Genomic DNA, 288,358 nt, shown 5'->3' with positions numbered 1-288,358 from the left:
GTGTATATATTAATTAAAAATTAAACACTAATACTAAAACATCATGAGCATGTCTCCACTAGACCCTTAGATGGTGAGGTTAATGGCGGGAATTTCAGACACTGATATGTTGTCATACTTTAGGCCCTTTGGTGCCCCTTAAATTATACCATTTGCCATCCTTGCTGGCTGGGTGTGCCAAAGCGCAGACCACAAACAATACTCTCAGCTGAAAGCAAAAAAGTCATAAACCATTGTTCCTTCCTCTTTGACTCCTATTACCAAATCTTAAACGTTTCCATCCTCTAGGAAATTATACTTCAAGGTATAATTGCAAAAAGTCCCCTGCTCTAATTTCAGTGACAGACGCTTATGTCACAACTCTACTCCTTCATTTTAGTTTGGGATCAGAGTTGTGGGGGTGGGGGGGTTGGGAGTGAAAGGGGTGGTATGGGAGGTGGGTGGACAGAAAGAACTGTATTATGAAAGAGGAGGCATTAGCCTTCTTGGTCTCCTTGAACCTTTAGCACCTGTAGATGTCGATCTTTTGCTTACCCATTTTTTAAAGTTCCATAATATGACATATCATCATAAGACCTCGGTGCCTACATTTTGCAAGAGACAAGTATCATGAGTCACGGTAGGCTTACAATTATCTATAGATTTAAAATTTTTAATTTAGATTTAAAAATGTAAAGTCTGAGGTTTAAATGTTCTTGAGTTTAGAAAACCTAATTGATTACAAATAGCTTACTCATTTCTTCTGTGTAAACATCCTTCTGCTCTTCAGTGCATATCTATCATCTTCTGTGAAAATTCATCATTGTGACATGTATATTCTTTTTTTTCTTTTTACTCAGTTTAACAGTATGTGAATTGGCTGTCACTTATCCGCTTCTTTCTTACTAAATAAGAATTCTTTAGTTTCCTTCAAACATAATTCAATGTCATGTTTCAATTCAATGGTAAACTTTCAACGATAATACATGTCTGTCTTCCTCCCCCACATGTGTGCACACACACACAGTCTATAGCAGGTTAGATCAAGATACCAACTTAAGAAGACTACGAAGGAGAGTCTGGAAGGAAAGAGGAAAGCCCAGAAAGGCAGAAGGCAGCCTTTGGGTTGAGAAAAAGTCACCACAGCTTTAATCTTGACAGTGAATTGGTTTTGGGGGCTATTGGCATGAAAAAAAAATCTCAGAGAATTTTCAAATCAGCTAATACATCCATATCCTTCATCTCCTTTTTGACTTTCTTGAGTCCTTGTGGAGAGCCCTTCCCTTGACCCTCTTACAAATAAGAATGCTTTGCTCACAGCTTGGCAACACCATTTAAAAATAAATATGTGACCCATGACCCAGCAGTAACATCTCTAGGAATCTACCCCAGTGATCCCTTGATTGTGCTCAGGGGACCACAGACAAGGATACTCAGCACTGAATAGCCTAGAACAGTCCCACTGTGGAAATAACCTCTTGGTCCAACAGAATGGAAACAGATAAACTATGGTGAAATCGTAAGAGGAGATGCCACAGAACACTTGAAAGGAATGATTGGATATGTATCATTACAATAGATCTCCCAAACACATTTTGCACTAAAAAAAAGCGAGGTGTAAACATATGATACTATTACTATAAAAATCCAACTCTATATATTTTATAAAAATTATAAATAAGTGTGTTCATACAAGTGTATGGGTGTGCTGTATATGTACAAATAGGGGACAAAACACTCTTTTTTCGTCTGAGACAAGGGAAATGGGACTGGGAGTAAGGAGACTGGCCAAAGGGGATCTTAGTTTTATTGGCAACACTTTTATTTTTTAAAAAGAGAATTAAGTCATGTGTATTACTTGGAGAATAAAAATAATTTTAAATACTTAAAGAATCCTTAACATTCCACCTTTACACATGTCCTGGATAAGGTAAGATAACATTCCCCAAACTGGGTTCTATGACACATTTGTGCTCTGTCAGGGGTCAGTGGGTATTTGTTGAGTTTTAAAGTTATTAATCTAACAGAAATAAGAAGTTGAAATAGAATTAGCAATTAACTCAGAGGAAGCAGAAAATTCTTAAACTTTCCTCCCATCGTTAACCCCTGACAGCATGATTCTGATGGCTCCAGCAGCTTCCCTTTCTTTTAACTGCCTTAGAATATTTCTGTTAAACAAACTCCTCTTTAGAGGTTGGGACGTTAGGCCTCTGTAAATATGGGTGAGGAAGGTAAAGAATGCATGTCATATCTACCTATATACTCACTATTCTGAAATCTAGTAAAGGTTCCGAGGAGCCTTGCCATGGCCTGCATGCAATATTAAAAGAAGAGATGAGACCTAACAGGAGAGGGGTTCAGTCTCTCTTGGTAAGCTTTGCCTCCTCCTCCCCAACTTCATGTCATCATGACAGTGTCAGTTAGTAGTAGGTTGGAACTAACTGCTGGAGGAGACTGTGGGCATTTGTTTTCATCCTGGATCATTGTGAAAACCTTTCTGGGTCAGTATGTTTCAGGACTCTCAAGAAGGAGGTGGGGTGCCATGAAGTCAATGGAATTCCTTACAATTCCCCAATTCCGCTGGCCTCTGTGTGAGTGCTGTCTTCTTCATTTTCATGATCCCAGAATCCAGGGGCCATGGACACTTGGGAGAACGTGGCTTTAGAGCCACATGAACTTCCATTCTGCAAAAGATTTGGGTACTCAAATAAGGCTGGGCAACACCAGAGAAAACAAAGTTAATGGGTGTCCATGCTGCAGGTCTCCTCAGAGGTTTTGATATGTCAACTCCCACCAAGAATCTCGAAGAGGGGAGGAGCAAGTGTAGTGAGTTTCCACCTGTTTTTGACCTTTTCTCTTCTGGCTCCTTGCCTCATCCTATAGCAGAGAGCACCTCTGGAACACAGGTTGGTAAAAGGCAGAATCAGGAAGGATGATCTCATCTCAGTGAAAGTAAAGTTCCCAAATTGCCTACTAAAAGTTAAACATCCTGGTCTTGGTAACTGGCTCCCACTTTGATTCTAGTGAGAAGAGATGAGACTGTGTTAAACTTTGCTAATAAGAACTTTATGGCAGAAAGTGAAGAGAAACTAAAAAGCCTCTTGATGAAAGTGAAAGAGGAGAGTGAAAAAGTTGGCTTAAGGCTCAACATTCAGAAAATGAAGATCATGGCATCTGGTCCCATCACTTCATGGGAAATAGATGGGGAAACAGTGGAAACAGTGTCAGACTTTATATTTGGGGGCTCCAAAATCACTGCAGATGGTGAATGCAGCCATGAAATTAAAAGATGCTTACTCCTTGGAAGGAAAGTTATGACCAACCTAGATAGCATATTCAAAAGCAGAGACATTACTTTGCCAACAAAGGTCCGTCTAGTCAAGGCTATGGTTTTTCCAGTAGTCATGTATGGGTGTGAGAGTTGGATTGTGAAGAAAGCTGAGCACCGAATAATTGATGCTTTTAAACTGTGGTGTTGGAGAAGACTCTTGAGAGTCCCTTGGACTTCAAGGAGATCCAACCAGTCCATTCTGAAGGAGATCAGCCCTGGGATTTCTTTGGAAGGAATGATGCTAAAGCTGAAACTCCAGTACTTGAGCCACCTCATGAGAAGAGTTGACTCATTGGAAAAGACTCTGATGCTGGGAGGGATTGGGGGCAGGAGGAGAAGGGGACGACAGAGGATGAGATGGCTGGATGGCATCACCGACTCAATGGACATGAGTTTGGGTGAACTCTGGGAGTTGGTGATGGACAGGGAGGCCTGGCGTGCTGCAATTCATGGGGTCGCAAAGAATCGGACACGACTGAGTGACTGAACTGAACTGAACTGAATAAGAACTTACAATTCTTCTTGTCTAAAAGCCTGCTGTCAAGGATAGCTGAAATACAATGCTCTTGGTATGTGCGGCTGCTGCCAACATGGTTGGCACATGGCAGGCACACATCAACTGTACTCCTGGCCTCTGATCATGAGGTGAGGAATTGGGTAGCCAAGTGGGCAGCTCTGCTCCACGCAGGGAAGCAAGTCATGGGCAGAGCTAGAGCTCAGGTTTGGGAGTTTGGGAATTTGCGGGCCATGAGGAGAATTCAGTTCTGCTCTTTCTTCATTTCCTGTAGGACACTGTCATTTTCGCCATGACTGACGGCTGAGCTGTATGCGAGCCCATGATGACAGATAACCAAAAAGACTGAGGCAAATACACATTTAATTTAGGCTAAGCACCTACAGAAGGCGATAGCACCCCACTCCAGTACTCTTGCCTGGAAAATCCCATGGATGGTAGGGCCTGGTGGGCTGCAGTCCATAGGGTCGCTACGAGTCGGACACGACTGAGCAACTTCACTTTATTTTTTCACTTTCATGCATTGGAGAAGGAAATGGCAACCCACTCTAGTGTTCTTGCCTGGAGGATCCCAGGGATGGGGGAGCCTGGTGGGCTGCCGTCTGTGGAGTCGAACAGAGTCGGACACGACTGAAGCGACTTAGTAGCAGCAGCAGCAGCAAGCACCTATACTATCTTCGATTCTGTAAAAACGGCTTTTTGCTCGCTATAGAGCTCATCTAGTACTGTGACGGCTGTGTAATAAAAAAAACGATGATATAAAGCAGAGGATGCCTGGGTCTTGAAGTCTACATCTGCTGGCTGACAATGAACAGCTCAGATAGTGTGTGACAGGTTGTAATTAACACAAAGTGTCTAAATACATCTGAACCTTGCAGAATACAATATGTAAATCTCAGAATGGCCATCAGGGCAGTGGGAGCTTGTGGTGGATTTCCAACGTCTGTTTTTTACCAGTGCTCTGTGTTAGATGATGTGCGGAGATGTGGTTCCAAGCAGGCTCTGGAGTCAGGGACCTGAGGCCACTTCTCAGGCCTGCCATGTTCTGGCTGTGCATGCTTGGATACTTGGGCCGGATTTGCGTGTGTACGTGTGTTTGCCTTACAACACAAAACCCGTGGCTTGTTGAAAGAAGGACAAGGGTCCGTGTGAGCACCCTAGTGACTGGTACAGGAAACAGAAGGAGTCATTGCTGCCGCCACCACCACCACCACCATTATCATTATCATCGTGTAACCATATTCACAAGGAGCTGTCTGGATAGGAGTACAAACTAGTTTGATAGCACTGTTGAATAGATGTATCAAACTGATCTAATCCTAGTCAACTATCTATGGGAAAGTGGCTTTTTCCTGATTATGTTCCAGAAATGTTTTTTTTTTTTTTTTTTTTTTTTAAAGTTATGGTTTGGTGGTTTAGGTCGGTGTGTGGAGGGGAAAACACAACTTTTTATTCTCATGAACTTGGGCTTGAATTCTACCTCTGCTGCTACTGCTGCTATGTCACTTCAGTCGTGTCCGACTCTGTGCGACCCCATAGACGGCAGCCCACCAGGCTCCCCCGTCCCTGGGATTCTCCAGGCAAGAACACTGGAGGGGGTTGCCATTTCCTTCTCCAGTGCATGAAAGTGAAAAGTGAAAGTGGAGTGGCTCAGTCGTGTCTGACTCTTAGCGACCCCATGGACTGCAGCCTAGTAGGCTCCTCCATCCATGGGATTTTCCAGGCAAGAGTACTGGAGTGGGGTGCCACTGCCTTCTCCAATTCTAGCTCTACTCCTGAGCAAGTAAGTGACCGTGGGCAGTTTGCTTCACTGCCCTGAGCCTCAGTGGCCTTATCTGCAAAATGGGGATAATGGTTTCTTGGTTTCAGGCAGAATTATGTGTCAGATAACATCTAAATGGTAAATTCAAGCACACCCATGTTCCATCACTCTTAGTTCCCATTTCCAGGGGGACCTGGATGAGATCATGGGAGTTTTAAGGGAGCATTTTGAACTGCCTTACAACATGAACACCTGGCTCACAGGTAGCTGGATTTAGTATTTCAGCAAACCTTAACACCACTGCTAAATCACAGTTCAGCTGATCCAAGCCATGGGAGTCCCTTAACCCAGAAGAAATACCTATAATGACACAACAGGGCAAGATATTCTTCCGACAGTGCATGAGTCCTCTGCCCATAAAAAGCATTCTTATTTCTGAAACAGGTTAAATCTGTGGCTGGGGTCCCTGCCAGAGTTGTTCTCCAGGTCATGGATTAAAACATCTGGGCTACATCTACAAACTGATTGCTACATCTACAAACTGATTGCTACATCTACAAACTGATTGCCTGGGTATTTTTTTGTTTCCTCATCATAGTCAAAATGCCTTCCTGGCACATTTCTGCTGGTTCCACCTTCATTCCCACCCCTGGCATCATAACAGTAGTGTAACTTCAGGATGACGGTGTCGCAGGGGCTCTGCCCTCAGCAACTCAGCAGCCAGCTGGTTCTCCTCAGGACTCAGAGGGCTTTTGCTCTGGTTTGGCCAGCCTGACAGGGGAGGGATTGAGGAAGGGGGCAGCAAGGTGGAGGTGACCTGTGGAGGAAACCCTTGACTGAGGAGGGGTCTGGGGCAAGGAGCAATTAACGTGCAAAAGGGGAAGGGCAGAACAGGCTGCCTTGAAGGGCTGAGGGGGACAAGGATGCTGCTGAAGCATTTGTAGGGGTAAAAATCTGGACCCAAGCAGAATGCTCATCAACTGGGGAATGGCTCACTAAGAAGGGATGCATCCGTGCTATTGGAGAATATTACCCAGTTCTCAGAGTTAGTGATAGCTCTATCCTTCTACCCAGAGGAAGGTCACTGCTGCAAGGAAAACAATGCTCAGAGAAATGCATGTAAGAATAACCTCTATATGTGCAAAATAATAATGGTTTACATTTAGTATCTATTGTATGCCAGGGAGCATGCAAAGTGCTTCTCATGTATTAACTAATTTGAATCTCACAGCCATCTGACTGCAGGTGTTATTGTTATTCTGATACAGACAGGAGAAAGATTCTAAGGCCTAGGGATGCCTGTGGACACAGAGTTGCTAAGAGATGAACCAGAATTTGAATCTGGATGGCAGCCAGAGCTCTTGACCTCTTCCTGTACTGTTTCTCACATATGTTTATATGTGCACAGAGGAAGCTGTGGAAGGATTTATATCAGAAACCAGGCCACCCGTGGTTAGCTGGAGGAGATAAGGAGAATGTATTCTCCAACAATATGCTAAAATTTTATGATTTTTTTCTACTGTTATCTATAATTACTGCAAATATGAAGAAAAAACAAAAAACTAATGTCCACAAGGACAAAGTTCAGAAGGGAATGGAAACAAATGAAAACTTGGATTTGACAGGAAATTAGGCTATGGCAACTTAAACTTTGGATTTAACTGATTATTTTAGTTTTGTTTTGGCCATGTAGTAATTTTTAAAGGGGATAATCCATATGGTTATATTTGTGATATGCAAGCTGCTCATTTCTGTTCTCAAAGCCTGGTCTCTGGACCAGCAGCATCAGCATCAGTTGGAAGCTTGTGAGAAACTCAAATTCTCCAGGCCTAAGCAATCAGAAACTTTAGGGGATGGGCCCAGTAATCTGTGGTTTCACAAGTATCCTAGGTGATTCTGACGTACAGAAGTTTGCAAATCATTGGGTTAAACAAACAAATGAACCAACATACCATTCCAAGGGAGAAGAGGTATTAATAAAAGGTGGCACTTACAGAAAAGACAGAGGGCACCTCTTTGCTAGTTTTTTCCCTTGGCAGAATGCATTTCATTCTTTGGTCATCTCTGAAAGTACTCAAGTCATTTTGGCCAAGTCCAGCCTTTGGCTATGCATATTTTCATGTGGTCCTGTCATTATTTTAGATGAGTTATAGTACAAAATGCATTGGTAGATTCCACCACATCCTCTTCATCTGGGGCAGAGCAAGACTAACAGTCACTAACTAATGGGCTTCCCTGGTGGCTGAGATGGTAAAGAATCTGCCTGCAGTGCAGGAGACATGGGTTCGATCCCTGGGTTGGGAAGATCCCCTGGAGAAGGAAATGGCTACCCACTCTGGTATTCTTGCCTGGAAAATCTACGGACAGTGTAGCCTGGCAGGCTACAGTCCATGTGGTTGCAAAGATAAAGACATGACTGAGTGACTAACAGTTTCAGTTTAATGGTCACAAAAATGGTGACTTGTTAGCTGCTGCTGTTTCAGGTCATAGAATTGACTCTGAGGTTCACATTTTTTAATTTGGTTGACCTCAGTGATCAAATTAATCAGACACTTGATTAATCTCCCTTTCTCACACTTTGGAAATGATCTTTTGACTGTCTTCTATTATGAAAATAATAGATGCTTATTTTTAAAATTTTAGAAAATACAAGTAACAATAAAGAAGAACATGAAAGTCACCTGTAGTTTTATAAAAACCCACCAGAGGTAAACACATTAACATCAGCTCAACATTTAAGATACAGATTTCTAGGTTATTTTTTTAAATCAATGTGCACATTATCTTGTAAAATAAAAACGTGATATCATCAATTGTCTTACAGTATGATTGTTTTCATATAACAACACAAGTATCTTTCCATGTCAACAAAAACTTATTTAATGACTACAAAATTATTCCAATGTATGGATAAGGTATTTTAACTAGTTCCCATACTTATACAGATTCTAATGCTACTTATATACAACATATGATTATAATTTATACATACATATTACAAAACATTAGCCTGATTATTTCTTTAGGCTACATTATTAAAATCGATGTTTTCAGGCCAAGGGATTTTTAAGGATATTGATACATATTGCTAAACTGGCCTTCAGAAACATCCTAAAATATACTCCTACCAGGTATATATTGAGTTGGCCAAAAGTTCATTTGGGTAAGGTGTTATAGAAAAACCTGAAAGAACCTGTGGCCAGTCTAGTGCCTGTCGCTCCAGCTCCTTGGTAACACTGCGTTATCACTGCTTGCATCTTTGCCATTCTAACAGGTCAAATGTGTTTTTTCATTATTTTAACTACCATTCTTTAATAACGTTTTAGGTAGACAAATTGATATATTTTCTGGCCATTTATAATTGTATCTTCCATTCTCTTACTGATTTTTCTATCAGCTCAGTCCTTCCTTCACATAGTACCATACTGATAAGGTAATTTCTTTGAATGCGTTCCTTTAAAATTATAGTCCATAATAGTATTTACTGACCAGTTATGTAAGTAACAGATGTGGTAGTAGTAATAATGACAATATCAGCTAGAATTACTCTAAGTATGTTTAAAATATTAACTAATTTAATCTTCACAACAACCATATAAAGTAGATACTATTATTATACCCATCTTACAATGAGGAAAGTGGTTACAGTTCAGAGCTAGTGTTCTACGAGTCAACACGTGCAGCAGGCTCCTAAAGCCTTTACTTTGAACCACTGCACTTCACGATCAGCCTTCTACCATCATCACCACCATACACATCACCATCATTGGCAACTTGACCACCACCATTTCTACTGCCTGTTACCATTGTCATTCTGTACTATTTATTAGGTACTTACCAGGTACATTTCAGTTAGTAAATGCTCTTTCTTTTTATTCAGCATTCATTCAACACATGATACTTTTGTTGAAATCCTACTATATCCTTGGCACTATTTTAGTCGCTGGAGATGTAACAGTAAACAAAACTAACGAAGTTCCTTGCCCTGATGAAGCTCACAGTTTAGTGGGGGAAACAAACAAAAGTTATATACATAACTATGCACTATAACCATATAAAATATGGTGCCTTAATAGGTTTTCTCTAGTCAGCCATAAAAAGGAACAAATGTGAATCAGTTGAATTGAAATGAATGAACCTAGAGTCTGTTATACAGAGTGAAGTAAGTCAGAAACAGAAAAACAAATATCATATATTAACGCATCTATATAAAATCTAGAAAAATGGGGCTGACTTATTTGCAGGAAAGGAATGGGCACGCAGACATAGAGAACGGGACTTGTGGACATAGCAGGGGAAGGAGAGGGTAGGACTAATTGAGAAAGTAGCATTGACATATATATATACACATTACCATGTGTAAAACAGCTAGAAGGGAGGCTCAAGAGGGAGGGGATATACATATATACACACATATACATATATAGTTATGACTGATTCACATTGTTGTATTGTAGAAACCAACACAACATTGTAAAGCAATTACCCTCCAATTAAGAAAATTAAAGAAAACAGGTTATCTCAGTCAATCCCTATGGCAACCACATGAGTTAGGTGCTGTTATTATCTCATTTTGTAGATTAGAAGACCTAAGCTAGAAAGACTGAGTATTTCGCTCAAGGTCACTGAGCTAAAAGTTGACTGAGCCTGTGCCTTCAGACTCTTCCTCCTTTAACATTTTATATGTCTATCTAATGGTGAGTTGGACACATATGTCCTGTGCCACATTCCCAAACCATGTTCTCTTTTTGAAGATGAGGACAGAGAGTTCTGTGATGTGTGGTTTCTGCTGCTGCTGCGGCTGCTAAGTCGCTTCGGTCGTGTCTGACTCTGTGCGACCCCATAGACGGCAGCCCACCAGGCTCCCCCGTCCCTGGTTTCTAGCCCCATCCAAATTAACTCACTTCAGGAGCATTTGGCTTCCTTTGTCACTGTCAAGAAAAAGTACTGGAACACTCAGATTTATTTCAGTATGATTGAAAGACAAAGATGGAGGTAAAGGAGATATCACACACACACACACACACAAATATATGTGTGTGTGTATATATACATATATATATATGTATATATACACATGCTGCTGCTGCTGCTAAGTCGCTTCAGTCGTGTCCGACTCTGTGTGACCCCATAGACCGAAGCCCACCAGGCTCTGCCGTCCCTGGGATTCTCCAGGCAAGAACACCGGGGTGGGTTGCCATTTCCTTCTCCAATGCATGAAAGTGAAAAGTGAAAGGGAAGTCGCTCAGTCGTGTCGGACTCTTAGTGACCCCATGGACTGCAGCCCACCAGGCTTCTCCATCCATGGGATTTTCCAGGCAAGAGTACTGGAGAGGGGTGCCATTGCCTTCTCCAATATATACACATACATATATGTAAAATATGTATACTACATATGTACATAGGTATACCTACATACACATATATACATATATATAGTATGTATGTCTAGAGAATTAAAGACATTTAATTGAAAAAGGAGGATGGTAAAAATGCCCCCCTTATACATACTCTCTCTACCTCTCTTTTTCATTTTAAAATGTATGCTAACTAGCTGAATTTGTTTGTCTATGTCTATTCAATAATTAGATTTAAGACGTGCTGTCCAACAGCTTTTTCCACCAAATAAAAAAAGAAGTAGATTCATTGAATCCTCAGGACCTACACACAACACACACTAAAAACCAAGTATAAGTAAGGTACCATTCACTCCAAAATACCATCAGAGGTTTTTCCTCAAAAAGTAATTTTTGAAGCCTTAAGTGAAATATACACTGCTTAATAAAACCCATACTTGAGTGGAAAATGTGTGCATGCTCAGTCACATCTGACTCTTTGCGAACCCATGGACTGTAGCCCGCCAGGCTCCTCTGTCCATGGGATTCTCTAGGCAAGAATGCTGGAGTGGGTGCCATTTCCTTCTCCAAGGGATCTTCCCAATGAAGGGACTGAATCCCATGTCTCTGGCATTTCCTGCATTGCAGGCAGATTCTTTGCCACTGAGCCACCTGGGAAACTCCCTGTGTAGAGAGTAAAGGCAGTAAAAAGACAAACAGGACCAACAGTTGTTGTTCCAAGAGTTCAAATGCAAATTAAAAAAATATATATACCCATGATTAACTATGTTAATACATCTTTTTATATCAAATAAACTGGTTTAAACTCAAGAAGGCCAAATAGCACTTGTTAATTATTATTATTTATAACATATTGGAAGTGCACAGGGAGATTAAGGGCCATATAGAGGTTATGGTCTCCCCTTGGTAGTGTTCTGTTTGTTTACAGGTAAATTTAGTACCTGAGGTTTCACCAAGATCCACCTCCCAATGGGGCATGACTGTTTGAAAATATCTTCTGAAACTAGGTAGTTTTGTGAATTAATTTCAATGCAAAATGAAAATGCCTAGGTTATTTCTGATTACATAAAAGCAATACCCTATGCATGTAAAGTATAATGAAAAGAACATGGAACAAACATAGAAACTATCTTTAATTCTACCCTCAGAGATCATTTCTAACATTTTGCTATATTTCTATCTATCATCATAGTAAGTTTTATGATCAGTTATAATCCAATAATTTTGATGACCTAGTTAAATGGATGAAGTCCTGGATAAATTCCTACATAAACTATGAACTACCAAAATCAGTATAGACAAGAACTATAGAATTTGATACATCAATGTGTACTGAATAATTTGAAATGATGAACAAAGACTTGTCTTCCTCAAAAAACTCTAGGCTCAGATGGTTTGAATGGAAAGTTCTACCTAATTTTTAAGCAATATTAACTTCTACTTCATACAAAGCTTTAAAAATAGAAAAAGGGAAATATCTATGCACATCACCTTACAAGGCTAGCATAGTCTTATTCCAAAATTAGATAAGGACAACATATAAAAGAAAATAATAGGCCAACTTTACTTATTTTAACATAGATTAAAAAACCCTAAATAAAATATTAGTTAATCTACTGTAAATCTGATAATAATATATTAAGATCAAGTAGTTTATCTCCGGAGAAGGCAATGGCACCCACTCCAGTACTCTTGCCTGGAAAATCCCATGGACGGAGGAGCCTGGTAGGCTGCAGTCCATGGGGTCGCAAAGAGTCGGACACGACTGAGCGACTTCACTTTCACTTTTCACTTTCATGCATTGGACAAGAAAATGGCAACCCACTCCAGTGTTCTTGCTTGGAGAATCCTAGGGACGGGGGAGTCTGGTGGGCTGCTGTTTCTGGGGTTGCACAGAGTCGGACATGACTGAAGTGACTTAGCAGCAGCAGCAGAGTTTATCTCAGACATACAGGTTAGTTCAACAGAGAAAATGTATTTATATATGTTAGTATATTAACATATCAATGAAGAAAAAATTGTATTATATCAATCAAGATAAAAATACATTTGATAAGATTCTATTCAAATTTATGTCTAAAATTCTTAGCACTAGAAATAGCAGAGAATTTCCTTAACTTGATAAAGATTTTTATACTAAGAACCTATAGTAAGTATTATACTACCCGTAGAAGCTCAGGATTCATTCTAAGATGAAAGTAAGGCAAGGATGCTTACTATTATCATTAGAAGTCTTGGCTAAAGAAAAAAAAAAAAAACTAAAGACAAATAATAAGAATGAAGGTTAGAAAGGGTGGTAGATTATAGTCTTGTAGACAATTATTTACTATCCTTTTCTCTGTCATGTAATTTGTAGAGCCTTTCTCTGGGTGGAGGAAACTTTAAACCCTGTTGTCATCAGCCTTGACCATGAGATTTGCTTTTGCCAATAAATATGAATGGATTTGATGCTGTGCCAGCTCTGTGCAGAAGCTTTAACAGCCATTGTGTGGATTAGTTGGCTGCCTTGTGCATTTCCTGATTAGGCAGAGCTGTAGCCAACATGTATTTCAACACATTATATGAGTGAGAAATAAATTTTTGCTGTTATAAGTCATTGGGATTTGGGGAACATTTGTTATCATAGTATAACTTACTGAGAGCTGACTAATAAGAGAATCAAAGTCTAGGTTTAGTTGCTAAGTTGTGTCCAACTCTTGTGACACCATGGACTGTAGCCCGCCAGGCTCCTCTCTTCATAGGATTTTCCAGGCAAGAATACTGGAGTAGGTTGCCATCTCCTTTTCCAGGGGATCTTCCTGACCCAGGGATTGAACCTGGGTCTCCTGCACTGCAGGCAGTTTCTTTGCCGACTGAACTACCAGGGAAGCCCCAATAGAGAATGTAAGGGATAAAATTGTCTTCATTTGCATATGATACGATCATTTATCTAGAAAAACCAACAGATTCAAAAGACAGACTATTAGAACAAGTCTAGAACTAAGTAAGATCACTGATTACAACATCAACATTTTCAACACTTGAAACAGTAATCAGAAAATGTAAGAAATAATAATATATCATTCTCTATCAAGAAATCTGTTAAACATCTAGGATTTAATTATATTAATGAACAATGTAGATACAGAGAAAGCAGAAAACTTTACAATATTAATGAAGGACATAAAAGATGATCTGAATAAATGAAGAGAATCCTTTGCTTTTGGATGAGATAACTTAATATTATACTATAATGGTATTACTTCTCCCATTTAATTGATAAATTTAATACAACTCCAACAAAAATTCTACTTTGACTTTTTTGAGGAACATGATAACAACTTTAAAATTTATCTGGAGGAATAAGAGTTTATGAATGGCTAATTAAAAAAAAAAGAACATGAATAGAAAGGAAGCTTGCCCTACTGGATGTAGAAACACAAAGTGTTAGCCACTCAGTCATGTCTGATGCTTTGTGACCCCATGGACTGCAGCCCACCAGGCTCCTCTGTCCATGGAATTCTCCAGGCAAGAATACTGGAGTGGGTTGCCATTTCCTTCTCCAAGAAACACAAAACAAAGCCATAACAACAGAAACAGTGGTGCATTGGTAAAACAACAACAGATAAGTAGGCCTATAAAATATGACAGAGTTCAGATACTGATCTGTATATGTGGAAACCTAAATATGATGAAAAGGATATCATAATTTAGTACCTAGCAGTTCAGGCTGGGAAAACTGGCTCACTGTAAAGACAAAATAAAATTGAATCTTCGTCTCATGTCATACAAATGTGAACTCTACATGGATTCAAAACCTAAGAGAAAAGGGTAAAACTATAAAGTTAATGGAGCATAATGTAAGAGAATATCTTGCTGATCTAAGAGCAAGGAAAAGCTTTGCAAACAAAATTTCAAAAGCACAAATCATAAGGCAAAGTACTGATAACTTTAGTCTATTTACATCAAGGCTTCCTGTTCAAAGCCATCACGGACACATTTATCACACAGAGGCAGTATGAGAATACTCAAAATGTCTAAACCCTACTACATGAGTAATACAAGTAACTCCTGAAAATTAACAAAAGAAATGCAGTAACCCCAATAGAAAAGTAGGCAAAGGATACAAAAAGGCAATTTACAGAACAGTAAATGTTAATTACTACTACACATGTGGAAAGAAGTAGTACCTCAAATTGTTAGTAGTCTGAGAAATTTTAAAGAGATTGCATTGAATCTATAGATGGCTTTGAGTAGTATGGATATTTTAACAATATCAATTTTTTTTGGAATATCTTTTAATTTGTTTGCATCTTCTTCAATCTCTTTCATCAAAGTCCAGTATTAATAGTTTTCATTGTACAGATTTTTCACTTTTTTGGTTAAATTTATTTCTAAGTATTTTATTGATTTTGATGCTATTGTGAATGGGGTCATTTTATTTGCTTTACTTTATATTTCACTGTAAAATGCATGTAAAATGCATTTTTTATGAAAAAATGCAACTTTATTAGTGTATGTTGATTTTATATCCCATAACTTTACTAAATTCATTGCTTAGTTTTGATGGTTCTTTGGTTTAGTCTTTAGAATTTCCTATATTTAAGATTGTATCATCTGCAACTGAAGACAATTTTACTTCTTCCTTTCCAAATTGAATGCCTTATATTTCTTTCTCTTGACTGCTGTAACAGGACTTCCAGTACTATGTTGATTAAAAATGGTGACAGTGGGCACATCTGTCTGTTTCCGATCTTAAAAAGCTTTCAACCTTCCACCAGTGAGTATGATATTAGTTATGGGTCTCTCATTCATGGTCTTTATTATATTGAGGTGTGTACTTTCTATACCCAATTTGTGGAGAAAAATAAAGTTTGAGGCATTACTTCCTGATTTCAAACTATAATACAAAGCCTTAGAAATCGAAACACTATGGTACTGGCATAAAATTAGGTGCATAGAACAGTAGAATAGAATAGAATAGAATAATGCCTCCCTATGGCAACCCACTCCAGTACTCTTGCCTGGAAAATCCCATGGACAGAGGAGCCTGGTAGGCTGCAGTCCATGGGGTCGCTAAGAGTCAGACACGACTGAGCGACTTCCCTTTCACTTTTCACTTTCATGCATTGGAGAAGGAAATGGCAACCCACTCCAGTGTTCTTGCCTGGAGAATCCCAGGGATGGGGGAGCCTGGTGGGCTTCTGTCTATGGGGTCGCATAGAGTTGGACACGACTGAAGCGACTTAGCAGCAGTATATGGATAACCAATATTTGACTAGATAGCCAAGAATACTCAGTGGGAAAGGGTAGTCTCTTCAATAAATGATGTTGTGAAGACTGGATAACAACATGCAGAAAAATCAAATTAAACACCTTCTTACACACTCACAGAAATCAAGTGAAAACTTAAACATAGAACTTAAAGATGTAAGAAGTCTATGGAAGCTTCCTGATGGGAGAGACTGACCGGGGGAGGGGGGGGGGGGGACTAGGTCTTGTTCTGATGGGTGGGGCTGTGCTCAGTAAATCTTTAATCCAATTTTCTGTTGATGCGGGGGGCTTTGTTCCCTCCCTGTTGTTTGACCTGAGACCAAACTATGGTGGAGGTAATGAAGACAATGGCGGACACGACTGAAGCGACTTAGCAGCAGCAGCAGCAATGAAGACAATGGCGACCTCCTTTGAGAGGTCCCCTGCACGCACTGCCACACTCAGTGCCCCTGACCTTGCAGCTGGCCACCGCTGACCCAAGCCTCCCATGGAGACTACTGGACACTCATAGGCAAGTCTGGATTAGTCTCTTGTCGGGTCACTGCCCCTTTCTCCTGGATCCTAGTGCACACAAGATTTTGTTTGTGCCCTCCAAGAGTCTATTTCCCCAGTCCTGTGTAAGTTCTGGCGCCTCTAAGGTGGGGTTAAAACCCTTCAAGAGGGCTTATGCCACCCAGGTCTGTTGTACCCAGAGCCCCTGCCCCTGCAGCAGGCCACTGCTAACCTGTACCTTCATAGGAGCTACTCAAACACATAAAGGCAGGTCTGGCTCAGTCTCTGTAGGGTCTCCTGGTGTGCACAAGGCTTTGTTTGAGCCCTCCAAGTGTTTCTGGCAGGTATAGGGTTTGATTCTAATTGTGATTTCGCCCCTTCTACCATTATTACTTTGCCAACAAAGGTCCGTCTAGTCAAAGATATGGTTTTTCCAGTAGCCATGTATGGATGTGAGAGTTGGACCATAAAGAAAGCTGAGTGCCGAAGAATTGATGCTTTTAAACTGTGGTATTGGAGAAGACTCTTGAGAGTCCCTCGGACAGCAAGATCAAACCAGTGAATCATAAAGGAAATCAGTCCTGAACATTCATTGGAAGGACTGATGCTGAAACTGAAACTCCAATACTTTGGCCACCTGATGCGAAGAACTGACTCATTGGAAAAGAGTCTGATGCTGGGAAAGATTGAGGGCAGGAGGAGAAGGGGACAACAGAGGATGAGATGTTTGATGGCATCACCAACTTGATGGACATGAGTTTGAGCAAGCTCCAGGAGTTGGTGAAGGACAGGGAGCCCTGGCGTGCTGCAGTCCATGGGGTCATAAAGAGTTGGACATGTGTGAGTGACTGAACTGAACTGAACTGAAATGAAAGATGTAAACCTCCTTGAAGAAAATATAGAGTAAAAGCTCCTTGATATTGATCTGGCAATGATTTCTTGAATATGACATTAACAGCTCAGACAACAAAAGCAAGAGTCAGCAAGTGGGACTATATCAAACTAAAAACCTTCTCTACAGCAAATAAAACAATCAACAAAATGAACAGGCAACCTACAGAATGGAAGAAAAAACCTGCAAGACATATATCTGAAAAGGAATTAACATCCAAAACACAGAAAATATTCATACAACTCATTAACAGAAAAAGAAACAGATTAAAAAAAGAGCAGAGGAACTGAATGGACATTTTTCCAAAGGAGACATAAAAATGGGCAACAGACACATGGAAAGATACTTAATATTACTAATCATCAGGGAAACGCAGTAAAAACCACAATGAGATATCACCTACACTTATTAGAATGGCTATTATCAAAAAGACAAAATATAAAGTTTGGTGATGATGTGGAGAAAAGGGAACCCTAGGTGGGAATGTATATAAATTGGTGCAGCCACTATGGAAAATAGCATGGAGGTTCCTCAAAAAATTAAAAATACAAGTAAGTACCTATGATCTAGTGATTCTACTTTTGTGTATATAAGCAAAGGAAATGAAAATAGGGTATTTGCACTCCATGTTTATTGCAGCATTAGTCACAGTAGTTAAGATATGGAAACAACCTAAGTGTTCATCAGTGAATGAAGGGATAAAGAAGGTATAAATGCACACACACAAACAATGGAATATTATTCAGTCATGAGAAAGAAGAAAATTCTGTCATTTGTGACATCCTGGATGGAATTTGAGGGTATTATGCTAAATGAGAGAAATCAGACAAAAGAAAGACAAATACTGTATGATATCACTTACATGTGGAATCTGAAAAAGCCAAATTTGGAGAAACAGAGAGCAGAATGGTGGTTACCAGGGGTTGGGGTGAGGGAATTGGGAAGATGTTGGTCAAAGGGTACAGAGATGAATAAACAGTACAAAGCTGCACTGTGATTACAGTTATTGATAACAATACTGTATTATATATTTCAAAGTTGCTATGAGATTAGATCTAAGATGCTCTCACCTCAAGAAAGAAATGATAATTATGTGACAGGATGGAGGTGTAAGTTAACACTGTGGTGCTGATCATACTGTAATATACAAGCATCAAATCAACATGTTGCATACCTTAAACTTACACACTGTTCTATGTCAGTTACATGTCAATTAAAAAAAAAAAGACTTCTGGGTGATGCTGAAAGAAGATGATAAATTTCAGTCATGTGGGTTAATTTTAGCAGTCTAAAAACAATAATGCCCTCAATGAATTTTCTGGGCATGGCTCACAAGAGCTTATTCTTCTCAAGTAGATAATAATAGCTTCAAAGGATATAAGCTCACCAGAAGAGAAGTATTTTAACAGATTGTGCTGGTTATTCTTTGTAATAATGACAGCACATTATTACATTTGAACAGATCTTTACACTTCTCAAACTAGCAGAGCCACTGGTCCATCTGATCCTCACAACAACCAAATGAGAACAGGCCAGGGATGTGACATTATCACCTTCTTGAAGATGAGGAAATTGAGGCTCTAAAGATTTAAGAGATGTCCCCAAGTTCACAGCAGTATTTTCCTAGGAACTTCAAGTCTAGTATTCTTCCTTCGACCCCAATACTTGCATACTTCCCCTGAACCTGAAAGGGAACAGCATTACTTATGCTGAATTATACAAACTTAATAACTTAAAAAATGATGTAGAGGATGTACAGTGGCAGGAAATATCAGAACTGATTTCTGTGCTTGTTTACATGAACCTGTTGGGTAGTGCATAGGTATAACAAGCTGATGTGCAAACAAGCATTTTAGCCAGCAGAATGCAGTTCAATAGTTAATAACTTGTCCGCATTCCTTCAGGGGATTTTGGTTGCAGAGTGAGGTGAGAGATGGTGGGAATTTTATATTGTTTTGAAGTACACAGGGTGGAGTTTATCTGAGAGGCCAAGTGTTACAGCTTTTGTCTTTTGGTTCCCTTGTGGGTTGGACAAAGGTCATTCACTGTGATGTCTTGTCAAACAAACCCAACAACAATGCAGATTTCCTTCAGATCTACTACAAAGAGCAGCTTTATAGAAGACTTTATGCTGAGAAGTAACAGTCCACTTAAGACACCAATGTTGAGTACGGGCTCAATTATCAGTGTGGTATTTTGCAAAGGTAGCAGAAATACTTCAATTGATATTTGGTAAACAGAAGAATACAGCTGGTATTCCATTAAAATTAGAGGTACCAGGTACTATCGGAGAAGGCGATGGCACCCCACTCCAGTACTCTTGCCTAGAAAATCCCATGGACGGAGGAGCCTGGTAGGCTGCAGTCCATGGGGTAACTAAGAGTTGGACACGACTGAGCGACTTCACTTTCACTTTTCACTTTCATGCATTGGAGAAGGAAATGGCAACCCACTCCAGTGTTCTTGCCTGGAGAATCCCAGGGGCGGGGGAGCCTGGTGGGCTGCCGTCTATGGGGTCGCACAGAGTCGGACATGACTGAAGCGACTTAGCAGCAGCAGCAGCAGCAGCAGCAACAGGTACTATCAAAACAGAGAAGAGAGATGGATCACAGTGTGTGGAGGCGGGAGAGTAGGGAAAGTAATCTGAATTGGACTCTCAGGTCTAGGAAATAGTTTAAAAGGAACAGATGGAGGGAATAGGCAGGATGGGATTGTATGACCACCTAAGAGGTCAGAGATGGGGTACTTGAAGGTATTATCAGCAAATCCCTGTCGAGCTGGTACAGCTGTGGCCTGCTAAATGTCCCATAGTTTGTCCTATACCCATTCTGTTCCTTCTTCCTCCTTGCTCTCCTAGAAAATCCCTATTTATCCTCAAGCACAGTCATCTCCAATTTTTGAATGACCCTTTTCTGACCATCCGAAACATTGCTCATGCCTCTCATTGTACTTAAAAATACCTTCTGTAGTACTGGGATTCTGATAGTTCAGTTGGTAAAGAATCTGCCTACAATGCAGGAGACCCTGGTTCGATTCCTGGGTTGGGAAGATCTGCTGGACAAGGGACAGGCTACCCACTCCAGTATTCTTGGGCTTCCCTTGTGGCTCAGCTGGTAAAGAATCTGCCTGCAAAGTGGGAGACTTGGGTTCAATTCCTGGGTTGGGAAGATGCCCTGGAGAAGGGAAAGGCTATGCACTCCAGTATTCTGGCCTGGAGAATTCCATGGACTATATAGTCCATGGGGTTGCAAAGAGTCGGACATGACTGAGCAACTTTCATGTTCCTGTAGTATCTCATCCATTTACTTGGGCACTAGTTTCTTCCACCAGCCAGTTGGCAGAGGACAGTGGGAACACCACATCTTATTAGCTTCTTTATTTCTACTATGCAGCAGCATCCTAGCACGCTGTAGGCACTTAGTAAAATATCCTTAAATAGGTTTCTAATTTTCCTTTTTTTATTTGTAATTAACTTTTATTGCAGTATAGTTGCTTTACAATCTTGTACTAGCTTCTGCTGTACAGTAAAATAAATCAATTATATGCATATGTGTAATTTTTCTACATAAAGCTTTACACATCCATTGTAGGACTTGCTCCTCAATACTCTATTTCAGGAGTAATTATAGTGGTGTTGCTTTAAAAAATATAAATTTTCTACCTGCTTATAGCTTGTCATTAGATTTGCAATTGACTTTGGAATACTGATCTTATATCCTGTAACATTGCTAAACTCTCTCATTAATGTCAAGAATCTGCCTGTAGAGGTTTTGGTGCAGTCTATGTAGATAGTTCTATCTGCTCTAAAAATGAAAAAAATTAAGGTTTTTAATACTTCTGTCAGTCAGTTCAATCGCTCAGTCATGTCCGACTCTTTGCAACCCCATGAATCGCAGCATGTCAGGCCTCCCTGTCCATCACCAACTCCTGGAGTTTACTCAAACTCATGTCCATCGAGTCAGTGATGCCATCTAGCCCTCTCATCCTCTGTCGTCCCCTTCTCCTCCTGCCCCCAATCCCTCCCAGCATCAGGGTCTTTTCCAATGAGTCAACTCTTTGCATGAGGTGGCCAAAGTATTGGAGTTTCAGCTTCAGCATCAGTCCTTCCAAAGAACACCCAGGACTGATCTCCTTTAGGATGGACTGGTTGGATCTCCTTGCAGTCCAAGGGACTCTCAAGAGTCTTCTCCAACACCACAGTTCAAAAGCATCAATTCTTAGGCACTCAGCTTTCTTCACAGTCCAACTCTCATATCCATACTGACCACTGGAAAAACCATAGCCTTGACTAGACAGACCTTTTTTGGCAAAGTAATGTCTCTGCTTTTCAATATGCTTATCTAAGTTGGACATAACTTTCCTTCCAAGAAGTATCTTTTAATTTCATGGCTGCAATCACCATCTGCAGTGATTTTGAAGCCCGAAAAAATAGTCTGACACTGTTTCCACTGTTTCCCCATCTATTTCCCATGAAGTGATGGGACCAGATGCCATGATCTTTGTTTTCTGAATGTTGAGCTTTAAACCAACTTTTTCACTCTCCTCTTTCACTTTCATCAAGAGGCTTTTTAGTTCCTCTTCACTTTCTGCCATAAGGGTGGTGTCATCTGCATATATATGGGGTGTTTAATCCAAAGTTCCACCTGATCGTGCCTTATTCAAAGGCCTCTAGTGACTTTCTGTCATACTTAGAACAATATCCAAAGTCCTCACTGTGGCTGGGAAGCTTGCAAAATCCGACTTCCTACTGCTCCTCCAACCTCATCTTCTCTCACTTCCTCGTCATTCATGAAAGCATACTGGCTTCCTTCCTGGTCCTTGAGTATGGCCAAGGATGTTCCTGCCATAGGGCCTTTGCCCCTGTTCTCACATCCACTTGGAACTCTCTCTAGATATTCATATGCCTTGCACTCTCATTTCATTTTGGTCTCTTACCTAATTGCACCTTTCCTGAGATGCATTCTACTTTTATATCTCTATCATCTCTCATCTTTCTTTATCCCCTTTCTCTACTCTGTTTTTCTTCACAGTAGATGGCCTTTTATATCTACTTATTTGTGCATTTGCATTTTCGGATGTAATCACTATGAACGTGTGTCTGTGTTGTTCGCCACTGCCTTCCCAGTGCCTAGAACAGTACTGCACACAAATAGGTACTCAGATATTTGCTCAATCAACAGATGAATATCACTATAACAAAAAATTGAGTCATTTTCCTTTAGAAGGGAGCTATAGTCTAGGGCATGTGGCTTAGAAACTAACACTAAAAGAATATCATGTAACACATGGAATAATTTTTTTTAATGGGTCAATTTGGTCCTTGCAAAATGCACCATTTCCAAGCAGTTGCTTAAAAATGAGGCAATTCATTTCCAAGTGGTTTCCTGCAAGTAATTTGATAGGGTTAAATATTTATTAAGTGCCAGGGTGCTAAATTAGGTAATGTTGGAGAGTGATCACATTTCAATGCAGCTAGTGTGGGTCTGGAGAACACGGAAGAGAGCTGTGGAGTTGGCCTGGCTCCCTTCCTCAGAGCCTTCAGGATTCACTCCCCAGGTGGGGAGGGATGGTTTTAGAGAATGCAATTATTATAGGTTGAATGCTACAGTAGCCCCAAGTGTTTTGCCCCAGTTCAGTTTTCCTTGTTGCAAAAGTAATTTAGAGAAGAAAGTAGGTTGGGACATTCTTCTAGGCCACCTTTTGTTCCTGGAATGACTAGGTGCTTCTAAGTAGCAGGAAACTTAATGACTTCATGGTATAAGCTTGCCACACATTCCTGAAAATGGGCATTACACCTGATTCTGCTCAGAAAGGAGCTGTTAAAGTATGGTCCTGGGACTGTGCTTTCACACGTGTTTTCCTAGTTCCTTTAAATCTTCCAAGTCCTGACTTACTGTGGATTCCAGTTGCTTCCAGCTACAGGTCATCCTCCCAGGTGACAGTGACATTTTCTATGTTCTAGATATCGGTGCACAATTTCCATAAATCCCCAATTACCTGCTGAACTTAGCCCTATGTTTTGTCAACCATTTCCTCAAAAACACATTGAACCTTCATAAAACTTGCATTTTAGCATCGTGTTCTACCTTCCTTAATTTCTTTCCTGTGAGTCCAGCTCCATTATCTGCCAAACTTGTGAGCCATTGTGAGTCAGAATTGTCCACCAGGGCTTAACTGAACTGCAGGAAGAGACCATTCATGTGTGGTAACAACCCACTTTGTTGGACCACACTCAGCTCAAGATGGTGCAGTGGGCCTCCATTCAGCTGAGAGGGTAGGCTGTGTGGTGCAGTGAAATTTAACAGCTAAAGTGGGGGAGCGCTATCTCCAGTTCTGACTCGAGTTTAAAAGTGTACATTCAGTATACACTGTAAGGGATCATTTTACCTCTTCATTTAGGAAAAGTTTCCAGAGGAGTATAAAGAATTGGTACTATACACAGTGGCTTTAACCAGAAAATGCATATCGTAGCTGGAATTCTATTACACAACTGACTTTAGCTGTGGTCACACACAAATGAGTACTATGGGCTTTTTATAGTTTGTATGTGGGAAGATACAGGGCATGGCCTATCCTTTTAGAATATCCACCCATATAGGAGATTTATATAATATGTACATGTATATAAGCATATATTAAAATACATATACCTTTTTGCAGGAATCCAATTTAGTCCAGTAAAAATGCACTGTGTGCAAGACAATTTTCTAGGATACAAAGATGGATCAGGAATAGATTCTGCCCTCAAGGAATTCACTGACAGACACTCCTTCACTTCTTCTTGGCAAGGGTAGGTATAAGTTTCCAAGACTCAAGAGGGGCTGAACCATTGATTTATTGTTACAATAACCACTTTGCTTCCAAAGTTGTTATTTGGCTTGGGTTGGTGGTAAGTTACAGTTTGGGTTTTTCTTATATTTTTTCATAAGCTTTCAGCTAAAAAGTATCCAAACCCTGCAACTGATTTAAATAATTAAATTATTGCTTAAATTTTTTTTTTTTTCTATTTTGGCATATAGCATGGAAAATCTTTGATTATATAAAGTTAAAAACCACTTAGGTTGCGTGTTTAAACTAGACTCACACCAGCTTGGTTCCACTTATCCAATATCACAGATAGTTAAGAAAAGAAGGAAGGGTGGGAGGAGAGGAGGGAAAACAAAAAATGGAGGAGGAACAAAGAGAAATGTATCAGTACTGATGATACTTTCCACGTCCTTAGAAATAATCTTTGAAGGCAGAATATGAACTGAAGAACACACTGGGTAGAAGATAAGCTCTCTCATCTCTCCCTTTTGCAATAAACTTTCTTTTTAAAATTAATTTTTATTGTAGTATAATTGTTTTACAATGTTGTGTTAGTTTCTGCTGTACAGCAAAGTGAATCAGACATACATAAACATGTATTTCCTCTTTTTTTCACTCAATAGACAATGAGCACTCACTATGCCAGGCACCTTGGTGGGCACCCAAGAAATGGAAATAAACCAATTACAGTTCCTATCTTCAAGGAATATATGCTTTAATAGGGGGTACTAATCACATAAAAATATATACTAAGTGAAAAAAAGAGGACGAGACAGAGAAAGAGAGATTTTTTTTTAATTAAAAAAAAATACCCATTTACAAGGATAATCCTGATGATGGTCAGAACTTTTCATCTCTGTAGGGACATGATAATTTTTTTTTTTAAATAAAAAACCTTGCTCATGGCATTTCATGTGAGTAATCTACTCCATTTGACTAAAGAGAGTACATGTCATAGAAATGGACTATGACCAGAGTTCTAGCTTATGGCTGAGTAGCCGTGGAGCAGTCACCTCACCTCTCTGAGCACATTGCCTCACTCGACACAGATGGAGTCAGCTTTCTATGGGAGGATGCTGATAGGAGTGAAGTTTCTTTGCGAATGAGAAGTACTCTAAAGTATGACTACATTCTTCACTAGATGACCCTTCAGCAGGATGACTTCTAATATTTCCAGTTGCCCATCTTTCATGTCCAGTAGATCAAAGGGTCTTAACCAAGGTCCACTGATTGATTAATTACTGTCTCCCAAATTTGGGATACTAGCTAAGATCATTGTAAAGTTTTGTGTATATATTCACATGAACATTTTATTAGTTCTACAGTTTTCATCAGATTCTCAAAGGGGTCCATGGCTGCAAAAGGGGTTAAGAACTGCTGGTCTAGACAGAGTCATTTGGGGGTGGGGGTGGGGGGCGGGTGGGGTGGCATCCCTGGTGGCTCAGTGGTAAAGAATCTACCTGCCAATATAGGAGACATAGGTTCGATTCCTGGGTAGGGAAGATCCTCTGGAGAAGGAAATGGCAACCCACCCCAGTATTCTTGCCTAGGAAATCTCAAGGACAGAGGAGCCTGGAGGGCTACCATCCATGAGGCTGCAAAAGAGTCATACATGACTTAGCAACTAAGACAACAAATGGTATCTTATTTAACTCTGTATTCCAATATCTGTGTCACAGTGCCCTGTACATGGTAGGGGCTCCTAAATTTGTTATAACAATAAATATAAAAACAGATAATTGTTATGATGGCAAATATTAACACTCATAAATGAGTCTGGCTTTATCCTAGGGATGACATATTGACTTCTGATGAAGTCTGCATTGGTCAGTAGGAACAGGTGCCAAATTTAGATTGCCTGACAATGGCCCAATTTTAAGCAACTGTTTTCAGAAGTCTTATTTCTTTCCTTGTGTTCTCAACCAATTTGGAAGCTCCATATTTCCTCTTTGTTGAACTTTCAGATGCTTTAATTTGTTTGATTGTGTCAAAGCTGAAGGATGCTCAGTCACGCAGGCCCTCTAAGACTCTCCTCCCAAAACAGGGGAAGGATCTGATAAGCACGTGCTCCCTCGAGGAGAAACCACAGCTTACAAGCAGCATTAGTTTCAGGGGAGGAGATGCAAGCCTTTCAGTAAGTTGCTTAAGTTTGCTCTGACTATACATTTCTTGTGGTGGTGATTTATTCACTAAGTCATGTCTGACTCCTGTGACCCCATGGACTGTAGCCTGCCAGGTTCCTCAGTCCATGGGATTCTCCAGGCAAGAATACTGGAGTGGGTTGCCATTTCCTTCTCCAGGGGATCTTCCTGACCCAGGAATTGAACCTGGGTCTCCTGCATTGGAGGCAGATTCTTTACCAACTGAGCTACGAGGGAAGCAAAAATGCAAATCTGCTAATAGAAAAACTTTCCTGGACATAGTTACCAGTGATTGTAAAGTTTAAAAATATGACTCATATAGAAAAACAACTGAATCACAGGTAGAGGTAAATGGACAAGGCCTTCCATGGCATCATTATCATAATATTGAAAAACTGGAAAATAACCTAAATGGCTATCAATAGGAGACTAGCTAGAACAAGTACTGTATACTCTAACAACAAAACACTAGTAACGCATTCAACAGAATGAGGTCGCTGTAACATACTGAAGTGACCCTCTAACTAGGATAGACACATTTTTAATTTTTTTTTATTTATTTATTTTTTTAATTTTACTTTTTTAAATTTATTTATTTTTTAATTTTATTTTATTTTTAAACTTTACATAATTGTATTAGTTTTGCCAAATATCAAAAGTGAAAAGTTAACTGGTTTTTAAAAAATCTTATTCTGAAATATTTATGGACTCAAGAGAAGTCAAAAATAGTGCAATAAGCCGTATGTACCTTTCCTCCAGTTTCCCCCAATGGTACATTTAAATAGGTTTTAAAGACAAACAAAATAAGTTAAAGAATGGCATATATGGTAGGATTCTATTTATGTAAAAGAAAAACAAAGAAATCAAATTGTTAGCACTGGATTGTTAGCACTCTCTGGGTATGAGATGTGATAGGCAGCAGTAGCAGGAGAAAATGAATTTCAGTTTTTAATTGATAAATATGTGTACTATTTAGTGTAGATACATTATATATCTATATAGATGCCCATATATCTATATATAGATATATGTTTCAATGAGCATATATTGCTTTTATGTTTGAAAATACACCCAAAATAGTATATTTAGGAGAATCATTTCTCTGATGCAAATCCATGCAAATTAAATCAAGCTTTAAAAAAATCAGTGACTCTAAGTTTGTCAAATTAAAAAAAAAAAAGAAAGCTACAATTCAGAACTGTATTATGGGCATTTGATGCCTCTTGTCCCAGAACTCACCACAACACTGCTCATAGAATATGTCCTGGAAAAGACATATTTCGTGAAACACAAAACCCATTTTCCATGATTCCATGGATGTTGGACCCTTCAGGCATGACTGTCTACAAACTTGGAAGCCAAAGTATAAGGGAATTCTAAAATGTCTTCATTTCTATATTTAAATATAATTTTACCAGCAGAATTATAATACTATGATGATTTCTCCCTAAGCCAGATTTTGAATGGGCACAAACCATTCGTAGCTAGAATTCAAACCTGGCCTTGGTATGCAATCTTGACTATTTTAAGCTCTCTGGTTCCCCACATGCTTTTTCTCAACCTTTCTCAATTCTACATCTATTTGAGTTATCTGGTATACAATCAAAAATGCATTCCCAGCTGTATTGTACCAGTCAGCAGAGAATGACAGGGCTTTCCCATATCATTTCTCATTAAGCTTCAGCATCATATTTGGGCTCTTCATTCTATCTACGTGGAGCTGTCCCAGATTCCACAGGCTGCTCCACTGTGGGGAGGTGGAGAGGAAAAGGGGAATGAAGAGAAGTGACTGCTGCTGTATGTGCAATGTAACACTCCATCGGACACTATTAATGTATTTAAATGTTTGTTTATTGAGTAATTTATTTGTGGCACTTTAGAAGGTTGTTAATGGTGTTAGAAAGGAGTAATTGCTGTTTCTGTGATTAAGTGGAAATGAACACAGACACATAGTTAAAACAAGATGTGATATTTATATGATATTTGTGAATTGTATAAATAGATTTTTCTTCCTTGAATGTTAACTAGAGGCACATGAATCATTCATGATGTTTATGTGACTGAATGAATGCTGATTCCATAAGTAGAATTAGCAAAGAAGTTGATTCATATGAAGAATACTAGCATTTCTACTTTTCATTGATCAGAATAGCCTTAAAGAAAACCAAAAATATATATTCAGCAAGTTACATTAACAATATTTCCATTTACTCACACACACACACACACACACTCTTTCTCACACACACATACACTCACACACAGTCATGTGTATTTATCCATCCAACGTTAATTGCAAGCCAACAATGTATCAGGCTCTCTGTACAAGGTTGACGACCTGATGCTGAGCAAATATAGATCCAGTCTCTGTTTCCACTGCTGCTGCTGCTGCTAAGTCGCTTCAGTCGTGTCCGACTCTGTGTGACCCCACAGATGGCAGCCCACCAGGCTCCCCCATCCCTGGGATTCTCCAGGCAAGAACACTGGAGTGGATTGTCATTTCCCTCTCCAGTGCATGAAAGTGAAAAGTGAAAATGAAGTAGCTCAGTCGACTCCGACTCTTAGTGACTCCATGGACTGCAGCCTACCAGGCTCCTCAGTCCATGGGATTTTCCAGGCAAGAGTACTGGAGTGGGGTGCCATTGCCTTCTCTGTCTGTTTCCACAGGGCTTACAAATTCTGAGGTGGAGACTGCCAATGATAAAGAATTACCCAAATTGTTATATAATATCCAACTGAGTCAAGTACTTCGAAGGAAAAACTAGGTTTTGTAAAAGTGTATTAAGAAGCTAATCTAACATGATAGGCTTTCCTGCAGAAGTGGTGCTGGTATGAAGGGTGACAGTCAAACGGGTAGAAGAGGATTAGTGACTAATGAATGTGTGTGGTTGGCGAGTGTGTGTGTGTTCACGCATATGTGTGAGCTGCCCAGCACTGGGAAGTCTATGTACAAAGGATCTGGGATAGGAGGGAAGATGATGGTGTCAAGGAACTGAAAAAAATGACAGGTGACTGGACTACAAAGAAATTGGGTCAGGTGACTGAGCATGAAACGAGAAAAAAGCAGGGAGATGATGCATGGCATTTTAAGTTGTAGCAAGAAACAGATGAAATAGGAAAAATCTTAAGAGGTCTAAGGGTAATAAAAAGTGCTTCCCTTCCCCCTTCCTAATATACATTACACACAAGATAAACAGAAAATCTATATTCAAAAGTCATTGGGCACTATGCTATATTCTAGACACCTGCCCATTAAAATTGGCTTATATTCTAATTCAGGGTTCTGTGTACAACCATAGCAGAACAATTCCCAAGGAATATTTTTTATAAATGAAACTTTCATTTATTTTTGTGGTCTGTCCATCACAGAGCTCCTTTATAAAACTGAGACACATAAATATATATGACTACCCTGTAGATATCAAGAAGGTACAAAATTCCCAGCTGGACCCATAAGGCTAGTTAAATGCCTACTTTGAGCTTTTGTTGTGCTTTTAGAACTGGTAGAATCTCACCTTCATGGAGACAAATGGGAAAATCAATAGAAATTGAATGTGCTACAAACGGAGTTAGAACAACAGCTACGAGTGTGGGCATTAAGAGACCCCAGAACAATATCTTTGGTGTCAGACAGCCCACTGTATACTCATTCTATTCTTTTACTTCCAAAGAGTATTGATGATTAAGATGTGTTTTATTGGCTGACACCTTGCCAAAGCATTTCTCCAGAGAAGATAACCACAGCCTCTCAATTGCTTTCATAAGAATAGCCCACTAAAACAATTTTTTAAAAAAATGAAAAAGAATTGCCCACCATCTATAGGTTCACGCATCCAAGAAAAGTGGTTGCTACAGTCAAAGGAGGAAGCCTGATGTGGTGGAGTCCACATTCTGTTTATTTAGTCATCCTAACTTTATGACTTGGGAATATCTACTGAGATATGCATCCATCAGTCACCATAGCAGGGCTCCAACAGCCCCCCTGTGTCACAGAAGGACACATCTTGAATCTAGAGAATGAAAACCTCCTGAAACTTGTGAATAAACCCTCTGTGAGCTCATCCACAGCATTCATGTCAAAGAAATAGAAATAGCAACTAAAATCCATCACTGGGCAAGCTCAGAAGGGCTGTCTAGCCAACAAGATCTGAACAAGGAAGTTAGGGGAAGAGGAAAATCTATGCTTCATACATATATATGAAAATCATCTCCTCTGCTACTAGCTTTGAAATCAAAATAATAAAATAACAGCAAGTCTTGGAGGACAGAAAGATGAGAGGAATTTTATTTGTAATTTATAAACAATAGTGTCTGCCTTCAGCAACTAATTTCAAGAGAATCACTTTCAGAGTCCATAGTGAAATAACACTTAACTTGGATATTGCTCACTATAAATATTAATCTGATGGTCCACAAAAGTCCATAAGGTATGAAAGCTGTTTTAACTCAACTAAACAACTCAATCGATAGTTGTTGTAAATATCTGTGTACCTAGTTCTCTGCTAACACCACTGTGTGTGTGTCTCTTAGGGATAGAGAGTAGGCACATTCATTCAGGTACAGGAAAGGTTTTTTTTTTTTTTTTTTTCTTCTGACAGAATGGATGAAACAGACTGTTATGGTGTCATGGAAACCTAGCCATGGAAACCTTATAGAAATATCAGGAGATTAAGGGAGAGAGTGTTGAAAAAAGCATCAGAGACTGCTGCCAATTTATTCCTGTAGATATTACAAAAATAAACACTCTTATCTCCCTATTGTCACTGAGAGAAATCTCACTATTTAGAAAATCATGCTTGCTGTTCTGCAGCTTTTCTCCACAAATAGCTAATAAACAACTTGGAAAACACTCTCTCATCTTGAATTGAACTGAACTGAATAGGATGTCTAGCTTGGAGGGCTGAGGAAATGAAGCTCACCTTCCTATCTGTGCCCTCTCCCAGCCTCCATACCAAGTACATCAGCAAGTCCCATTCATCTTATGTCATCAACATGCCTTGAACCCACTTCTCTTCTGCCTCCTAGCTACAACCATTATCATCCTCCCTACCCTTAATCATTTTCTCTTCAATGCTTTCATGGCCCTCCATGCTTTTCTTTCATAGCACCCACTGCCCTTGATGTTTATTTGTGTGATACTTCACTCATTCACTTGTCGCTGCATTCATTCATTAACTCATTCTTTCATGTATCACTAGTGATACAGGAGAAAAGAGGCAAGGTCTTGGGAATTCCCTGGTGGTCCAGTGGTTAAGGCTCAGCATTTTCTCTGCTTTGGTTCTGGGTTTGATTCCTGATCCGGGAACTAAGATACCACAAACGAAGTAGTGTGGTTAAAAAAAAAAAAAGAGAGAGAGAGAGAGAGAGACAAGGTCCTTCCTCCCAGGGAGTTGACACTTGATGGGCATCAGTTCAGTTCAGTTCAGTCGCTCAGTCATGTCCGACTCTCTACGATCCCATGAATCGCAGCACGCCAGGCCTCCCTGACCATCACTAACTCCCAGAGTTCACTCAGACTCACGTCCATCGAGTCAGTGATGCCATCCAGCCATCTCATCCAATGTCATCCCCTTCTCCTCCTGCCCCCAATCCCTCCTAGCATCAGAGTCTTTTCCAATGAGTCAGCTCTTCGCATGAGGTGCCCAAAGTACTGGAGTTTCAGCTTTAGCATCATTCCTTCCAAAGAAATCCCAGGGCTGATCTCCTTCAGAATGGACTGGTTGGATCTCCATGCAGACCAAGGGACTCTCAAGAGTCTTCTCCAATACCACAGTTCAAAAGCATCAATTCTTCGGCGCTCAGCCTTCTTCACAGTCCAACTCTCACATCCATACATGACCACAGGAAAAACCATAGCCTTGACTAGACGGACCTTTGTTGGCAAAGTAATGTCTCTGCTTTTGAATATGCTATCTAGGTTGGTCATAACTTTCCTTCCAAGGAGTAAGCGTCTTTAATTTCATGGCTGCAATCACCATCTGCAGTGATTTTGGAGCCCAAAAAAATAAAGTCTGACACTGTTTCCACTGTTTCCCCATCTATTTCCCATGAAGTGATGGGACCAGATGCCATGATCTAAGTTTTCTGAATGTTGAGCTTTAAGCCAACTTTTTCACTCTCCTCTTTCACTTTTATCAAGAGGCTTTTGAGTTCCTCTTCACTTTCTGCCATAAGGGTGGTGTCATCTGCATATCTGAGATTATTGATCTTTCTCCCGGCAATCTTGACTCCAGCTTGTGTTTCTTCCAGTCCAGCGTTTCTCATGATGTACTCTGCATAGAAGTTAAATAAGCAGGGTGACAATATACAGCCTTGATGTGCTCTTTTTCCCATTTGGAACCAGTCTGTTGTTCCATGTCCAGTTCTAACTGTTGCTTCCTGACCTGCATACAGATTTCTCAAGAGGCAGGTCAGGTGGTCTGGTATTCCCATCTCTTTCAGAATTTTCCACAGTTTTATTGTGATCCACACAGTCAAAGGCTTTGGCATAGTCAATAAAGCAGAAATAGATGTTTTCTGGAACTCTCTTGCTTTTTTCGATGATCCAGCAGATGTTGGTAATTTGATCTCTGGTTCTTCTGCCTTTTCTAAAACCAGCTTGAACATCATAGATAGGTATAAGTGAATAAACAGCAAAAAACAATGGTGCCAGAATCCAATGGGGAAGACAGACATTCAATCCATGATTCCCTCAGTACTCAGCATGAGCTGTAACACAAACCAGCTCAGGTCAAACCTCTCCCCAAACCTTTAATGGTTTCTTGTTGCATTCAGAATAAAACACCTCAACATAACCTGTGTAAAGCCATGGAAGAGAGTACTTTGGTCTGAATATATCATTCAGTTCAGTTCAGTCACTCAGTCATGTCCAACTCTTTGCGACCCCATGAATCGCAGCACACCAGGCCTACCTGTCCATCACCAACTCCCGAAGTTCACTGAAACTCACGTCCATCGAGTCGGTGATGCCATCCCGCCATCTCATCCTCCGTTTTCCCCTTCTCCTCCTGCCCCCAATCCCTCCTAGCATCAGTCTTTTCCAATGAGTCAACTCTTTGCACGAGGTGGCCAAACTTTGGATTTCAGCTTCAACATCAGTCCTTCCAATGAACACCCAGGACTGATCTCCTTTAGAATGGACAGGTTGGATCTCCTTGCAGTCCAAGGGACTCTCAAGAGTCTTCTCCAATACCACAGTTCAAAAGCATCAATTCTTTGGTGCTCAGCTTTCTTCACAGTCCAACTCTCACATCCATATATGACCACTGGAAAAACCATAGCCTTGACTAGACGGACCTTTGTTGGCAAAGTAATGTCTCTGCTTTTGAATATGCTATCTAGGTTGGTCATAACTTTCTTTCCAAGGAGTAAGCGTCTTTTAATTTCGTGGCTGCAATCACCATCTGCAGTGATTTGGAGCCCCCAAAAATAAAGTCTGACACTACTTCCACTCTTTCCCCATCTATTTCCCATGAAGTGAGGGGACCAGATGCCATGATCTACGTTTTCTGAATGTTGAGCTTTAAGCCAACTTTTTCACTCTCCTCTTTCACTTTCATCAAGAGGCTTTTTAGTTCCTCTTCACTTTCTGCCATAAAGGTGGTGTCATCTGCATATCTAAGGTTATTGATATGTCTCCTGGCAATCTTGATTCCAGCTTGTGCTTTTTCCAGCCCAGTGTTTCTCATGATGTACTCTGTATAGAAGTTAAATAAGCAGGGTGACAATATACAGCCTTGATGTGCTCCTTTTCCCATTTGGAACCAGTCTGTTGTTCCATGTCCAGTTCTAACTGTTGCTTCCTGACCTGCATATAGGTTTCTCAAGAGGCAGGTCAGGTGTTCTGGTATTTCCATCTCTTTCAGAACTTTCCACAGTTTATTGTGATTCACACAGTCAAAGGCTTTGGCATAGTCAATAAAGCAGAAGTAGACGTTTCTCTGGAACTCTCTTCCTTTTTCCATGATCCAGCAGATGTTGGCAATTTGATCTCTGGTTCCTTTGCCTTTTCTAAAACCAGGTGACCATATAGGGTTTCAGGTCTACTTCATGAAAACAAAGTGAATTCTCAAAAGAAAGGGTGTCCTCTCCCAAGCTTCATTTTCAATATCCACAGTATTTTGTACCAACACTTTTCTTAAGTTCATCTATTTTTCAAAAGATTTTTTTTTTAATCAGATCATCTCCTGGAAAACTGCTATATAATGACTTATTTATGAAGCTTTATGAAGTTCAGTTTCTTCATCTGTAAGATGGGATGGTCATATTTTACTTCATGCATCGCTTTGAAAATTAAATGATCTAAAGGGCAAAATACTTGCAACAGTAGGAATGCTGAATTATGGGTCCTTTCCTCTGCGCAAATGAAACAGCACACTTCCTTTACTGCTGTAAGTAAGCTACTGACACTGGAAGAAGAGAACGTCACTGAAATAAGAATAGCTGTTTAGTAACTGTTGACTGCACAACATGGTGATAGCTGGGGCAAGGAGGCATCTGTAGCCCAGGTCACTGGTAAGTTGTCACAGTGACTGAGTTGACACCAAGCCTTACTCTGAAGCAGGTATTTTTGTGCAGTTAACCTTCTCTGGGCTGGTGATTATGCAACATGTTTGTTCCCAGAGCACATACTGTTCTCACACAGCTAGCACGGTCACTAAAAATTCTACCTACTTCGAATCTTCCTATTTGCAAATACCAGGCAGTGTCACCAAAAAGGTTTCTGGCTGACAGAGAAGCTGAAAGAATCCTAAAGTCAAGATGCATCTACTTCTTGTGTAGTACTTAGGGAAAGATGTCTTCATCTGTCAGACCTCAACACAAATAACAAGCTCCTGCCCCACCAAGTCACCACCTCCACTGCTTCACTCCTTCAAATCTACTCCTTCAATGCTTTATAACCTTATCACTTTTTTCTCATTATACAAGTAAAACAGAATTAGACAGAGATAGGTGGGGAGAGGGAGGGAGTGGCGGGGGTTGGGGGAGAGAGAGACAATGAATCAGAATATAAAATATATGGCAAGAATAAAATACAGGTCACTAGTCATTCTACTTTCTCTCTACTTTCAAACAACAATATAACTTAAAAAATTTATTTCATTGAAGTATAGTTGATTTACAATGTTAATTTATACTGTATAGCAAAGTGATTGAGTTATCCATATTCTTTTTCACATTCTCTTCCATATGGTTTATCACAGGATATTGAATACAGCCCCATGTGTTACACAGTAAGACCTTATTGTTTATCCATCTTATATAGGATGGTTTGCATCTGCTAATCCCAAGTTTCCAATTCTTCCCTCCCCCTCCCCCTTGACAACCACAAGTTTGTTTTCTACGTTTGTGAGTCTGTATCTGTTTCATAGGTAAGTTCATTTGTGTCATATTTTAGATTCCACATGTAAATGGTATCATATGGTATTTTTCTTTTTTTGTCTGACTTACTTCACTTAGTATAATAATTCTAGGTCTGTCCATGTTGCTGCAAATAGCATTATTTCATTCTTTTTATAGCTGAGTAGTATTCAATTGTTTATATGTACTACACCTTTTTTATTCATTGATCTACTGATGGACATTTAGGTTGCCAAACAACAATATAACTTTGATTGACATTTGGTTAGACTTTCAGATTTTTCTCTAGTCATCTACATTTGGCTTGGTCAAAAGTTTCATTCGGGTTTTCTGTAACATCTTACAGAAAGATGTTTTTCTGTAACGTTTTATGCCAGCAAATTTGGAAAACTCAGCAGTGGCCACAGGACTGGACAAGGTCAATTCTCATTCCAATAATTCCAAAGAACAGCAATGCCAAAGAATGTTCAAACTACCGCACAATTGCGCTCATCTCACATACTAGCAAAGTAATGCTCAAAATCCTTCAACCTAGGCTCCAACAGTAGATAAACCAAGAACTTCCAGGTGTTCAAGCTGGATTTAGAAAAGGCAGAGAAACCAGAAATCAAATTCTCAACATCCATTGGATCTCAGAAAAAGCAAAGGAATTCAAGAAAAACATCTACTTCTGCTTCATTGACTATGCTAAAGCCTTTGATTGTATGGATCACAATAAAGTGTGGAAAATTCCTAAAGAGATGGGAACACAAGACCACTTCACTTGTCTCCTGAGAAACCTATATGCAGGTCAAGAAGCAACAGTTAGAACCAGACATGGAACAACAGACTGGTTCAAAATTGGGAAAGGAGTATGACAAGGCTGTATATAGTCACCCTGCTTATTTAACTTATACGTAGAGTACATCATGCAAAATGCCAGGCTGCATGACTCACAAGCTGGAATCAAGACTGCCTGAAGAAATATCAACAACCTCAATATGCAGATGATACCATTCTAATGGCAGAAAGTGAAGAACTAAAGAGCCTTTTGATGAAGGTGAAAGAGAAAAGTGAAAAAGCTGACTTAAAACTCAACAGTCAAAAAAACTAAGATCATGTTATCCATCATTTCATAGCAAATACATGGAGAAAATTTGGCAACAAAGATAGATTTTATTTTCTTGGGCTCCAAAATCACCACAGACTGTGGCTGTATCACAAAATTAAAAGACACCTGCTCCTTGGAAGAAAGTGAAAATGAAAATGAAGTCGCTCAGTCGTGTCCAACTCTTTGCGACCCCGTGGACTGTAGCCCACCAGGCTCCTCCATCCATGGGATTCTCCAGGCAAGAATACTAGAGTGGGTTGCCATTTTCTTCTCCAGGGGATCTTCCCAACCCAGGTATCGAACCCAGGTCTCCACATTGCAGGCAGATGCTTTAACATCTGAGCCACCAGGGAAGCCAAAGAAAACCTTGGAAGAAAAGCTGTGACAAACCTAGACAGAGTATTAAAAAGCAGAGACATTACTTTGCTGACAAAGGTCCATATAGTCAAAGCTGTGGTTTTTCCAGTAGTCATGTACAGATGTGAGAAAAGTGAAAGTCACTCAGTCATGTGCAACTCTTTGCAACCCCATGGACTATACAGTCCATGGAATTCTCCAGGCCAGAGTACTGGAGTGAGTAGCCTTTCCCTTCTCCAGGGGATCTTCCCAACCCAGGGGTTGAACCCAGGTCTCCTGCATTGCAGATGGATTCTTTATCAGCTGAGCCACAAAGGAAGCCCATAGATGTGAGAGTTGGACCATAAAAGAAGCTGAAAGCCAAAGAATTGATGCATTCAAATTGTGGTGGTATAGAAGACTCTTGAGAGTCCCTTGGACAGCAAGGAAATTAAACCAGTCAATCCAAAAGGAAATCAATCCTGAATATTCACTGAAATGACTGATGCTAAAGTTCCAATACTTTGGCCACCTGATGCAAAGAGCTGACTCACTGGAAAAGACCCTGATGCTGGGAGAGACTGAGGGCAGGAGAGAGGGCAACAGAGGATGAGATAGTTGGATGGCATCATTGACTCAATGGACATGAGTTTGAGCAAACTTTGGGAGATAGTGAAGGATAGGGAAGCCTGGCATGCTGCAGTCCATGGGGTTGCAGAGAGTTGGACATGACTGAGCTGAATTGAATGGAAAAAAAAGTTGGTAGAATAAGACCTCTTGGCTTAGATCCCAGGTGTGTAATTTATTAGGGAGAAGGCTTAAAGAACTACTTTTCATTCATCTGTCTCAGTTTCCTCATCTATAAAATGGCAATTCTGGAGTATTGCAAGGATTAATTAGATAATATATATAAAATGGCTAGGACAGTACCTAGCATACAGTAAGTACTCAATAAGTGTTATCTAGGTATAAGATAACATATAAAACTGAGTTGGGAACATTTAATTGTGTGTCTCAGGAAAGTGAAGAATGTCTCTTTTTCACAGCTGAGTTCCTAGGGTGCATAGTAGGTATATTTATAAGGTGAATGAGAGAGAAAGCCAATGAATGGATTAATAAAAAGTATGAGTGCATCAATTATAAGAATGAGTCAATGGAGTATAAATGCAGGGAACCCAGAGGAAAAATACTGGCTGAGGGGAATTTTTGTGTGCTGGTGATTTTTCTAAAAATATCGGTAAATGTACATCAAGCACTTGAGGCGTTTTTGAGAAGAGCAGGATGGCATGGAATCTCTCTGGAGGGCAGTGAAAGGAAGATAGGTGACTGAAGGCTGGTAGGGGGTCTCCTCATTTGTTACCATGATTCCTCCTGCTGCCTTGAAGTCATGTCCATGTTCCTGAGGGGAGCTGAAGGTTTCTGTTCCTGAGTGTAGCTCCTGCCTCTTCACATGCTCAGATAGCATGATCTGCAAAAGCTAGAACATTCTAGCAAATGCTAGAATGCCCCTGGGGTGTATTTAAAGTAATGCATCTAGTCACTCACCAGGAGGCCTCCAGAAGATCTCTGCAGAATCTCCTCAAGCAGAACTCCCCATCTGTCCCTCCAAATCAGACCAGGAAGTGCACTGCAGTGGAGGAGCTGCTCTGAGTTCTCGGGGAACTGAGAATGGATCCAGCCTTCATCCTTTCAGTCATGGGGCTTGCAGAAGGGCACAGCCTAGGGGGGCTTGGAGAGTGAGTGTGACAAGGTGTGTGTGGCTGAGACTCACGGTAGAGCCACGAGGGCCTGTCTGGGGCCTGGCAGGATAGAGGGGGAGTTTCACACATTTCTCACAGCAAGGCCTGTTTTCCACCCTGGTCCAACACCATGACATCACTCTTTTCCAGTTACAGGAAATCCAGTGAGTGCCAGCCACAGAAATTCCCTGTGATCCAAGGTAAACAAGCCGCTCCTCCTCAGTCCTGGAGGCTGACAACGTGCAGAGAAAAAGCCAATTTACAGTATCCTTCTGTTGGGCCTGAGAGACTGAGAGTGAATCTGCTGGGTGGGCAGGTGGACAGTGGGCAGCTTTCAGAGTGCAAAAATGACCAGGTAATTGGGGACACACACTCCTGTCTTTTTCCTTCTTTTTAAAGAAACATTATTTGAATCCCATTTTTCCATCTGACAGTCTGCCAGGGCTGACAGCCTAGGTCTGCTATTTCTAATCTGGGCAAGTCCCTTATCGTGCTAAGCCTCAGTTTCTGCATCTGTAAACTGGGGCTAATACTAGGACCAATCCTCATAACACATGTGAGAATTAAATGAGAACATCCACATAAAGTATGTGGCATAGTGCCTATCACATGTTACACACACTATAAATGTTTTCTTTTACTGTTATCACCAATGAAGATGGTCAGATCATATTATTCAGGGATTTAACTACCTTCTCTGTCTCAAATACAGCATTTTTTTTAGAGTAAAGTTTTACTGAGGTAAAAAATCCACACTCGGAGGGTCAGAAACCCTAAGTGAGCAGTTTGATGAATGTTTAAAAAGCAAATGGCCCCCATGGAGTCACAATCTAGATCAAGATATGTAACATCACCAGCCCCAAGAAGCTTCCTGGAACCCTTCAACTTCATTATTTTCACTGTTCGGACTTCTATTGCTATAGATTGACTTTTTAAAAGTGAAATCATTGTCCTAACCAGCACGCAAATAAAAATATAGAACATTTTCAGCCATCCAGCTGGATCCCCATTCCACTCAAAAAGAGCTGCTCTTTTGACTTCTATTACAATAAATGTTTCTGAATTTATATAAATAGAATTATACAGATTGTGCAGTATGTGCTCCTTGGTGTCTGGCTTCTTTTACTCAACCATATGTTTACTACAGAGATTTATCCATGTTCTTGCGTGGAGCAGACATACATTTCTTCTCATTGCTCTATAGTGTTGCACTGCATAAATATTCCACAATATTAGTCCATATTATGGTTGATGAATATTTGTGCTATTTCCAGTTTTTTCTTTTGCTATTATGAATAATGCAACCGAGTAGTATTCCATTTATATACATGTACCACATCTTCTTTATCCATTAATCAATGGACACTTAGGTTATTTCCATACCTTGGCTATTAAAAATAATGCCTCTGTGAACATAGGGGTGCAGATATCTTTTCTAACTCATTTTTACTTTCTTTAGAGAAATACTAGAACTGGAATTTCTAGGTTGCATAACAGTTTTCTTTTCAAGTTTTTCAGGAATCTCCATATTGTCTTCCATATTGGCTACACTAATTTATACTCCCAATAATATATTGCAATAATAATGCAAGAGTTCCTTTTGTCCACATCCTGGCCCCAACACTTAGTTGTCAGGTTTTTGATAACAGCCATTTTGACAAGTGTGAGGTATTACTTCATTGTATTTTTATTTGCATTTCCCTGATGGTTAGTTATCATGGAAAAAGGAAGAGAGTTCCTGAAAAACATCTATTTCTGCTTTATTGACTATGCCAAAGCCTTTGACTGTGTGGATCACAATAAACTGTGGAAAACTCTGAAAGATATGGGAATACCAGACCACCTGACCTGCCTCTTGAGAAACCTATATGCAGGTCAGGAAGCAACAGTTAGAACTGGGCGTGGAACAACAGAATGGTTCCAAATAGGAAAAGGAGTACGTCAAGGCTGTATATTGTCACCCTGCTTATTTAACTTCTATGCAGAGTACATCATAAGAAACACTGGGCTGGAAGAAGCACAAGCTGGAATCAAGATTGCTGGGAGACATATCAATAACCTCAGATATGCAGATGACACCACCCTTGTGGCAGAAAGTGAAGAGGAACTAAAGAGCCTCTTGATGAAAGTGAAAGAGGAGAGTGAAAAAGTTGGCTTAAAGCTCAACATTCAGAAAATGAAGATCATGGCATCTGGTCCCATCACTTCATGGGAAATAGATGGGGAAACAGTGGAAACAGTGTCAGACTTTATTTTTTGGGGGCTCCAAAATCACTGCAGATGGTGATTGCAGCCATGAAATGAAAAGATGCTTACTCCTTGGAAAGAAAGTTATGACCAACCTAGATAGCATATTCAAAAGCAGAGACATTACTTTGCCAGCAAAGTCCGTCTAGTCAAGGCTATGGTTTTTCCAGTGGTCATATATGGATGTGAGAGTTGGACTGTGAAGAAAGCTGAGCGCCGAAGAATTGATGCTTTTGAACTGTGGTATTGGAGAAGACTCTTGAGAGTCCCTTGGACTACAAGGAGATCCAACCAGTCCATTCTGAAGGAGATCAGCCCTGGGTGTTCATTGGAAGGACTGATGCTAAAGCTGAAACTCCAATACTTTGGTCACCTCATGCGAAGAGTTGTCTCATTGGAAAAGACTCTGATGCTGGGAGGGATTGGGGGCAGGAGGAGAAGGGGATGACAGAGGATGAGATGTCTGGATGGCATTACTGACTCGATGGACATGAGTTTGAGTGAACTCCGGGAGTTGGTGATGGACAGGGAGGCCTGGCATGCTGCGATTCATGGGGTTGCAAAGTGTGGGACATGACTGAGTGATTGAACTGAACTGAACTGATGATTAGTTATGTTGAGCATCTTCCATTTGTCTGTTGGACATCTGTGTGTCTTCCTTGGGAAAAGTCTGCTTTTGTCTGCTGCCCATTTAAAAATCAGATTATTAAAAATATTGAGATGTGTGAGTTCTTTATATATTTTGGATATTAACCTCTATCAGATAACACTTGCAAATATCTTTTCTCATTCAGCTGTTTTGCTTTCTTATTTTGTTGATAGTTTTCTTCACTGTGAGAAAGTTTTTTGTTTGATATAGTTCCATTTGTTTAGTTTTGCTTTTATTATCCTTGCCTATGGAGAAAGATCCAGAAAGATATTAAGACCAATGCCAAAGAACTTACAGCCTATGATTTCTTCTAGGAATTTGATGGTTTGGAGGCTTATATTTAAGCTATTAATAAATTTTCGGGGCTTTCCTGGTGGCTCAGCATTAAAGAATCCACTTATAATGCAGGAGACACAGGATTGATCCTTGAGTTGGGAAGATCTCCTGGAGAAGGAAATGACAACCCACTTTTGTATTCCCGCCTGGGAAATCCCATAGACAGAGGAGCTTGGCAGGCTACAGTCCATGGGGTTGCAAAAGAGTAGGACATGAGTTAGTGATTCAACTACCACCACCACCAATCTACTGAGTTTGTTTTGGTATATAGTTTAAGAAAGTGGTCCAGTTTTAGTCTTGAAATGAAACCCATTTGCCACCTTTAACAAAGAATTTCTGATAGCCCTTAACTTCACTAATCCTTAAAACTCCTAGGAACTTATTCCTTTCAACATAATCACTCTAAATTTTTTTCTGAGTTCAGCTGTGATTGAATTGTACTGCATTTAAGGTGGTATAAAAGAAGGTAAAAATTCTGTAAAACTCAGTGGTGGCCACAGGACTGGAAAAGGTCAGTTTTCATTCCAATCCCAAAGAAAGGCAATGCCAAAGAATGTTCAAACTACCGCACAACTACACTCATCTCACATGCTAGAAAAGTAATGCTTAAAATTCTCCAGGCCAGGCTTCAACAGTACATGAACCTAGAACTTCCAGATGGTTCAAGCTGGATTTAGAAAAGGCAGAGGAACCAGAGATCAAATTGCCAACATCTGTTGGATCATCAAAAAAGCAAGAGAATACCAGAAAAACATCTACTTCTGCTTTATTGACTACACCAAAGCATTTGACTGTGTGGATCAAAATAAACTGTGGAAAATTCTTAGAGAAATGGGAATAACAGACCACATTACCTACCTCCTGAGAAATCTGTATGCAGGTCAAGAAGCAACAGTTAGAACTGGAGATGGAACAACAGACTGATTCCAAATCGGGAAAGGAGTACATCAAAGGTATATATTGCCACCCTGCTTATTTAACTTTTATGCAGAGTACATCATGCAAAATGCTACGATGGTTGAAGCACAAGCTGGAATCAAGATTGCCAGGAGAAATATCAATAACCTCAGATATGCAGATGACACCACCCTTGTGGCAGAAAGTGAAGAAGAACTAAAGAACCTCTTGATGAAAGTGAAAGAGAAGAGTGAAAAAGCTGGCTTAAAGCTCAACATTCAGAAAACTAAGATTATGGCATCTGGTCCCATCACTTCATGGGAAATAGATGGGGAAACAATGGAAACAGTGAGAGACTTTATTTTTTGGGGCTCCAAAATCACTGCAGATGGTGACTGCAACCATGAAATTAGAAGATGCTTGCTCCTTGGAAGAAAAGCTATGACCAACCTAGAGAGCATCTTAAAAAGCAGAGACATTACTTTGCTACAGAGGTCCATCTAGTCAAAGTTATGGTTTTTCCAGTAGTCATGTATGGATGTGAGATTTAGACTATAAAGAAACCTGAGTGCCAAAGAATTGATGCTTTTGAACTGTGGTGTTGGAGAAGACTCTTGAGAGTCCTTTGGACTGCAAGGAGATCAAACCAGCCAATCCTAAAGGAAATCAATCCTGAATATTCATTGGAAGGACTGATGCTGAAGCTGAAGCTCCAATACTTTGGCCATTTGATGCGAAGAATGGACTCATTGGAAAAGACCCTGATGCTGGGAAAGATTGAAGGTGGGAGGAGAAGGGAACAACAGAGGATGAGATGGTTGAATGGCATCACCGACTTGATGGACATGAGTTTGAGCAAGCTCCAGAGTTGGTGATGGACAGGGAAGCCTGGCGTGCTGTAGTCCATGGGGTTGCAAAGAATTGGACATGACTGAGTGACTGAACTGAAAAGAAGGGAACTGGCTGGTTGGCTAGATGCCTCCAGCAGGCCTGCTCAGGTAGGAAATTCCTTGGTAATGTAATCTCAGGACAAGACCTAACCCTCAACTTTGTAGTTTTAGACACATTATTCTATCAGCTGTCCCTGAGCTTATCAAGTTCCCAGGCACTGACTCATAAGAAAACTTAACTAGAGACAGATTTATAAATCAGTGTGCAACTGAGTGATAGTAGAAACATAAAACTTTTCCATGGGTAGAAGATACAGGTTTCACTCCTTCACATTGAGCTACCTGGGAAACTGAATTAGGAATTTGAGGGTTAGTGATTAAGGACTAAGGCTCTGGAGTGGAATTCTACATTTGAATCTAGGTCTTGGTGATCTCAGGCAAGTTGTCTTTAGCTTCTAAATCTCAGTTGTCTCATCTGTATATTGAGGGTGGAGGTGAGGGTGGTAATAGCAATTACTTCTGAGGATTCAATGCATATACATCATTTAATAGTTTAGGATCAGGAACATAGTAAAAGTCAATAAATGATAAATTATTAGTACAGACTCAGCACAAAAGGAATAGAACACTTTTAAGAGATGCTTTGCCCAGAGTATGGGAAAGCTTTGAACTGTTTCCTCTCCAAAATCATTAGCTTTATCTGATGAAGTATCTGTCACTTTCTTTTTGTTGGATAGTTCTATATGAATATTAACAACTCTTAAACACTGAACCTTCATTCTCTAGATTTCCTGCCTACTTCTATCCTCTTCTGATGGCAGTCACTATAACACTAGATCAAATAAAAGGACTACATCATAACATTTATATTGGGCACATTCTACCCCTGAGGATAGAAGCTGGGCATCTTGATTAGACTGACATCTTGACAGACTGAGAGATACTTTGATTGGCCCAAGAAGATACCTTGACTTCTGTGGTAAAGCCTTGGGAGAGGCCAGGAGGAGCACATAGGTGCAGACATGCTTATTTTGACTCTGATTTTACTGGAGATGGGGTGAAGAGGAAGAAGGAAATGTTTCCAGAGTGATTGATGTGTGTTATCACTTCACATATGCTACCTCAGTTAGTCTTTATAATAGCCCTGTAACTTTGGTCTTTTACCCACATTTTATGGACAGTGCTACAGAGATGTAAATAACTAGCCTGAGACCTCACCAGCTAACAGGTGGTGGATTTGAATGTTTGGTGGACTTGAATCTGGAGCCATTTAATATGAGAATCCATGCTCTCTCCATCACACCCAACTGCCTAATTTTAGCTGATGTTTCAGAGGTTGACATTTCTTCTGACCTCATCTTAAAAATGATAGTTTGGCTCTGTGGCAGTTAGCATGATCACAAAATCCTTCTCCGTGTATATCAAGATTATAAGACAGAGAGCTGTGAGCGGATTCAGGAGAATGAGCCTCAGTAGGAGGAAGGAAGTTATTTAAACTAGTGGTTCTCATATTTGAGTGTGCATCAGGTTCACCTGGAGGTCTGGCTAAACCAAACATTGCTGGGCCCTACCCAGAGAGAGACAGTGAGTCTTAAGTGGGACCTGAGGACCTGCATTTCTGACAAATTCACAGGTAGTACTGATAATGCTGGTACAGTCACTACACTTTAATAAGAATTGGCTGATTTAAACAACGAGAGGGAAAGGAACAAGAATGGAAAAGACACTGGACCAAAGGACTAATTATTACCCAAGGGAATCTACAGATTTAACACAGTCCTTATCAAATTATCAATGGCATTTTTCACAGAACTAGAACAAAATTTTTTTAAACTGTATGGAAATACAAAAGAGCTCAAAGAACAAAAGTAATACTGAGAAAGAAAAACAGAGATGGAGGAATCAGGCTTCCTGACTTCAGACTATATTACAAAGTTACACTAATCAAAATAGTATGGCACTCATCACATCAAAAAGAATAAAATATCGAGGAATAAAGTTACCTAAGGAGACGAAAGACCTGTATGTGAAAAATTAAAAGATGCTGATGAAAGAAATCAAAGAAGACATAAATAGATGGAGAGATATACCATGTTTGTGGATTGGAAGAATCAATACTGCCAAAATGACTGTACTACCCAAGGCAATCTCCAAATTCATCCCAATCCCTACCAAATTACCAGCGGAATTTTTCACAGAACTAGAAGAACAACAAAAAAATCTCAAATAGCCAAGGCAATCTTGAGAAAGAAAAACAGAGCTGGAGGAAATCAGGCTCCCTGACTTCAGACTTTTACAAAGTTATAGTCATCAGAACAGTACAGTACTGGCACAAAGATAGAAATATAGGTCAAAGAAACAGAATAGAAAACCTAGAAATAAACCCATGCACCTGGGGCCAATTAATCTACAACAAAGGAGGCAAGACTATACAATGGAGAAAAGACAGTCTCTTCAATAAGTGGTGCTGGGAAAACTGGATAGCTACATGTTAAAAAAATGAAATTAGGTAATTCTTTAATACCATACACAAAAATAAATTCAAAATGGATTAAAGACCTAAATGTGAGACTGGACACTATAAAACTCCTAGAGGAAAACATAGGCAGAACACATTCTGACATAAATTGCAGTGATATATTTTTTGATCTGCGTCCCAGAATAATGGAAATAAAATGAAAAATAAATACATGGGACCTACTTAAATGCAAACACTTTTGCATAGCAAAGGAAACAATAAATGAAATGAAAAGAAAGCCCACAGATTGGGAGAAAATATTTGCAAATGATGTGATCGACAAGGGATTAGTCTCTAAAATTTAGAAACAGCTCATGATGGTTAACAGCATCAAAACAAACAACCCAATCAAAAAGTGGGCAGAAGACCTAAATAGACATTTCCTCAAAGAAGACATACAGATGGCCAAGAGACACATGAAAAGATGTTCAACATTGCTAACTATTAGAGAAATGCAAATCAAAACTATAATGAGATATCACTTCACATCAACCAGAATGACTATCATCAAAAAACCCACAAACAATAAATGGTGGAGAGGGTGTGGAGAGAAGGGAACCCTCCCACACTGTTGGTGGGAAGGTAAACTGGTATAGCCACTATACAGAAAGCATGGCTGCTGCTGCTGCTAAGTCGCTTCAGTCGTGTCTGACTCTGTGTGACCCCATAGACGGAAGCCCACTAGGCTCCCCTGTCCCTGGGATTCTCCAGGCAAGAACACTGGAGTGGGTTGCCATTTCCTTCTCCAATGCATGAAAGTGAAAAGTGAAAGGGAAGTCACTCAGTCGTGCCCGACTCTTAGCGACCCCATGGACTGCAGCCTACCAGGCTCCTCCGTCTATGGGATTTTCTAGGCAAGAGTACTGGAGTGGGGTGCCATTGCCTTCTCTGGAGAAAGCATGGAGGTTCCTTAAAAAACTACAAATGGAGCTACCATATGATCCTGCAATTCCACTTCTGGGGCATATATCTGGAGAAAAACATGATCCAAAAGAATACATACATTCCAGTGTTCACCGCAGCACTGTTTACAATAGCCAAGACATGGAAGCAACCTAAATGTCCATTGACAGAGGATGGATAAAGAAGATGTGGTATATATAATATATGTACATATTATATATATATAATGGAATACTACTTATCCATTAAAAGGAATAATAATGTCATTTGCAGCAACATGGATGGACCTAGAGATTGTCATACTGAGTGAAGTAAGTCAGAAAGAGAAGAAGAAATATCATATAACATCCCTTATAGGTGGAATCTAAAAAGAAAAAAAATGATACAAATGAACTTACTTGCAAAACAAAGAGAGACTCACAGACTTAGAGAATACTTATGGTTGCTGGGGAAAGGAATAGTTAGGGAGTTTGGGATGGACATGTACACACTGCTCTATTTAAAATGGATAACCAACAAGGACCTACCGTATAGTGTATTGAACTCTGCTCAGTGTTATGTGGCAGCCTGGAAGGGAGGGAAGTTTGGGGAGAAATTGCTAATCCCTTCAAGTCAACTGAAATCATCACAACATTGTTTATCAGCTATACCCCATTACAAAATAAAAAGTTAAAAAAATAGTATGGTACTAGTACAAAAACATAAATACTGGTCAATGGGACAGGATAGAAAACCCCCAAATAACCCATATATCCATGGTCAATTAATCTACAACAAAGGAAGCAAGACTATCCAATGGAGAAAAGACAGTCTCTTCAATAAGTGGTGCTGGGAAAACTGGACAGTTACATGTAAAAGAAGGAAATTAGAACATTCGCTAACACCATACACAAAAATAAACTCAACATGGATAAAAGACCTAGATTTAAGACTGGATGCTATATAATTCTTTGAGGAAAACATAGGAAGAACACTCTTTGACATAAATCATAGCAATATCTTTTTTGGATTCACCTCCTAGAATAATGAAAGTAGAAACAAAAATAAATAAATGGAACCTAATTAAACTTAGAAGCTTTTTGCACAGCAAAGGAAACAATAAACACAACAAAAACAACCTAGTACTAAGAGAAAATATTTTCAAAGAAAGCAACTGACGAGGGGTTAATCTCCAAAATATACAAACACCTCATGCAGCTCAATTAAAAAAAATAAAAAAAAAAATAAGCAGAAGATCTAAATAGACATTTCTCCAAAAAAAGAAAAAAAGACATAACACATGAAAAGATGCTCAACAATGCTAATTATTAGAGAAATTCAAATCAAAACTACAACGTGGTATATTACCTCAGACCAGTTGGAATGGCCTTCATCAAAAAACATAAACTGAAACAACCATTTATGGAGAACAGTACAGAGGTTTCTTAAAAAACTTAAACTAGAACTACCGTATGATCCAGCAACCCCACTCCTGGGCATATATCTGCAGAAAAAAAGCGTAATTCAAAAAGATATCTATACTCCAATGTTCAGTGCAGACTGTCTATAATAGCCGAGATGTGGAAGTAATCCACAGAGGAATGGGTAAAGAAGATGTGGTACATAGGTACAAAGGAACCCTACTCAGCTGTAAAAAGAATGAAATAATGCCATTTGCAGCAACATAGATGGACCTGGAGATATTCATACTAAGTGAAGTAAGTCAGAGAAAAGGCAAATATCATATGATATTACTTATATGTGGAATCTAAAAAAATGATACAAACGAACTTACTTACAAAACAAAAACAGACTCGCTTCAAAAACAAACTTTTAGCTACCAAAGGGGAAAGGGGGAAGGATAAATGCGGAGTTTGGGATTAACATTTACACACTATTATATATAAAATATATATATATATATTTTAATATGAATTGACTTAGTATGCTTATATAAAATAGATCATAAGGACTTACTATATAGCATAGGGAAATCTAATCTGTAATAACCTATATGGGAAAAGAATCTGAAAAAATGGATTCATGTATGTGTGCAACTGAATCACTTTGCTCTTTACCTGAAACTAACACAACATTGTAAAATCAACTATATTCCAATATAAAATAAACATTAAATATAAAAAGTTTTATTCCTTTGCAGTACCCTCTCCTTCGTTTTATTGGATTTCACTCTCTTGTTGTCTATTCAGTTCTATCACCCCTCCACATGCCTATCAATTCAGAGAGTGGTGGTGAGATGACTGAACAGGAGGCAAGGAGAGGGCCCACTAGCAGAGAAGGCAGAGGCAGTTGTGAACTTCGTGAGTTAGTAGCAGGAGCTCCTGGTTAGTACCAGGAGCAAGTACCCCACTCTTGCCAGGGTCTAAGTGGCCCTTTCCAGAGGGAGAAGTGACTTGGGCCTGGCCCTCTGCAAGGACGGCTGGATCAGATCAGAAAACACTATCAGGTAGCAGATCCTCCTGAGCAGCCAGGCCTCCAACAGGGAAGGCTCAAGCCACAGAACTGGCTCTTGAATCACTCATCCTTGTTTCTGTACTGATGCGTGAGCCAAACTAAGCCAAAGTTTTCCTATCAAACTGCTCTCTATGTGTTTGCCAGAGTTGCAAAGAAGAACAATAACAAAGGAGGAGGCTCGCCCTACCCACTGGAAGACCTGGAAACTCACCTGGGGGCAGGGAAGAATAGGAGAAGATTAAGCAATTCACTCTTCTACTTACTACTCAGTATTGAACTTTGAGTCTGGAATGTGGTTTGAAGAAAAATATTTTCTTCTTAACAGATTGTCCTTGGGCAAAGAAGAATGTCAACAAACCTAAGAAAAAGCTTTATCTGCTATTATCTGCCCCCGCAGAGGTGTTTTTTCCTTTTCTTTTCATTTCTCTAGCTTCATATATCGCTTTAGGTGAAAATAATAGTGATTAATTTCAGGCACTCTTGACTGTGAGCCATAGGTTTGCAAGATTCCTGAGGTGCCTTGTTTTCTTGGCCATAAAACAGAAATGTTGATGTTAGGTAGTTTGAGTCATTTCAAGAGGGGATGTGGTGTTAATTCAGGTTGGGTGAGCATTTCTTGAGCACGTACTATGTGCTAACGTACCATTAGGTGCTAGAAGTATCAGTAGTGAAAAGAACATTGATCCCAAAGTGTTAAGACCTGGGTTTGAGTCCCAGCTCTACAGATTACTAGTTGTTCTGTCACTGAGCTTTTCATAGCCTCAATTTCATCTGTAAAATGGGAATACCTTCAGCATATGAGATTGCTTCAAAATGACTTTAGACATCATAAAAAAGGACTTCCCTGCTAGCTTATTGGTAAAGAATCTGCCTGCCAATGCAGGGGACCTGGGTTTGATCCCTGGTCCAAGAAAATTCCACATGCCGAGGAGCAACTAAGCGTGTGCACCACAACTACTGAGCCTGCACTCCCGAGGCCAAGAGCTGCCCCTAACGAGCCCCGAACTGCCGCCACTGCAGCCTGTGCCCCCAGCGTCTGTGCTCTGCAGTAAGAGAAGCCACCGCGATGAGAAGCCTGTACACTGTAATGAAGTCGCTCCTGCTTGCAGCACCTAGAGGAAGCCCACACGCAGCAACAAAGACCAGCACAGCCAAAAATAGAAAATAACAATTTTTAAAAAGTGTTTAAAAATCATAAAAAGCCATACAGGTACAAGGGGGTATTGTTGGAGCATTTGAGCTATCCTCTCTTCCTCTCTCCGAAGAAGGCAATGGCACCCCACTCCAGTACTCTTGCCTGGAAAATCCCATGGATGGAGGAGTCTGGTAGGCTGCAGTCCATGGGGTCGCTAGAGTCAGACACGACTGAGTGACTTCACTTTCACTTTCATGCATTGGAGAAGGAAATGGCAACCCACTCCAGTGTTCTTGCCTGGAGAATCCCAGGGACAGGGAAGCCTGGTGGGCTGCCGTCTATGGGGTCGCACAGAATCGGACACGACTGAAGTGACTTAGCAGCAGCAGCAGCAGAGGGACTTTACTGTGTAGCCTGGGATCAACACAGGGCCTGGCACATTCATGGGAAGAAGGGCATTATATCATGCAGATTCTTGGTCTTAGCATTTTGGTTTCAGTTCTCCCAGAACAAAGGTCCATAAGGGTACACTAACTGGTGAGGCAGGAGCTGAGCCATGTCTGTGCTGACTCACTCCAGGCCAGACCTAGGCACAAACCCACATTCTCTATCCTACTGATCACTGAACCTCTGAGATGACTTCACTTCTGAGCTGTAGTCTTCAAGAAGTGCACATGTATCTCCCACTCTGCCCACCTCCCTGGGCTGCTTTGAAGATCAGACAAGATAGTAGACGTGTGTGCAATACAAATGAGATGTTTGCTTATCTCTTTTTATTTATCCGTGCCTCTTTTCAACTAAGACTTACAAGGAAGTCTTACATTATTTTGCTAGCTTGCTAGGGTCCTGTTCTCTTGGGGAACTACTTATGTAAAGATGAAAACAAGAGAAAAATAACCTTCTGAAACCCTTTCCAGGGAAAGACCACAGTAAAAATAATGGGTCACAAGAGAGGTAAGAATATTGTTGTGAAAGGGAGAAAAAGGAACTAATGACCAGCAGCCAGAAAGGAGGGTAGGAAGGACAGATAATGGGTGACCAGGAGCCCTTGGTTGATGGTGGAGCTGATCAGAGTGAATTCCAGTTGCTACAAAAACAGACCATCTTCCCTGGGAGGAGATAGCTGGTCCATCGGAAGGCAGGTCCTCCTTTCTTTCTTTGGCTTTGGAATTTACTGGGGAAGGACCTCTGATTTGCTAACTGTGACTCAACTGTATCCTGGTCCTGCATGTGAGCCTCAACAGAAGGGCCCTCTTTACAGATCAATAGGACCAGGCCAGGTGTGCAAACAAGGGAAGTTTGCAAGCAAAAGAAATAGGGAGTTTGGGGCACTGGACAAGCTCAGCAACGAATAGCTGAGCTAAAAGTAGCAGCCATTCCAGTTAAATGAAGCCACTGTGGAATATAATCCAGTTTTCTAGACCATCCAACTTGTTTAAAAAAAAAAAAAAAGGCAAGAAACCTGGATTTCGAAGTTGAGATCTCCTGGTTTTAAATGTTAGAATTATTGTGTGGGGCCAAGAAGATGTATCCGTGATTTGCTTGTTTGGAGTCTCAACTGTATCACAAACACACTTTTATTTATTTGTGTGAATTTCTCATAAGAACCATCAGAATTAAGCTCTATGTACCTGCTACTATTTCAGAGCACGCTGACCTCTTCCCTCTTAGAAAAGCTACTGTATGTCTAGCTGGGACACAGGCATTATGGTTATGAGCTTGGACTCTGGAGCCCTGGGCTTGAATTCCTGCTTTATCACTTTCCTCACTGTGTGACTGCAGATAAGACACTTAATCTTTCTGAGCCTTGGATTTCTAATCTGACATGGAGCCAATCACACTTTATTCTTCAAAGGGGTATCGTTAGGATTCAATGAAATATATAAACGACTTGGTGCCATGCCTGACACATCAATGAACACTGAAGAAATGTTAAATAGTCTCACTGTTAATAATCATTAACAAGCTGTTGAGTAGTTCAGTTTTTCCAAGCATTTTAGTTTAATCTACCAAATATTCTTCTTTGAAGCAGCAATTCTTTCTCATTTTCTAGTGTATACCCTTCAGAGTCACGGGCCCAGCCCAGGTCCCCAAATGTAGCATGATGATACTTACTGCCATCACCATATTCACTACCAGCACCATCATCACCATATTCACTACCAGCACCATCATCACCATATTCACTACCAGCACCATCATCACCATATTCACTACCAGCACCATCATCACCATATTCACTACCAGCACCATCATCACCATATTCACTATCAGCACCACCATCACCATATTCACTATCAGCACCATCATCACCATATTCACTACCAGCACCATCATCACCATATTCACTATCAGCACCACCATCAGCATATTCACTATCAGCACCATCATCACCATATTCACTACCAGCACCATCATCACCATATTCACTACCAGCACCATCATCACCATATTCACTACCAGCACCATCATCAGCATATTCACTACCAGCACCATCATCAGCATATTCACTATCAGCACCATCATCAGCATATTCACTATCAGCACCATCATCAGCATATTCACTACCAGCACCACCATCACCATATTCACTATCAGCACCACCATCACCATATTCACTACCAGCACCATCATCAGCATATTCACTATCAGCACCACCATCACCATATTCACTACCAGCACCATCATCACCATATTCACTACCAGCACCATCATCACCATATTCACTATCAGCACCATCATCACCATATTCACTATCAGCACCATCATCAGCATATTCACTATCAGCACCATCATCACCATATTCACTACCAGCACCATCATCACCATATTCACTATCAGCACCATCATCACCATATTCACTACCAGCACCATCGCTTCCACCGTCATAACTATCACCACCACTGTCATCATCACCACTATTCTCATGAACAACATCATCACCTCCACCATCATAACTGCCATCCTTACCATCACCATCACAACTGCTACCATTATCACCATCACCTCTAGGGCTATTATTCACCACATGTATTATGTCCCGGCTCCTATACTGATTACTGGTACTTTTCACATCTATTGGATTTATAGCCTCACAGCAACCCCACTAAGTAGGAACTGTCTTATTCCTATTTTAGGAAGGAGGATGACTGGGTGCTAAGGCATTAAACACCTAGCTCAAGGTCACCACTACAGAACATCTGGACTAGATTCAGGCCCAGGCCCATCTGACTCCTAAGCCTGAGCTGTCTTCTTTACGTTAGGCTCCTGAACAATTTGGGAAATGGAAGTGATGGAAGCTGCAGATCATGCTTGTGTGGCCTGTCTTAGTGTTCTGAGGTGTGCGTCCCTTGGCATTTTGGTATTAATACATTGCTATCATTTTGTCTTTTTCAGATGGCTGATGGCAGTTTATTTAAAACCAAGGATTGACAGTATGTTTATCAAATAGTTCTCTGAAAGGTTCCAGTTACGGTTCTGCCACATCTCTGAAGTCTGGTGGTGGAGATCCAGCACAATGTCATCTGTGCCTTCCTAGGATGGCACACAGCAAAACACCATTCTTTGAGAGGAGCCCCTATTGGGGGCAGGATAGCCACACTCCAGGGAAGGTTACTACCAAACATAGCCTTTTGAATGGATGCTGACCACCTTCCAGTTCATGTCCTCCACTGTGACTGATCCCCCTAGACAAGGCATGGTATCATAGATCTAACAGGAAGTCCTCTGTCTTCCACGATTTCCAAAAGGTGGGTTTCTTGTCAGCCTGAATTGACAAACTCTGCAATGAGCATATGACCTCACTCTCACTCTTATCATCAAGATAAGCTAGTGAGGCCACAGTGGACTTGCAGTTGATTGGTCCACAGCAGCAGGGCAGCATCTGTGGCCCAGGTCCTACACTGAGCACCAGAGACACTAAAGATACAGAATTCAGAACCTTTGTCACTGTTGAGAGAAGAGATGAGGTTGGATGTGTAAGCTGGGGCTGGCCTGAGGGTATGCATCTTATCAGGATGCTCTATGTGAAAGTCTGATTTTGCACTTCGAGGAGCTGCATGGAAGCAAAAAAACTTAATCAGCAGACACAGCATAGCCAAGAGAGCAGCTTATCAGACATCTTCTGCCACAAACTTGCTACGTCAGCTTGGACTGGCTGCTTCAACTGGAGTCAGACTGTCTGGGCTTGATTCCCAGCTTTGCCGCAGACTAGCTGTGTGACTTTGGCAGTCTAGTTAATTCCTCTGAGCCTTAGTTTTGTTTTCTGTACAAGAAGGATACTAGTCAATTTTGCACACAGTTGTTAGGAGAATTAAACAGGATAATGCATGTGAAGTCCTTAATATTGTACCTTGCATCCAGTTAGAGCTGAAGGAGGGTTTAGTAAGAATAATAAAAATTAAAACATGTAAATATTCTCATTAGTATGTTCCAGGGCTCTGTGCTAAGTTTTGTTCTCCTTTACAGATCCACTCCCTGGAGAAGGAAATGACAACCCACTCTAGTATACTTGCCTGGGAAATCCCACGGACAGGAGCCTGGTGGGCTACAGTCCATGGGGTCACGGAGAGTCGGACACGACTTAGCGACTAAACCACCACCACCACAGCTCCATTCACTCTCAGGATGACCGCATCCTCTCCTGACTTGAAATGCTATCTCCAAATTTATGCCTCAGGTCTCATGCCTCTCCTGAGCTTCATACTCATCCCCTCCCCCCCACACACACCAGTGAATGCATATGTGTATATGTATATATATCTGTGTTTATGTATGTGTATACATGTGTGTATATATATACTTTTTTTCTTTCATAGACCTTAATAGGCCTTTAACACTCTCTAAGTCCCTCACCAAATTCTTGTTTATACCCCTACTCCACCAAACCTCTCCCAGCTCAGTAATATCAGCCCCACCTTCCTTGATACTCAAGCCAAAAAGCTGGGAGTCACCCTTGATTTCTCTGGCTCACTTGTCTCCTATGTCAGTAAATCCCATCAACTCGATGTTCAGACCCAGAATCTGAGTACATCGTCACTGCCACCACATCCACTCTGGTCCCAGCCATCATCCTACCTCCCCTGGATTATTGTAACAGTGTCCTCCCTGCTGTCCTTGCTTTGGCCCTTGGCCTCCTGCAATCTACTCTCACACAGCTACTGAAGGGATATTATTAAGACCTAAGTCAGGTCACGTCACTGAGTAGGAAATGGCAATCCACTCCAGCACTCTTGCCTGGAGAATCCCATGGAGGGAGGAGCCTGATTGGTTACAGTCCATGGGGTCACAAAGAGTCGGACACGACTGAGCGACTTCACTTCACTTCACTTCAAGTCAGGTCACGTCACTGCCCTGCTCAGTACTTTCTAATGGCTTCCCATTACCCTGAGAATGAATCAAAGTTCCATGCAGCCCACAAAGTTCCTTGGCCCTTGCTCACAGCTTAATCTCCCATCACCCTAACCCTTCTCAATGAACTCTACTTGAAGCTCCCACTCAGGGCTCCAAACTGCCTGCTCATCCTGCCTGGAATGCTCTTGCCCCAGATATCCATATGGCTCATCCCTTACCCTCTTGTGCTCCCTGCTCAAATAGTGCTAATCAAAGAGGTCTTCCACATCTACCCCATAAAGGAGAAACCACATCTCTTGTCCTTCTTTACTTTCACTGAAAGTGAAAGTGAAGTTGCTCAGTCATATCTGACTCTTTGTGACCCCATGGACTTTAGCCCACCAGGCTCCTCCATCCATGGGATTCTCCAGGCAAGGGTACTGGAGCAGGTTGCCATTTCCTTCACTAGGGGATCTTTCTGACCCAGGGATCAAACCCAGGTCTCCCACATTGTAGGCAGATGCTTTACCATCTGAGCCACCAGGGAAGTCCTTCTTCATAGCACATGTCCCCTTCAGACCTATCATATACTCTGCTGTTGTTATTTATTGCTTCTCTTTCCTAGGAGAATATAAGCTCCATGAACATAGGATTTTGTTTAGTTCACTGTTGAAGAGTATGTACACAATAGGTATACTCTATGTCTTATTATGAAGGAAGGAAGGACCGTTAGAAGCTTCATTTTTCCTGTCTCCAAAGAGCAGTGATTGGGTTAGATACTCTCTAAACGACCCCTCCAGCTCAAACATTTCATCACTCTCTCAGGCCAGCAGAAGTCCAATCAATGGCTCTCAGCTCATATATTTTAGCAAAGTCATGTCACCCAGAAGACTAGAGTCCTTCTTCATAACAAATTAAGCCATTTACCAATATCCCCACACCTCCCACCCAAGTTTCATGAACTGAATCAGATTACCCTTAAGAAGATAGTCTTGAGCAAATTTCAAACCTGCTCACTCTTAACCCCTGTGCAACCATCTCTTCCCTGACATCTGCTCCTCCTCCCTACTTTGTACCTAAAGAGGCTGGCCTGTGGACCACTCCATCAGGGCTCCCTTGCCTTCTGGCTTGGCTGGTTGGGTTTGGCCCATGGAAGCTGGAGATGAGGGGCAGGAATCAAGAAGATCTGGCATATTTTGTCCCTGCTCCTTATTTTCTCTTCAATCTCTTTTGGCCATACTCCTCTGTGGCCCCAGCAACTGCCAGGCAGCCCTCCCCAGCTCTAGCTCCACTGGGCTCCCAGGACATCCTTTCTTTTAAGCTTTAGGGGTGAAAATGCCTTCTTCCTCTTGCTGGTCCCTGAAGTTTCAACATCCTTTTTGGCTCCATTTACCCTATAAATGATTCCTTTATTAAAGTCTCTTCAATGAAAGCCTATGAGTGGAATTCTGCATTCCATCTGCCAGTACTTTGACAACAACGAGTGGATCTTGTTCCTTTGTGCTTTGAAAGGCATGTAAGTCGAGATACGTGATGCTTTCTGAGTAAACACTTGAGACCGTGTGTGTGTGTGTGTGTGTGTGTGTGTGTAGCCCATGTAGTGGTTTAGAACTGGACCTAGAGATCTTTCACAATCTGAGGAGCAATCCATGCATTCTTTTTACTTGATTCAACCCCCAGACCTGTGAAATGGAGACTACTTGAAGAAATGTCTATGGATTGACACACTGTGGAAGTTCCACTAACACATGCTCCAGGGTGGGGGTAGAAAAATCCAGCTGAGTATTAATTTGATATTCTTACTATTCAGAGGAAAAGCTTAAGTCATCCTCTTTACTGTATAAGTATGAAAAAATCACTCTGCATGCCTTTCTTGGGACAAGAGTTTTGAATTCCTTTCTTTATCTTTATTCAGAACAGTTCTGCACATTCCTGAAGAAACAAGCATAAATCCAGAGAGCTGGGTGACAGGACAGTGGCAGAATGCCAGGAAACATATTATCATGTGTGCTAACCCTGTTTAAGAAAACAGATCATTTTAAACTTAAGCAGATTACTTTAAAAAACAAAGTGAGGCATAACCAAGGAGCCCTAACTGAGAGAATTTAAAACGAGACTATAATACAAACTAAAATAAGAAAAAGGCGGGGGGAATATATTTGTGGGGAGGAGTGAAAGATTTAAAAATTCAAGTTGATAATCGTGTAAATAGAGATGTAGACGTAGAGGACAGACGGGTGAACACAGTGTAGAAGGCGAAGGTGGGGCAAATTGGGAGAGTGGCACCGACATATATACACCAACATGCGTAAAATAGACAGCTAGTGGGACGCTGCTGTATAGCACAGGGAGCTCAGTTCGGTGCTGTGTGATGACCTAGAGGGGTGGGGGCAGGGAGTTAGAGGGAGACTCAAGAGGGAAGGGATATATGTAAACCTATAGCTGATTCATGTTGCACAGCAGAAGCTATCATAACATTGTAAAGCAATTATATTCCAAGAAAAAAGTAATCAAGTAAAATGATCTTTTCTTTTGCCTTCATACTTTTGCTAGAGACAGGAGTACCTCTGAAAACCCGCACATTTCAAAACAAGATATTCCAGCTACTCTGAGCTATCCAGCCAACACGGCAATAAAGAATGAGCTAGATTTCCCCATCTGGTGAAAAGCATTAAATTCACAAATACAGAGCTGTGGGTAAGAAGGTTTTATAAACTAGAAGGTAGCAATGGTCTGTGCATGTTTATTTCACCTTTGCAGGCTGCTGAATATGAAGAGCCTTCAAAACAGAAAGGATCTGAGTTCACTAAATAACAAGCCCTTTAATGCCTTCTAGAGAAAGGACAAACAGGAGAGGCTGAAAACTAGAATGAACACCTGATGAGGGGGAATAGCTCCCTCCTCCAGACCCTGTGATTCACCAGATACTACAGCACCAAGCAGAGCCTTGGGTGGAGCTCAAAGCTGATCTGTGACTCGGGACACAGCCAGAACACACAGAGTTTCCCATTTCAATAGAGTCCTGAGAGTACCCTGTATTCCAAGATGAATCTCTTGTCTCCATCTAGTTCTATAAGCAAGGCCATATGAGAATCTTTCTGAACATTCTGAACCTACTATTTATACTATTGTACACTGGGTCCTTCCTTGACATGAGGGTTCATGTGATATATCGCAGCTAGGACTCAGTGCTAAGGGTTTCCCTTTCCAGGCAAATTGGTAGTCCTCCTTTCCGAGCAAACAAAAACTGACACATTATATTTATTCTTTATTTTCTCTTCTGAGTAATGTCACTCATCTTTTTTTTTGTCTCAATAGGCATGAATCTCAGAGCAAATATAATAATATTCAATATATATATATATTTTAAATATTTTATTTTTTTTTAACTTTACAATATTGTATTGGTTTTGCCATATATCAACTAGCAAGACAACTCTTTCAATGCAAAGCTATGTAGGAGTCCAAACATAAAATAGACATATGAGGCACTATTCTGAGGATAGCAAAGACAGAAAAGCCCACAGATATGACCCCTTCTCATCTCCCTCATCCCTTGGTGGCCTCTCAGTCTCCTCTCGGGGTAAAGAGGGTTTCTCAAACACAACCCAGAAAATACATAATATAAAAGAAAAAAATCCATACATTTGACTGTGTTAAATAAGTTTCTGCATTTTTTTTTTTTGGGAAAAGCCACCCCAAATAAAATTATAGTAGCAAGCAATCAACAGGGAGAAGATATTTGCAATTCTTATAACAAGCAAATGTGTTTCTGGATTATATAATGAATTATGAATGAGCCAGAAGAAGATGAACCTACCAATTTAAAAAAACAGACAAAGTTATAAATAAGTAATTTCTAGAAGAAAGAAATTGATTGGCCAGTTAAGATATGGGAAGACGGTCAACCTTACAATTAATTAGGACATTATAATGAAAAGGCCGCTATGGAGAAGAGTATGGAGGAAACTTAAAAATAGGACTACCATATGAGCCAGCAATCTCACTCCTGGGCATATACCAGAGAAAACTGTAGTTTGAAAAGATACACGCACCCCAGTGCTTCTTGCAGCACTGTTTACAACAGCCAGGACATGAAAGCAACCCAAATGTCCATCAGAAAATCATCATAAAAAAGATGTGGTACATATACACAATGGAACACTACTCAACCATAAAAAGAACAAAATAATGCTATCTGTAGCAAGATGGATGGACCTCGAGATTGTCATAGTGAGTGAAATAAGTCAGACAAAGAAAGCCAAATATGGTATCGCTTATATGTGGAATCTAAAAAGTAAAAGGGAGTACAGATGACCTTATATACAAAACAGAAGTAGAGGCATGGATGTAGAAAACAAATGCTTACTAGTGGGTAAAGAGGGTAGGAATAAATTGGAAGATTGGGATTGACATATACACACTACTATATATAATATAAATAACTAATAAGAACCTCCCGTATAGCACAGGGAACTCTACTCAATACTCTGTAGTGGCCTGTATGGGAAAAGAATCTTTAAAAAGAGTGGGTATATATATACGTATAACTGATTCACTTTCCCGTACACCTGAAACTAAAACTGCATTGTAAATCAACTATACCCCAATAGAAACTTTTTAAGTGAAAAAAAAAAAAGACATAATGATTCCAACAATTGGAAATAATAGAAAACCTAGGGGGAAAAAAAAGACAGTTCCACATGCATCAGATAGGGAAATGTTTTAAAAGTTTGACAATCATTATTGTTGGGGACATTCTGATGTGCTGCTGGTGGGTGTATAAGTCAGGTGAGCCCCTTGGCAATGTCAAGAGAAGGTGCAACTGCAGGGATGCGCACAGCCTACATGCCGTGAGTCCTCTCCCAGACAAAGGTATTTACATCTTACACAAAGCTTTCTCCTAGATGTACGTTATTTACATATTACACAAAGTCTCCACACGCATGCAACAATAATGCACAGGAGAGCTCATTAGAGTGGTTTTTGTAGTAGCGAAAATTTGGAAACTCACTCAGTGTCTATCAATGTGCAAATAAACTAGTTGGTCCTTTCTTTAGAATGTTATTCAGCAGTTAAAACAAACAACTTAGATCTATATATATATCAACATAAACAGCGAAAACACAATATAGAATGGAAAGGCACACTGCAGGATCAAAGCTACAGCACATTTCCATCTGTGTAAGGCTAACACACTAACAATACGCTACATAATACACTACATACATTACAATACACTATGTCACACGGGTAGATGCATATGTAGCACCAGTGTAGAAACCTGGACAGAAAGGATGTGCATTCTGCTCTCTGTTCCTAAAGAGAAGTGGTTTAGGTACAGTGGTTACCTCTTAGGCCCAAGAGGGGATGAGAGCTGGCCAGGCACAGGACTACAGCAAACCTGGGACATCTTTGTTTTTTTATCATAAAAAGAATAGATTTGAGTCAAATATGGCAAAGGCATTTACATTAGTGAAATCTAGATGACAGGTAGATTGATAATTGTCATATTATTCTCTGTTCTAATTTTTTTATAACAAAAATAATATACTTCAATGAAAACTACTACAATTAGGAAATCAAGTAATCCCAGCCATGATTTCTGGAAGAGACAGAAAAGACACAAAGTGCAAAGGGACTTCTTTCCCTTTCATGATCCAACACTTGACCTTCTACCCTCATTGTAGAAGTCTTGCAATGTATATGCTCGAGTCTCTGTGTTTGAAATAAGGTGACATACATAAAGGTCTTAGCATGGCGTGTGACACGCCATGTCACAAGGCAAGTATGTTAATTTCCATCCCACTTGAAAGCTTTTCCGCAGCATTATATGGGGGAATTTGAATAATAAATAGTGACTTGGTTGTCCTTCATGTTCCTAGTCATTTGGCACTTCAATTTACTATCTCACAGTTCTATAGGTCAGAAGTCCAGTGGGCTTGGCCATGGGTCACACGAGGAATTAAGGTGTTTGTCTCCCTGGGATCTAGGGGAGAAGGCACATCCAGGCTCATGCAGGCTGAGCTCAGCTGCTAGGGTTCAGCTCCACGTGGTTCTAGGATCAAGTCCTGTTTCCTTGCTGGTTTTCTGGCCAGGTTTGTTCTCAGCTCCTAGAGGCTGCCCACATCCCTTGGCTCACTGCCCCTTCATTTTCAAAGCCAGCAACAGTGGGGTGAGTCCCTCTCATGGTTTGCATCTCTTCTGCCTCTTCTTACTGACTCTTCCTCCTCTACTTTTAATGGTCCACGTGATTACATTGGGCCCACAGATAATCAAGGATAATTTTTCCACCTCAAGGTCTGTAACCTTAATTACATCTGCCAAGCCCCTTTTTGCCATGGAAAGTAACACATGCACAGGTTTGGGGGATAGGATGTGGACATCTCTGGAGAGCCATTATGCTTCCCACCATACCACCTATTCAACTATTATGGGACCATCAACAACAATGATTAAAATAGTAAGGCAGTGTTACAGATGACAAAATATAGGCCCAGTAAATCTTGGCTCCATGATAAGAAGTCAAGGAGTCTGACTCCAGAGACCATGCTCTTAACCACTATGCCACTGCAAAAGTGCTTGATCTACTCATTCTGGAATTTGTAGAGACAACAGATTGCTGTCTTAGCTCTGATTTTCATTGTGCCTTGCTAATGTCCTTACAGTACTCTGATACAGAAATGAGGCCTCAGGATGGGACCTGGAGAGATGGGGTTTGAAAGTCCTTTCTATTTAAAGAGAAAATCTGAATTCTTTTATTCACAAGTTAATGATAAAGTCATGGTATTAGGGTCTTCAGTATGTCACTATACACATAGGATTGGACATAGAATCAAATATAAGAGTATTAATCATAGAAAATGCTCACAATGTAAAAAGTGAAAACAGCTGATAATAGACTAGGAATAAATTACTATTTATTGAGCCCCTGAAAATACCAAGCACTGCACTAGACACCTGGATACAAAGTGACTAAAACTCCCACCCCATCTTATAGAAGCTTACATTCTATGGGTTTCTGGGAGACTGACAACAATAGGTACTGAAAATAATATATATATATATATATTAATTATATTATATATATGTGAGTGTGTGTGTGTGTGTGTGTATGTATGTATATATATATATATAGAGAGAGAGAGAGCTAGAGAGAGCGAGCGAGTGAGCGAGCGAGCATGTCAGAAGGTGATAAGTGCTTTGGAAAAAAACAGAACAAGATAAGGAAGCCCAGGAGTGGTACATGGGCAAGTTTCAGTTTTAAGTGGGAAGGTCAGGTAGGATTCATCTAGAGAGTGTTATTTCAGCAAGGACTTACAGGAGGCGAAAGATCTGTCACACAGATATTAGGGGAAAGAATATTTCAGGCAAAAGGGATCTCCAGTGGAAAGTCCCTAAGGTAGGAGCATGCCTTGGGTGCTTGAGGAAGACCAAGAAGTCTGAGGTGTCTCCAGTAGAATTAAGAAGGAGAACACAGTAGGGGGAGCAAGTCAGCAAGGGTCAGCAAGTAAAGAGGCCAAATGATGTGGGACCGTGGCTTTGACCCTGAGCAAGCCACTGGAGGACTGCCATCTAATTTGTTCCAAGTGGAATGGAGTGGCTGCTGTGTTGAGAGTAGACTATAGGGAGAAACCTAACCTGCCTCCTGAGAAATCTGTATGCAGGTCAAGAAGCAACAGTTAGAAATGGACGTGGAACAACAGACTGGTTCCAAATCGGGCAAGGAGTATGTCAAGGCTATATATGGTCACCCTGCTTATTTAACTTATATGCAGGGTACATCATGCAAAATGCTGGGTTGGATGAAGCACAAGATGGAATCAAGATGGCTTGGAAGAATATCAATAATATAACCTCAGATATGCAGATGACACCACCCTTACGGCAGAAAGTGAAGAGGAACTAAAAAGCCTCTTGATGAAAGTGAAAGTGGAGAGTGAAAAAGTTGGTTTAAAACTCAGCATTCAAAAAACTAAGATCATGGCATCTGGTCCCATCACTTCATGGCAAATAGATGGAGAAACATGGAAACAGTGAGAGACTTTATTTTTGGGGGCTCTGAAATTACTGCAGATGGTGACTGCAGCCATGAAATTAAAAGACGCTTGCTCCTTGGAAGAAAAGTTATGACAAGTCTAGACAGCATATTAAAAAGCAGAGACATTACTTTGCCAACAAAAGTCCATCTAGTCAAAGCTATGGTTTTTCCAGTGGTCATGTACAGATGTGAGAGTTGGACTCTAAAGAAAGCTGAGCACTGAAGAATTGATCTTTTGAACTGAGGCATTGGAGAAGACTCTTGAGAGTCTCTTGGACTGCAAGAAGATCCAACCAGTCAATCCTAAAGGAAATCAGTCCTGAATATTCATTGGAAGGACTGATGCTGAAGCTGAAGCTCCAATACTTTGGCCTCCTGATGCGAAGAACTGATTCACTGGAAAAGACACTGATGCTGGAAAAGATTGAAGGCAGGAGAAGAAGGGGACAACAGAGGATGAGATGGTTGGATGGCATCACCGACATGATGGACATGAGTTTGAGAAAGCTCCAGGAGTTGGTGATGGTCAGGGAAGCCTGGCGTGCTGTGGTCCATGGGGTCGCAAAGAGTCCGACACGACTGATTGACTGAACTGAACTGAACTGATAGGGTGAAAAGTAGAAGCAGGGTGGCTAGTAATCCTAGCAGGCCCAGACCATGTAGTAATAACTGGAGAGTCTGAAGTCTGGTTCTCTTTTCAAGATAATATGCTGATGGACTGGTTAGGGTCTTTAGCAATGAAGGTGGAAAAGACTAAGTGTAGAACAGGTTTGGTAGGGATGGAAGTGAGTGGAAGGGAAAAATAGGAGTTCATCTTGGACATGCTGAGTTTCAAAATGCTTATTAGACATTCAAATTGAGTTGGTTGTTGGTTATGAGTCTGAGGCCCAAGAGAGAGGTCTGGACTGGAGATAGAATTCCCAGAGTTATCAACATAAGATTAAAATAAAATGAGAGTTGTGGGGGTCCCTGGGGCACCTCAACTTTGTAGAGAAGAGGAGAAACAAGCAAAGGAGACAGAACATGAGAAGGTAGGAGGAAAACCAAGACAGAATGGTGTCCTGTAAACCCATATCAAAGCCGAATACTACCACTGGATTTAATAACCTGGAGATCACTGGTGACCTGAAGAGAGCTCTTTTCAAGGGTTGGGGAAGCTGGAGGAACTAGGCTGGATTGGCCTTAACATTTCATGGGAGGGGATGAATTAGTCTCCAAACAACTGTTTGGAGGAATTTTATCACCAAAGAGAATATAGAGAAATCGGGTATAGCCTTGGGGGAATTGAAGGCTATTAATATTATTATTAAAGATAAGAGAAACAATGGCACATTTGTTGGCTGATGGGAATGATCCAATAAAGAAAGGGAGGGAAGAACTGCTGAAGTATTGTCTTTGATGGGCCAGAGGGGATTAGGTCAAGGAGAGAGAGAGAGATTGCCTTTAGATAGGACAGGAGAAGAGTGCTGTCCAGCAGTGGGGCTAAGGAAAATGAACTCATGAGTGACTTATATTTTCTGGTCAAAGAGGATTCTTCTCTCTCCATGACATCACTATGCTTGCAGCTGCAACGTTCAGTGTCTGGAGTCTAGAGTCTTTTAGTGACCTCAATATTCCTTTTGTTAGAACCAAGCTGCCTTAAGTCTTTCTACCTGTTCAGTTTTTTGTCTTTATTTTTCCAGGGAAAGTTCACGTAGCAGGAGAGAATGTCAATACTTACTGGGCAAAAGTAGCTATCTGATTCCTTTCTAGACCCAGAACTAAATTATTTAAAAGACAGAATATACATGTACTTAACGCCCTACCAGCAAAGGAGGGGCACTAAAAGAGAGAGATGCAAAAGGGCAGAGAAGAATTCAGGTTAATCACATTTATTCAGAATTTTGCCATCTCTAAAGCCAAACGATGTTATTTTGATTTCTGACTGCATATAAATTTTCTGTTTTACAATTAAGCACTGCTTTATAGTTATGGTGTCTAAGTATCACAAGCCAGCCCTGTTCAATCCATGTCCCTTTGAGTAGAAGAAATCCTGACCCGTGGTCAGAGATCATACTCAAGACTACATAGACAGATCTTTTACACGTGCCTGATCCAAACAGGACTGAGAAGAAGCATCTGCAGCTCGGCTTTAACTCATCACCTCTAAGTGAATAATCATAAGAAATGTGTATCCTAAAACAGTGGGCCAGAGTATCATGTCTACATGTGACAAATGACACACGGTCCATCTAAATAAAGATTTTCTTTTATGAAACCCAATTACATCAAAGCCATAGGCAGCTCCTGGTCTGTTCCATATTGCTCCACAGCCAAAAGGTATTGAAGACATGGACGGGTGCCTTTGCTTATAGTGCGCAGAGAAAACACATCATTCTCTAGTTGACCCCCTCAATGAGGTTCCTTCACTTGATGAAATAGTCAAGCATTTATGTTCTTTCTTTCCAAATTACATTCTCCAGAAAAGAAGTGGCAAGGGTGGACAGTGGACTTGCCTTCCCCTAATTGTAGACAGGGGCAAGTTTATGGAAGAGGAGGGTAAACATCAGGGTATTAACAGAAAAGAAAACAGAGAGAGGCAGTTGGCAGTAAGAGAGAACAGGAGTAAATTCAGTTCCCACTTGCATGTGCTACAAAGAGAAATAACCCACAGTTCCTGCCCTGACTATCTGATGGGTTAGAACAGGTTCTCAGCATCTTCAGTCAGTCAGTTCAGTTGCTCAGTTGCATCCGACTCTTTGAGACCCCATGGACTGCAGCACGCCAGGCTTCCCTGTCCATCAACCAACTCTCAGAGCTTGCTCAACATCTTGAGTAATATCTATTAGATAGTGTAGGGTTGGCAGAAAAGTCCAACTGAGTTATGGAGAAACCTGAAGGTCTTTTCGGCCAAGCCTATATTTCACATGCCCCACCCACTCAAATTATCAGTAAGGGTACTTCTGGACTATGATAAGATACTTTGCAAAAGATGTATAGTTCTGAGCTCAGAATTTACACATTTCCCTTTTTCTTCACTGCCCTCTGTAAGGACATTGCTGGCAGCCCTCCCATCCTCACCTCTCACTTCCCCCAGAGCATAATACACTCATGGAGTTAGGTTGATATTGACCCATCCCCAGCTCTAGGACTTAAGCAAATCTGTTATCATTCTGTTTGGTATAGGAAAAGGAGTGCGGCCTCTCTTTTCCTGGAGAGAAAACCAGGACTGTGGCATAATGGTTGGGGTGGAAGTGTTGGGGGAGGAAGACAAGTTCTTCCTTGACATGTGGTGCAGTGTGGATGTGGGACCTAGAACTGCTAATGTCATTTTGCTCGTGAGTGACATAAGCTTGAGATGAAGCCAGTAGAGCAAGAGCACTGCAGCCGAAAGGAGCTAGGGTCAGACACAAATATGCCCAAAGTTCATATAACATATATATATGTGTGTGTGTACACATACATATTTATATATATTAGTTACAGAAGCTAATACATTCCTTTTAACATTGTTTAACCCAGTGGCAACTGGGTGTTGGGAACTTGGCACCAAAAGCACTAATAGCCATAACAAGTTTCTCAACACTGTGGCCAAGAACCTCCAGTGTAGAGTAAGTTCAAATACAGTACTAGTTTGACAAAGAAAACAATGATGTGCTCATAATAGCAACTATTATTATAATATTAGATAGGTTATATCATGTCATATATAAGCATACACTAAATGCCGAAGAATTGATGTTTTTGAACTGTGGTGTTGGAGAAGACTCTTGAGAGTCCCTTGGACTGCAAGGAGATCCAACCAGTGAATCCTAAAGGAAATCAGTCCTGAGTATGCATTAGAAAGACTGATGCTGAAGCTGAAACTCCAATACTTTGGCCACCTGATGCAAACAGATGACTCATTGGAAAAGACCCTGATGCTGGGAAAGATTGAAGGCAGGAGGAGAAAGGGACGACAGAGAATGAGATGGCTGGATGTCATCACTGACTCAATGGACATGAATTTGAGCAAGCTCCAGGAGCTGCTAATCGACAGGGAAGCCCGGCGTGCTGTAGTCCACGGGGTTGCAAAGAGTCAGACGTGACTGAGCAGCTGAACTGAACTGAAGCTCCCTACATACTTACCTTCTAGTTGCAAACTTTCAAAGATGCAAATGTGGGACTTCCTGGTGGCACAGTGGATAAGAATCTGCCTGTCAATGCAGGGGACACAGTTTCAGTCCCTGGTCTGGGAGGATTTCACGTTCCATGAGTCAGCTGAGCCTATGCACTACAACTACTGAGCCCAAGCTCTAGAGCCCGGGAGCCACAACTACTGAGCCTGCGTGCTGCAAATACTGAAGCTCGAATGCCCTAGAGTTGCACACCACAACTACGAAGCCCACAGCTCATGTGGTGCAACTACTGAAGCCTGCACACTAGAGTCTGGGCTCTGCAACAAGAGAAGCCGCTGCAATGATAAGCCCATGCATCACAATGAAGAATTGCCCCTCCCCACTGCAATGAGAGAAGACTACGTATAGCAACAAAGACCCAGGGCAACCAAAAATAAGAATAACAAATAAATACACAATATTTAAAAAACAATATTATAAAAAAATGCAAACATGTTTGCATGTCCAATCATGTAAGCTCAGGTGTTTGTAAGATAATTGTACTGTAAGGCTAAGGATGCTTTCTTTATTTTTTGTGTTTGTTTTTTTATGTATTTTTGTGTGAAAAGTATTATAAACTGACTACAGTACAAGGGGCTTCCCTCGTGGCTCAGACAGTAAAGAATTTGCCCGTGGTGCAGAAGACTCAGGTTTGATCCCTGGGTTGGGAAGAACCCTTGGAGAAGGGAATGGCTACCCACTGTAGTATTCTCGCGTGGAGAATCCCATGGACAGAGGAGCCTGTTAGGCTATGGTCCATGGGGTCACCAAGAGTCAGACACGACTGAGACTAACACTGTCACTGTCACGGTACAGTATTATATAGTTGATGGTGTTAGTTGGGTACCTAGGCTAACTTTGTTGGACTTACAAACAAATTGGATTTACAAACGCACTGTTGGAATGGAACTTGTTCGTATGTAGGGACTTAATGCATTATATACAGATATGTAAGATCCAAAAGCAAATGACAGCGTTTAGAAAGATGTCTTGGGATCAAGGTAGTGATGGCAGAGGTGACACAAGACAGAGAATGAACATGAAAACTCCAGACGAGGGAACACTTAATAATTGTTCACCGGCACTAAAATATATAGAGCTACCAGAGAGGTCTTCCCATCATAAAGCTATCAACAGTATGGGAGAGGTGTTGCTAGAAGACAGAAAGTCCCCACAGATAAGAGATTGTAGATCCAGACAGGAAATACTAAAACATCTCTGGTGCTAAGTCACTTCAGTCATGTCCAACTCTTTGTGACCCTAAGGACTGTAGGCCACCAGGCTCCTCTGTCCATGGAATTCTCCAGGCAAGAATACTGGAGTGGGTTGCCATTTCCTCTTCCAGGGGATCTTCCCAACCCAGGGATCAAACCCAAGTCTCTTATATCTCATGCATTGGCAAGTGGGTTCTTTACCACTAGGGCCACCCAAACACCTCTGGACCAACCAGCAAAACTGATGCTCAGTGTGGCTGACATACTACAACCATCTTGGAGGCCCTGAGGTATTAATGCCACTAGTGTGTAAAGTAAACATTTGGTCATTAACAGAAAAACAAGTGTCTCAAACACACAGGCAGCTAGTTTGCATGACTATGGTGTGTTTAAACTAGTATGTTAGAGGGTCCTCCAGAGAACACAGTACCTGAGGATCCATCAACTTAGTTGATTCAATAAAACATGACACCTTTATTTAGTTGCATCCTTTAACTACAATGTTCACATCCTTTAAGAAAAATCTTTTTCCCTCCCTCCATCTCAGTTCTTTTATTTTTCCATTCTTATTCTTTGTGTGTGGATGCTTGCCTTTGTAAGTACAGCTTCTCATTGATACTTGAGGTCATTTTGCTCTGGGGCCTCAGGATTGTGCAAGCTCAGCCTGCGTGGCTCTAGGCAGGTTCTTAAACTTGACTGCATTCAGGAAATTTTTAATATTTCCTGGAAATTGCTTGAGTCAGCTCAGAAATCAATGATAAGACATATCCTGTAAGCCTGTGTACAACATGTGGGCAGAGTAAAGATAAAGTAATTTTCCAGCTGTTAAAATCATGAGCAGAGGAGTCCCTTCAGCGAGTTCCCTTGTGTAGGATAGAAAGTTAAGGCAGGATGGACTGGGCAGGACGCTTTGCATGATGCCTGGAAAATGAAGTGGGAGAGAAGACCATGTGGTTGTGGGAAGGCCCCTGAGCGCTGAGAGGACAGATCCCAGGAAAGAGGTAAGTCTACAGTCAGACCAGAAAGTCCCCCAATTTTCATTTTTCCAAACACATCTTTGTTAGCATATAAGCTATGAGAAAAGAAAAGTGCACAGTGTGCTTGGAAAACTCAAAAGAACAAAATGTTTGAGCTTTTCTGTCTCACAAATCCCATATTCTACCTTGCAGTTCTAAGACTGGAGATGAACAGTGTTACTCAGTTCAGATAAGTGGCTGAGAAATAAAAGACATTTTCTGGTTCCAAGTGCTCAGATATCTTGGGTACAGGAGAAATCTAGAAATCTTGTCCCTCCACTTCACACAGAGCTTTACTAAGTCTTCCTGGGTTTGAGGACCCTCAGGGGATCAATTATGTTTTTTTCCCCCTCCCTTTCTCCTTCCTCCCGCTCTCTTTTCTGTCATTCATTCAAACAGCTCAGGGACCACGGATCACTATCAGATACTATGATAGGTGCTGGGAATAAAAGGATGACTAGGCATGGTTTCTGTCCCAGAGGACAGCATTCCCTAGTTGAAGAGCCAAAATATGACTAGATAAGTTATAATATAGAAAGATGATTGTTATGAAGAACATGGAACAGTGGGAGTCCGAGCCTGCTGTGGGGTGCATTTCTACTAAGGTAGGGCAGGGAGCAGCTTATCAAATATCTCCACAGAACCAGGCATCCAAGAGATCATCAGCTACCAGGAAGTTCTGATACCAAGAATAATATTTTAGCTGGCAGAGAAATACCCTCAGGCAGAGGTTTGAGGAGTTGGTGTTACAAAATTGCCAAATTTCCTCTTATAGATTGTTGATCGGAAAGGAAACTGGCACTGTTTTTTATTTGCCTTTTTTTTTTTTTTTTTTGAGGAGAGAAGTAATCTGGCAGTTTTTCTATCAAAATAAGAATGGGCATAAAAATATGTATCTTTGACCCTGCAATTCTATTTCTAAGAAATATGCTCTCAGATACATTCTGAAGAATGTATGAGGATAAATGTATAAGTAAGCTCACTAAAACATTGTTTGTAATAGTAAAGCTTATAAAAGACCTAACTAATTATAGAGGAATGGTTAAATAAATTATTAAATACTATGCAGCACTTTAAAAGAATAATACAGAGATCTAAGTGGAAAGAACTTGTTCAGTACAAAAAGCATGATGCAGAATACTTTATAGAGTCTAATACCAATAATGATTTTTAAAAACTCTCCACACATACACACACATTCTATTTTTCTATATATCTGTCTAGAAAGAAGCATAGAAAGATGTTCACAAGTTAATAGCAGCCATTTCTAGGGAAGGGAATAAGGCTGAAAGTGGGGAAGAGGATGGATGGAATGGATACTCATTTTTCCATTACCTATTGCTATGTCATTTGAATTATTTTTATACTGAGCATACATCTGTAATCTGTGTATTACTATAACATAAAAATGACATTTCAAATTCCAATGGCTTCAAAAATACCACTTTGGGCATGAGGCAGGAACAGAACCTCTAGTGAAGTGGTGAATGGTTGGCAAATTTCAGCTGCACAGAAGTAGCCTCTGACATTCTGCACATTCCCCAAAGGGAGAAGGCCTCAGACTTGCTCTTTCACAGTCAAACCTAGGACTTTAGGGAGTCAGCAAAGATTATATGAATGTGTGAATCCTCTGAGCTGAGCTTCTGGTTCTGTCCATGTGGTGCCATAGGGACAATCAGAAAAGTGGAAAGTTCAGTCAATTGAACTAGCTGCTTCAACTATAAAACTGGACCCATCCCTTCCCCATATGGATCAGTGACAGCATCAGTCAAACCAGTTATACTTGTTGGCATGCAGACAATAAGCCCAGTTATTAGACAGAAATGTTCCCTTTCCAACCAATAGCTGCCCCTTCTTGCACAGGCAGAACCAAAAGCATGCATGGCACTCTCTGGCTATTAACTTAAGTTGTTGGCTTACCCTTTGTTCAAAAAATTTTTGAAGCTGCTTCTTGGCAGGAGTGTGGAGGGGGCCCAAGGACTTCTCAGCATGAGATGAAAGCAATCCAGCTTGCAGGCACGCAGGGCGGCAGGGAGGCACGGAGGAAGAGAGTCAGCCAGATCTAGATCTGCACCCTGTCTGTTCTTGCAGGCTCTGTGACTGTGGGCAAGTTCCTCCACCTCTCTGGGCCTTTCTGTCCTCATCTACAGAAGAGGAGCATATTTTGCCATTCAGTCACTTGCTCTAAGAACTAAATACACCTTAGCAATATGCCAGCCACGTCATCCCTGTGTTATTATAAGTATACTGAAGAAAAACATTTGTGTTTGTTATTAAAGCATAATATCCTTGAAATTATCATCTGGTCTACAGCTTTCATTCTCATTTGACTTTTTCAGTTCAGCAAAGGCCTCTTTTCCGGCTAGAGAAATGTCTTGGATTTCAGGTTCAGGGCAGTTTGGTTTTTGGGTGGGGTGGGCTCAGTATAGTCTGGGGCATCCTAGTTGGAGTCTGTTTCCTGCAGCTTGCCCATGTCTTCAAAATATCTGGTAAATACCAAAAGCAAATTTCATCGAGCTGGTAATTCCAGGGGAAACAGAATTTCAGACTGTTTACCAAGAAGACTCCCAGGTAGGCACTAAACTATTTGGTCTGATTTTTACCACTGGGGACAAGTTTCCTTTTGAGTTCTCCCAATTCTCCTGCTGCAGAAGCAAGAATCCTTTTGGGGTTAGAGCTCTGGCAGTTCTGTGGGCTTTGCAAGCCCCACACATTTCTTGGTCCTCTCCAGAAGGCTGGAGTAACAGGAGCAGTATAAAAAGTATATTCAGTCTTCTGTGTCTGGAAGCAGACCAACCTGAAGTATGGGGAACAGCAGACTGTATTAAAAGACCAGCTGAGAACACCACCTTTATACAGACAGAGGGAGAAAGGAACAATTTATGAATGTGGCTGTATCCTTGCTGAGCTGAGCTCCCCATCAGTTAGTACCTGGTCACATGGCTGGGGCAACCATCCAGATGGGCAGGGAAGTCATCTTACCCACCTGAGGAATGGATGAGGAGACAGAGAAAGGTCACTCCTCTGGTCCACAGCAGAGCTTGGATTTTCATCTGTGCTGTTCAGCCCTCAAGTCTGAGCTCTGAACCTTTGGGATCATGGAAAGTCCGAGGGACCCTGTCCCAGTGGTCTGATCAGCTGGTGACTTTGAGCAAGCAGTTAAACCTCTCTGCAGCCTCAGTTTCCCCATCAGTAAGAATGGGAATCAGAAGAAGCTCTCCCCTAGAAACCAGGTGTATGGATTCAGTCATTTAATAAAGCAAGAGATTATCAACAATGTCTGTATACAGTAAGTGTTCGTATGTTGTTATTTATGGGTGTGATGATTATTCCCCTTCATGGATCACAGCCTTGCCATGGTGAAGGGACTTGCCTAACTCAAAGAAGCTACGAGCCATGCTGTGCAGGGCCACCCAAGATGGATGGGTCATAGTGAAGAGTTCTGACAAAATGGGGTCCACTGGAGGAGGAAATGGCAACCCACTCCAGTATTCTTGCCATTAGAGCCCCACCTGGAGAACCCCCTAAACAGTATGAAAAGGCAAAAAGATGTGACACCGAAAGATGAGCCCTTACAGGTTGGAATGTGTTCAGTATGCTACTGGGGAGAAGTAGGGGGCAGTTACTAAGAGCTCCAGTAACAGTGAAGTGGCTGGGCCAAAGTGGGAACAGTGCTCAGCTGTGGATATGTCTGGTGGTGAAAATAGAATCTGATGCTATAAAGAATAATATTACATAGGAACCAGGAATGTTAGGTCCATGAATCCAGGTAAATTGGACAGAGACAAGCAGGAGATGGCAAGATTGAACACTGACATTTTAGGAATCAGTGAACTAAAATGGACAGAAATGGGTGAATTTAATTCATATGACCAGTATATCTATTACTGTGGGCAAGAATCCCTTAGAAGAAATGAAGCAGTCCTCAGAGTCAACAAAGAGTCCAAAATGCAATAATTGGGTGCAACCTCTAAAATGACAGAATGATCTTAATTCATTTCCAAGGGAAACCATTTAACATCACAGTAATCCAAGTCTATGCCCAACCACTGATTCCAAAGAAGCTGAATTCAATGAGTTCTATGAAGATCTGCAACACCTTCTAGAACTAACACCAGAAAAAGACACTCTAGGGAAAAAGACATCATAGGGAATTGGAATGCAAGATTAGAAAGTTAAGAGATACCTGGAATAACAGGCAAGTTTGGTCCTGGAATACAAATGAAGCAGGGCAAAGGCTAACAGAGTTTACTCAAGAGAACACACTGGTAACAGCAAACATCCTCTTCCAACAACATAAGAGATGACTCTACACGTAGACATCACCAGATGGTCAATATCAAAATCAGACTGATTATGTTCTTTGCAGTTGAAGATGGAGAAGCTCTATACAGTTAGCAAAAACAAGACCTGGATCTGACTGTGACTCAGATCATGAGCTCCTTACTTCAAAATTTAGGCTTAAATTGAAGAAAGTAGGGAAAAACACTAGGCCATTCAGGTATGACCTAAATCAAATCCCTTATGATTAACCAGTGGAGGTAATAAATAAATTCAAAGGATTAGGTCTGGTAGAGAGGATGCCTAAAGAACTATGGACAGAGGTTCGTAACAGGAGACAGTGACCAAAACAATTCCAAAGAAAAAGAAATGAAAGAAGGCAAAGTAGTTGTCTGAGGAGACTTTACAGATAACTGAGGAAAGAAGAGAAATGAAAGTTAAGGGAGAAAGGGAAAGATATACCAACTGAACATAGTTTCAGAGAATAGCAAGGAGAGATAAGGGCTTCTTAAATGAACAATGCAAAGAAACAGAGGAAAACAATAGAAGGGGAAGGACTAGAGATCTCTTTAAGAAAACATTTCATGCAGTGATGGGCCATGATAAAAGACAGAAGCAGTAAGGACCTAACAGAAGCAGAAGATATTAAGAAGAGATGGCAAGAATACACAATATATAGAATATAGAAAAACTATACAAAAAAGGTCTTAATGATCAGGATAACCAAGATGGTTTGGTGACTTACCTAGAGCCAGATATTCTGAAGTGTGAAGTCAAGTGGGCCTTAGGAAATGTTACTTGAACAAAACTAGTGGACATGATGGAATTCCAGCTGAGGTATTTAAAATCCTAAAAAATTATGTTGTTAAAATGCTGCACTCGAAATGTCAGGATATTTGGAAAACTCATTAGTGGCCACAGGACTGAGAAAGGTCAACTATTATCCCAATCCCAAAGAAAGGCAATCCAAAGAATGTTCAAACTACCACCCAATTGCACTCATCTCACACGCTAGCAAAGTAGTGTTCAAAATCCTGCAAGTTAGCCTTCAGCACTATGTGAATAGAGAACTTCCAGATGTACAAGCTGGGCTTCAAAGAGGTAGAGGAACCAGAGACCAAATTGCCAACATCTGTTGGATCACAGAAAAAGCAAGGGAATCACAGAAAAACATCTACTTCTTCACTGATTACGCTAAAGCCTTTAACTGTGTGGGTCACAAAAAAACTGTGGAAAATTCCACAAAAGAGATGGAAGTACCAGACCTCATTACCTCTCTCCTGAGAAACTTGTATTTTAGTCAAGAAGCAACAGTTAAAATTGGACATAGGAACAACTGACTGGTTCAAAACTGGGAAAGGAGTACGGCAAGGCTGTATATGGTCTCTCTGCTTATTTAACTTATATGCAGAGTACATCATGTGAAATATTGAGCTAGATGAATCACAAGCTAGAATCAAGATTTCAAGGAGAAATGTCAACAACTTCAGATATGCAGATGATACCACTCTAAAATGGCAGAAAGTGAAGAGGAACTAAGAGCCTCTTGATGAGGGTCAAAGAGGAGAGTGAAAGAGTTGGCTTGAAACTCAACATTGTAAAACTAAGATCATGGCATCTGGTCCCATAACTTCATGGCAAATAGAAAGGGTTGGTGGGGGGCGGGAGTGGAAGGAATGACATTTTATTTTCCTGGGCTCCAAATTAACTGCGGATGGTGACTGCAGCCATGAAATTAAAAGACACTTGCCCCTTGGAAGGAAAGCTATGACAAACCTAGACAGTGTATTATAAAGCAGAGACATAATTTTACTGACAAAGGTCCATCTAGTCAAAGCTATGGTTTTTCCAGTAGTCATGTATGGATGTGAGAGTTAGACCATAAAGTAAGCTGAACACTGAAGAATTGATGCTTTAGAAGTGTGGTCCTGGAGAAGACTCTTGAGAGTCCCAAGGACAGTGAGGAGATCAAACCAGTCAATCCTAAATCAACCCTGGATATTCATGGAAGGACTGATGCTGAAACTGAAGTTCCAGTACATTGGCTACCTGATGGGAAGAGACCTTAGACTCACTGGAAAAGACCCTGATGCTGGGAAAGATTGAAGGCAAAAGGAGAAGAGGGCAGCAGCGGATGAGATGGTTAGATAACATTACTGACTCAATGAACATGAATTTGAGCAAACTCTGGGAGACAGTGGAGGATAGAGGAGCCTGGCATGCTGCAGTCCCAGTAGATTTTAGGACTTTCTGGTGTTTTTAGCACAGTGATGACCTATGCTGCTCTCTGGACTGGACTGAGACTAACAGAACTTTCTAGGTAAAATATTTTTTGTATAGCAACCTTTATTAGTTATTCAGCAATATTTACTATGTGCCTAATGATATGGAGTGCTTGCTGGTTGTCAGGTAGAGCAGAGAACATGATAGACGCCATGTTTGTTGTCAGGAAGCTTATGTTCTAGAAGGGAGATGGGCATTAAATATGTGCTTAAAAGCATCATTATATGCACTATAGTAGGGATTAGCATGGGGGCTTCCCTGGTAGCTCTGAGGGTAAAGAATCCACCTGCAATACAGAAGACCCCAATTTGATTCCTGGGTCAGGAAGATCCCCTGGAAATGGGGTAGGCTACCCACTCCAGTATTCCTGGGCTTCCCTGGTGACTCAGATGGTAAAGAATCTGCCTGTAATGTGGGATATCTGGATTTGATCCCTGGGTTGGTAAGATCCCCTGGAGGAGGGCATGACAACCCACTCCAGTATCTTTTCCTGGAGAATCCCCATGAACAGAGGAACCTAGTGGGCTACAGTACATGGGGACGCAAAGAGTCAGACGTGACTGAGCACTAAACACAGCACAACACAGGCATTAGCATAATGAAGGAAAAGGCAAAGAATGAAAGAATCTGACATAATGTGGGGGGATGGTGGACAGTCAGAGAAAATTATATTTAAGCTGAGGCTCGAAGTTTGCAGAGAAGTTGGCCAGATAAATCAGGGTAGAACAGATTAATTGTTCATTCACTTATTCAATAATTATTTATTGAATACCTCCTCTTGCCAGTCACTGTTCTAGAATATTAGGAAATGCTATTGAGCAAATCAGACCTAAATAGCTATGCTTATAGAGTTAAATTCTCAATTGTTCTGATTATAACCAACCACCTAAAAACTTAGTGGGTTAAGATAACCATTTTATCTGACTCACAATTGTTTGTGCCAGGAAACAAACAAACAGGGAAAGGCTTTGAAGGCTGGTTCATCTCCACATGGCATCACTGGGGCTTCATCACTCACATGATTAGATTTTTTAATTAAATTTATTTATTTTAATTAGAGGCTAATTAACACATGATTAGATTTTGTCTTGGGTGGAGGATAAGTGATAGTGGCTGATGGCTGGGAACTCTACTGGAGCTGCCTACTAGCCTGCCATATGGCATGGGCTTTACAGAGTGAGTATTCCAAGAGATATGGGAAGAAGCTTCAGGGCTTCTTTTCCTTTGTTCTCTTTTTTTTTAAAAAAAAAATGATACTGATTTATGCTTCAAGTCTTCTTATGATCTAGCCTCAGATGTCTTAAAATACCACTTCTGTCCCTGTCTATTGGTCAAGCAAATCACTAAGGCCAACCTAGATTCAAGATAAGGAGAAGTAGACTACATCTCTCCATAGGAGGAGGAATAAAGGATTTAGGTCATTGTTAGCCTACTATATGGAGAGGAATCAATATATTCTATTTTGAAGGTCTCTAAGGTCACAAGTGTGGATAGAGCCTCCGACTCTGAGTTCAAAGCCAGGTGCAGATTACTGGAATTTGGGACTTTTAATGTTTATATTTTTTAAATTCACTATGGCAACAGCAAAGCAATGAACATAAATTGGACACCTCTGACATACGCTTATATAGCAGGAGTCAGCAAACCAAATACAACCTTCTGCTTGTTTTTATAAATAAAGTTTTATTTGAACACAGCTATGCTTATTTGTTTGTTTTTTGACTGTGGCTGCTTTTACACTGCAATGAGTAGTTGAAGACTTGAATGTTTGTGACAGAGACTGTCTGGCCCACAAAGCCTAAAACATTCACTATGTGGCTTTTTATAGAAAAAGTTTGCTGACCCTTGCTATATGGCTTTCATTAATTAGATATTTATGAAGCACCAGTTACTGGACTAGGACTTCATATGCATTATGTTGTTTGATCCTCATGCCAGTCCTTTGAGAAAGGTATTACCCCTGTTTTATAGATAGAACATAAAAATTCAAGGAGGTTAAATAACGTTTCCAAGATCACTGCCATTGCCTTCTCCCTCTTTTAGACTTTGACAATAGATTTGCAGGATACCAGTCACTTAAACTCACAAATGCAGTAAGTGACAACTGCCGGACACAAGGTATCCCCGAGGGCCAATCACTGGGGTAGCCTCCTTCAGGTCATGACGGGGTGCTTATACTGTAGTCAGGGAGCAGTGGGAGACAAGGAGTAGTTTAGAGTAGTGAAGGACAACGGAGGATGGGAGCAGGGCAGATTGGGCCTTATATCCTAGGATGTCCTGGGGCTCAAGCCCCTCGGCTTATGGTCTGGGATCCCGATTTGTCCCCTGCATGGCACCTATGGGGCCCTCCATCTGGTGCTGCTTTCACAGGTTGCTGACTAGGGGCAAAGTTAGGGACATAACAGCAGGAATGCAAAGATGGAGATGGATGAGAAAAACTTACGGAGAGGGGTGGTGGCCGAGATAGTGACTTCTCAAAGCTGCCCATGACCTCATTTCTGGTGTTGGTGAATGTGTTAGGTTACACGGCAAGGAGAATTAAGCTTACAGATGAAATGAAAGTTGCTAATCAGCTAGCATTACAATAGAGAGATAAAAATCTTGAATTATCTATGTGGGCCAAATGTAACCACAAGGGTCCTTTAGAATGAAGGAAGGAAGCAGAAGAGGAGTCAGAGAGAGTTAAAGATGCCACACAGCTGAAGGAGCCTTTAGAGGCTGGAAAGGTCAAGGTAACAGATTCTTCCCTGGAACCTCTAGAAGGAAAGCAGCTCTGCTGATACCTGGACTGTAGCCCAGTGAGACCCATTTCAAATTTCTGACCTTCAGGACTGTAAGACAACAAACTTATGTTGTTTTAAGCCACTTATTTTGCAATAATTTGTTATAACAGCAATAGAGAAGTAAGACTGGGTGCAGCCCATCGGGTCATCATATTGCAAACCCAAGCACGTCAATGGTAGTAGCACTGCAGTGAGGGAGGTAGGCAAGAAGTCCTAACTAAACTAAGGAGATGAAAACATCTCCTCTATTAGCTACATCCTCACCAGTCTTTGAGACAAAAATCCCATCAGTGAAGCAAAAAGCAAGGAGAGTGGCCTAATGCCAACATGTGTGGTGCATGCATAGCCTCTTGCTGTTCACAACAATAGCAACATTCTTGACTATGACTGAGCACTTACTGTGCACTAGGCATCTGCACACATCCCTGTTCTGTATGACAGTTCATGAGACAGGATTTGTGCTCTACTTTTCTATATGAAGGAAGACTCAGCCCAAGTGACCTACACAAGGTTACACATGTAGTAAGGTATTCTGAACTCAAATTTCACTCCATTATGCCACATTGTTAGAGCAACTCTACCACAAATTTGATTTACACTTTCAAATTGTTTGGGGGAGGGGAAAGACAGAAGGTTATGTATCCTACAGGGGAGAGATGCTATCCGTCCTAGTTATTACTTAACCCCTCTGCCTAAACACTATCTAGAGCACAGGAGGCACTGCAAGTACAGATTCCCCCCCTCCCCACACAATGAATGAATGAATAAATAAAGGGCTGGATGGAAGGAAATTCCTAGTGTAGGAAAACGGGATCCTAAGTTACAATCAAAGAGCCTTAGAACTGGAAGTGACTTTAGAAATGATTTAGCACACTTTACTTTTGCAGATGGGAAAACTGGGTCCTAGTGAGCAGAAGAGTGATCTCATGAGTGAGTCAAAAAGTGCTCTGCCTAGAAGAGATGGTTTTGAATGAATATACATTTAAGAAGAGCAGGTTATTGGATTATAAACCAGAACTTCACATGTAACTGATTCCGTTCCAGATATTCTAAGCTGAGTTCTACAAGATAAAGGCTAATGTGGGTCATTTTACTATCTCACTTTCAGGACTAGTCATCATCTGCACACAGTGCGAGAATGGGGGATGCCCAAGTAGACAGGAGAGAAGGCAAGAGAACACAGGGACTGACTTCTACAGTTGATCCTTTTCTTCAGCCCTGGGTGAGTCATAGGTATTATCTGAACCTGGAAAACAGTTGTGTTTTCACCACAGTTCAACCATATTACACTTGTTGAAGTGTGCAAAACTGAGAAGAAGGTTATAGAAGCAGGTGGACAGGGGAGTAGTTGAAAGCAGTTTTTGTAAAAGGAGAAAGAGATCTGGAGCAGGAATGTCTTTTCCCTTCAGGGAAGCTAAGACACCTGGGATACCTGAGACTGGTGAGAATGTAGCTAATAAGTGAATGCAAAACTGTGTGAGCTCCAGAGAACCCTGTGGGCTTTAGATCACATAAGTCCTTTAGAGGCTAGAGGTAATAACATCAGAGATAGACTGGGCTATAAAATGATTGCGTAGCTTCACCTGTTGTGTTAGGCAACATATGAAGGTCAGTGTTTCAATCGGCTGGATAAAAAGTTCAAAGTGTTCATTGTAAGAAAAATGTAAATGACAATTAAAAGGCATGTTTTATAGACTATGGTTTAGGGTGGTAATAAGAGGCTCTTAATTTGGGGAACTGGTTCTCCACAAAATAGAAAAGATTTTATGTGATAGTATAATCAGACGCAGACAGACTTGATTTATTGTCAAAGGAAGACAGCACAGGTATCACTAAGAACTTGAACTTCAAGTCAAGATGGACCACCCTTTACTTTCTGGGGACATTGGCTTAAGCTGTTTCATCTATGAAAAGATATCAATAATAGTAACCCTTTCATAGGGCTTCCCTTCTATTCTCAGAGGGCTTCCTTGGTGGCTCAGATGGTAAATAATCTGCCTGCAATGCAGGAGACCTGGGTTCAATCCTTGGGTTGGGAAGATCCCCTGGAAAAGAAAATGGCAACCCACTCTGGTATTCTTGCCTGGGAAATCCCATGGACAGAGGAGTCTGGCGGGCTATAGTTCATGGGGTTGCAGACAGCTGGACACGACTGAAGTGACTAACACTTTTTTTAGTACTGTTTCTCTGGTTTTTAAACTTTTTAATTGGAGGATAATTGCTTTACAATTTTGTGTTGGTTTCTGCTGTACAACAATGTGAACCAGCTATAAGAATGCATATATGCATATATCCCCTCCCTCTTGAGCCTCTCACCCACCAACCCCTTATCCCACCCCTCTAGGTCATCACAGAGCACTGAGCAGAGCTTCCTGTGCTTTACTGCAGCTTTCCACTAGCTTCTATTTTATACATGGCAGTGTATATATGTCATTACTACTCTTTGAATTTGTACACCCCTTTCCTTCCGCTGCTGTGTCCATAAGTCCATTATCCATACAACTGTTGTGAGGATGAATTAACACAGGTAATACACATGGTGCATAGTACATGCTTGCTAAACACACGCTATTTGTATCCATTTCTAAACTCCTGGTCATGTTTTTCATCACTCTCAATACTTCAGTGAAGCTATTGTGTATACATGCTTTCTCCACCTTCCTGGTTGATCTTTTTAAATATTAGATAACATGTGCCCAGAGGAAGAGCTGAAATTAACACTCATCCTCCAGCTTTGCAGCCAAATGAGTCCTGGAATGGAAATGGACTAAGGAGTCTGTGTGTGGACTGCACACCCAGCCACTTAGGGTGTGGGCAGGGTGTGGGCAGGGCTCTCTTGTCTGCTCACCCAGCAATCTCATGCTGAGGACTGGTGCCTCTCTCTGCCTTGTTGTTGGCATTGTTCAGTTACTAAGTCGTGTCTGACTCTTTGCAACCTCATGGACTGTAGCACATCAAGCTCCATTGTAAACCCAGGGCCATTTTCCTGTTGTCTTCCTGTCATTCAGGCCTCTTATTTACAGAGACCAACACATATACCTTTTACCTAGGCACCATGTGAGCAAGCCTTGGATCTTTCCTCATGTTGATTCCAAGTAAATGTGACTCGGTTCCTTGACTAAATACTGGTGGGTGATTTTTTTTTTTACAAGGGTCTGGTGAGCAAAAGCAGGAAAGGTGCTCCATGGAGGCAGGCTGTGTTGACCCCAGGAAAAAAATCCGAAAACCCAGCTTCCCTGGCAGTACTGTTCTGATGTGCTGACTGACGTGTTTGCTGATTAAATTCTTAACCCATACCTATTTGGGGCTTGCGTCAGTTTTGCGTCTTTGATCCTTAATTTTGCAGTGCTTTGGTTCCCAATTTATTGTTTTTTTTTCCAGTTAACTGCATAAATGACTCATCAGCAGGAAATGTGGATAAATAGTCAACCTAACTGAAAATACAAATAAACATATTCTTGTGTGGGGAGGATTTGCTTAAAGGGGAAAGAACCATGGGAGGACAGAGTGTAGTTCCCAGGGCAAAATCGTCTACTTTTTGTGGAACTCTAGCTCTTTTCTCTGGGACAGAGATAGTAGAAGCTCAGGTGCTAAGGTGAAGAAGGCAATGGCAACTCACTCCAGTACTCTTGCCTGGAAAATCCCATGGACGGAGGAGCCTGGTGGGCTGCAGTCCATGGGGTCTCGAAGAGTTGGACACGACTGAGTGACTTCCCTTTCACTTTTCACTTTCATGTATTGGAGAAGGAAATGGCAACCCACTCCAGTGTTCTTGCCTGGAGAATCCCAGGGACCGGGGAGACTGGTGGGCTGCCGTCTCTGGGGTCGCACAGAGTCGGACATGACTGAAGCGACTTAGCAGCAGCTGTTAAGGAGACATCTATCCATATGTGGAATTTGGGATTATTGGTTTCAAACTGGCTGTCTCTTTATCAGGAACTTAAGTGGTTTTTGAAGACTTTTCTGATAAGCATGTGAATGTGTGTGTGCACACATGTTCACCCACATGTGCCTGCTCTAATCCTTAGAATGCTCATCCTGGTCACTCATATGACTAAAAATATGACCTCATAGAAACAGAAGTCTAATTCTATTTATTTATTATTTTGGCAAGTCGTGCAACTTGAGGGATCTTAGTTCCCTGACCAGGGATCAATCTCAGGCCCTTGTCAGTGAAAGCACAAGTCCTAACCATTGGCCCACCAGGGAATTCTCAGAATGGAGGTATAATTCTGCTGCTAAGTCACTTCAGTCGTGTCCGACTCTGTGCGACCCCATAGACGGCAGCCCACCAGGCTCCCCCGTCCTTGGGATTCTCCAGGCAAGAACACTGGAGTGGGTTGCCATTTCCTTCTCCAAGGCACAAAAGTGAAAGTGAAGTCGCTCAGTCGAGTCCGACTCTTCACGACCCCATGGACTGCAGCCTACTAGGCTCCTCCGTCCATGGGATTTTCCAGGTAAGAGTATTGGAGTGGGGTGCCATTCTATCAGTCACTAAACATGCAATGACACCAAGCACTATAAAACATACCATGAAAGGACTGAATGAGGAATAGGAGGTAGACCAGATTGTTCCCATATGGGCATGGTCTTTGGGGACATAAATACAGTTTCTTGATTATAATGTCCACATGCCCTTTGATTCCAAAATCTTCTGAATTTCCATGTAAACAATTGTGTCAGCATGGCAATCACAGGGAGAAGTTACAGGAACCGGTGTTGTATCTCTTGACAGAGATGAAAGAGGCAAAGCAGCGGTGGTGATGAAAGTGTTGCATCAGAAGTGCCTTTCCATATTTCATGTCTGGAGCAAAGCCAAGTTGCAAAGTTTAGGAGGCCCCCTGAGCCCGCTGGAGAGACTTGACTTGATGACTCATGAGAGGTGGAAATATTTCTCTTCCTTTGTTCAGGCCTGACCATCAACTCCCTCTGCTCTCCCACCATTGCCTCCTGTGAGTCCCTGAGGTGGGTATTTCCCCCATTTTTCCCATCTGTGATGTGCCTGACAGTTTGCTGGAATATCACACTGGCAGGGATGGGATCACACCCAGGAAGTTTTTCTCCATTATGACTTTTTCTGTTTAATATAGAAAATGCAAACCTCCAATTAATTTTCTGATACTGGAGACCTACAAACTTGGCAAATGCAAAATAAAATTCAGGGCAATGTGTTATCTAGTCACAATGAAATGCTTGTGTTGTGTTTTAAAGGAGTAATTAATACTAAAGTTAAAAAGTGTTAAATTTAGTTAAAAGGATAAAGAATTATAATTATGGGCACCATCACTTCATAATAATGTATCAAAAATTGGCAAAAGGCAGAGGGGAATTCAAGACTCTTCCTACAAAACCCCAAATAACTTTATTAAATGCTGAAGTATCAGGATGTAGTATCTAGACACCAGCTACACTCAATTAAGTTGCAGGGGAAAGCCAAAATAGACTCTTCTTTCTCTGACTCTGGGAATTCTGATTCAGGAAGAGGATGGAGAGATATAGAAACACTTTCAGGACAGCCATTTGGCAGATCTTGTAAGCAAACCACTTAGTGATATATGGCATGAGAATTCATCTTGGTTATGAGCTTAAAGTAACCCCTCATATTAATACTGCCTTCAATATCTTTCCAATTTTCCTAGATTCAGATTTCTGGCTTTGAGAGGCTACTACAGTACTCCTACCTAGTGCTGACTATCCCCTTGTAGTTCTAAACACAGTTCTAAGCGATATGCAAGTATTATCTCATTCAGTCCTCATAATACATTCATGAGATGGATGTGCATATTATCTGCACTTGACAAGTGTGAAAATGGAGGCACTGAGAGATGCCGAGACCTATCTAAGGTTATGCATCTGGTGGGAGCAGGGAAGGGGCAGGATTTGATCAGAGAAGCACTGTCTCTGGCCATGGGACACATACACACAAAGAGCTGAGACACAGGCTCCAGAGCTTCCCTTCATTCTGAACTGCTTGCCATGGATGGCCTCCCCCTGCTTGTAGCATCCTGGTGTTTTTTCCCTATCAGCTCTCACAACAGTCATTGATAAGGAGTTATTTGTTTAGTTTCTCTCTCCTTTTCCCAGTTATAAGCTTTTTGAGAGCAGGGACTGCAGGTCTTGCTGAATCCCTAGGCCCTGCAGTGACTCAAACTTGGTAGATATAAAATAAAAACTTGCTGAGTCAACAAATTCTCTTCTATGGAGATGTTTGGGAAACATTTGTCCACGCACCCCTAAAAAGTCAGGACCTTCATGCCTTTCCAAGACATACTTTTAACCTCAAAATGAATAGCCCTTTAAAATTTTATTTTTAAAAGTAAAAATTTGGAATAAAATTCTTCATGGGCCACAGGTAAGGATGAAGTTGCTCTTTGCAACAACCAATGTCACAGTATGTATATGTATTTTCATTTAATTAAAAATGGCAAGGTTAATGAAGTAATCAAGATTTCAGAGATCTGAGCCAGATGCCCCTGGTCTTACTTAACCATCTGCAAGATAGTAGGCATGTTATGAATGCCCTGTGCCTCCATTTCCCTGCCTATAAAATGGGAACAATAAAAGAGCCTATCTTAATAAGGATGGTTGTGAGAAATTAATGAGTTAATGTATGCATAAGTGATGCCTGGCACATATTAGTTGTTATGTAAACATTAACTACTATTCCTAATGTGTTACTATTTTATGGTATTACATTTATTTTCCTACCATCTTTATTAAGCTAGTTTATCATCACTGAACATTATTTTTGTTACTTTAGTATTTCATATTTTCTGGACTCTTACACTTTTTTCAATGATTTGCTCATACATTCAGTCTTTTAACATTTTTTTTTTTAGTATTTATCATGAGCCAGGAACACAAGAACATTTGAATTACTTCTTTTGAGCACATTAAAAAAAATCATCGGCCTACATCAGTTGAAAATTTTTTCCTTTTCCCTGTAATTACAGACATATTTAGTGGTCTGTCTCGCTGGCAGAAAACCTCACCAACATTTCTACCAGAAACTATTTCCTAGGAAATTTTTATTTCTTTCTTAGTACTCAGAAAATTTATATGTAGGTGCCTACACATTAAAAAAGGAATCAATTTTGTCCTTCTTTCATTTCTTTCTCTTTCCTCTACAATATCTTTATTGAGTATATGCTAACTTCCATCCACTTGGCCAGGTCATTTGGCAGCTACAGATGTGCCAAGTCTCCTCTCTTTATGGAGGACGCTGGGAAGAAAGCTGTCCAACAGAAAGCACACAAATATATCTGTGATTCCATATTATTGTAAGTGTTATAAAGAAAAATTTTTAAATGTCATGAGAGAATAATAATGGATGGCTGGATTTAGAATGAGAGGGTCAGCGACAGGTCCCTAAGGAAGTGATATTCAAGATGAAGAAAGGATGTTTTATAAATAAGTTCATTTGTATCTTTTTTTTTTAAGATTCTGCATATAAGTGATATCACATGATATTTGTCTTTCTCTGTCTGACTTACTTCACATAGCATGATAATCTCCAGGATACAAATGAATTTGTTTACAAAACAGAAACGACTCACAGACATAGAAAACAAACTTGTTGTTACCAGTGGGGAAGGGTTGGTGGGAGGGAGGGATAGATTGGGATTTTGGGATTGACACCTGCACATTACCATATTTAAAATATGGTTATGGTAGGTCCAACTAGGACCTACTGTATAGGACAAGAAACTCTGCTCAATACTCTGTAATTACCTAAATGGGAAAATAATCTGAAAAATAAGACACACACACACACACACACACACACACACATATAGCTTCCCTGGTGGCTCAGGCACAAAGAATCTGCCTGCAATGCAGGGGACCCAGGATCGATCCCTGGGTCGGGAAGATCCCCTGGAGAAGGGAATGGCAACCTACTCCAGTATTCTTGCCTGGAGAATCCCATGGACAGAGGAGCCTGATGGGCTACAGTCCATGGGGTCACAAAGAGTTGGACATGACTGAGTGGCTAATATTTTCACTTTCATATATGTATAAGTCAATCACTTTGCTGTACACCTGAAACTAACACATCTTTAATTATATGCAGATACAAAATTAAAAAAAATTAAAAAAAGAATGGATGAAGGGCTTTTCGGGCAGAGGGAAGGGACTGGACTGTGTGAGGAGCCTGGGTCAGAAGAACCCACACAGTTGCTGCAGAGCCTGAAGGGAGACCCTGGCAGAGAAGAGGCACAATGGGGCGGGTGAGGGGTTCCGCTGGCAAGGCAGGCTGGTTCAGGGCTGTGTGCTTTATGGTCAGGTGCCAAGTACTGGCTTTGAAGGTTATAAGCAGTGGAGTTCCACATACAGGTTTACTTTTGAGAAAGATCATCCTGTGCTCTGGGATCCCTTGGGACCTTAGCAGCTCTGGGGAGGTGCCAAGATGGAGACCCATCATCGCTTGATTGGATCAGTGAAAATCATCCAAAGTCCTGCTGATGCCAAAGTCTGATACTCTCACTACTGAGCCCACTAACAACTTTGGAAGATGGAGGCTAGCCTAGTGACCTCCACCATGGGGTGACACACCATGGAAAGTTCAGGAAACAGTGCACTGCAGGGTGGCAGGGAAATATTAGGAGTTCTAGTTTTGAAAATAGCAAATAAACACAAAAGTTAAAAATTGCACTTTCAAATTAGCCATTTCTTTGTATATTTTGTAATGTACAAAATATAAATACATAAACATTTATACATATGTGTATATACACACACACACACATATATGTAATTTATAAACAAACATATACAAATATGGGATGTTACTAAAAAGGCTTTAACTGATTGGGTGGCCTTTCCTCCCATGCTGCAAATCTGTTATCTCTGTTAAAGGTTAGTCTGGCTCAATCCATGAATTATTATTCTAGAATTTTTATTGAGATTTAGGGAAAACTTAGGTCAACATTTACACCAATAAATGAAAACAAATAAAATCAACAAATTAAAACTGAAGTTCTGCTCATCTCTTAAGCTCAGCCTTTCCAAAGCCTACGACAGTGCCTGATACACAGTAGGTGTCTGATTTTGCTGAATGAATTCATGGATAAAGGAGGAACAATTTTTTTTTTAATAAAGGTAAAAATTAATTCTGTGACCTGAAGTGTACCTATGTGCTGTGCTGTGCTTAGTTGCTTCAGTCATGTCTGATTCTTTGCGACCCCACGGACTGTAGCCCACCAGGCTCTTCTGTCCATGGGATTTCCCAGGCAAGAATCCTGGAGAGGGTTTCCATGGCCTCCTCCAGGGGATCTTCTCAATCCAGGGATCGAACCCAGGTCTCCTGCATTGCACATGGACCCTTTGCCATCTGAGCCACCAGAATGATCTTAAATTGCTTAAATACACTAATAAATAGAACTGCTACACTTTCACTTGATTGTATACAAACATTTCAGACATTTATCTTGTTTTTCTGTATGTCTCCCTAGTTTCTTTGTGGAACTCACTGTTTTAACCTGCACCCTTTCCACCACTTTGCTGCACCCTGGCTTTGACAGTTTCCGGAAGCTGGCTGGCTCTCCTGCTTGCAGATCCTTAGCTGTGAGTAGTTCTTAATTTATTTCCCTCCCATCCTCACTGGCTCTCCCTCCTTGGGGCCATTTACAGTAAACTCCTGGTTCTGGCAGCAGAAGCCAAAGTGAAATGTAAACCCCATCTCAAATGGATCTACTTTCTCCAACTAGTCTGGGTATTGATTTAGGCTCTCTCTCTCCAAGTGATGACTGCCGAAGCATGACAAGATAAAAAGCACAGGTTCACATTCCTGGGAGCAGCTCAGTGTCTGGGATGAGCAGGGAAGCTCAGAAAAGTGTCTACATTGGTTCCTGGTGGCCACAGCTGCTGGACTAAAGCAGGGCTTGCAAAATACAGAGGCTCTGGGGGCTAGCAGTTAACGTGAATGATGAGTAGGCTTCCAGAGATGTGGAAGAAAGAGAATTTAGGCAGTGTCCGGACGGAACAGCTGCTCTTCATTTCTAGCCTAAAGCTCTCATGCAAAATATTTTTATATGAAATACTGATTTTTAAATGTTGATAATTCAATTTTAAAGATCCTACTGTCCCAGCTGAAGAAAACATAGCTGAGGGCCTGAATCAACCCTGAAGCCACCTTGGCAACTTCTGGTTAGAGCTATTTTCTCCCACAATCTCTCTAGTTCCTTCTTGGCTTGGTGTCATGTTTGTTTTGTATCTTTCCTTCCTGACATGTAAGTAGCCTTAAATTAGTTCAGATTTTTTCTTCATTCCTCAAGGAGGAGCAAACAACAGAGATCTTTAAAAAAAAAAAAATATATATATATATATATATATATATTCCTTGGAATTTAAAAATTAAAAACATCCACATATCTTTCTCTCATGAAGGATCAACAGCTGCCTGGAGCAGAATTTGGAGCAAAGGAACAGAAGATTAGAATAAAGCTTGGAGTAAGAGCTGGATGATCTGCTTTCCCTTTTTAGAACCTTACCTGAAACTCATGTTGATCTTTTGTTCCCTGGAAATGCCCTTCCTGCCTTCCTCTTTCAAAGGATCTCTCTTCTGGCTGAACCAGAAGGGCTGGAGAACCTTGCATCCAGGTTTGGAAGAACTTTAAGTTCTCCAGTCCTGTGTGGTGGACATGGGTGGGTTTTGCTCAAAGACAACTTCATTTTCTTGTGGGAAAACCCTCCTCCCTACTGTGATACAGGGGTTGTATCTGTCCACATGCCTTTCCCTCCTCTTCCTGGGGACCTGCAATTGGGCTCCCAAGGGAGACTGGGAGCAGCATGACAAGGCACACTGACAAGCTGACACGAAAAAAAAAAAAAACAGAGCCCACTGGCTGGACAGGCAGAGCTAACTGATGACCACCATACGCAACACTGGGTAATGTCAATTTAGGGAAAAAGGTGTTTCCCAGAGAAGTCCTTGCCTAGTTCTCTCATGGTTTGGGAGAGGAAGTGGAAGCTTGGAGATGATGGGTGACCAGTGTTTAGCACAAGAAATGGGACCTGCAGTTTTTTATCTGCTTCTGATACAACTTCGGAGATTTGAGCATTATTGGTCTGTCGGTCCTCTGCCTCAGTTGCCTTATCTGCAAAGTGATCACAATGGTTTCTGACTCAAATAAATTTTCTGAGAACAAATAAGGTCTTATCAAAGTGCACTGTGCCTTGAAAGTACAGAAGTGAGTAGTAAACAGATTGCCATGGAGGGTTCACATCCGGTAAAATTAAGTAACACAATGTCTTGAAGATAAGGCTTCTTCTTCCATCCCAAATTATCTCAGGGGCTGGAGGACCCTAGTCATACTAATTCTTGGCCAAATCAGATAGCTCTGGAGAAGTTTCTAGTTGTTGATTTCTACCACTGAGAAGTGGCATAGTGTGGTTGCTAAGAGTGGCCTGATGGACCCAGATTCTAACTCTGGGTTTGTCACTTTCTCCTTTGACCTGGGCAAGTGACTGCAACTCTCTGTGTATCAGTTCTCATCTATAAAGGGAATGAACGATTGTAGCTACCACAATAGTGGTGAAGATGGAAGGTGATCAGGAGAGGAAATGCTTAGGAGGCTAGCTGGTACACATGTAGCTCTCAGTAAATGCTAGCCAGGGAACCTGCTGATGAAGTCTCAGTGCTAGCAGTAATGGTTCTGTTCCTAACTGGGTGAGACCTTGGCTACATACTGATTTTTAGGGAGTGTATGGAATGACCAAGAGTGTGTACATTACAGATAAGCTGGCTCAAGTGGTCCCCTGCCCTTCCCCTTACTACCCCAGGCAAGTCATCCAAGGTCAACTGTTAGAGGCAGTAGGGTCACCCAGCCTTGTGCTCTGCTTATACAGGGAAAATGCCTTCTTTTACAGTAAATGGAATGATCATGGAGGGAAAGAGAAGGGAAATGAGGCAGGACTGGCCTGATGGTGCTGGTTTTTCTGTCAACTTGCTTCAGTGTCACCCTAGAATAATGGTTTCTTATGGTCCTTTCCGAGTATGTAGGGTGCATACGCCTCCCTGTCATAACTTCCTGTGCTTTCTTCCGAGCTCCCATCACAAAATTAAATGTTTACTTGGATAGTTAATTGTTAACCATGTCTCCCCCACCAAATTATGAGTTCTACGAAATCAGAGACTATTTCTGTCTCATTCACCGCTGAACTCTCATCACCCGTCTTTGTATACAGTATGCTCTCAATAAATATTTGCAGAGTAAATGAAAACACGAATCTTTCACGAGCTTCCTGGTTCTTTCTGTATCTGAGAACATGAGTCAGGATTAAGTTTGAGACAAAACTGCCCAAACTGATCAGGTAGCCCTTGCTGGAATCTTCATTTCTCTTCCAGAAGAAATTTCTACATGAGGTGGAGACTGAATACACAGTGACACTTCTCACTGGGAGTAACACAGCCTTGCTCCATCTGGGTTAACACACACACATGGGCTTTGACCATATCAACCATGTCAGATAAGGAGTCATTCAGCCTGGGCCAGACCTTGGGAGTTCAGTGAGAAGTTAGACAAATTCCCTGGTCCTCAAAGACTTTGCCTTCTAATGAAGGAGACCAAAAATTAAAAAGTAGACAAGATGACTGCAAGTAGTGATGGGAAACATGTTGAAAATAGGAGATGGTGGGGTGCTACATGTGAAAGCAGGCGAAGAATGGAAGGAGTCGCACAGATTTGGGTGTTCAGGGAAGGCCTGAGGAGGTGGTGGCTGAACTGAGACAAAAATGACAAAGGGAGCCAGCCTTATGAGGATCTGAGTAGAGAGTAATCCAGGAAGAGGCAAAGGCCCTAATGGATAAGCTTGGCATGTTTGAGGGGCAGAAAGAATGACATGGCAGCACATTCAGCCTCCACGGAGTCAAACGCGATCAGTCAGACAGGTAAGGAGGACCTGGATCCTGCATGATAAGGCATGTATACTTTATCCTAAGTGTGTCAGGAAGACCTCAGGGGGGTTTAGCAGGGGAACATGGCTCGTCAGGAATTGGCAGCAAAAGCAGTCATGTTTTAGCAGTCCAGGTGAGAAACTGGACCTTCTAAGGTGTGGCCTTAGAAGAGCAGTGGTGGACAGGGGAAGATGTATCAATAGATCACCTGCTGATGAGCAGGATATGAGGGAAAAAGTGGAATCAATGATGGTATTTAAGGATGGATTTGAGCAACTGGGTGGTGCCATTTACTTATTTGGGCAAAAACAGAACAGAAGTTAATCCTTGGGGGAAAACCTCCACAAAATTCCGTTTTAAGTTTGAGGCCCTAATGAGATGATCATTTGGAAATGCTGAGCTCAGTGTAGAGGTCTAGGCCTGGAGAGCCACGGAGTCATCCGTATGTGAAGGGGCTCAACTCCATGGCTCTGAGTGAGACCACTGGTGCCAAGAACTGAGATCACGAATAAGGAGGGAAGGGAGGTCAACACCTTGAATATGTGAGCCTATCAATCTATGCTGACTTATTTTAAGGTCTGAATCAGCCTGAGCATTTCTTCAGTTTGTCACCATACTTTGCATCTGAAGAGTCATGTGTTTTTATTAGTTAGGTATTTGGTATAGAAGTTATTACTGTAAGCGATCTGTAATCACATTCTAGAAATCAGTTGGCGGGTAACAGATGCATGCATGACCAAAGGAAATGCCAAAAACCCACTTCCCATGGTTGTTCCTCTTGCCTGTACACATCTATTTTTTTTTTTTTACACATCTATTTTTAACACTCATGACTGCAAGGCCAAGTCCAAGGCACTTGAGGGAACTGTGTTTCCCAACAGAGACCCACAGCAACCGGACACAGAGAGTGGCGTACCATTGTGTGCCAACATTTACTGCTGCCGATTTGGCAACAGAACTCAAACCGCAGGGAAATATAAGAATGACACTGTGTGCTAATACAGGACTCTAATGATCAGAAGTATTTACTCATCTCTTTTTTAAGAACTCATCCTTAAACTCAGCTAAGTGAAGGTCATTATTTTCTAAATTGCGGTAGGTCTTGACCCAATAACCTTAGAGGGATTTCTTAAAATTCAAATTCCAACAGGTTCCTGCTGTTTGCCTGGAGCTGTATTTTCTTGGTTCCTGAATACTCAATTGAAAAGCTAATTATTGCTTGACAATGGCTTGAACCAGCTCCAGATAAATGGTTTGGGGTGGGTGGGGGTCAAAATCAGCTACTCCAGTTAAGTGGCTCAGCTTAAAGGTAGCCTGTTTTGTAACCATACCCCATTGGTTTGGATTCAGACTCTAAAACTTACCGGTTCTATTATTGTGGGGAAGTCACCATATATTTTTGGTCTTTTGTTTCATTGTCTATAAAATATGTATTATAGCTACTCCAGAGTTCTATAAGGATGGAAATGTACTTTCTAAACTAGTAACTGCCATATAAACCTTGAGATAGTGAGAAAAATCCTTACTATTTCTCCATTTGTTCTGAAGGACATTTGGAAGGGAGTGGAGGCTTAGAGGGAGAATTCCCATCTCCAAGAATCTGCTGAGTTCATGAATTCTCAACCACAGGGGGCCTGGGCCTTAGTGGTCCTTCCTGTCTCAGTCTACCAAGCAGGCGATGTGTGAATGTGAATCTATACATTGGTGACTCCATATGGTCCATTAAGAACTCAGTGACCTTGGTTACATGAGATGAGGAAGAATCGAGCCTTTTTTGACCTTTATCACACAAAATCACATTCCCTTTCCCACTCCAGTGTTTCATGTTTCTTCTGACTCGCTACTTCACGCCCTTTCTGGTCCCACTTCCAGGAGGCTTTGAGGCCCCTTTCTTCAAAGTTAGACTCACGGAGGGGGAGGCAATTAAATAATATTTATTTTGACCTGTAAAATGCCTAAGTCATGGGCCCCAGCAATTATAATTTAAGAATTTATAATGCAAAGAGACTCACAAAATTACTCAAAGATACTTGGGTAAGATATTGCTGCATTAATTATAATACTAGAGAACTAAAAACAACCTAAATCCTAGGGGATTTATTAAATAAATTACAGAATTTCCATACAACCTTTGTAAATAAGATGACAGATACATATTTTAGGACTCTGGAATGGGATTGTGTAGTAACAAATGACTGCTGAGCACTCACTCAGGTTGGAGGTAAGGAAAGTCATTATGGGAAGACACTCCAAAAGTTACCTCCAAGACTATGGATGTTTTTGGCAAGCTTGAAAGTCTGGTTTGCTAGGTTACAGATGAGGCTATTTTTGATTGCCAAGACACTAATTCACTCTTTTTGTTGTGCCACTGATTTATTTTGCTAGGAAAATTCACACTGAAGAACCTGTGGTACAGAAATACTGGTTTAAAAAAGAATACTTAGAGTGCTCACTTTAGATATATTTAGTAGCTTGCTAGTAGCTAACCAATTCACACAGGCTGGAATCACTTGGTGTCTGAGACAACTCAATTATCATATTGGGCAGTGTTAAAATTACAAGAATAGAACACTTTATATCACCAGAAGATATTCTTTCTTCTCAGTCTTTAATCAACTGACATACCAAGAACTGACTGAAGGATTGTTGTTCAAATATATTTTTAAGATACACCAGAATTAAAATAAAAGAACATAAGAACCTGGGTCTCCCACATTGCAGGCAGATTCTTTACCATCTGAGCCACCAGGGAAGCCTGACCTGCATAGATGTTGTATATTCATATCCATCTATCCATCTAACTAGTATTTATGACATACCTAGCTACTACAGGTCAAGCACTTGCTGCTGCTGCTGCTGCTGCTAAGTAGCTTCAGTTGTGTCCGACTCTGTGCGACCCCAGAGACGGCAGCCCACCAGGCTCCCCCGTCCCTGGGATTCTCCAGGCAAGAACACTGGAGTGGGTTGCCATTTCGTTCTCCAATGGATGAAAGTGAAAAGTGAAAGTGAAGTCACTCAGTCGTGTCTGACTCTTCGTGACCCCATGGACTGTAGCCTACCAGGTTCCTCCGTCCATGGGATTTTCCAGGCAAGAGTACTGGAGTGGGGTGCCATTGCCTTCTCCGCAAGCACTTGCTAGGCATGAGGATTAAAGGGTGGTAATAGTAAACATCTGCTCTCAAGAAATTTAGTCTACTGGAGGAAGCACTCATGCAGATAATGTACTACATTAAAAGATAAAGATTTGGGCAGGAAGTGAGAGCTCAGAGGAGAGGTGCAGGGACGCACCTTGTTCATGGTACCAATACCTCTACCTTTGAGAATGGGTGAAGAGGAAATGGTGGATTCAGTTTCAGGGAAAGTGAAGGTTTAAAATCTTTGGTTTTCTGTACACCCATGTCTGAGCTTCAGGATGACTTGTTCTTTCTACACAAAGGGCAAAAAACAAACAAACAAAAAAAACAACCCGAAATAGCTAGTCATTTAATCCTTCATTGGACTAAATCCCATGGTCAGAGCCTATGTTCCTCTTATTTACCAACAGGTCCCCTATACCTTCATCATGTCTGGTACATCACAGGTGCTCAGCAAGTATGTCTGAAAGGAAAACTGTCAATTGAATGGAAACGTACATACAGGAAAGCACACAGATTGTAAGTACATAGCATGATTAATTTTCATGATGTGACTATAACCACCAAAATCAGGGAATATTAATGACACCCAGAAGGCCCTCAAGCCCCTTACCAGTCATGACCCCTAAAAAGGTAGACACCACCCTGACTTTAATTACCATAGATGAGTTTTGCCAGATTTTGGACTTCATGTAATTGAATTACGTAGTATGCATTCATTTGCCTTTGGCCTCTTTTGCTCAATATTACACTTGAGAGGTTCATCTGTATCCTTGTATGTATTAAATCTGTTTATTCTCTTGCTAAGTAACAATATATTATATGGATATACCACAATTTACTCATTTTTCTGTTGATGGATATTTGGGTTTGGGGCTCTTAAGAATAATATTGTTATTAATGTTTTTGATTATGTCTTTGGGTGTAAAAATTTCTGTTGGGAATGTTCCTAGACATGGAATTATTGGGTTGTTAGTAAATCCCCAGTGCATGCGTTAGTAAACATTAGCTCCTACCAAAGTTTTCGGAGTTCACCAGTTTACATTCCTCTCACATGTTTACGAGCTTCAGTTGCTCCTTATGCTTGCCATCAACTTGGAATGATCAGTCTTTGTAAATTGTAGCCATTCTGGTGAATCCGTAGTGGCATCTCATTGTGGCTTTCATTTGTATTTCTCTGATAACTAATCATGTTGATACCCAATTCACATATTTGTGGTAACATGAATATCCTTTTGTAAAATGCCCTTTAAATCTTTTTGCTCACTTTTTTTCTTTCAATTGAGTTTCCAGTTCTTTTTGTCTTTGAAGGAGTTCCGTGTATATTCTGGATATAATACATATAATCTCTGTTCAGACAGAGGTATCGCAAATATATTCTCCCACTGTGGCTTACGTTTTCATTCTCTTAATGGTATTTTTTGATAAACAGAACTTCTTACTTTAATGTGATCCAATTAATCAGTTTTTTCTTTTGTGGCACTTTAATGCTTGTGTCTTGTTTAAAAATCTGATTATTTCAAGGTCATGAAGACACATACTTTTACATTTTCTTTTTTTCTTCTATGTTTTCTTATATGTATTTTATTGTTTTGCCTTTCAGTCGTATATCTAAAATATAATTGGAATAAGCAGACGGTAAAGAGTCTGCCTGCAATGCGGGAGACCAGGGTTCAATCCCTGAGTTGGGAAGATTCCCTGGAAAAAGAGAATGGCAACCCACTTCAGTATTCTTGCCTAGAGAATTCCATGGACAGACCATGGGGTTGCAAACAGTCGGACATGACTGAGCACTAAACGGTAGCAACATAATTGGAATGATTTTTGTGTATGATGGGGTCAAAATTCAATATCTAGTGGTCCCAGAACCACAAAAAAAGGCCATCTTTGTGCCATTCAGGCTGGTATATAACATTGAATTTCATGTGCTATACAATAGTCCTTGTTGTTTATCTATTTTGAATACTGCAGTGTGTACATGACCTTCCCAAAGTCCCTAACCATCCCTTCCCCCTGGCAACCATAAGTCTTACAAAACAGAGAGAGACTCACAGACTTAGAGCACCTCTAATCTGTTGGAATGCCCAGCAGCTTCTTTATTCCCTTCATCCACACAGAGCATACCATAGGTATGCTACAGATAATTGCTCACTGTTATTTTTTTCCAGCTTTACTGGGATATAATTGACAATAAAATTAGTTTATATTTAAGATGGAAAACCTGATGATCTGATATATGCACATGTTTGTGACATGTCCACAATACATTTATAAAGCAAGATATGGAAACAATCTAAGTGCTCATCTACAGAAGAATGCATAAAGAAAATGTAAGATATACACACAATGGAGTATTATTAAGCCTTAAAAAAGGAAATCCTGCCACTTATGACAACATGAATGAATGAACCTGGAGGACATCATGCTAAGTGAAATATGCCGGTCAGAGAAGGACAAATACGTAAGATCTCACTCATGTGAGGAATCTAAAATAGTCAGACTCATAGCAATGGAGAATAAAAGGTGATTGCCAGGACTTAGAGAAAAGGAGAGCCGGGGAGATGTTGGTCAAGGTGTACAAAGTTCCAGCTTTGCAAGCTGAGTAAGTTCTGCAGAACTGGTGTGCAGCAGAGTGACTACAGTTGACGATACTGTATTGTGCTCTTAAAATTTGCTAAAGGGTATTTCTTGGTTGTTTTCACCATAAAAAAAGAACAGAAACAGTAAACATCATTGCTTCTGAAGTTTTCTGTTCTGCTTCTTACTGCTGGTTTAAGAAATAATAGAAATAAAATTAAAAATAAATAAAAAATCAAAACAACTCAATTGAGAAAAGATAAAACTAGCTATTGGGTATCCCTCAGACAAAGTGAAGTGGTTAAATTTTTTTCCACTTTACAATAGAACATGGACGAGCAAGTATGTGAAATGGGTATTGCTCAGAAAGAGAACAGAGGAAGAACTGAAGCAAAGATAGGTAGGTGGTCTCTCTCCCTGTCCTGGGGTAACCACTAGAATCAGGGGCTTTCATCTATTGAATCATCTGGCCTACAGATGCAATTTGTTTGATGGTCACAACACATTTTTTAAATAAACTGAGTCAACAAGAACAATTGGGATATTAAAGAAATACAGCTTCGGAGACTTTCTTGAAAAACTGACAGTGTGTTGGGTCTCCAGTACTATCAGTGTCTTTGTGACTGATTGTCTTCTGAAGTGGACTCCTTCGTTTCTAGACTAGCTTTATTTTTAAATTTCCCTTTGTAGCCAAAATCCTTAAAATAATTGTTTAAACATAGTGTTTCTGCTTTGTCACCTCCCAGTTCCCTTTTCATCATTTACATGGTTTTTGTCCCCATCTACTCCACTGAACTGGTTTTTTCAATGTCTTCACTGACTGCAATCTTACCAAATACAGTGACCAAATCTTTGTCTTCATTATACTTGGTCTCTTGTTATAGCCATGGCCCAGGCTGATCACGCCTTCCTTCTGGAAGATGAAACCCTTAAAGCTTTCATGATGCTAAGCTCCTCTTGCTTCCCTTTGGTCATATAATACAAGGGACTCCTGAGTCTTTTTGCCTTGTTTCACTACTGTCAGATTCTAAATGTGCTCCAGAGCACTGGTCTCAGCTTTCTTGTCTTCTTTACCCGCCTTCTCTCTAGATGAGCTTATCCAAGAAGGCAGGGTCTTCATCATGTTCACTCTCCTATCCCCAATATCTATAAAAGTGTCTAACACAGGATAGGAGCTTGACAATTGCTGGTTGAATGAACAAGTGTCAACATTGGGAACGAGGATTCCTTAGGATTCTTGCTTTCCAGTATTGTTCAGTGTTCACCCCCTTTCACCCTTAGACTCTTGGAGTCTCCTTACTGACAAACGAGCTAATTAAAATGGGATTGAAGAAACACAGTATTAATTTAAACAATATTGAACACATGTTTATTGGAAATAAGGAAGACAGGGAAAATAATCTGTTGTGTTTCATATATATGGTCTTGCTGGTTTTAAAAATGTAGGAAATACATTATAGTACAAAAATGGCAAAAGGGATTCTCTGCATTAAATATGACTCAACAACACTTCTAACAGAGATGGGTTGTCTTTAGAGGATCTTTCTTTTTTTTTTAAATCTCAATCAGATATCCTTTTCTTCTAATTTTAAAGAAAACACTCGAGATATCTTTGATTGTCAAATTATCTGATTTTACTCTTAATGATAATGAAAATTATGCTAATGTAATGGAAACTAAACTCAACTTACATTCTTTACCATTGCCAAAGTCTGGAGAAATACCTTTTGATCATTTTTGTAGTTTTAATTTTACTGTTTTACTGTTTATCATGCAGTTTGCTGTGGACCCCAGAATTTTATGCCTTTCTGCACCAGTGCTCATAGAACTAAAATTTATCTTTGCCAATTGTTTCAGTGAGATTTCTTTCCAAAGATAAATGACTATATTAAGGACAGATGTCACAAGAAAGGTATCATCCCCATGTGTGTACATTAAAACACAGAGCAAACTGTGCAGCCTTCATTTCAGGAACAAAGCTATACTTCATGGTATATATTTATTGGTGTTAAAGCTTAAAAGTCAGGGAAATTCTCTGAATCTTCCTGCATGTACCTTACCCATAAGGTAGAGATTTTCCTTTCTATTAAATACTTTCTGGAGATTTGAGTACTCACTTGCTGACTACATTTAAAGGAGCTGTTTTATCTCAGCCAGATACTTCTTTCCATGTGTGCATGCAGCTTTCTAAATAGGGTTCACATAAACCACTCTAGCATCTTTTAGAGTTGCTCTTAATAAGACAGGGTCTGCTTATTTTAGGAAGCAGACCAACATATAAAGAAAAGGCTGTGCGGACAATAAGAAGGTTGAATGGTTACTCGCTGGATATAATCCTCTGAGCTATTTTATAAAGATGATTAATTACAACATGTGTCTAGTTACACGAGTTTCAGAGCCCAGCTGTCTGGGAGTGAAAGTGAGAGGGCTGTTGTCAGCCTTGGATGAAACTTGATAGCCAGGGCAAGAAATAGTCTTTAGCCTTTTCACTCTCATCCCTCCACCTGTGTTTTTGATCCTGGGTTCCTAATAATTCTTGCTCTCCTCTTTATCAAGATTTCCCCACTCCTGGACTCTTTCTCTCTGCTGATAAATAAGCTCAGATCACCCTTAGGTGGGATTGAGGATGTGATTGTTGTTTAGTTGCTAAATTGTGTCCAATTCTTTTGTGACTCTGTGGACAGTAGCCTGCCGGGTTCCTCTGTCCATGGCATTGGCAGGCAGAGTATTTACCACTGAGCTACCAGGGAAGCTCCAGGATTGAGGATATAAGGCATCAATTCAACAATTAACTAATTTGACAAATATTTATTGAACAACAGTCAGGGACAATTCTAGGCATTGCAGATACCGACTGTATTGGACAAGAAAGCCAAGATGCTGTTTTCAGCGAATTTACAGGGGAGTGATGGTGGAGAAGACAATAAACAAATAAATGGACAAGACAATGTTTGATAATGTCAAGCACTATATAAAGATAAAACAGTGATGGGATTGATAGAGATTGAAGGGGTTATGGAGGAGACCATCCTAGAACAGCCTGGAGTCTGGGGTAGAAGTGTGATGGGATCCACTATGTCTGTTTCCTTCCCTGCATCTCCATCCTCTGCAGCATCCCTATTCATTCAAGGCCAAATGTCCAATAAGTGCACCTGGAGCCAGTGGGGCCTGAATCCCTGCTGCCCACTCATTTCTTTACTTTTAACATACTGAAAGCACTGAAGCAACTACGAAGTTTCTTCACAGCTGTTGTTTAAGCATGTCCTTTGTACTTAGGCAATGTTGTAAGTCCTAGTCTCCTTTAGTCATCACAGTAGTAGCAGAATACTTTTATTTTTTCATTTTATATATGAATCCCAGGGATATTACATAACTTGTCCAAGGCTCACAGCTAATAAGTGGCACAGCCACAGGGACATACTGCCTTCAAATCTCACCATTTTATGGGTAGTGTAGCCTTGGCACTTAAACTCCCATGGCTAGATAACAAAGCTTGGCTTAAAGCTCTCTCATTGCCCTGACTTTCCTGCCATGACCCTCCCAGACTTTCTCCTACCTATCTGCCTGACTCTCTCCCCAAGGATCTGCCTCTTTCCCTGCACTCATCTCTTCCTCTGGCATCTAACACTTCCCCCCACCCCCCATCCCACAAGCAGAGCTTCTCAAAGCTCTATCCATATCCTTGATCTTTTCTGATTTGCTATAGTTGGCTAGGATTTCCAGAGACGGATACTTCCAGGTATTGTAATCAAAAGGATTTGCAAGAATGGGATTTTTTTTTTTTTTTCTCAGAATCACACAGTCCTGCAGTACTTCTGAAAGAACTGAAGTTAATGGGTGAAACATTCTTAGGACTATAAGGAACTGGAAAAAAACTCATAATACTCAGTCACAACAAAACCATATGTACTGAGTGTGCACTATTCTGGGCCCTAGGAGGGCCCCTGGAATCAGGGACAGAGGAGGGGTGGTGGGCGTACTGCCACTCTCCCTCCCTCGACAGCTATGGCTTATTAACCCTATCACACCCTCCCCAACAACTGCAGAGACTTCCTCAGAAGCATTCTCAACACAGCATTCCTAACTGATGTCAGTTGATCAGAATTAATACAAGAGAAGAAGAATATTCGTAGTGGGATAGGCACTGGGAAGGTAGAGACCAGGATGACAGGACTCCCACCCCTAAGGACCAGCAGGAAGAGATCCAGTACAAACAGGTAAGAGCAGTAAAGTGGTACAGATGTTGGAAAGGCATGTATATACGGAACAGCAGAAGCACAAAGCAGCCAGTTTGACTAGCGTAAGCGGTTTGGGTGAGGAACATGGGTGGATGGCACCAGAAGAGACTTCATAGAGGGAGTATTTTCCACTATGGGCTAGTTATTTAGTCTCCCAGAGCCTCAGCTAACTATTCTGTGATCTCAGGTGGGCTACTCAATGTTTCTGAGCCTCAGTTTCCTCATCTGTAAAACAGAGGTAATAACAAAGCCTGCCTCACAGGGCTGGTGTAAGGATTGAATGGATTGATCCACATAAAGTTTTCAGAAGGTATCTAGCTGACAAAAAATACTCAAGTGGTAAGTGATGTTACCTCTTACTTCCTTTTCAGGTTGAAAGTCCAAGGGTCTCTGATTTCATGGGGCCATCTAACATTTTTAACGAGAAACAAAGACTAACTTTGGGACAAGTCACCTTTGAACCTGGGGGCAGATGCTGCCCCTTGGTGGCTCACTTGTGCAGCCCTTGCTCTGCACACTGACAGCCTTCCTTTCTCTTTGTCTCTGGGGCAAGCTGTGAGGTGGACTCACTGGTTGCTCATCACAGTGGGGCTGTAGGAGCTGCGTGTCAAAGGGTTTATTCAACTTGTGTGGTTACTTGGGGGACCTGTGGCTAGACCTCAGTGCTGGGCAGACCGGAGACGGAGGCAGTACAGGGAGTAGGTGACAGGGAAACAGACCTGCCAGATAATTATAATTATTCTATATATTTTATAGGATAGTACAAACAAGTCTCTGCTTGGAAAGGATAAAGGAAAAGCCAGATCTTTCTGTGTAAAAAAAAAAAAAAAATCAGTGTTGAGAGGTGTAGATAAAAAAACAAACAAACCAGGATTTAAAAAATCCCTCTAAAACTAAGTAACAATAGCAATGTGTTTCTGATTAGCCCCCAATGAAAAGAGCCAAAGCAGGAAAACAAAATTGATACCCGACAAAAATTTGGGGGAGGAGTTTGATTTCCAAGTCTCTTGTATTGATCGGACCTATAATCTTTATTTTACTTTGAATCTAGAAGCTGCTTTTTACTGGAAAGTGAGGCGAAGGATGAATCAAAAACCTGTCAGGGGTGTGTTGCCTGTTGGGGAGAACAGCAGATGGAGAAAGTACATCTAATGGCTAGAGGAAACATTCTGGGGAATTCCTGGTTTGCTTCAGCATGAGGGCTAGACAAACCTGTCTGGTTTCTGGTTGCTCCTTTAGGAGACCATCACGGAAACTAAGCAAGGACTTCAAATTACTCTAAGTAGGCAGATCATAGAAACTGAAGCTTTATGCTCTGAAATCAACTCAGCCACTCACAGAGTGAGCCCTGTAGTTTCTTTTGAAATATAAACTATTATCTGTCTTTCAGTTAACCAACATAGGCATGTTCACAAAACATAGACGAAGTCATTCCTGCAAGGCAAGGGCAGCCACTTTTTTCATGTCTTGATTTCTGCTTTGCTGTCTTTCTCTTTAAATGTATCTGCTTGGAGGGAAAATGAGAAAACACTTCAAGGATTGTTTATGCAAAGGCACTCATTTCACTATCAGATGTTTTCTTTTTCACTTTTGTGCTGTCCTTCTGTATACTGGTGCAAAAAACCAAACTGTACCTATGTCAAGTTGAGAACAATTTAAAATGCACAAAAAGAAAGAAAGAAGGTCTTATTAGATTTCTGTACTTGTATAAAAGAGCAGAAAGGCTGATGCTTACGAGTTTACATGCATATACACTATTTCTTTCACGTCGTTGTGTCTGTGCTCCTCTACGTTCACAAATGCTGACTCTTGTTGAACACACATTACCACGAAGCATCCTTCTAGATGCCTTGAAGTACTGATGCCTTCATTTCACAGCAACCTTAGGAACCGTGTACTGCTATCACCTCTATTTTACAGGTGAGAAGACTGAGGCCCAGCAAGATCAACAGATGAACTGCACAGCAAGGCTTTAAGGCCATCTGCCTCCAAGGCCCCACTGGTTCTTAGGTCTTGGGTCTCTTTAACTGCTAGATCCGCGCCACCCTGAAATACCCTTCAGAGTAGCTTTCCTGGGTATCTCATCTGTGATTGGGAGCCATAAACCTTGACACAAACACCCTGTGGGCCTAGGTAGTTCTGAACTCAGCCCCTGAAAGGCTCTCTGCAAGCAAGGACACTATGCAAGCTCAAAGGGAAGGCTCTTTTTTTTTTTTTTTTTTTTTGCTTTTAATACTGCCATTTCTTAAAGGGAACCAAAGAGCAATTTAATTTTAACTAATCTTTCACCTTAATTATAAAGGTGACTCAAACTCACAAAAAACGATTAAAAATGAAAATATATACAAAATAAAATATTTCCCTCCTATCACTTCTTCCAAGAGGTCAGTGCTGTTTCTTATACATGCTTTCCAGAAATTCATGAAGTTTTTTTTGTTTTGCCTTGTTCTGATGGAAGTAGGAACATCTATTTTCTTGAATTCATTCAAACGCATATATATGGAATTTAGAAAGATGGTAACAATAACCCTGTGTACGAGACAGCAAAAGAGATACTGATGTATAGAACAGTCTTATGGACTCTGTGGGAGAGGGAGAGGGTGGGAAGATTTGGGAGAATGGCATTGAAACATGTAAAATATCATGTATGAAATGAGTTGCCAGTCCAGGTTTGATGCACAATACTGGATGCTTGGGGCTGGTGCACTGGGACGACCCAGAGGGATGGAATGGGGAGGGAGGAGGGAGGAGGGTTCAGGATGGGGAACACATGTATACCTGTGGCGGATTCATTTTGATATTTGGCAAATCTAATACAGTTATGTTAAGTTTAAAAATAAAATAAAATTAAAAAAAATTAAAAAAAAAAAAACACACACAAAAAAACAAAAGCATTTATTGAGCATCTACTAGGTACCAGAACCTTTGAAACAACGCAGACAAATATCCTTGCCATCAAGGAACCTATGATGTCAAAACTATAAAATTATCCAGAACACAAATTAGCTTCTCATTTTGCAACTATATTTATACAGAAGCCAGAGAAACTCTATTTTAATTAACTGTTCTGGCACCTGAAACTTCTTTCAGTGAGGAAGAAAAGAGCTAGGAAGACTTTATGTAACCAACTAAAGGGCAATGTTTCATTTTTTTTCTGCTGCTGGGTCTATGCCTTTGTTTTCCCAGGAATAAAATGTCTTCTGGGCATTGAACAAAGAACAACTTGGATACCTCCCTTCATCTTTATAGCCTCAGAGAGGCAGCTCTACCATAAAGTTGCAACTCTTAGGTCTGAACATATCAGAAGCAACTATGTTTTGATTTTTATTTCTTTTGCTTGAAGTAGATCCTGGAAAAGTTCACACTTTAATCAATTTTTTATTTGACTTAAAGCTAGGTTCCACTTTGTGTATCTCTCTTGTCTTTGTTCAGGCATGGATGGGAATTCAATCCCACCAATTCTGCAGTTAATCAATTGTTACCCACAAGCAGATACTCCAAGTATCATGTACATTCTTAGTCCTCCAGACAGAGAGCACGCCCTCCTGCATAACCCTCATCTAGCACATGGCAGGCACTTCCTATGTGTGCCTGAACATGACCATTTAAAAAGCGAGTCTCTTCAAAAGAAGAGAGCATAGCATGACTTTCTTTCAATGCTGCGTGTCAAAGGAACTTTTAAGAAATTCTATTAGCAAAACCAACCATGGTAACTTCCTGCTCTGAGGTGAGAGATATTTCCTAGCATTGACAACAAATTTGGTTTGGTCAGACTATTTATACAGTGCTCTGATGAAGGGAGTGATAACACAGTGTGTAACATTTCTGCCTCAACCTCAACCAGACCAGGATCCTAGCTGTCAGGAGTTGGAAACAGACTCTGTCAGTGACAAGCTGATGTTTAACATGGTTCAAAAGGGCTTCTTCAAGGGCATTAACGTGCCTTAGAAACAAGCTGCCATTGACCAAGAGTCGGTCTTTCCTTTCTTAATCCTTAGCTCTAAAACAGTTAAACTCAAGACCTAAGCACACCATAATCTTTCATATAGTGATTTCAGATTTTACGAGTTTTAAAATATCGGTTTCAGATTATCTTCAATGTTCAGGTCCTTCTTTTCATGCTTCATTTCCTAAGAAAATGGCCATTGAGGCTCCCAGATAGACTGTGTCCAGTAAGCCTGGACCACATGAGCTGTGGTCTCATTTTTCATTCATCTCTTGTGTTCCTCACTTGCTATCAAAGTCCAGCTTCCTAATCTATTCTTTTATGGCTCTTTTCTCATCCTCTAACGAAGGAGTGGAACATATATTTCCTTCCTCAAGTCTCCTGGGTTCCTCAACTCTTTTCAAAGAGCTGTTAGAACAGGTGTTCTATTGTGAACTGCATTAGCTGAGTGTGATATGACTGCCATATTTGAGGAGATTTTGAGATGTGTGAGGATGTATCATGTAAGACTTCTTTTTTTTAACGTATGCTTTAGGTGCTTCTGTCACAATAAATATTTAATCTAATCATGCTTTTCCTTAGGACAGCTGATTGATGGTGGCTCAGGGGTAAAAAATCCATCTGTAAATGCAGGAGACGCAGGTTTAATCCCTAGGTCGGTTGAGAAGATCCCCTGGAGGAGGAAATGGCAACCCTCTCTAGTAATATTGCCTGGAAAATTCCATGGACAGATGAGCCTTGATGGGCTATAGTCCATAGAGTTGCAAAGAGTCAGACACAGCTGAGTGACTGAGCACACACTCATAGCTGATTAACAATGCTGTGATAGTTTCAGGTGAACAGCAAAGGGACTCAGCCATACAGGTATGTGTATCCATTCTCCCTGAAACGCCCCTCCTATCCAGGGTGCCTCCCATTAAGGGTGCCAAAGTTTATAAGTTAAGCTTTGTGCCAATGACCTCTACAACCGTATACGATCTGGCCTTTTCCCCTAACAACTTTGAGGAAATGTTGAAATACAATAACCTGCATATATTTGTAGTGATCTACACAAATTTAGCAGAGAAGGTGATGGCACCCCACTCCAGTACTCTTGCCTGGAAAATCCCATGGACGGAGGAGCCTGGTAGGCTGCAGTCCATGGGGTCACTAAGAGTCGGACACGACTGAGTGACTTCACTTTCACTTTTCACTTTCATACATTGGAGAAGGAAATGGCAACCCACTCCAGTGTTTTTGCCTGGAGAATCCCAGAGACGGGGTAGTCTGGTGGCCTGCCATCTATGGGGTCGCACAGAGTCGGACACGACTGAAGCGACTTAGCAGCAGCAGCAGCAGCAGCACAAACTTAGATGGTAAAGAACCTGCCTGCAATGAAGGAGACCTGGGTCTGATCCCTGAGTCAGGAAGATCCCTTAGAGAAGAAAATGGCTACTCACTCCAGTATTCTTGCCTGGAGAATCCCATGGACAGAGGCTTGGTGGGCTACAGTTCATAGGGTCGCAAAGAGTCAGACACAACTGAGCAACTAACACTTTCACGTTCTTTTTTCTTTTTTGCACATACTTAACGTACATCAGTATAACTCATTCAAATATCAGGAGAGGAAAATATCAATGCAGGGAAAAGTCCATGAATTTTGAAGTCCCCCAAATTCTTTGGAATTTGCTCCAAAAGACAAAACAAACACAAGAGTGACCTAATGGGATACATCACATTTAAAATATGTACAGGAACTCAGTTCAGTTCAGTTGCTCAGTCATGTCAGACTCTTTGCGACCCCATGAATTGTAGCATGCCAGGCCTCCCTGTCCATCACCAACTCCTGGAGATTACCCAAACTCATGTCCATCGAATTGGTGATGCCATCCAGCCATCTCATCCTTGTTGTCCCCTTCTCCTCCTGCCCCCAATCCCTCCCAGCATCAGAGTGTTTTCCAATGAGGAACTCAAGGGACCTTTTTTCAAAAAAGCAAATAAATAAACAAACAAATAAAAGGAGGAGTCTACCTAACTTGGATAGACTATGGCCCTGACAAGGAGAGAGGGAATAGACCCAGAGCTTTTTAAAAGTCTCAGGCAAAACTTGGAATGGAATCCCAAAGAAAAAATGCCAATTGGCAGGGGGAGGGCACACTTCCACCCCTGCTTTGCTTTTGTATGGAGAGTTTGCCATTATGACACAATTGGTCAGACACTTTGGGTAAATCATAAAATACAAGAGGATCGAGCTGCTGGACTTGTATAATGCTAGGACTTTACTCTGAGGCTTTGGTCCCTCCAGATCTGCTTAGAAATGAAACTGGGAAAGACTGACGAGTTTTGAAAAGGGATCAGTTTTATTTTGCTCTTCGCAAAGGATGCAGAAGACTGAAGGAGCCGGAAGGGTGAGAGCAGGAGGATGGGTACTCATCCTACAGCTGTAACACTGAGAAAAGGAGAAGCCACTGGAACTGACAACACCTTTCTTCTGTCTCAATTCAGAATGAACACAAAAGCAGTTCAACTGATCATTTCAAGTGGATGCACTGTACTTGATGGGGAGGAGGAGCCGTGTGAACTAAGGAGCTGTTGTAAAGCAGTTTTGAGTCCAATTCCTAAAGTCTCAGCTTCCCTGCTCTGTGACCTTGAGTTAGTGAGTCAACCTCTCTGAGCTTTGACAGTCTCATTTGCAAAGCCAATAAAATACAAGTGTAGATTGTGTACAGTAGCTGTGGAGAATACATAGATCTGTATCCGCATGCTAGCATGGTACTAACCAGGTAGCAAGTACTCATAAGTTTTAGCTATCATTATTATTTTTAGGAGAAACAGAAGCAAAAAAAAAAAAGAGTTACTAATTTGGTCTTATTGGAATTTGGGCTTGAAAAATTGATTCAACAAGTTTGAGCACTCAACATGATTTAGTGCTGGGAGATGGCACAGAAAAATCCCTTTCTCCTTTACAGAGTGACATCCAGAGAGAAGATACAGACAATGAATAAGTAAACAAATAAACATGATATTTTTAGATAAATATTAGACCTTCAAAGAAATTATAGAAACAAAACAAGGGCTACGAAATGCTTGTGCTCTGCATGAGAACACTGGCAGAACTTGTGATGTATACAGAAGGATGCCAATCCTAAATGCTAACATGAGGCATACACCGAGGGTCAGGTTTAACCCCGTTACCTTATATCCCATAGTCTTATATTTACAGTGTCTTCATGAATCAGGTTTCAGGCAAATTGGTTCATTTGTTTCAAAGGGATTTACTTCTGGACCCCCATACTTCTTTGGGTCTCAGGCAAGTTAGATTACTCTTTCACTAAGTATTCTGGCAGAACTTTCAACATATTTCTATTTTTAGTACTGTGTTTACTTGTAAGAAAAATACATGCATCTTATTCATCTTTGTGTTCTAATGTTTAGAATCACAATGACTGAACTACAAAAGGTGAGCCAATTCACAAATGAAACTGAAGCAAGCAGGAACATTTTCTACAACACTATTTGTGAAATGATTGACTATATATCAAGCTTCTTGATTTCTACAGACAAAATACGCAGTGCTTTTCTAGGGAGAGAAGGATTCATGCAACCCCAGATAAATGCAGGCAATAACAGAGAATTTCAGAGATAGTTCATAACTATGCTTCCCCTCTTCCTTCATTCTCCTGGAATAGCAGAAACACAAATCCTTTCACAGCCCATCTTTACAACTTACCACCAAAGCCTTGAAATATTTTGAACATAATATTTACTGGAGAATTAAGAAAAACGGGCATAGTTTCCATGCCTGAAATAAGTTTTCTTACTAGTAAAAATAGCATCCAGTGACTGAGTGAACAACTGATACTGATCATTTATTCATGTATTGTGTTATTTATGCAATGAACATATAGTAAATGCCTTTTGTGTTGAAGGTTTAAACTAGCCACTAAAGATCTAGCAATGAGCCTAAATAGATATGGTCATTGCTCTCCTACTTATTTTCAAGAGAGGGAGACAGTCATCAAACAATATAAAATGGACAAAAATTGTGCCTTTGATTATTGCTATGAAGAGAGATGTATGGACAATGAGAACAAATAGCAGGGAAACAAGAGCCACGGTCCAAGCCCAGTGTGGAGACATGGGGACACGACTGTCTTACTGCGATTAAGATCATATTAAGGATTCTGGTATTTATCCCAAGAGCAACGGGAGGGTTTTAAAGCACTGAGCTAATATTATTAATTTGTGCTTTCAATAGGCCACTTTGCTTACAGTGTGGATAATGGATAGAAGGGGCAAGACAGAATTGTAAAGACATGGATTACAAGGCTATCACATCGGGATAAGTGAGACCAGGTTTAGAAAACTAGTTATACTGCTCGGACTTCAAACAGTAGCCTATGAGTTTAGCTAAACCTACTGAGGCTACTTGTTAGCAGGTGGAAGGGAACAATAGCTGAGCCACTTGAAAGAAAAATATCACCCATTTGCTCCTAGTTTAGATATTTAAATGTAAATATTTGACTTAGTCAAGAGCATTTAGCTTGAGGAAATGAATGGATATCTGAGATAATCAGGGACCAAACTGCATAACCACAAAGGTACAGGTTCAGAACTTAATTTCTTTCTACCTCCAGTTATAGTTAATTCACAATTTTTCATTGAAAAGAGTAATACTCTCCCCCTCCCACCCACATACTCCCCCAAAAGGGTTTTTAAGAGAATAAATTAATTAGTAAGTAAAATTTAACACTTATTTGTTCATTAAACAAGGTTTTTTACACCCAAACTCTGTCCTGACCAGGGGCAGGATCTTATCTGATCTTTGCATCCCTAGTGCCTGCTTTTTTAAATTGAATGCATTAAGAGAGGAAAGAAAACCTCATTAACTGCAGAGGGAATTCAGATTAGTGGGGGGTCAGGGGGAGTAAAAGGATTTAATACCTTAATGCTACATGGGAATAGGAAACTTAAGGTGGATTTTGCATGTTTTTTTACTTCAATTTCCAATCTGAGTGTCTGATTTGTAATTTACATTTGTTTATAGTTGTCTTTATGCCAAGACTGGCTTCCTTCCATCTGCATGTGCAAATGTAATAAATTAGATAGTTATTGGTGCTGTGGTTATCTATGGTATTTCCAGAGGTCTTTAGTGTGACCATGAAAATAAACACTTAACTTTTTCTAAAAATTCTTGCATACTGAGAATTGGATGGTGAGTCCCAGAGAAACTTGATATACCCAGACTTGTCTTTTCTCTTCTCCCGGTTTTGATAGCACAGGGCAGCATTGCTCGGAGAAAACACTGGGAGGCCAGGTCATCAACACATATTTTCTGAGTCTACTGAGCTGAGTGTGCAGGGAAATGAGGGCTCGTAAAGATGCCTATAAGGAGGAAGGGATGACACAGATTAATGTGTACTGGCCAGAAACACTGTTATGAGCCTGGTGGCTCTGGGGAGCTATTTGCAAGGGCGGTGAATGTTTTCTCCTGCTTTATAGCTACTGGAAGGCCAAGGGAACTGACTCAAGGTCACAGGGAAAGTAAATCAAGGTTCAAGCTAGTCCTAGACCCAGGAGCGCCAAACCACTCTTCTCTCTTTATTGCCAAAGTGCACTCCTGAGTTATCTTCCTCTGGCAGACTTGCTCCTCTCCTGGATTCCCTCCCTTAGTTAGAGGCACTATCATTCATCCTCTTGGCCAAGGTAAACACCCTTGTGCTCAGTCTCAAAAGCTTTCAGGCTCAGGCAGGTGTCAAAGATATATGAAGTGGATAAAGTAAGGCAAATGGGTAGAGAGAGTCTTTGAAAAACTGCAGGCCATCAAATATAAGTTAAAAAAAACATGCTAGTCTGAACTGCTTAGCCAGGTCTTAGAGTCATCCTCAACTTCTTTTCCCTCAGCCATACATCTTAAAGTTTACTCTACCCAAACGAGCCTACCTTTGACATGACCGTTACATCTTACTACTTTTCTCTCCATAGAGTCACTGCTCTGGTTCAGGGTCTCATCTTCTCTCTCCTTTTACCTGAACTCCCTGACTCCAGTTTAGCTGCTGTACTCTCCCTGCGTCCCTTTACTACATTGTCCACAAAGTCATCCCTCTAAAGTCCAAAATGACTGTGTCATTTCACTGTATATGAACTTTGATAGCTTCCCACCGCCCATGGGTAAAGCAAACCTCAGCATGGCTGAACCACTCTAATTTTTGAGATGAAAGCAGCCTCATCTGCTACCACGCCTCCTCTCTCACCCTCTACTCCAAAACATCAAATTATGTGCTAGTCTCCAAATGGGCACCATCCTAGCATCTCTCATGTATGTGGGGGATGCACTCCTGGAAATGAAAATGCCTGAACCAACTGTATGTTTCAGCATGTACATTTCAGCACAGTCTCCCCAGGGAGCTATGTCTGCAGTGTACACTGGCAATGGCTCTTCAGATTTTCTCAAATCCTTTGAAGTCATTACAACTCTGGCCATCGTTTCTTCCAGGTCATGGGTCACACAATTGTCAGTCGACCTTATCAAGCTGCAGCTATACTGTGACTGGCCTCATGACATTCAAGGGATAATCTTTATTGTTTGTGCCCTTGACCATTTCATGAAGAGACTCAAGAAGCAAAGATTACTTTTTAAACACTGAACATGGTACTCCCTCTTCGTGGACAATTCCAGGACCAATAAGAGCAAGTCTTTCAGCAATGGTTACAGGCCAAACCTGTTTCCTAGAGTACAACATCAATGGCAGAAGGAAAGGTCACCGATGAGAAAATCTAACACATTGAATTAGAAGAGTGTGGTAAGATGCTCATTGGCTGAGAATTACTCTGACCACAGGTATATAGTACAGCTGACTAAAAATATAATATCTGCTTATTGTGTCTATGTACCTGTCTGTCCATCTGTCCAAGTATGTGTATATATATATTTAAAGAAAATTATCTAGAAAGAGTTACAATGGACTGCATAAAAGAGGATATGCACGTGCATTTGTACATGACCTTTCCCCAGCCCTAGGGGCTCTCCTCTCTTCTCTCCACTTGATCAATTTTCTACTCATGTTTCAGGCCCTGTTTAATTGTTACCTAGATCTTTACTATTCATGGAACAGCAGCATTGGCATCTCTTTGGAGCTGGTTACAAGTGCAGAAATTTCAGACCCCAGCCCTGATCCACTGAGTCAGGATTTGTAATTTAACAAAATCTCAGTAAAGCTTGAGAAGCAATAGCCTAGGCTTCCCTGCATCCCTCCAGCAAAACAAAACTCTTTTCCTTACACACTAGGCATTTAGTCTTTATCACACTGACTCATGATTCATTGCTTGTATGAACCTACAACAAGAGAAGACCCTTGATGATGTTTCCCAAAACATGTCATGACATAGTAATGGAGAGGTCTGCTATTTATTATGACATCTGTAATGATATACTCTAGATTAGTTGACCCAATGTCTTCTCTCCTTTAGAGGTTTAAACAGTTAAAAACTTGATTTTCTAAGCTTCCTTTACAGCCAGATATGGCCATATGACAGTGCTGCTAATGAGATATAAGTAGGAATTTGCTATTCTTCTTTTGCCTGAAACATAGATACAACATTGAGGTATAGCTCTGCTGCTTCCATGAGACCAAACAGCACAGTCAAGGATGGTGGACCAAGAAAACAGAAAACTCTGGATTCTTGAGGGCATCCTTCTGACCCCAAACTGCCTCTCTGCAGGCTCCTTATGTGAAAGACAAACACGCCTTTATGTGCTTGAATAACTTCAGTCAGTTGGCTATTAATCGAGCTAAACACATTTCTGACTAGTACACTGTCTAGTCATTCTGAGAGGCAAAGCTGAATTAAATCTCTTTACTGGTCCTTGCTGAGCTTCCTCAAGGTGGAACAGAAAAAGGTGCTAGAACAATGGCTTTTTGCTGTTCCTTTAAAAATCTGTTTCTCTAATAATTGATTTAGAGTAACACTGATGCCCAATATCCCCCCAGTGGGAAACAGGGACATGGGACATATTAAATCTATGTAACCTGAAATTTTGGTGAATGTGTAAATCTTGGATTACCAAAGAAGTTAATTAAGGTCGTTAGTCAATATTAGAAGAGAAACCTCTTTCCTTCTTCTTCTTATCTTGGCTGTCATAAAAATGGGGAGGGGCAGCCACAGGAGGGAGTTTTAAAAATTTTGGCAATTATGATTGCTTTAACAGGAGTTTTGTGAAAACATCTGTCTCTGCATTATGTTTAAATCCAGCCATATTCCCCGATTCCCATGGCAGAAGGATGCTTTGGGTGACTACTGCCTCTTAATATTTCTCATGTCAATTAAATACAGGCTACATTTCACTGGGAAACACTGTGATGGCCAAATAGAAAACACAGTGTTAATAGTCATAATAAATAGAGTGGGATTTTGTGGCATTAGCCTGTGTGACATATTGCTCCCCAAACTACCCCATAATCTCTTGATGGTATTGTGCCTCCACTGAATTGCTCTATCTCCATCAGAATCTGGCAGCTACTGCATGGCCCATCACTGTCCAAACTACCCTTAGAGTCCAAATCATGCAAGTTGAGCAGCTCTAGAAACGTTATGTGTCTATTTCTTGGTATACCTGGTCTCTGACTCACAGTCTGGTGTCTCCCAGAGTCTATGAGGTTATCCTTTGTCATCCTGGAGCCAAGCCCCATCGTACCTAGAAGAGCCATATTCTCATACTGTCCCAGATGGGTGCTCTATGTACGAATACCTAGAAAGGACAGGGGCACAGCAGCTCAAAGTCGTGGTAAACAGGTCTGAGGTCATTGCCTGGAGCACATTCTCTTTGAATACCCTCAATGAGGAAACCTTTGTCCTCTCAGGCTGAATTTGAATTTGAAAATCTGACAAAAGACATTTAGAGATGGGCCTGGGAATCAAGCTGTGTGATGCGACTTTGTGTAAAGAACCATCCAAATAAGGAAACAAACAAGGTCCACTCTGATACTGGTCACTGAAGTCTCTTTTCAAATATGAATCTGCCTAAAGAATAAAGTATGACTGGAACAAGTGCTCATGGGGAGCCAGAAGGCCATTCTCCTGAGATGGGAAGTTGTGCTATCTTCCTTAGACAATCAGCTTCAATTCTCAGTTCATTGGTTCTCAAATTCAGTCTGCATTAGGGGTTTTGTACCTAAGGGGTTTTGTACCTGAGGGGTTTTGTAAAGCTCAAACCCAGCCCTGGGGTTTCTAATTCAGCAGGACTGGGTGGTATGACTTGATAATTAGCATTTCTAATAAGTGCCCAGGTGATGCTGCTGCTGCTGGTGCGGGACCACATCCGGAGGGCCATCGCTTTAGTCAAACCTTGCACTTGCATCCCATGGAGTCATCTAATGGCTTGATTGTCAATCTCAAGATTGTTTTCTTCTAAAGCAGTGTGCCTCAATCATATAGCTTTTACTGTACTCCAATTCTCAATTATCCTAACCTCTCATATTTTATGATTACATGGTCCATAATGCTAGATCTCAAACAGTACATCAGCAGGCACACCAAGTGAGAGATTGGGCTAGAGAGAAAGCCTTGCTGCTGGAGACCTTAGGGGAGATAGAGTGGGCAGGATGTGGAGGCGTATCGCCATAAGCAATTATGACAATTACTGCATAGGCCGGGCAAATCACCCATTCTGAACCCTGTCAGTGAGGTCATGAAGGATTCCACTTGCTTTCAGCATGTAAAATTTTAGCGTTTCTAGCTTGTGGAAAAAGCTGCTGTTCCTCTAGTCACAAGTTGGTCATGTTCTCCCAGTTTGTGTCGGCAGGTGTTCTGACTAGGTATTTCCCCTACTTTCATGTCTCCTCTCCGCTCAGGTACACAGCAGCTGAGTGCTTGGTGCACGTTCAAGATTTCTATTCAAGACTCTCGGGTGAGTTTTCGATTCCTTCCCTTACTCATCTTTACCCTGAAAAGAAATCTCCTACTATCTCCAAGGTATCAACTAGCTGTGTTATCAATCCCTAGTTTTTGGCCATGAATTAGGATCTTATTTACCCTTTCAGTAAACCCTTAATTATTCAGACTTTTAATATTCTGTGTTTCTTTTTTAAAAAAATTATGGTGGCACTCAGAGGAAAACCAGTGACCTCCAGGAGGCCAGCTGCCTTTTCCCACAGAGCACAGTCATCTGGCCTCCCTTCCAGCTCTACCAGGTTCCGTCTCCTCCCAGCTCACATGTATCAGGCAGAGGGCGAGACCCTATGGTCAAACTGCAAAGCGACTGAAGCATATCATCCGCCACTCTTAGATACGCAGCAAAGAAGAACATCAAGAGGACATTTCTAATCCCTTTCCCTTCCTCCTCTTGTTCCTCTTCTAACCTCTTCCCATGGAAAGCCATGGGAAGAGTCATCAGAAGACAAACTCTCCAGATAGAAAGCCACCTGCCTCCATGAAGAGGACACTTAGGCCCAGAAAACAATGAGTCTCTGACAAAGACTAACAAGCACAAAATTGCGGCAGGTAGGAGGAAAGGACCCTTGTCTGCCTGTTTCTTTCCTTCTATCCTTGCAGGTCAGGGATCTTCAGAAGCAGGGCTCATTCTTCTTGCTTTGGGGATGCATCGTGTGTGTTTAGTGCCCTGAAGAGCGCTAAACAACCACAGGATTTCTAAATATTTGCATTCCATAATTGTCCTTGGGCAGAATCTGCTGGGCTGAGTCATCCTGGGGACACCTTTCCCTCTTTCCGGTGAGGAGCTGCTGACCAGGGAAGCAGTTTCACTTCCTCCACTTGGGCTGATGGGTGCTCCTTCAGCCTGGTCACCTTTCAAATAGCCCTCATGGGACCCTACCAGGAGGTATCTGCCTACCCTCACTGCTGAGACCCAAAGGGCCTGACTGCCTGAATTAATAAGGCTTGTCATTCCCCACTGCCAGCACTTGGGTTCTTTCTGACTCTCTCCTCTTTTCCTTGCTTCTCCTCTCTTTCTCAGGCCAAAATAAACCCAAACCAAATTCTCCGGATAGGGGAGTTTCCTGACATGTCTGCTGACAGCCAGGGCTTGGAGTATTACGGGATTAGACAAAAAATATTGAGTGTGGCATTTTAATGGGGTTGTAACTCAGTTTGATGGGACAACTTGGGAACTATAAAGGCATCTGGAAATGAGGATACTTGAGACTAAGCGTTGTGATTTTTTTTCTTCCCTTCACAAGCAAAGAAAACAAAGCTGCCCATTTTTCACCTATGACAGGAGAGGATGGGAGGGTGTTTCTTCAAAAAGTTTCCTCTCATTCTGGTTTTGACATTGACTAGTGGGTTTGGCTTCAGAAAATTCCAGATGGATGATGCTGGATGAATTTCCTGAGGGTAAGGAAGTGACTTTTTTTTAAGGATGTATTTTGGCTCTTGGCACTCTTGCCCACATTGAAGGCAAATCCGAGGACCTCAGATGAAGATGTTTTACTCTGAGAGGTGCTGTGTTTTCCCCTTCCTGGTTGGGGCCTTCTCTGATACAGTCTCTCACTGAAACGTTCACACGTACGGGGACCAGCCATGGATTCTGGTGTGTGGGTATCAATCTCAGTGCACAGCTGTGTTAGGGAGCTCATCTCTTTACTGTACTTTATTTCAACTAAAGCCTGATCTTCAGTGCCTATCCTACCAGCCAGCATGGCAGGAGGCCTAACCTCAGTCCTGGCTGGGAGCCATCTGGTCCTCGGGTAGCACGGGAGGCTAAAATTATACCCGGTCATCAGTTTGTCACAGGGCTTCCCAGGTGGCACTGGTGTTAGAGAACCTGCCTGCCAAAGCAGGAGACAGAAGAGATGCAAGGGACACAGGCTTAATACGTTTAATACCTGAGTTGGGAAGATGCCCTGGAGGAGGGCATGGCAACCCACTCCAGTATTCTTGCCTAGAGAATCCCATGGACAGAGGAGTCTGGCGGGCTACGGTCCATGGGGTTGTAAAGAGTCAGACAGGACTGAAGCGAATTAGCACAGCCTCAGACCATTTTGTCATAGTTACTGCTGATATCCTCACTCAAACTGAATCACTATGTTGTGCATCTGAATTCTCTTCAAGCCCTGCAGTCTATTTTTGTGTCTCACTCATGAACAGAAACTCTAGCAAGGCTGGAGAACCCTTGCCCAGAGGGTCAGCCCCCTCTGGTGTACCTGGCAAAAGTCCCCATCCGAGTTCTGCCCTATCCTTGGGGTGGGGCCTTCAATGGCCATCTGACTTTCCCTTTCCCAGGTACAGAGACATGTCTCCTTTCTCTCAGCTTATCCTCAAAGGTATTCCTTTGTCTATTCTTTCCCTCTTCCTTCCTGAGAATATTGAGCATCATCTCCTCAGACAGCTTCAACTTTTACAAGACAGGAGGAGCTTTGTCTTCAAAGGGCTTCTGTTTTTCTTTTTCTGCCCTGAAAATCTCTCTTAGGCAAAGAAATAGCAAAAACCCATCAACTGGAATAAAAAGATTGATGGAGAGGCTTTGAAAAATGTGGAGAGGACAAAATGAAAGTAAACTGAAGTAAGTTCAAAGTAGTGCTGGATATATTTTAAAAGATGTGGTCATACACACACACATATACACACAATGGAATATTACTCAGCCATAAATAGGAGTGAAATTTTGCCGTTTGCAACAACATGGATGGACCTAGAGGGTATTATGCTTAAGTGAAGTAAGAGAGAAAGACAAATATTGTATGTTATCTCTTGTATGTGTAATCTAAAAAAGTTACATGAACAAATGAATATAACAAAAAAAGAAACAGACTCACAAGCATAGAGAACAAACTAGTGGTTACCAGTGAAGAGAGGAAAGGAAGGAGGGGATCAAGAGGTACAAACTACTATATATAACATAAATAAGCTACAAAGACATATTGAACAGCCCAGAGAATATAGCCAATCTTTTATAATAACTATAAATGGAGTATAATCTATAAAAAAACTGAATCATTATGCTGTATGCCTGAAACTAATATAATATTGTAAATCAACTATACTTCAATAAAACAAAAACATTTCACTCAGGGAAGTGAGTAGTGGACCTAACTACGGTTATACCTGCAAGTGATGTTGCAAAGGCAGTATTTCACCCTGAGGGTCAAGGTGCGTGAAAAGATGGAGAAATCATCAGGTGGCCATGGTGACACTATATGCATGAAACATCAGTAGAACTCTCTTCACGTCCCTCCTGCACATGGACAGCATCAGGAACAGGTATGAGAAGGATTAGAAGAGAAACAAAAGCAAACCAGATAGGGATTTAGTTGGTGGAGAGACAAAAGGCTTGAAAAATGAGGAAATGCTGTATTTTAATTTGGGAAGGACAGGGTAATTGATAAATGGAAAAAATAGAAATAATCTTGTAAAACTCAGTTGCTCTGTTGTGTCCAACTCTTTGCGACCCCCTTGGACTGTAGCTTGCCAGGCTTCCCTGTCCATCACCAACTCCTGGAGCCTACTCAAACTCATGTCCATCATGTCGGTGATGCCATCCAACCATCTCATCCTCTGTTGTCCCCTTCTCCTCCTGCCTTCAATCTTTTCCAGCATCAGTGTCTTTTCCAGTGAGTCGGTTCTTCGCATCAAGTGGCCAAAGTACTGGAGTTTCACCTTCAGCATCAGTCCTTCCAATGAATATTCAGGACTGATCTCCTTTAGGATTGACTGGTTGGATCTCCTTGCAGTCCAAAGGACTCTCAAGAGTCTTCTTCAACACCACAGTTCAAAAGCATCAATTCTTCAGTGGTCAGCTTTCTTTATAGTTCATATTTTATAAAATGCATATGACTTGACAGGTGCTATTATAAGTATAAATAGCATCAGCCCTAACTTATGGATGAAGAAATTGAGGCTCCAGAGATATCGTATCAAGAGACCTAGAAAGGGATACTCCTAGACTTGGGCCTGGGCAGCCCAGTGCTCACTGGTCCAAGCAGGTCAAGTGCCCTTTTTGGGATCACCTCTGATGAGATGGATCAGAGACCCTGGTTGATTAGGCCTGAGTCTCATATGCACTCATTCCTTCATTTGGCAGAGGACAGGGAGTCATAGATTTCTAGAAGAAAATCAGGGTACTCTTTTAAAAAGTGGGGAAATAAAAGCATTCTCCAGCAGAAATCCATTCCATGAAAGAGAAGAAAATCTGCTTGATGCTTTAGTTGTAGCAGGGGCCTGACCGAAGCCCCATCCTATCCCTGACCCCTCAAAAGCCCTTTAAGCATCTCTTGGAAGCTTCTATGAACGGAAGAGCACATATGAAACCACTGGTCTGAACCAGTAAGGAGAATCCAGAAAGAAGCATAAAAATTCTTTAGCAATAGAACAGTGGTCACCAAGTCCAGGCAGAGAACTTTGTATATGTGACTAATAGGAGTTCCTTCTACCTCACCCAGAAACCATTTCTGGTTTTGTATCAAGTAATTTTAATAAGCTTGGTTATCTGGCTCCCCTATCCCAAGCCAACAAAGTAACAAAAAAGGGCATTCCCTGGCCCCTGGGAGATAAGTCACCTTTTGTTACCCTATTCTCTCACCTCCAGCCAGCAGGGGCAGAAAGACTGGAACATAAATCTTAGTCATGGAGCTCAGGGACCTTTAAGCTCTCCTTCTGTGAGTCAAACACAAATGATTTCACAGTTAACAGAGCTGGTGTTCCCAGAATAATTTTCATTCCACTTTAAACTGTAATGGTTTGCAAGAGCAATAAGTCTACTCAGTCAGTGTGGCTGCAGAGTTTAGATACTATGCTTGGCACCACTAAACTGGATCAAGAGTGCCTGCCAACTTGTGATCTGTAGACAAGTTGAATGGAGAACACCATGTGTAATGCCTTCCTCCCATCTCCCTTTGTTGTTGATCCCAGTTTCACTCATTTCTGCTTCAGGATATGGCCCAATGTGAATTTTCCCCCTCCTAGGTTAATGCAAACAAGAGTGGGCTGTCTTTCCACAAACAAACTTATCTATGAAACAGACTCATAGACATAGAGAACAGACTTGTGGCTTCCAAGGGGGAAGGGGTGGACTGGAAGTCTGGAAGTAGCAGATGCAAACTAGTATATATAGGACAGATAAACAACGAGGTCCTACTATACAACACAGAGAACCATATTAAGTATCCTATGATAAGTCATAATAAAAAAATTAAAATGATAAAATATACATATATGTATAACTCAATCACTTTGCCGTACAGCAGAAATTAACACATAATTAACACATCATAAATCAACTATATTTGAATAGAATAATTTTTTTTTTTTTAAAGAGTGGGCTGTCTCTCTCTGGCTACTTCCTATCCATATAGATGCTCTCTCTTCTAATATTATGCCCGATGTCAAGGTGAATTCATGTGAACAAAAAAATTCTTAAGAGAGAAGTAGTTTTTTAACAGCAGAAAGAGCCAAGAAACCTCTCATGCTTCCTTAGGGAAACTTAAGGAGACCCTGTATATTTTCTGTTACCCAGCAGCAGTGAGTGTTAAGGTTGAAAGCTGGGGTTTGCACTTGACTAATCTGGATGTTAATCCCAACTCCCGTGCACTACCCTGTGGCCTGGGGCCATTTAGCTTTCCTCAGCTAAAAACATAGGGGTATTACCAGTACCTACAGCCCAGGGTGACTGTGAGTCTCTAGTAAGATAATATGTGCAAAGTACTTTGCAGTGAGTCAACCCTCAGAATTTCTAGTTATCCCAGAAATGTTAACCCCCGTGGTTATTACTATTACAGTTGTTATGATTATTAGTAGCTATACAGGTAACTCAAGAGTGTCAAGAATGTTCCTTCTTTGAACAATGTCAAATTGTTTTACCTTTAGTTTCTTTTCCGATGTATAAAGCCAAAAAACCCAAAGACTATCTTTGGAGTTTGACATTTCTGGACTAAAATCTCCATTTGATTGCTTATTGACAGTGTAACTTAGAAATTACTCTCTGAGTTTCAGCTTCCTCCAAGTAAAATCCCAGTTAATTCACCTTTTGTGTGGATAACAAAGTAGCTATGTCATGGGAGGCTGATTTCGGTGATTAGGTAAACACTCACTAATATCACTGATTGTTGTTGTTGTTGTTCAGTCACTAAATTGTCTCCAACTCTTTGCAACCCCATAAACCGCAGCATTCCAGGCTTCCCTGTCCTTCACTGTCTCTTGGAGTTTGCCTCAAACTCGTGTCCATTATATTTATTATGCCATCCAACCATCTCATCCTCTGTCAGCCCCTTCTCCTCCTGCCCTCAATCTTTCCCAGCATCAGGGTCTTTTACACTGATAACTATTGTTAAATAAATGTGAATTCCCATTAGGTAGTTTTTTTACTTACTCTTGAGGTGAACAATAGACTAGCAAGAGGTCCTTCATCTGGTTCAAGTTAATTCAGAGACCTGATATGGTTTCAATGTTTTGTCACTGGGAATTGTCAATGGTAGTTGAGAATTTTGAAAACTGGTAATGCTAACTGTAATTTGGGAAACAGGATGAGTTTTTAGATATAGATTTGTTATTTTTACCACTGGCTCTTAACCGACTGAGTTAGTACAGTGTGCCTATAATTTAGAATCAAACCTGTGTTTGAGTCACAGATGTGTTACTTAGCTATGTTTGAGTTGTCACAAGAGCAGAATCTCACTAAATTTCAGCTTTCCTATATAAAAAAAAGGAGGAAAACATTAACATCTTCCTCATGTGCTGTGCTTAGTCACTCAGTCATGTCCGACTCTTTGTGACCCAGTGGACTATAGCCTGCAAGGCTCCTCTGTCCATGGGGATTCTCCAGGCAAGAATACTGGAGTGGGTTGCCACGCCCTCCTCCAGGGGATTTTCCCAACCCAAAGATTGAACCCAGATCTCCTGCATTGCAGGATTCTTTACCATCTAAGCCACCAGGGAAGCCCCCAAAATGAGGATAATACTATTTTCCTCATAGTATTACTGTAACAGTTAAAAAAGATAAAGTGTATTACAAGTTTGACATAAAGTAAGCAAGTTAATTGTTCTTATTGTTGTGGAAACTTTGATGAAAATTATAAAAGAAAATTGATAGCAAAAATACCCAGGTAAATTTTAATGCCTATATTTAGGTTGACAAGCAAATGGTGTCTCATTCTCCATCAATGATGCTACATAAAGCTGTCTGGTTCAAGATCCAGTGACAACAGTTAGAAAATGAGGACATTTGGATTAACTTGTGGAATGTTTATGATTCAACTTCAGACTATGAGGAGGAAAATAAACAGCACAATCATTACATTCAATCAAAAACCTCATCAGGGAACTAAACATGGCTAGGGATCATCAGGAACAAGGCAACAACAATCCATTCAGTGATGAAGATGCATTTGTGCAAGTGATACCCATACTGAGGTCAGTAGGATAAGGTTGTTAGACAACAAGTTACCTGCTATCATGTAATCCACCAATATCAACATGAAGTGTTAACCAAACCACACTCCTGGTTCCACTTACAGGATGGCTACACAGAAATACTAGGGAACAGAGAGGATTATGTAATGTGGAAAAAGTGAGAGTTGGCACTTCATAGCAAGGCTTCATCTTTGAAGAAGAAATGATTCAATAGAGATCATCTGCTGGTTGTGGTTCTCGCTTAAATTGAAGAACTTAGAAGAAATATACTACGCATATTTAGGAGAAATATACTATGTGTTTTCTTAGAAGACATATACTATGTATTCCCATGCCAAGGCTGCCCCACAAAGTGAAGCAAAAATTTGGGAAGCTTATTCAGTGAATGTGATCCACATCAACAAAGATCCACATCTTGCTCAAAAGTATAGTTTTAAAGAATAACTATTTGGCTCTGAAATCACCAGTTTATCAGGATATTCCTTGTAAGAGTCATTTGCAGCTTTAGTTATCCCAACAACCAACTCAATAATGCATTTTATTTTGACCTTATAGAGAAAAGAAATGCTTAGACTCTTGAAGTCCACAAACATATGCCAATACAGTTACATTTCAGAATATTCTAGATTATAAAAGTACTTGCCCTAGAATTTATGTGGTTTTAAACCTAGGAAGGAAATAAGCATTGCATTAGGCTATCAAATAACCTATCTATCTATTCAGCAGTATAAATTGCCCTTATGCTAGCTCTGAGTTGATGAGATGAAAGTCAATAACCTAGTATTTGGATCTGATTTTGTTAAATATGCACTTACCTATTAAATCAGTAATAACCAACAATAGGTCACATTTAATTGGAAAGAGAATTTTAAATGGAATAGTCAGTGCAATTGAAGTATTATATATTTGGGTATAGGACTCCTGTGAGTATTGCTGTAAATCAAATAGTAGATATAACTGGCTACAGGAAACACCAAAAGAGGCTAATTAGATAGAAATATAGAACACTGAAAAATAAAAAAAAGTAGATATATGGAAATTTTTGAGATTTTGAGTCAATTTTGTGACTCTAAGTAAGATGCTATGGGGAAAGGTTGGGGGAAAATGCAACAGCATACAGGAAGCAGAGTACCAGAGTAACTGCAGGTGAGCAGGTTAGTCATAATGAGTAACTGCTCATCTGTAGCATCTATCATCACAGCTATTCTGACACAAAATAATCTCTGGCCATCTGGTTTCCACATGTGACTTTTCTTAGAGAACTTCCCACACACCCAGGCCACTGAACTCTTTGGAGATGAATGGAAACACTTGTGGAACCACCAAAAGACAGGATTTCATTTGTCGTTGCTGGAAGCTAATGAGAAGAAAGTGGGGTGGGGTGGGAAGGGGGGAAGGCACCTACAGGAATTATATTGGTGGGACTTCTGGGTGGCTGCCTGGAACCCTGGCCAGGTAATAGCTATGCTGATTATACTGCGATCACTGAGCCAACACCAGCATCTGCCAGGTCAAGCTCAAGCTCTTTTCTTAGCTCACATGGGTTTGGTCCAGATCAGACACCCGAGCAGTGCCTCATGATAATAAACAGTTTGTTCTGAAAATTTAGGCTCGCTCCTGTCAGAGATGTCTTTGCTGATGTCTGGAAGCTTGCTCAAGGAAAAACACATGTCTAGTCATAACAGGGGTGAAAGGACCCAAAAAGGTTATGAGTAATCAGAAGATCAGGTGAACACACAAAGAAGTTTTCAAAGGACCTGGACAGATCCTCACACGACCAACTCAACAACCTTTAGTCTGCTCTTAATAGTGGAATCTCTTTCTAGAACAGACCAGAAGAGTTAAGAGAATCAAATCATATGACTTGTGGAACCACCCTGCTTTTCACAAATATTTACTGAGAATTTCTTCTGCTTCAGACACAGGGCTAGGTATTATGTGCTTGGTATAAAGAATAAATATATAGACATGGCTCTTCATAGTTCTGAAAACTCAAAATTGCTCTCAATTAAAATATTAGCAAATAGAACCAAGCAGAATATTTATAGCATAATACATCCTAATAGAGTGGGATATATTCAAGTAATGCAAGGATGGTTCAACAGCCTATCTAAAAATATCATTAACTATAGTAATAATAGATCCAAGGAGAAAATTCATTTGATCATCTTTGTACAGGGGCCAAAAATCCATTTGATAGATTTCAATATCCAATGAAAAGTGAAAGTGAAAGTGAAGTCGCTCAGTCGTGTTCTACTCTTGGCGACCCCATGGACACCAGGCTCCTCCATCCATGGGATTTTCTAGGCAAGAGTACTGGAGTGGGTTGCCATTTCCTTCTCCAGGGAATCTTCTTGACCCAGGGATCGAACCCTGGTCTCCTGCATTGTAGACAGAGGCTTTACCATCTGAGCCACCAGGGAATCCATATCCAATAAAAAATGTTAATAGATAGTAGGTATAACCTGCCTCAAGAAAAGTCACTTATAGTCTAATAAATATAAAAGGATCAGACACATTCCATTTATAAAAAAAAAAAATCTAAAGTAAACTTAGCAAAATATGCATAAGCTATATAAAGAAAATTTTAAAATTCTACTCTCAAAAAGAAAAACTGAATAAATAGAAGTTGAACAGTTCTATGAAGACCTACAAGACCTTATAGAACTAACACCCAAAAAAGATGTCCTTTTCATTATGCTATGCTAAGTCACTTCAGTCGTGTCTGACTCTGTGCAACCCCATAGAAGGCAGCCAACCAGGCTCCCCCATCCCTGGGATTCTCCAGGCAAGAACACTGGAGTGGGTTGCCATTTCCTTCTCCAGTGCATGAAAGTGAAAAGTGAAATGTGAAAGTGAAGTCACTCAGTCGTGTCCGACTCCTAGCAACCCCAAGGACTGCAGCCTACCAGGCTCCTCCAACCATGGGATTTTCCAGGCAAGAGTACTGGAGTGGGGTGCCATTGCCTTCTCTGCTTTTCATTATAGGGGACTGGAATGCAAAAGTAGGAAGTCAAGAAACACCTGGGTAACAGGCAAATTTAGCCTTGGAATATGGAATGAAGCAGGGCAAAGACTAATAGAGTTTTGTCAAGAAAATGCACTGGTCATAGCAAATACCCTCTTCCAACAACATAAGAGAAGACTCTACACATGGACAGCACCAGATGGTCAACACCGAAATCAGACTGATTATATTCTTTGCAGCCAAAGATGGAGAAGCTCTATACAGTCAACAAAAACAAGACCAGGAGCTGACTATGGCTCAGATCATGAACTCCTTATTGCCAAATTCAGACTTAAATTGAAGAAAGTAGGGACCATTCAGGTATGACCTAAATCAAATCCCTTATGATTATACAGTGGAAGTGAGAAATAGATTTAAGGGCCTAGATCTGATAGATAGAGTGCCTGATGAACTATGGAATGAGGTTCGTGACATTGTACAGGAGACAGGGATCAAGACCATCCCCAGGGAAAAGAAATGCAAAAAAGCAAAATGGCTGTCTGGGGAGGCCTTATAAATAGCTGTGAAAAGAAGAGAAGCAAAAAGCAAAGGAGAAAAGGAAAGATATAAGCATCTGAATGCAGAGTTCCAAAGAATAGCAAGAAGAGATAAGAAAGCCTTCCTCAGCGATCAGTGCAAAGAAATAGAGGAAAACAACAGAATGGGAAAGACTAGAGATCTCTTCAAGAAAATTAGAGATACCAAGGGAACATTTCATGCAAAGATGGGCTCTATAAATATAGGACAGAAATGGTATGGACCTAACAGAAGCAGAAGATATTAAGAAGAGGTGGCAAGAATACACAGAAGAACTGTACAAAAAAGATCTTCATGACCCAGATAATCACGATGGTGTGATCACTCATCTAGAGCCAGACATCCTGGAATGTGAAGTCAAGTGGGCCTTAGAAAGCATAAGTATGAACAAAGCTAGTGGAGGTGATGGAATTCCAATTGAGCTATTTCAAATCCTGAAAGATGATGCTGTGAAAGTGCTGCACCCAATATGCCAGCAAATTTGGGAAACTCAGCAGTGGCCACAGGACTGGAAAAGGTCAGTTTTCATTCCAATCCCAAAGAAAGGCAATCCAAAGAATGCTCAAACTACCGCACAATTGCACTCATCTCACATGCTAGTAAAGTCATGCTCAAAATTCTCCAAGCCAGGCTTCAGCAATACATGAACCTGAACTTCCTGATGTTCAAGCTGGTTTTAGAAAAGGCAGAGGAACCAGAGATCAAATTGCCAACATCCGCTGGATCATGGAAAAAGCAAGAGAGTTCCAGAAAAACATCTATTTCTGCTTTATTGACTATGCCAAAGCCTTTGACTGTGTGGATCACAATAAACTGTGGAAAATTCTGAAAGAGATGGGAATACCAGACCACCTGATCTGCCTCTTGGGAAATCTGTATGCAGGTCAGGAAGCAACAGTAGAACTGGACATGGAACAACAGACTGGTTCCAAATAGTAAAAGGAGTACATCAAGGCTGTATATTGTCACCCTGCTTATTTAACCTCTATGCAGAGTACATCATGAGAAACGCTGGACTGGAAGAAACACAAGCTGGAATCAAGATTGCTGGGGGACATATAAATAACCTCAGATACGCAGATGATACCACCCTTATGGCAGAAAGTGAAGAGGAACTAAAAAGCCTCTTGATAAAAGTGAAAGAGGAGAGTGAAAAACTTGACTTAAAGCTCAACATTCAGAAAACGAAGATCATGGCATCCGGTCCCATCACTTCATGGAAAATAGAGGGGAAACAGTGGAAACAGTGTCAGACTTTATTTTTTTGGGCTCCAAAATCACTGCAGATGGTGACTGCAGCCATGAAATTAAAAGATGCTTACTCCTTGGAAGAAAAGTTCTGACCAACCTAGACAGCATATTGAAAAGCAGAGACATCACTTTGCCAACAAAGGTCCATCTAGTCAAGGCTATGGTTTTTCCAGTCATCATGTATGGATGTGAGAGTTGGACTGTAAAGAAAGCTGAGCGCCAAAGAATTGATGCTTTTGGACTGTGGTGTTGGAGAAGACTCTTGAGAGTCGCTTGGACTGCAAGGAGATCCAACCAGTCCATTCTGAAGGAGATCAGCCCTGGGATTTCTTTGGAAGGAATGATGCTAAAGCTGAAACTCCAATACTTTGGCCACCTCATGAGAAGATTTGACTCATTGGAGAAGACTCTGATGCTGGGAGGTATTGGGGGCAGGAGAAGAAGGGGATGACAGAGGATGAGATGGCTGGATGGCATCACTGACTCAATGCACATTAGTCTGAGTGAACTCCAGGAGTTGGTGATGGATAGGGAGGCCTGGCGTGCTGCGATTCATGGGGTCGCAAAGAGTCAGACACGACTGAGTGACTGAACTGAACTGAAAGAATGAAACTGACAAAGAATTAGAAGAAAACAAGAAAAAAAGAGTCCAAAATCATGAAGTTTTTCTGAAGCAAGACAATGAACACAAAAGCCAGACAGAAAATAAATGATAAATTTAAATCCATTTAAAACACACATACACACTTTTGAATGGCAGAAACTACAACTGTGAAAAAATACTTTCAATACACATAATAAAAACCAGCTATTTTTACATGTTAAAAGAGCTCATGTATACAAAAAAGATGAAAATCAATCATGTAAAGGAAAATGTGAAAAATATGAAATTTATGAATAATAAAGATGGTGTTGCTGTGATGAGCTGAAGTTGATAAAATTTCCATTGTGGTATATTACAAAGAAGAACTAAAGAGCCTCTTGATGCAAGTGAAAGAGGAAAGTAAAAAAGGTGGCTTAAAACTAAACATTCAGAAAACTAAGATCATGGCATCCAGTCCCATCACTTCATGGCAAATAGATGGGGAAACAATGGAAATGGTGACAGACTTTATTTTCTTGGGCTCCAAAATCAGGACAGATGGTGACTGCAGCCATGAAACTAAAAGACACTTGCCCCTTGGAAGAAAAGCAATGACCAACCTAGATAGCATATTAAAAAGCAGAGACATTATTTTGCCAACAAAGGTTCATCTAGTCAAATCTATGGTTTTTTCAATAGTCACATATGGATGTGAAAGTTGGACTATAAAGAAAACTGAGTGCCGAAGAATTGATGCTTTTGAACTGTGGTGTTGGAGAAGACTCTTGAGAGTCCCTTGGACTGCAAGGAGATCTAACCAGTCCATCCTAAAGGAGATCAGTCCTGGGTGTTCATTGGAAGGAGTAATGTTGAAGCTGAAACTCTAATACTTTGGCCACCTGATGCAAAGAACTGACTCATGTGAAAAGACCCTGATTCTGGGAAAGACTGAAGGCAGAAGGGGACAACAGAGGATAAGATGGTTGGATGACATCACTGACTCTATGGACATGAGTTTGAGCAAGCCCCGGGAGTTGGTGATGGACAAGGAAGCCTGGCATACTGCAGTCCATGAGGTTGCAAAGAGTCGGACACAAATGAGCGACTGAACTGAACTGATATTACCTGGACGAGATTAAGATGTTGAGTCTTCACAGGAAACTGAAGTAAAAACAAGTACCTGATTATGACCTATCATAGATGGAATTCAAAGAACAGTCCATATATTTTTTTAATATACCATGGTCACTTTCATCACCATTCAAGTGGTAGCATTATCTAATTAGCACAGAATTACTCTGTAACCAGGCTTCCCTCATAGCTCAGTAGGTAAAGAATCTACCTGCAATGCAGGAGACCTAGGTTCGATTCCTCATTCAGAAAGATCCCCTAGAGAAGGAAATGGCAACCCACTCCAGTATTCTTGCCTGGAGAATCCCATGGACAGAGGAGCCTGGCAGGCTACAGTCCCTGGGGTCGCAAGAGTCGGACATGATTTAGTGACTAAACCACACACATACCCTCTGTAACCTTTGTTTTAAAGTGGCTTGAAATTTCAGTATCTTTTCTGCACTTAAAGTACTAGCAAAGCAATTCAAAATTAAAATGCAAAATAAGTACAACACCAAAATGCAGTCACCACATTGCTCAATATCTCATGATTTAAGAGAGTTTTTGAGCTTTTTTTGGGCATGGAACTGCAATGGAGCCATTATGCCTATAAGGCCTCCTAATAGTGATCAGATGTTACAACTTGGACTTAATGAAGAGGGAGAACAGCCAGTCCTCTATTATGCTGTAAAGTCAGATGACAATTGGTAATCAAGAACAAAGATCAATAAGCAAATTTCAGAATTTTTTATCTGAAGTAAAAAATTAGGAAGTCAAGTATGAAGTCTGTAGATGTTCATCAAATGTTTTTTTAATTCACTGAATTTTCCCCCCCTGGGTTAGAGTAATAATTTATTACTGTTTCTAGCAGTATTATACTTTGCATTCTAATACAAACTGAAATTAGAGATGAACAAAAAACTGTCTGTGAGAACTTAATCTTAATATCTTCTTAATGATCACTCTTAATGTCTTCTGTTAGAACAAGAAACAATAGCATGTTTATAATCCGAGCCTAATGATAGAGAATGTATTCATACCTTCTGAAAGGAAGTAAACTAAAATGTTTAACTTTTACCTGCTTTATCAAAGTGCTGGTCTAGAGAGGATGTAGGGATGGGTGAGAAAGCAGGCCACTGTGTAAATGAGTAGAAAGCATTTCAGACCAGGAAACAGGGGCTCTGGGTCCCAGTTCTAGCTCTGCCAGGAATAAGCTGGGTGATTTGGGGGAAATGACTGAATCTTTGGCTCAATTTCTCATTTGAGAAAGGAAGGGATTGAATTAGGCTTCTAAGAGCTCTTTTAGTTCTTGGTCTTTAAGTAACACTTGTGACTTTTGCCTGGAAACAACGGTAGAGAATATGAAGAAGCAGGTGTATACTGTGTTGTCATTGATGATTATTTCAGTACATCTGGTTCAGTGACTTCCCCTAAAACAGGTAGGATGATCGATTTGTATGTGAATACCACGAGCTCTGTGCTAGGTGCTACATAATATACTGGGGAATAAAAGACAGCATCCTACTCTTGTGAGGTGTATGCAGCAGTGCTATCAGATGGGCCAACAGGGCAGTGGAGTGAGACCCAAGCAGTTAGAATAAATCAGGTTGGCCATTGAATTACAGCTTCTATACCTTGGTCTTCTAAAAAACCAGTATGCCAAGTAACCAAATTTTGAGACTGATACAATTCTTATTAATGTGACACAGAAAATTCAGAATCTGGTATACATGAATAGCTTTACAAATTAACTCATGTATGTTATTAATGTTGCCTTTTAAAAACCAGTATGCCAAGTAACCAAATTTTGAGACTGATAGAATTCTTATTAATGTGACATAGCAAATTCAGAATCTGGTATACATGAATAGCTTTTCAAATTAATTCATGTATGTTACTGATGTTGCCTTTGCTTCTTAAACAAGCAAACAGACCAACTTTTGTATTCTGGAGTCATCAGTGGTAATGTTGTAATCTTATTTTCTTGTTATTATAGGTTATTATAAAATAAAACAAATATGTAACAACCTATAACATAAAAGGAAATACATGCAAGCATGAAATCAAGCAAAAAAACCACCCTTTAAATATTATTTGAAAATATCAGTAGGAAATCATGATTTCTTTCCTCATTTTTATGCCCTAGCTTTATCTATTGAAAACACTTAGCAGCAATGATCGTCCAGAATGATGAGCAATCCTAGCACTCGAATTGTGGTCTCTTAATTCTCTGCCTCTCTAAAAGGAACCAGAGTTCTTAGAAAAGGCCGAGTCCAGGTTTAGAACAGGAAATGAATGAGATAAGCCTGGGAAATTGGCTTATGCCTGGGGTAGTAAGCAAGGAAGCCATCAAAGAATAATTGGGAAAATGCCAAAAGACACAGGGGCCAACCAGAAGGGTTTCCACTATACTAATCAAAGGCAACATGAATACCAAAAAGAATAATTACAACAGATTGAAACTCGTCTAACAAATAATAATATATATATAAAAAAACCCACTGTCTCCAGGGCACCACCTTATTGCTCTGAAAACTGATAAAAGAAACCTATGAAGAATTTTTCTTGCTTTACAGGGCAACCAAATGATTGATAAGGCAAAGTTCTTTACAGAAGAATTCCAGCTAATTCGGAATAACACTGAGATAATCACAATTCTGCAATCTTAAAATAATGGATGCAAGCAATGATAGAATTATGTGAAACACTGCTGGGGAAGTTTATGAAGGAGAGATGAAGCTGAAAGCCTTATAAACCCACCCCTCAATCCCTAAAAGTGGGGCAAACAGATATTATATGCCTCAAAATATAATACAATAGAAAGTAGACAATGCCACCTATGAAACATTCTTGCCTAAAAACAAACTAGAATCAACCTCTAAATGTAGTCACCAATTCTAAGAAATGTGGATGACAAAAGATTGCTTCACAATGAAGCAATCAGGCAAATCTAGACTATGTAATGGGACATAGGAGAGATGACTCAATTTTTCCAACAAATCAATGATATTAAAGGAGGGGGGCTGTAATAGAAAAGACTGAGGAGACAAAATTCAAATGCATATTGTGGTCATGTTTCAATGCTGATTTAGACCAACCTTTTACAGAGACATTTTTGAAACAACTTGAGAAATTAGGTATTAGATGGTATTAAGGAATTTGTCAATTTTGTAGGAGTGATAATCGCATAGTAACTCTGGAAAACGTTCCTTTACATTTAAAAATGCATACTTCAGGGGACTTCCCTGGTGGTCCAGTGGTTGAGACCTCATCTTCCAGTGCAGGTGGTGCGGGTTCAATCCCTGATGGGAGAGCTAAGATCCCACATGTCCCAAGGCCAAAAAAAAAAAAAATAAAGCAGAAGTATATTGTAACAAATTTAATAAAGACTTTAAAAAAATGCATACTGCATTATTTGTGCATTTTGATGGACATCATATCTAAAATCAGCCTTAAATGCTCCAATCCCATTCCTAGCCCATATCTTATGAGGCTACATGAAACAAGATTGGTGTACTGTTAATTATCATTGAAGTTGGGTAGTGAGTCTATAAAGACTGTTAACTCACTCTCACTTCTTTGTGTATGCTGGACAATTTCCACAATATTTATAAAGTACACAATTTCAGAGAAAGATTTGCTATATTCAGCCAGGCTTCATCTACTCCTAGTAGTTTCTTACTTTGTTTTCTCTAAGACTGGTCACTGTCTTGTTAAATTCCCATTTTCTCGATTCCCCCCGTTTTCCTTGAAGTCAGCACATTTCTAATTCCATTTACCTCCGCTTGCTGTCTGCACAGGGGTCAGGAGATGGGATCCTGTAAATATAACTAGTTTCCCGTGCGCTTAGATAACATTAAACCCTGTGTCTATTTTCTCAATCTTCTCAGGTTGCCTTTAATTTATTTTTCTTCCTGAGAAGCTTTTAAAATTTGTATTGGATTTGTGGTTGAATTTCCTGATATGTACTTCTTTCTAGGAAAGAATTTCAGAAATTTGAGACACAGTTTCAACCTTTACATTTACATTTAGAACCTCAGGCAAACAGATGATTAATATTTAACTCACTTCATCCCAAGAAAAAGAGAAGGAGAATGTATTCTACATTATAGAAAGCTACTTTCTGTTCACAGAACTTCTTCACTCCTTGTAGGCCTTACTACCAAAATCGTTACTTTTTTAGAATTTTGTATGCTTCAAGACAACATAGCCTTCAAGCAAACATCTCAAAAAAATCACACAACATTCACACACTAGATTGGTATCAGCTAAAACTGAGTCGCAAATCATATGTTTATTTGCAGGCCTATTATAAAGGAAGCTGTTGATGAGGGAATGTTAGTTCATTCTTGCTGGGCGTGTACTCTACACTAGGCTCCGTGTTAAGTGCTCCACATACACCATTTCATTAGTGATATTAGTAATAAAAGCAGATATGATCATTACAAATCATTTATCTCCCATCTGCTATGCTCCACTTGATATACTTTCCATTTGAACAGACAAAAGCTCTGAGGTTACTGCAGCTATTTTTAACTGAGGTTAAGAACCTTACTCAAGTTTACTCAATTATTAAGTGATGAACTCTGACTCCCAGAACTCTGTTGCCTCCACTAGCTTTTTCCATCAGTCATTTGCATAAGACTTACATAATTTTTGCCACCTCACACACCACTTGTACAATTATGTACATAATATTTTAAATCAACATATTTTTCCTTCAGTGTATTTACCCAAAAAAGAAACAAATATCACTGTCATAAACAGAAAACTAATATCATTTGCCATGAGTAGAAGGTAACCATATAAATAAATACAATGAAATTTTGGCCTCTGCAGTTTGAGACGGGCCCCATTCTGATGGAGCAGATTGATTTCTCCATCTTTGTCTCTGATTACCCCAGAGAACACATTGCCTAAGTCATCTTGTGTACTGTTTGTAGTGTGGGTACCATATTCTCAGTTCAGTTGCTCACTTATGTCCAACTCTTTGCGACCCCCTGGACTGCAGCATACCAGGCTTCCCTGTCCATCACCAACTCCCAGAACTTGCTCAGACTCATGTCCATTGAGTCAGTGATGTCATAGTCTAGGGAAAGCTTTGTTTAATGTCATCCAATGAGGCTTCAAATAGGTGTAGCTATTATGGATCATGAGTCTCTTATAAAATCAAAATAGGGTAAAACCTTACTTGTGCTTTGGCAAACACACTACTGACATTAGGCATGAAAGCCTGAAAGAAAAGATCAGTTCAAATAACTAGATTAGAAAACAGAGATGTAGATACAAATTTCAGAGAAGGCAATGGCACCCCACTGCAGTACTCCTGCCTGGAAAATCCCATGGACAGAGGAGCCTGGTAGGCTGCAGTCCATGGAATCGCTGAGGGTCAGACAGGACTGAGCGACTTCACTTCCACTTTTCACTTTCCTGCACTGGAGAAGGAAATGGCAACCCACTCCAGTGTTCTTGCCTGGAGAATCCCAGGGACGGGGGAGCCTGGTGGGCTGCCGTCTATTGGGTCACACAGAGTCGGACACGACTGAAGTGACTTAGCAGCAGCAGATATAAATTTAATGAATAAATAGGAAATTGTATTTCTTTGGCAACAAATTTTGACCATGTTCAGTTTTATAGTGAGACAGAGTATCTGGAGCTATGCATAAAATATGTGTATGTGTATTTGTGGGTATGCATACATACGTGTATACACACATACAAATAAATACACAACACATGTATATCATTCCATTTATACTGGGAATGCGCCTCCCCAAATTTTGATTGCCCAAACTAAATGGTCCTACAAATGATGCTTATGTGTAGACTACAGTCCTAATTTATGCACAGGAAGCCAATTAATGATCAATTATAAGCAGAATATCAACCATAGCCATTATCTGGCTAAACACTGCCCACTTATTAACAAGCGTGTAGATCCCTCCTTATAGTTTTGGGTTGTCATGTGTGTGGACAGAGGGCTTAAGAATGTCAAGTTCATTTAATAAGCAATGGAAATCTCATTTTTTTTTAATTCAAGGGATAAGATATCATTCTAAGAACTTTGGTCTAAAATGACAAGGCTCTGAAGGCTGGAGTCTAATGTCTTAGGATATTTAAAAAATTAAAAATCCTCTCTTTTGTGAGAAAATTTCCTACTAGAAGCAAAACAATTTGGTAGAAATAAAAGTGACTTTGGAGTCAGCTAGACTTAAAGTGGAAATTTCCACTTTCTACATACAAGCTGTAAGACTGTATCTCTGCCTTCACCTCCTTGTTCACCAAGTGAGGACAGTAACTACTCCAGAGGATTTTCATAAGATTAACAAAGAAAATATTTGTAAATTATTAAGCCCAGTGCTTGGCCCATTCTATCATCCATTTGCTTATTCATCAGACAAGCACTGAGTGCCATTTCATGCCAGATCCTGTGCGAGGTGGAGGCACAGTGAACGAGGCAGCCATGGTCCTCCAGCAGATAAGCTAGATTAAGATGATGATCAATAAATCAAGTGAGATAGACAGTAAGTGATGGGGACAGGTGTTAGCCCAATTCCCATGAGGAATCCAGTGGTATTTGAAGGGAAGGGAGGGCAGTGGGAAAACAGAGGCAGTTACTGTAGTCTGGGTGGGGATAATGGTGACTTGGATAAGGGCAGTAGCAGTAAAGGTGGATCTGAATATTGTAATATTCATTCTATTCTCCTAAAATTTCTCCAAAAAGAAAATAACATTACTGAATAATTTCCACTGAGTAGAAATTCAAAGGAAGAAAGTATAAATGCTTCGTAAGTCTGATGCAGGTTCTTAAGATCTCAGAGCCTCACAGCCTTCCTTTCTATGGGTTATTTTTCTTCTGGAACAGACCTTGAGATTAGATACATTACTATGACAAATGGGTCTGCTTTAGACTTGATTATTATTTTCATTTAGTATTGCTTGTCCAGGCAATACTACCAAATTATTCTTGGTAATAAAACTTTTCAGAGATAATATATATAAAAAAAGACTGAATGTTCTCTTTTTCCTTTATGGATAGTCACTCAGTTGACTCACTGGCAAACAAATTTGATTACAGGAATTAACTGGTGTTGTGTTGTGGTCCCTCTGCCACATGTAAGGGCGATTCTTGGTGGCTTGCTGGCATAGTGACAAAAACCATAGGTGAAAGGCCTGTGACAGGATGTGTTACACATAAAAGACAGGCCTCAGTTCACATCCTCTCTTTCAGTCCTGCTGCTGCTGCTGCTGCTAAGTCGCTTCAGTCGTGTCCGACTCTGTGCGACCCCATAGACAGCAGCCCACCAGGCTCCCCCGTCCCTGGGATTCTCCAGGCAAGAACACTGGAGTGGGTTGCCGTTTCCTTCTCCAATGCATGAAAGTGAAAAGTGGAAGTGAAGTCGCTCAGTCCTGTCTGACCCTCAGCGATTCCATGGACTGCAGCCTACCAGGCTCCTCCGTCCATGGGATTTTCCAGGCAGGAGTACTGGAGTGGGGTGCCATTGCCTTCTCCGCTTTCAGTCCTAATACTGTCTTAATTTGGAGAACAGGCAGTGAAGACCCAACCCTCAGTCCATTTCCTAAGATAGCAGGCCCAGAAACGTGTTCTCTCTATAGGAAGTCTGTTGGGTATCCATGTACTTAAAAAGCACAGATGACCTACACACCTTCTACCTTTGCACTTTCTGATGGGAGACCATCTTCCCCAGCTGCCTTTCTCTTGCTTGGAGTGTGGATCTCCAACACCATGCTAGCCTCAACTTGTCTTAGATGGTTATTTAATCTAAGGAAGGAGAAGGCAATGGCACCCCACTCCAGTACTCTTGCCTGGAAAATCCCATGGACGGAAGAGCCCGGTAGGCTACAGTCCATGGGGTCGCTAAGAGTCGGCCACAACTGAGCGACTTCACTTTCACTTTTCACTTTCATGCATTAGAGAAGGAAATGGCAACCCACTCCAGTGTTCTTGCCTGGAGACTCCCAGGGACGGGGGAGCCTCATGGGCTGCCATCTATGGGGTCGCATAGAGTCAGACATGACTGAAGCAATTTAGCAGCAATCTAAGGAAACCAGGTATCAGTGATGTGTGAGCAACATCTTTATACTTGCAGGTACGATCAGGTAAGGATTGCCTGCTATTTAACAATCTTAACTGCCTTGGAATAGACTCAGAAGCAATACTGGAGGGTAATCATTGAAATGATCTGGAATAGCTCACCCCTCGCCCTCCCTATTTCCTTCCCTTCTTTATTTGTGTGTGTGTGTGTGTGGCTATACATATAACTGCATTTGTGCGCACCTCAGCATGGCCTTGTTCTGCAGCTGAAGGCTGTATCAAGAGATGCACACATTAAGCAGTCAGCTGCTTGCTAATTCCCTTCCATGGGTAAAATTAACTGGACATGTTCCTATTTTTTTTTTTTTAAATGATTCAACCTCTGATGTGCATGCCAGAAAAAATATCATCAGTATAGTGTGGTGGGAACAGCATGGGCTTTGCAATCAGGCTGAACCAGGCTGGGTCAGGGTAGTACACAGTAACTGGGTGATCTCAGGCACAATAATGGGTCATAATAGCACATCACGTAAAGGAATCTTGTGAAGATTTGATATCATAGTGCAGTGAAGTAGCTCAGAGTCTGGCACAGAGCAGGCATTCAATAACCATTTTTATTACGACTACAAACTGCCACGATTCATCTGGATGGAATAAGGAGTGTAGAAGAAGTGCTTCTGGCTGAAAATGAGTTTCCCACAAGGATCTACTAATGACTTTGGTAAAATATCGTCTCTTGTGCATAATTTCTGCCTTGGACCTGCTTCGGCACACTGCTAAGTGTTCCTTTATGTCTTTGTTGGGGCAGAGAGTGTGCCTCAGTCTTTGTGTATCCTTAGTGTCCTGCAAAGTGTCTGGTACATAGTAGGGGCTCAATACATGTTTGTTGAATAAAAGAATCAATTCTTTTATTAAAAGAAAGCTAAAGGTGGGTTCTTTACCACTAGTGCCACCTAGGAAGCCCTATTTTTCTATAATCTCCTGAGCCTCAGATGCTGAAAGGTTTGAAAAATCAGAGATGTTTTCATATGGAACTTAAAAAAAATGCTCATCAACTTTTAAAGCTGTTCAATCTGGTGCATGTGTGCTCAGTCGTGTCCAACTCTTTGCAACCCCACAGATTGTGGCCTGCCAGGCTCCTCTGTCCATGGGATTCTCCAGGCAAGAATACTGGAGTGGGTTGCCATTTCCTACTCCAGGGGATCTTCCTGACCCAGGAATTGAATCCGAGTCTCCTGTGCCTCATGCATTGGCAGGCGGATTCTTTACCACTGAGCCACCTGGGAAGCCTGTTCAATATGGTATCATTGAACAAATACTAAGTGGCTGATTCATGTTGAGGTTTGACAGAAAACAGCAAAATTCTGTAAAGCCATTATCCTTCAATTAAAAAGGAAATAAATTGTAAAAAATTAAAAAAAATAAATTTTCATAGTTTTCAGGCACCTCGATTTAAAAACAATTCCAAATAATCTCCCATTTTCTTTAAGCCAAAGGGCTTCCTTAACGGCTCAAATGGTAAAGAATCCACCTGCAATGCAGGAGATCAGAGTTCTATCCTTAGGTCGGAAAGATCCCCTGGAAAAGGAAATGGCAACCCACTGCAGTCTTCTTGCCTGGAGAATTCCATGGGCAGAGGAGCCTGGCAGTGGGCTACAGTCTACAGGGTCCCAAAGAGTCAGACGTGACTGAGCTATGGGTCAAAAATCTTTAAGCCAATCCATTCTTGACCTGACTTAAAAATTCAGAAACATAATTTCATAGACAAAAGATTTTGCTAGTTTTTCATAGTGTGATTCCCATAGACATAAAAAATAGTATTTTTAAAAATATATTTAAATGCATTTAAATGATAGTTAATAATACTGTGCCTCAGAAGGTAAAGAGTCTGCCTGCAATGTGGGAGATCCAGGTTTGATCCCTGGGTCGGGAAGATCCCCTGGAGAAGGAAATGGCAACCCACTCCAGTATTGTTGCCTGGAGAATCCCCATGGACAGAGGAGCCTGGTGGGCAACAGTTCATAGCGTCGCAAAGAACTGGACACGATTGAGCGACTTCACTTTCTTCCTTTTCTCTTTAATAATACTGTATTATATCTTTGAAAGTTGCTAGGAGAATAGATCTTAAAAATTTTGATCACAAGAAAAAAAACATTTTATAAATACGTGTGGGGATGGATGTTATTTGGATTTACTGTGGTAATCATTTCACAATACATACAAGTATGGGATCATTATGTTGTAATGTATTGAAACCAATGCATTATATGTCAAGTATGTCTTTTAAAATATATTTTCAGTTAACATTTAACAGAGAAGCAACTAATCAACTTACTAAAGCAGCAGCAGCAGCAAAGTGTAGTAGAGTGATATTATTAATGCTTCAAGATGGTCACATGTTCTTAGACTTGAATGACAAAACTGTCCAAATGGAAAGGCTATGTTATCTGTCAACAGATGCTTCCTGAGATTTTTAGAAAGAACTTTCAGGAGGTTGAGGCAGTGATGGTGGCTGGGAGCAGGGGGTAAAAGCATGAACACAAATGCAAGGTATACGCGGGGACAGGGGGTGGTCTTTGTAACATCAACCCAAATCAAGTAATGGCCACAGAACATAATCAAATTAATGAGAAAAACAATCAGCTAAACGACATGAGTACTTTCCCTTTGTAGCAATCCTTTAGAAAGACATGTTTTTCTTGTTTCCTTTTTCTTTTATGAATTGCTCTTTCCTTCTCTTATCTGTCCCATCTGGAGAACTGCTACTTACTCTGAAAACCCCAGCTCCCATGTTTCCTTCTCTCCAGAGCTGTTCTTAATCTTCCTCTTCTCACTGCCATGCAGAAGAGAAACCTGCCTTCTCAGCACTTTGAAATGTTGCATTTGCAGCAGCTTTGTCTTTTTCCTCGAGACCAGGGGTCAGCAACCTATGGAGCATGGGTCAAACCTGACCCACTGCCCATTTCTGTTTAGTCTATAAATTGAGAATGTATTTTACATTGCCAAGAAATGGAAAGAAAACCAGGAGAATATTCGATGATGTGTTAAAAACAAGGTGAAAGTCAATTTGTATTATCTGTGGTTACTTCCACGCTACAATGGCAGAACTGAGTTGTTGTGACAGAGACCATATATAGCCCACAAAACATAAGATTATTATCCAGCCCTTTGCAGAGAAGCTTGCCACCAACTGCCCTTTGGGGAGGGCTCATCTGTCACAGTCATGTAGCCATCATGTCCTGTTACCATAGGCTGAGCACGATGCTCCACACTTCACATGCTTTATCTTCCTTAATCTTCAGCAACTCTAAGACAGAACTGCTGCATGATTTCCATTTTATAGAGGAAGCAACCAAGGCTCAGAGATGGTGAGAAGTTCTCTGAAAGTTACATGAGTAGCAGTTTGTAGATATGTGGTTCAAATCTAGGTCTGTCTGCCTCCAGAGGGAACTCACAGGGTCATCCTAATCATCATCACCCAAGACCTGAGGGCAGTACCTGGCACTGGAATAAATCAGTTACATTCCTCCCTGTTGCCCTCAACTATACTCCTCCATTCAGAGCAAGGCACTTCAACACAACTTCCATGAGTCTTCCTGAGCAGAGTGAGGGCATTACTAGTAGATGAGTTTATTAATCTATTAATGGCATGTGTTGACATATCCCTTGAGCCAGGCTCTGTGCTGGGGCTGAGATACAGAAATGAGGGAGCTTGCCATCTAGAGATGAATCCTGGGCCCTGTATCCTAGAATAAGGAGGCAGAAAACTCTTTATGGATCCTGTCTAGCAGAATAGTTGAGTAGCAGATACAAGATTTCATCAAGGCTTCACAGTAAATGTTCTCTTGTTTCATATGGAAGTCCTCATTGATTTTATTAAGTGTTTTCCCCTCATGAGGAAGATGTGGTGGTCAGTTCATATAACACTTTGCTTGCTACCACAATATTAAGGGTTTTCTACTTTGCCCATGACTTCATCTTGCCATGCCTAGGAAGGAAAGGGCTGCCCTTCCCATGTCCTCAACGCTACTTGGGCATTTACTGGGATCCTTTCCCTGGTGGCTCAGACAGTAAAGAGTCTGCCTGCAGTGTGGGAGAGCCGGGTTTGATCCCTGGGTCAGGAAGATCCCCTGGAGAAGGAAATGGCAATCCACTCCAGTATTCTTGTAGGGAAAATCCCATGGATGGAGGAGCCTGGCAGGCTACAGTCCACGGGGTCGCAAATAGTCAGACACTACTGAGTGACTTTTCTTCTTTTTTGGAATAAAGTGATTTCTTTAATGATCACAAATTGCCTGAGGGCCCAAGGGTACGGGGAGGAGGAAATGGGTGGGGAATCTATTAATTAGTTGCATGAGTTGGTCACTTACAACACTTCCTATGTTTTATTCTCTTTAGTTGGAAAATGAAGATAACAGTTATTAACTTGTAGGGTTGCTATGAGGATTAAAGGAGACAAAGACAAGGATCTTTTGCATTGTAAGTTCTCAAATATTAACTGCTGCCATGACCATTACTCCTACCAATGTTTTAACTACTGCTAACATAATATTACTAAATTCCAGAAATCTAGTCTTAAAAAGTGCAGACAGAGTCAGGCTTTGGACATACGCTGAGTGCTGGGAAGTGTGCTAAGCAGTAATGGCAACATTATAGCAGTTTCATAGTGTGATTTTTGCTGGAATATTTTTCCAGGCCCAGTATTATCCTGAGATTCCTTCCTGAAGCCCCTCTGGTGTCCAGTTTAAAGGGATTAACTGGAAACCAGGTCTTCATTCCTTAAAACCATGGGCCCAACTGGCACCACTAATGCTACTTTCCATACAGTCCCGGAACACCTCACCGAAGCTCTCAACCCCAGCTGGATAAAGGCACTGCCCACATGTGTATCCACCTCCAGGTTTCATCATGCTCAGGGCTCTTCCTTCAACACAGAACCCTCACCTGTGGATTCTATAAGTTCCCAATGGGGCCTCAATTGTAAGCCTTACTGCACAAAGGGTTTGTGGGCCAGCTGCATTGGTGTTACCTAAAAGTTTGTTTGGAAGGACTGATGCTGAAGCTGAAGCTCCAATACTTTGGCCACCTGATGTGAAGAACTGACTCACTGGAAAAAATCCTGATGCTGGGAAAGATTGAAGGCAGGAAGAGAAGGGGATGGCAGAGGATGAAGTGATTGGATGGCATCACCGACTCAATGGACATGAGTTTGAGCAAGCTCTGGAAGTTGGTAATGGACAGGGAGGCCTGGCGTGCTGCAGTCCATAGTATCGCAAAGAACTGGATGGGACTGAGCAACTGAACTGACCTGACTGAAAAGCTTGCTAAAAATGCAGAATCTCTAATTATTATATCTTCCTCTTGAACTGATCCCTTGATCATTAAGTAGTGTCCTTTTTTTATCTCTTGTAACAGTCTTTATTTTAAAGTCTACTTTGTAAATACATATGCAGCCAACAGAGGAGCAAATACCACCCTGTATAAGGCAATGTATAAGGCAAACATCATCCTGATTGCACCTGATCTCATCAATATATCAGGCAAATGTTATATACAGCCATAAAAGAAGAAATTGACAGTGATACAATAATAGTGGGAGGACTTTAACATTGCACTAACTTCAATGGACAGATCATCCAGATGGAAAATCAATAAGGAAACACAGGCCTTAAATGACATATTAGACCAGATAGACTTAACTGATATTTATAGAGTATTCCATTCAAAAGCAGCAGAATATACATTCTCCTCAAGTGCACACGGAACATTCTCCAGTATTGATCACATGCTGGGCCACAGTAAATTTAAGAAAGTTGAAACCATATCAAGTATCTCTTCTGAACATGCTATGAGATTAGAATCAACTATAAGAAAAAAACTTAAAAACACAAACACATGGAGGCTAAACAATATGCTACTAAACAACCAGTGGATCACTGAAGAAACCAAAGTGGAAATAAAAAATACCTAGAGACAAAGGAAAATGAAAGGTCATCCAAAACCTATGGGACACAGAAAAAGCAGTTCTAAGAGGGAAGTTTATAGCAATACAGTCTTACTTTAGGAAACAAGAAAAATTCCAAATAAACAACCAAACCTTACATTTAAAGCAACTAGAGAGATAGGAACAAACAAAACTCAAAAGTTGGAAGAAGAAAAGAAATTATAAAGATCAGAGCAGAAATAAAATAGACACAAAGAAGACAATAAAAGATTAATGAAACAAAAGCTGGTTGTTTGAAAAGATAAACAAAATTGATAAACCTTTAGCCAGACTCATCAAGGAAAAAAAAAGGAAAGGACTCAAATCAATAAAAATGCACAATCTCCAGGCCTAAGCAGAGGCCTGAATGTAGATATTGAATGTAGATACTGAATCAGTATCTACATTTTAAGATGATTCCTGGGTGATTTACATGTACATTCATGAATGAGGACTGCTACAAAGCAAAACTTAATTAAGAAGGTAAGATCTAGTCTCAGGAAACAGGATCTATGGTAGGATCAAGATGTGAGCATAGCAGAAGGCAAGTGATTCCTCCCATCATCCATCTGACAGCCTCACTCATTGCAAATCAGGTGCTACACTTGGGATTGAGGAAACCCCAGGTAGTCCTGGATTCAAATTTGAGTTCTAATAATGCTCAGTGTGCATCATCTCTGAGCATTTCCTCCTTCTAAAGATCTCAGCAAAAGCAGGAGAACATTTAACACTCAACATCAGCCTTTTTATAGATCACTTTTTAGCTTAGTGCTCAAACACACTTTCTCTTGTTGCAATAAACACAGAGAAATAAATAGGACTTGATTCCCCCAAGATCTTTGAATTCCCATGAAAGCAGAAATGAGTTAACAACATACCTTTGGCAGGCTCTTGCCACCTACATTCTGAAGACAGCAACATCAGTAACAAAACTTCCTCATGTTCTTTGGAGCTTCAATTATTTATGAAGTACTTTTCAATAATTCTTTGAGCTCAGATGTAGAGGCGGTCAGGAAGGAATGTTATTACGATGCCAGTTGTAAGTAAGGGGTTCAGGGAAGTTATCTGCCTACACATTGATAGGAAGATGCTGAGCTTGAGTTTGTGTGAATCAGTTCCACAACCACGCAGTATGGACCACCTGGAGCCTGACACTGAGCTATGGGAGCTACATATGAGCTTTGTTTCATCACCTCCACAGGACAGGCAGACTTCATTTGACTGCACTTTATTTTACTACCTTCCCAGATACTATATATTATTGTTACAAATTGAAGATTGGGGTGATACTGCTTCAAGCAAGTCTATTAGCACCATTTTTCCAACAGCCATTTCTCACTGCATGTCTCTGTATCCTTTTGGTAATTCTTGATATATTGCAAACTTCTTCATTATTATTACATTTCTTATGATGATCTTTGATGTTCCTAGTATGAGTCACTGAAGTTTCAGGTGATGGTTAGCATGTTTTTGTTTTTTAGCAGAGAATTGTATTAAGGTATATGCTCTGTTAAGACATAACACTACCACATGCTTAATAAACTACAGTAAAGTAGTAGCTCTATAACTACTATAAAAGATAACTTTTACATGAACTGGGCAACCCAAAATTTGTGACTCCGTTTGCTGTGATACTTTCTTTGATATGGTGATCTGAACAGAACTGACAATATCTTGGAGGTATGCCTGTGCTACACCTTGGTACTGTTTTGCATTTGAAGAAGCAGACCTTTAGCCCATCTGCAAGTCACCTGTGATCTCCCAGTCCAAGTGGCAGAATCTGGGTGCAGGTGGGTCCAGCTCCAAAGCTCAGGGTCTTAGCTGTGAAATTGCTTTCTCTCTACAACATTCAGGCAAGGGATGAGGTACTTCCTCAACTGCTTTAGAATTGTAAGGCAAAATGATATGAGAAGGCAGAATTTTTAGACAAGCAAACACCTAATCAAGAATAAGAAGCAACCTGCTCTGTTTCCCATTTCCACCCCTCTACCAGTTAACAGAAAAGTTCTACCTTTTCCTCTGTTTCTCTTGTAATTTAGTCTCAACCTGAGGTACAGCGGACAACCCAGAAAGAATTAATCAAGGGTGATGTATGGATGTGAGAGTTGGACTATAAAGAAAGCTGAGTACTGAAGAATTGATGCTTTTGAACTGTGATGTTGGAAAAGACTGTTGAGAGTCCCTTGGACTGCAAGGAGATCCAACCAGTCTCCTAAAGGAGATCAGTCCTGGGTGTTCAATGGAAGGACTGATGTTGAAGCTGAAACTCCAATACTTTCGCCACCTGATGCGAAGAGCTAACTCATCGGAAAAGACCCTGATGCTGGGAAAGATTGAGGGCAGGAGGAGAAGGGGACGACAGAGGATAAGATGGTTGGATGGCATCACTGACTCAATGGACATGAGTTTGGTTAAACTCTGGGAGTTGGTGATGGACAGGGAGGCCTGGCATGCTGCGGTTCATGGGGTCACAAAGAGTCAGACACGACTGAGCGACTGAACTGATGTCTCAGAGACTTGACCCAGATAAGGCTAACAGCAACACAGATAATATGAATTATTATTAGTAATAATATGCAATGCTTTTTCCTCAAGTGCTTACCATGTACCAGGTACCACACTAAACACTTTGCATGTATTAGCTCATTTAAATCCTTAGGTCAAACTGAGGCCAGCATAAAAATCCCCATTTTGTAGCTAAGAAAACAGGATCAGCGAGGTGGAGAGCACTTCCCAAAGCTGCATGGCTATGTTAAAGTGAACCCAGATGTGTCTGACTCCACAGCAGAGGTTCACAATCTCCTTGTGATGGACACTCAGAGGCCATTTATGCAGGTGGTGGTGTGCCCTACTACCTCTTAGACTAGATAAAATAAGGCAGTTAGAGAGACCTGAAACTTCTGGATAAATATGACTATGGGGTTCTTTAGCTTTTTAAGACAGTGATTCATAAAGTGGTGCTCAAAATTGCCCCTGGGTCAGAATTATCTGAAGGCTTGTTAAAACACACGTTGCTGTCCTCCTCCCTTGCCCCTGCTGGTGAGTTTCTGCTTTTGTTGGTCTGGCAGGAGGCCTGAGAATTTGTATTTCTAATAAGTTCCCAGGAAGGGCTATTTAATTTGCAAGACCCAGAGCAAAGTGGGCTCCTCATTCAAAAAGCAGGGGAAAACTGCCATTAATTAAGGCACTAAAAGATAAAACTGTTTCCTTTCTACCATGGTCCCTCTCAACTAGTCATAGGTTTTTTATTTGCCATTAATGTTCTAAAGAAAAAGTAAAGAGCATGAAGTTTACTGTTCACCTGTAAATTGCACAATGCCAATTTTATACAGTGCATAACTCATCTGTGGAATCATCGAAATTATATGACTTAATCTTTCATGGTTTCTCTCTCTCTACACACACACACACACACACACATATACATGTATACATATATTACATTCTAATCAGAAGAGTGGAACTGCCTCACAAAACTGAGTCCATTATTTTAAATTTCACTTCTTAATATATTTGCATTCTACCAACTTTCCCCGCTTTTGAGTTACGGATGGGTAAGGAAGCTCTGAAAAGATAAGGAACAACAGGTTGCCTTCTCTCTTTCCTTCAAGTGTAAGTGGTTGACTAATTCACAAGTTGGAGAAGATATGATAAGGTTTCCTAGTGGATTGTTGTTCTTAGAATGCCATTGCTTTTTTTCTGGGTTCCAAGAAAGTTCTAGTTCAAATACAAAGTGTGACCTCTCTGGGCTGTCACAGCCCTTCACCTCCCTAACTTCCCACATTTGATTCAGTTGCAGACCTAACATGCTTACCTTATACTTGCTTTGAATCTTACTGAACTCTCACACGTGTGGGGTCTCCTGGAATTCTATGCTCATGGGATACTGTGGATGCTGTCTTTGAATGGGGAATCTACTCCCACCAACATTCTGCTGTCCTCTTTTTCCACTGGAATTTAATTACAAAAAAGAATTTCAAGATGGCAATAGCATCAAACCAAGTATGAGGCCTTTCTTAGCAAGAGGGCCCTGCCCAGGTGATGATGATGATGCTGGTCTGGGGTCCACAGTTTAAGAACCTCTGATTCCGAAACTTCTATAATGTTCCAGTTCACTCTGAATGTATGTACTCAAGGTCATGCAAAATTTTGCTTCTTATCCCAACAACAAAGGCTTCCAAAGTTTTTCTAAAAGAATCAGATTGCTTCTCAAACAAATGTCTCCTACAAAATGACATTTTAATAAGCTAAAGGGCAAGAAAATAAGAAACATCCAAATTGAATTTGTTAAAAAATACATATGGTATTCCAAAAGTAAAGGCTTGAGGCAAAATTTAAATCATATTTTACTGAACCCAAGAGTTTGGGAAAACACTGCAAGATACTCAGCTGGATTTGGGATGCCTGAAGCATTCTCTATTTCTAGAATTTCATTTTGGTGGGTTAGCTCCTGACCTAAGCTTATTCCACCAAAGGGTATAGGATTTCAGTCGTGTAGAGAAGAGGCTATTTCCACAGTTAAAATTCTTATTTCTCATTAATTTTCACTTACTTTTTTAGGTTAATATAATTAGCTCAAGTTATTTCTATCCTCTTAGCAAGGAAGAATTTCCCTTTTTTTCACCCCACATTTTTTTGTCTTTGTGGTGTGATCCAAGGATAAGATCTGTAAGTTTCAAAGCAAATTCCCTCAACTCTGAAGCTGATCCCTTTCACCTTGACAGAATATTTTTACTCCCAGCAAGTGTGAACATTTATAACAGATGTATGGGAGCAAATTTTGTTTGAGAATGAGCTCACAGGTGAGGTCAGCTCCACAGAAGTGCAAAGGTTATCCCAAATCGTAGCTATTACCATGTGGATACCTGGGTACATGCACATCTTTCTACCCTGTCTGATCAGTGCAGCTAAAGACTCAAAGCATTAATTCCGGGGTTTTCACTTGTTTTAAGTTTATGGGTTTGAACCATTAGCAAATTTATGCATGATCAAAGCAGTTTCCTCTTTTCTGGGAAAACCGTTTTCCCTACACTGTTTCTGTCCTTTTGGCTTTTGTTCAAATTTGCTAACACGCTGCTTTAATCTGTTTTCCTACACAGTTCTTTCAACTCTTAGGGCCCCAGTAAAAGAAGAAGAGGAAAAAACATGGCCTCTCAAGTCTATGATCTTGAAAAAAGAACATGACCTACATTATGATGGGGCTTTTATACATCAGGTTTGAAGTGACCTGAAACAGGAGGCAGAAGCACCTTTGTCACTAAATTTGTGTGACCTTGGGTAAACTGCACTACCTCCAAGGTTCAGTTTTTTATGACTAACATAGGACTATCACCTCTTATCCTTAAGTAAATGTTCTTGAACACCAGATTTGTGTTAGATTCCAGGCCCTTCAGAGTTTGATCAAGTAGTTGTGTCAGAGACCCTTCCTGTTCACGGAAAGAAACGAGGGTTATTTGGCAAAGCCAAGAGTAGAAGTGACATGCATGACTACTTTGCCAAAGTGTTGCACAGCTGCTGCATGAATATCTAAATGCCCTTTTCCCTTTGTCAGGTGACCCTGGAAGCCATATGTTCCAATGATAAATCTCCAAGATGGAAAAAGGATGGAATCATTGCTTGGAAAGGAGTCACTAGACTCATGGCAGACTTTAAGTAAAAGATGAACTTTTATATGTTAAGCAACAGGTACTTGGAGTTAGACTTGTTTCTGCAGCATAAATTAATTTATGACAAATGCAGAACCAAACATCCAAGGTGGAGGGCTGCTTTGGCAAAGCGTTAAAAGATATAGCATTCACTCAGCAGTCAGATGACAGGCAGTGAAGATACTGATACTGAAGACTAGAAATGTGGATATTGTTAATTCAGTGACCAACAAATTTTGTTCGAACTGTCACCTATGATAACTTGGGACGGAGATTATGTGTGCACTAAGCCACCAGCTCCAATGGAAAAGTTTTAGAAAACAGAACATCAATAGTGCTTATTGGACACCAATGGCATCAATCAGCACAGTGCCATAAAAGAAAGGAAGGAGAAAAGAGAGACATGCTCTACAAAGAACTGGCAGAAGTGAAAGGCAACAGAGCCCAGGAATGTGATGCCTTTAAAGATTGCAAAATCCACTGTAACTGGACCGCGAACTGTGAGAAATGGGATATAAAAAGGCTGTGAATAACAAATGTCCAGAAACATACATGATCCAAATGACTCAGGACAAAGATCAGATTTCATGTGTGGCCATTCAGTTTGAAGGAATCAGCAAAGAAATGAGCAGTTTTGAAAGCCATGTCTCAAACAAGAGATGTGGATGGGGTTCCTGGCACATGAGACTGCATGCAAGCAAGTGCACTGAATGTCTTCTGAATTTTTGAGAAAGTTGCATTTGTCTAAAAATCAAGCGACTTAAAATGACCCTTAGCTCTCAAACTCCCTTGATTAGAAAGCCCTTAAGGAGGGCATATGCCACAATATGCACTTTAGATAGAATAAAGGAAAATCAGGGGATATTAAGAACTTCCCAGAGGGTGGAACTGGGTGCTACAAGAAGTAACAGACAAGGGACTTCCCCTCTACTCCTAGAGAACACAACCAAGGTCTCACTGAGGAACCTCCCCAACAATTGGGTAGGTAACCACCATAGCCATTGTCCATGGACCCCTTAGAAATGCCGCAAACCAGTGACTGTGATATGTCTCCCTTTAGTGTATTTAAAAGTATTTAAAGTCAATACTCCAAATGGGAGTATTGACTGCAGCTACCAGGTCTCTGTTCCATCATCCTACATTGGGATTATATGTGGAAGAGTGGCAGATAACTTGCCTTTTTAATTCATAGTTCTCTAGCCCAAAAGGAGCCACATCTGCACCAGGTAATGACTACTGGCTACCACCCAGAAATTCTAAACTTTGAGCTTCATGCATCTATTCAAAGTGACTTTTGAGTTGTATTTCTCAGGGAGAGATTCAATATGTTCTTTGTATAGGAAAAAGGGGGAAAGGATGGAAAGTAACAGATATATTTATTGCTCACTCTATGTCCTTGTGTTTCCTGGCACTTCCCAGTACCTTGCAGGAGGGAGGGTCCTTGTACTAGTTACAAGCCAAAGCATGGTAGAGTGCTGTGAACGCTCCATGCCCCTTTGTTGAGATAACAGAACCGGAAAATATCAGCAGCCTGGATCCTGGTCACTACTTGGAAAACAATAGTGGGTAAAACCTGCAGCAAACTTTAAGTGAGGAAGAAACAAACCTTGGTTTTGTTTGGGATAGGGTCCTTTTTAAGAAGTGTCCTAGATGTTTCTAATATAGATGGCATGTAGATGCCACTTTAAGAAACACTGTCTGAAGATTGCCATTAGCTAAGTTGTTTTAAAGGGCCTTAGAAGAGAGGAATAAAAAAATTATTTTCAATCATGGCATCCAGTAAATGAGTACATACATTCTTAGAATGTTCAGAATATTTTTTGCTTTAAATGCATGATGATTACAGTTTAAGTGGAAACTGGGTCTACTGTACATGCGACTGGTATAAATGGCACACCAGTCAGGAAAGCCAAGCAACAACTTAAGCACTCAAAACATCAGACAATGCACACCCACTGGGCCCTGTTTCCAGGGTGCCAGAAACTCTGCCTTCTTCCAGACTGGATGGGCACAGAGAGTTCAGACCTTTCCACTGCCTCCTGGCCAAATCAAGCCTCCGAGACCAGCCAGTCCTGTTGGTGAGTAGAGTTACTCTCATTCTTTATCCCATAATAGCCACTCTTGCCAATTTGGAAACCACGTACACTTTGAAATGGGTGAAGTTGTACCTTATCCAAGAATCCTTTCAAGGTTTATTCCAGCCAGTTCTGGTAGATCTTCTTACTTCTGGGTCTATCCTTTGCATTGTAAAGTATGATTTTTTTAGTGTCTTTCTCCTTAAGTATAAGTTCAGTTCAGTCGCTCAGTCATGTCCGACTCTTTGCAACCAGGCCTCCCTGTCCATCACCAACTCCTGGAGTTCACTCAGACTCACGTCCATCGAGTCGGTGATGCCATCCAGCCATCTCATCCTCTGTCGTCCCCTTCTCCTCCTGCTCCCAATCCCTCCCAGCATCAGAGTCTTTTCCAACGAGTCAACTCTTTGCATGAGGTGGCCAAAGTACTGGAGTTTCCGCTTTAGCATCATTCCTTCCAAAGAAATCCCAGGGCTGATCTCCTTCAGAATGGACTGGTTGGATCTCCTTGCAGTCCAAGGAACTCTCAAGAGTCTTCTCCAACACCACAGTTCAAAGGCATCAATTCTTCGGTGCTCAGCCTTCTTCACAGTCCAACTCTCACATCCATACATGACCACTGGAAAAACCACAGCCTTGACTAGACGGACCTTTGTTGGCAGAGTGGCATAGCAACTGAAAACTTAGGTTTGATTATTGCACTACTATATACTGAGAAATGTTTGACGAGCTTCTTTCTCTGTCTCCCCTCCCCACCCCCTCCTGTTCACTCATCTGTAAGGGGAGGGTCACCATGAGAGCTAGGTGAGGCAGTGCATGTTATAGCACAATGCACAGGAAGAGTTTAATTAACTTTGGCTATTCGCATCAGTCTGTATTGTCCTCAATCTAATCTTGCATTTTAGCCTTTTGCTGCCATGCCCCAAATATTGGAGATTAGTAAGTGCCCAACTTGTAGTCACTGCCAGACCTCCTGCCTCTCTGGGATACGAAGGAAGGTGTTCCCAAACACTTTAAACTACTCCATAACCAAGTTCACTTACACTATACTTGAACAAATCTTTGTCTTTTTTTAAGTTTGCTTGCTGAGCTTGCTGGTAGTTGTGGGCTAACAAGTTTGAAGAGCCTTTTTGATATGTGGGGAAAAACAGAACCTTGAAGAGTACCCCATCAGCATTACTGTTAAACTAGCTTGAAAAAGCAGTCAATTTACTCTGGGTTTAGAGATGTAAGGCAAGGGAAAGGACTCTATCTTGGGTTTACATAAAGGGTGTGTATTTCTTCATTCAATTTGGATCTCTTGTCTACATTAGAGGCCTTTTAGTGAAGGAGAGGATCTTCCATGTTAATTAGCCTAGTCATCTACCTAGGATGAGATCTCTTTTATTAATGCTGTTAACACTTTGATAGGGTACCCACTCTTTCATGAATTATTTCTACTTGTTAGAAAAATGTACTACGTTTAAGTATGCCTCTCTATAACTTGTATCCATTAGTTGAGTCCTGTATCTGTCTCAGCCCCAGTGTTTACGTTTGTGAAATTCGAATCTGTCCAGACTAAAGGGAAGGGCAGTCATGAGGAACCAGTACCTTCAGGAGGGGAGCAGTCCCTACTTGAACCCTTTCCAAAGCTGTGATCTGATTACTCAAACAGTCCAACAGCCAAGACAGAATTTCCTTGCACTAAAGATTCATGCACTTTCTTTAGAAATGCTGCTTATAATTCCTCCTTTCCCATCCTCTTCCCTTGCCCACTGCCCCTGCTTGGTACCTTGCTCTCCAAAAAGAAGACACAACAGCAGACAAATGAACTCTTCCTGGGTACGCAAAAGTGAGTAAATCAGCAAACAAGCAAAGTAAAAGTTTATTTTAAATGGTGTCCATAATAAAAATAGAATTTATGATGTGATCCTCTCCATGCACAAGTGTACAAATTACTGAAAGGATGGCCTGTGAATAATAAAAAAATAAAACCACTCATTCCTCAATCCCAATCTGAGCATCTTTTCAATTTTTTTGCTCACCTTTCTTTCAGTTCTGAATATAAAAGCACTTAAAACCAGGGAGATAAGCTCTCTGAAGTTTTTTAAGGATGGAGAGAAAAAGAGTGGGCAGACCAAGACTGCTTTAGAGTGGGCCAAGAAAGAGTGGGAACACATCCTATCTTTTGTCTATCACATGCAGCACTTAAGAATAGCACCATAATCACATGGATGTGACTGAAACCCTGGGGAGTCTGTGGCAGACGTTTGATTCTGTTTCTCAAATATTTTGAGGCAGAGTTCATCTATACATTCATTCATTCATCCAAATACTTTTGAATGCCTTTTATGTGGAAGGCAGTGCCTCTGTAACTTAATGGTAGTCTCCAATTATGTGGCAGTTCTTCAGATGGTCCTTAATACCTTTATCTCCACTGTAAAGATGAGCAGTAGAGTCCAATAGATGTTGAGAACTGTCTAACGACGTTCTAAATTTCAAATATCTATCTATCTATCCATTCATCCATGATGGGAGGCAATCCATGAGAAAAAACTTGAGAAACAGAAGTTTGGCCCTGGGGAATGGTAGATGGTTCTGTCATTTCAACATGAAGTAATTAAAAGTACTTTAAGAATTCTGTTAAGACTCCAAAAAACAAGCCTAGAACTACCCTGTTTGCAACTGAACCAAACTGTTCAAAGTGAACAATTTATTGGATGTTCACTCTGTTGGGGATTCATATCTACATATCTTTTATTTTCTTTCCAATCAACATCGAGCACAATGTCAAACACATAGCAGATACTTAATTCTGTAGAACTTCAGAGCTGTAGGTGGCTTTGGAGACCAACACAGACAAACCTCTGAATTTTTGTAGATGATGAATCAGGAACCTGCCTGAACCATTAGAATAGCTTCCTGATTTTTAAGCCTCCAGCTTCCCCAAAAATAGCTATTATATTTCTCTTAGCTTGACCAATGGTTGCATATCTGTGAAGTTTCAGCTGGGTGGCCTCACACTTGACCCAACTCTCACTCAACCTCCAAAGAAGATTAGTTTTCCCTTATAATTCTCAAAGCATTTCTTGACCCTCTTCCATAGCATTTCCCACTACTTGTAATTAAACTTTAATTTCTGTGACTAATTTTAAAAGATCTATCTCCTAACCAAGCTGTGAGTGCCATAATAGCAAGGGCTAATTCATTCACCACTGTATTCCCAGTGCCTAGTATGGCAACCCACTCTGGTATTCTTGCCTAGAGAATCCCAGGGATGGGGGAGCCTGGTGAGCTGCCATCTATGGGGTCACACAGGGTCGGACACGACTGAAGCAACTTAGCAGCAGCAGCAGTATGATTCTGGCACATTGGGGCACAATGAATATTTGTAATATTTGTTGAATAAACAAATGGTTGGAAGGCATGCACCAGAGCTCTCTTTAGAAAACACAGATCTGATCAGGTCTTTCCTGACTAAATTATTTGAGTTCCCCAGTTTTTGACAGTGAAGAAACAATGTCTTAGCATGTCTGTGAAGAGCCATCACAATTTAGAGAGTTTTTCTATAAGCTGCTCAGGTCCTTTCAGACCGCCAAGTCTTTGCATACCCTGTGTCCTCTAAGAAATGTCCTGCCTGCAGTTCCTGACCAAGTGGTAAGCACCCACTCATCCTTCCCCTTGTCAGTGAGGTCCAGACTCCCAAAGTGAGGGCTGGTTGGTTGGTTCTTGTTGTCCCCATAGCATTTTTCTATTTTCCTATGGGAATAGGAGGGGTGACAGGGAAAGGATACTTTCTTTCCCAAAACCTGTCCCTGAATTGCCTCTACTGCCCCTAAGGCTGTTGTGAATAATGGAAGAACAGAGGCAGCAAATGCTCAGGGGTCCTTCCACCACCTTCAGATCTCTGTCTCCTGTTACTTTCCCAGACTTTCTCCTCATCTTCCTCTGGCTTTTCCAGGGTTCCCACTCTATATAAGGTGTGATGACTTAGCTCTTTTTAAATTTCTTCCCAGGAAAAAATACTGCAGTGGGTTGCCACTTCCTTCTCCAGAGGATCTTTCTGACCCAGGGATTGAACCCAGGTTTCCTGCATTTCAGGCAGATTCTTTACAGACTGAGCCATAGGGAAGCTCTTGAGAAAGGGGGCAGGAATTTCCATATCATACTCAAGGAATCCTAGCAAGGTATTTTCCAGAATAAAAAAGCTGTCTCAGGGCTTCCCTGGTGACTCAGAGGATCTACTTACCAATGCAGGAGACATGGGTTCCATCCCTTATCCAGGAAGATCCCATATGCTGTGAAGCAACTAGGCCCATGCATCACAACTCTTGAGCCTGTGCTCCAGAGCCTGGGAGCCACAACTACTGAAGCCCCTGTGTCCTAGAGCCTGTACTCAGCAGCAAGAGAAGCCACAGCAATGAGAAGCCTGCACACCACAACTAGAGAGTAGCCTCCACTCGCCGCAACTAGAAAAAGCCTGTGTGCATCAATAAAAACCCAGTGCAACCAAAAATAAAAATGTAAATAAAATTATTGAAAAAATCTCCCTCTTCTGAGGGAGATTCTGCCATTCCCTTCACATGCAAAAAAAGGGCAGTCAAGTTTCTGGCTTTATATTGTAACTTTTCCTTCCTCCTGTAGAGACTTACAACCTAAGCAAAAACAAGGATCTTTTATAAAGCCACTTCATTTGGACATCTCAGATTTTCAGCTGGTTTTGTAACAGTGGTCACCCATTTATCCATCACCCCTTTGAAGATGACTCTATGAACTCCAAGAAGCTCTAAGAAGAGAGGCATCGTCAGGAAGGGGGTGTTCTTAGAAATAGCTCTGCAGAGTTTAAATTCCAATTCCTCTTTCTGTGTTCAGATCTCCTTCTGTATTCAGACTGATTGTTCCTCAAGTGTTCAGTCAAGTTAGTTGTTTTATGATTCCTGTACTTGACAACATAGAAACAAGCACCACTGACTAAGACAGGGCAGCCCGACCTGATGATACTCCCCTTTCACCTCCTGTGTGTGGTCTCCTCCAGGTGTGGAGAGGCCAGCTCAGGCAATCAATTTTTGGTCCTTAGAGAATAGGGTTGCACATTTCCCCAACTGTTAACAGGCAAAACTGAGACACAGGACTTGAGATCTGGGAGATTTGTTTCCTCCTGACCGACCCTCCAGCCCCCAAAGCAGACAACTGAACTATGGCCTCTATTTAAATCTCCATCCTTTCATTCATTAAGTACAAAGCACATGAAGAAGAAGAGAGAACAGGCAGAGAGTAAGCCTTCAGTTCAGTTCAGTTGCTCAGTCATGTCCAAATCTTTGTGACCCTATGAATTGCAGCATGCCAGGCCTCCCTGTCCATGACCAACTCCCGGAGTTCACTCAAACTTACATCCATCGAGTCAGTGATGCCATCCAGCCATCTCATCCTCTGTCATCCCCTTCTCCTCCTGCCCCCAATCCCTCCCAGCATCAGAGTGTTTTCCAATGAGTCAACTCTTCGCATGAGGTGGCCAAAGTACTGGAGTTTCCGCTTTAGCATCATTCCTTCCAAAGAAGAGCCAAGGCTGATCTCCTTGCAGTCCAAGGGACTCTCAAGAGTCTTCTCCAACACCACACTCCAAAAGCATCAATTCTTCGGTGTTCAGCTTTCTTCACAGTCCAACTCTCACATCCATACATGACCACAGGAAAAACCATAGCCTTGACTAGACAGACCTTTGTTGGCAAAGTAATGTCTCTGCTTTACAATATGCTTTCTAGGTTGGTCATAACTTTCCTTCCAAGGAGTAAGCGTCTTTTAATTTCATGGCTGCAGTCACCATCTGCAGTGATTTTGGAGCCCCCAAAAATAAAGTCTGACACTGTTTCCACTGTTTCCCCATCTATTTGCCATAAAGTGATGGGACCAGATTCCATGATCTTTGTTTTCTGAATGTTGAGCTTTAAGCTAACTTTTTCACTCTCCTCTTTCACTTTAATCAAGAGGCTTTTTAGTTCCTCTTTACTGTCATCTGCATATCTGAGGTTATTAATATTTCTCCGGGCAATCTGGATTCCAGCTTGTGCTTCTTCCAGCCCAGTGTTTCTCATGATGTACTCTGCATATAAGTTAAATAAGCAGGGTGACAATATACAGCCTTGACATACTCCTTTTCCTATTTGGAACCAGTCTGTTGTTCCATGTCCAGTTCTAACTGTTGCTTCCTGACCTGCATATAGGTTTCTCAAGAGGCAGGTCAGGTGGTCTGGTATTCCCATCTATTTCAGAATTCTCCACAGTTTCTTGTGATCCAGACAAAGGCTTTGGCATAGTCAATAAAGCAGAAATAGATGTTTTTCTGGAACTCTCCTGTTTTTTCGATGATCCAGCGGACATTGGCAATTTGATCTCTGGTTCCTCTGCCTTTTCTAAATCCAGCTTGAACATCTGGAAGTTCATGGTTCACATATTGCTGAAGCCTGGCTTGGAGAATTTTGAGCATTACTTTACTAGCATGTGAGATGAGTGCCATTATGCGGTAATTTGAGCATTCTTTGGCAATGCCTTTCTTTGGGACTGGAATGAAAACTGACCTTTTCCAGTCCTGTGGCCACTGCTGAGTTTCCCAAATGTGCTGGCATATTGAGTACAGCATTTTCACAGCATCATCTTTCAGGATTTGAAAGAGCTCAATTGGAATTCCATCACCTCCACTAGCTTTGTTCATAGTGATGCTTTCTAAGGCCCACTTGACTTCACATTCCAGGATGTCTGGCTCTAGGTCAGTGATCACACCATCGTGATTATCTGGGTCATGAAGATCTTTTTTGTACAGTTCTTCTGTGTATTCTTGCCACCTCTTCTTAATATCTTCTGCTTCTGTTAGGTCCATATTATTTCTGTCCTTTATTGAGCCCATCTTTGCATGAAATGTTCCCTTGGTATCTCTAATTTTCTTGAAGAGATCTCTAGTCTTTCCCATTCTATTGTTTTCCTCTATTTCTCTGCACTCATCACTGAGGAAGGCTTTCTTATCTCTTCTTGCTATTCTTTGGAACTCTGCATTCAGATGTTTATATCTTTCCTTTTCTCCTTTGCTTTTCACTTCTCTTTTCACAGCTATTTGTAAGGCCTCCCCAGACAGCCATTTTGCTTTTTTGCATTTCTTTTCCATGAGGATGGTCTTGATCCCTGCCTCCTGTTCATCAGGCACTCTATCTATCAGATCTAGGCCCTTAAATCTATTTCTCACTTCCACTGTATAATTATAAGGGATTTGATTTAGGTCATACTTGAATGGTCTAGTGGTTTTGCCTACTTTCTTCAATTTAAGTCTGAATTTGGCAATAAGAAGTTCATGATTTGAGCCACAGTCAGCTCCTGGTCTTGTTTTTGCTGACTGTATAGAGCTTCTCCATTTTTGGCTGCAAAGAATATAATCAATCTGGTTTTGGTGTTGACCATCTGGTGCTGTCCATGTGTAGAGTGTTCTCTTGTGTTGTTGGAAGAGGGTGTTTGCTATGACCAGTGTGTTCTCTTGGCAAACCTCTATTAGCCTTTGCCCTGCTTCATTCCATGTTCCAAGGCCAAATTTGCCTGTTACTCCAGGTGTTTCTTGACTTCCTACTTTTGCATTCCAGCCCCCTATCATGAAAAGGACATCTTTATTGGGTGTTAGTTCTAAAAGGTTTTGTAGGTCTTCATAGAATCGTTCAACTTCAGCTTCTTCAGCATTACTGGTTGGGGCATAGACTTGAATTACTGTGATATTGAATGGTTTGCCTTGGAAACGAACAGAGATCATTCTGTCGTTTTTGAGATTGCATCCAAGTACTGCATTTCAGAATCTTTTGTTGACCATGATGGCTACTCCATTTCTTCTGAGGGATTCCTGCCTGCAGTAGTAGATATAATGGTCATCTGAGTTAAATTCACCCATTCCAGTCCATTTTAGTTCGCTGATTCCTAGAATGTCGACGTTCATTCTTGCCATCTCCTGTTTGACCACTTCCAATTTGCCTTGATTCATGGACCTAACATTCCAGGTCCCTATGTAATATTGCTCTTTACAGCATTGGACCTTACTTCTATCACCAGTCACATCCACAGCTGGGTATTGTTTTTGCTTTGGCTCCATCCCTTCATTCTTTCTGGAGTTATTTCTCCACTGATCTCCAGTAGCATATTGGGCACCTACTGACCTGGGGAGTTCCTCTTTCAGTATCCTATCATTTTGCCTTTTCATACTGTACATGGGGTTCTCAAGGCAAGAATACTGAAGTGGTTTGCCATTCCCTTCTCCAGTGGACCACATTCTGTCAGACCCCTCCACCATGACCTGCCCGTCCTGGGTGGCCCCACACAGCATGGCTTAGTTTCATTGAGTTAGGCTTGAGAGTAAGCCTAGATGGACATAATTCAGATAGATCTTACTAAGCAAGCAAAAACCAAATTTTAATGGGCTCAATTACATATAAATCCAGTGCTCTTTTTTTTTTTACTGAAACAAAATCATTAAGAAAATACAACATGATAATATTTAGTAAAACTCCCAAACACATTGAAGACATTAAAAATGATCAGCAATGAATGATAACTCCTTATATTTATGTAACAGTATATTTAAAATTTTCTTTTCAGTGCCAATAAAGGGCAAGGGCACATTAATAGTGAAAATAAAGGAGAGAAGGTATTTTTAATCCCAATTTAAGGATAAGGAAATAGTTTCAAAATCTGAGATCATATGATAAATCAAAAAGATACTCTCTTCAGCAACTGGGGTTATGGAAAAAACAGATTCTAGAGGGTTATTTTTTTAAACTAGTCTATCTTCAATTCAGTCCAGAAAAATGAGGGTAAAGCAAGTCAAAGGAAGAAGAGAAAAAAAGATGCTTCTTTTTCCTTTGAAGCAAATTAAACTGTAGTCATCAGAATCTGAATATGCAAAATCTGAAATTAGTCAATACTATACACTTATGAATTTATAAGACAAGTAGTGAAACATACTTTTTGTCCTTCTAGGCTAATACACCGATTTTGACCTGCATAAATAATAAACATTTATGTTGCACTTGCACACATACCTCTGCAAACTTTATCATACATAATCTAATATTTTTTGTGGCTGACAAATCAGCTGTCATGAAAAGAGTATTTGGGGCAGGCAAAAGAAACAAAAACCACAGGCTCAGGAGGGGCCCAGATCACAATGGACTCTATCAGATTAAGGGTACAGGCAACATGTACAGGAGCCATACTTAGCAATGAAGACAAAGTGTTCAACGATATTATGGTCATCCATGCTTGGCCAGCCGGTACAAGTCAGGCTCGCTTGGTTATAGGTAGATAAAAGACATGTACCTTTCAACATTCTACATATGACCCAGAGATCTATGAGAAATCAATTCCTCAAACATTTAGGATCAAAGAAAGTGACCAGTAACTATAGTTATGTCTGTCTGTATTACACACACACATGCACACACATTCTACCCACCACCAATCACACCAATCAACATGAACTCTACCTAAAATTCCACCGTTGAAAGCTTCAGGTACGAAGTCACTATCCTGACTAAAAAGAAGTTCTCTCTGTATACACAAATAGTGACGGCTGAAGTCCACCATGGGTCTCTGTTAATGGATCCCTAATTTAGACCCTGGGCAATTGTAGCCAGGCCCTATTTAACAGGGGGCCCTCAGCTCTGGTATCCCCTGTCTTGGTGGATCAAAGTTTCACTTGCCAACCTTCTGGGCTAGATGCCAACCTTATATTTTTAGAATAATCAAGAGGCAATCTGGGGTGGAGTTTTTGGAAGTGTGGTTTTTTTTCCCCTTAAAGAATTGTTTTATTCAGAGTTGGTACTAGGCATTTTTAATCATTTGAATCAATCTATTTTATCAACATAAACTCATTATTTGTTTAATGAAATTCTTGAATTTTTAAAATAATGTTCACTGCAACACACTCCTGGGCATAAGTACAGAAAATGAACACATTAATTATAATAAAACATTCAAGGACTGAAACTAGGAGAAAAGACAGTAACACATGGGACTCAACATCTACCATACATGTATATGAATATGGTGCCTTTTTCTATCTAAAATGCATCTCCATATCTACCTGTTGGGCAGTGGCTCTGCTGATGACATTTTGGTGACAACAGAAGAGGAAATGATGGTGTGTGGTCATCAATTCCCGCTGTTCTCCTCCCAGCCCTGTGCCATGCTCTGAAATGCCTGTAGCTCACCTCTGAGAACATTTTTAGTTTCATGCCACAAAGGAGACACACATTAATTATAGGTTGGGAAAGAGGGTACTGGAATGCTGTGGAGGCGCATTCCATTTTAACAGAAAGGAGCGCATGTGCTCAGAGTGTTTACCCTCATGCATGCCCTTACTGTTGACTGTTCCCTTCCTCCAGGTTGTGATTTTCTTTGTTTTCTTTGTGCTTGTGTGCATGGTAAGTCACTTCAGTTATGTCCGACTCTTTGCGACGCTATGGACTGTAACCTGCCAGGCTCCTCTGTCCATGGGATTCTCCAGGCAAGAATGCTGGAGTGGGTTGCCATGCCCTTCTCCGGGGGATCTTTCCAACCCAGGGGCTGAGCTCTTGCATCTGCTGCATTGGCAGGCAGGTTCTCTACCACTAGTGCAACCTGGGAAGCCCTAGGTGTGCTTGCTATTGCATTTAATTTACAGCACTCTAAGAAATCTTAAAAATCACAATGAGAGAACACACTGATAGCACACTGTGTTTGGAAAGGAAGATAGTTAATGCAGAAATTTTAAAATATGTATTTTGTGTGTTAGTCATAATTGTAATTCAATCTGATGAAGCAAGAATCAAGTTTCTTGATCTGTGACTGGACCAGTTGGGTGACTTATCTGGAAAGGCTTGCTTTGGATACAAAAGATAAGTATTTCCCTCTTTCCTTATATCCTTTACTTTCCAATTTGATATTTGTTTTTGGATATTCTTCTCTGCAATTTCACAGTCTTTGTCAAAAATTTTCAAAACAAAATAGGTTCACTTTAAATATTATAGAAATCCATTAAATAAAAAGTAGATAATCAACAAGGACCTATTGCATAGCACAGAGAACTACACTCAGTGTCTTGTAATAACCAATAATGAAAAACAATCTTAAACAGTATATATGTACATATGTATAACTGAATCAATTTGCTGTACACCTGAAACTAACTCAATATTGTAAATCAACTATATTTAAATAAATTTTTGTAAAAAAGGAATATACCTGCCCTAAGTGCCATGAATTCTCTATGTGAAACAGAGATAGGAGATCTGTAAATAATTTTTAATACAGACAGAAATGCAAATTTTATTTGTGTTCTATCATCACATTTCTACTGGACAAAATGATCCATATGCAGATTGGTCATACAGCTTCACATTTGTTTATATAAATGATTTGGTCAGAATAATGAAAATATCCCCGTATAAAAACACTTACAAAAAATGGGTTAGAGATCACTAAGGGTCTAAATGGTAAAATGTGAAGCAAGACAAAAACAAAAATAATGAAAAATATAAAGTATTTTGCAAAAAAATTGTAGAAAAATAGGTTATAGTAAACTGGATCTCTTACCAGTCTCACAACATTAATAATACTGCAATATTTTACATCATTTAATGCCATGTCATTAATGTCATTTTAAAACTTTTATTGGTGATGTGCTAATGAGACCTTAAAGACTCTAATCTGTTACAGAGGATGTAGTCAAGGCTAACACAAACAGAGCTTCCCTGGCAACCAAGCATCAGTTTTTTTCCCAATATAAGAAGACTGGTCAATTTTCTATTCCATTGATGTTTCCTGTTACAACAATGAAGTAAGGTATATTTCCTCTGTAACAGGATGACTAATTTGGTTATTGGCTTTCTGTTTCAATTTCATCTTTTATTTAAATTAGTTGAAAATACAGGCTGTCTATTCTTCTTCCACATGTTCAGGGTCAGATATAAAAGTAATTTATTCCATTCAGCTGAATATCTGAAAGGGATTTTTGTCTTGTCAATTTTTCTCCCTACTTTATTATTATTTTTTTTACAAGCTCATTATTCAGGTAAGATAATCAACTGGGATTCATAGCCTATAATGTTGCCCAATCCAAATAGAAATTGTGAATATATCTCAAAATTCACATTTGAATGTGAAATCACATAGATGGACTAAAGCTGAGAAATCCTGAGAAAAAGTCATTTTCTTATTGCATGGGTCTCTTTCTCTTGAGGCCAGACTCTACATTTTAGAGACAGAATTTTCTCATACCAGTCACTCTGTGGTAGGTGGGATAGTGAAGAACTTCAAAATTCTTGTGCAGATGATATTTTGATCATATGGACCAGTTTAGAGTTTTCTGAACATTGGCCTTGTGAATCCCATTAGTTGATGGCTCTTTGAAAACAGAAGCTATATTTTATACATCTATATTTGGTAACTAGCAAAGTGCCCTGCACAAAATAGGTGCACAAGAAATGTCTGTTAAATAAAGCATCAAGAGAAATTATAGACTAGAGAAAGGTAGGCGATATGAGGTTCTAAAGATGTATGTCTAAGTAGGCACTTATATGTATTGTGTGCTTTATTTTTATCAGAAGTTCTTATCCGAACTCAAAATAGCCATTTACTCGGGTATACCGGGGTGCAACCACTCCCTTATTACTCAATTTGACAGTCCTGTCTTTGAAGTCACTAAACGGCTAAGTCAGGAACAGCCAAGAGGATTCATCCCATAAATCAATCAGTTCTGTTGAACTGGAGGTGATCTCTTGGGTTGGTGTATAAGGAAAGAACTCAGACTGTACCTGGGCTCAGTGGAGAAAAGGGACATGATGGCCTTCTCTGGACTTGATAGTTAAGACAACCTTCTCTGCCTGGTAGCATGATCCTTCTCCCAGAGTCAGCCCTCATTCTTCTTTCAAAGCCCAGATCATGTCTAAGAGAAATTTGCAGATCCCAGCCTTAAACTCGGAGAAGGCAATGGCAACCCACTCCAGTACTCTTGCCTGGAAAATCCCACGGATGGAGGAGCCTGGTAGGCTGCAGTCCATGGGGTCATGAAGAGTTGGACACGACTGAGCGACTTCACTTTCATTTTTCCACTTTTATGCATTGGAGAAGGGAATGGCAACCCACTCTAGTGTTCTTGCCTAGAGAATCCCAGGGACGGCAGAGCCTTGTGGGCTGCTGTCTACGGGGTCGCACAGAGTCAGACACGACTGAAGTGACTTAGCATCAGCAGCCTTAAACTGGAATCAGTCACCTTTTCATCCCTGCTCAAACAGCATGTTATTCTGGCCTTTATTCTTTTATCTATCACTGTCTCAGATCTCTCTACCTACCTACCTAGTCATTTATGTCAATTTCACTAAAGCAGTTGCTCTGGGGGGATAGGGGCAATCTTCTTCATTTTTCTGATCCCACATGCCCAGCATGGATGGGCTTTACTCATAAGACATGCTCCATGATGATGATGAAGGAAACTGAACAGTAGGCTATTTGACAAAAGGCCACCCAACTGATCATTGCAGGGATTAAGGTGCTGATGGTATGTAAAGAGGGGTGGAATCTCTGCTGCTGCAGACTGATCTGAAACTGCAGCTATGGAGGCAAGTGTATGGGATTCCATAGATGAAGTGTCAATGGTATAAGATCATTCTTGACTTTTTGCCAGTTCAAGAGGAGATTTGTAGCACCCTGAGTCATCCATTGCTCTAAATGTTATTCTACTTCATGATCTGTCACCAAGAGGGCATGACCTCAACCATCATTGAAGAAACAAAACCAGGAAAGCAGACATTTAAAAAAAAGGGCAATGCTCTGTGATTCACAGCTTGTAATTTGGTCAAGCTACTTAATCTCTGTAAGCCTTAACTTCTTCCTATACAAATAGAGATAATGGTATCTACACTCTGGAGTTAAGTATGATAATACATGCAAAGAGCTTAGCATGGTATGCTCAAGTGACATTCACACAATTGTGAAGATGACTGGATGCACTACTTTCTTTTACTTTCTTTGCCATATCATTTCCACTCCTGTGATTTTGTTTTACTGTATCTGAGTGAAAAAACTGCTGTTGAAAAATACAGCTTGAATTTTTTGTTTTCAATCTGTCTAAAGCTAAAACAATTTTCTTTTTAACACCATGCAGCATCACTGAAATAAAAACTGAAGTCATGTGACATACTTAGCTTTCTCAAAAGGACATGTTTACTGATCTACACACAGCTAGAGCAGTTGGCCTAATTGCTATGAATCACGAATCCTTCAATTGATGCATGAGTCAGTAAAGTTGGGATAGATGCCTTTAATGTACATTCCAAGGAACCTCCAGACTTTTATATCCCTTCCCACTCTATTACTGAATCCTAAAATGTTAGGCATCTAAACAATAGCATAAACCCAAACCTCATTCTTTAGGACACTTCCCAATCATTTTTACATGTGATTATTTTTGATTATCTCTGATTATACAGCAGCCATCTCTGCTGACAACAAAGAAGCTAAATCCCCAAATGTTAAGTAATGTAACCATAGCAACCAAGCTAATCAATTGTCAAATCAGTACAAATAATCATTCCAGTTGCTCCAGAGATGGATGAAATAGCAATTTTCTTCGGAGAGGCACAAGCCTAGCTGTGGTCACCTAGCTTGGCTGATACCCACATAATGGTTATGAGCAGCCTATGGAAGAATAATAAAAGCAGCTAACATTTATTGAATACTCACATTACATGCATAGTGCCAAGCACTTTACATGAATTATATCTCATCTTTATAACAAATAAGGTAAGACTATTATTATCTCCACTTTGTAGATGCATAAATAGGCTGCTGCTGCTAAGTCGCTTCAGTTGTGTCTGACTCTGTGAAACCCCAGAGATATTAAATAATTTGTTCATGGTCACCCAAATAACAAGTAGTTCCTGACTCCCATTCCAAACTCATAACCAATACAGACACTGCTTCTTTAAGTCATTTAACACTGACCATGGGGCTTCCCTGGGAGCTCAGTCGGCAGAGGAACCTAGTGGGCTACAGTCCATGGGATCACAAGGGTTGGACATAGCGAGTAAACCACCACCAACACTGACTATATCTATTTCATGACTAGATTTTATACCGACTCTGACCCAGGTTTTAGGAGAAATGGGAGTGCGGTGGAGTGAGATGGGGGATACAGGGAGAGAAGGAGGGAAGGAGGGAAGAATGGCTTGTTCACTCAGCTACTGTTTACCTTCCAGATTCATTCATTCCTACTACATAGCCAGATGCCAGGCCAGATGCTCAGTCATAGTTGTGAAGAAAAATAACCTTCTGGCTCTTATGAGGATGACTGTCCCAAGAATCCAGTATCTACTTCTTTCAGCAAACCAAATGTATGTGAACACTTGAAAAGATGTGGGTACCATGCTTTAACATCACCAATAGCTTTCTCCAAAGCTAATATGTAAGAAGAACTGTCTGATACCTGAAGATACTTCAGAGAAAGTTCTTAAGATATAACTGTTTATCTTAAAACTAATTTTGAAGCCTGTGTTTTGACTAGGGTATGTATGATACACCATATATTCCCCTTGATGTGAAGTGGATTGTATTACAGTCCCGAAGTTATGAGTTACCATGGTGAAGCAGCAGGCATAACACTGCTGTTGGCTGGTAACCGTTTCTAATAACAGATGGACTGCCTCCGTGCAGGGTTCTGAATGCATAGCAGGACACAGCTAGGGGTCTCCTTGTTTTCCATGACTAAAGGTGAGGCTGGCCCCAAGGCAGATCCCTAGGGCTCTTGTAATGAATCTCCAAGCTGCCCTGGAATAGTCCTACCCTCTTTCTTTTCATGCCAGGTTGGCTTCCTTGACAGTCAACCACTGTCAATCATTAAGAGTTTCAGGACAGATGGGAAGGGGTGGGGGTGGAATGCATTGGGAGATTGGTACTGGCATAAATACACTGCTATATATAAAAAAGATAACTAATGAGAACCTACTGTATAGCATAGAACTCTACTCAATGCTCTGGAGTGACCTATATCGGAAGGAAATCCAAAGAGGAGAGGATGTATGTAAATATGTAGCTAATTCACTTTACTGTACAGCAGAAACTATTAATAACACAACATTTTAAAGCCACTAAACTCCAATTTTTTTAAAAAAAGTTGATTGCTAAAAAAATAATAATCAAAGTGAGTTTGTACTAGTCATTATTCAATACATAACTGATTATAATAAACACTTGGCTTTAAAAAAAATTTTAGGACAGGGAAGAATGGGCCAACTACAGATCCCTTAAATGAGTTCAGCAATTGTGCCTCACTGCATCATCTGGCTCCAAAGAACAATTTTGCAAATATTTCTCTTCAACATCTCTTTCCACCAAACTAAAATGGCAGATTAAAAAAAAAAAAGAAAAAGCCTTGGGTAAAGGATGAAAAGTTTCATAATGGGATTTGAAAGCCTGGGCAATCATGTCATTAAAACAAAAAGAACTGGCTGCCAAACAGCTCGCTCAAATGACACCAGGCACATTGCCTAGTGAACTTCAGATGAATAGGCGTTGGAGTCTGTCTGGGCCTGATTTTCAGAGCCTTCTTAAAGAGGGAAATCTAAGGCAGGCATGCAAACTACAGTAAGATAGGGCCATGTCTGGTTAGCTTGAGGGAGCTTGGATGGTGGTCTTTATTAGCTTGCCAGAATTTCTGTGTCGGGTCACGCCCACCATTCCCTCTCCCGAAGGGACCAAAAAAACCAGACACTCCTCTGGCCCATGCAATATGGTGAACAGATGTCTGCCTCACACAACTTAAACGGGTTGGCTTTCCTGAAATGTAGAGGTAGCAGAAGATGTCTCAGGAACAGTTGGGAAAGGGAGTTCACAAACCACGTACTGCTACCATTCCAAGGGCGGGGATTCAAACATTCTTCTGTTCCATCCATCAGTAGTTCCCTCCAGTTCAAGATCCAGATGCAAGAGAATGTAACTCAAGAAGCAATATTTACCAGGTGGTTCTCAGAGCCTTGGTTGCCTTAACCTGGGCTGCCTATGACATCACAGCAATCCCTAACCCTATGTTTACGTTTATACATTCACACTCTACCCTGACTCACATCCGTTGTTTGCTTCACAGACTTCTCATTTCCTAGCAACTGTTGACATCCATCTCTCCCTGGGCTCACCTTTTTCCTGAGTTGACCTCATGGACCTGTGAGACAGCCAAGGGCCTCTGCCTATCCTTGAGTCAGCTGAATATACAGATGCCTGTGCCAATGCATCTTTATCATACTTGTGGTCCACCTGCTCTTTGTTTACCAGCTTCCGTACACACATAAGTTAACTCTGTGTTCTCCCTTGGCAGACATCATGGAGTAATGTCTTATCTCACCACCTAGGGTGAACCAAGAACACTACTTAGGGTGAATCAGGGACACTTTAGCTTATGCTACAGAAACCAGTTTGTCTTTTTAAAAATGTACCTTATTCTATGAAAGCTTAATATGTGAAAATTCAGATCCAGGTATGGAAATTAAATTTACACACAGCTTTTCAGGAACCTTTTCAGGTCTGTGCAAAGCAGTGGTTTTCAAGGAGAGGGACTTCCCCACAAATGTTTTGGCAGTTTGTGGGGACATTTTTGCTAGTCCCAGTGATTGAGGTAATATGAGGCATTTATTGAGTGGGGCCCAGGGAGGCTAGATTAGACAGTCTTATACAACAAAGAATTGTCCTAACAGGCATCCTGGAGCCTAAAACCAACTCTTTTAGACATAATCATGAAATGTTTTTATATAGTTTTAATGGAGTCTGAATTTTCCAGGGATGCATTACTGTAAAAATCAAAGAAGGAGATTGTATTTTGGTTTCTTTGGAACTTTACCAACAGGTTGTCATCATTGGGAAGGTGGGGTAGGGGAAGCAAAAAAAAAAAAAAATCACACCACAGAGAGCAATGCAACAGTTTTTGAGTCAGCAGTATACACACCATATCAGGCTACATGGTAGTCGTTGCATTCATGGCAATACACACCATCAATATTAGTAATATCAATATCCACAGTAAAGCTATGGTTTTTCCAGTAGTAATGTATGGATGTGAGACTTGGACCATAAAGAAGACTGAGTACTGAATAACTAATGCTTTTGAACTGTGGTGTCAGAGAAGACTCTTTAGAGCCCTTGGACTGCAAGATTAAACCAGTCCATCCCAAAGGAAATTAATCCTGAATATTCGTTGAAACGACTGACGCTGAAGCTCCAATACTTCAGCCACCTGATGGGAAGAGCCAACTCATTGGAAAAGACCCTGATACTGGGAAAGATTGAAGGCAGGAGGAGAAGGGGATGACAGAGGACGAGATGGTTGGATAGCGTTACCAACTCAGTGGATGTAATTTAGAGCAAGCCCTAGGAGATGGTGAAGGACAGGGAAGTCTGGCATGGTACAGTCCATGTGGTTGCACAGAGTTGGATGTGACTCAGTACTGAACAACAACAATGGTAATACACTGTGTCTTTAAAAAATATCTTCTATGGTTGTTATGCCTGAGGTTTTTACTGATGAAATGTTATGATTTTTATTTCTCTTTTACCTTATACATAGGACAATATATTCTTTTCTAAAATTTTATATGTTATCATATCTATGAATTTCTATATAGGATGGTCAAGAAAATGTTATTTTTTATAAAAGTGAACTTTGGGTTTGATGGAGACAAGAATCACTGGCATAAAGCAACATCTGTCTGCAATTCAGACAAAAACATTTTCCATTTGCACAAACAGAAGAGATTTCCTGCTGTACTAGATGAGAATAATGATGCAAAGATTTTCTACATTAAATGATGTGATAGAAAATCTGAAAAATGTGTCCTATTTAATTGCACTTTAATCTATTCAGCCTCCTGTCAATCAATCCCTTTTATACCTAGTTCATTTTTATTCCAATATTTGAGATGCTTCCTGACTACATCACTTTGCTAGATAACATGGGGATTAAGAAATTCAAGGACCTGACCATCTAGAAGTGTCGACTGCCCTCTCTTGGAGGGCAATCTGCATTAAGATGACAGCATTGAACAAATCTGGTGTTTGTAACTTTGACACGCAGGGCATCAAATGACGTTTCTTTGAAATGAAATTCTGAAATGCCCTTGACCCTCTATTATAACATCAGTGAGGTGGTTATAATGCAATGCTGAGGTTCTCAATCAATTTAGGTGTCAGGTAGCCCATAAGGAGTATGTATTATAAAAGAGAAGAAGAACAAATTGGTTTAGAGGAGTGGGAGGATGATGGGCTTTAGACTTAGGTAGATCTGGATCCACCTAGAAACCATCTGGAACCACCATCTTGGTTCTACTAGCTGTCCAACTTGGAGAAGCTCAATTTTCTTCTCTGTATGTGTGTGTTGTGTGTTAGTCGCTCAGTGGTGTCTGACTCTTTGCGACCCCATGGACTGCAGCCCACCAGGCTTCTCTGTTCATGAGATTTTCTAGGCAAGGATACTGGAGTGGGTTGCCATTTCCTTCTCCAGGGGATCTTCCCAACCCAGGGATCGAACCTGGGTCTCCTGCACTGCAGGCAGATCCTTTACTGACTGAGCTAGAAGGGAAGGCCCTTCTCCTCTGTATAATGGATACCAACGGCTTCACTAAGCTGATTTGAGGATTAAATGAGATCCCTCCTAGCATATTAAAATGCCCAGCATACACCAGGACCAAATCATTATCATCCCATTTTCTTTGGGAGCTCTTCAATGAGTCCTAGGACCTAAGCATTGAAAGCACCCTAGTCAGCAAGTCAAATGTTCCATTAGACTGTCTAATATAAACATCTTCTGTAGATAGTGAACGAAAAATTCCAAGCCCATATTGTTCCCATGTGTTCTCTGGTCTTGATCAGTGGTAACTAATTCTATTTTGGTCACCTGTATATCTTAAGAGTCGAAACAAAATCTGAAAACATATGAAGTTTAGTTTCCTGAAGCTTATAATCAATTCCTTCCCTCTAAAACCATCTTCCTCCCCCTGCCCAACCAAATCACTGTGAGTTATAAAAACAGAATGAATGATCAGCTTAGATATGATATCTATTTTTAAAGATTACTTTAAAAAACTTTTTAGTACTCAGCATATTAAGGGCCAATTTGCTATACAGAACATCCCCAAATTCTCTATGTACTTGAGCTCAAAATAACAAAGAAATAAATTCACTCTTTGCCATGAAATCAAGACCATTTATGGTAAAATTTACTATGATTGCTCATAGTTAATCCCAAATAGATAAGTATTTGGTAGTCTTGAATATGTGGGCAGAAGAGGTTTTCAGGATTAGGCTCTTGATAGAGATAATTGTACCTTCTTCATGAAGGAGGCCCTGTTAACAGATTACTTTCTTTTTCCTTACTAAAAGCTGTAATTTTGCCCTGTGAAAATAAAAATTCAGCATTATCAGCTAGCATCTATAGTGTTCTATTGATGCTATAGCGTTCTTCCACAAAAAAACACATGGCCCATAGGTTATGTGCTCTGTTTCTGAGTCATTCTATCTATGATTTACCTATTCTCTCCCTGAAACTAGGCCTTCCTGAGTAGTCACCAATGGAAAGGATTCTTTTAGTCCAGTCTAGATAAGCAGCTGACATCCACAGACTGGGTTTGGGGCAAGATTCTTTGACCAGACATTTCTCAGGGAATCATCAGTTCACTACTCTCTGCGTAGTTAGTTTTCTCCTTTCTGAAAGTGGCGTGGTGGTGGTGGGGTCTTCCCTTGCTTCTCCTATATGTATGTGAAAGGCCACAGTATGCCACACAATGCTTTATATTGTAACATTTGAAAATTAAGAACTGACATATAACATTCTTTTCATTTTATGTATACAACATAAAGACTTTAGGCATGCATAAAGTATATGCATGCACACAACATGCATATACTGCAAATGATCATAATAAATCTAGTTAACATCCATCACCACACATAGTTAAAAATTTTCTCTTGTGATGAAAACTTTCAAGATCCCTCTTAGCAACTATCAAATACAGTCTTGTTAATTACAGTCACCATGCTGTAAATTACACCTATGCTGCTGCTACTGCTGCTAAGTCGCTTCAGTCGTGTCCGACTCTGTGCGACCCCATAGATGGCAGCCCACCAGGCTCCCCCGTCCCTGGGATTCTCCAGACAAGAACACTGGAGTGGGTTGCCATTTCCTTCTCCAATGCATGAAAGTGAAAAGTGAAAGTGAAGTCGCTCAGTCGTGTCTGACTCTTAACGACCCCATGGGCCGCAGCCTTCCAGGCTCCTCCGTCCATGGGATTTTCCAGGCAAGAGTACTGGAGTAGGGTGCCATTGCCTTCTCCAAAATTACACCTATAGGACTTACTTATTTGATCACTGGAAGTTTGTATCTTTTGACCACCTTCATCCATTTCACACATTCTCTGCCTCTGGCAACCACTAATCTGTTCTCTGTAAATTCAGTTTTTTCTTTTGTTTTTACTTATTTTTTAAGATTCCACATGTGAGACCTTGCCTTTCTCTGACTTATTTCACTTAACAAAATTCCCTCAAGATCCATCTATATTGTCACAAATGGCAGCATTTCCCCCTTTTATGGCTGAACAATACCCCTCTCTTGTGTGTAATTGTATGTATATGTATGTATACAAACACACATATACACACAATTGTGCATATATATCTGTATCTCTCTATATATACCACATTTCTTTATCTTTTCATCCATCCATGGTCACTTAAGGTTTTCCATGTCTTGGCTATTGTAAAAAATGCAGTGATGAACATGGGGATGCATGTATCTTTTCAAGACAGTGATTTCTTTGCTTTTGGGTAGATACCTAGAAGTGAAATTGCTGGATCATATGGGTTCTTTGGGGTTCTATTTTTAATGTTCTGAGGAACGTTCACACTGTTTCTCATAATGGCTTCACCAGTTTGCATTCCTACCAACAGTGTACAAGGGCTCCCCTTATTCCACATTGTCACCAACACTTGTTAACTTTTTTCCTTTTTGATAACAGGCATTCTGACAGGTGTAAGGTGATAGTTCATTGTGGTTTTGGTTTCCATGTCCCTGATGATTAGTGATGTTCAGGACCTTTAAGGTATTTAACCATCTGCAGGTCTTTTTTGGAGAAGTGCCTATTCAGAATCCTCTGCCCAGTTTTTAATTGAACCGTTTCTCTCTATTGAATTGTATGAGTTCTTTATCTATTTTGAGTAATAGTCCCTTATCAGATTCTATTTACAAATATTTCCTATTGCTCTGTAGGCTGTCTTTTCATTCTGTTGGTGGCTTCCTTGGCTGTGCAGAAGCTTTTTAATGTTATATAGTCCCACTTGTTTAGTTTTGCTTTTGTTACTTCTGCTTGTGCCATCTCTATTGCAAAATGTTAAAAGACGACAGAAGGAGAGTGCCATCCTCTGGTCATTCCTTGAGTTAGACTTCACTCATTATTATCATTAATAATAATAATATTAATGTCTAAGAGGACGTCATCAAGAATGCAGAGAATTCTCATGTTTTCCTAACCTATGTAACTTGGATCTATTGGCTTTTTAGCTTTATTTGTTTGTATCATTATTTTTGTGGCCACCCTGGGGATTCTAATGTACATCCTCAACTATTTCCTGTCTACATGTGGTTAATATTTTACCACTTGCAATAAACTGCAGAAGTGTTGTATCCATATAGGTCTATATCTATCCCATTTTCCTTTATGCAAGAATTTTTTTGTATTACATCTATATACATTATAAACCTCACTAGTGTTACAATTTTCACTTTAAACTGTTATATGACATAAATAAATTGAGGAAAAAGGCAAACATTTTAAAAGTCTTTTGTGTTTACTTAGATATTTACCATTTTCAGTGCTTTTCATTCTTTTCTGGGGATTTCTATCTTTTCCGGAAGTTTCTATCTTACATCATTTCCTTTCATCCCGGAGAGCTTCTTATATATAGTATATCTTGAAGTTCAGGTCTACTGGTGACAATTTATTTTAGTTTTGCTTTATGTGAAAATTTAATTATTTACTCTTTATTTTGCAATGTATGATTGCTGGGTAATGAATTTTGGTTTGACAGTTTTTATTCTCTTATTACTTTAGAGATGTTGCTTTGCTTTCTATAAGCCTCCATAGTTTCTGCTGAGAAACCAACCAGTAATCAGATCACTCGTCCTATATACTTAATGTGTCATTTTTCTCTTGCTGCTTTAAAGGTTTGCTTTTTATCTTGGGATTTCTACAGTTTGACTATAATGAAATTTGGTGAGGGCTCCTTTACAGTTATTCTACTTGGTTTTCACTGATCACGTGTCTTTACATTGTTTCATCAAATTAATTAGTTATTAATTCTTCAAGTATTTTCACTCTTTCCCCTTTCTAAGATTCCATTTACACATATATAGGACTACTTGATATTATCTAAGTGGTCTCTGAAGCTTTTTTTTTTTCCAATTTTTTTCTCTATTCTTCACATTGGATACTTTTTACTGTTGTCTTCAAGTCCACCTGCTCATTTATATCTCCATTCAACTCTGAAGTCTGTCCAGTAATTTAATTTCAGACATTGTATTTTACAATTCTAGATTTTCATTTGGTGCTTTTTTTCTATTTGGTTATTTTTTTTTTAATTTTATTTTATTTTTAAACTTTACATAACTGTATTAGTTTTGCCAAATATCAAAATGAATCCGCCACAGGTATACTTGTGTTCCCCATCCTGAACCCTCCTCCCTCCCCCCTCCCCATTCCATCCCTCTGGGTCGTCCCAGTGCACCAGCCCCAAGCATCCAGTATCCTGCATCGAACCTGGACTGGCAACTCGTTGCATACATGATATTTTACATGTTTCAATGCCATTCTCCCAAATCTTCCCACCCTCTCCCTCTCCCACAGAGTCCATAAGACTGTTTATTGGTTCTGTTTCTCTGAGGAGGTTTCTTATCTTTTCATTCATCCTGTGCATCATTTAGGTTATAACACCTATGTTCAAATCCTTGTGATTTAGTCCCAATATCTGGATCATTCTGGGGTCAAACACAACTGATCTTTTTGCCTGAGAACATGTCCTATTTTCTTGACTCTTTATATGCTGGATAATTTTGGACTGTGTCTGAAACACTGTGAATATTAACTAGTGGAGATTCTGGATGCTGTTATTTTCCTCCATCAAGTGTCATTTCTTTTGATTTGGGTACCAATTATCTTGTGTCCTGGGCTAAGCTGCTTCAGTTGTGTCCTACTCTTTGTGACCTGATGGACTGTAGCCCACCAGGCTCCTCTGTCTATGGGATTCTCTAGGAGAGAATACTGGGGTGGGTTGCTGTACCCTCCTTCAGGGGATCTTCCTGACCCAGGGATTGAACCCGCATCTCTGAGGTCTCCTGCACTGGCAGGCAGGTTCTTTACCACTAGCACCACCTGGGAAGCCTGGAAATTATCTTAGGAATCTCAACTCCAAACTGTTTATTGGGTGATAGCTGCAGTCTCTGTTCATTTCCTGTCTTCAGCTTAGCTGCTTCGAGTCAATGTCATGCATGCACAGCTTAAGAGGCAGTTATAGAAATGGGTAGACAGAATTTGAGCACTCCCTATATATTCCTCTAGATCTTTCCTTCTGGTGATACCTCTCAGTGTGTCCTGGCAAGAAAGACTTTTTTCTCCACAAGCACCCCTGCTGCCTTGAGTAAGCTGTGTCAACTGTCCTTAGCCTAAGGTCATTCGAACTTGGAACTTAATTTATACAGCTCCCTTCTACCCTCCCTTAAGTGTCTGCTTCCCCCTGAAGCATCTCTTGTTCACTCTCTAGTGTTTCCAGCTTTTGACCTTATGCCAAGGTTCAAAGTGGTTTTCTGCAGGGGAGTCATCCAAAAAGGCCTCATCCCATCATTACCGGAAGGAGAAGACATATTACCATTCATTATGAATGTGGAAAGCCCCTGGGAAGCCCCATGACTGAAAAGATACTGAGTATGAACATGAGAACTGCTTAAAACCTGAGCCATCCTCTTATATATCAACCAACATCTTTTTTCTCTCTATTTAGAAATATAACAACCATTTAAAAATGACTTATTCCATCTTTAGTTATCAGATTCAAAGTTATAAAAGATATATTTTAATTTGACAGGATTTGGTTTTCAGAAATTCATCTGGCTATAGACCCATTTCCTTGAATTATCCCTCACTCACTTCAAAGACTGGAATAGTTTGAGCCTCCCATTTTTTTCATTTCCCACAGATGTCCAACCTATAGTTTCAGAGAAGTGCATGAAAAGAGGGCTTAAACGACTTCACGTTTATGGGGTCGGTGCCCTTTTTGATTTCTTCTAATCAGCAACCCTGGAACTTTGTGACTTAGTTTCTGTCCTTGCTGGTTATTTTCCCTCTAAAATCACAATCTTTCATGACATTATAATCATTTCCACAGTCACCAACTTTTGTGTCACAAGCTCAGAAGTAATACATTTAGCTGAAAAATTTATAATAGAAGGAGAAGTGCTACTAGGAAGTAACCTGTTTTTAATCACACAAACATCAATTGTAATAAGACATAAGAAGAAATATTAAAAATATAAATCAATAAGAACTTTTCTCTATTGGTTTTCCATTTGGCCTCTGTATTTCTTTTAATATTATTGACTTGACTTTCCTATTAAGTACACTGTTTGGTGTTTAAGAGGCAAAAGCATGAAGTCTATTTTATTAGCTTACCATCAATATCTATTTAGAGGACTGCAATGTTAATGATGTAAAAACAGAAAGTATAGAAACAAGAAGTTTGCTTTTAAATGTTAACAACTGTCATCTCTGCAAAGATGGGGCTAAAGGAACTGATGGTTTCATCTTTTTACTGGCAGAAAAACATACTTAAGCTCATGATCCTAGATCAAAGCCATGATTAGCACTATTCAGATGAAAGGATACTAAATCAGAGTTAGAGTGTACACTGTGGTAAGATGGGTTTACCAGGACCCTGGAGTACACTGGTGCAGTAACCCAACGGCACTAAGTTTACTTATTCCGGCACCAACCTTCACCTCCGCTACACTTTCTTCTCTGTCTTGCTTCCTGTCTTTGCCAACTGAAAGCTTTTTCAAAATCCTTGTATTGTCATTTTAGCAGTGTTTGAGAAAAGAGACACTGTTCTAGGCTCTGAAGGCAGAGTAGTGAACAAGACAGAGAGGTTTCCTATTCTCCTGAGTTTAAGTTCCAGTGAGGACTGTTAATATATAAATCTAGACAAGTGGAGACACAGATGATTTCACATATTGCCATGCCCTCCTCCAGGGGATCTTCTCGGCCCAGGGATGGAACCCACATCTCTTAAGTCTCCTGCATTGGCAGGTGGGTTCTTTACCACTAGACTAGCACCACCTGGGAAGCCTCATTAAGTCTTTAAGAATGCAAAATAGGGGAATGTGACACAGGGCAACAAATGAGGGGATGATTCCTTTAGAAAAGGTCATCAAGGAGGTTTATCTGAGGTGCTAACATTTGAGTTAAGAAGAGTTATGACAAGAAGGAATCAGCCTCATTGAGTTCCAGGAGCACAAATTAAATCCATGGCCAAGGGCCATGCATAGTTGCTTCAGCTGTGTCTGACTCTTTATGACCGCATGGACTATAGCCCACCAGGCTCCTCTGTCCGTGGGATTCTCTAGGCAAGAGTACTGGAGTGGGTTGCCATTTCCTTTTCCAGGGGACCTTCTCACCCCAGGGATAGAACCCACATCTCTTGTCTCCTGAATCGGCAGGCAGGTTCTTTACCACTAGTGCAACCTGCTGCTGCTACGTCGCTTCAGTTGTGTCCGACTCTGCGTGACCCCATAGACGGCAGCCCACCAGGCTCCCCCGTCCCTGGGGTTCTCCAGGCAAGAACACTGGAGTGGGTTACCATTTCCTTCTCCAATGCAGGAAAGTGAAAAGTGAAAGTGAAGTCGCTCAGTCGTGTCCAACTCTTAGCGACCCCATGGACTGCAGCCCACCAGGCTCCTCCGTCCATGGGATTTTCCAGGCAAGAGTACTGGAGTGGGAAGACCAACCTGGAAGCCACTAAATCCATGGTGTATTTTACAATAGCTGCTGCTGCTAAGTCGCTTCAGTTGTGTCCGACTCTGTGCGACCCCATAGACGGCAGCCTACCAGGCTCCCCCATCCCTGGGATTCTCCAGGCAAGAACACTGAAGTGGGTTGCCATTTCCTTCTCCAATGCATGAAAGTGAAAAGTGAAAGTGAAGTCGCTCAGTCGTGTCCAACTCTTAGCGACCCCATGGACTGTAGCCCACCAGGATCCTCCATCCATGGGATTTTCCAAGCAAGAGTACTGGAGTGGGGTGCCATTGCCTTCTCTGGTTTTACAATAGATGATGTCATTAAAGCAAGAAAAAACGATTATCTGTTATTGACATCTTAAGGAAATAAATCAAAATATCTACACTGGTTATGTCTGGATGTAGATTAGAATCTGGGAATCCATTTGCCACTGCATAGTTTTCCATACTTTTTGATAACAAGAAAAATATTTAAAAGAAGAACTCAAAATACATTTATAGCAAACTTAGATCACTGTGAGCAACATTTAACCAGCTTAAAATGTGTGCATTGGAGAGGGGTTGCCATGTGGGTCTGAGGGAGTCCCCAAACACAAAGTATGACAGAGTTCTCTAGGGGCTGGCGGTAAGGGCAGCAGAGGGGTGGGTGGGGAGGGAGGCTCAAGGGAGAGCAGCCTGTCTCCTCTTACATCCAGGCCTCATTCATGCCTGTAGGGATCCCAAGGCTCACCTCTGCAGGGAGCCCTCCAGGGGCCAATGCTACTTTCCGGAGGGAATTTCGTTCTCAACATAAAGAGGAAACCAGGACAGAAGGCACTGTCAGAGGGAAATGAGGAAGTGGCTTACTGATAAAGAATCTGGTGGCACTCTGACAGATACAGGAATATTTTAACTATAAGCTATCAGTTTAGCAAAATTTATTTGTCTTTAACTTATATAACAAGTTTTTAAAGGAAATTTAATTAATGAATCTGAAAGCATAATCTGTGCCAACACGAGATACTCTTGTGTCTTAATTTTTATTTTCTGGGAACCACGGGCAAAACTGGAAACAAAACGTTCATCAGTTTGAGGCTGTCTGGCTAGAGACTAAGAAAAAAATACAAGGGATTTGAGCTGAGGTCCAAATTTAGACCAAGAAGTTCCACCATTTTATAAGAGGCAAAAGATTCTTGGCTCATAGAAATCAGGTTTTTATCCCTCTCACTCCTAGGGTATCAACCATGACAGAAAAGAAGTTGAAAATCTCAGGGTTAACCCCATTTTTAAACACTGTTCTTATGTGCATCAAAGCTTGGGAAATGAGAAAAGCAGAGAACCTTCTTATAACTCACACAACTCAGTATCAAACAAACAGTCCAATTTAAAAATGGGCAGAGGACCACAGACTTTTTTTTTTCCAAAAAAGATGTACAATCAGACACATGCAAAGATGCTTAAAATCACTAATCAGGGATATTAAAATCAAAACCACAATGAAATATCACCTCACTTGTGTCAGAAAGACTATCATCAACAAGACAACAACAATGAAAGTATTGGTGAGGATGTCAAGAAAGGGCACCCCTCATGCTTTGTTGGTGGGAATATAAAGTGGTGCTATCATGAAAAAAGTATGGATGTTCCTCAAAAAATTAAAAATAGAACTACCATACCAATTCCAATTCTGGGTATTTAACCAAAGAAAATGAAAACACTAACTCAAAAAGATATACATATCTCTATGTTCATTGCAGCATTATTTACAGTAACCAAAATATAGAACTGAAGTGTTTATCAACAGATGAACGAATAAAGATGATGTGCACATATATACTGGAAAAGGCGATGGCACCCCACTCCAGTACTCTGCCTGGAAAATCCCATGGATGGAGAAGCCTAGTAGGCTGCAGTCTATGGGGTCGCTAAGAGTCGGGCACTACTGAGCAACTTCACTTTCACTTTTCACTTTCATGCGTTGAAGAAGGAAATGGCAGTGTTCTTGCCTGGAGAATCCCAGGGACAGGGGAGCCTGGTGGGCTGCCGTCTATGGGGTTGCACAGAGTCGGACACGACTGAAGTGACTTAGCAGCAGCAGCAGCAGCACATATATACAATAGCATACTGCTGCTGCTGCTGCTAAGTCGCTTCAGTCGTGTCCGACTCTGTGCAACCCCATAGACGGCAGCCCACCAGGCTCTCCTGTCCCTGGGATTCTCCAGGCAAGAACACTGGAGTGGGTTGCCATTTCCTTCTCCAATGCATGCAAGTGGCAAGTGAAAGTGAAGTCGCTCAGTCGTGTCTGACTCCTAGCGACCCCATGGACTGCAGCCTACCAGGCTCTCCGTCCATGGGATTTTCCAGGCAAGAGTACTGGAGTGGGGTGCCATCGCCTTCTCCGACAACAGCATACTACTCAGCCACAAAAAAAGAATGAAATCTTGCCACTTGTGACAATACGGATGGACCTAGAGGGTATTAGATCATTGAAAAAGCAAGAGAGTTTCAGAAAAACATCTGTTTCTGCTTTATTGACTATGTCAAAGCCTTTGACTGTGTGGATCACAATAAACTGTGGAAAATTCTAAAAGAGATGGAAATACCAGACCACCTGACCTGCCTCTTGAGAAACCTATATGCAGGTCAGGAAGCAACAGCTAGAACTGGACATGGAACTACAGACTGGTTCCAAATAGGAAAAGGAGTACGTCAAGGCTGTATATTGTCACCCTGCTTATTTAACTTCTATGCAGAATACATCATGAGAAACGCTGGGCTGGAAGAAGCACAAGCTGCAATCCAGATTGCTGGGAGACATATCAATAACCTCAGATATGCAGATGACACCACCCTTATGGCAGAAAGTGAAGAGGAACTAAAGAGCCTCTTGATGAAAGTGAAAGAGGAGAGTGAAAAAGTTGGCTTAAAGCTCAACATTCAGAAAACGAAGATCATGGCATCCGGTCCCATCACTTCATGGCAAATAGATGGGGAAACAGTGGAAACAGTGTCAGACTTTATTTTGGGGGGCTCCAAAATCACTGCAGATGGTGACTGCAGCCATGAAATTAAAAGACACTTACTCCTTGGAAGGAAAGTTATGACCAACCTAGAAAGCATATTGAAAAGCAGAGACATTACTTTGCCAACAAAGGTCCGTCTAGTCAAGGCTATGGTTTTTCCAGTAGTCATGTATGGATGTGAGAGTTGGACTGTGAAGAAGGCTGAGCACCAAAGAATTGATGCTTTTGAACTGTGGTGTTGGAGAAGACTCTTGAGAGTCCCTTGGACTGCAAGATGATCTAACCAGTCCATGCTAAAGGAGATCAGTCGTGGGTGTTCTTTGAAGGAATGATGCTGAAGCTGAAACTCCAGTACTTTGGCCACCTCATGCAAAGAGATGACTCATTGGACAAGACTCTGATGCTGGGAGGGATTGGGGGCAGGAACAGAAGGGGACGACAGAGGATGAGATGCTTGGATGGCATCATCAACTCGATCGATGTGAGTTTGAGTGAACTCTGGGAGTTGGTGATGGACAGGGAGGCCTGGAGAGCTGCAATTCATGGGGTCACAAAGAGTCGGACACGACTGAGCGACTGAACTGAACTGAAATGAGAGGGTTATTATGCCAAGCAAAATACATTAGACAGAAAAAGACAAACGCCATATGATTCCACTTATGTGGAGTCTAAACAACAAAACAAACACAACAAAAACAGAAAGAGATTCATAGATATAGAGAACAAACTGGTGATTGCCAGAGACAAGGGGAAAGGGGATGGGGGTTGGGTTAAACAGATGTGTTTGGGGGATTAAGAGGTACAAATTTCCAGTTATAAGATATAGGGATATAATGCACAGCACAGGGAAGATAGTCAATAATATTTAAATAATTTGTATGGTAACAGATGGCTATCAGACTTACTATGGTGATCAGTTTGTAATGTATAAAATGCCAAATCACTATGCTATACCCCTGAAACTAATAGAAATATTATATATCAATTATGCTTAAATTTTAAAATTATGCTTTAAGATTGCTTTAAATTTTAAAAGATAGTTGTTTCTTGGTCATGGTGAAGATAATAGCAGCAACTCAGAAGCTTTGGCATCTTCGGTTTTGGACTCCTACCTTAACATGCTACAAACGCCCACTCCAACAGGGAGGTTGTGGATGACGCTGTCTGAGGACACTGCAGCTCATTGGTTTCTATAAGGGCTCATGTGACTGCTTCACAGTGGCCACAGACAGAAAACCCACAGGCCCAATCTGGCCTTGTAGATACACTTGGCTCAGGTCACTTTTTATTTTATTGTTCCAACATTTAGAAATTGAAAGCATAATCCAAGTTTATGGATTCTGAGGGGAAAAAAAAAATCAGAAGATCTGGCAACTTTGGGCCTACATTCTTTTGTGGTCATACTTGGCTAGAATTAGCAGTGGCTGCCCCAGTTGTATGCAGTACCCATCTCGTATTTATGTTACTTTGTACACACTTCTGTTTGTTCTCTCTGCTGCTGCTCAAGCTGGACCAAAACAGTCAGCCTTTTCCACTGTGACTCAGGATGCCTGCCACAAAAAACACGGGAGACCAGGCTATGGCCAGTGGAAATGGCCAACGCTCATGTATAGGCTGACTCCATTTCTACTCCCTGAGCGACAGAGAAGGTTCTTGCTTCCACTGGAAACTAACAGCATGGAATCTGGAACACTGGGAAGGAGTTCCTTAGGGGGTGAACAGGTTTTAGGTCAATGAAAACTAAAGCATTAATGAGAGCTTAATTTTTTTCCCTTTCTCGAGGACATTTTTTTTCTCTATCGTATACCTTGGGGGATTTTAAAAGAAGTACTTGGGAGGGAATTTCATGGGAGAGTCACAGATTTTAATAAGAGGGCTTAGAAAAATTTTGTCAAGTGCCAGAAGTTGTATTTTAAATTGATTTCCTGGTCTAGAAGGGCCGACAAGTGGCCCACAGCCAGGCAGGCAGTCGTTAAGGGTGGGGATGACTCATTCTGTGGGGTGTGGATAAGATGACCCAAAACTTTGGAAAATCTAGTTTTAACTCTCATTAGGAAACAGCCCCAAACAAATTTACTCCCCCACCCCCGACTTCTCCCTACCTCCTCCAATAGTATTAAATTCTAAAGTATATTGGGGGCTTTCTAAGTCCTCTATGGGTCAGCAGAGTAAATTCCTTTTATATGGTGAGACTGCTGCTTGAAAATCATTGTGTGAGATTTTATAGAGCAAAAGGATTCTTCACACAGGCTTGAAATCTCCTCTCCCTTATTTTTTTTTTCTTGGTTCCCAAAACACAGCTTGAGCTTTGAATACAATGTGGGCTCAAGCCTTGATGGAGATCTATGCCAGAACTACCTACTTTGATTCTTCATGGAAACAAAGCCCTAATGAGCTCACAATATGATAAACAGGCCATTTTAGTGTTTCCAGGAGAATTATTTGGTAGGTAAAATAAGAAAGTATCCTCCTCCCAACTTTTTAAACTTCTTGCCCCAGAGCGAGAAGTGGTTGGTAATTAGGAACATTTCTCTTAGTCATCTAGCTACATGTTTAGAGATACCACTTTGCTACCAATAGATAAACCTAAACTCTAAAGGGAGTCGTGCATGAACCTTCTTATAGAAAGCAGTATACTGTAAGATTAGGGCTTTGCAGGTGGCTCAGTGATAAGGAATCCACCTGACAATACAAGGAGATGCAGGAGACTCAGGTTTGTCCCTGGGTCAGGAAGATACCCTGGAGGAGGAAATGGCAATCCACTCAGTATTCTGAGCTGGAGAATCCCATGGATAGAGGAGCCTACCGGGCTACCATCCATAGGGTTACAAAGAGTCAGACATGACTGAGCACACATGTAACAGTACTACAAGATCAGGAAAAAACTGTTTTTGTATTAAATATGTGAAAATTCTTTAAAACATTTCCTTAGCTCAACAATAGCCCACAAGAGTTTCATTCCTGTGATAATCAAAGAATATTTACTTTCTATTTCATTTCTGGAATTGGGAAACTGAGTGGTGGCCAAGATCATCAGGTTCCTTGCCCTTAAGAAACTTAACTTCTAATGGGTGCAGAGGTTGATGGCAGGGGTGATGGAGATGGACACTTATACATTCAAAGAAGAAAGTAAAGCATGGAAGTGACTAGGGGAAAGTGGGATGCTTAGATTAAGCGCTGAGGAAAAGCTTCTTTGAGAAAGTAGTATGAGTGTTTACTTCTGCATGGTGAGAAAAATGCTAGCCATGAAAAGAGCCAGGAAAAAGCATTCTAGGAAGAGATAATATCAAATGCAGAGGCACTAAAGCTGGGAGGGAAAAAGCTTGGCAGATTAACAGAAAGAAGACCAGAGTGGCTGGTGTAAAGATAAAGAGTGGTACCAAAGTCAGATAGGTAGGCAATCTCCAGTCATAAAAGGAAGCCATCAAAAGGGTTTTCATGGTATAGCAATGCATCTTTTGGGAACTCCAGACCAGGGCTGGCAAACTACACCCTGCAAGCTAAATATGGCTTTCCACGTGTTTTGAAAGTAAAGTTTTATTGAAACATAGTTTGCTTGGTCATTTATGTAAGGCCTATGGTTGCTTTTGCACTGAAATGGTAGTGTTGCTTAGTTGCAACAGAGACTCAAGTGGCCCATAAAGATAAAAAATTTTAACAAGCTATCTGGCCTGTTACAGAAAAGATTTATAAACTCTTACTTTCAGCTATGCATTCTTAATAGTTTTTATGGATGTTGCATTTGGTTTACACAAAACCGACTACCATGTTAGCCTTTCTCAAAAGACACTAGATAAAACTGCTAACACAGGAATATTTCAGAAAATAAAAACTTGTCTTGAAACAGGGATCAGACTCAGCCATATGAGATTATCTACCCAAGACTGTTTTATCACAGCAAGATGCTATCTCACATAGCAAGAAGTCTGTAAATGAGTTTGATTATTTCCATGGGAAGACACTGTCATCCAGGTGCTTGCCATCTTTCTGCTGCCTTCAGAATGTGGGAAAGCTCATGCCTCCTGGTGGCAAGATGAATACTATGAGCTGATGACGGTTTAACCCCAGGAGTTCCTGCAAACAAGAGGGGAGCTGCTGCTACTGCTAAGTTGCTTCAGTCGTGTCCGACTCTGTGCGACCCCGTAGACAGCAGCCCACCAGGCTCCCCTGTCCCTGGGAGTCTCCAGGCAAGAACACTGGAGTGGGTTGCCATTTCCTTCTCCAATGCATGAAAGTGAAAAGTAAAAGTGAAGTCACTCAGTCGTGTCTGACTCTGAGCAACCCCATGGACTGCACCCACCAGGCTCCTCCGTCCATGGGATTTTCCAGGCAAGGGTGCTGGAGTGGGGTGCCATTGCTTTCTCCGAAGAGGGGAGCTATCTAACAGCAAAATAGGTTGGGTATTTCCTCCCACGTGCCTTTTTTTAGGGAAGAAAAATCCTCTCTGACCGACTGTTCATGTCATCTATATATATATCTCATTGGCTAGATCAGCCTGTGTGCACACCAATGTCTGGTAAGGAGAAAGGACTTATCATGATTGGTGTAGGCTGCCTAACACTCATCACCTGGGAGCCTGCACATATACATGGAGAATGGATGCCTGAACAAGATCAGGTTTCTACCAGCAAGGAAGACAGTCAAGAATGGCTGAGAGTGAGGCAACTAAGAGTACCTGCCACAGGGTGGGATCTTCATAAAAAATCCCGTGCCTGTGCCCGTTTATGTCTATTCAGAGAAGGAATGGGAAAGGTGGAAATAGAAATTGAGCAGATCCCCTGACTGGGAGGTGGGCGGGCAGTGGTAGAATACAATTGATTGCTTAGTTCTTTGACAATGTAAATATCATCTATTGTATCCACAACAGGTTGAGTAATTCATTCCAACATATGGAAAACCTGATCCCAAGGCAACATATACATTCAGCCTCTCTGGTGAGTCATCTTTCTCCCAGACAGCTTTCTCCTAAGCTCAAAGAAACCACAATTATTTGAATGTGGACTCGTTTCAACTGAGTTTTTCAAGTAGGGGCTTGAAACCACATTGGGCTTGCCTCCGATTCCCAGACAGGTTCTTCTTAAACACATCTCAGTTATTTGCGTTCTTCACCTCTCTAGCTGGCTGGAAACCACAGTCTGCTTCAGGATTTATTTTTTTGTTTTGGAAAAATTCCCCTCTGGGGAAAACATACATTTTCTCCTACAGTCTCACATTTATTCACCATGTATTTAGAGTACCTACTACCTGGCTCTCAGAGAGCTTCAAGTCTGGTTCTAAGGAAGCTGAATTAGTTGCTGTGTTAATGTGACAGCTGAGGAGTTATTGTAGAGACAAACGTTAAAAGTTAGGCGAGCTGAAACTCAGCAAAGATGAGGCCGGAGAGAACCGTCTTGAGTTGAGCTGTATTAGATGACTTTATATAATATCTGGTTTTGTTTGATTTTCTTTTTAATAGAGGAAATTATAGCAACAGGGAAGTGACTGAAGTTCTCTGATGTTTATGGAGAGCTGGCCAAGCCAAGTCATTTTCATTTTGAAACTAATTCACTTGGATTGAACTGACTTTTGAAAAATACAGGCTATAGTAGTTTAAACCTCTGAAGAGCCTAATTACCTTATTACTACTCTATGAAGAAATATTACTGTTTTTGGCTTCAGTAGCCATCATTCACACCCTCTTTCTTTCCTTCATTTACTTATTTTATTGTAAGAACACCTGTTGTATGTTAAGCTATATCCGGCACTGAGAAAACAAATGAATTAACACATTTATTAAGTACCTGTTTTGAGCTAGGTGGCGGTTAATGCAGTGTCCCTGCTCTTAAGGATCTCCTAGTCTAGAAGGCGATGGCAACCCACTCCAGTACTCTTGCCTGGAAAATCCCATGGATGGAGGAGCCTGGTAGGCTGCAGTCCACGGGGTCACGAAGAGTCAGACACGACTGAGCAACTTCACTTTGACTTTTCACTTTCATGCATTGGAGAAGGAAATGGAAACCCACTCCAGTGTTCTTGCCTGGAGACTCCCAGGGACGGGGGAGCCTGGTGGGTTGCTGTATATGGGGTCGCACAGAGTCGGACACTACTGAAGTGACTTAGCAGCAGCAGCAGTCTAGTTAATTGTCTGGCATCTAGACAAGTAAGTCTAGCACACCGGAATGAAGTATCAAGAACATACGTAGAATTGCCTCATAATTGAGAGTACGAACTTAAGCACCAGATTCTGGACTCACACTTAGAATGTGACTTTGAGTGAGTTACTGAGAGTTTGCAAGCCTCAGTTTGCACATTTGAGGACTGAAGCAACTGAGCACGCACACACTCACAAAGTGGAGGTACTACTAGGGCATGCCTCACACGGTTACTGTGACTACTAAAGAGACCACAGCTCTAAAGGTATTAGCATAACACTGGACACATGGTGAATGGTCCCGAGTTTGCCAACTGTCAGCTGTTGATATGTGTTACCAGAGGGGCAGCACTGTCAGAAGACTGCTGGTCAAACACAGAAGTGGCTTGAAAATCAAACTCTGTCACTTAGTGTTCAGTGACTTTGGGCAAGTTATCACACTCCCTATCACTCAGGTTTCTGCTCTGCAAGATGGAGGTAATACCTAATTCAAATAATTTTTGTAAGAAGTAAGGGGAAATACATGGAGAGCTCTAAACATGATGACTGGCCCATATAAACTCAAATAAATGTCAACCACATTACTACAGCTGCTGTGGGCAGTGAAACGACAAAGGTACCACCCACGGGGCCAGGACACAGTTCTTGGAGAAGACGACACTCAAACCATGCTGTTTGTGGCAAGGGTCAAAGTCATCAGCCTTCATGGCTGTGAAAACAACTCTATACCTGTTCTGGATCATGGAGCACTGGCATCTTGTTTGTGCAGTTTGAACAGAACATTAAATTATGGAAAATTTGAGAATTGCTGCCTCTGTATTTTCATGGGCTAGTACACGTTGTGACAAGTCTAGACCTTTGTCCCCCTCCCTCCTAAATGGCCAAACTCTCCTAGAAATTTTCTTCTCAAGTTACAGGAAAACACCTTCAAAGCATCAAGGTTACTATACTATGCTAACACTGACTTGTGATGTACTCCCTTCCATCCTCCAAAGCTGTGCCAGTGCACAGGACTCTAGTTTGTGAACAGCTCTGTGCTTTGGCAGAAATCCTAGGAAATGGGTGTGAAGGAAGCAAATAACTGGTGAGCAGGATGACACGAGAAACCTACAAGCACTCTGTGCTCTCCAGACCCTCACTGCTTGACAGGCAGCCAGTGTTTCTTACTGGAAGTGACATTACCAAGATGGTGACATATGCCACTCTCCCCTACTGGTTTCCTTACCACAGTGTTTGGGTAATAAGTATTCTTTTGGAAATAGTATCATCATCTTTTCCTTTTAGGGGATAACTCTTTCTCTATTCACAGTTCAAGTATTTCAGTAGAGTTAGCCCCATTGTAAGTGGTTCCCTAGCGGTACATGTCTGGCCCAGGCCTAAGCCCACTGGATCATTCCCTTCTGCCAGCCTTGGTTTAGGAAGGGACACAGACTCAATTCAGGCCAACAGTATTCAAACTGAGGATTCTGGTCCTTTCTTCTAGGTCATACTTTATCCCAGAAGAACACAGACCTGCATCTTTCATGAAGAACCACAGCTTACCTAAGAATGCAACAGATACCATGCAAGCAGAGGAGAGAGAGGAGAAGCAAAGCCAGGGACATTATTTAAGCTCCAAAACCTCCCAAATCCTGGACTTGTCATTTACATGCACCTCTAAGTTCACCTTTCTATTTAAGCTGGTTTTATGTTCTGTTTTCTGTCTCCTCCAACCAGAAGAATCCTAACATCCTCAACACCAGCGTTTAAGTCTTGCATAAGGAAACTGGTAAGATGCATGCAGTCAAGGTACCATAGATTATACTTCTTACCTGGCTAAACCTTGTGGAATATAGCAAAAAAAAGTCCAAAACCACTTTGGCAGCTCAAGGGGAGAGTATAAAAGCAGCACTAGCATATACTCCACTATTAATTAAAAGCCTGGACCTGAGATAGGCAACAGCTAGTTTCTGTGTCCCTATTTCTATCCTCATCAATTGGAGTATACTCACAGCAGCCCTTCCAGGGACAATTCAGAGAAAAAGGCAATCCAGGGGTTGGCTTGAGTAAGAGCCTGTCCCTGGAAAGTAGTCTGTGAATAAGTCTTTTTACCCAGACAGCAAATTGTTTTCAAGAAACATATTTTGACTTTCTTTGAAAAATAAACAATTATCCTTAATTTTTATTCTTGAGGCCACACAGGGCTATTATTTTCTGTTGGGTTTTCTGAAAATGAGAAAACACTGGCTGGCTGTAGGTTTGTTTCTAGGATTGGTATCAGGTTTTATTGTGCTATTTATTCCAAGTTGTCTTAACCTTAGACTGTTACTCAATTTTTAAGGGTATTTTGTTTGAGGGTGAGGAAGGAACAGCAACGATAAGACCAGTAGCAGCCATGAACAAAGCAGTTCACTTAGCGCTTGACTTCAGTCAAGTATGTCACATCAGGTATATGTATTCACCTGCAAAGTCCTTAGAACTAGGGGAGGCGTGATTATCCTCCTCACTGTATACATGTGAAACTGAGCCCAGGGATGATTGTTATCTGTTATCTGGATGACCAGATAACAGCTATTATCTTTTGAAAGTCACAGCTTTGATTCAAAGCTCTTAAAGATGACCCTAACTTCTTGACATGTACCCTTATTGTTGTTTAGTTGCTATATTGTGTCCAACTCTTTTGCTACAGTCTTATGGACTGTAGTTCTCCAGGCTCCTCTGTCCATGGGATTTCCCAGGCAAGAATCTGAGGTCTCTAGGGGATCTTCCTAACCTAGGGATCAAACCTGCATCTCTGGCATTGGCAGCCACCAGGGAAGCCCTTACAGAAGACAAATAAAGATGACCATGATTTTGTTAGTATACTACTAGCAAACACAAGACTTACATAAACCTCAATTCCTTACCCAGATTAAGATGTACATTCTAGGGGGATGCTTAAGATTCAAGACTCAAGTAGAAAAATGACAAAACAGTCTACATTCTTCTACCTACATTCTGAAAAGCTGTAGAATATCAGAAAAGAGAGCTTTGCTGATGGGGCAGCTCTGGATATGCTGTGGAAGATATTGGGGGTTTTGGATGCTTAGATCACTCTGGATTTTTGAAATTTCTCCAGTTCTTGAAAGCTAACTAAAGAAAGACATAACTATTTATTTTGTTTTCTGCAGCCCTTGTTAGGAGCTTGTACTGCCTAATATACACAAACAAATACCATTTGGCTTCACTGAGACAATAACATGCAACTATGAAATCATGGATCTGAAAGGTAGCCGAATATCAGAAAGAGAGACAGTTACAAGACCAAGCAGATATTGAGTTCAAGATTCTGAGTTCTTTTTTGCCATGTCTTTAAGCATGAAGATCCCTGGGATACACTTTTATCAGTCAGTTGAGAATTAATAAGAGCAACTCATGTATTTTGAATACTGTTTTTAGGACAGAAAAATATTATAAGAAAAACAATCTGGTTTAATGATCATGTGTTACTTCAAAAAGGGGATGTGTTTGTGTGTGCTCAGTCATGTCTGACTCTTTGTGACCCCATGGACTGTAGCCCATCAGGCTCCTCTGCCCATGGAATTTTCCAGGCAAGAATACTGGAGTGGGTTGCCATTTCCTTCTTCAGGGTATCTTCCTAACCCAGGAATCAAACCTGCATCTCCTGGTCTAGCAGACAGATTCTGTACCACTGAGCCACCTGGGAAGCTCCGAAAAGGGGATACAACTTGCTAAATCTGATTGGCAGTACTGGCCCTGTCAGTATCATCCTCCCTTTGACTTTACACACGGTCGTAAAGGTGTCTTTTTCAGATTACAGTCCCCAAGTGACAGTCTTAACACAGAAAAGGCCATCAGGCACCAAAAAATTGAAGGCAGTGAAGTAAAGCTGCAAAAGCAAACAACACGGAGTAGGTACAGTTAGTACATGGCTTCATCTCCTTCTCTGAGGGGAAGTCACAGCATTTCTGGGAAGTGGATGGCTGAGCCCTGTGCTGGGGACAAGCTCCCACTTCCTCTGTGACTCAGTGTGCACATCTTTTAAACGGGATATGAGAAGAGCTAGGGGACTGCCCTCTGTGTTCTGGTCCATCTACCTGTTGAAGAGCAGCTTTACTTTCAACCAAAATTTAGAGTATGGGAGAAGTTTACATTGTGGTCCAAGTTGTGCAATACGGTTTAAGTGGCATGACCTCTTGGGAAAACATCTGGGGCTGAGCAACGTTTGCTTTTTATGTATAGGAATTCCTCTTTGTGTAGGTGTAATGACTTGATTATAGATGTATCATGCAGCCAACACAATATTCTTTTTAAAATTAATTAATTTATTTTAATTGGAGGCTAATTACTTTACAACATTGTAGCGATTTTTGCCATACATTGGCATGAATCGGCCGTGGGTGTACATGTGTTCCCCATCCTGAACCCCCTTCCCATCTCCCTCCCCATCCCATCCCTCAGGGTCATCCTTGTGCACCAGCCCTGAGCACCCTGTCTCATGCATCGAACCTGAACTGGCGATCTATTTCACATATGGTAATATACACGTTTCAATGCTACGCTTTCAAATCATCCCACCCTCGCCTTCTCTCTCAGAGTCCAAAAGTATGTTCTTTACATCTGTGTCTCTTTAGCTGTCTCGCACATAGGGTCATCATTAGCATCTTTCTAAATTCCATATATATGTGTTAACATACTGTATTGGTATTTTTCTTTCTGACTTACTTCACTCTGTATAATAGGCTCCAGTTTCATCCACCTCATTAGAACTGATTCAAATGCATTCTTTTTAATAGCTGAGTAATATTCCATTGTGTATATGTACCACTGCTTTCTTATCCATTCGTTTGCCGATGGACATATAGGTTGCTTCCATGTCCTGGCTATTGTAAACAGTGCTGCAATGAATATTGGGATACATGTGTCTCTTTCAATTCTGGTTCCCTCAGTGTGTATGCCCAGCAGTGGGATTGCTGGGTCATATGGTAGTTCTATTTCCAGTTTTTTAAGGAATCTCCACACTGTTCTCCATAGTGGCTGTACTAGTTTGCATTCCCACCAACAGTGTAAGAGGGTTCCCTTTTCTCCACACCCTCTCCAGCATTTATGGTTTGTAGACTTTTTGATAGCAGCCATTCTGACTGGCGTGAAATGGTACCTCATCGTGGTTTTGATTTGTGTTTCTCTGATAATGAGTGATGGAGCATCTTTTCATGTGTTTGTTAGCCATCTGTATGTCTTCCTTGGAGAAATGTCTGTTTAGTTCTTTGGCCCATTTTTTGATTGGGTTGTTTATTTTTCCAGAATTGAGCTGCAAGAGCTGCTTGTATATTTTTGAGATTAATTCTTTGTCAGTTGCTTCATTTGCTATTATTTTCTCCCATTCTGAAGGCTGTCTTTTCACCTTGCTTATAGTATCCTTTGTTGTGCAAAAGATTTTAAGTTTAATTAGGTCCCATTTGTTTATTTTTGCTTTTATTTCCATTACTCTGGAAGGTGGGTCATAGAGGATCCTGCTGTGATTTATGTCACAGAGTGTTTTGCCTATGTTTTCCTCTAGGTGTTTTATAGTTTCTGGTCTTTCATGTAGATCTTTAATCCATTTTGAGTTTATTTTTGTGTATGGTGTTAGAAAGTGTTCTAATTTCATTCTTTTACAAGTGGTTGATCAGTTTTCTCAGAACCACTTGTTAAAGAGATTGTCTTTTCTCCATTGTATATTCTTTGTCAAAGATAAGGTGTCCATAGTGTGTGGATTTATCTCTGGGCTTTCTATTTTGTTCCATTGATCTATATTTCTGTCTTTGTGCCAGTACCATACTGCCTTGATGACTGTAGCTTTGTAGTATAGTCTGAAATCAGGCAGGTTGATTCCTCCAGTTCTATTCTTCTTTCTCAAGATTGCTTTGGCTCTTCAAGGTTTTTAAATATTTCCATACAAATTGTGAAAGTATTTGTTCTAGTTCTCTGAAAAATGCCGTTGGTAGCTTGATAGGGATTGCACTGAATCTATAGATTGCTTTGGGTAGTATACTCATTTTCACTATATTGATTCTTCTGATCTATGAACATGGTATATTTCTCCATCTGTTTGTGTCACCTTTGATTTCTTTCATCAGTGTTTTATAGTTTTCTATATATAGGTCTTTTTTGCTTTAGGTAGATGTATTCCTAAGCATTTTATTCTTTTCATTGCAATGGTGAATGGAATTGTTTCCTTAACTTCTCTTTCTGTTTTCTAATTGTTAGTGTATAGGAATGCAAGGGATTTCTGTGTGTTGATTTTATATCCTGCAACTTTACTATAGTCATTGATTATCTCTAGTAATTTTCTGGTGGAGTCTTTAGGGTTTTCTATGTAGAGGATCATGTCATCTGCAAACAGTGAGAGTTTTACTTCTTCTTTTCCAATCTGGATTCCTTTTATTTCTTTTTCTTCTCTGATTGCTGTGGCTAAAACTTCCAAAACTATGTTGAATAGTAGTGGTGAGAGTGGGTACCCTTGTCTTGTTCCTGACTTTAGGGGAAATGCTTTCAATTTTTCACCATTGAGGATAATGTTTGCTGTGGGGTTATCATATATGGCTTTTATTAAGCTGAGGTATATTCCTTCTATGCCTGCTTTCTGGAGGGATTTTTATCATAAATGGATGTTGAATTTTGTCAAAGGCTTTCTCTGCATCTATTGAGATAATCATATGGTTTTTATCTTTCAATTTGTTAATGCGGTGTATCACATTGATTGATTTGCAAATATTGAAGAATCCTTGCAGGGATAAAGCCCAGTTGGTCACGATGTATGATCTTTTTAATATGTTGTTGGAGTCTGTTTGTTAGAATTTTGTTAAGGATTTTTGCATCTATGTTCATCAGTGATACTGGCCTGTAGTTTTCTTTTTTTGTGGCATCTTTGTCAGGTTTTGGAATTAGGGTGATGGTAGCCTCACAGAATGAGTTTGGAAGTTTACCTTCCTCTGCAATTTTCTGGAAGAGTTTGAGTAGGATAGGTGTTAGCTCTTCTCTAAATTTTTGGTAGAATTCAGCTGTGAAGCCATCTGCTCCTGGGCTTTTGTTTGTTGGAAGATGCCTGATTACAGTTTTGATTTCTTTGCTTGTTGCGGGTCTGTTAAGATTTTCTATTTCTTCCTGGTTCAGTTTTGGAAAGTTATACTTTTCTAAGAATTTGTCAATTTCTTCCAAGTTGTCCAATTTATTGGCATATAGTTGCTGATAGTAGTCTCTTATGATCCTTTGCATTTCTGCCAACACAATAATCTTTTAAAGGTAAGTTTTTGAAGAGGACAATTCCCTACCTCATATTCTCTCCCATAATACTGAGGTTTTAAGAATCTCTGACCTGGTGCTACTATATTTTCATACCATCACCTTAACCTAAACAATTGAAGATCATCATCATCTTTGGGGCTGATCCCCTGACCAATGATTCTGAGATTTGGGTAGATGGGTAGGTAGTTCCACACAAATAATTTTATTGATATTCTCAACTTTACTCAAATAACAAAGGGAATTGGGAGAGAAGGCTTGGAAAAAACCTCAATATACCATATTACAGTTTTGATAAACGACAAAACCCAGACCAGAGCTGTGCATATTGAGGATTGGCAAACTGGGCCCATGGGAACAGTCATCTATTTTTGTATGACCTGCCTGTATGCTAAGGATGGCTTCAATTTTAAATGGACATATATGTTCTTTGTAATATCCATGATTTTACTTCTTGGACTGCAAAGCCTAAAAATTTACTTTTTGACCCTTGAAGAAAAAGTTTGCTGAGCCACTGGTTTAAAACATTTTAATTTCAAAGCCTAAAAAAACACTTGACATGAGCATTAGGTTGAAATAAATATTTGTTGAATTTAATTATCCAGAATTCATAGTCAGACTTCCCTGGTGGTTCAGTGGTATAGAATCCACCTGCCAATGCGGGAGACGCAAGAGATGCAGGTTTGACCCCTGGATAGGGAAGATCCTCTGGAGTAGGAAATGGGAACCCACTCCAGTATTCTTGCTTGGAAAATTCCATGGACAGAGAAGCCTGGTGGGCTACTAGCCCATGGGGTTGCAAAGGAATCAGATACGACCTAGCGACTGAGCACACACACACGCAGAATTCACAGTTACTGACTACAGTTCAATGCCATGATCTGTGTGCCCCAAGGCACACAGTGACCAACTTGGGCAAGTGATACATGGGGAAGTTTTTTAACAGGCTTCTGAGCAAGAGCTTTCAGATGGAATCATTGTGCATGAATGAGAGGCCCTGAATTGCTGTGGATGAAGCCAAAAAGAGGGGCTTGAAGCCAAGAAGATCACAGGAAAATGGTGCTCCCTGGATAAGGCAACCTCCTGCCAAATGACTAACAGGTCTTCATAAAAGAATAACTATTTATTACTTGCTTATGTGCAGTCCCTGGGTAATTGTTTTATAGACTTTATCTTATCTTTAAAACAACCTGTGAAGAAGGTATACTTCAACTTACATCTACTGGTTCTATTCCAAAGTTGATTTTCTACACTTAGTCACTGTTCTATATTGTATCTTTCAAATCTGTACAATGGCATTACATGTGATACTACATAAGGTGCTCAAAAGGAGAATCCCTTTTTTTGAAAATTTGTGCTTATAAAAGATGCAAGAAACCAAAACATTTTCCTCAGTGTTTTTACTTATGAGCCTACAATATTAAAATTATTTTCTCATCACATAGGATCTTTGTTTTTGTTTGGTTTTTAAACACAAAAGAAGTTTTTATTATATTAATAGCTGCAGGTGGAGCTATATAACTCAAAGTATTATGCATCTTTATGCTTTTTGGTAGGCTGTAAAACACTTTATTACTGTGTTAAATCACTTGGACACACATGCTTTCCAAAGATGAAAAAGAATGCTACTTTAAGACAGTTTATTAAAAACAATTACCCTATTTAAAAGCCTGTTTCTGTGTATTTATTATATTGACTATTAAAATTACTTTGTTTTCTTGGCATCCACAAATTAAGAAATGTCACATAGTCAAGTTAATTCCTGGGAAACTCTTAAGCATTTTTATTGTGAATAAGCTTTTTCAAAAAAGGAGGGTTGTTTGGTAATTTATTGTTGAAGTGGCATTTTAGGGGTGAAAAGGAGGGTTCTCTTCCTGGGAGAATCTGGCTGAGCCAACGCATCTTACAAACTACTGGAGGGAGGATGAAATAAAAAATGGCTGTCACATCAGAGTGATTGCTCAGTGACACCCAACACCAAATGCTTTGACTTTCTACAGACTAAATTCAGGCAGAACAGTTAGATTACAAGTCTGCTAACCAGAGACAGAATTTGTCTTTTGTTTTTGCATTTGAATGAAACTGTCATAGCCTAATGGTAATGAAATGCCATCTGGCATCTCTCTGGATGGCTCTAGGGAGAGTTGGTGGTTTTCACCCAGTTCTCAGAGCATAGTGCTTCCCATCCCAGAAATCTCTGTTAGACTAAAATCTGCCAAATGTAAAATAAGCACGGTTTAGAATACATTAACCTTAAGAGTTAAATGAATCAGTCAACAGCATTTATTTGTTGCCCACTGTGTTCAGTTCTAAGCGGGGTGGCAGTGGATAGTGGAAAGTCACAATTAAGAGAGAACACATGGGTCGTAGACAGGGAACATTTCACAAGCGAAAATGTCAACTATCAAATTTTATAGGTTAAAGAGAATTTGGAAAACCATTTTCCAAATTATTTTCTAAGGAGCAAAGCTCTGTAAGATATGACTAAGTGTTCTGGGGTCAAATAAGTTTAAAAAGTGTTGCAGTGCCTTTAACATGTTAATATACATGTTGAATCTCCAAGTGTGGATCTATAAGGCGCAGGTTTCCCTGACTATTTGGACCAGATTTAGGAAATATTCCCTAGAAATTATCAGTCAACTTTCATCACTTTATAAATGAGGAAAATGAGGTAAAGTGATTTATCCAAGATCACAAAGCTAATTATTGGCATAACCAGAAGCAGGACTTAGCATTTTCATTTTGAATCCAGTATTTTTCAATTGAGGCTGCTATATAATCCTAGTTTCATAACATATGTATTAGAGTGATTTCTCCTTATCTCACTAAATGGATTTGTTGTATTATTATATAATTGCAGATGAGGAGAATGAACGCAGGTCAGGGATTGAGTGGATAATACCTAAGGCCTTGCTTTCCCTCTGCTACTTGGGAAAAATTCACAAGTTTACTTATGTTCCTTGAGCCTCAGTTTCTGCATCCATGAGGTAGGAATAATAACACCTGTCTGGTTGAATTGTTGAAGGATCTTAATGTAGAAGCTGGTGGTGACCAGATCATCGAGAATCTGAGCTCTGGCTAGGAGGTCAGTCTCACTCCCAAGGCAACGGAATTCACTGGAGGAGTTAAGAAGGTTGAGGTCATGAGTTTGCCCAGATTGAAACCTTTTAGAGGAAAAGCATTTCCTCTCTTTTCTCTCAGTGACTGCTCTAACACATACTAAATAGACATGTAATCAACAATAAAGGACAAATTTCACAAAATGTAAATAGAAGTACACTAATAACAGCTTTACCATGCTACACATACAAAACTACATATATAGACGAGATACCATTCATATTTTGGTATATTATGAAAAATATGTTTTGAATAATAAGACTCCTCTCTTTCAAGTTCTGTTTGATATTGGAAAAGGAAACATTAGCATGTTGAAAAATAATTTGGGTGCTTAACTGGCTGGGCCCAGGAGGGTAATTTATAGTACTTAATAGTGTAGTTAAAGCTAATTCCATTTTCCTAAGGTGGATTGCTTTTCCAGTGTCCTGGCAGGTTACCCATTTCATAGACCTTTACTCAGAAGCATCAAGCTTCCCAGGACTGGAGACAGAGTTGCTTTGTTACCTCACTTGAAGGATAGGAAAAATAAATTCATTTGTTAGGATTTTGTAGGGTCATTAACTTCACTCTGCCTTTCCAAATAAATATGCCAGCTTTAATTTTTCATGCAAATGATTCACCTACATCCAAAGTTCCATGTAGCCCTCTTCAGGACACACATGTCATAAATCACAAGGAGCTTGGCTCTTTGTAATCCCACAGAGTTGGGTCCCCAACGCTGAGTAGTTGGAAATGCAGATAAAGAAGAAAGGTACAGAAGAGGGGCTTTCATTTACTTTTGTTTGCCTTCAAGACAATTTCCACAGGCAGTCATAACAATGACAGCTAGAAATGGTAATGACTCTACAACTGCTTTGAAGCTTCCAAAATACTCTAACAAATAAAAACAAATGATGCAATAAGTACAATAAGCCTTTGGGCAAACTAACCATAAAGGACACCGGAGTGCATACAAACATATGTGGCTCTGCCCCACCAGGAATACATTCCTTCTGAAGACTACATGAGGCTCTTAATGGGCCTCAGTGCAATGAGAGGCTTTGTTGTCAAACCACAGTCTTTCATTGTCCCTTCAAGAGAGCCTGAACTATTTTCAACATCTGCAAGATGTGCCACATTAAGCATAACAAAGGAAAATAAGCATATTCCTGAAAACAACATTATTAAAAATAAGTACATGACAGCAGCCTGCCTAGTTCTAATTAAAGGGGAAAAACAAGGACAGGAAATTGCATTTTTTTAAAGTTTCAGTGATTTGATCTAATTTGTATATTTGTATAATTTTGTTAATACTCTAATTAAAGTTATGCTAAATAGCCAAACACTGAAGTGTCAAGGAAAATGCCACAGAACAATTTTATATGGAGAAGAGTAGCTTAATTAAAAGTGACTTAATTTCCATCCTTAGGGATCCTAAATCCTAGAAGTAATGGGATATGGTAGATTAAAAAAAAAACAAAAACAAATTTTGTTAAGAAGGGGATGTGGGTATCTGATAAGATAACAGTATAGCAGTTTTTTGTTTTTTTTAAACAAGCAAGTGCTTTCTTAGAGATGTAGATGCTTGCATAAAACTGAATTTATGCTGGTTTATGTTAGCCACTAATGCTTTTCATAAAGCAACTAACTGTGTACTGGTGATGACCTTATACCTTTGCATCCCCTTTGCCACCATGACAGACAGACTCTAAGGTGGGTCCCAAGACACTTGTCGCCTAGTGCTCATGTCACACTGTAATCCTTTCCCTCTTAGCATGCACAGAAACTTTGACTTACTTCTAAATAATAAAATATGGCAGAGCTTCAGTATATAAGTGATTATATTACTTATGATTCTAACATCTGTCTTGCAAAGAGCTCTTCCTGTTGCTGGCTTTGAAGAAGCAAGCTGCTCTATGTTGTGAGCTGCCTATGGAAAGAGCCATGTATGAAACTGAGGAAAGTCTCTAGCTGACAGCCAGCAGAAAACTGAGACCCTTATGGTGACAGTTTGATCCTTCCCCAGCTGAACCTCTGATGAGACTCCAGCCACTGTCAACGCCTTGACTGCAGCCTTACAGATGATCCACTTCAGCCTCGAGTCTTTTCTAATGCTGTGGCATGGGGAACCCACTCTGCACTCACAAATGCACAAGCCCAAATTGTAGGGGAGTTAATGCCTGTGGGATGACTGTTGAACACTGGGCAATGGAGGGTATGGATACATACTTCTCCCCTTCCTCCTTAGGAAATGCATTTCACAAAGTTCCTCAAGTGTTCTAATGGACTTGAGCACCCAAAGTCCATAGCAGGTGCCAACTTGACAAAGCTTCTTTGCATTGGTCTTTCTTCCTGTTTCTATCTTATTCCTTATTCACAGAAACCATGAAATAGTAAATATGGATTGTTTTACACTGCAAAACTGGTGGAAGTGTTGCTAAACAACAATAGATAACTAATACTCCTAACTAATTCTAGATAGTAAATCACTCATAGCTCTGGGGAAAAAAATAAACCAGTACAACATTTAGCAGCGAATTTGTAATCTATGTTTATGAGAAACCAGACTGTTCCATATCATATTCATCAGTGTTATACGGATGCAAGTGATCTGCCTCTCCATCCCTCAAAGCCCTACTCTGTCCTTTGATTAATAACAATAATCAGTCAAATTAACTGCAATTTCTCCAGACAAAACTATACTCTTATATGATACCACATAGTTCTGAAAATGTAAGTTTTAGGGCTTCCCTCATAGCTCAGTTGGTAAAGAATCTGCCTGCAATGCAGGAGACCCTGGTTCTATTCATAGGTTGGGAAGATTGCCTGGAGAAGGGATAGGCTACCCATTCCAGTATTTCTGGGCTTCCCTTGTGGCTCAGCTGGTAACAAATCTGCCTGCAATGCAGGAGACCTGAGTTCGATCCCTGGGTTGGGAAGAACCCCTGGAGAAGGGAAAGGCTACCCACTCCAGTAGTCTGGCCTCGAGAATTCCATGGAGTGTATAGTCCATGGGGTTGCAAAGAGTCGGACATGACTGAACGACTTTCACTTTCTTTCTTTCAGTCAAAAGACAAAATAAGTTACTGACCTGACATATATCAATTTTATGTTTTAAAATGGGAGAATCATCAGGGCAGTGTTAGTGCCCTTACAATTTTCTTTTTATTTCCTTATATCAAATTATGTTAGAATAAAACATCTAAATGCTTTATCTAGTGCCATCTAATATGCACTTGGACTGATAGAGTCATCTTCCAAAAGTAGGGCACGGAACACAGAAGTGGTTGGACTTTCTGTTTACAGAGTACTTTCTGCACCAAGTTCCACTGCATCTAATCTTATGACCCCTGAAGACCCCTGACCTATCTCATTAGGTGGCAAATTCTACCCTGGGAAATGGGGGCAGCAGCAGATCGAGGAGCAGGAGGCCTCATGATAAGGTGGCCCAGTTCTTACTGTCTCTTCAGCTTGCACTGGTGGGAGGGGGATGACAACAGAGCCTGTTTGGGCGTCTTCCCTTTGTCTAGTTGACTAGGCAGGAACAGATGCTTAAATGGCAGAAACATACAAGTGTGGGTGTTTAAATGAGGTTATAAGACACAAGAAAAAGAGCAATTATAAGTTGTAGATCTTGGCTCCAGAAGATGGTTAGATCTAGCACCAGATAAAGCTTCAAAAAGTCCACTCATTTGTACATTAATCATTTGTCCATTTAAATATGTAGGTCAACTATTACTTGCCAGGAATGAGGCTTTGTGTTGGGAATCAATGGTATATAAGACAGACATGGTCCCTGTTTGAAAAAGTTTAACAGCATATGCAAAGACCCCAAGCAATATGGTGAGCTGTAGGACTAGGCTCTGAGAGAGGCAGAGTAGGAGAGAACAGGCAGAGCTTGGAAGTCAAGGCAAGGATGTCTGAAGAATTAAAATTTGTAAACAGCTCCCCTGACTTACTCTTTTGTACTTCTCACTGCTATTGTATTGCTGGAAACCTCATATTTTGCTTTTGCCAAGTGACCCCATGCCCTTTGCCTTGGCACTCTAAAAAGGCCTGGCCTGTCAATATCTGGACCAATTCTATTTCATTGAAAAGTATCAGGGGTCACAAAGCATAGTAACAAGGGTATGGGGCCTGGTGTTAGACAGTCTTGGCTTAACCCTTCATTTCTACCACTTCAAGTCCAATGACCTTGGGTAAATTGTCCCATCTTTTTAAGAGCATAAGGTTGTTGAAAGCCTGTTGAGCTTGTTGCCTAGGAGACAGTGTGTCCTCAATCAATGATAGTCACTATTAATATTTTCTGCTCCTGGAGGGCTATAGCTGTTCATCAGCTAATGCTGACAAATCATATGCAATAACATGTTAAAGGAATATTTTATCAACACCCTTGGGAGGAGCATTTTTAAATGCTTAAACCCACAGAAAGTGAGCAAAAGTGACTCAGTCATGTCTGACTCTTTGCAACCCCATGGACTATACAGTCCATGGAATTCTCTAGGCCAGAATACTGGAGTGGGTTCCCTTCTCTAGGGTATCTTCCCAACCCAGGGATCGAATCCAGGTCTTCCACACTGCAGGTGGATTCTTTACCAGCTGAGCCACCAGCGAAGTTCTACCACACAAAAGTTGTCCTCTAGTGCTGGAATGTCAAATGGTAGGAGAGGCCTGTAGGAGAAAGAGTTCCCATCTTCCTTTGCATACTATGGACCAGGTAACACAGTAAGTGTTTTGTATGTTTTCTCTAATTTAATCCCCATAATAAATCTGTGCGGTAGAACTCTCACTAATTTCTATAGGTGAGACAACTGAGGTTTAACAGGTCAAGTCATGTGGCTGTGACTATCAGGAGGGATTCCTACACTCTTCCCAAATGAGGTTTCCAGAGTGAGGGATGCCCTTGAATTATGCTCCTGGGGCAACCAAACAGGGTGCATGGATCCAGATGGAAGTTTCCTTTTAGTTTCTGGAGAATAACAAGCTTGGCCCCACAGCCGCCCCCACTGAAATGTAACAGTTTATAGTTTCGTGTGTCTACCACACTACCTGCTTTCCAGTATTCCAGGCCTCAGCTTCTTAACCATCCTGTCCTGCTGTCCCCAAGCCCCTTCCCAAGGTCATCATTTGGACCCAAAAAATGTTTGCCTGGTCAGTGCTTAAGAATTTAACTAGTCCTGAATTCAGCAAACAGAATTTGAAAAATGTTACCCATGGCTCCAAAGCAAAAACAAAACTAAAAAAAAAATCCTGGTTTCCTCCAGGCTCATTTCATCTGGGAAGGGGTACAGGAAGATAAACAAACAAAGCCACTTTGTCTGGACTTCAGGCACAGAGGGAAAAAACCCACAAAAAGTAACAGAGCACCGAGGTGTCCCCTGTGTAAATGGACTTTGACATGGTGCTGGTACAGAAATGATGGGCATGCTTTAGGACCCAGAAGAATTGCTGGGCATGAAATAATGGTTCTATATTGACTGAAAAATTTGAAAGTAAGTAAAAGCATTGAGGCAAACAAAAAGATGATTTCCCTGTAGTCTTCCAAGCCAGCCAGTGAATTCAGAGGAAAAAGGAAGACAAACAGCTGAGACTTGTGAAGGAGACAGAGACAGCCAGGGGAGAGGATGGAGGAGAGGGAGAAAGAAAACATGAATTACAAAGATGCTCATTCAGTCAACAAGTATTTGGAAGCAGTAGAATACCAACAGTTGAATGCCTGGGCTCCACTGCCTGCTGGCTGGGAGACTAGGCTTTGCTCTGTACTCCTCAGTCTGTAAAAGATGGATAACATGGGGATATGACTGTTTTTACTTCTTAGGGGAGTTGGATAGAGCCCTTGGTGTACTATCTGAAACATACAGCCCCCTAGCTGTTACTGGTATTATTTGTAATATTATTTACTTGTTCACCATTTCCAAGGCACTGGGGGGAGGGCATTAAGGTCACAGAGACAAGAATGTAGCTCTCATCTTTTAATTGAGTGAAAGAGTTAAGAGAAGTGCACTCATCCTGCCTTTGATTGCAGTTTTGAGTACCCTAAGTTATCAAGAATTACAGGATTCAATAAAGTTGCTCAAAGGAACCGAGTGTCAAAGAGATATGCACATGCATTGTTGTTTTAAGGAGAGGCAGCAATCCTGGACATAGAATGCTCAGATGGATCCACTGCACTCCTGGGCCAGGGGATCAGCAAGAGGGCAGGTGGTGGTAGAAAGGAGAAGTTTACACGCACAACTCTCTCTCTACCTTCTGGTCATCTTCCTATGTTATCCAGATTGGTACACAAGCACTTGCTGTGTTTCTTGAGCTAATTTAGGGTGGAGATAATTAAGTGCATGGATTTAGAGTGACAAAAGTTGTCTGTTTTGTGTCTCTAATATTAGGTTTCTAAGCAACAACAAGCTGTCTAGTCAGATAGGTCTTCACAGTATATCGAATTCCTCTGCATTATTGCTCAAAGACAATTCACAAATGCTATTCAAATTATGTAAGAGGCTGGCCTAGAGATGATCCTTTTCTAGGCCAATATTCTCAGCTTTTTATGACAATAGCAGCAACCTGAACCTTTAGCAGGAATCAGAGATTGTTGGCAAGGTTGTTAAAACCCAAATTTGCAACTGGAACTGATGCTTGCTGAAAGCATCAATGTAAATGATGAGTCTCATCCTCATTCCCTCCCAGGGCACCTGGAGCACAACCCTAAGGGAAATCCTATCACTGTTTTCTCCAGGGCTCCAGGGGATGAGCACATCTGTTGTTGACACCTGAAAAACCTCAGCTTTCTTATCACTTCTCACACTCCTGGTGTGACCATGAGATTTTAAAACTGAAGGCAGGACCTCCAGGCAGAAGGAAGACACACCAAACAGGATTAAATCCAAAACACAGTTGGCATGCTGGGTGGGACCAGATACAGATGAGGAATTTACTGCCTTTCTCTCTATACTCCGAGCTGCTGGGTGTTAGTGAACAGTTAAGCTAAGGACAAAATTAAAAGAATTTTACCTGTTTTCTTATACATGAAAAGGTTGCATCATTTGGTTTTTTCTTAAACTCTCTGAAGGTAAAATTGCTACCTTTCACTAATTTCAAGCTTACCTCGGGGAACTCCTTTCCATATTGACACTGCCTTTTAGGTTTTTTGATGCACACTGGTTAATAATCTTAGCCTGGGAACCATGCAGACCTGACTCACCACCTAAATTCTGAAAGAGATGGGAATACCAGACCACCTGACCTGCCTCTTGAGAAACCTATATACAGGTCAGCAAGCAACAGTTAGAACTGGACATGGAACAACAGACTGGTTCCAAAAGGAGTACGTCAAGGCTGTATATTGTCACCCTGCTTATTTAACTTCTATGCAGAGTACATCATGAGAAACGCTGGACTGGAAGAAGCACAAGCTGGAATCAAGATTGCCAGGAGAAATATCAATAACCTCAGATATGCAGATGACACCACCCTTATGGAAGAAAGTGAAGAGGAACTAAAAAGCCTCTTGATAAAAGTGAAAGAGGAGAGTGAAAAAGTTGGCTTAAAGCTCAACATTCAGAAAACGAAGATCATGGCATCTGGTCCCATCACTTCATGGGAAATAGATGGGGAAACAGTGGAAACAGTGTCAGACTTTATTTTTTGGGGCTCCAAAATCACTGCAGATGGTGATTTGAGCCATGAAATTAAAAGACGCTTACTCCTTGGAAGGAAAGTTATGACCAACCTAGACAGCATATTCAAAAGCAGAGACATTACTTTGCCAACAAAGGTCCATCTAGTCAAGGCTATAGTTTTTCCAGTGGTCATGTATGGATGTGAGAGTTGGACTGTGAAGAAAGCTGAGTGCTAAAGAATTGATGCTTTTGAACTGTGGTGTTGGAGAAGACTCTTGAGAGTCCCTTGGACTGCAAGGAGATCCAACCAGTCCATCCTAAAGGAGATCAGTCCTGGGTGTTCATTGGAAGGACTGATGCTGAGGCTGAAACTCCAGTACTTTGGCCACCTCATGCAAAGAGTTGAGTCATTGGAAAAGACTCTGATGCTGGGAGGGATTGGGGGCAGGAACAGAAGGGGACAATAGAGGATGAGATGTCTGGATGGCATCACCGACTCGATGCACATGAGTTTGGGTGAACTCTGGGAGTTGGTGATGGACAGGGAGGCCTGGCATGCTGCGATTCATGGGGTTGTAAAGAGTCGGACACGACTGAATGACTGAACTTTAGGATTTTTTAATGCATACTAGTTAATAATCTTAGCTTGGGAATCATCCAGACCTGACTCACCAGCTACTTTCTAGCTGAGTGACCTCAGGCAAGTAGCTTCCCTTCAGCAAGTCCATATTCTCACCTGTAAAGCTGGTGGGAGACCCCACTGCCCACCTGGGAGCATTCTTGTGAGGATTCAGAGAGATCTTGGTATCAAGTCCTCCTCTCAGTAATGGACACACAGTAAGTACTCAGTAAATTTTTTACCATTGTTAACTGTTTTACTATTACAAAAGAGATTGAAATAAATAAAATGCACAAGCTGACCTGTAACAGAACTGGAAAATGCAACACGATGCACATGTATTGTCTGTAGTTTACAACAGAATAATCAATGGGACAAATGTTTCTTCCTGTTGAGTGAGAATTGCCATATGAAAGGACAAGTCCCTGTGAGGAGTAGGACAGACAGCAGAAAGTCTTGGCTTTTGGCTGCCTGAGACATCAAGTAATTTATCCAGTCTTCTTGACCTCTGCTTCAATCTCTGTCCAGAAAGCAACAGGTATGTTGCATGCAAGGAGGTTATTTATTCCTTTCAAGTTTGATTTTGGAGTCAGAACTAGCTTCAAATTCTAGCTGCACAGCATACACGCTGTATGACTAATTATTTGGGGCCCTAGTTTATGCCTTTAGGGGCTGGAGATTAATGGTGTACCTTCCCAATAGGTTTATCGGGAGGATTAAAAGAAAATGTGTAGAAAATGGTGGAGGCTTTGCAAAGGGCAACTAATAAGATGTTCATCATCTTGAACTTTTTGCTCTCATAACTCTATCTTAAATTGAGGATCCCAAAAAGCTGTTGTTTGAAATTATTAATCTTGAATTAAAAATAAAATCTTAATACAAGAAATGAAATGAAAAACCTTAAAAATATTTGTTTATTAATTTAAATACCACAGCAAACTCTTTATATGCCAAAAACCAATTTTAATGAAAAGTTCTCTTAACTATGGGGAAAAAACATAAGACTTCATTATTGCATATACTTTTCAAGTCTCTTTAATGTCTTAATTGGAAGGAATGGAGTTATATCTGCTTCAACTAAAATCTGTTGCAGTATCACACATCACATAACTTCTGGAAAACTCCACTTTACACTCAAGAGGGAATGAAAGTAGGAAAAAAACACATAATATCTTGGTATTAGAAAAATAGTTTTGACTTCATGGATTTCATGGAAGTGTCTCAGGGATCCCCACACTTTGAAATCAATGAATTTAAGGCAACTGTATTTCAAAACTTTCTCAACTGCAGAAGATGATACAGAGGTTTATATAGCAAAAGAAAGAGACCACTGCCTAAGAGAAAGAGAAACAACATCTAGACAAAGAATATAGTACATTTGAGGCCCACTGAAGAATCTACTTTCAGAAATAAGGTTGTAGTTAAGTAGGAGGCAGGAGAACAGTAGGAGCCTGAACATATTTACAGAATCAGGAAAGTATGCATTATATATTCTCCAAGTAGAGGGAACAGATTTCTGTGATGCTGATTACCCAGCCATCATAGATCACTGCTTCTGTGTCTTTCTTTCCTCTCCACCTGTATCTCCTCTACTCCACCCAGAACAGCAGGAAGATTCCCAGTTGCTCCCCAGATTATCAAATGAAGAAGTTATACCCCACTGGGGCATGGCAACTCAAATCCATTAAAAACTGGGTTTTTCAAACACAGAGACCTGGGTGCAAATGCTGGATTTGCCACTTAGAAGCTACATGGTCTTGGAAATTTCTTAAATTTACTGAATCTCATGAATGAACATATTCACTGGAACTCCTCCCATCAAAAGTGCAGAATACAATAGAGTATTACTCAGCCATAAAAAAAAAAAAATCGTGCCATTTGCAACAACATGGATGACTCTAGAGGGCTTTATACCAAATAAGTCAGACAAAGACAAATACCATATATGATATCACTTATATGCAGAATCTAAAAAACAAAATGAAAACAGACTCATAGATACAAAGACTAAACAGATGGTTGCCAGCAGGGAGGGTGAGTGAAATAGATGAAGGGGATTAAGGGGTAGAAACTTCCAGTTATAAAATAAATAAGCCCAGGGATGGAATATATAGCACAATGTGGTCAATAATATTGTAATAACTTTGTATGTGGACAGATGGTTACTAGATTTATCATGGTGATCATTTCATAATGTATGTATCAAATCTCTATGTAGCACACCTGATACTAACATAACATTATATGTCAACTGTCTTTCAATAAGAGAAGTCTATTTTTCCATGCCTTGAATTGGGCTGGCCTGTGTCTCTCTTCATTACTCTATGTGGTGGAAATGGCAATATTTAACTTCTGAGCGTGATTTCAAGAGACCCTGCAGCTTCTATGCTTGCCCTGTGGAGCCCTGAGGCCCCCATGCTGAGATGGAAGATCCTATGGAGGAAGAGGTCCAGCCTTCTCTGCTGAGGACCCAGGTATCTTACCCCCATTCAGCCTCAGCTAAGCATATCGAGCTAAGCCGTATCAGCTAAGCCATATCGAGAGCTCCAGCAAAAACAGCAGAACTACCATCCATTCGGCCCACAGAACTGTGAGAAATGATCATCCTGTTTTAGGCCACCAAACAGATGGGTAGTTTCCAGGGAGACCAATTTGTTCCAATTTGGCTGGGACTTTCCCATTTTTAGCTCCCAGTCCCACATCCCAAGAAACCCCTCAGCTCTTTTGTAGAACTCATGCAAACACCTTAACAGGAATAAAAGTGTACAACTCAAGTGTTTGAGAGAATTAAGGGTAATGGTGATGTAAAGGCAAAATATAGATGGAGTCCGTACAATGAAAGATTTTTATTTTTCTTGTTTTCAATTTATAAAATAACCCTATAATAATCTACTTCATAATTACTCTACTTTTAACAAAATAAAGATTTCTGAAGCTAATTAAAATTTAATCTTTTATTTTTATCTATAACTAAACTTCTCATTCAGGGTCCTAGTTGCGTTAAATATACCAGAAAGCATTCTCTGCTGGAGAATACTACATTTCAAGCTAAGCACAAAGGTAGCAGGCCCCTGGGAAATAAAGAACCAAAAAGCGAAAGAAAACATTGGACTTAACCAAATTCAAACCGGCTGTGAGTTTTCAAAACAGTATCATTGTTGAATACAGAAAACACTTAATATTATGTCATTCTGGGAGGGTCTAGGACAGGACCTTTTTTGGACAGTATTTTTCCCCAGGGGCATGTCTAAAGAAAACATAATCCAAGGAGATGATCTACAGGTAAGGTCAATGGAATGTGCATCTCGGGGTGGGGGTTACTAGGTAAGATAGTTGCTTAGAGCTGTTCTTTAGGGAGAAAAGTGGAGGTTGGGGTGTGTGTGTATGTGGCAGAGAAATCTTGAATCTGAAATTCATTAAATGATGGTGTAATCTTTTCCTCATGTCATAATTATTTGACCTAAAAATATATATTAAATAGCCAAGAGGTAACATATCTTTCTGCCTAACAGAAATTGCCTGTTATTCATACAATTAAGATGATTTCCCCACCCTACTGGCCAAAAGAACTTCATGCTGCTAAGGAAATAACTATCCTGTACATCACTAAAGTATTCTGACTCTGCAAAAAGCACATGTGAAATCATTCAGTAGGCTGAATAACAAAAAATGTCAGCCTCCAAGAATTTAATCAAGAAGGTATTTCCTTCTGCAGACTTCCGACAGCCAGCATGCTGAAAATGGCCCAGACACATCTGTACTGCATGTGTCTTCCGTGCACAGGACATATCAAGATACTAAGAAAAGCATTGCTATTGCTCTGCAAACAAGGTAATGCCCGATTCTTGAACAAGATCAAACTAGGATTCAATCAGGCAATTATTAACTGCCTTTGCTCCTTAGAGAGAACAAAAATATACAAAGAATATAGATCTTAACTTTTTAAAGAATGACAGGTAACATGACACACTGGCAGCCTATAAAAGCAAGAGACTGTTCTCCATGATGTGGATTTGTTGTCTTTGAGGACACACATGAATTGATGGATATATGGATATTTGCATCTTTAACCCCATCTACATCCATCCACCAGACATGATTAAAACTCACTCACCAGATGTTGAAAAGTACAGTACCTTCATTTTGCAACACTAGATTATTTACCCCCAAATTAACAAATTTTATCATGTTGATCAGAAAGCCACAACAACTGCAATTGGAGGTAAACATTAGAAAGCAGTAGGTTTAAATACTTAGGATTTTCCAAATTAAAAAATCAGTGTCAGGAGCCAAGTTTTAGACTCACTGGGATAGATTTTTCTAGCCATTTCCTAAGATTTTGTGGGTATTTCTAGAATTTCAATTTTTATTCTCTAAAATTAACTACCTCATGGTTTGCTAGTATAAAAATATACACATTGATAAAGGAGGCAAGAATATACAGTGGGGCAAAAATAGCCTCTTCAATAAATGGTGCTGGGAAAACTGGACAGCTCCCTGCAAAAGAATGGAATTAGAACACTTCTTAACACCATGAAAGTGAAAGTGAAGTCGTCTAGTCCTGTCCGACTCTTTGTGACCCCATGGACTGTAGCCTACCAGGCTCCTCTACCCATGGGATTTTTCAGGCAAGAAAACTGGAGTAGGTTGCCATTTCCTTCTCCAGGAGATCTTTCCAACCCAGGGATTGAACCCGGGTCTCTGGCAATGTAGGCAGACACTTTACCATCTGATCCACCAGGGAAAGATAAACTCAAAATGGATTAAAGACCTACATGTAAGGCCAGAAACTATAAAACTCTTAGAGGAAAATATAGGCAGAACACTTGATGATATAAATCAAAGCAAGATCTTCTATGACCCACCTCCTAGAGTAATGGAAATATCAATCAAAGTAAACAAGTGGGACCTGATTAAACTTAAAAGCTTTAGCACAGAAAAGGAAACTACAAACAAGGTGAAAAGACAATGCTCAGAATGGGAGAAAATAACAGCAAAAGAAACAACAAAGAATTAATTTCCAAAATACACAAGTAGCTCATACAACTCAGTATCAGAAAAACAATCAATCAAAAAGTGGGGAAAAGACATAAACAGACATTTCTCCAAAGAAGACATACAGATGGCTAACAAACACATGAAAAGATGCTCAACATCACTCATTATTAGAGAAATGCAAATCAAAACTACAATGAGATACCACCTCACACCAGTCAGAATGGCCATCATCAAAAAGTCTACAAACAAATGCTGGAGAGGGTGTGAAGAAAAGAGAAGGAACCCTCTTGCATTGCTGCTGGGAATGTAAATTGACCCAGCCACTATGGAAGACGATATGGAGATTTCTTAAATAACTAGGAATAAAACCACCATATGACCCAGCAATCCCACTACTAGGCATTACCCTGAGGAAATCAAAACTGAAAAAGGCACATGTACCTCAATGTTCATTGAAGCACTATTTATAATAGCTAGAACATGGAAGCAACCTAGATGTTCATCGACAGAATAGATAAAGAAGCTGTGGTACATATATGCAATGGAATACTGCTGCTGCTGCTGCTAAGTTGCTTCAGTTGTGTCCGACTCTGTGCGACCCCACAGACAGCAGCCCACCAGGCTCCTCCGTCCCTGGGCTTCTCCAGGCAAGAACACTGGAGTGGGTTGCCATTTCCTTCTCCAATGCATGAAAGTGAAAGTGAAGTCACTCAGTCGTGTCCGATCCTCAGCGACCCCATGGAATACTACTCAGCCATAAAAAGGGACACATTTGAGTCAGTTCTAATGAGGTGGATGACCTAGTGCCTATTTTACTGAGTGAAGTAAGTCAGAAAGAGAAATATAAATATCATATACTGATGCACATATATAGAATCTAGAAAGATGGTACTGATGAATTTATTTCCAAGGGAGCAATGGAGAAATAGAGAACAGACCTATGGACACAGCAGGGGGAAGAGAATGAGATGTATGAAGAGAGTAACATGGAAACTTACATTACCATATGTAAAATAGATAGTCAATGGGTATTTGTTGCATGACTCAGGGAACTCAAACAGGGACTCTGTGTCAATCTAGAAGGGTCAGATGGGGAGGAAGATGGAAGGGAGATTTGGGAGGGAGGGGACATTGGTGTACCTATGGCTGATTCTTGTTGATGTATGACAGAAAATCACAAAATTCTGTAAAGCAAATATCCTTCAATTAAAAAATATAGTGGCAAAAAAATGAAAAAAAATATACAAAGCTACATGAACAAAAGCAGAAACCAAAAGTTCAGTTTGCAAAGAATAAAGCTTTAACAAACACTAAATGAAATAAAAGTAAGGTGAGAATTATGCATTTAAGGGAATAATAAAAGGAGACTGGAACACATTTGAAAGACACATGTTTCATTGTAAATGTTTATCCAAGTAGCCACAAATGCCACCAATTTGGTAACATGCCAAAAAGCTTCATTCCTTTCCAACAGCCTCTATCCCCTTTCATCTGAATGGGGATATAGGCTTTTAATCTGTGTCCCTTTCACCAACAATGTATTCTTCACATAGAAATGAGTCAGCTTATACAGTCATCAAAACAGTATGGTACTGGCACAAAACCAGAACTACAGACCAGTGGAACAAGAAAGAAGGAAAGCCCAGAGATAAACCCATGTACCTTTGGGCATCTTATCTTTGATAAAGGATACACAATGGAGAGAAGTCTCTTCAATAAGTGGTGCTGGGAAAACTGGACAGCTACATGGAAAAGAATGAAATTAGAATACTTCCTAACACCATACACAAAGATAAACTAAAAATGGATTAAAGACCCACATGTTAAGACCAGAAACTATAAAACTCTTGGAGGAAAACATAGACAGAACACTCTATGACATTTATCACAGGAAAGTCCTCTATGACCCACCTCCTAGATAAATGGAAATAAAAGCAAAAATAAGCAAGTGGGATCTAATTAAACTTTTTTTACACAGCAAATAAAACTATAAACAAGGTTGATAAATCCTCAGAATGGGAGAAAAGAGCAAATGAAACAACTGACAAAGGATTAATTTCCAAAATATATAAGCAGCTCATGCAGCTCAATACCAGAAAAACAAACAATCCAATCCAATCAAAAACTGGACAGAAGATCCAAACTATTTCTCCAAAGAAGACATACAGATGGCTAACAAACACATGAAAAGATGCGCAACATCACTCATTATCAGAGAAAAGCAAATCAAAACAATGAGATACCACCTCAGACCAGTCAGAATGGCCATCATCAAAAGGTCTACAGACAATAAATGCTGGATAGGGTGTGGAGAAAAGGAAACCCGTTAGCATTGTTGATTGCAAAGTAAATTGATACATCCAATATGGAAGACAGTATGGAGATTCCTTAAAAACTAGGAATAACACTATGACCAAGCAATCTCACTACTAGGCATGTACCCTGAGGAAACCACAATTGAAAAAGATACTTGTACCCCAAGGTTCATTACAGCACAATTTACAATAGCTGACTGTGGCTCAGATCATGAACTCGTTATTGCCAAATTCAGACTGAAATTGAAGAAAGTAGGGAAAACCACTAGACCATTCAGGTATGACCTAAAACAAATTCCTTATGATTATACAGTGGAAGTGAGAAATAGATTTAAGGGACTAGATCTGATAGAGTGCCTGATGAACTATGGATGGAGGTTTGTGACACTGTACAGGAGACAGGGATCAAGACCATCCCCATGGAAAAGAAATGCAAAAAAGCAAAATGGCTGTCTGAGGAGGCCTTACAAATAGCTGTGAAAAGAAGAGAAGAGGAAAGCAAAGGAGAAAAGGAAAGATATAAGCATCTGAATGCAGAGTTCCAAAGAATAGGAAGAAGACATAAGAAAACCTTCCTCAGCGATCAATGCAAAGAAATAGAGGAAAACAACAGAATGGGAAAGACTAGGGATCTCTTCAAGAAAATCAGAGATACCAAAGGAACATTTCAAGGAAAGATGGGCTCGATAAAGAACAGAAATACTTCACTTTCACTTTTCACTTTCATGCGTTGTAGAAGGAAATGGCAACCCACTCCAGTATTCTTGCCTGGAGAATCCCAGGGATGGGAGAGCCTGGTGGGCTGCCATCTCTGGGGTTGCACAGAGTCGGACACGACTGAAGCGATTTAGCAGCAACAACAGAAGCAGAAGATATTAAGAAGAGGTAGCAAGAATACACAGAAGAACTGTACAAAAAAGATCTTCACAACCAAGATAATCACGATAGTGTGATCACTCACCTACAGCCAGACATGCTGGAATGTGAAGTCAAGTGGGCCTTAGAAAGCATCACTACGAACAAAGCTAGTGGAGGTGATGGAATTCCAATTGAGCTATTTCAAATCCTGGAAGATGATGCTGTGAAAGTGCTGCACTCAATATGTCAGCAAATTTGGAAAACTCAGCAGTGGCCACAGGACTGGAAAAGGTCAGTTTTCATTCCAATCCCAAAGAAAGGCAATGCCAAAGAATGCTCAAACTACCGCACAATTGCACTCATCTCACACACTAGTAGTGTAATGCTCAAAATTCTCTAAGCCAGGCTTCAGCAATATGTGAACCGTGAACTTCCAGATGTTCAAGCTGGTTTTAGAAAAGGCAGAGGAACCAGAGACCAAATTGCCAATATCCGCTGGATCATGGAAAAAGCAAGAGAGTTCCAAAAAACATCTATTTCTGCTTTATTGACTATGCCAAAGCCTTTGACTGTGTGGATCACAATAAACTCTGGAAAATTCTGAAAGAGATGGGAATACCAGACGACCTGACCTGCCTCTTGAGAAACCTATATGCAGGTCAGGAAGCAACAGAACTGGACATGGAACAACAGACTGGTTCCAAATAGGAAAAGGAGTATGTCAAGGCTGTATATTGTCACCCTGCTTATTTAACTTCTATGCAGAGTACATCATGAGAAACGCTGGGCTGGAAGAAGCACAAGCTGCAATCCAGATTGCTGGGAGACATATCAATAACCTCAGATATGCAGATGACACCACCCTTATGGCAGAAAGTGAAGAGGAACTCAAAAGCCTCTTGATGAAAAGTGAAAGTGGAGTGTGAAAAAGTTGGCTTAAAGCTCAACATTCAGAAAACGAAGATCATGGCATCCGGTCCCATCCCTTCATGGGAAATAGATGGAGAAAGAGTGGAAACAGTGTCAGACTTTATTTTTCTGGGCTACAAACTCACTGCAGATGGTGACTGCAGCCATGAATTAAAAGACACTTACTCCTTGGAAGGAAAGTTATGACCAACGTAGATAGTATATTAAAAAGCAGAAACATTACTTTGCCAACAAAGGTTTGTCTAGTCAAGGCTATGGTTTTTCCAGTAGTCATGTATGGATGTGAGAGTTAGACTGTGAAGAAAGCTGAGTGCCAAAGAATTGATGCTTTTGAACTGTGGTGTTGGAGAAGACTCTTGAGAGTCCCTTGGACTGCAAGGAGATCCAACCAGTCCATTCTAAAGGAGCTCAGCCCTGGGTGTTCTTTGGAAGGAAAGATGCTAAAGCTGAAACTCCAGTACTTTGGCCACCTCATGCGAAGAGTTGACTCGTTGGAAAAGACTCTGATGCTGGGAGGGATTGGGGGCAAGAGGAGAAGGGGACGACAGAGGGTGAGATGTCTGGATGGCATCACTGACTCGATGGACATGAGTCTGAGTGAACTCCGGGAGTTGATGATGGACAGGGAGGCCTGGCGTGCTGTGATTCACGGTGTTGCAGAGTTGGACACGATTGAACGACTGAACTGAGGACATGGAAGAAACCTAGGTGTCCATTGACAGATGAATGGATAAAGAAATGGTGGTACATATATACAATGGAATATTACTCAGCCATAAAAAGGAACACATTTGAGTCAGTTTCAATGAGGTGGATGAACATAGAGCCTATTATCCAAAGTGAAGGAAGTCAGAAAGAGAAAGTCAAATACCATATACACATATATATTTAATGTAGAAAGATGGTACTGATGAACTTATTTGCAGGTCAGCAATGGAGACACAGACATAGGGAACAGACTTGTGAACACAGGAGGGAGAAGGAGAGGATGGGACGAATGGAGAGAGGAGCATGGAAACATATACACTACCATATGTAAAACAGATAGCCAGTGGAAATCTGCTGTATGACTCAGGGAACTCAAATGGGTGCTCTGTGACAACCTAGAGGGATAGGATGGGGTGGGAGGTGGGACAGAGGTTCAAGAGGGAGGGGACATATGTATACCAATGGCTAATTCATGTGATGTATGGAAGAAACCAATAAAATATTGTAAAGAAATTAGGCTTCAATTAAAAATAAATTTAAAAAAATGAGTCCACTTAAATTTAAAAAAGGTAACTAGTTTTATTACCATTTCTGCTTAATTTAATGGCTTTGGATTTTTATTCTAAGAGCAATGTAAACTTATTTTATCTTGGCTGACAAAGCATTAAGTGACCTGGCCCTCGTCTACCCTCTTGACTTGTCTGCAAATTACTTTGCCCCTTGGTCACCGTGTGCCAGTTACACAGGTCTCCTGTTCTGCTTCTTGAGAACAACTGAGTGTATCTCACTTTCAGGTTTCTAATGTCCCTCTTTCTGTTGCCTGGAATGCCCTTTCTCTGGCACTCAACATGGTTGTCTCATCTCATCCTTCAAATCTAACCCAGCATCATCTCGCCAGAGAGGATTCCCTGACAAGCTTAATTTAAGTAGCCTCCTCTCAGCTACCCTCACTCCCAATCACCTCATTCTGTTGCACACCTCTGTGGCTCTTATCAAAGTCTGAAATTATTATCTCTTAGTTTACTTAAGTGGCGCTAGTGATAAAGAACTCGCCTGCCAATGCAGGAGATGTAAGAGATGCGGGTTCGAACCCTGGGTTGGGAAGATTCCCTGGAGGGAGACATGGTAACTCACTCCAGTATTTTTGCTTCAAGAATACCATGGACAGAGGATCCTGGAAGGCTACAATCCATAGAGTCACAAAGAATTGGACAGGACTGAAGTGACTTAGCACACAGCAGTTTACTTGTTCATCATCTGTCTTGAATGTTAGACATTGGAAGCATGGCCTTGATTTACTTCTAGATCCCCTGTGCCTAGAATGATACCTGATTTTGGTTTCAGGAAAATTTCTCTGTCTGATACAGAGAGAGAATTGATTGGAAGAGGGCAAGGCTGGAGTGGGAAGACTACCATAATCTAGTGAACCAAAGTGAGGGTAATGGGGATGGAGAAATGGGGATGGATGAGAGGGATCTTCAGGAGATAGAATCAGCAAGACTTGATAACTGGTTGGATGAGGGAGATCTTAAGGCCAGAATCCTGGTTTCTCCCTTTATGGTGAATTTCCCAAGCAGGTTCCAAGTTTGTATTAGGAATAACAAGATTTTCATGATATCAGCCTGCTCCTGACTGCAGCTGGTTGGTACAGGTAGTGACGTATGGATACATATGGTATCCACATGTAGGTCATAGTACGAGGGCAAGACATTTCAGTTTTCCCAGGGAAGTCCTGGACTGTTGCCCTTGAATACTGTTAGTACTACCTCCTTTCCCTCTCAAAAGTGTCCTTGTTTGAATGATAACATACTAGGTGCTTAGGGAAGGTAGGTGCCCCCACAATTGTCTGGCATTAACTCTGCCCAATATGAGTGCCCAGTGCTGAATGGTGCCTATACCAGTAGACTCTAGCTTTTAAGAACACAAGCACTATTTGAAGAAAGAAAGAGTGGGCCACACAAGGTGGTGCCTCTGTCGAGGCAGTCAGCGGCATATTGCAGAGCTGGGTGTCACTGCGAGTGACAGCAGGGCTGAGAAGCTCCCCCTCCCTGGTCCCTGGCACCCTTGCAGGCTACTTCCATCACTGAGGATCATTTGACTTCATCTCTTTCGCACCATTAAGGAGTTTAAATGACAAAATTACCACTCTAAGGCAGCAGGAACATGAAATGGATTGTCCTACATTTTGTAAGGACGTGCCTTCCATGGCTAGGAACCTGTACCCGGAGATCCATGAAGGCATCTCAGCCTGTAATGGTGCATCACAGAAGCCAGCAAGACTAAAAACTTGACCTCATGCTATATTAAAGAGTTCAGAGTTAGCCGCTGTGAAATGATAAATTATTTTAATGATTGTGAGCAAGAATGGAGATCCATCACCAAAATCTCTCTTTGACATATCCACAGATCCCAGACTTTGAAGAGATTTCAAATTTAGTAAGTATGGCAAAAATGATCACAATATTGTATAATTATCCTCCAATTAAAATAAATTAATTTTAAAAAGACAAAAAAAGAGTGATTTTATCAGGGATAATTTAAGGCCTCACATCTCAATAATGTCTTGAAATCCCAACATAAATTTCCATGCTTCTTAATTGTTGATCTGAGCTTTCAATGAGTCATTGATTTATAAATTGCAGAAGTTCCTTGACATTCCCTCTACCCTTCCTTTTTTGTTGGGAAAAAGATTACTAGTTATGACTCCACCAGACCTTCCCTTAAAATCAAAGACTAGGTGATATTGTGGCCCAATTGATGTTTAAGAAAGCAGCCTAAGGTTTCAAATGCTATATATGCTTATGCAGTTTGTTTCATCTATTAGCCTCCTAAGAGGTTACTGAGGCTCCCTTTCCTCTGTCTGTTGACTACTGGCCACCACCCAGAAAGAGAAACTCTGACCTGGGATGGAAGATAGGTCTTAGATTGGCTGAAAATATAGAAACTTTGTCAATCCCTGAACAAAGGGATTCCTTGACCATAACTTGATTCACTGAGAGGCAGAAAACCTGAATGATAATCAGCAACTGAAAAGTCACCAGCTCTACAACTCAATGACACAGCATCAGAAATTGAGAAAAGTGCTTATATAAATACATTTCAAGCACTGGAGATTTATACAACTTTCTATCCCCCCAAATGTAATATATATTGAATATATTGAGAGTAACACAAAAGAAAACAAAAGGAAATAGGGCTACAATAAATGAAAAGGGGCCCCTGATATTTAAATCCAATAAAAATATCATTATTGGCAAAGTTTACCGAAGTGTCATCGGAAAAAGCAGTACTGACATTTTCTGTTCTTTCTCCTTCTGTTTTTCCCCTTAAATTAAAAATCACAGCAAAATAAAGCCGCTGACTGGACTCTGAGGAACACTATTCATTTTCCCCCTGACCCGATTAGTCAGAACGTCTTTCGAACGATTAGTTTTCAATTTGCACCACTGCCAGAGAGGAAGGCCTCCAAATTAATGGTTGCATTGATTGTTTACGCCTCCGAGAGGCACATTAAAAAACTTCAGCCATGCTAAAAGAAATGCTGATCTTGAAAGGATTTTATTTAATGGATTTTTTAAAAATTAAGAGTTTTAGAAACTTGCCAGAACTTGTTTAAAATTCCACTTTCAAGTTTGTCTGTCTAGAGAGCTTGAATGGGGAGGGCTTTGTCATTTCTTAGTGTAAAAAGCTTTGAACTTGAATTCTGGGAGCCCTGGACCTACCAGTGGGGATCTTGACAGAACTGCAATTCTGGCTCAAATGTAGGGCCCATTTGCCACCCAGCTTTCCCTTATTAACAAACAGGGTCCTTCGTTACTCCCCCAAGGGTCCCTCCTTGGTGGTTTCTCTTCTCTCTCTTTGGTTTTGGAAGCCACACTTAGGGGAAAAAAAGAAAAGGTTTAAACAAACGTTGGTCTGTTTGGTTGGCACAGAGGGATGGGAATTTGCACAAAGCCTTTGTTGGGCAAGCTTTCCTTAGCTCCCTGCCAAGGAAGTTCTAATTCTGTCTCTCAAATCAGGGAAGGTAACAATGGATTAGATAACTATTTCTTCCATCCTAAATTGTCTCTAAAGAACTGCACCATGTATTTGCAGCAGGACAAGGACCACATCAGAGGCAAGGTCACTTTCATTATTGACATATCCCATTTTGAAACTGGCCAATATAATGATGAAGTGGCTTATTCATGATAGTGTCATGCACAAAGCAACAGCTCACTGAGGACTCCTGAACAAATGTTCGGGGATAAGAAGTAGACTTCTGTTCTTGCTGCGGTCTGATGACCATGGTTTATGCCATGGCAAATGAGGGTTCATTAGATATCAAAGTAGTTCCCATTACTTAAAGTGGTACTGAATGCTCATTTTTCACAATCCCAAACGTTACTCCTAAACTTTTCTATGTGTGTCTTAACCAAACAATCATACTCCCTCTCAAATGCCCATGTGCTTCTTGGTTAATGCTTTGACCTGGGTTGGCACAGAAGAGAAGTGTGAGTCTTAAGTGATACCTTATTTGAATGAGGTTCAGTAATGGGAAGAGAGAGAATGAAAATCTAGAGTTTGTAGATCTCTGGTAAAAGGTAGAGGTCAAACTGACTGAGACTTAGTATCTGGCATTTGGAGACCTATGGTGAGCCCTGAAAGCATTCCTGGGCTCAGACTTGCTGTTGGCAGGTCAACACAGTCAAGACGGTAAGACTGGTTCTCCACCTTTCAGTTGTATGCAACAACCACTGTGCAAAGTAGCAGGGCTCTACAAAACCCATAACCTTAACACTAATCACTTGTTCCGTAAGAATTATGATGAGGTACCTCCAATTTTTCCCCTATCCAAAACCATAGCACTTCCTTACTCATAGCTGAGTGGTGGTATTTCCAGAAGTGCTGCTTTGACCATGTGGTATGAATACTCCTCATAGAGACCTGATAAATTCCTTCCAAACACAAGAGAAAAACTGACACTTGTCAAATGAATTTCATGTCAGCTGCCTCAATATGATTGACATGCTATTTACTAGATTCTACCTAATGTCATCTCCCATTCTTAGTTCACTAATTTAGTTTTGAGGTTTGTCATCTTCTTTATACAATGCATAAGATAGTTTTCTTCTTAAATATACTGTATTGCTCAGGACCTTTTACAAATATTAAGAACAAGCTCTTGCATAAAGCTTTCCTGGAATCACTGGTTCCACTTTTCAGGACAGAAATAAAAGCCTATGTTTCACTCAAAAATTCTGTGATTATATTTCCTAGTAGGATACATCTCCTATTATACTGAAAGCTCTTGGAAACTGTCCTTAAAAATACTTCAGGTGCCTAGCAGTTTCACAAACTGTGTTGAGGGATAAAGAGAGCCAGTTGTGTGAGCAGTCTGCTCTGGTAGAGAAAGTATTTTTTTATTGTCATTGTTTAGAATTAACGGCATATGGCCATAGTGAAAAGCAGACTGATTTTTAATTGGTTTTATTATTATTTTAAAATTCTCTAGATTTAGACAAGGAACTTCCTTATTTTGTGTCACTTTTGTCAGAGTGCTCCCACCTCATCCATGTACACAACTCTTCAAAGAAAGTCCAAAATGACCAACTTCTATTCAAAAACAAAGCAACTCTAAGATCACCCTTTGGCTTTTAACCAAAAGCCAAGTATTTCAAAGACTATACCAAAAGAAGCCAAGCACTGTGTACAACAAACAATTACTGTTATTCTTATGTATATCTAAAATTGCAAAAGACACTTGTGTGGACTTTAATGCCCTAGTTTATTCCTTCTGTGTTAATACAAATAAAATACACCACTTAGAGTCTTTAAAACCTCACACTTTCCTTTAATTTTTGATAGTTTTGTCTCCACTATACCCAGCTGAAGTTCTTCTGAAGTTTTCCCTCATTTAGGTAAAACTACTAACTCTTAAGAAATGACCAAACCAAGTACAAATATAAATTTTTCTCGTCTTTCTCTGGGGACTTTCCTGAGACTTGAGGCTCCCCACATACAAGGTCATGTCCAATAGTGTAACTTCTTCTCACTGAAAACACTTTCAATAAATTTTGTTCATAGTATATCAGTTAGGAAGTGTAAAGAACATGAAATTATGTGCAGAGGTAGGTACATGGGAGGGTTTTGGGGCTAGGCCTGCAATGGCACACTTCATTTTTGCTCATTCCCTGTACCACTCATTGGTAGATCTCAGCCATGAGTCACACGTAGCAGCAAGTGGAAGCTGCTAAATGCCTGGCCAGGAAGAAGAGGAAATGGATGTTGCTGACCAGTTAGTGTTTGTACTATCCCATCAGATGGTTAGAGCCAGGAAGGCAGGGCATGCTAAATCCTGTCATGCAAAAATCTGTGCTTAATATAGTACCTCGTACATGGTTGAGTTTTGTCAACTCTAGCCCACTGGATGGGAAGCAAGCATCTTATGAACAAGAAGGAAAGAGTTGGGCCTACAGAAAATTCAAAGACTTTAACCTCAGAGGTAAGACTTCGTCTGCTAAAATACGAGAGGAGACTCAGTAGATCCCATGAATGCTGATGAATTTCTAACATTTGGTTGTGAATTTTAAAAATCAAGGACAATTTATAGCAATTCACTTAAAAATTGTTTAGTTTTTGTTAACCTTCTAAATAATCAGCTTATGCAGAGACAGATACACACACACTTATGGTTATACAAGCTACTTGCATGTGTAAATGTACAGAAAATTTTGGTTTCATATGGCTTTTCTGGGACCAAAGAGAGAACATGTAAACACTTACTATGAGTAAACAGAGCCTAATTCAGTATCTTAGTACACAGAACTTTGAAATAAATGGGAAAAATATTCTATTTTGAGTTTTCCATGAAGGACTTAATTATTGCATGTCACCCAGAAAACCTAGCGACAATTTATAAGCTCTCACAAATCAACCACTAAGCAGTGGCCCACATTTTGTTCTAAGCATTGCTACCTTATGAGAAAGAACACTGATGCAGAAGTTCTGAAGATGTGGTGAATTCTTTCAGGCACAATATGATCACGATGATGACTAATAAGCTACATTTTTAAGATCGTAAGAGAACTGTAGGTTAACAAGTAAATAATATTAATTATGCTAAAGTAATAGGCACTCTCAAACCAGGATTCTGTGGAGATGGATTGCTCCTGTACACCAAAGAAACTCATAATCATTCCCCTTCCTATGCTCCAAGATAAAGATATCACACATGCACACTCTAAGAACAACTAAGTGGCAGATTCCTTTTATTTAGGAGTGTACTGCTTTCTCTCTTGATATTATAATATTAACTGAAGATATTATATAAAGGTTATATAGGTAAGTCATACTGCATCAAATCATTGTTCAAACAGGATTTTTCTGAACCATTTAAACTATTAGTACAGAATGAAACATACAATCAACAGGCACCAAAACACAGAATGAATGAATAAAAAAACCAGAATGGTCCTCCACTTACCCGTGGAGTGCACCTGGATTTTATTTAGTGACAGCTTTAGTCAACTGTATCTTCACCTTGATTGTAGCATCTGTATCACCACATTCCTCATTGTTGGTTGTGAAGCTTGGTGTACTTGGAAGTACACTAGTTTAATACCTATAAATATGAGGAATATAACATAAGAACATCAGGACTGAATTACTGCTCAGACCCTAATCAGTGGCGCCAATTAAGAGTAAATTTTAAATCAGAGACTCTCAAGCCGTAGGGGTCATCAGAATCAACTGGATCGTTTATTAAAACCTGATTTAGTAGATTTGGGGTAGAGTCTGGGAATTTGCATTTCTAACGAGTTCCCAGGTGATGCTGATGCTATTGGCCGGGGGCCACACTTTGAGAACCAATATTAAGTCAATAAACATCTATTTGAAGACCCTCATATGCCTGGAAATGGAGAATAGATTTTTGCCCTTAAAGAGCCAGAGGTGTCACCCAAACCATTGCACTTTCGTATTAGTGTTTGTTATATCTACAATTAAAATCTTTAAAAAATATATATATTGTATAAAACAAAAATCTGAATAAAATGCTGGTATTAACAGTAAATCGTAAGAGTTCACAACATAACATTTAAAATCAAGGGAAACTCATTATTTAATACCTTTTAAATACACATATTTCTGACAGTAAAAATCAAGTAAATTATACAAATATGAACATTAAATTACATAAATATGAACTTTTTTCCCTTTTTGGGGAGAAAATAAAATAAATCTAGGGATACATTACATAAAATCCTTACCTTTTCTCCCACCAAAGAAATAAACAAAAAGTGACCACCCATCCCCATTTACTAGCATCAAAAGTTTCTTCCACGTTTTACCAAAATAATACTGCATCTTCCTTAGAATCTTTTTTCAGCTTTACTACCTTCAGGAAAAATACCCGGTCCTCTTTGGCCTGATGTCCTCAGCTTGTTCTTGGGAAGCTCAGCGGCTTAGCACTCATTCTCAGTTGAAGTAACAGGACTGAGGTCATCAACTGCTGTTGGGTCTCCTTCATCTCCTGTTTCTGGCCAGTTCCCTGCAGGCAGTGAACATGTTGACCCCAGTGGCCAACAAACCCTAAACGTTGCTATGTGCTGTAAAGCCTCTGAAACACAGTGTATCTGGGGTCAAATTCAGTCATAGCTGCATTCCATTTGGCTGGTATGGTGCTTGGGGAGACCCGCACTGATGAACCCTCAGAAGAAGCCAGCCCTGTACCGTGCACTTCCGGCTGATTGCTTCTGACCGCTTATTTACATGACCTGCCTGGTCTCGCGAGATGGCTGAAATTGCAGCACCTGAACAAATAGGAAAACCATGGCTTGAATAAATTGAGCAACTTTCCTAGAGGCATCATAGTAACTTGTGCCACGTGCTCAGAATGACGTGGCTCAAGGTTCCTTCCTTGCGCTTTGCTGCATCCGCCACTTCTGGGGTTTCTGTAGTAATAACGTAGAACTTAGACAAGAACTTAATCAGTGTTGTTTACCTATCCTGATGAGTTGTGCTTAAGGACACAAATATCATGGTCATCATATCCATCTCTCAGGTTTACCATGTCAGCCTGATCAACATGGTACCTTCCTCAACTTGGTACCTTCCTCTGGAGTGTTTTGAAACAGGTTGAGACTCCACTTTCCATTTTTAGGTTTGTGGAGGAGGAAAATATTATGTAAACCAGTGCAGGGTAAAGAAATAACTTGAGCACTGGCCTTGGAGTCAGTGACTAGAAAAAGTACAGGTTTTCATAAAGGCATTCTTTATAAACAAAATAAAAAAAGAAATTGAGCTTCAAATGTCAATGGCACAGTCTGAACTAGAAAACATTGAAGTCAAGAGAGAGAAGGTTTCTCCTTGGCCCTTCCTACTTTGGCTGGCTGAGCTATTCTCCCGATTCTTTTTGTCATCGTTGCAGATGACAACAGAGAGAATTCACCTGTTCCAATTTGACCTTCTTATTCTTTTAACTGGCAAGCGAGGGGCAGAAGCAGGAAAACCAAAGGCAGTGATTCTCAAAATTAAGCATATATAGCAATCACCTGGGGAACTGAGGCTGCAGCATCTTTGACCCTAGCTGCAGAGTTTTCTGGTTAGTCTGGAATCTGCATAGCTCTCCAGCATCCACGGGGGTTTTTGATGTTGAGGGTACTAGAGCACACTTGCAGAAAACCCTTCTGCTTTAAAGCAGTCCTTCTCAAACTTTACCTACAGATTTCTGTTAAAATGCATAATCTGCTTAAGTAGGTCTGGGGTGTGTCTGAGAGTGTTCTCACAATCTCTTGGGGGATGCTGGTCCTAGAACTACTCTTTGAGTAGCAAGAGTTTAGGGCTTGGACATGTCAGTTGTTTTGCCTGGGATCAAAACTCAGAACACACTGTTAGTACTTAGTCCTATGACTGTAGTAATGTTTCAGTGAGCTAATAAATATAAAGCCCCTAGCATATAAGGAGGCCTAACAAATGTTAGCTAGTATTGACATTTTGTTCTGCTTTGAGTTTTGTTTGATATATGTATTCCTCAGTAAGGGGACTTACAGAATTGCATACTGGTATCTTGGTGGTTTGGGCTTGTCTGGGTCACTTGAGTTTCAACCCTCTTTCCCCCAGCCCCCCCTTCTTCCCTTCTCTACATTAACCACATCCTGAACATCCCCAAATGGCCATTCCTTCCTCTGAAACCAGAGGTCCCTGAAGAATAGCTCATTAACTGGCAGTCTTGGTTGGAGTAGGAGATAAAGAAACAGGATAAAGTTTTTGAGCTACGCCCAGGCTAAGAGATTACAGACTCCTTGAAAAAGGTACCACATCTTTCTGGAAAACCAAACTTAAGACGTTTCCACTTAATGCATCTTTTGCAATCACAGGCTCCTATGAACCCAGTTCTCTTCTGCTATACCAGGAGCATTTTCCCTCAGAAATCCGTAAAACTGCCTCAATTTCAGGTTGGCCAGCTAAGAGCAATCCAGGAAGCCACCCATCACCCACCACAAGTAAGGGTGGTGAACAGGGGAGTCAAGTTCACTTTTTGGTTCTACTTCCCAGTGTAGAAGTAGTACACTACACTTTCCCAGTGTAGTCTCTCTGTAGGAGAGTGACTACGATAGTTGCTGCTGCTGCTAAGTCACTTCAGTCGTGTCTGACTCTGTGCGACCCCATAGACGGCAGCCCACCAGGCTCCCCCGTCCCTGGGATTCTCCCAGCAAGAACACTGGAGTGGGTTGCCATTTCCTTCTCCAATGCATGAAAGTGAAAAGTGAAAGTGAAGTCGTTCAGTCGTGTCCGACCCTCAGCGACCCCATGGACTGCAGGCTTCCAGGCTCCTCCATCCATGGGATTTTCCAGGCAAGAGTACTGGAGTGGGGTGCCATTGCCTTCTCCGGACTATGATAGTTAAATAACAGCTAAGTTGAGCCTTATCTTATCTCTTCATTTTAATTGATGATTCTTACACCTCAGTCTGCTGAAGCATCTTCAGGGAACAATTTTGAATCTTTTAGATACCCAGACCACACTTTGCAAGATGCAGATTAAGTAGGACTGAAATGAATACTGGATAGCTATGTTTTTAAACTGACATACCAGGTAATTCTGAAGCAGGTGGTCCATTCTCTGATAAACAAAGCTTTATTAAGAGTAATGATGCTTAGATATGTGCTGGTTTAACAGGAACAGCTTGCCTAAACCTTGTTTAGTATGAAGTGATCTAACTGTGGTCTTTTCAATGACCCCATATGGCTTCCCTGATAGCTCAGTTGGTAAAGAGTCCACCTGCAATGCAGGAGACACTGGTTCAATTTTGGGGTCAGGAAGATTCCCTGGAGAAGGGATAGGTTACCCACTCCAGTATCCTTGGGCTTCCCTTGTGGCTCAGCTGGTAAAGAATCCGCCTGCAATGCGTGAGACCTGGGTTCAATCCCTGGGTTGGGAAGATTCACTGGAGAAGGGAAATGCTACTCACTCCAGTATTCTGGCCTAGAAAATTCCATGGGCAGTCCATGAGGTCACAGAGTCAGACACGACTGAGTGACTTTCACTTTCATAAATAGAAGCTACCATCTGCTGACTGATCAGGGATCAAGTGACTATTCCTATTTATTTTCCTTTATACCACCCTGTTGGAGAAGGCAATGGCAACTCACTCCAGTACTCTTGCCTGGAAAATCCCATGGATGGAGGAGCCCGGTAGGCTTCAGTCCATGGGGTCGTGAAGAGTCAGGCATGACTGAGCGACTTCACTTTTACTTTTCACTTTCATGCACTGGAGAAGGAAATGGCAACCCACTCCAGTGTTCTTATCTGGAGAATCCCAGGGATGGCAGAGCCTGGTGGGCTGCCATCTCTGGGGTCGCACAGAATCGGACACGACTGAAGTGACTTAGCAGTAGCAGTAGCATACCGCCCTGTTACTACCACTCTTAGTCTCACAGAGTAAAATAAAGTCACAGCTCAGCATTTAAGAACCTCACCCAAAATTTTACCATGAATTAGGGTCCAAGGTGGACCCCCAACTCTTGTCTGTCAGACCCTGAGTTAAGAGTCTTTTCTATTATGCTAAGCTTCAGTGGTAAAGCATCCTCCTGCCAATACAAGAGACATGGGTTTGATCCCTGATCCAGGAAGATCCCACATGCTGCAGAGCAACTAAGCCCATGCACCACAACTATTAAGCCTGTGCTCTAGAGCCTGGGAACCACAACTCCTGAAGCCTGAGCACCCCAGAGCTGTGCTCCACAACAAGAGAAGCCACTGCGATGAGCACTCCATGCACTGTAACTGGAGAGTAGCCCCCACCTTGCTGCCACTAGAGAAAAGCCCCAGCAGCAATGAAGACCCAGCATGGCCAAAAATAAATACTATAAAATGACTTCCCTATTGGCTCAGCAGGTGAAGAATCCACTCCAGGTCGATCCCTGGGTCTGGGAACATCCCCTGGAGGAGGAAATGGCAGACCATTCTAGTATCATCGCCTAAAAAATGCCATTGCAGAGGAGCCTGGCAGGCTATAGTCCAAAGGGTCACAAAGAACTGGACATGACTGAGTGATTGAGCACTACCAAAAAAATAAAAATATTATGCTGAGCTTCTCACACTTTAGCTTACATTAGAATCCCCTGGAGGGTCCATTAAAACAGATTTTGGGGCCCTCAGAATTTATGATTCGGTATGTCTGGTGTGGGACCTGAGAATCTGAATTTCTAACAAGCTCCCAGCTGCTGCTGTTGGACTTTGAGAACCACAGCACTGGAGTTTGCTGTGGGGTCTTTTTCTATAAGTCTGATGCTGTGTCTCTTTAGCAGTCCTATCTACTCACCCAGGACAATTCAGAAAGCTTTCTTTTTCCTTCCACTGTTGCTTAGTCAATAAGTACATGACAAACAGCCAATAAAGTCACTATTAAGCCAGTTCTTAAGTGCCTTCAGGTGTTACTTCTGTTGTAATACGTCACCCTCTCCCCTAAAGCAGAGAGAACAATGGTACTTTTGTGGTGGCTCTTTCCCAAGAATTCTTCTGCTCTTTTATTTCTTGCTTAAAGAATGCTGAACTGTGTTTCTATTCCAACTAAGCAATGGTGAGTGATGCATGCATGCTTAGTCGCTCAGTTGTGGCCAACTCTTTGTGACCCCATGGACTGTAGTCTGCTAGGCTCCTTTGCCTATGGAATTTTCCAGGCAAGAATACTAGAATGGGTTGCCATTTGCTCCTCAAGGGAATCTTCCTGACCCAGGGATCAAACTCATGTCTCCTCTTTCTCCTACATTACAGGTAGAATGGTCAGTGAAATACCATCCTAATCACTTCTGTTCAACCAGGTGCAAAAGAAATTATCCAGCTCCTATGTCTTCTTCCTCTCTCAGTTTGGTGATGGAATTCCAACTGGGATCTGGATCAGTTCAGTTCAGTTGCTCAGTTTTGTCTGACTCTTTGTGACCCCATGGTCACAGCCATGGACTGCAGCATGCCGAGGTTCCCTATCTATCACCAATTCCTGGAGCTTGCTCAGACTCATGTCCATTGAGTCAGTGATGCCATCCAACCATCTCATCCTCTGTTGCCCCCTTCTCGTCCTGCCTTCAATCTTCCCTAGCATCAGGGTCTTTTCAAATGAGTCAGTTCTTCACATCAGGTGGCCAAAGTATTGGAGTTTCAGCTTCAGCATCAGTCCTTCCAGTGAATATTCAGGACTGATCTCCTTTAGGATGGACTGGTTGGATCTCCTTGCAGTCCAAAGTACTCTCGAGTCTTCTCCAACATCAAAGTTCAAAAGCATCAATTCTTCGGCGCTCGGCTTTCTTTATAGTCCAACTCTCACATCCATATATGACTACTGGAAAAACCATAACCTTGACTAGACAGATCGTTGTTGGCAAAATAATACCCCTGCTTTTTAATATGCTGTCTAGGTTGCTCATAACTTTCCTTCCAAGGAGTGTCTTTTAATTTCATGGCTGCAGTCACCATCTGCAGTGATTTTGGAGCCCAGAAAAATAAAGTCTCTCATTGTTTCCACTGTTTCCCCATCTATTTGCCATGACATGATGGGACCTGATGCCATGATCTTAGTTTTCTGAATGTTGAGTTTTAAGCCAACTTTTTCACTCTCCTCTTCGGTCTTCCCTTTATTATGATGGCCCTGTGGTTCTCTTCTCCCTTGGAATTTCTGAGGTTTACTCACCCTCAGGGCCTTCACTCTAACCATGAGCACAGACTTCTTCGTAAGGAGGGTACATTTCATCTGCATTACCTTTTGTTCTTCCCCAGGAATTGCATGTATGGCTTGCTAAACTATCCCTACAGCAAGCTGATGGAATATCAGCCAGGGTTGAGCAAGTAAGATGACCCTGTGAAGTTTGTTAAGGGCGTGATAGTGATTCTCTCAGGACATCTAAGTCGGGAAGCTCAGAGTCAAATGCCTGCAGTGACTCTGTTCTCTCTTGGTGCTTTGTGCACATTGTACAGCAATAAAGCCATGTCTCTGAGGTCCCTTATTTTGCAGGATTCAAACTGCAGTTTTATTTGATGGATCTCATAACAGCAGTTCAGCAGGCCTTCTGGATGACTCCTCTTCAAGTCAAGAATCTTCCAGCCTGACTTCAGCTTGGGTAATAGCCAGTGGAGCGGAAGACCTAGGTGCCAGACCCCCTGTGTCACTTACCTAAAGCAGTGTGATATGACCACACTGAGTCAGTGTTACAAATGTCAGAGATATTTATACCTATTGCCCTCAATGAAATAGGATAAGAGGATGGAATGGGATTTTTTTCCAAGTCCTTGGAAGGTTTGCTGCTGCTGCTGCTGCTGCTAAGTCGCTTCAGTCGTGTCCAACTCTGTGCGACCCGAGACGGCAGCCCACCAGGCTCCCCCGTCCCTGGGATTCTCCAGGCAAGAACACTGGAGTGGGTTGCCATATCCTTCTCTAATGCATGAAAGTGAAGTTGCTCAGTCGCTCAGTTGTGTCCGACTCTTAGCGACCCCATGGACTGCAGCCTACCAGGCTCCTCCGTCCATGGGATTTGCCAGGCAAGAGTACTGGAATGGGGTGCCATTGCCTTCTCTTAGACCCTCAGAAAATATAAGCAGAATCTGAGCCCCACTAGGCACCTAAGTCCATTTCTCTAATTTTTCTCTCTGGGGGAAAACATTTGAAATGGTCACAAAGTCCGACTTGAGATTCATTGAAGTTCAGAGGGCAAATGGTTGGAGGCCATTAAGGATGTAGGCTAATAACTGTGGCATGAGTCCAGGTCCATGCCTGCTACTCATTAGTAGTGTGACCTGGGTAGGGTGACTCACAGTCTTCAATTTTCAAGTTTTTTTTTTAACTACAGAATTATAAATATGAAATAATTGTGTATTAAACTTTTAGTAAAATAATACATAGTAAACACTGAATAGATGCTAGTTATTTTTTACTGTTAACAGTTTTCCCTGGTGGCTCAGATCATAAAGAATCTGCTTGCAATACAAGAGACCAGGATTCAATCCTTGGGTTGGGAAGATCCCCTTGAGAAGAGAATGGCTACCCATTCTAGTATTCTTGCCTTTGCATGTAATTTCAGGGAGTTCATGGATTTTTTTGAAACCTATTTATGAATATATGAATACTTGGAGCTATACAATTATATATGATATAAAGTATATGGTGCTATTGATTCACCATCCAATGGGTTGGACTTTGCAGTGTGTATTTTCCCTCTATTCTCAGATGATTTCAAATGTACTTCTACGACCAGCTGAATATGAAACCCCAGTGTAGACCAGAAGCCCCCTGAATTTTGCCAATGTGGCAAAAGCAATCTGGACTTCAGTTATGTGACCTGTGATGGGATAGAACTTTTCCCATGAATCCCTATGGTGTCATTCTCATCTTTCTCTCTGATTTCTCTCTGGTCACTGCTGACCCCTTTGCATACTGTTTTTCTTGTGCTCTGTGACATCCCATACGTAGAACCCCTCTACTGGTTTTCACAAGAAATCTACACTGAACACTTTGAGTCTCTGGTGAAGGCTCACATTGCTGAACACTTCTCACCATCTTTATTGCTCCCTCCACCACCACCCCCTCTTCTTCTTAGGCACATCAAAAGCGTTTCTCCCTTTGCTTCATTCATATGTAGTCCTCAGTCATATGGAGACCTGCCAGGTTATCACTTTCTATACCATTCATTCATCAAGAATGGCTTTTACAAAGTAACACAATTTCTTTCCTAAGAGAAATTTGGTGAAAAAGTTTTCTTCCTCTTACTCTGTATGAGTTAATGTCATTTGTTACTGGGATGTCTTATTCTATGTTTGCAGTGTCTGGGAAGTACCCATCACATAACAGATGTTTGGATGACAAAAGGGGAAAGAGGGGAAGAACAAAGGGAGGGAGGGAGGAAGAAAGGAAAAAGTGGAAGAGGAAAGAAACCCCCAGACTTGTTCTGGATTTAGATCATGATTTTTTTAGCCAGCTGAGAAGCTATGATCTAAGGTAGTTGTCCCCCTGCTTATTACTGCTCAGGAGGTTTTTGCCCTCTGTTTTTCATTCCCAATACCTCAGCAATTTTTTTCCTAAGCCAATTTCTAAACCTCCCAATAGAGTAACAAGGTGGTTCTTCCATTTTACCCCCACAAAGCAAGAGAAGTTCACAATCACTTCCTAATCTCCTTGCAGGTAATTTGTCGACTCAGTGGGTATCTTCAAGAAGCCAGAAGCATGTTGGCTTTAATTTCTCTTTCTGAGATTCTCTTCCCTCTGATAACTTCACCTTTCCTCGGCCAAGGTAAAGTTAATTTATGGGCATCATTTGTCCTTCCAACAGGTTTTATTTATTTATTTATTTGAATAGTTATCCCCTCAGTTCCTGCAAATTGTAATACTCCTGGTGTAGCCTTTCTCTTTTCAGAATGAATGTACCTGTGAGTGAGTCTACTTCAATTCAGCAATAATCAATATTTGTTAGTTAATATATAATAGCTAATACAGACAAGTACTACAGATTTTATTAATATTTTTGAAATTATTTTCATATAATTTAGGTACATTTAAGAAGTGTTGTTCTCTAGACTTATGGTTGCCAAGGGCAGGGTTGGAGGAAGGATGGAGCAGGAAGTTGGGGTTAGCAGATACAAGCTATTATATAGAGAATGGGTAAACAACAAGGTCCTATCATATAGCACAGGGAACCATATTCATTATCCTGTGATAAACTATAATGGAAAATGATATTAAAAAAAAGAATGTATGTAATCACTTTGCTGTACAAAAGAAATTAACACAACATTGTAAATCAACTATCCATCAATAAAAAAAATTAAGAAAAGAAACAGAAATGTGTTGTTCATTATTTCTTTGGAAAGCCTCCTGGTAGGATTCTGGGAGAGATTGGGGTTGATCCTTACAGACAGGGTTACCCCGTGACATATTGGGGATGGCCTAGATTGAGGAAGGGCTGTGAATTAAACAGAGGAAAAGAAAGATGAGGCTAAAGAAGCCAGGGCAACTTCCTGTTTTTTAGGAGGACAGAGCCTAATCTCAACCTCACACAATTACACTCCCTACATCAGCCCCAGGTGGCAGAGGAAAATGAAAGTCAGGTCTTTCCTTTGTGAAGCTGGATTGATATATTCAGACAGGTAAAACTGAATTGAGTGACCAGATGGTGAGCCTGTAATTTCAACACATATACAAGATTTATATCTGCATTCTGTGTGCTGTGTGAGCAGAAGAGAGACTAACTTTTCATTTCTGTGTATTGAGTACTTGGACCAATGCATACCCCCTGATTGGAAGTCAGAACTATTGCTGTAGCTGATTTGAACTGGTTAACGGTTGCTTGAATACATATAGGGCTGAGGATATCACAGCAGCTCACTACTTTAGAGAAATAAAGAGGAAATACTGCCTCTCAGGGTTGAAATATGAAAGAGAATCCTCAAAACCTTTGAAAGATATTGGTGGGAAGATTCCTGGTTTAGTTTCTGTTTACATCAAGCTCTATACCAGATGACAAGAGTTAAGTGGAAAGAAGATTCAGTCCTTGACTCCATAGTATGGAGGGATATTCAGAGAGGTATGCTGTTGCTGCTAAGTCGCTTTAGTCGTGTCCGACTCTGTGCAACCCCATAGATGGCAGCCCACCAGGCTCCCTGGTCCCTGGGATTCTCCAGGCAAGAACACTGGAGTGGGTTGCCATTTCCTTCTCCAATGCATGAAAGTGAAAAGTGAAAGTGAAGTCGCTCAGTCGTGTCTGACTCTTAGCAACCCCATGAACTGCAGCCCACCAGGCTCCTCCATCCATGGGATTTTCCAGGCAAGAGTACTGGAGTGGGGTGCCATTACCTTCTCCGTCAGAGAGGTATATGGATAATTAAAAATACATGATAAGGGACCTCCCTGGTGGTCCAATGGTTAAGACTCTGCGCTCCCAATGCAGGGAGCTTGGGTTCAATCCCTGGTCAGGGAACTAGATCCCACATGCTGCAACTAAGACCCAGTGTAGCAAAAAAACAAACAAACAAGCAACATAAAAATATGATGTAATATGAATTTCTAGCAGTTGACCAGTGAAGGAAAGTTTTCTTAGTGGACTAGTGTGATGGTCAGTTGGTAAAGAATCTGCCTGCAATGTGGGAGAACCTGGTTCAATTACTGGGTCAGAAAGAGAGGCGACCCATTCCAGTATTCTTGGATTTTCCTTGTGGCAAGGTAAATCTGGATTCCTGGTAAAGAATCCGCCTGCAATAAGGGAGACCTGGGTTTGATCCCTGGGTTGGAAAGATCCTCTGGAGAAGGGACCTGCTACCCATTCGAGTATTTTGGCCTAGAGAATTCCATGGACTGTATAGTCCATGGGGTGGCAAAGAGTCAGACATAACTGAGCGACTTTTACTTCACTTCACTTCACTTCACAGCATGAAAATTACATTTATAAGCGTAAACTTAAAAACTTGAAAGGAAAGATAATCATTGTATGTATATATGAAAACAGCTGTATATTTAAAATATCACTTTTCTAATGAAAACCCTTTAATATTTTCCCACTATCTTCTGAATAAAACTGAACTCCTTCAAGTTGAAGTTCATGAAACTTGCTGTTACCTGTCATTGCCACCTACATCTCCAATATCATCTCCTTCCATTTTTCTTCCACCATCCCTCCCCACATCAGGCACACTGTGAAATTCCATAGCTCTGAGAAAGAAATCTGCCTCCCCATTAACATTATTTCAGGGTAAATGTGGAATAGCATGGCACAGAAGAGTCAAATTATATGTATTTTCTCAAATGGTATAAATAATAAAGTCTTCAGGCTTTTTTATTATTTTACCCTGTGTTTGCCTTTCTTTACACTACTCTTGATCTAAAACATCCTTAAATTGGAAAAGTTTGAGACTAAATACTTGGAAGAAGATATATCTTCTTTTCTTGAGCTTTGTTCTATAATGATAGATCTGCCTACAGTTTATATCTAGCTAGAATTAGAAATAGACGTGGGTTTTCTCCTTGACTGACTTCGAGATAAAAGACAAATGGACAAGCTCAGAGGATTAGGAAGTCTGCACACATTTTTAATCCACGCTCTGCATTGTGAAAGCCTTTTGCACAAACAAGTATGAATGTGGTGAAGGGAGCCATACTACAAACAGTAAAGAGAGCAGTGAGGAGATTACTAATGGAGATGCTAAAATACAGACTGCCTTTAAGCCCCAGATGCCACACCAACTCTCCAGACCACCTGTGAACTATAACATGAAAACATCACCAAACACCCTTCCCTTGCCTTTTATAAATGCTTGAGCCTCTAAACCATGCTGCATGAGGAGGGTTGACACTGGAGACATCACACTGCTGAACTTCTTAAAGTGATCCTGGGGAAAAAAACAGTTATACTACTGTCATTTTTAACATCGAGAATTCAGTCAAACTGCAACACCCAGTGATAAATCTAGAATATGAGTCTAAGATGCTGATGTTTTCATCTTTCTGTCACTAGCACTGAGCAAAGTATTCAACCTAAAAGAGGTTAATCAATCAGCAGATCACCAACTCAATTCCTTTTCAGAAGGAAATTTGCTGGGCTGTGGAAAGGAGCCTACTTTGATTCAGAATAGAAATCTTAACATGGAGTTCTTTACTTATTCTGAAGCCCTCTTCATAGGATTCTAGGAGAGATTAGGGTTGATCTTTACACACTGAATGTCATTGTGACGCCAACTAATGGGATTACCTAAATGGCAATGCAGTGTAACAATAGGAAGACAATTAAACTTTCCTGGATTCTTCACTGAGAGTCATGAGTCCATTTGACTCATAAGAGTCCATGCATATATTTGAATGGATATTCTAATGAGCCACTTGAAGAAGTGGGTAGGACTTTGAAGGGACATGGGCAGTCACATGTACCACAACTTCTTTATATCCATTCATCTGTCGATGGACATCTAGGTTGCTTCATGTTCCAGCTATTGTAAATAATGCTGCAATGAACAATGGGGTGCATGTGTCTTTTTCAATTTTGGTTTCTTCAGGGTATATGCCTAGGAGTGGGATTGCTGGGTCATATGGTGGTTTTATTCCTAGTTTTTTAAGGAATCTCCATACTGTCTTCCATAGTGGCTGTATCAATTTACATTCCCACCAACAGTGTAAGAGCACTCCCTTTTCTCCACACCCTCTCCAGCATTTACTGTTTGTAGGCTTTTTGTTGATGGCCATTCTGACCAGTGTGAGCTGATATCTCATTGTAGTTTTGATCTGCATTTCTCTAATAATGGCAATCTTGAGCATTTTTCATGTGTTTGTTAGCCATCTGTATGTCTTCTTTGGAGAAATGTCTAAGTTTTTTACCCCCACTTTTTATTGGGTTGCTTGTTTTTCTGATATTGAGTTGTATAAGCTGCTTGTATATTTTGGAAATTAATACTTTGTCATTTGTTTCATTTGCTCTTATTTTCTCCCATTCTGAGGGTTGTCTTTTCACCTTGCTAATAGTTTCCTTTGCTGTGCAAAGGCTTTTAAGTTTAATCAGGTCCCACTTGTTTACTTTTGTTTATATTTCTGTTACTCTAGGAGGTGGGTCATAGAGGATTTTGCTTTGATTTATGTCATCCAGTGTTCTGCCTATGTTTTCCTCTAAGAGTTTTGTAGTTTCTGATCTTACATTTAAGTCTTTAATCCATTTTGAGTTATCTTTGTGTATGGTGTTAGGAAGTGTTCTAATTTCATTCTTTCACATGTAGCTGTCCAATTTTCCCAGCACCATTTATTGAAGAGGCTGTCTTTGTCCCATTGTATATTCTTGCCTCCTTTCTCAGAAATAAGGTACCCATAGGTGCATGGGTTTATTTCTGGGCTTTCTATCTTGTTCCATTGGTCTATATTTCTGCTTTTGTGCAAATGACTACAGCTTTGTTGTATAATCTGAAGTCAGGAAGGTTGATTCCTCCAGCTCCATTCTTCTTTCTCAAGACTATTTTGGCTATTCAGGGTCTTTTGCGTTTTGATATGAATTGTCAAATTTGTCATGTCAAATTGTCATCATATGGGTTTTATCTTTCAATTTGTTAATATAGTATATATCACATTGATTGATTTGTGTATATTGAAGAATCTTTGCATTCCTGGAATAAACCCAACTTGATCACGGTGTATGACCGTTTTGATGTGCTGCTGAATTCTGTTTGCTAAAATTTTGTTGAGGATTTTTGCATCTATGTTCATCAGTGATATTGGCCTGTAGTTTTCTTTTTTTGGTTGTCTGAGTCTGGTTTTGGTATCAGGGTGATGGTAGCCTCATAGAATGAGTTTGGAAGTGTTCCTTCCTCTGCAATTTTTTGAAAGAGTTTTAGAAGCATAGACATTAGCTCTTCTCTCAATGTTTGATAGAATTCTCCTGTGAAGCCATCTGGTCCTGGGCTTTTGTTTTTTGGGAGATGTTTGATCACAGCTTCAATTTCAGTGCTTGTAATTGGGTTGTTCATGATTTCTATTTCTTCCTGGTTCAGTCTTCGAAGATTGAACTTTTATAAGGATCTGTCCACTACTTCCAGGTTAACCATTTTATTGACAGACAGTTGTTCATAATAGTCTCAGAATCCTTCGTATTTCTGCATTGTCTGCTGTAACCTTTCCTCTTTCATTTCTAATTTTGTTGATTTGATTCTTCCCTCTTTTTTTCTTGATGAGTCTGGCAAAAGTATTGTCAATTTTGTTTATCTTCTCAAAGAACCAGCTTTTAGTTTTATTAATCTTTACTCTTGTTTCTTTCATCTCTTTTTCATTTATTTCTGCTCAGATCTTTATGATTTCTTTCCTTCCACTATTTTTTGTTGTTGTTGTTGTTCTTCTTCTTTTTCCAGTTGTTTTAGGTGTAAAGTTAGGTTGTCCATTTGATGTTTTTCTTGTTTCTTGAGGTAGGATTGTATTGTTATAAACTTCCCTCTTAGAACTGTTTTCACTGCATCCCATAGGTTTTGAGTTGTCATGTTTTCTTGACGTTTGTTTCTAGAAATATTTTGATTTCCTTTTTGATTTCTTCAGTAACCTGTTGGTTATTTAGAAATGTGTTGTTTAATCTCCATGTGTTTGAGTTTCTTACAGTTTTTTTTTTTTCTGTAATTGATATTTAGTCTTACAGCATTGTGGTCAGAGAAGATGCTTGATACAATTTCAATTTTCTCAAATTTACTGAGGTTTGATTTGTAGCCCAAGATGTGGTCTATCCTGGAGAATGTTCGGTGTGCACTTGAGAAGGTGTACTCTTCTGCATTTGGATGGAATGTCCTAAAGATATTAGTGAGGTTCATCTCTTCTCATGTATCATTTAAGACTTATGTTTCCTTATTAGTTTTCTGTTTTGATGATCTGTCCATTGGTGTGAGTGGAGTGTTAAAGTCTCCTACTAATATTGTATTACTGTCAGTTTCTCCTTTTATGTCTGTTAGTGTTTGTCTTAGATATTGAGGTGCTCCTATGTTGGATGCATAGATATTTACAATTGTTATGTCTTCCTCTTGGATTGATCTCTTGATCATTATGTAGTGTCCTTCCTTATCTCTTGTAATCTTTATTTTAAGGTCTGTTTTGTCTGATACGAGGATTGCTACTCCAGCTTTCTTTTGCTTCCCATTTGCATGGAATATATTTTTCCATCCTCTCACTTTCAGTCTATGTGTCTTTAGGTCTGAAGTGGGTTTCTTGTAGACAGCATATGTATGGGTCTTGTTTTTGTATCTATTCAGCCAGTCTGTGTCTTTTGATTGGAGCATTTAATCCATTTACATTTAAGTAATTATTGATATATATGTTCCTATTGCTGTTTTCTTAATTGTTTGGGGTTGATTTTGTAGATCTTTTTCCTTCTCTTGTATTTCTTGACTATATAAGTCACTTTAACATTTTTTGTAAAGCTTGTTTGGTGGTACTGAATTCTCTTAACTTTTGCTTGTCTGAAAAGCTTTTGATTTCTCCATAAATATTGAATGAGGTCCTGGCTGGGTTCTGTAATCTTCATTGTAGATTTTTCCCTTTCAATACTTTAAATATATCCTTCCATTCCCTTCTGGCCTGCAGAGTTTCTGCTGAAAGATCAGCTGTTAAGTACATGGGGTTTCCCTTATATGTTACTTGTTGCTTCTCCCTTGCTGTTTTTAATAGTCTTTCTTTGTGTTTAGTCTTTGTTAGTTAGATTAGTGTGTGTCTTGGCATGTTTCTCCTTGGGTTTATCCTGTATGGAACTCTTTGTGCCTTTTGGACTTGATTGACTATTTCCTTTTCCATGTTGAGGAAATTTTCAACTATAATCTCTTCAAAAATTTTCTCATACTCTTTCTTTTTCTCTTTTTCTTCTGGGACTCCTATAATTTGAGTGTTGGTTCATTTGATATTGTCACAGAGGTCTCTGAGACTATCCTCAGTTCTATTCATTCTTTTTACTTTACTTTGATCTTCAGAAGTTATTGCCACCATTTTATCTTCCAGGTCACTGATTCATTCTTCTGCTTCAGATATTCTGCCATTGATTCCTCCCAGAGTATTTTTAATTTCAGTAGTTGTGTTGTTTGTCTCTGTATGCTTATTCTTAATACTTCCAGGTCTTTGTTAACTGAATCTTGCATTTTCTCCATTTTGTTTTCAAGGTTTTTGATCATCTTTACTATCATTATTCTGAATTCTTTTTCAGGTAGTTTGCCTATTTCCTCTTCATTTATTTGGACTTCTGTGTTTCTAATTTGTTCCCTCATTTGAGTAGTATTTTATGCCTTTTCATTATTTTTTTTTAACTTATTGTGTTTGAGGTCTCCTTTTCCCAGGCTTTAAGGTTGAATTCTTTCTTCCTTTTGGTTTCTGCCCTCCTAAGGTTGGTCCAGTAGTTTGTGTAAGCTTCATATAGAGTGAGATTTGTGCTGGTTTTTGTTTGTTTGTTTGTTTTTCCTCTGATGGGCAAGGCTGGCTGAGATGGCAATCCTGTCTGAGGATGATTGGGTTTGTATTTTTGTTTTGTTTGCTGTTTAAATGAAGTGTCCTGCACAGGGTGCTACTGATGGTTGGGTGATGCTAGGTCTTGTATTTAAGTGGTTTCCTTTGTGTGAGTTCACTATTTGATACTCCCTAGGGTCAATTCTCTGGTAGTCTAGGGTCTTGGAGTCAGTGCTCCCACTCCAAAGGCTCAGCGCTTGATCTCTTGTCAGGAACAAAGGTTCCACAAATGATTTGTTATGGTATTAAGTGAGATTAAAACAAATATCCAAAACTAAGAAACAAAAGATGAAACCCAGACAAATGGCAGTTACAAAATCAGACAAATAATAATTAAAATAATGGAATATATACATATACATATATACCCATGAGCAAAGTGAAAACAGTCCAACCAAAATAAAGTACAGTAGATTGACCTGGTGAACAAAGTAAATAAAAAATTATATTTACCAGTTAAGAACAAAACTAACTAAAGCACTAACTAACTAAAGCATAAACTGGAAAACAAAACTAAAGCAAGGTGCCAAGTGGGGAATAAAGCAATGAAAAAACAAAACTAGCAAATATGTTGAAAGGAAAAGAAAGAAAGAATTGAGATGGAAAGTTAAACAGAGGTAGATGAAGAAGATTTATATACACTAAAGATTAACTGTAAGCGGAAAAGAACAATAGGAAAGGGAAACAAAGGAATAAATGTAGAAAAAATATAATAGGTATTAAAAAATAAAAATTCTAAAAAAGGGAAAAGAGCAAAAAATGGAAGAAGAAAGAAAAAAGGGAAAAAAAGGAAAACTCCTCAGAATTGCAAAAACCCAACATAGAGGCAGAGGTTTATAACAATAATAAAAAGTTTGACTGAAGGTACACGTAAACATATACACCCATATATACCCATAAGCAAAATCAAAACAGTCCAACAAAAATAAGGTACAATAGATTGACCCAGCAAACAAAGGAAATCAAAAATTATACCTACCAGGACAAAACTAACTAAAGCACAAATTGAAGAACAAGACTAAAGCAAGGTGCCAAGTGGGGAATAAAGCAATGAAAATAAAACTAACAAAATGTTGAGAGGAAAGGAAAGAAAGAAAAGAAAGAAAGAATAGATATGCAAAGTTAAATAGAGGTAGATAAAGAAGATTTATACATAGTAAATATTAACTGCAAGGGGGAAAGAACAGTAAGAAAAGCAAACGAGAAATTTCATGTCTTATTTCAGGTAGTTCCTAAAGTTTCTCCTCATTTCTTTACGGTTAGTTCAAAGAATTAAGTAACCGTGGGAGTTATGAACTAGTGTTTTGTGTCATACTATGAATATGTAGCTCAGCAGTTATTTGTGTGACAGAAAAGGATTTTTTTCTTTTTTGCATTCAAAAATGAACATTGACACTTAATATCATTTACTTAGAGTGAGGCGTTCTAATGATGACAGTATAAGTACATCAGAGTTTTTGCATCTCTCAATGTGGCATGGATTTTCCTTTCTACAAAAATAATAGTAGGTTTAAAAATTAAAAATTAAAATTAAAAAAAGAAGGTGGTGCAGCTGTTTCGCTTGCGGGGACTCTGGCGGCACCAAGTATTAGGGACACAGACTGGCTCTGCCGCAGGAGTTATGGCCCTCTTAGAGTCTTTCTTTGAACCTCTTGTAGCTGGTGATCAGAAGGCTTCTTTGCCCAGTCTTTCTTCGTAGCTCCACCTGTTCAGGAACATAGAAGGGCTGGGGTCCTACTCTGTAAATCAGCACATCAGTCACTTAAAGGAGCACCCTGGGTGGGGTTCTGCTCTGTAGTTCAGTATATCAGGCTTTGATGGGCCAGCTTATCTATTGTTCAGCTGCCAATGCTGGTGTGTGGGGAGAGAGAGGCTATGTTGATGGCTTCACCCCCTACGCATGACTCAGCAGTATCGCCTTTCTTCCATGGCTGCCTGGCTTTCCTCCACAGGCGTTTCCCACCACAATCTCCCCTCTCACCTCCTCTCGATCCATCTCTCCACAGTCAACAGCAGCCCTTGACCTGGGTTCGGTCCACAATCCCCAAACTCCAGTTCCCAGCTGCTGCGCCTTCCACGGGACCTGCATCCCTGTTTGGGGTATGTATGGCTGGGGCAAGGACTGTCTGATTCTCATTCCATTTAGGCTGCCACAGACCAGCTGTTTCACTCTCAGCCTCAAATGTTTCTCCTCTGACTCAGACAATTGCCCTGATGTGGGGATAGGACCCCTGCTTCAGTTCCCCCACCCACTGAAGGTCCAGTCCTACTCTCACTCCTGTTTTTTTCCCCTAGTTCCTTCACCCTACTGAGTTTTGCATGGTCTATATATTCTTTTCCTCTGGTCAGGTACTCATGTCCACTCTCAGCTGGTTTTCTACATGCACTTCTGTGTCTGAAGGTGTATTCCTGATGTATCTGTGGAGAGAGATGTATTCCATGCCCACCTACTCATCTGCCATCTTGCTCTTGGAGACTCTTTATTTAAGTGTATGCTGTGATCAATTCTTCTGTGGAGTCTACGTGTCTGGATGCCATCATGGATCTGGCTCGTGATATGGGGTGCCCTACAGTGTGCTAGCCAGCTATAAGCAGTGGTTCTCATGCCACAAAGGATTACTATCATTAATTAATCCTTCTGTAGGGAGGCTAATCAATGAAAAGTTTGAGTTAGAACAGCCTCAAAGAATTAGGTTTATAATTTTCAAGTTCCTGCCAACAGGAACTGGTTGAGGGTTTGAGGGGGAAGGAGGGAGGAGAGAGGAGAAGCCACATTCTTAGAGAACACTGAGAATGTCTTAATAAATAGATAAGAATCTTGTTCATTTAGCATTTTCAATATTAGAATGCAAACAGGACCAAAGCAGGGTCTGAGAACCGTATGTTCTTCCCTAATAGGAGAAGAAAGATTCTACGAAGTGATGCATTCTCAGACTTCATGACTGGTGCAGGAAAACACTGAGATGGGCTTGGTCAGTATCTCAGAAGAGACAATAAATGATTAAGCTGGTAAACATCAAAGGAGAATTAATTTCCCCTCAAGTGCCCTCTACAATATTCAATTCAGTTCAGTTCAGTCACTCAGTCGTGTCCAACTCTTTGTGACCCTATGAATTGCAGCACGCCAGGCCTCCCTGTCCATCACCAACTACAGTATTAATTCATCTTCAAAAGCTTAGAGCTGTTTTAACAGTAGTTCTGCTATCCTATGAATTCCTACTCACCCTGCAAAACCCACTTAGATACCTATACTGCTAACCAAGAAAGCATTCCCTAATCGCCCCCAGCTTACAAAATTAGTCTATATTTTCTGCTTGCAGGTATTTTACTCTTATCATGTTGAATTGTCCTGTGTTCATTTGCAGGTCTGTTTCTTTTACTGGACAGGAGACATTTGAGTCCAGATGCTGGCTTCATTTAACTCTGGGTCCTTGTTTTAACCTAGAGTTTGGCTCACTGTAACGGTTTGATATGTACCTAATTTAATAAAGGAACACACATCATAAGTACAGTATTTATTCTGCAACTTTTGGTGGCCATGAATAAATATTCTAATTTTCTTTCTGGATGCAGGTTATGGCTTAGTTAGTCTGATGTAATTAATTATGTCATGGATAAGATCATTTAAATAATTCTCCCAAGGTAGTAGGACTTGTTAAATGGCCCAACCATTTTATTAGTAAGTTCATGACAAACTCATTTAGTGATAACAACTGACCTGTGCTGACATTCAGTTCAATTCAGTTCAGTTCAGTCGCTCAGTTGTGTCCAATTCTTTGCGACCCCATGGACCACAGTATGCCAGGCCTCCCTGTCCATCACCAGCTCCCGGAGTTCACCCAAACCCATGTCCACTGAGTCAGTGATGCCATCCAACCATATCATGCTCTGTTATCCCCTTCTCCTCCTGCCCCCAATCTTTCCCAGCATCAGGGTCTTTTCAAATGACTCAGCTCTTGGCATCAGGTGGTCAAAGTATTGGAGTTTCAGCTTCAACATCAGTCCTTCCAATGAACACCCAGGACTGATCTCCTTTAGGATGGACTGGTTTGATCTCCTTGCAGTCCAAGGGACTCTCAAGAGTCTTCTCCAACATCATAGTTAAAAAGCATCAATTTATAGTTTTTAATCATCCCATTTACTATGAATAGTCATATATTACATAATAAAAATTTTTGTGCATTTGATTATTATGTACCACTTCACATGAAATTCCAAAATTGTATAATACCTCTTGCCTCAGGGATTTCAGATAAGATACCATGAGCTTGTACAGTATGATTTCATCAAAAGAACCTGTATCAGGTAGTGTCTTTATATTGTTAGTGCTTATTTCAGCAAAGCAACATCAATCATGTTAAATTGGTGTTAGTCACTTGGCTTGTTTGTGTTTTTTTGTTCGATTTGTCAACATACTTTGGGTTTAAATTACTATTAATGTCTAATTGTATGTTTATAATGTCTAGGTATATATTTGAGATTATTTTTCATAATAAAAGTAATCCAAGCCAATAACCTCAGATATGCAGATGACACCACTCTTATGGAAGAAAGTGAAGAGGAACTAAAAAGCTTCTTGATGAAGGTGAAAGAGGAGAGTGAAAAAGTTGGCTTAAAACTCAACATTCAGAAAACAAAGATCATGGCATCTGGTCCCATCACTTCATGGGAAATAGATGGGGAAACAGTGGAAACAGTGTCAGACTTTATTTTGGGGGGCTCCAAAATCGCTGCAGATTGTGATTGCAGCCATGAAATTAAAAGACACTTACTCCTTGGAAGAAAAGTTATGACCAACCTAGATAGCATATTCAAAAGCAGAGACATTACTTTGCAAGCAAAGGTCCGTTTAGTCAAGGCTATGGTTTTTCCAGTGGTCATGTATGGATGTGAGAGTTGGACTGTGAAGAAGGCTGAGCGCCGAAGAATTGATGCTTTTGAACTGTGGTGTTGGAGAAGACTCTTGAGAGTCCCTTGGACTGCAAGGAGATCCAACCAGTCCATTCTGAAGGAGATCAGCCCTGGGATTTCTTTGGAAGGAATGATGCTAAAGCTGAAACTCCAGTACTTTGGCCACCTCATGCGAAGAGTTGACTCATTGGAAAAGACTGATGCTGGGAGGGATTGGGGGCAAGAGGAGAAGGGGACGACAGAGGATGAGATGGCTGGATGGCATCACTGACTCGATGGACATGAGTCTGAGTGAACTCTGGGAGTTGGTGATGGACAGGGAGGCCTGGTGTGCTGCGATTCATGGGGTCGCAAAGAGTCGGACACGACTGAGTGACTGAACTGAAGCCAATAAAAAATTAATAAAATCAATGGAAAGTTGTATAGCTAAGTTATACATAGCTATATAGTATGTATATACTATATAGCCCTTACACAGTCCTGAGGGACAGTATAAATGTTTTTGTGTATGATTATATTCATATATATGTATATGTAAATAAATAGTGTATCGTGTAATAAAGATGATCATTGTACATATTCAGATTGGTCTTCCTCTTCTCTTGACAACTGTACTTATTTTCGTCTTTTGCCAAAGGCATACTGAGTCCACCTATGTTTAATAGATACTAGTGGGTTACTATGAGGCGCTCAGCTAAGACACTCTATCTGTATCTACAGTCACAGAAATGACTGATTGTTTCACTCAAGTAGTCCTTTGCAGATCCCATTCCCAACTCTCCAGTGACCACATGTACACAAAGGTTTTTGGAGAAATGATTACAGTCAGTCAGTTGATTTGGAACAACAAAGGTAGGGCCATAAATTGGAACACTTGTGCATTCACTCTCAGCCAGAGGATGGAAATCTAACAATAACATTTGTGGGACAGTTTAGAACAGTAGTTGTGTACAGGTTCCCATTAGATAAAATAAACATGTGAGACAGGCAAGCTGTAAGAAAGAAAACAATGCAGGGAGATGGGGAATGGCAAACTGAAACTGTTTTCGGTCTCAGAGTGGAAACAGGCAGGGCTGGGACTATAGTGGGGAAACAGGCAGTCATGGGAATTTGTACGTCAACACCAGTTAAATGTTGCCATGTTTGGGATTGTAGGCCCAGAGCTGCCGCAGGTCTTGTTTTTATTTTTTTCGCTAGGGGGAAAAGAAGAAACCAGAGTTTTATGTGAATTCTCCTGCCTTTCCATATTGGCAGATAATTCAATAAAAAAAATAGCATAGATGAAATAAAATACATATGTGGGCCAGATTTGGTCCGAGGACCATCACTTTGCATTCTATGACTTAGCATCTGACGGCAGTTCATTAGCATCCTGAACAAACTTGTCCCACATGGCCCCCTATTCCTAACCATGGATGAAAGAAGACAGAAACTCTTCTCTTGTGGTAAATTGGTAAATCATTTTATTTTCATCCGAGGTGATAGCTTTGGCTGCAACCCAATAATTCACTTCTGGAAACCAGAAATCTCTTCCTGCTTTTATTAATGTTTTTGGCTAGTTGTGTTAGAAATTAAACTGGATTGGAACAAATTGAAACAAATGCTTAAGGGCCAATTTTAGGGGCCTATAAAACTCCTCCTTTCAAAGTGAATCCTCAACTAAAAATCATCCTCTTCCCATTGCCTTTATCTACACTTCCCAGAGTGTATATAAGGTGCTGAATGTTCAACACTGCATGCTTCATTGGGCCAACAGACCCTGTGAAATCAATCTGTTCAGTTACCAAATGACAAACACTTGATGATGGAATGGTTTCACTCATTTCCTTGAGAGCAAAACTGTTTGGCAACATGTTTGCAAAGTTGTTAAAAAAGAGTTTTCACATTTGAACACTTGCTTGTGTTCTGTTTCTTTTTGCAAAAATATACCTGCATGCCTATAATGTAGTAGGGGCTATTTTACATACTGGGGATACAGCAGAGATTGAAACATACAAGGCCCCTACATTCCTGTAAGTACAAAGCAAATATGCAGTAATAAGTTGATGCCATGTATAATACCTATATTCCAAGCAGAAGTATAAAATATGTATTACCCAAAACCAAAACTAAAGTCACAGACTACCCTCTTCTCAAAGGATAGATGAAACAGTTGTAGCCATCCTGGGAACAGAAGGAAATGAGCACAGAGAAGGAAAGACAGAACAATGAAAAAAGGATAATAGTGAAGATAATGAAATTGGAAGATACATACAAAAGCAGGTGAGCACAGGCAACTCTCAGGACCAGGTAGTAAAGAGATTCTTGGGACTTCATTTATGTATCTCTGGTTCTCAGTTCTGTATTTCATGAATTAAAAACTGGTAAAAAGAAAGGGCTACTTTTGTGAAGTTGAGCCTGTAGTTCACTGTAGCTGCATTAGTAACTGTATTTCCTAGGCAGAGTTTAAAGAAAATCTCTGTTGGAATAAATAAATCAGTAAAAATGTCCAAGTAATAATCACAGTTTAATGTTAAGAGGCAATAGGACAGAAAACAAGCTATTACTGACATAAACAAAGATTAAATATGGTGCCTGCTTATCAGAATAGCTCAAGCAAAGAAACTTGACAAACCTGGGTTCTAATGTGTCTTGAGTAACTCTTGGTCAACTTGACTTTATCTTTTATATTTGGATTTTTTTCTGAATAAAACTCTTGGAAAAAATATCAATAGATTGGCTGAGATCATCAAAGCAAAACTATTTTACAAGCCAAGTTTCTCTATCAGCTGGTTTTCCCGAGGCTGATTATAGCATTTGTATCAATAAACATCAAATTAAACAGTTCCTGTGTATTTCTGGAGGCACAGCCTGAAAGTGCCAAAGCCAATGTACTAGGAAACCTTATTTTTTAAGAATTGAGAAACATCTCCTCCAGCTTATAAAAACATAGATTTGACCATGACTTTTCTTACTCCCCTAAAACTCTGTCTGCTAAAAAGGAGAAATAAATGTTAAAAAAAAAAAACTTTGTAAGAATTTTTGTTTTCCTATTTATATATAATCAAATGAACAGAAACTGAAGGAATTATTCAGATAATCTTATAATATTCACAAATAAATTTCAATTTATAAATAATTGAGAATGGAGTGCTTTATATTGCTGGCATAATTCAGGTAGTACATCTTTCTTTTTCATTCAGTATGTGTAGACCTATCTTATAGAACCTAGAAAACAATAGAATATGCTCGGGATTCAGGAGAAATGATAACTTCTGAAAATTAAAAAATGGCTTCCAAGTGGTCACTCATTTAGTCATTCAGTGAAATATTTACTGGACGCTTACTATAGGCAGATACTATATGTGACATTGAAGACACAGTGATAAATAAAATGGGTACAATCCTGCCGCCATGAGGCTCACAACCTATGGAGGGGACAGACAGCAAACGGGACAGTACAAGTGTGATGAGGGTTGTGAAGGAGAAGTTCAGCTATAATGGAAGAGACCTATTCCTAGAGTAAAGGACACCTGCTTGAAGAAAGTAGTATCTCTGCTGAGACTTGGAGGTTACACAGAAAGTTGGAATGAAAGGAGAAAGGAAGAAGGCAGGGAGTGAGTGACACCATCCTGGATGCTCTAGCCCAGCTCTCAGCTGACCACAGCTGCATAAGAGAAGCAAAACAAGAATCATAGGAAAATGGTAAAGCCAAGCCAACCTGCAGAATCATGAGCACTGAGGTGTTCATTGTTGTAAGCCCACTAAATTTGGGGGCATTTATTATGCAGCAATAAATAAACAAAGCACAATGGCTTCCGTTCCAAAAGTAAGAGTGATCTTGATCTTTGTTGATCATGGAGCTGGATGTTGAAACCTAACCAAGAGTCTCAGTGTATCAATGTATGTGCCTTCCAGACACATGTTTCCTGGGCAGAAAGAAAGCTAGAGAGAACAAGTATTAAGTGTGTGTGCTTGGGTATTGTAAGTTCGGGGATCAAGGGAAGGAAACCCGGTGCTTTTTCTAAGGCCTTATAGCAGAGGTCTGAGTCCTCACATCTCTCACATCTGGGTGGGACCTAGTGCAGGCCTGTGGAGCAACGGGGACCTGAGCAAATATGGCCATGCTTGATGTGTCTTGAAGGTTGTATGACTTTCTGTGCTTCCGAATGTTCCTCTGAAGCGGGAGGAGGAACCACTTCAGAGAGGAAGAGTTGAGGCATCATGCTCAATGAAGTTGAAATGGCAAGCAGGCCAGAGTGAAGGATCATGAGTGGGTTTCCCTTAGTGTGGACTCCCTGAGGCAGTGGTAGGAGGTGGGGAAGGAGGTCAGGATGCTGTGATTATGAGTCTCAGAGAAGAGAGTCTCCTTGTTCCTGGGCTGTTCATCCCCAGAGCAGCTGTTTGCCTTTCTGTTGCTTTTTACCATCCCCACTTTTCATAATTCTTCCCTCTAGAAAACGTAACCTAACCTTTCTAAATCACATTTTATTTATCTTTAAAATAGGGAGAACAACAATACCTACTGTGGGAATTAAGTAAGATGATGCACATAAAGCACTTACAGAACTTGGCACATAGTAAAGGCTCAATAATCATTAAATATATTATTATCCTACTTGGAAAACCCTTCTGATTCAAAATCAATTAGCTAAAAGCTGGTATACTCTGCTTTTAAAAGATAATGACCATTGGTTAGCCTAGGATTAAACTGATGAAATGTATTGGTGGTCATATCAATGATTATTCTGTCCTTGTGTAAATGTCCTTAGAAGATATCTCTGAGAAAGCTAGCAGGAGAGACAGAGCATATTAGAGAGTCAACAATATTTCCTGAACACCTACTAAGTGCTAAACACTGGAAATACAGTGGTGGTCAAAACAGACAACATCTTTCTCACAGAACTTATAAGGGAACAGAAAAGCAAATATTAAAGAAATAATTACCAATTGTGTATCAACTACTAGCTACTATGAAGTGCCCACTGCCTACTTTACCCATTCAGTACCATTTTGTATTTTCCCAACAGACTACTGACCCAGGAATCCGATTTTGTTTTTCTTTAAAAAAACAAAAAACAACTTGGATCCAGGCCACTATGATCAACATCTAGCAGGCTTATACTTTATCTGAATGTTAGTTTGCTTATCAGCAAAATGGAGATGTTATAAAAATTCCAGTCTCAAAAGACTATTGGAGAGCTTATTAAATGAAAATGTATATGAAAGCATCCTCAATGCCTGCTCATAGTGGGTACCTAGTAAATGTTAAGTTCTCTTTCTTCTACCATTTCAGGTGCACATTAAACTTTTGATTGGATTATTGTGAACATTAAACTTGAAGACAGAGAAAAGGTTAATAAGCATAATCTACATAAATGAAGTCTGTGTGTTTAATTGAGAGAATTAGGCACACTAACTTTTTTTTGGCACTGTCTCTGAAAACTCCCTCTTTTTTATATTGTTCTGTATTAATTATATTTTGTTGTTTTAGTAGCTAAATTGTGTCCGACTCTTTTGTGACCCCATGGACTGTAGCCTGCCAGGATCCTCTGTCCATGGGATTTCCCAGGCAAGAATACTGGAGTGGGTTGCCATTTCCTTTCCCAGGGGTCTCAAAGACTTAGACACAGCTTAGCAAGTGAACAACAACAACAACAAATAATTCTATTTTAAGCCAGTCACTAATAAGAACCAAACCAAAATCATTTCTGTTAAGCAGCAGCAGGTTAAAATTTGTCTTATCATCATCCAATAAGAGGCTATCTCCTAGTGAGGAGGAAGTATTCACAATGTGTCTGTGTGTATGTGTGTGTGTGTAGATCTGTGTAGTGAGTGCTTGGGGGTGGAGAAGAGAAACATTCATGTGGCAGTTTGATCTAATGGAAGAGTCAAAAATTGTTTCTTTGTGAAAGGGAAACTCAGTGATCATCAAATTATGAAACTGCAATTTGGGAATTTTTTTTAATAATAAGTGGTTTAGTAAGCCAGCATCTTGTTGGAAAATAATTTCCTTACTTACCTGTGATGATTCTAGCTGACAATTTCAGAACATATTGGAAATTTGGTCAATGATAGAAAGATATTGAATAATCATATAATAATAGAATTGGAAGAGTCCCAACATTTTTTCCCCAGCTCTTAATGCTGGTTTTGTTATTTGGTAAATACATATACTCAATATGTATTTACATATACACAATATTCTAATGTGCCTTATTATACTTTACATCAAAGTTATTTTAATAATTTGGATGACTCTAGCAATTGAATTTTTGATATCTTAAAATATCCCCTTGTTATTAATTGCATGAGCAAGAACAAAAGAAGGAAAAGGCATTTTAAAGTATCTTATTTGCCTTCAGCAATTTCATAGCTTTCACCTTTAATTAACTGAAACTGGCAACAACTCTCTCAAAGTGTGTGCTTTTTGTCAATAAGTGTATTGATAGCTATTATAAAGTAGCTGTATTAAGGAAGTTTACAGATAACTCCATGCTACAATCAAACTATACTAATTTATAGCAGGCTAGTGTTCAAGATAGTTGGCAAAAAAAGGAAGATCTGGCTAACACATTGCATTTTCTTCCCTGGGAAAATAATTTAAGATGATTTTAATAAGTGGGCTCATTAATATAGCCCAGTATCAAAACAGTGTTATGAAACCAAATAATGTATATATTTAATGTTTGTGTGCACTTTAGGAATATGGATCACAGATGTTGTTTGGAACCAACTGAAACTCAGAGTGTTTTTAAATAGCTAGCAGGCTCTAAATATTAGATAAAGTACTTGAAATTTTTTACTATAATATCACAATATTTAACTAAAGTCTTAAATTATTAAGAAAAAAAGTGTCATGTAGGCTAAAATTAATTGTGCCAGCTGGTGGGACCTCAGATGTTTATAAATTCTCATGTGCAGATTTTCAGTCTTCAGAAGACCATTACTGTACCACTTGGCATTTGGAGAGACAGCCTTCAAAACAGCAATTTGCTTTATTATTTCATGTTTTGTGCTCTCTATCCATGGGTAAACTAAGGCCCAGATTGTTGAGAAAGACTAATTAAGAGTCTTAATTTAATTTACCTGGATTTGGAGCAAATCTGGATATTAATATCTTACTGTAGTCTAAATTTTTATAAGTTTATTATTGAATAAACTATTATTTAACTTGCAGTCAAAACTATAAGCTACTGAATCTTGTATTTCCATAGGGAAAAGTTTTCATCGTAATGCAAATTGAAGAATTCGTATTTTCACAGCCATTCAGTCCGTCTTAGAGACTCAGCTTAATGGATAATAAAATATACTTGTAGCAAGAAACAAAATAAAAAGTGAATTTCTTACATTCAAACATCACCAAAAAATCCACAACACCCGGCTTGAGAGACTGTGACCTTTTATGCCTAGAAATTGGATTTGGAGACTTCCAACAGCTTGACACTAAGTTGAACCTTGAAATAGTCTCAAGAGCTCTTAAGAAACAGCTGCAAAAAATATGTGAGCAGCTGAGCGCCTGAGCATTTGTTAATAACAAACAAATGGGTATATTAGCAAAAGGAAAATAATTTCCCAAGTGCTTCGATATGGAAGGCTCTAAAATTTTCTGAAGTCATTCCTTTTCTTTCTGTTTGTCAATAATAAGCATTTTTGGTGTGCCTAAAATTATAGGACATTTTTACCAAAAAGCAAGTCTAAGTCCATGGGGTCGCTGAGGGTCGGGCACGACTGAGCGACTTCACTTTCACTTTTCACTTTCTTGCATTGGAGAAGGAAATGGCAAACCACTTTACTGTTCTTGCCTGGAGAATCCCAGGGACGGGGGAGCCTGGTGGGCTGCCATCTCTGGGGTTGCACAGAGTCGGACACGACTGAAGTGACTTAGCAGCAGGTCATTTTGGTGTTTTGAATTTGAAATATTTAAGTTTCTGACTACTATACCAACACACCAGCGTGGTAAAAGTAAAGACTTCCAAATTATAGAAAGATTGTTATTTTTTCTCAGGAAGAAATGGTGCATCATAAATGGGTTAAGTCTCTGGGTACTTTTAAATAGAAGGGTTTCTGCCAATGTCATTACAGATGAGATAACTGTCTGCTATTACTTTCCAGAAACTAGGGTTTATTTCCCCATAAAGTCAGAGCCACTGGGATTCCTTTTATGGCCATGTAAACCTGGACCAACTGTTTTAAAACATGAGAACATCTTAGGACAAAATTTATATTTGAATTAGGCATGTTATGTATCCTCAATTTAATATTAGTTAAATACCAATTAAATACTCTGTGTTTTAGTTTAAATCAGAGATCCCTTGTAGCTTCACGGCCACAGAGGAATGACTTTTCTCTCTGAATTTAGGTCTATGCTTCTTGAGGTGACACCAATTTCTGAGCACTCACTTGGTTTCTGTGTACAGAATATCTTGCACTGAATTCTCCTTTTCTAGGCATACAAGCATACTGTTTAGATGCCAAGTCCCACATCTGCTATGAAAGCCATTTCAACTGGCTGCCCCAAAGAAACTCTAAGACTTAGCTTCTCCTTGTAAATTTCCTGTCTTTTCAAGTGATCTGAATCATTTTCTTTGTTTCAAACTTTAGTTGTCATTTATCATGTATCTTCTACAACAGTGACTGCATTAGACATATAAAGCTAAAGAGAACCCTGTACTCTGTACTTACAGTCCAAGGGGAACTGTCCTAAATATGAATATCTGCCTGACACCATGCATTGTGATAGCTGATTGAAAGAAGCAAAGTGAAGAACTAGACTCGCATCTTGGGCTCTGTCTCTTACTAGCCTTCTGCCATACATAGTTTATGAAATTTTCCTGAACTCAGTTATCTCCTTTGTAAAATCAGGATAACCCCATCACTTGCCTATAGGATTACTATGAGGACAAAGTGAGATAACCAAAGGAAATCTCTTATCATGGTGCTTAGTGTGTTGGCATTTGTCATTCATGGTCAACTACTTAGGTTTGTGAGATACTTGTGACTTATCAAGGTGCATTTATGTATTAGGAAATTTTAAAGCGCATAGAACTGCAGAAATCATGTAGTTTAAAAACAGACGCCTGTGGTGGATTCATTTTGATATTTGGCAAAACTAATACAATTATGTAAAGTTTAAAAATAAAATAAAATTAAATAATAAAAAACAATTCAAATGAGAAATCAGACAACACTGTGAATGAACTATACTCCAATAAATCTTTTAAAATAACATTATTACTAAATAAAAAATGAAATAAACAACAACAAAAAAAAAAAACAAAAAAAAACAGACCCCTATATAAGTCAGGGTTCAATGAAGAGACAAAAATCCCACCAGTTATTTAAACAAAAATAATGTAGCACAAAGAATTGTTAATCTGGTAGAAGGTTGTCAACTCTGTAACCAATAAGATAAACTTCAAGGTGGCCATTGCAGGAAGCATCTATCATACCAAGGCTAGAGGAACAAAAGGAAGAGAATGTGGTTAGCAAAACTGAGAAGCTCGAAGGAGGGGCCCTAGAGCTGAAACTCACACCTCTGAGGAGACAACAGTTCTCAGTCCTCTCTGAGCTCAGAAGAGAAACCCATGGGACTCCGGTTAGATTCTGAGGAGGAGGCATTGGCTGGCTTCTGCCATACATAGTTTATGAAATTTTCCTGAACTCAATTATCTCCTTTGTAAAATCAGGATAACCCCATCACTTGCCTTATAGGATTACTATGAGGACAAAGTGAGATAACCAAAGGAAATCTCTTACTGTGGTGCTAGGAAGTTGATTCTGCTAAGTCATTTTAGTCATGGCCGACTCTGTGCGACCCCATAGACGGCAGCCTACCAGGCTCCCCCATCCCTGGGATTCTCCAGGCAAGAACACTGGAGTGGGTTGCCATTTCCTTCTCCAATGCATGAAAGTGAAAAGTGAAAGTGAAGTCGCTTAGTCGTGTCCAACTCTTAGTGACCACATGGACTGTAGCCCACCAGGCTCCTCCATCCATGGGATTTTGCAGGCAAGAGTACTGGAGTGGGGTGTCATGCCTTCTCCGAGGAAGCTGATTCTACGTAAGTTCAAAGAGCTGTATGTTGGATTCAGCTGCTGCTATTGGAAGGCACCACGACTTCTGAGGTAGGAAAGAGAATGCTGGCTAGATTCCTCATTCTGGTTCTTTCAAGAACTGGCTGCATCTTGACCCGAGTTTCAAGTCAACCCTGCTGCTATTGCTGCTAAGTCACTTCAGTTGTGTCCAACTCTGTGCGACCCCATAGACAACAGCCCACCAGGCTCCCCCGTACCTGGGATTCTCCAGGCAAGAACATTGGAATGGGTTGCCATTTCCTTCTCCAATGCATGAAAAGTGAAAGTGAAGTCACTCAATCGTGTCTGACTCTTTGCAACCCCATGGACTGCAGCCTACCAGGCTCCTCCATCCATGGGATTTTCCAGGCAAGAGTACTGGAGTGGGGTGCCATTGCCTTCCATCTTTAACATAAATCCTCCATTCTTATTTAAGACTTTAATAGAATCTCTATTACTTGGGGGGGTGGAGAAGTCTTAGCTAAAACATAGTGAATCAGAGAAAAAAGTAACATTTTGTTTGAATATAGTGTACTTTTTGTCACACCACCAAACTCCACATGACCATGCATCTTAAAAATCTACACCTAATGTTGCACTAAGCTCAGGGAACAGGGTTACATTAAAAGCTTTGCTTGTATAAATTCTGACATGACCCTAGATACTGTCTATACATTTCACTGGGATTTACTGATACATATCCATAATTTCCCATTCTACTGTTTTCCTCTATTTCTTTGCATTGTTTATTTAAGAAGGCCTTCTTATCTCTCCTTGCTATTCTCTGGAACTCTGCATTCTTTCCCTTTCTCCATTGCTTTTCCTTTCTCTTCTTTCTTCAGCTATTTGTAAAGCCAATTGGGAAAGGAGTACAACAAAGCTGTATATTGTCACTCTGTTTATTTAACTTATATGCAGAGTACATCATGCAAAATGCCAGGCTGGATGAATTACAAGCTGGAATCAAAATTTCTGAAAGAAATATTAACAACTTCAGACATGCAGATGCTGCTGCTCTAATGGCCGAAAGTGAAGAGAAACTAAAGAACCTCTTGATGAGGGTCAAAGAGGAGAGTAAAACAGCTGGCTTAATACTCAGCATTCAGAAAACTAAGATCATGGCATCTGGTCCCATCACTTCATGGCAAATAGAAGGGTAAAAAGTGGAAGCAGTGACAGATTTTCTTTTCTTGGGCTCCAAAATCACTGCTGATAGTGACTTCAGCCATTAAATTAAAAACCGCTTGCTCCTTAGAAGTAAAGCTATGATAAATCTAGATAGCATATTAAAAAGCAGAGACAGAACTTTGCTGACAAAGGGCCACATAGTCAAATCCATGGTTTTTCCAACAGTCATGTATGGATGTGAGAGTTGGACCATAAACAAAGCTGAGTGCCAAAGAATTGACGCTTTATTGTAGTATTGGAGAAGACTCTTGAGAGTCCCTTGGACCGAAAGGAGATCAAACTAGTCAATCCTATAGGAAATCAACTCAACATATTCATTGGAAGGACTGATGCTCAAACTAAAGTTCCAATAATTTGGCCACCTGATGCAGAGAGCTGATTCACTGGAAAAGACCCTGATTCTAGGAAAGACTGAAGGCAGGAGAAGATTGAGCCATGACAGAGGATGAGATGGTTGGATAGTGTCACTGACTCAATGGATATGAATTTGAACAGACTGGGAGAGACTGTGAGGATAGAAGAGCCTGGAGTGCTGCAGTCCATGGGGTCACAAACAGTTGGACATGACTTAGTGACTGTACAACAATCCATAATTCTGGAACCATTCTCACTGCTTCTTTGAGTGTACCCATGCATGTAAAGCTATGCAGTATGATGGCAGTAAACTGGCTCCTTTAATTGACAACCTCTAATTCTGCTTGACACAGGTTCTGCCTCACATAACCTCTAATTCCTTCTGATAAAGGAAATATCTGATTTCTTAAAGAGAATGTCAGCTCTCTTTAAAGTGAGTAAGCTAACAAAATATGTTCATTTTGCACGCCAAGTTTCGTGGTGTGGTTCATTTCAGCTAACACTTTGGTGCATCTAACAGTCTCAGCATCATTATCACCGACTCTCTGTGGTGCCAAAAACGCCTAGAAAAGCCTGTTGTATATGCTGTAGCAGTATAAGTCATGAATGTTCATCTGGGAGTTGTTTTGACAGAAAATTATTGGTGTTTCCCTATTTCATCTAGAATAATTATTTCAGATCGTGTATTAGGCAGGATTTACTATTCAACACAAAATCGGTTTGGCAATAAAAGAGGTAATGGGAAGAGAAACCAGCAAACAATATTAGTGAGTTAAAAAAAATTAGCACATTAGCAGGACAGAGTATTAACTAGAATTCTATTTTCCTTCACTTAATACTTTTCTGATAAGTTCAGTAGCTCGGTCATGTCCAACTCTTTGTGACCCCGTGGACTGCAGAAAGCCAGGCCTCCCTGTCCATCACCAACTCCTGCAGTTTACTCAAACTCATGTCCTTTGAGTTGGTGATGCCATATACTTGTCTAAATTGTAATCCAGGCATTGTTGAGGGATGAGGGAAGACGTGGGAAAGGAGGTATAAGCTCAACTGAAATCAAACACTTGATCTGCACAAGGATATGATGACCAATATTTCACCATCATTTATTGCTCTGTGTGTGAATGTTTCACTTTTATGCCTCAGTCACACACACCCACCATCAGTTCAGAATATTTTACAGGCACTTCTTGATCATATGTTAGGAGACAGACAGTTCACCACCATATTATGTGTATGGTCCTGACTCAAACCTTAAATCTGGGCAGTTCTTAGATTTAATCTTACCTGAAGATATATCCCTGTAGAGTATTACTTTGTTTGTATAAGCCAAAGTGTTTGCAACCAATTCCTTATCTTTCTGTGCCCTATTACATTTGGCTGTATGACAAGCATTTTAAAAAGTACTTAGAGGAAAATGTAATGATGACAGTAAAAAGCCTTTAGTTAGATACTAATGGAAAGCTTCTGCCATGTTAGAAGTTTAAGTTGTGTAAGACTAGAAATTGAGCAAATAGTAAAAGTCCAGATGTAAATAATTTGTGTTGTTTGATTATGTAGGTTTGAACCTGAGCCTGTGTGACACCAGAGTTTCCCTGAGGACTTCATAGGTCCCCTTCTGTTTCTACCACCCTAAAAGCCTCAAACTCAGGTGTCAATTTGGTTTGTAAGTTTACATCTAGGTCCTGAGAGGGTGGTTGCTTAGAGCTCAAGGTTAATAAAGCAGGATTCTTAATTCTACTTCATAGAGAGATAAAGCTAAGACTTAAGAGCTATGGGCTGATTCCATTGATTTAGAAAAAAACAATGGACCAGACAAAGACACTCAAAATAGAACTCAGCAGCTAATTTCTGTTGGTCATTTACAATATGCCAGGCACTACCATAGTTACTTCATATGCCTTAGCTCATTTATTCCATTCAAAGAGTATGAGGGGTACTATTACTAGACTCCTTTAGATGAGGACATTGAAAAGTAAGAAAGTCAGAGAGGTAAGAAAGTTATGTAATTAGTAAGAACCAGAGACTGTATTCAAATCAAGTCCTAACCTTGGACTCTACTGCTGCCCAAGTGAAGTGAAAGTGAAAGTCGCTCAGTCGTGTCCAACTCTTTGGGATTCCATGGACTATACAGTCTTCCAACCCGGGGATCAAACCCAGGGGGATCTTCCCAACCCAGGGATCAAACCCAGGTCTCCTGCATTGCAGGCAGATTCGTTACCCGCTAAGCCACAAGGGAACTGCTGCCCAAAGGCCTCTTCAAAGCTCTGGACTATCAATTTGTTGTTGTTGTTGCTGTTCAGTCACTAAGTAGTGTCCGGACTCTTTGCAACCCCATGGACTGTGGCACCCTAGGCTCCTCTGTCTTTCACTATATCCGGAGTTTTCTCAAATTCATGTCCATTGAGTTTGTGACACTATTGAATCATCTCATCTTCTGGTGCCCCTTCTTTTGCCTTCAATCTTTCCCAGCACTAGGATCTTTTCCAATGTGTCTTTTCACATTAGATGGCCAAAGCACTGGAGCTTCAGTTTCAGCATCAGTCCTTCCAATGAATATTTAGGGTTGATTTCCTACAGGACTGACTGGTTTGATCTCCTTTCAGTCCAAGGGACTCTCAAGAGTCTTCTCCAGCACTTTAGTTCAAAAGCATCAATTCTTTAGTGCTCAGACTTATGGTCCAACTGTCACACCCACACATGACTATTAGAAAAACCATAACTTTGATTATATGGTCCTTTGTTGGCTAAGTGCTGTCTCTGTTTTTTTTTTTTTTTCCTGCAGTGTCTCTGCTTTTTAATATGCTGGCTAGGTTTGTCATAGCTTTCCTTCCAAGGGGCAAGCATCTTTTAATGACTGCAGTCACTATCAGCAGTGATTTTGGAGCCCAAGAAAAGAAAATCTGTCATTGCTTCCACTTTTTACTCTTCTATTTGCCATGAAGTGATGGGACCAGATGCTGTAATTTTAGTTTGTTGAATGTTGAGTTTTAAGTCAGCTTTTTTTACTCTCCTCTTTGACCCTCATCAAGAGGCTCTTCAGTTCCTCTTCACTTTTGGCCATTAGAGTAGCATCATCTGCATATCTGAGATTATTGATATTTCTGCAATCTTGATTCCAGCTTGTGTTTCATGCAGCCTGTCATATTCTATGATCAACCTCTGCATATTTTTGACTTAGGGAGGCTTTCTTATCTCTTCTTGCTATTCTTTGGAACTCTGCATTCAGATGGGTATATCTTTCCTTTCCTCCTTTGCCTTTCACTTCTCTTCTTTTCTCAGCTACTTGTAAGGCCTCCTCAGACAACCATTTTGCCTTTTTGCATTTATTTTTCTTGGGAATGGTTTGATCACTGCCTCCTATACAATGTTAGGAACCTCTGTCCATAGTTCTTCAGGCATGTACATTAAACAGGGTGACAACATTCAGCTTTGTCATACTCCTTCCCCAATTTTGAAGCAGTCTATTGTTCCATGTCCAGTTCTAACTGTTGCTTTTTGACCCACATACTAGTTTCTCAGGAGACAGGTAAGGTAGTCTGGTATTCCCGTTTCTCTAAGAATTTTCCCACAGTCTGTTATGACCCACACAGATAAGGCTTTAGCATATTCAATGAAGCAGAAGCAGATGTTTTTCTGGAATTCTCTTGTTTTCTCCATGATCCAACAAATGTTGGCAATTTGATCTCTGGTTCCTCTGCCTTTTATAAATCCAGCGTTTACATCTAGAAGTTCTCAGTTCAAGTACTGCTGAAGCCTAGCTTGAAGGATTTTGAGCATAATCTTGTTAACATATGAAATGAACACAATTGTACCATAGTCGGAACATTCTTTGGCACTGCCTTTCTTTGGGATTGGAATGAAAACACCTTTTCCAGTCCTGTGGTCACAGCTGAGTTTTCCAAATTTGCTGACACATTGAGTACAGAACTTAAAAACATTATCTTTTAGGATTCTAAATAGCTCAGCTGGAATTCCATCACTTCCACTAGATTTGTTCATAGTAATGCTTCTTAAGACTCACTTGACTTCACACTCCAGGGTGTCCCGCTCTAGATGAGTGACCACATCATCATGGTTATCTGGGTCATTAAGACCTTTTTTGTACAGTTCTTCTGTGTATTCTTGCCACCTCTTCTTCATTTCTTCTGCTTCTGTTAGGCCCTTATCATTTCTGTCCTTTATCGTACCCATCCTTGCATGAAATAGTCCCATGATATCTCCAATTTTATTGAAGAGATCCCTAGTCTTTCCCATTCTATTGTTTTCTTCTATTTCTTTGCATTTTTTATTTAAGCAGGCCTTCTTATCTCTCCTTGCTATTCTCTGGAACTCTGCATTCAGTTGGGTATACCTTTCCCTTTCTCCCTTGTCTTTCACTTCTCTTCTTTCCTCAGGTATTTGTTAAGCCTCCGCAGGCAACCGCTTTGCCTTCTTATATTTTTTTCTCTATGGGATGATTTTGGTCACCACCTCCTGTACAATGTTATGAAGCTCCATCCAGTTCTTCAGGCACTCTGTCTATAAGATTAATCCCTTTTATCTATCTATTTGTTACCTCCAGTATATAATCATAAATGATTTGATTTAGCTCATACCTGAATGGCCTAGTGGTCTTCCCTACTTTCTTCAATTTAAGCCTGAATTTTGCAATAATGAGCTCACAACCTGAGCCACAGTCAGCTCCAGGTCTTGCTTTTACTGACTATATAGAACTTCTCCTCTTTTGGCCGCAAAGAACATAATCAATTTGATTTCAGTGTTGACCATCTAATGATGGCCATGTGTAGAATCGTCTCTTGGGTTGTTGGAAAAGGGTATTCGCTATGATCAGCATGTTCTCTTGACAAAACTCTGTTAGCCTTTGCCTTGCTTCATTTTGTACTTCAAGGCCACACTTGCCCATTATTCAGGGTATCTCTTTATTTCCTATTTTTGAATTCCAATCTCTTATAATTTAAAGGACATCTTTTTTTATGTTAGTTTTAGAAGGTACTGTGGGTTTTCATAGAACAGGACAACTTCCGTGGAATCAGAGGTCAGGGCATAGACTTGGATTACTGTGATGCTGAATGGTTTGCCTTGGAAATGAACCAAGATCATTCTGTCTTTTTCAAGGTGGCACCCAAGTACTGCATTTCAGATTCTTTTGTTGACTATGAGGGTACTCTACTTCTTCTAAGGAATTCTTGCCCCATAGTAGATATAATGGTCACCTGAATTAAATTCACCCATTCCAGTCCATTTTAGTTCACTGATTCCTAAAATATTGATGTTCACTCTTGCCATCTCCTGTTTGACTATATCCAATTTGGACCTGACATTCCAGGTTCCTAGGCAGTACTGTTCTTTATAGCACTGGGTTTTACTTTCACCACCAGACACATCCAGAGCTGAGCATCATTCCTGTTTTGATCCAGCTGCTTCATTCTTATTAGAGTTGTTAGTAATTGCCCTCTGCTCCTCCCAATTAGCTGGATACCTTCTGACCTAGGAGGCTTATCTTCCAGTGTCATATTATTTTGCTGTTTCATATAGATCATGGGGTTCTCCAGGCAAAATACTGGAGTGGGTTGCCATTTCCTTTTCCAGTGGACCATGTTTTGTCAGAACTCTTCACTATGACATGTCTGTCTTGGGTGGCACTACATGTCATGGCTCATAGTTTCATTGAGTTAAGCAAGCCCCTTCCCCATGATAAGGCTGTGATCCATGAAGGAGGGACTGTCAGTGCAGACTCTTAATTCCTTAGTGCTTAGAAATCATCTTCATTCTGCTAGATCAGATCTGTTAATGGTATCATAGTCCAGTTGTCTTCAAACCTATATACCTTATCATAATGGTAATTATAAAAATACTAGGGTACTTACTTGTTTAATGTGTTTCCCCTGACAGAGTATAATGAGCATAAGAGCAGAGACCACATTTGTAGGCTTACCCCTACACCCCCAGTCTCTAGGTCCAAATTCAACCATTGAAGGCATTCAAGAAATTTTTGTTGAAATAAAAATAAAGAATGATTAACTATTTTATTAATTATCTTGCTGCATAACAAGTTATCCTAAACCTTAGTGACTTTAAACAACATTTTTTCTTTCACAGTTTGTATGTGTTAGGACTATAGGAATTAATGGAACAAAGGACTGGTTCAAAATTGGGAAAGGAGTATGTCAAAGCTATATATTGTCACCCTGCTTATTTAACTCATATGCAGAGTACATCATGCGAAATACAAAGCTGAATGAAGCACAAGCTGGAAACCAGATTGCTGGCAGAAATATCAATAACCTCAGATATGGAGATGACATCACCCTTATGGCAGAAAGTGGAGAGGAAATAAATAGCCTCTTGAGGAAGGTGAAAGAGAAGAGTGAAAAAGCTGGCTTAAAACTCAACATTCAAAACACTAGGACCATGGCATCCAGTCCCATCACTTCATGGCAAATAGATGGGAAAACAATGGAAACAGTGACAAACTTTATTTTCTTGGACTCCAAAACCATTGTAGATGGTGACTGTAGCCACGAAATTAAAAGATGTTTGCTTCTTGGAAGAAAAGCTATGACAAACCTAGACAGCGTATTGAAAAGCAGAAACTTTACTTTGCCGACAAAGATGTGTCTAGTCAAAGCTATGGTTTTTCCAGTAGTTATGTATGGATGTGAGAGCTGGACCATAAAGAAGGCTGAACTCTAAAGAACTGATGTTTTTGAGCTGTGATGTTGGAGAAGACTCTTGAGAGTCCCTTGGGCTTGCAAGGAAATCAAACCAGTCAATCATAAAGGAAATAAATCCTAAATATTCATTAGAAGGTCTGATGCTAAAGCTCCAATACTTTGGCCACCTGATGCGAAGAGCCAACTTATTAGAAAAGACCCTGATGCTGAGAAAGATTTAAGGCAGGAGGAGAAGGGGACAACAGAGAACAAGATGATTGGATGGTATCACTAACCCAATGGACATGAGTTTGAGCAAGATCCAGATGGTGAAGGACAGTGAAGTCTGGAGTGCTGCAGTTCATGGGGATGCAAAGAGTCGGGCATGATTAAGAGACTGAACAACAACAATAGGAATTAAGGCTTAGCTGGATGCTTCTGGCTCAGGGTCTTTCATAAATTTGCAGTCAAGGTATCTGCTGGGGCTGGATGATCCCTTTCTAGGATGATGGCTTACTCAGAGGGTAGCAAGCCTCAGTCCATGGCCTTCATATAGAAGTACTTCATAGCATGTCCTCACAACATGGCAGCTAGCTTCCCCACTGAAAGTGTGTGTGTGTTGGGGGGGAAGGTAAGAGAGAGAGAGAAGAGCCTGCAATGCTTTTTATTACATATAAAAAGTCACACAGTGTCACTTCCACCATACTCTATTCATGAGCAGCAAGTCACTTGGTTTAACCCACATTCAAGAGGAAGGGTATTAGACTCCCCCTCTTGTACAGAGAACTATTAAAGAATTTGTGGGCACATTTTACAACTACCATACCTTTTAACCTTATCTTACATGGGCAATATTTCAGCATGCAGGCATGGGGCTCCAGAAAGGAGAACATTTTAGGCAAAGAACAGAGTGTGACACACAGGTAGGGAAACAATTTTGTGGAGAACAGCAGGTATCCTACATTACAAAGGAGAGTAAGGATAGAAGAAGAAGAGAAGAAAAACAAAATGAAAAGAGGGAGGATACCTTGAAGAGCTTTTTCACTTGCAATGGTGGGCAAAGAAAAACAGTGGAATGACAGGATTAGAAATACTTATCTGGAATGGCAGAATTCAGAAATATTTATCTGGGAATATGGAATTAAGCATTGAAGACTGAAATCTGAAATCATTAGGAAACCATTCTCTTTGCAGTAAGGTTGCAGAGACATTGACTTGAACAGAACAGTGGGAGTAGAAGGCCGGGGACAGATACCACAGTTCTTGGTAATTGAGTAAATGAGAGAGGAACCCAGAAGGAGGTGCCAAAGGTGAAACTCTGTTTTGGGTCTGAGTGATGGTATGCTATTAATCAAAAGGGAAAGAAAGAGCACCAGAGGATAGAGGTATGGATTTTATAAGAAAACCCCATAGAATCAGAAATAATCTTAGGACACTGACTGTATATTTTCCCAGGAAGATGATGAGATATGATTGGTTTGTTGACACTGGGTTATGGAAGGACATACAAAGGAAGATGCTGAGCAGGTCATCAAATATGAGTTGAGATGTCAGGGGAGAGGTCAAGCGTAAAGAGCAGTCCTATTGTCCACAAGAGTGGACCAACAGGCCATAGACAGCCTGGAGCCAACCATGTTACTGAAAAGTGTCAGGAAAACATTTCTATGACTTACTCACAATACGAATCCTTCAGGTACAAGTGTTTCATGTTAATGGTATGACTTGTCTTTTAAAATCATTTTTCTCTGAAGTGTTCTTTTGAAGAAAAAGTGCCCAGGTGGGGATTTCAGTCCTGCCTAGTGAGTCACTCTATCATATTTCTATTGCTGCTCTAACAAAGTACCACAGAACTAGTGTCTAAAAACAATGTCACTTTGTTCTCTTATAGTTCTGGAGGTTAGAAGTTCAAACTCTGTTTCTCTGGGCTCAAGTCAAAGTGGCTTCAGGGCTGGCTCCTTCTGGAGGCTTCAAGAAAAGAAAGAATCTGTTTCCTTGCCTTCTTCAGCTTTTAGCAGCCACCTAGATTCCTGCATTTGTATTCCCTGGTAGCTCAGTTGGTAAGGAATCTGGCTGCAATGCAGGAGACATGGGTTCAATTCCTGGGTCAGGAAGATCCCCTGGAGAAGGAAATGGCAACCCACTCCAGTATTCTTGCCTGGAGAATCCCATGGACAGAGCAGCCTAGCAGGCTACAAGCCATGGGGTCGCAAGAGTTGGACACAATTTAGTGACTAAACCATCACCACCTCCATCTTCAAAACATATCACTTCAATCTTTGCATCCCTCCTCACACCATGTCTTCTCTGACACTAACTCCTATAGTGTCCCTCTTACACAGACATTGTGTTTACGCTGGACCCACCAGGCTAATTCAGGATAACTCCCTATCTCAAAATCCTAAACTTATTCACACATGCATTGTTCCTTTTGCTGTTTAAGGTAGCATTCATAGGTTCTGCGAATAAGGCATAGAAATATTTGGGAGGCCACTATGCAGCCTACCATGGCCCTCCAAATCCAACTGGGTACAAATCCACTGCCCTCCCAGCTAAATATACACCATCAATGTGAGTCTTTAAATGTAACTTCCCCTACTCTCTCAGCTTCATGAGGTTTTATGTTGTCTGTTTTTCATCAACAGATCATCACCAATGTTCTGAAAAAGCCTTCAGTATCAGCACAGAAGTTCATGGCCCAAAGGGACCTCAAGTTTCATTTAGTGCAGTATCACCTGTATATTTATTACTACTGGTCTTCAGATCTGGAGACGGAAACTGAAGTACTCAAATTTACTTCTCCATTTCTCACTCAATTTGTCTTCCTTCCTTGCCACTGATTCCCTGGCAACTTACTCTACCCATGGTTTCTCTGTCTTCAGCAAAGAGAAATCCTAGAGAATTTATGACTTGATGTGTTAAAAGTGTTCAACATCCTAATCAGAGAAATGGACATAAATCTCCAACTATGATTAGGCCTGATACAATTTAAGTCCCTTCAGACCCTCGGCTTCTATGATTCTGTTGATGTAATATAGACTTGCATCCACTGTAATATAAACTTGCATTATTTTTCACTAGAAATAATTTTACTTTAAAGAAATGAGTGAACTGTAGATCATTCCATTATTGCTCATGACTGAACTGAGATTGTAAGAATTTTTTCAAAACTGTATATCACGTAGTTTGTAATTTTCAGTGATACATATATTTAGGCATGAGGAACATGGTAAAAAGAGCTGTGATTTAGAGTTGAACAGATCAGAATCAGATTTTAGCAATGCAGCCAAGATGTTGACAAGTGTGTTAATTTCTCCAAAACTTCACTTCTTTATTAGAAAACAGGGGATAGGAATACACACACAAAGCCTGGGGAGATCGACTGTGATAATGATGTAAAGTACTTGGCACTGCTTGGCACATAGTAGATGCTCAGTAAACACTAGTCCCAGACAGTCAGCTAGTGTTTATCTTCTACTTTGTGTCAGGAACTGACTCCAACTCATTATGCCCGCCTCTTCACATTCATTACCACGCAAAGAACAGAAGCAGCATGGTCCGAACTGGACACTCAAGATTCTTGACTAACTGGGTTAATGTCCAAGAAATAATGATTAGCCAATATATTAATGATTAGCAGATTTATGGTTCTAATGTAAAAGACAGTTAGTCATTAACTTGAGTAATGTTTACTAATGGTAGCAATTACAGAAAATGATAAACTGTAAGAAAGAAAAGGCCAGTAATGGTCACAAGTGCCTGACATATTTCGCAGGCTAAAATCACTATTACAGTCAATGAGGTCATAGGTCAAAGATACGATCATTGTTGAAAGAACAAACCATTACATTAAAATTAATTCAAAAATTAAAATCCATTCCTTCTTTATAATTATCAATAAATTTATTACCATTTTCAGCTACTCTATTTATCAAGCATGTCTTCTTTTATGCCTGGAACAAGTTAACAAAAAATAGACTTTAAAACATGAGTTTACCTTGTAAGTTTCTTATTTCTCTAAATGCCAAAAAAAAAAAAAAATATTTTGTGTTCTATATGGGGAGAGAAAAATGGTGTTGTTATATGGCAAAAGGAGACTGTTGCTCTACACTGGCCTGACAATGTAGGTTTTTGGTGAAGAGGTGAAATTTGAGGTCCTCACACTCCCCAATACAAGAAGTATATACTGTTTAGATCTTTCTCAACTTTAGCTCTGCCTCTGTAGACTCCATCTTTGTAGGATCTTATATGGAAATGCCAAAATAGATTATAAATTTAGCAGTGACACCAAAATTAACTTTCCAGCTACTCATGCCTTTGGGTTTTATGTTTTCTCTATTTATGAAATTATTTTACTCTTATATGAGTCTTCATTAATCTAGGATGTTAAAATTCATTCAAATTGAGTGTTCACATATTATCCCTTCTGGAATTATTATGAATTAATACCTAAATGAAATTTAAGCCTATGAAACTGATGAGGTAGTTTCACTAATACAGAATTCTGGATAAATAAAATTCAAAGCTAGGAGTTTGACAAGTTAACAGGAGATGGAATATAAACTCATTGAAATATTACTGCAAGCCAAGGACATTTGTAAGCCTTAAATTCATCTCAATTCAGAAAAGAACACTAGGACTAGTTTACTACTCATATTGTGTTTACTTGTTCACTTGTCAAGACCATAATGTTTTTCTTAATCCAAACTATAGCTTGCTAGTGACTTCCTATGGCATGTATCTAGTGTGACATTAATTTGTTGTAAATCTTCTTATGAAAATGTTGTTAACCCAAACTACTACTATTAAGGTGGCTTAACACTCAGCTGCATTAAGCTTTGGGCTTCCCTGGTGGCTCAGACAGTAAAGCGTCTGTCTGCAATGCAGGAGACCCGGGTTTGATCCCTGGGTTAGAAAGATTCCCCTGGAGAAGGAAATGGCAGCCCACTTCAGTATTCTTACCTGGAAAATCCCATGGACGGCAGAGCCTGGTAGGCTACTGTCCATGGGGTCGCAAAGAGTCGGACACGACTGAACGACTTCACTTCACAGTAAGCTTGGGACTGGCCCATGATAAGGATGGGGAGGAAGTACAATGTATCTTATTTTTCCTTTCTATAACTTGAATGGCATGCATCTTGATTTAAATTTTCCTGGTTGTTATTCTTTTTTTTTTTTTAAATAGAAGTATAGTTGATTTACAATGTTGTGTTAAGTTTCAGGTATATAGAAGAGTGATTCAGTTATGTGTCTATGTATGTATACACACACATATAACACATATATATATATATTTTAAGATTCTTTACTTCAGTAGGTCCTTGTTGGATATTTATTTTTGTATAATAGTATGAATATGTTAATCCCAAACTCCTAATTTATCCCTTCCCCACTTTCCCTCCCCCTTGGTTGTTCTCTATGCCTGTGAGTCTGTTTCTGTTTTGTAGATAGGTTCATTTGTGTCATATTTTGGATTCCATGTACAAGCGATATCATATTGTGTTTGCCTTTCTCTGACTTCACTTAGTATGATAATCTCTAGGTCCATTCATGATGTGCAAATGGTATTGTTATTCTTTAAAAATTTTTTAAAGTGCGGTTATCAACATCATGAATGAAATCTTATTGTGTTGTATTTCTTCAAAAAATTCAGAAATCTAGTCATTTCTCTATCCACTTCAACATCCTTCTTTAAATTCTTCATATATTCTGGACTTTTGACACAAAATTTATTATTAATTATTATTTTCCTAGTATTATATATGGAGAAGGCAATGGCAACCCACTCCAGTACTCTTGCCTGGAAAATCCCAGGGACTGGGGGAGCCTGGTAGGCTGCAGTCCGTGGGATCGCGAAGAGGCTGACATGGCTGAGTGACTTCACTTTCACTTTTCACTTTCATGCATTGGAGAAGGAAATGGCAACCCACTCCAGTGTTCTTGCCTGGAGAATCCCAGGGACAGGGGAGCCTGGTGGGCTGCCATCTATGGGGTCTCACAGAGTCAGACACGACTGAAGCAACTTAGCAGCAGCAGCAGCAGCAGTATTATATATTTTCCTCTTTAAGAATTATTAAATTCTCATGCTATTTTGTAATAGTGTTTAAGATAATTGCATGAACAGTTCTGTATTGAAACAGCATTAATTTTCATTAATAACCTTTATTAACATAACTTACTCATTATTAAGCTCTTTGGTTTGATTCATGTTTTCTGGTTCTTAGGAATTTTTTCTTCAGAAGCTTGTGCACTTGTTTATTATTTTAATTTATTACATATATTACTTCATTTTGGTTTTTCTTATTATTTCATTTTTAATATTATATAGAAGGCCTCTGAGTGCAAACTGATTTTTTTTCCTTTACAAGTAATCCTTCTTCCTCTGTAGAACTCAACCTTCTCTGATCCTTTGTAGGAAAAATTATCTTTACTTTTGAAATTCACTTATTTAACCAGGACAAGTGTAAGTGCTGAATTCACTTTAACAATTTTGCTTGCTACAAGACAAACACTTTTGACCTGCAAATTCAGATCTTCAGTAGTTTTCTATTGTGTCTAACTTTTTTTTCAGTTTTCATATACTTCTCTCCCCTTTTCATTTGTCTTTTAAATCTGGGAGAGTGATTCAATCTTTTGTTTTACATGACTAATTCAGTTTTGTACAGAAGTAATTCTATTCTTTACTGATTATGATTTAACTAAAACTTTTAGCTATGGTAATAGTTTGTTCATATTTTTTCACTACCTACCTAGTTCCCTTTCTTCCTTAGTTTCAGATTTTCATCTAATTTTTCTTCTTGGTCTCAGAGACTATGTTTTATTGTATTTTATTGTGGAGCACAAAGCAGATGTTATATAGACTTTATTTTTGCTTTGATGTAGTATTTTTTTTTCAGATGGGTGTTCTTTCTCTATTTCTTGATTTCAGTGTTTACTGATATTGAATTTGCAGAATGCTTTTTAAAAAATAGATTCTATATTGTTTATCCATTCCTGAACATGAAGACATTGATTTAGGCCTAGTATTAAATCCAAAACAGGTGAGTAGGTTCTGTGTGGATCCTAGTTATTTGCCTAAACCATGTAAGTATGCTGCTGCTGATGCTAAGTCACTTCAGTCGTGTCTGACTCTGTGCGACCCCATAGACGGCAGCCCACCAGGCTCCCCTGTTCCTGGGATTCTCCAGGCAAGAACAGTGGAGTGGTTTGCCATTTCCTTCTCCAATGCATAAAAGTGAAAAGTGAAAGTGAAGTCCTTGCTGCTGCTGCTAAGTCGCTTCAGTCGTATCCGACTCTGTGCGACCCCATAGACGGCAGCCCACCAGGCTCCCCGTCCCTGGGATTCTCCAGGCAAGAACACTGAAGTCCCTGAGTTGTGTCCAACTCTTAGCGACCCCATGGACTGCACAGCCTACCAGGCTCCTCCATCCATGGGATTTTCCAGGCAAGAGTACTAGAGTGGGTTGCCATTGCCTTCTCCGCATGTAAGTATGTATATTCTCTGCAATATTTAAGTTGGAGGCCCAGCTGGTATAAGTTTCCATGAGTAGTTCAGTGATTCCCCTAGATCCTTCGGAATGGGGAAAGATTTAGGGCTGTAGGCAGATCTGAAGGAACCCACTTTATTTTGAACCATTTCTTCCGTTTTGGGTGAGAAGGTGCAGCCAGCATTCATCTTTCTATTTTACCACTTTTCCCAATTATCACTCCCTATATTTTATGTGTCTGTTTCTGGTCTCTTTACTGCTGTTCAGTGACTGTAAAGGGCTCTACCATGTTCAGTAGATGGCAGTCATCTGGGTTTTTCCTTCAGTGGAGTCGCAACTATCTTTAACTTCCCCCAAAATCTGCTTGGAAAGCTTTCTGTCCATAGTGCTGGAGCAGCTCCTAACAGAAGTTCCCCATTCTCCATTCTACTTTCACCTTCAAAACCTTCCTCCACTATTCAGGGGTATGGGTGGGTCCTATCTATTTATTTAATAAGTATCTGTTAAGTGTAATTGCTGTTGTTTTCCTACAATTTTAAGTAGAAAGACCCCTCCTACCAATTAAAAAAGATCGTAGCGAATTCCTAAAAATACAGCTTTTGTAAAATGATACTTCTGATACCGCATCAAACAACTTTAATGAAGACATTGCTGAGGGAAATCTGGCATTCTCATTCTGCAGCAGCGAATTTCAGTAGAACACCATGTACAGCAGTCACTGTGCCAGGTCAACGGGTAGCCTCCGTGCCCTTAAAGGAAAAGCTACCAACATAAATGTCAAAAATAGAATATCAGGTTACAAGGCTTGAACAATTCGCAGAGCATTAGAAATGATTGGAGAGGCAACGTTAAAATTCTGATCATTTTCTGAGAAATCTCTTCTAGTTAGGTTATAACTGTATACTCCTGAGATGATAACAGAATTATCTCCCAAAGCCTTTTCAACAAACCAGGTTCTACTCTGTGCCTCATCATTTATTGATTCACCTGAGCACCTCATGCCCAGACCAAGAAACTTCTTATGATAACTATCACACAAATTCTTTGCATTAATCTTTGATGCTCCACAAAAGGCTGAGCATGTGAATCTCCAACTCTGAATTAACTGTCAAAGTGTGGCAGAGCTTCTGGATGCAAAAAGGATCAGTCAGCAACCTAGTTAAGAAACGCCTACGAATCAGTAAGATAAAGACAAACCACCATAGAGATTAATAGGCGGAAGATATAAGCAGAAATTTCACAGAAGAAATCCAAATGGCCAACAGGCATATAAAGAGATGCCCAAACTTACTGGTATTCAGGGAATGAAAATAACCAGATGATATTTCATAATCATAAAATTGGCAGATGTAAGAAGTTTGCTAACATCAAGTGTTAGTGGGGGAAAAGGGAACTCATAATCAGTGGTAGGGGTGCCAACTGGTATAAATACTTTGGAGAGTGATTTGGCGATATTTAGTTAACATGCCTGTAGCCTATTACCCTCCATTCCACTTCTGGGTTTATATTCTAGTGAAACTTTTACACATGTGCAACAGGGAGACATGCCAAAGAATGTTCTTTGCAGTAATGTTTTTAATAACAAAAAGTTGGAATCGACTCAAATGTTCATCTGTAAAAGGATGGGGATTAATAAATTGTGATATATCGATAAAGATGGAATGCTGTGCAACAACTAAAATAAATGAGGAATATCTTCATATGTCAACATGGACAGATCTTAAACACTGCTGGATGAGAAGAAGCAAGTTACATTTCGATGCCATTCATTTAAATGAAAAAAATGCTGAGCATGGTAATGCTATACATCATTTCTGGATATACGGAGACATATGCACAGTAAAAGTTGAAAAGCATGGGTTAGACAGACTCTATATTTAGGATGAGAGTTGCTTCTGAGATTGGAACAAGGTAAATATGTTTGGCATCTTCAGAAGAGGTGTCAACTTTCTCTGTAACATGTGTGTGTTTATTTCCTTAAATAAAAAGTGATCTTGAAGTAACTATGGCAAAAACATTGCTCATTTTGAGTGGTGGGTGTGTCAGTATTTGTTGTATTTAACCTTTATAAATGTTAATTTTTTTTTAAAAATTAAAAACATTCTGGAATTTACCCTCCAGGTCACTGGTCTTCTGTCACTAAGTCCCTTGAGGGGCTCTGGGTGCCAGAGCACCTGGAAGATGGGCTGGGGCTTCCCTCTCCTCTCTGTACCTTGGAAACTGTTTGGTTAGACCTTGATTCAGCCTACACATGGCTGTTCTGGCAACATTCTGCTCAGAAGCACATACCTTAAAAGACAATATCAATCCAGCTTCAGCAGGAGAAACTATTTTAGAATTAGGATCCATCTTCAGTTATTTATTATTTTTTATATTTTAGGGTAAATGTAGGAATACTCTTTAAATATAAAGCAACACAAATGACATATTTATGTACTCAGACATTATTCCTATTTGTCTCATCTGCCACTTTATCTGGTGTTCTCAGGAGTCCATAATTCTCAAAGTACACTGTGATCTCCCTGTTTTAAAATTCAATGACGTGGGAGATAGACACCTATTTCTCCGACTTTCCACGTCTAACAATCCTTATTTTGCATAGCTAAAGCAAAAACCTGAGGGTTATGAAAAATAAAAATCCAGGGGAAAGAATTGCACTTCTCTGGATTTCACCAGAATGATTTGGCATGTTTTGAAATGTTTTAAAGGAAACTGTCTTGCCTAGGGCTGGAGTGAGGGCTGACAGTGGAGTGGATCAATACAGGAGCCATCCCAGCTTTGCCTGAAGAGCTGTGATAATTAGAGGAAATGGCTTATCGGGTCTTTTTACAATCCAGAAAAGAAACCATTTGTGGAATCAATGGATGCCTGGCAGAGCCCATCAACTGCGGTTCAAAGATATATATCTTCATTGCTCCCAGATTCCTGAGCCAGACGGAACCCAAATTTCACAGCCCAGTGCATTATCCTGGGTAAAATGCATCCCTCTGGTTTATTAGGCATGGCTAGTATATGCAATGGAAGGCTAGACATTAATTTTTCTCATAGGGAAACAAAAGCTGGTTTTACTTTTATTATCTGTACAGCTTAATAGATTCCTTATCAGAAAAAACTTCAAATCTATTACAACTCACTTGCAAGGACGAACAGAAAGAGTGAAAGGATACAAAATACAGTCACACTGTCAATAAAGTGTGCAGTTGCTTCAGTTGCTGGAATACTTTGCGATGTTCAAACAAACTCTAGCATGTGCAGTCAAGGAGAGAACTTTTTCCTCATTAGTGGTGTATAGGAAGTATAGAAAAGAGAGCAGAGACTATGCTAGTAGCCATGTGCTACTGCCTAAGCAGAGCTGACATAAGACTCCCTTTCATTCTGCAAATTATTTCTGGGCTACAATGTTTAAATAAAAACAAGATGGATAGTTCCTCAGGATTTCAGAGCTGGAACAGAGAACCTTTTAGAGGCTGGGTGGAACTGTGGAGGCAGTTACATTCCAAGGAAAAAGTCTTCAACCAGGGAGGTTTGGCTCAGAAGATAGTGGCCAGGCAGCTGAAGTCTGAAGGCTTGTACCTTTAACCAGGAAAGCCTGTTTATAGGTCCTTGAAAATTTTGGATCTTTGTGGTCTGGCCTGGCTAGGAAATTGCATCGTCGTATAAATAAGGCACATTGAGCTTGAACATTTTTCTTCTAAGTAATTCAAATAGATCCCAATATATTTATTAGGACTTTGGGGGCCACATAACTAATAGCCCACTTCCTTCTTGGAGTTCAGAACTCACTGAGAAATATATCACTGGAAATGAGATAGTCCAAAGTTAAAATGCCAGTTTTTACTGATGGAGCTGAGCTGGAACAGAGCATGAACCTGCAACCACTAACACTTTTTCCTCTGAATGAAAGAGGCCCTCCACTCAGTGAGGGTGGAGGGGGACAGTTGCCAGCCTCTTGTCAGGCAGACCCCTCAGCACATGTATGTGGAGGTGAGGCTGCTCCCTAGAGAGAAAACGCTGAGCCTCAGGCCCCGACTAACTTAACTGCTGTCAGGGGGAGGAGGGGAAAGAAGGTGGGGAGAAAGAGGAGGAGGAGGAAGAAGGGGAGAAGGGAGAGAATGGCCCAAGTGTTTCTCCCACACTTGTCCTAGCTAGCAAAATGTTTCCCTCTATTGAAACACAAAAGGTATTATATTATCTGTAATTTTTGACTTTTAGATTCTCCATCCCAGGCAATGTGATGGATCTACTCATTTTAATCCACATCCTAGGGGTACAGTTTGTTTAATTTAAATAGAGATTCACTCTTCAGCTTCCCTGGTGGCTCAGATGGTAAAGAATCTGCCTGCAATGTAGGAGACCTGGGTTCGATCCCTGGGTTGGGAAGATGCCCTGGAGAAGGGCATGACAACCCACTCCAGTATTCTTGCCTGGAGAATTACATGGACAGAGGAGCCTGGCAGGCTACAGTCCATGGGGTTGCAGAGTGAAAGAGGAGAGTGAAAAAGTTGGCTTAAAGCTCAACATTCAGAAAACGAAGATCATGGCATCTGGTCCCATCACTTCACAGGAAATAGATGGGGAGACAGTGGAAACAGTGTCAGACTTTATTTTTGGGGGCACCAAAATCACTGCAGATGGTGACTGCAGCCATGAAATTAAAAGATGCTTACTCCTTGGAAGAAAAGGTATGACCAACCTAGATAGCATATTGAAAAGCAGAGACATTACTTTGCCAACAAAGGTCCGTCTAGTCAAGGCTATGGTTTCTCCAGTGGTCATGTATGGATGCGAGAGTTGGACTGTAAAGAAAGCTGAGTGCTGAAGAATTGATGCTTTTGAACTGTTGTGTTGGAGAAGACTCTTGAGAGTCCCTTGGACTGCAAGGAGATCCAACCAGTCCATTCTGAAGGAGATCAGCCCTGGGATTTCTTTGGAAGGAATGAGGCTAAAGCTGAAACTCCAGTACTTTGGCCACCTCATGCGAAGAGTTGACTCATTGGAAAAGACTCTGATGCTGGGAGGGATTGGGGGCAGGAGGAGAAGGGGACAACAGAGGATGAGATGGCTGGATGGCATCACTGACTCTATGGATGTGAGTCTGAGTGAACTCCGGGAGATGGTGATGGACAGGGAGGCCTGGTGTGCTGCAATTCGTGGGGTCGCAAAGAGTCGGACACAACTCAGCGACTGAACTGAACTGAACTGAACTGAAGTGACTTTCACTTATTCACTCACACTCTTCAGCATTGCCAGAAGCACTCAAATCTCACCTCTGGCAAGTTATGAGTTAGTAGTTGTTGAGAATCAACAATACCAGTCCAACCCACTCATTACTTACATATGCAGAATCAGGGGCCTCACCAACTTACTCAAGGTCAGAGCTAGCTGGCTGTGAGCTAGGAAGAAAACATAGGTCTCCTTCTTAATGGGCCAGTGGCCTCTTAATATGGACCTGTGTTTACTTTAGTTTTGGAATATTATTAGTTAACATTTTTGGGTTGCTTATTATATAACAAATACGGTTCCAAGCACATGTTATCCTATTTAATTCTTACACTCACAGTGGGATTGGTCACATTATCATTTCCATTTAACAGATAAGAAAACTGATGTCTAAAGAAGGGCTTATCCAGTGGCACTCCGCCAGTGAATGGTAGGGCTAGGACTCCAACCCAGACACTGGAGTCCAGAGTCCAGATTACTTGAGTGTCTGACAGAGTGAGAAAAGTTATTTTTAGAAGAACCTGCCTCACCCTCTCTTTCCACTACAAGGGAAACAGGTCCAGACAACAGGAAGAATGACTGCATTTACTTCACTGATGTAGCTGATCTTGCTCAAAGATTTTTCTTGATGGTCTGTTTGTTGAGTGCTTTCCAAAGAAGTGGATCACTTAGTCTTTTACCCATATTAGTATATAGAACTGCACATGTGTACTCAATAAATAACACGATGGAGTATGTGATTTCTTCCACTATTAATGATAGGTATCAGAGTATTTGGTGGGTTCAGCTAACGTATTATAGTTTCACTCATTGAGATGATTTTCAATTAAAAACTTATTAACCAAGTACTGAGATAGTAAGATAGACCAAATGCCAAAATACGGCATTCTTTAATTACATGAGAAGTCTTTGGAGTCAAAGGCTATATAAAATATTTTGACCTCTCTATAATGAACAATTGGTCCTATTGGATTCTAATTATTTACAAGAATGCTTGATCCCTGAAATACCAGAGGTGTAAAATAAATAGATTTTTTTTTGTTAAATAAGATTACCACACATTTAATATTAATAGTAAGCAACAGAGGGGTCTTACAAAATTTTTGATGTGTTTATACAGAGTCAGTGAAGTGGACTGTATTATTCATTTGACTCATGGGGATTATCAGGATATGTTGTTTCTCATTTTTGCTTACTTGCCTCATCCACACACATACAAAGGAGGCTTTGGAGAAGTTTAACACGATTACTTACAGATAATTAAAGGAAAGAAAAATGGCCAGGGCATGGGATCTTGAACTACTGATTCTGGATCCACTATTCCAGAGGACTGTGGTGGAAATTCACCAACAGAGAACAAGAAAATTAGTTTGGAAAACAAATACTCTCACCATACTGAGATTTTGGCCTCAAGTCCTAATGTTCAACTTGATCAACCCAGGTAGGCTAGGTCAAAGGATGAATTCTATTCACTACTCCTAGGTTAGTAAAGCAGTCTAGAACTAGGCAGGCAGAAGCTTCATGTTTTCCTCCAAAATTCAAGGCCCTATTCCTAAATTTTACCATTTCCATGTGGAAATGATAGGTCTGAAGTGTACCTACCAGAGAGGCCTAGGGAAGCAAGGGTTTACCCACTGGTAGGCCCATGGACTGTAGCTGGCTCAAAGATACATTTTATTTAGCTTCTCAACAGTGTTCAAAATTTTAATTTTAAAATAGATTTTTACATGAAACAATTATATTTCCAGTTCTCTTAATAAGTTATCAGATGTAGGTCAGAATGGCCATCATCAAAAGTCTATAAAAAATAAACGCTGGACAGGGAATGGAGAAAAGTGAACCCTCCTAACTTGTTGCTTGGAATGTGAATTGGTGCAGCCACTAAGGAGAAGAGTATGGGGGTTCCTTAAAAAAACTAAAACTAGAGATGCCATATGATCTTGCAATCCCCCTCCTGGGCATATATCCAGAAAAGATGAAAACTAATTTGTAAAGATACCCGCACCCCCATGTTCATGGCAGCATTATTTACAGTAGCAAGACATGAAAGAAATCTAAATGTCCTTTCACAGATGAATAGATAAAGAAGATGTGGTATATATACATACAATGGAATAATACTCTGCTATAGAAAAGAATGAAATAATGCCATTTGTAGCAACATGGCTGGACCTAGAGATTATCAAACCAAGTGAAATAAGCCAGAGAAAGACAAATATCACTTTTATGTGGAATCAATTTCAGGCACAATAAAGGACAGAAATGGTATTGAACTAACAGAAGGAGAAGATATTAAGAAGGGGTGGCAAGAATACACAGAACTATACAAAAAAGATCTTCACAACCCAGATAATCACAATGGAGTGATCATTCACCTAGAGCCAGACATCCTGGAATGTGAAGTCAAGTGGGCCTTAGGAAGCATCACTACAAACAAAGCTAGTGGAGGTTATGGAATTCCAGTTGAGCTATTTCAAATCCTAAAAGATGATGCTGTGAAAGTGCTGCACTCAATATGCCAGCAAATTTGGAAAACTCAGCAGTGGCCACAGGACTGGAAAAGCTCAGTTTTCATTTCCAAAGAAAAGCAATGCCAAAGAATGCTCAAACTACTCATCTCACATGCTAGCAAAGTAATGTACAAAATTCTCCAAGCCAGGCTTCAACAGTACGTGAACAGAGAACTTCCAGATGTCCAAGCTGGACTTAGAAAAGGCAGAGGAACCAAAGATCAAATTGCCAACATCCAATGGATCATTGAGAAAGCAAGACAGTTCCAAAAAACATCTACTTCTGCTTTATTGACTATGCCAAAGCCTTTGATTGTGTGGATCACAACAAACTGTGGAAAATTCTTAAAGACATGGGAATGCCAGACCACCTTACCTGCCTCCTGAGAAATCTGTATGGAGGTCAAGAAGCAACAGTTACAACTGGGCATGGAACGACAGACTGGTTCCAAATTGGGAAAGGGGTACGGCAAGGCTGTATATTGTCACTCTGCTTATTTAATTAATATGCAGAGTATAACATGAGAAATGCTGGACTGGATGAAGCACAAGCTGGAATCAAAATTGCTGGGAGAAACATCAATAACTTCAGATATGCAGATGACACCACCCTTATGGCGGAAAATGAAGAACTAGAAGTCTCCTGAGGAAAGTGAAAGAGGAGAGTGAAAAAGCTGGCTTCAAACTCAACATTCAGAAAACTAAGATCATGATATCTGGTCCCATCACTTCATGGCAAATAGATGGCGAAACAGTGGAAACAGTGACAGACTTTATTTTGGGGGGATCCAAAACCACCGCAGATGGCAACTGCAACCATGAAATTAAAAGATGCTTGCTTCTTGGAAAAAAAGTTATGACCAACCTAGATAGCATATTAAAAAGCAGAGACATTACTTTGCTACAAAGGTCCATCTAGTCAAAGCTATGGTTTTTCCATATTGCATATGGATATGTGAGTTGGATTCTAAAGAAAGCTGAGCGCTGAAGAATTGATGCTTTTAAACTGGTGGTGTTGGAGAAGACTCTTGAGAGTCCTTTGGACAGAGATCCAACCAGTACATCTTAAAGGAGATCAGTCCTGAATATTCATTGGAAGGACTGATACTGAAGCTGAAACTCCAATACTTTGGCCACCTGATGCGAAGAACTGACTCATTTGAAAAGACCCTGATGCTGGGAAAGATTGAGGGCAGGAGGAGAAGGGGAGGACAGAGGATGAGATGGTTGGATGGCATCACTGACTCAATGGACATGGGTTTGGGTAGACTCCGGCAGTTGGTTTTGGACAGGGAGGCCTGGCGTGCTGCAGTTCATGGGGTCGCAAAGAGTTGGACAGGACTGAGTGACTGAACTGAACTGAACTGAAATATGGCTAAACTTTTTTCTAAATCACAAATGTGGAAACAGTTTGATCCTTTTGAGTTTTTGCTTTCAGGATATGTTAGATGACATGAGATCACAGTCTAGAGATTCACCATTTCTAAGTCAAGATCTTCTGAGTGTTCTACCTAATAACTGATGAATCAGGCAGTTTTCGATCCAGCTGATAGGAACACGTACTACGCTTGGCCTTGTGTGAGTCCAAAAGGGTAGTTCTCTAATCCTTTTGGATGATTCTTTCCCCATCCTCAGGTAGTGTCCTCATACATGTGCAGGCCAGTCTTGTGATGAGTATTTTAAGGGGTTTTATCTGGGTTCTTCTTCCTGTGCCACTGCTTAGAAACTATAGACAGTAAGCTGACAGAATTGCAGGATTCACTTTATGTGCTTCCTTCTCTCAGAGATCACTGTCTTTTGTTATCTGATGTTCACTGTCCACTTTTTGGTTGTTTGAGATAGGAAGACAGACACAGTCTCTATTGCTCCACTTTGTCTAGAAGTAGAAGTATATAGCTAAAAGTTTTCTTTTAATGGGTTATGTCTTTTCAATTTAATTTGGTTGCATTGGGTCTTAGTTGCAGCATGTGGGCTTAGGTGCCCTGCAGCATGTGGGATCTTAGTTCCCAGACCAGGGATCAAACTCACATCCCCTGTTTTGCAAGATGGATTCTTAACCACTGGACCACCAGGGAAATCTTAAGTGAAAAGTTTAATGACAGTATTTTGTTGTATTATATTTGTTCCTATGGTTTGGTTCAGTTCAGTCACTCAGTCATGTGCAACTCTTTGCAACCCCATGGATTGCAATGCGACAGGCTTCCCTGTTCATCACCAACTCCTGGATCTTGCTCAAATTCATGTTCATTGAGTCGGTGATGCCATCCAAATATCTCATCCTCTGTCACCCTCTTCTCCTCATGCTTTCAATCTTTCCCAGCATCAGAGTCTTTTCAAATGAGTCAGTTCTTCACATCAGGAGGCCAAAGTATTGGAGCTTCAGTTTTAGCATCAGTCTTTCCAATGAGTATTCAGGACTGATTTCCTTTAGCATGTACTGGTTGGATCTCCTTGTTGTCCAAAGGACTCTCAAGAGTCTTTTCTAACACCACAGTTCAAATGCATCAGTTCTTTGGTGCTCAGCTTTCTTTACAGTTCAACTCTCACATCCATACATGACTACTGGAAAAACCATAGCTTTGATTATATGGACTTCTTTTGGCAAAGTAATGTCTCTGCTTTTTAATATGTTGTCTAGGTTCCTATGGTTATCTTGTACTTATGATCACTGATAATGATTTTTTATTTGTTATAGTTAATTTTCCTTTTAAAATCAGTTGATGATAGTATGAAAAAGTGAGTCAATTTTAAGAAAAATATTTAGAAAGACACAGGATACACCCTGGGAAAAATCCCACATGATAATGAAGGTAGAAATTGGAGTGATAAAGCTTTAATCCAAGGAATAGCAAGGATTGCTGGCAACCACCAGCAAATAGGAGACTGGAATGGAACAGATTCTCCTAAGGAGCCTCCAGAAGGAGCCAACCTTGTTGACACCTTAATTTCAGACCTCTGGCCTCCTAAAGAGTGAGAGAATGAACTTCTGTTTCAAGCACTGCCCTCCCACTGCCCACCTCCAGTTTGTGGTAATGTGTTATAGCTGCCCTAGGGACTAAATGGGCAGTTACTTTTTTTCTTACAAGTTTGTAGGAATTTATTAAAAAGAAGAAAAACATTTAGTGAATAACAAAAGTGATAAAAACATATGATAAGCAATATGATGGCGATAAACAAATGAGGGAAATTTGGGACAATAATACCTTAGCATATTTGTAAGAGATAAATAATGCTGGGCATTGTAGCCTATTAATCAAGACTTGGCTGAGAAATCTTGACCCAGATGTCTATCAAACTCAAATCCATTAGAGATTATGGGTGGTACTGAGGACCATAAATGTCCTCATTTCACAAGATGACTGGATTTCATGGGGCGTTCCAGGATAAAAGGAGAAAATGTTCAGTGGCCAGCTGATACATGTTGTCTTTTTTTAATGATGTTAACTCATTGCCTTCTCATGTAGTGGGGCAGGTTATGGTATTGTGTTGAGAGAGAATGTGGAATATGGGAGGAGCTGTATACTACTGGGCTGAAAGGAGGTTTCTTTGTTTTTCCTTTGATTCATTTTGATATTTGGCAAAACTAATACAATTTTGTAAAGTTTAAAAATAAAATAAAATTAGACTGTATGTTATGAGGGGTTGGGAGATTTAACTAGGGGGAAAAGGAAGGATCCAGAATAAAGCCAGGCTATGCAGAACTGCAAAAAAAAAAAGAAAAAAAAAGTGGAGGAAAATTGGAGACATCGCCTAATCTGTCTCTGTTGTGGCTCTTTGTCTCAATAAGGTTAATAAAAATCTATCAAGTTATTGCTACCCTGCCTATCTTTGTCTATGGCTAATCTTTTCACTGGTAACATGGTCATCTGAGCTAAGATCTGAAGGATGAATAGGAGTTGTCTAGGAGAAGAGTTCTTCCATGCTAGTAAGGTTATGTTCAAAATCCTCTAAGTTAGACTTCACCATTACATGAACCAAGAACTTACAGATGTTCAAGCTGGGTTTATAAAAGGCAGAGGAACCAGAGATCAAATTGCCAATATTCACTGGATCATAGAGAAAGCAAGGGAATTCCAGAAAAACATCTACCTCTGTTTCACTGACTACGCTAAAGCCTTTGACTTTGTGGATCATAAGAAACTGTGGAAAACTTAGAGATGGGAATATCAGACCATCTTATCTGTCTCTTGAGAAACATGTGTGAGGGCCAAGAAGCAACAGTTAGAACCCTGTATGGAACAAGTAAATGACTGGTTCAGGATTGAGAAAGGGGTGTGACAAGGCTGTTTACAGTCAACCTGTTTATTTAACTTATATGCAGAGCACATCATGCGAAATGCCAGGCTGGATGAGTTACCAGCCAGATTCACAATTGCTGGGAGAAAGATCAACAACCTCTGATACGTGGATTATACCATTCTAATGGCAGAAAGTGAAGAGGAAGTACAAGAGCCTCTTGATGAGGGTGAAGGAGGAGAACGAAAAAGCTGGCTTAAAACTCAATATTAAAAAACTAAGATCATGGTGTCCAGTCCCATCACTTTATGGCAAACAGAAGGGGAAAAGGTGGAAGCAGTGACAGATTTCCTCTTCTTGGACTCCAAAATCACTGAGGATGGTGATTATAGCCATGAAATTAGAAGATAACTGCTTCTTGGCAGGAAAGCTATGAAAAATCTAGACAGGGTATTAAAAAGCAAAGACATCACTTTGCTGACAAAGGTCCATATAGTCAAGGCTATTGTCTTTCCATTATGGATGTGAGAGCCGGACGATAAAGAAGGGAGAGAGCCAAAGAATTGATGGTTTCTAACTGTGGTGCTGGAGAAGACTCTGGAAAGTCCCAAGGAGATCAAATCAGTCAATCTAAAATGAAATCAACCCTGAATACTCTTTGGAAGGACTGATGCTGATGCTGAAGCTGAAGCTCCAATACTTTGGCTACCTGATGCAAAGAGCCAACTCACTAGAAAAGACCCTGATTCTGGGAAAGATTGAGGGCAGAAAGAAAAGAGGGCAACAGAGGATGAGATGTTTGGATGGCATCACTGATTCAATGGGTATGAACTTGGGCAAACTCTGGGAGATGGTGAGGGACAGGGAAGCTGGGTGTGCTGCAGCCCATGGGGGTCACAAAGGGTCGGGCATGACTTGGTGACTGAACAATAACAAAGGGAGAAGAGTTAAGGGGCTCAGAGTGAATGCTCACCTCTTCCACAGGGTTTTTTGGATTTTTACCATTTTATGCAAGTGTGTGTGTGTTAGTTACTTAGGCATGTCTGACTCTTTGAGATCCTGTGGACTGTAGCTCCTCAGGCTCTTCTGTCCATGGAATTCTCCAGGCAAGAATAATGGAGTGGGTAGCCATTCCCTTCTCCAGGGGATCTTCCCAACCCAGGGATCAAACCCAGGTCTCCTGCATCACAGGCAGATTCTTTAGCATCTGAGCCACCAGGGAAGCCCTTATGCAACTATAGAGATTCCGTAAAATTCAATATTGCCAAATCCAATATATCTTACTTGTAAATTTTTCTCATGTTGGAAGGGCTACCATTACTGTAGTAATCAGCCAAACAATATGTGTCTATAACTGAGTTATTTCTATGCTTATCTGTTATATTTCTTAAAAAGAAGAGTCCTTTCTATGTCAAATTTTATAGGAAAAGAAAACTTCTGGAGTAATTTTCCCCATGAGAGTTGAAATTTCTTTCAAAATTTAAGGTGGAGTTCACTCCTGATGCTCTAAAGTCCTTGTACACCAGAACTGCTGCTGCTAAGTCACTTCAGTCGTGTCCGACTCTGTGTGACCCCATAGATGGCAGCCCACCAGGCTCCCCCGTCCCTGGGATTCTCCAGGCAAGAACACTGGAGTGGGTTGCCATTTCCTTCTCCAATACATGAAAGTGAAAAGTAAAAATGAAGTCGCTCATTCGTATCCAACCCCCAGCGACCTCATGGACTGCAGACTACCAGGCTCCTCCGTCCATAGGATCCTCCAGGCAAGAGTACTGGAGTGGGGTGCCATACACCAGAACTACCTGTGCTTTACTCCACAGAACACCATTCATTTCTGAGAAGACCCAAGGAAACAGGAAGGAGCTAGGAGTGCCTCCTTAGTATTGAGGGAAGTAGAGGAAGTGGATAAAGGTACACATACCTGACTGAGTTGAAACATGCAAGGCTCCACATGGTTTGGTGTCTACCTTTCTGAACTCACCTCTCCCATCCTCTCTCACCCCTATTGCACACCATCCTTATACACTTACTAACCATTTTAGCTTCCTTTCTCCTCCTCAAACAGGCTAGTGCCTCCTGCTTTGGGCCACTTGCTCTACTCTCTGCCTGGCAGGGTCTTCCCCAGGTCATCATATAACCAGCTTCTCTTCATCCTTCAGTGCAGGATCAAATACTGCCTCTTCAGAGAGGCCTTCCCTGTGCATTTGAGGACTTGTCCTGTTTTGCTAATTTATCTCTTTTTCTCTCTAGAATGTAAGCCCAATGAGGGCAGGGGGATCCCCTCTACTATACTTACCTGCAACCCCGGTGCTAGCAGAGTACCTACCATATAATATGTGCTCAATGACTGTTCTGGAATAAGTGAAGCAATATCAAGTACTATGCTAAGTAATGGTCAATTTATAGGTTAAATAATTCTAAAAAATGGGGGGAGCTATCTGGTTTAACAAGATACACAAAAAGAAACAGTTGATTGACTTTTAACTTTGTAGGATGAGGACAAGTCTCACCAAATAAAACCAGAACTATGCACTCATTTAAATGGGTGACGTACATCAGCTTTTGTTGGCACAAATGCTGTCACAGACCTGGAAAATAAATCAGCTGCGACCCTTTAGAGACTGGTTCCTCTAATTGATGAAAACAAAAATTGCCATTCTCCTTTTATTGGGAGGCTGAGTATGTGGAGAAGACCTAAATTTACTTCTAGCCTTGATATAAACTCATCTGTTTGCCATTTGTCTGGTACAATTGAAATACCATTCTCACAGCCAGCCTGCCCTGTAATGATTTATCATACTTGCTGTTCCTGATGTTGTCAGAACTACGTCTCCAAAATAATATGCCAATACCAACTTCTGCTGAAGTCAATAATTATGCAGGTTTATCAGCCTAGAAGGTCAGCATATATTATAGAGTAGACAGTTCTGGCTGATTAGAAATCTCAAACACTGATAGCAGCTTGAACATCTATTATTGCTTAAAACACAACAAAAAACCCAGCAGCTCTCTCTCCTGTGATTTATTCCTTTAGGATATAGTCAGAAAGAAGATTGCATCAGATTGTCCAGAATCTCAGGCTAGCAGCATTGAGTACTTGCCTACTTGTACTTGGATCTTTCATCAGGAAACATAGAGAAACACAGCCTGGTAGCAAAACAGGAAAGGCAAAGAAAAGAAAGAAGCTTTCTTTCGAGGTCTGAGAACTAATGGTAAGGCCACAGTATGGAAGGCTGAGGAGACGTAGAATCTGGGTTTGAATCTGGGATTGATTACCATTTACTGGTTATGGGACCCAAGGTGGGTTTTTGGCCCCTTTGCCCAGTCTCAGTTTTCTGTCTGTAAAATAAGACAAATAATATTTACCTCCCAGGTTATTCTCAGGATTAAATAGTATAATGAATGAGTAACTCTTTAAACTAAAATTTACTGTGGAAATACCAGGTATAAATTACATTCGTAGGTGTCTTTTTAATTTTTAAAATGGACTTGTGGAAAATGGTAGAAACTTTCGGATATCAAAGGCCACTGTACTCTTTGAAATGCCCTGAATATTGGGAAGACAATACTGTGGCAGGAAAAGTTCAGGTCTCCAAAAGACACGGGTTTGAATCATGTTTTCACTACTTCCTAATGAGGTGGTACTCATCAGTAAAAGGATTACTGCAAAATTAATTGACATAAATGAGTTAAGCTACACAGTTATTGGGATTATCTGTTCTTAGCCAGAGAAAAATAGTTTCACGGATAACAGTAGTCTCTGATGCATAGAATCACTAAGGATCTGAAATCATCTGAATTTTATGGAAGAAATGGAACACTCACAAGTAAAGATACTCTCATAGGATTTAAGAAAATTTCAAGTGTAATTTAAGGTCTTTCTATATTACGGAAGTCTCATTACCCACAGCTATCAAGCTTAAACCTAATTCTTTCCACAAGCTGTTATCACCCAACACATATTATCACCAAGCAAAATCTTATTTATTTTCTTTGTGGAGAAACAGGCTCTTCTGTATCATCTGTCATCTGTGTGGTCTTTGCAGCCCAAATATGTTGAAAATAAGATGGCTTGAGGTCCCTTTTCAGCAGAGCTAACACAATCACCCATTTCCTAAGCTCACAACTGCTCAAATGGTTCAG

The 288,358-nt window shown here is 40.4% G+C and overlaps 2 long non-coding RNA genes across 4 annotated transcripts; one reads left to right on the top strand and one right to left on the bottom strand.

Annotated features, from left to right (window-relative positions):
• Positions 1-70,059: 70,059 nt before the first annotated feature.
• Positions 70,060-226,653, bottom strand: LOC123335058. Of its 3 annotated transcripts, none has more exons than XR_006553333.2 (5): positions 225,530-226,653; positions 224,618-224,755; positions 73,807-74,042; positions 72,741-72,964; positions 70,060-70,725 (listed from the first exon to the last, which is right to left on the bottom strand). It is a non-coding gene; the product is annotated as an uncharacterized LOC123335058 (long non-coding RNA). The 3 variants fall into 3 exon arrangements; XR_006553336.2 differs by lacking the exon at positions 70,060-70,725 and adding an exon at positions 70,732-72,469; XR_006553334.2 differs by lacking the exon at positions 73,807-74,042 and having other exon boundaries at positions 70,171-70,725; positions 225,530-226,638.
• A 16,060-nt stretch (positions 226,654-242,713) lies between these two features.
• Positions 242,714-245,089, top strand: LOC123335236. Its single transcript, XR_006553639.2, has 3 exons — positions 242,714-243,706; positions 244,505-244,578; positions 244,972-245,089. It is a non-coding gene; the product is annotated as an uncharacterized LOC123335236 (long non-coding RNA).
• The last annotated feature ends 43,269 nt before the right edge of the window (positions 245,090-288,358 follow it).

Source organism: Bubalus bubalis, chromosome 9 (assembly GCF_019923935.1).
Source record: "Bubalus bubalis isolate 160015118507 breed Murrah chromosome 9, NDDB_SH_1, whole genome shotgun sequence".
Lineage (NCBI taxonomy): Eukaryota > Metazoa > Chordata > Mammalia > Artiodactyla > Bovidae > Bubalus > Bubalus bubalis.
This window is presented reverse-complemented; position numbering and strand designations above follow the sequence as displayed.